Raw genomic sequence first — 243,793 nt, forward strand, 5'->3', positions numbered from 1 at the left:
GCATATAGGGTCATCATTACCATCTTTCTAAATTCCATATATATGTGTTAATAAACTGCATTGGTGTTTTTCTTTCTGACTTCACTCTGTATAATAGGCTCCAGTTTCATCCACCTTATTAGGACTGATTCAAATGCATTCTTTTTAATAGCTGAGTAACATTCCATTGTGCATATGCACCATAACTTTCTTATCCATTTGTCTGCCAATGGACATCTAGGTTGCTTCCACGTCCTGGCTATTATAAACAGTGCTGTGATGAACATTGGGGTACACATGTTTCTTTCAATTCTGGTTTCCTCAGTGTGTATGCCCAGCAGTGGGATTTCTGGGTCGTATGGCAGTTCTATTTCCAGTTTTTTAAGGAATTTCCACACTGTTCTCCATAGTGGCTGTACTAGTTTGCATTCCCACCAACAGTGTAAGAGGGTTCCTTTTTCTCCACACCCTCTCCAGCATTTATTGTTTGTAGACTTTTTGATAGCAGCCATTCTGATTGGTGTGAGATGGTACCTCATTGTGGTTTTGATTTGCATTTCTCTGATAATGAGTGATGTTGAGCATCTTTTCATGTGTTTGTTAGCCACCTGTATGTCTTCTTTGGAGAAATGTCTGTTTAGCTCTTTGGCCCATTTTTTAATTGCTTCATTTATTTTTCTGGAATTGAGCTGCAGGAGCTGCTTGTATATTTTTGAGATTAATTATTTGTCAGTTGCTTCATTTGTTATTATTTTCTCCCAGTCTGAGGGCTGTCTTTTCACCTTGCTTATAGTTTCTTTCATTGTGCAAAAGCTTTTAAGTTTAATTAGGTTCCATTTGTTTATTTTTGCTTTTATTTCCATTACTTTGGGAGGTGTCATAGAGGATCCTGCTATGATTTATGTCAGAGAGTGTTTTGCCTATGTTTTCCTCTAGGAGTTTTACAGTTTCTGGTCTTACATTTAGATCTTTAATCAATTTTGAGTTTATTTTTGTGTATAGTGTTAGAAAGTATTCTAGTTTCATTCTCTTACAAGTGGTTGACCAGTTTTCCCAGCACCACTTGTTAAAGAGATTGTCTTTTCCCCATTGCATATTCTTGCCTCCTTTGTCAAAGATAAGGTGTCCATAGGTGCGTGGGTTTATCTCTGGGCTTGCTATTTTGTTCCATTGATCTATATTTCTGTCTTTGTGCCAGTACCATACTGTCTTGATGACTGTAGCTTCATAATATAGTCTGAAGTCAGGCAAGTTGATTCCTCCAGTTCTGTTCTTCTTTCTCAAGATTGCTTTGGCTAGTTGAGCTTTTTTTTTTTTGTTTTGTATTTCCATACAAATTGTGAAATTATTCTTTCTAGTTCTCTGAAAAATACTGTTGGTAGCTTGATAGGGATTGCATTGAATCTATAGATTGCTTTGGGTAGTATACTCATTTTCACTATATTGATTCTCCCAATCCATGAACAATGGTATATTTCTCCATCTATATGTGTCATCTTTGATTTCTCTCATCAGTGTTTTATAGTTTTCTATATATAGGTCTTTTGTTTCTTTAGGTAGATTTATTCCTGAGTATTTTGTTCTTTTCATTACGTGGTGAATGGAACTGTTTCCTTAATTTCTCTTTCTGTTTTCTCATTATTAGTGTATAGGCATGCAAGGGATTTCTGTGTGTTAATTTTCTGCAACTTTACTATATTCTTTGATTAGCTCTAGTAATTTTCTGGTGGAGTCTTTAGGGTTTTCTATGTAGAGGATCATGTCATCTGCAAACAGTGAGAGTTTTATTTCTTCTTTTCCAATATGGATTCCTTTTATTTCTTTTTCTTCTCTGATCACTGTGGCTAAAACTTCCAAAACTATATTGAATAGTAGTGGTGAGAGTGGGCACCCTTGTCTTGTTCCTGACTTTAGGGGAAATGCTTTCAATTTTTCACCATTGAGGATAATGTTTGCTATGGGTTTATCATATATGGTTTTTATTATGTTGAGGTATGTTCCTTCTATGACTGCTTTCTGGAGGGTTTTTATCATAAATGGATGTTGAATTTTGTCAAAGGCTTTCTTTAGACAGGAAACACAGAAAAGGTTTATAAACTTGAACCCAAAACAACAAAGTAAATGGCAGTGGGATCATACTTATCAGTAATTACCTTAAATGTAAATGGATTGAATGTACCAACCAAAAGACAAAGACTGGCTGAATGGATAAAAAAACAAGACCCCTATATATGCTGTCTCAAGAGACCCACCTCAAAACAAGGGACACATACAGACTGAAAGTAAAGGGCTGGAAAAATATATTTCATGCAAATGGAGACCAAAAGAAAGCAGGAGTAGCAATACTCATATCAGATAAAATAGACTTTGAAATAAAGGCCATGAAAAGAGGCAAGGAAGGACACTACATAATGATCAAAGGATAAATCCAAGAAAAAGATATAACAATTATACATATATATGCACCCAACATAGGAGCACTGCAATATGTCAGGCAAATGCTAACAAGTATGAAAGGGGAAATTAACAATAACACAATAATATTGGGAGACTTTAATACCCCACTCACACCTATGGGTAGATCAACTGAACAGAAAATTAGCAAGGAAATACAAATTTAAATTATATAATGGAGCAGTTAGACCTAATTGATACCTATAGGGCATTTCACCCCAAAACAATGAATTTCTTCTTTTTCTCAAGTGCACACAGAACCTTCTCCAGGATAGATCACATCCTGGGCCATAAATCTAGCTTTGGTAAATTCAAAATAATTGAAATCATCTCAAATATCTTTCCTGATTACAATGGGGTAAGATTGGATGTCAATTACAGGAAAAAAACTGTTAAAAATACAAACATATGGAGGCTAAACAACATGCTTCTGAATAACCAACAAACCACAGAAGAAATAAAAAAAGAAATCAAAATATGCACAAAAATGAATGAAAATGAAAACACAACAACCCCAAACCTATGGGATTCAGTAAAAGCAGTGCTAAGGGGAAGGTTCATAACAATACAGGCTTACCTCAAGAAACAGGAGAAAAGTCAAATAAATAACCTAACTCTACACCTAAAGCAACTAGAAAAAGAAGAAATGAAGAACCCCAGGGTTAGTAGAAGGAAAGAAATCATAAAAATTAGGGCAGAAATAAATGAAAAAGAAACAAAGGAGACCATAGCAAAAATCAACAAAGCTAAAAGCTGGTTCTTTGAGAAGATAAATAAAATAGATAAACCATTAGCCAGACTCATCAAGAAAAAAAGGGAGAAGAATAAAAAAACAAAATTAGAAATGAAAATGGAGAGATCACAACAGACAACATAGAAATACAAAGGATCGTAAGAGACTACTATCAGCAACTATATGCCAATAAAATGGACAAATTGGAAGAAATGGACAAATTCTTAACAAAGTATAACTTTCCAAAACTGAACCAGGAAGAAATAGAAAATGTTAACAGATCCATCACAAGCACAGAAATAGAAACTGAAATCAGGAATCTTCCAACAAACAAAAGCCCAGGACCAGATGGCTTCACAGTTGAATTCTACCCAAAATTTAGAGAACAGCTAACACCTATCCTACTCAAACTGTTCCCGAAAATTGCAGAGGATGGTAAACTTCCAAGCTCATCCTATGAGACCACCATCACCCTAAACAGACAAAGACGCCACAAGAAAAGAAAACTATAGGCCAATATCACTGATGAGCATAGATGCAAAATCCTTAACAAAATTTTAGCAAACAGAATCCAACAACATATTAAAAAGATCATACATTATGACCAAGTGGGCTTTATCCCAGGGATGCAAGGATTCTTCAGTATTTGCAAATCAATCAATGTGACACACCACATTAACAAATTGAAAGATAAGAACCATAAGATTATTGGCTTTGTTCTTATAAAGCATTGTAGCTGACCCTTCAACAATGCAGGGTTGGGGTGCTGGCCACTTCCCTTGCCATCAAAAACCCATGTGTACCTTCACAGTGAGCCCTCCATATCTTTGGTTCTGCATCCATGAAGTCAGCTAACCATGGACTGTGTAGTCCTGTGATATGTGCACATTACTGAAAAATCTGGACTCTTGAAGTGTTGTTCAAGGGTCAACTGCATTCCTGTGACAGTTCATGGGAAGGGGAATTTTTGTCATGATTTCACAAACACTGGAAATACCTGCTTGCTCTGAGTGTTAGAGCATTTATGGTAAGGTCCATATTGATCACTAAGTAGTAAGAGCTTTGGGGGCCCTTTAAGAGGCCAAAGGACCCACACTGGGAGAGCTGCAGGAGCTGCTCACTGTCCCAGTGCTGAGGCTTTTTTCAAGGGACCTCATGGTGACTGGGGTGAGGGTCACGACGCAGACCAGAGGTTCTCTGGCTGCACATTAAAACTTCTGGGTTGAGGCACAGGCTTTTGTTTCAAAGTTCCCCAGTTGATGTTCATGTATATTCAAGGCTGAAAACCACCTACCTAAAGGTGTAAGAGAAAGACATGGAAGAGTTTATGTCCTACATGTTTGTCCACCCTCCTCACCCCAGAGTCCATTCTTTTCAGCCACACTGCCATTTCCCAAAGCTACTTCCAGGAGACTGAACTTATAAACATAATAAAAATTTAGCTATCTAAGACAAAATTTATATATAAATATACAAAAAAGATAATGAAATTCACCAAAGTTAGATTATGAATAAACTGCATTTTTGTATTTGTCCATATTACTTATTTACTAAAAGGATCATTATTACCTGTATAATCAGAAAAAAAAAGAGTTCTATAAAAAAAAGAATATAAACCAATCACTCTGTTACTAAAACACAGGCAAATTAAAGAAAAGAGATGGAATAGCTCGGGGAGAAAGGAAGTAGATGTCTCTACTAAATGATGTCTACTAGACTGTCTCTACTAAATATACTCACTTCTATTTTCCAACCCTTGATTTATCTCTGCACCATGCATGACTGTGTCTTCTTTTAGTTATTAATTACTTATTGTGCTAAAAGAATGCTGCATACTCAGAGCAGGCCTCTCCATCACTGCACCTGGAATGAAAACTGTTCCTTAGAATAACAAAACAGAGCTAAAATTTGGTGAATAGACATCTTAGAACACATTGATCCATAGAAGGAAAGGAACAGTAGAATAGTCACATTGTTTGGTACTCAGATGATGGTCACTAATTTGCTGCACATTTTATGTTTAAAAATTAGGCCTAAAAAGTAGTGATTATGGCCTCATCTGTTGCTTTAGACCTGTATTTTTTTGTCTCAAAAAACTAAATCCACCACAGGTGAACTTCATATTCTTTATAGAGAAAGGAATCAGGGTTTTTGCACCCTGGCATGACAAGATAGCTTTCCACAATTTCAATGAGAACCAGCATGCCATGCTGAGATGAGCCAAGAAGATGAATGCAAGTTGTCCTGTTCTTAGAAACTTCCTGAGAATTTCATTAAGGGCTTTTTTCATGAAATGTTCAAGTTTAAGGTTTAGGAATGTTATAGTATGTGGAAACACAGAATTTCATTCCGTGGAAGAAAATCTTGCATTGACAAACCTATCTACCAAACATTTCTGTGCCCTTAGATTACAACCTACATTGATATGCTACACCCTGACACATTCCTTCAGACTTTTGTGACCCTTAGAATCTTGAGTTCAATGGACCTAGGACTGAATCCAGTTCAGTGGTTCCTTAAACTGGTAATACAACCCGACCTGTTAAATGGCTCTGAGCAAGTGACTTACTCTTCCTGAACATTTGTTAATCAACCTTGATCACCAAATAAGACAGAGTATGAGAAAGAGCTTTGTAAAGTATAAGGTGAGGCAATATTGTGAGAACTGTTCCTCACTCTCCAAGAAGAAAATTCACCCCAAGCAGGACCCCTATTTGACAACAGAGCATGCTCATCCCCACCTTACTCAGACTACCCTTCTGTCTGCATGCCTTGCCCCTCTTGTCTTCCTGTCCAAATTCTACCATTATTCAGCACCCAAATCAATTTCTACCTAGTCCAAGAAAACACTTTCAATCTAACTGTCAGTGATTTCTCTCTTTTCTATGTTTCTCTGGCACTTGTCATTGATACCAAAGAAGATATTGATTCAGATAATTTGACTTGCCTCCTATTCTTTCATGTCTTTCCATCCTGTCTTTTAACCCAATTAAAAAATATTTTCTAAAAAAAACCCATTTTTATAGATATAAAGCATGCACACAGAAAAGTGCCCATGTAGCACAAAGTAATCCATGCAACCATCACCCAAATCACTCATGCTGCTGCTGCTGCTGCTAGGTCACGTCAGTCGTGTCCGACTCTGTGCGACCCCACAGACAGCAGCCCACCAGGCTCCTCTGTCCCTGGGATTCTCCAGGCAAGAATACTAAACCATAACAAAGACTCATAAATAGAACCTTAGCAGACGTTTGCTTGGGGCAGCCTTCTAGATACTGCCCCTGTTCTTCTCCCAGAATGTAAGCATTCTCCTGACTTCTAATGCCATAGCTTAGTTTCACCTATTTTTGAATTTTCTATTTAGTATGTGTTCTTTGATGTCTGGCTTCTTTTGCTCAGTGTTATGTTTTGATAATTATCCCTGCTGTTGTATGGGGCAGTGGTTTCTTCATTTTCATTGCTGTATATTTCTCATTACATGGATATAACCATAATTTATTTCTCTATTATACTATTTGAGGACATTTGAGTTGCTTCCTAATTTGGCTATTTGAAAAAATACTGCTATGAATTTTCATTTCTAATATTTGGCTTTTTGTAGACATTTGCATGCATTTGTTTGGAGCATATCTAGTAATGAGATGACTAGGTCTTAGGATATGCTTGTGCTCAATGTCAGTACATATTAACAGTTTCTCAATGTGGATGCACCAATTTGCACTTCCAATATCAACAACATGTGTTCCATTACTCTACAATCTCACTAACTGGTATTACCTATCAGTGTTTTAAATAGTCAGCCAACATGTTGATATACTATATATTTCACTGTCATTTTAACTTCCAAACCCTAAACCTCTTTGAGGTTGTTTAGTCACTAAGTTGTATCCTACTCTTCCCCATGGACTGTAGCCTTCCAGGTCCTCTGTTCATGGAATTTCCCAGGCAAGAAGACTGGAGCAAACTGCCACTTCCTACTTCAGAGGATCTTCTCAACCCAGGGATCAAACCCACGTCTCTGGTGTCTCCTGTATTGGCAGGTGAATTCTTTACCACTAAACCACCTGGGAAGCCCATAGATTTCCCTCTACATTCTGCTAAGTTCATTTACCTCTCTTCAATTTTGACATTGTATTTTTTTTTTCATTTTATTATCATTCAAATATATATCACATCTTCTTGATCCATTCATTTATTGATGGACACTTAGGTTGCTTCCACGTCTTGGCTATTGTAAATAGTGCTGCTATGAATGTTGGGGTGCATGTATTTTTTAAATTAGAATTTTCATTTTTTCCAGATACATGCCCAGGAGTGGGGTTGCTGGATCATATGTTAACTCTGCTTTTAGTTTTTTAAGGCACCGCCATACTTTTTTCCATAATGGCTATGCCAATTTACATTACTACCAAAAGTGTAGGAGGGGTCCCTTTTCTCCACACTCCTTCCAGCATTTATTGTTTGTAGACTTTTTGATGATGGCCATTCTGACCAGTGTGAGGTGATACTTCATTGTAGTTTTGATTTGTATTTTTCTAATAATAAGCAATGTTGAACATCTTTTCATGTGCCTATTGATCATTTGCATTTGCATTTGGAGAAATGTCTATTTAGGTCTTCTACTCATGTTTTGATTGGGTTGTTTGTTTTCTTGATACTGAGTTGTATGAGCTGTTTGTATGTTTGGAAAGTAAGCCCTTGTCAGTTGCATCATTTGCAAACATTTTTTCCCCGCTCTAGGTTGTCTTTTGTTTGTGGTTTCCTTTGTTGTCTACATTGTTTCTATTGCCTGCGTTAGAAATTACTGTATTCCTTTTTAACTTATCATAGATTTTCTGAAGCTAATAGTGTGTAGTTTCATGCACAATGTAAGAATTTTGCAACAGTGCGTTTCCATTTACAGCTGCATCTTTTATACCATTTTGCACATATATTACATTCACCTGTATTATAAACTACATACTACAATTTTATAGTTTCATATGAAATAGTCATTTCTTATAAAGAAATCAAAAGGATAAAAAGTATGCTTCTATTTATCTATATGTTTACCATTTCTAGTCACCTTCATTCCTTCCTATTGCCTCATGTTTTCATCTAATGTCATTTCCTTTCAGCCTGATGAAGCTTCTTTAGCATGTCTTATAGTTTAGTTCTGCTGGTGTGGTATTAAAAAAAATTATGTCTGGTCTCTCTCTCTTTGGAATTTCCTTAGCGATAGGAGTGTCTTTGTTATGCTAAGGAGGTGACTCTTGGTAGATCGCTAGATAGCATCAGAATGAGGACTGGTCACTAGAAAAACCAACCACATAATTAGAGGAACTTTGGGCCGGCCCAATCTCTGGACAAGAGAGGGGAGCTAGACACGGAGCTCAGTCATGTGACCAATGATTTCATCAATCCTGTCTATGCAGCGATCCCTTACTCCTTTCCCTAAATCTCTGGCTCAGTGGAACTTAACATTCTGTGGGGCAGAAGCTCCTGTGCTTGGAACCCTTGCAGATCTTGCTTTATGTATCTGTTCCTGTGACTATTCATTTGTATCCTTTATAATAAGATGGTAATGAGTATAGACTTTCCTGAGTCCTGTGAGTCAATTTAGTGAATTATTCAAACTGAAAGGGTGATGTGTGTGCTTCTCATATCTGTGCTTGGTCACTCAGTAGTGTCCAACTCTTTGCAACCCCATGGACTGTAGCCTGCCAGGCTCCTCTATCCATGAACTTGCCAGACAAGAATAATAGAGCAGGTTGACACTACCTGCTCCAGGACATCTTCCCCATCCAGGAATTGAACACATATCTCTTACATATCCTGCATTGGCAGGTGGGTTCTTTATCACTAGCACCACCTGGAAAGCCCAAAAGGGTGATGGGAACTCCTAAATTTATAGCTGGTAGGTTAGAAGTGTGGATAGCCTCCAAGACTTTTAACTGGAACCTGAAGTTGAGGTAGTCCCATGAATAACTTTGCTTTTAACTTGTGGGTTCTGCACAAACTCCAGGTAGTGTAGAACTGAATTTAATTGCAGAACACCCAGATCATGTCAGGGAATTGGTGTGAGAACATAGGCAGTAATGAGTTTTCTTAGCTTTGTCTATTTAAAATGTTTTAATTTTGTCCTCATAGGAAGGGTATTTTCACTGGATATAGATTCTGTGTCTATAGTTCCCTTTGCCACCTTTCAGCACTTTTAAAGATACTGTCCTATTGTCTTTTTACTTTATTGTTTCTGATAAAATCCCAGCCATCACTTGAATTGCTTTCATACATGATCAAGAGGAGCTAAAGAGCCTCTTGATAAAGATGAAAGAGGAGAGTGAAAATCTGGCTTAAAACTCAACATTCAAAAAACTAAGACCATGGCATCCAGTCCCATCACCTCATGGCAAAAGTGGAAACAGTGAAACACTTTATTTTCTGAGGCTCCAAAATCACTGCAGGTGGTGACTGCAGTCATGAAATTAAAAGGCACTTGCTCCTTGGGAAGAAAGCTACAATGAAGCTAGACAACGTATTAAAAAGCAGAGACATTACTTCACAAAAACATCAGAAATGAATATAATTGACTGGGGTTAAGAGCAGATATGAAAAGGCCAAAGAAAGTGTCAATAAACTAAAAAAAAAAAAAAAAAAAAAACCAACAAAAAAAAGGCAAAAGACCAATAGAAAGTATTCAATATAAAGAACCAAGAAAAAAAGCTATGGCTTTTCCAGTAGTCAGGTACAGATGTGAGAGTTGGACAACAAAGAAGGCTGAGCACTGAAGACTTGATGCTTTTGAACTCTGGTGCTGGAGAAGACTCTTGGAGTCCCTTGAGCAGCAAGGAGATCAAACCAGTCAATCCTAAAGGAAATCAACCCTGACTGCTCATTAGAAGGAGTGAGGCTGAAGCTGTAGCTCCAATACTTTGGCCACCTAATGTAACTTATTGGAAAAGACCCTGATGCTGGGAAAGATTCAGGGCATGAGGAGAAGGGGGCAACCTAGAATGGGATGGTTGGATGGCCTCATCGACTCAGTGGACATGAGTTTGAGCAAGTTCAGGGAGATGGTGAAGGACAGGACAGCCTGGTGTGCTGCAGTCCATGGGGTCACAAACAGACATGGCTGAGTGACTGAACAACATACACAATGTTTTACTTTTCTCTGGTTCTGTCTGGATTTTGTCTTTATGCTTGCTTTTCAGTAATTTAACTATAATATACCTAGTTGTGATTCTCATTGTATTTATCATGGCTGACATTTATTCAACTTCTTGGATCTATTTTTTCATGAAATTCAGAATTTTTTCTGCCAATTTTTATAATACCTTTTTTCTTCCCCATTTTATCTCCCTTTTCTTTCTGAGACTCCAATCACCCTTAAATTAAACCACTTGACATTGTCCTCCATGACACTGAAGTTCTGGTGATTCTTTTTTCCTAATCTTTTTTTCTTGGTTCTTTAGATTGAATACTTTCTATTGATTTTTTTTTTTTTTTTTGACACTTTCTTTGGCCTTTTCATACCTGCTCTTAACCCCAGTCAGTTATATTCATTCCTGATGTTTTTCCTTTCAGGTCTAGAATTTCCATTTGGCTGTTTTTAATAGGGCTTCCCTGATGGCACAGCTGTGAAGAATCTGCCTACAATGCAGGAGCTGCAGAAGATGCAAGTTCGATCCCTGAGTTGGGTAGAGGAGCCTGGTAGGCTATAATCCATGGGATCACAAAGAGTTGGACATGACTGAAGTGACTTTCCATGCATGCAAGAATAGTTACCACCTCTCTGCTGAAATTCCACATAACTTCATTAATTATAATAATGCTTTCCTTTGAAAGTCTTTGAAAATATTTATATGGCTACTTTAAAGTATAAAAATACCAATATCTGGATCACCTTAGAGTAAGTTTCTATTGATTACTATTTCTGTTAATCATATTTTCCTGTTTCTTTGTGTGTCTAAAAATCTTTCATTATACTGTAGAGGCTGGATATCGTTATCTTCCTCTAAAGAGTTTTTTTTTTTTTCCTTCCTATCAAGGAATTAGCTTGGCCGAATTCACACTCAAGGATCTCTCCCTTATGATGTGCAGTAGTTAGTGTCTGCTAAATTCCTTCAGACTTCTTTTTTTTTCTTTCAGACTTCTCTTGTTGCTTATCACTGGACTGTTTGGAGTCTACCCCACACATGTATAATTCAGGGGTTATTCAAGGTTTGAGCAGAGTTTATATGCACATTTTGGGGCTCCTCTCTTGGCTCGCAATTTTATGACATGTCTTTTCTCTCTAGCTGCTTTGAAAGTGTGTTAGTTGCTCAGTCGTGTCCGACTTGGTGCAACCCCAGGCTGAGGCCTACCAGGCTCCTCTGTCAATGGGATTCTCCAGGCAAGACTACTGGAGAGGGTTGCCATTCCCTTCCCCAGGGGATCTTCCCAACCGAGGAACTGAATGCAGGTCTCCTGCATTGCAGGCAGATTCTTTACTGTCTGAGCCAGCGGGGAAGTACTGCTGCTGCTGCTGCTGCTAAGTCACTTCAGTCGTGTCTGACTCTGCGCGACCCCACAGACGGCAGCCCACCAGACTCCCCCGTCCCTGGGATTCTCCAGGCAAGAATAATGGAGTGGGTTGCCATTTCCTTCTCCAATGCATGAAAGTGAAAAGTGAACATGAAGTCGCTAAGTCATGTCTGACTCTCCTCGACCCCATGGACTGTAGCCCACCAGACTCCTCCATCCATGGGATTCCCCAGGCAAGAGTACTAGTAGCCCTAAACTCCATTTAGTAACTCTTCAAACTGGTAAGATTGCTGGTCAGCAGTAAAATCCGAGATGCAGGAGACTTGGGTTCAATCCCTAAGGAAGACCTCCCGGGGAAAAAAAATGGCAACCCACTCCAGTATTCTTGCCTGGAAAATCCCATGGACCGAGGAACCTGACAGGGTATAGTCCATGGGGTCACAAAAGAGTAAGACATGACTTATTGACTAAACAACAATAACAGATCTATTTAGATTTCTTATTTTCTCTTGTCCCACATCTGATAAATTGTGTTACTCAAGGAATTTAAATTGAAAATTTCAAATTTACTGGCATAAAGTTGTTTGAAATATTTCTTATTATATACTCTTTTACAGTAAGTATTTTGAATTTATATGTAACTGAGTAGGAAACTAGAGAAAATTTCAGAATATTGCCCAAATCTAAATCTAAAAGTTCTTTTAAAAATAGTATCTGTGACATTTATTTATATTTTTACACTATCCATTTCACTTCAACTTTATAAAATTCAAATGACAAAATTTTTAATTACTTTTTTCAAACTATAAAGGTTTTAGCTATATAAAATTTCTAATGTTTCAAAATATTATTATCTGTAAGTTAAAATATGGTTGAACTTCCCCCTTCAAACTTATATATCCTGAAAATTACCTAAACCTTATACTTTTCTCTTTAGTAGTAAAAAAGGCCTTTGAAAATGGTGCTGTAGTTCAATTACATATGAACTAGAATATATTACCTGAAAAGTGGTTTTCTTGTAAAATCTAGATTCCAGTTTTTCCAGCCAAAAGGAAAAATAGCAAAAAGATGTTGATTTAAAATCAAATACAAATTTAAAAGGCTAGCTCTGTGAATTTTAATTCTCAAGTTACAATCCAGGGTAACCTCATCTGGGAAGTAAACTTCACTTGATACTCAATAAGAGAAAGTTTTCATATACTTCTCAAGTATCTTTTTGCTCATTCCCTTGTCATTACCCATAATTCAGTTATCACAATGAATCCTTAATTCATTATTTGAAACTTATACTTGGTTTTCTACACTTAGAATAACCTCATGTTTTCTTTTCCATTCAGCAAATATCAATTTCACCATTCCTGTTTTCTATCAAGGGGTGAGGTCAAATAGGAAGAATGAGGTTAGATCTGTGTCTTCTTCAGTCTAATGAAAAGACTGCTTCACTCTGTCGCAAAGGACATTACTCTATTTTCTTTTTCATAAGTCAGGATTATTGAAGAGTAATTTGCGCATAGTAAAATCCACCCTTTTTGGGTGCAATAAATTTTAAGAAACTCATACAGTACAGTAGCCACCACCACAGTTAAGATACAAAACATTTTTCTCAACCTAAAAGTTCTCTTATGCTTCTTTGTTGTCAAATCCCTCCCTACATTTCCAGTCTGCAAATAACCACTAGTCTGTTTTTTATCCCTGTAAGTTTGCCTCTTTCAGAATGTCATGTAAATACAATCATACAGTACTTAGCATTCTGAGCCCAGATGCTTTTACTTGTCATAATGCATTTAAGATTGATTCATGTTGTTACACGTATCAGTAGTTCATTCTGTTTCATTACTGACTAATATTCCACTGTGTAGATGTACCACATTTTGTTTATTCATTCACTAGTTAATAAACATTCTCTTGTCAACAGTTGTTCAGCAGCAAGTTGTAATTTTGGAGTTCTTGCAGGAGAAGATGAGCACACATCCTTCTACTTCGACATCTTGTAGCCTTGTCAAAGGTCAAAGGATAACATTTATGCCAAGAGAATGCGCTGGTCATAGCAAACACCCTCTTCCAACAACACAAGAGAAGACTCTACAAATGGACATCACCAGATGGTCAGTCCAAAATTAGATTGATTATATCCTTTGCAGCCAAAGATGGAGAAGCTCTATACAGTCAGCAAAAATAAGACTGGGAGCTGACTGTTGCTCAGATCACGAACTTCTTATTGCTAAATTCAGACTTAAACTGAAGAAAGTAGGGAAAACCACTAGATCATTCAGATATCACCTAAATAAAATCCCTTATGATTATTCAGTGGATGTGACAAATAGATTCAAGGGATTAGATCTGATAGAGTGCCTGAAGAACTATGGACAGTGGTTTGTGACATTGTAGAGGAGGCAGTGATCAAGACCATCCCTAAGAAAAAGAAATGCAAACAGGCAAAATGATTGTCTGAGGAAAGAAGAGAAGTGAAAGGCAAAGGAGAAAAGGAAAGATATACCCATCTGAATGCAGAGTTCCAAAGAATAGCAAGGAGAGAGTGGAAGTCTTCAGTGATCAATGCAAAGAAATAGAGGAAAACAAAAGAATGGGAAAGACTAGAAATCTCTTCAAGAAAATTAGTGATACCAAGGAAACATTTCATGCAAAGATGGGCACAATAAAAAACATAAATGGTATGGACCTAACAGAAGCAGATATTGAGAAAAGGTGGATAGAATACACAGAGAACTATACAAAAAAAGATCTTCATGACCCAGAAAACCACGATGGTGTGATCACTCACCTAGAGCCAGACATCCTGGAGTCTGAAGTCAAGTGGGCCTTAGTAAGCATCACTATGAACAAAGCTAGTGGAGGTGATGGAATTCCAGTTGAGGTATTTCAAATCCTAAAAGATGATGCCATGAAAGTGCTGCACTCAGTATACTAGCAAATTTGGAAAACTCACCAGTGGCCACAGGACTGGAAAAGTTCAGTTTTCATTCCAATCCCAAAGAAAGGCAATGCCAAAGAATGTTCAAACTACTGCACAATTGCACTCATCCCACATGCTAGCAAAGTAATGCTCAAAATTCTCCAAACCATGCTTCAACAGTACATGAACCGTGAACTTTCAGATGTTCAAGTTGGATTTAGAAAAGGCAGAGGAACCAGAGATCAAAGTGCCAACATCCGTTGGATTATTGAAAAAGCAAGAGAGTTTCAGAAAAACATATATTTCTGCTTTGTTGATTATGCCAAAGCCTTTGACTGTGTGCATTTCAACAAACTGTGGAAAATTCTTAAAGATAGGGGAATACCAGACCACCTGACCCATCTCCTGAGATATCTGCCTGCAGGTCAAGAAGCAACAGTTAGAACTGGACATGGAACAACAGACTGGTCTGAATCAGGAAATATCAAGGCCAATTTAACTTATATGCAGAGTACATCATGCAAAATGCTAGGCTGGATGAAGCACAAACTGGAATCAATATTTCTGGGAGAAATATCAATAACCTCAGATATGCAGATGACACCACCATTATGGCAGAAAGCAAAGAAGAACTAAAGAGACTCTTGATGAAGGTGAAAGAGGAGAGTGAAAAAGTAATCTTAAAACTCAACATTCAGAAAACTAAGATCATGTCATCTGGTCCCATCACTGTGGCAAATAGATGGGGAAACAACGGAAACAGTGACAGGCTTTATTTTCTTGGGCTCCAAAATCACTGCAGATGGTGACTGCAGCCATGAAATTAAAAGATGCTTGCTCCTTGGAAGAAAAGCTATGACCAACCTAGACCACATATTAAAAAGCAAAGACATTACTTTGCTAACAAAGATCAGTCTAGTCAAAGCTATGGTTTTTCCAGTAGTCATGTATGGATTAAGAATTGGACTATAAGGAAAGCTGAGAGGTAAAGAATTGATGCTTTTGAACTGTGGTGCTGGAGAAGATTCTCGAGAGTCCCTTGGACTGCAAAGAGATCCAACCAGTCCATCCTAAAGGAAATCAGTCCTGAATATTCATTGGAAGGACTGATGCTGAAGGTGAAATGCCAATACTTCGGCTCCCTGTTGGGAAGAACTGCCTCATTGAAAAGACCTTGATGCTGGGAAATATTGAAGGCAGGAGGAGAAGGGGACAGGAGAGGATGAGATGGTTGGATGGCATCTTCGATTCAATGGACATGAGTTTGGGTAAGCTCCGGGAGTTGGTGATGGACAGGGAAGCCTGACATGCCACAGTCCATGGGGTTGCATGACTGAGTGACTGAATTGACTCACTGAGTTAATGAACATTTGAATAATTTCCATTGTTTGGCAATGCTGGATAAAGTCACTATAAACACCTGTGTATATGTTTGTGTGTAGACATATAGCTTCATTTCTCTTGGGTAACTATCTATGATTGGGATTTCTGAGTCATATGGCAATTGCATATTTTGTTTTATGAAAACTGCCAAGCTGTCTTCCAAAGTAGCTGTACAATTTGCATCCCCATCAGTAATGTATTAGAGTTGCATTGTTCTGCATTCTTGTTGGTGCCCCTTTTCTAATAGGTGATATCTGATTGCTGTTTAAGTTCGCATTTCCATAATTACTAATGTGGTTGAGTATCTTTTTGAGTGCCCTTTTGCCATCCATGACTTCCCTGGTGGCTCAGATGGTAAAACGTCTGCCTACAATGCGGGAGACCTGGGTTTAATCCCTGGGTTGGGAAGATCTCCTGGAGAAGGAAATGGCAACCCACTCCAGTATTCTTGCCTGGAAAATCCCATGGATGGAGGAGCCTGGTGGGCTACAGTCCATGGGGACGCAAAGAGTCAGACATGACTGAGCGACTTCACTTCACTTCACTTTGCCATCCATGTATTATCTTTAGTGGAGTGTTTGTTCAACTGTTTCACTCAGTTTTAAACTGTGCTGTTGGTTTTCTTCTTATTGAGTTGTAAGAGTCCTCAATATATTTTAAATATGTGTTTGAAAGTATTTTCTCTGAGTCTATATCTTGTGTTTACATATTCTTGAAGTATCAAACATGTTAAATTTTTGATAGTCATTTCATCAATTTTTTCATTTACAGGTTGTACTTTTTGTATTCTATCTAATCAGTATTACCTGACCCAGGGTCATAGAGATTTTCTCCTATGTTTTCTTCTAGAGTTTTTAAACTTTTAGGCTTTACATTTTGACTGAAACCCATGGACAGAGGAGCCTGGCAGGCTACAAGTCCCATAGAGTTGGGCATGACTTGAAAGTAAATTACCTCTAATTCCTGGTTTGCTGGTTTGAAAATGGACTGTGATCCATTTTCCAGATATGTTTTATACATAGTTCAGTGTATGGGTCAAGATACATTTTGTTTCATATGGATATCTCACTGTTTCAGCATCCTTTGCTGAAAAGACAATTCTTTCACCACTGAATTGCCTTGGCTGATTTCTAAATTCTTCACTGATTTTTAAGTATTTCATTTCACCAATATCTCACTGTCTTGATTAATGTTGTTTCCTAGTAAGTCTTGAAAACATGTAATGTGAATCCCCTTTTAATTTTCCAAAGCTGCTTTGATGATTTAGTTCCTTTTATTTTTCTCATAAATTTTAGAGTCAGCTTATAGAGTTCTAAAAATAAGTAAAAAGAAAGAAAAACCTGCTAATTTTGATTGGTTTTGATTGGAACTGCATTAACTCTAGAGATGAATTTGGAGAAAAACTGACCTTTTAACAAGGCTGAGTCTTCCAGTTAGTGAACGCAATATATCTTTCCATTATTTTAAGTATTTTGTTTCTCTCATAACAGTTTTAGGCCTTCAGCATACAAATCCTACACATATTTTATTAGATTTTTCCCTTAGTATTTCAAGTTTCTACACAGACTCAATATAGGCAATCATATCATCTGTGGTTACGGACCCTTTTACTTTTTTTCTAAATCGTATACCTTTTATTTCTTTTTCTTGAATTAATGTATTGATAAGGACTTTCGGTATGATGTTGCATCAAAGTGATGAGAGGGAGCATGTTTATTATGTTTCTGATATTAGTATCAGCATTCAGTCTTTCACCATTAAGTATGATTTTAGCTGTAGTTTTTCCATGGATGCCCTTTATCAGGCTTTCCAGGAGGCCCTAGTAGTAAAGAACCCACCTGCCAATGCAGGAGACACAAGAGACTCAGGTTCCACCCCTAGGTCAGGAAGATCCCCTGGATAAGACCATGGCAACCCACTCCAGTATTCATGCCTGGAGAAACCTACGGACAGAGGAGCCTGGCAGGCTACAGTCCACCGGGTCCCCTGGAGTTGGGCATGACTGAAGCAACTCAAAAGTAAATTACCTCTAATTCCTGCTTTGCTCAGAGTCTTCATCATGAATGGTGGTTTTGTCAAATGCTATTTCTTCAACTAGTGAATGATCACATGGTTTTCCCCTTCAATCTGCTGATATGCTAAATTATATTGTGTGATTTTCAAATATTGAACAATTTTGCATTTCAATAACAAACTCCACTTGGCCATGGTGTATTATCATTTTAATATATAGCTGGATTTTTTTTTTTTTTTGCCTGTGCTAGGTCTTCATTGCTTGTGTGTGTGTGTGTGTGTGTGTGTGTGTGTGCGTGCACGCGCGTGCGCACGCACGGCCTTTCTCCAGTAGCAGTGTGCCGGGGCTACTCTTTGTTGTGGTGCTCAGGGCTCTCATTGCAGTGGCTTCTCTTCTTGTGGGAGCAAAGGCTCTAGGCTCGCGGGCACACGATGTCAGCAGTTGTGGCACACAGGCTCAGTAGTTGTGGCTTGCAGGCTCCAGAGCATGGGCTTACTGGTTGTGGTGCCCGGGCTTAGCTGCTCCACAACATGTGGAATCTTCCTGGACCAGGGATTGAACCCATGTCCCCTGCATTGGCAGGTGGCCTTCTATCCATTGCACCACCAAAGAAGTCCCTAGATTGCTGGATTTTATTTTCTAATATTTTTGTAGAAGTTTTTTATATCTGCAGTCACGAGGAATATTCGTTTGTAATTTTGTTTTCTTACAATGTTTTTGACTGATTTTTATATCACAGTAATTAAATTTAGTTATTCATAAAGTGAGTTGGAAAGTTTTTCTTCTCATTATATTTTTTTTCTCTTATAGAACTGATATTGACATCTTGATAAAATGCAGAATTCACCAGTGAGGCATCTGGACCAGGAGTTGTATTTTGGGAATGTTTTAAACTATGGATCCAAAAGTTTTAATATAGGGCTGTGCAGTTTATCTTGAGTAAGTTTTGCTGGTTTGCATCTTTCAAGGAATTTATTCATTTATTTAATTTGTCAAATTTAGTATGTATTATATTCCCTTATCCTTTTAATGTTTCCCATATTGAGAGTAACAGCTCAAATCTCAGTTCAGCTCTTCTAGCTTTACTAGGTGTCTGGTGCTTGCTGTATATAAGTGTATTTCAAAGTTCAGTCAGGGTTGTAGGCAGTTGTGTTTCCTCTCTTGGTATCTGTCCTTTTGGGGATTCCCACTTAACTTTCTACTGCTGCAGCTGGACCATATTCTGGTTCTTCTCCAGTAAGACTGGGTTTCATACTGGAGCTTTAGCCATCTGCCTGGTGCAGAGTAAAATCTGAAAAGTATAAAATCTGGAAACTCAATGGTATTTTCTTCTTCATGTATTAACTCTCTTCTATAACAATAGTTTTTTAAAAAACATATTTTGACAAGTGTGTGTGCACAAATGGGCACATATGTGGTCTGATAATAAATACTCAGATATTACTGGAGGTGGAATCTACTCTTTTTTTAAGTCACTGGTACTATAACCCCAGTTATTAAGTCTGTACCATATGATGTATAATCCCTTTCTAAAGGATCAAGACTGTGAGAGAAGTCTTCCTTAGACTCTATAAATCAAAGATAAATCATCCCAATAATTTCAGATCCTGCAGCATTTTCTTGAGTCATTAAAAAATTGCAAGCATCAAGTAATGATCTAGGAACCTCCCTTCCTAGATTTAAAGGGAATACAATTTGAGTTCTCACTTAATTTCTTTCACAAGATATAGTATGATAAATTTTTCAGTCACATGGAAACTTATTTAAGAGAAAATCTTTTGCCCTGAATCCTGCCTCCTTTCCTGTGCCTCCCTGCTGGGCTAAGCTGGGAAACCTAAAGGAATACCTGAAAATCCCTTTGTTCACTTTTCCTTAAACCAAGAAGAAATGCTGCACAATCAACAGCTTGTTTTTTCACTCCAGGTCAGTCTGGTTTGCTCTGCCTTTCCAGCCACCAAAAAGTCCCAGAACGCCCCTCATGTTTAGATTTCTAAATATCTCCAAATAAGATAAGAGAAGGGCAAGTTGATTAAGACTGGGACTTCACTCTACCTCTGTAATACCCGTCTATTCTTCCTAACTTCATCAATAAATAAAATGCTTATTCACGCACCAGACGTCTTGATAGGCAAAGGAGGGTCAGTGACAACCAAGACATAGTCCTTGCCCCCAGGTTACATTTTGTTTAGCCATGTAAGCAAAGAGTACAGCCGCATGTTACAAGGTTTGTGCTGGAGGGGTGGGCAGTGTTGGGAGTCACAAAGGAAAGAGTGGACAATTCCATCTGAGGGGTTCAGGTGAAAATCAGTTTGAGTGAGTGTTGGCCAAGTGTGCAGAGATAAGCAAGGGAGAACTGGCCATTCAGGTATGGAGATCACAGGCCTGAAGCCGCCTGGTATTTTTAGAAAAAAATTACAGAGATGTTGGTGCCACTGAAGCATGAATATGAGATATGATAGGGAAGGAGGCTGGGGAGGTAGGAAAGACTCCCAACAAGGAGGGCTCTGTTGCATGATGAAAGAGTTTGTACTTCATCTCTTAGAGTGTGCTAAGCCATTAAAGTGTCTTCATTAGGAGGATAACAGGATCACATGTGTGTTTTAGGAAAATCCTATGTTCATTCCTGTGTGTTCTTGATGCCTGTCAGGGTCCCTCCCTGAGGAAGGGGTCTGAAGGGGCTAAGAAGCGGGGTCAGCAGAGAAGAAACATGGTCTTGAGAACCATCTGGGCTAAAATTAGACTACAGTCATCTATTGTGCACTGCACTGAGCCTCTTTTCATGCCAGATATGGTCTGGAGACCAGACCTGTTTGGACGTGGCTTGGGTGAGAAACTGGTTGGCTTTTCCAAAGACAATTTGGACTTTAAGAGGAAAATCACAGCATCAGAGGCCCAAGCAAAGGGGTATTATAGGCCAGTCAGACTGCACAAAAGTTAATGCTGCAAAAGAATCATAATTAAGTCTTTCTGACAGTATAATTGGGAAGGAAGTTGAGGCCATTGGTCACTGGGAATAAAATTAGAAAGTGTTATCAGATACTATTACTGTTGGGAAATTAGAAAGAAAAGAATGAAAATTGAGTTCATTTTTCTTTCTGGAAGCAGGACTAAGAGGTTCAGGCAAGTTCTTTGGAGCTCTTAAATGAACAAAATAATGAAAACTAGGGAGCTGCATGTAATGGCACAGGAAAAATGTGTCTCTCCACAAGCTTTGCTTTTCTTCCCAGAATCAGAAGGTGTGCAGTCAGAGCTGGGTCAGCTGACGTGACATTTATTTATTTTTTCTTTTTTAAAAAAAATTATTTATTTTAATTGGAAGCTAATCACTTTACAATATTGTGGTGGCTTTTGCCATACATCCACATGAGTCAGCCACAGGTGCACATGGCATGACATTTATAATGTGGCAATGTCTGTCTAAACCATTTGACCTACATTAACTATAAAATGCCTTCTCAGCCGTCTCTGACTCTTACGACCCCATGGACTGTAGCCCACCAGGCTCCTCTGTCCATGGGATTTCCCAGGCAAGAACACTGGAATGAGTTGTCATTTCCTTCTCCAGGGCATCTTCCTGACCCAGGGATGGAACCCATGTCTCCTGCATTAGCAGGTAGATTCTTTACCACCGCGCCACCTGGAAGCTACCTATAACAAGATAGTGAATTAAAATTAAAAGGCAGCCCCCTCGAGTCTTCCAAAGAAACCTCACTGCTCCACATTGTACTGAGGCTCCCTGCAGGAATGGTAGTACCTGGTGTGCTAGAAAACGTAGACTTAAGCACCTGGCTTCAAGTCTTAGCTCAACTACTTACTAGCTTGAAATTAAGCCTGCTTATTCAACTATAAAGTGGAAATAATGGAACTTATCAGCATGGCCATTACTAATGAGTTAATAAAAGTAAGAATCCTCTTGTTAAAGGTTACTCAGATATTAATTAATAATAATATTGACCAGTGAACGATGATAGTATCTAGAGCTTAACTGTTGAATACAGTGGTCACAGATCATATGTAGCTATTTGAAATGTGGTTTGTCTGAATTGAGATATCTTGCTAGAGTTGGCACCAAAAAAAAGAGAAAAACATCTCAATAATTTTTACATAACTTGCACACAAAATCATAATATTTTAGATTTATAGGGTTACATAAAATATAATTAAAACTAATCTCCTTGTCTATTTATTATAATGTAGCTACTAGAAAATTTAAAAATATGAGTGTGACTTGCACTGGGGATTTGCATTCTGTTTCCCATAGGCAGTATTGAACTAGGGTGTTTTCTGTTTGTGAAACAAGTGATATGGAATATGAGGATTTTGAGAACCACTTTTCAAAGTAAAGCCAGGATACATATATATGACAAATTTATCCATTTTACAAATTCATCCACTTTTATAGTTCATTTCACTGACAAGCTTTGAGCATCCACCTTATGCCAAGGATTGGATACAGCATTGTTGTGCTCTGCGGGAGCTCACACGTGATCATGAATGAGGATGGGGAATTCCTAGACAACCTACAGCAGTTCACAGTCATCAGGAATGTGTTTGGCTCCCCTCCTACACTATTGGCGGGACTGTAAATTGGTGTAGCCACGGTGGAAAACAGTATGGAGGTTTCTCAAAAAACTAAAAATAGAGCTACAATATAACCCAGCAATTCCATTACAGTGTATATATCCAGAAAACCAAAAACATTAATTTGAAAAGATATACACACCTGAAGTTTCACAGCAGCATTATTTATAATAGCCAAGATATGGAAACAATCTGTGTCTATCAACAGATGAATGGATCAAGAAAATGTGGGGTATATGTATATACACACACACATACACACACAATGGAATAGTACTCAGCCAAAAAGAAGAATGAAATTTTGCTATTTGCAGCAATATGGATGGACTTGGAGGACACTATGCTAAGTGAAATATGTCAGAGACAAGCACTGTATGATGTCACTTATACATGGAATCTAAAAAAATACAACAAATTAGGTGGCTCAGACAGTAAAGAATCTGCCTGCAATGTAGGAGACCTGGGCTCCATCTCTGGGTCAGGGGAAGACCCCCTGGAGAAAGGGCATGGCAACCCACTCCAGTATTCTTGCCTGGAGGATCCCATGGACAGAGGAGCCTGGTGGGCTACAGTCCATAGGGTCGCAAAGAGTCGGACACAGCTGAAGAGAGTTAGCACGCATGCAGTGAATAAAACAAAAAGAAGCTGACAATAGATATGGAGAACAAACTAGTTGTTATCCATGGGGAGAGGGAATAGGGTTGTAGGATTTAGAGGTACAAACTACTGGGTGTAGGGCAGGCTCAAGGATGTACTGTATAACATGGGGAATGTAGCCAGTATTTTGTAATAATTATAAATGGAAAGTAGCCTTTAAAATTTATATAAAAATTAAAAATTTTTAAAAAATGGGCTTGGTTCTGACTCCATATCACCTTAATATATCCTCAAGGTCAGAGGACACGTGACGCTAGGAAATCCGTCTTGGTCTGAATGTTCTTCTTGCTGCGGCCCACAGCCTGTTTCAATGTTGCATATGGACCTCAGTGAAGGGTGGGTTTTCAGAAAGCTCTGTCAGCTGAGTCTGTAAGTGCCTAAGAGGCCAAGGTCGTAGGTTTGTTCCCTGTATGGGTCATTTCACTTTGCTCTGATCCATGCCTCAGACTTGCCCCTGCAAACTCCAGCCAGCTGCCTTGTAAATATCTTTGAATACTTGGGCGACAGGGTGAGAGCGTGTGAGGGGAGCAGGGCAAATCTCTCACCACGGTTGGGGTGACAACTGAAAACATTCTTGACCAAAAGTGAGGACTCCTGGGAGGAGAGCCTGTGTAACTTAATGTATTCCTTCGCACAGTGGACCCAATTAAAACCATTTCCCCCTGGCACCCCTCTATGTGAAATCACTGACCAGGGTGGAGCTGGTAGGACAAGGCTCCTGGACACCATAGCTCCTGGACAGGACACATGTAGCATTCACTGGGAATTCAGATTTTTATTTTTTTCTAAAGATTATGTTGCCAATGAGCACATGGGGTCTTCGTGTCTGACTGACAGAGACTGTTTATATCTGGAAATAAGGACAACTATCTCTCAAGTGACCTGCTGGTAATATTTATGTTCACATTCACACAGAAAGGTGATGTGTTTTAATTCCAGCCTAGGATTCAGTCCTGAATACCTCACTGAAGCACTGCTGACAGAAAGGCTGGTCCGGGGTCTCCAGCTACACAAATAAACACTGGAGCAGGGCCTAACAGGAAGACCCTCACTACCCAGTTTTTTCCAGAGGATAATGATGGATGGCTGTATGTTTATGTTTACTTGGTTTCCCAGGTGACTGGTGTCCTGGTTTCTGCTGGTCATGCCTTGATGAGCTTTTCTTGAAGATGTGAGCTGCTTATCCCAACAGCCCAGCTCCTGGCCCATAGGTCTCCACCACACTCAACGCAGTCAAGAGGCCATTGTGTTTCTTGAATGACTGGTTAACTCTTCACTTACCACTGCTTCTCTGAGCCTCTGCTTGTAAATTTCCAGAACCAGCGTGGCAAGAGTCAAATCTCAAATTATATAAAGAAACTCGTGGTTGGCAGAATAATGGTCCTTTGACGATGTCTATGTTCTAATCCCCAGAACCTATGGATATGTTCTGTTCCGTGGCCAAGGGGAATTAAAGTTGTAGAGTGAATTAAGATTGCTAATTGCTTGACCTTAAAATGGGGAGACTATCCCAGATTATCCAGGTGGGTCCAGTGTAATCAGAAGGCTTCTTAAAAGTGGAGAGAGATGCAGAAGGAAAGATCAGGAAAGATCTTGACATGTGATGTAAAGACTGGACTGGTCACTGCTGGAGTAAGAAGGCCATGAAAAAAAAGCAAAAAACCAAAAACTGGTGGCTTCTAAGAAGCTGGAAAAAGCAAGAAAAGAATTAATCCCTAAAGCTTCTAGAAAAAAATATATTCAGCCCTGCTGACAACTTGATCTTAGCCCAGCAAGACACTTGTTGAACTTCTAACCTACAGAACTGTAAGATAATACATTTATATTGTTTTAAGCCATTAAGTTTGTGACAATTTGTTACAGCAACAATAATAGAAAACTAATACAGAGTTAGATGGGGTGAACATGGGCTTGACCTCCAAACTCTTCCTGATATGCAAAGTCCTTCCCCCTTCAGCACAACGTAACCTAACAGAATACATTCTTCCCCAGATATGATAGAGGCTGGTGTGCACACCACATGCTGCTTCCTACAAAGTTTTGGAAAGTGAGGGATGATGGAGCCCTTATCACCAGGTCCTCCTGATTCTTCGTTAGTAGGGAGGATGAGCATGGACTTTGGGATTCAGCAGACCTTGGTCCTGGCTCGGTGGTTTCATGCTTCTGTGATCTTCACTGTGTGAGTCAGCCTCTCTGCTGTTCTGCTTCTTGAGGGGGATGTTACACCTTCAAATGGTTGCAGCAAAGAGTACATGAAATAAAGTGTGCAAAGTATCTTGGGGCCTGGGAGAAGGTAGAAATGCAACAAATCATGTCCTCTTCTATCTGCTTTGTTATTATTTCTCAGATATCTCCTATCCTCTCTAATCCTGTGGCTCTAGATGGCATTGTGTGGAAAGTGTTGGTCGCTCAGTCGTGTCTGACTCTTTGAGACCACGTGGACTGTAACCCACCCAGCTTCTCTGTCCAAGGGATTCTCCAGGCAAGAATACTGGAGTGGGTTGCCATGCCCTTCTCCAGCGGATCTTCCCAACCCAGGGGTTGAACCCAGGTTTCCTGCATTGCAGGCAGATTCTATAGCATCTGAGCCACCAGGGAACTAGACGGCATTTAGTTTCTTATTATTTCTTACAAGGATTATATCAACAGCTCCCAAAGGGCTAATCACAGACTTCACTCCTCCTTGACAGCCCTCCAGAAGTTTTTTCTAGAAGATAGAATTTCTAGAATATGATACCTCTCCTGCTGCCAATTCTTCAGTAGCTCCCTGTTGCCTATGGGTTGCAAAGTCTGAAGTCATTGGAATGGCTTGTGTGCATTCTTCACAATTTCATCTTCACTCCCTTCTGTATGAGAGCTCTCTAGCCTAACTTCCCTCCTCATTATGCTTTTTACTAATTTTGTACCATTGTGCCTTAGTTGCTGTTTTCCATCTCTGGAATACCAGCCCCCTCTCTTTCACCTGTTGTTGTTGTTGCATGCTTGCTCAGTCACGTCTGACTCTTTGCACACCTAGAGAGCTCCTTTATATCTTTTGAGGTCGATTCAAATGTTGCCACTTTTGCAAAGCCTTTTCTGATTCCTCTATGAATTTAGCACTGCCTCCACTGTTTCTGTCATGCTAAGTGCACTACAGAACTTAATCAGAGCACATTTTGATTGTTTAATACATTTGCCTCCCTCCTCCATCTTTGATGACAGAGACAGTGCATTTGGCACCTTTGCTCTCAGAGTTTAGAGTATTTGTTTTTCATATAATATATATTCAATATAAAATATACTCAATATTTGTTTTTATGAGTATGAATGAATGAATGGATGAAAAAATGTGTGAACAATCCACATCTTTAAAGTCGCTGCCATGGAACTCAATTTTACCTTTCACATCCCAGGCTCAATGTCCCTAGGAGGGGCTTTCTATGATGCTGCACACACATTAAGTCTTCTAAAATAATCAGATTATTGAACAACTTAGCATTTGTTCTATTTTTCTTTTACTTTGGTTCCCCAAAGAATGTTAACCTTAAATTCACAGGAAATATGTTTTGAGTGCCAACAAAGCAGTAAGTCAGTAATTCCAATATAATGGTTGGGAAAGATATGAAATATTCTTGTCTACCTGGTCAACTCCCTCTTTTCTGGGAAATGTACATTCTTACTCTTAGGAATTGCTTCCCCTGCCCCCTCACATCAGTTATGACCATGGAATTTGAGTAAGGACTGCCTGTCACAGCGGAGAGGTAGGGACAAGACTCAAAGCTATCCAGTTAGAACTTTCTCTGCATTGCGGCCCCCTCCAAAAACCATGGTAATATTGTAATGATGACATCATATTATGTATGGTTCATCATCTGATTCTTCTGCCATAAGGTAGAGTTTCTATGTTTATTTAGAGCTGTATCCCCAGCATTGAGAACTGTGCAAAGTACAGAAGATGTTGACAAGTATATGCTAAATGAATAAACACATGATGGGATTTCCAGGAGCCATAAAATCTGCCATCTCAAAGAAACTGGTGGGGAACACACAGAAAAAAGCAAAGAAGTAAGACAGGGTCCCGATAGGCTCAAGTGTTATAGTTTTGGCCCTTGAGATTTTTGGAGTTTCTGTGGTTCATGCCTTCTATTGATCCCCTTTTTGGGGGTTGATGTACTTTAACTTGGCTTCCTGGTGCCTCAGAGGTCAAAGAATCTGCCTATGATATAGGAGACCTGGGTTTAATTCCTGGGTCAGGAAGATCCCCTGGAGAAGGAAATGGCAACCTACTCCAGTATTCTTGCCTGGAGAATTCCATGGACAGAGGAATGTGGTGGGCTACAGTCCATGGGTGCAAAAGAGTCAGACACAACTGGGCAACAAACACACATGCACACACCTGTCACTTGAGACTAAAAGTCCTGAGTGATCTAAAAGTTTTATTGTAATAAATCCAACTGTGAGAGCCCAGGGGAGTAACCTGTGGAGTTTACTTGGCATAGGATATGAGTGCATAGCAGTCAAACTCCTGAGTATTTGAGTGAGGAACATTTGAGGCAGACTCATGCTGCCCAAAAAAAGAGAGGAAAAAAAAAACTATATTCAATGAAGATTTACTGGGTAAGATCACATATGCATTATTTCCTTTTCCCTGTAACTTTATTTACCCCATCCTCTGACATCGTATTAGTCAGGGTCCAACCAGAGAAACAGAACCAGTAGGTAATACATATTAAGGCAGCAGTCCCCAAACTTTTTGGCACCAGAGACCAGTTTTGTGGAAGAAAATTTTTCCATGGACCGGGGGTAGAGGATGGTTTGGGGATGATTCAAGCACTCTACATTTATTGTGCACTTTATTTCTATTATTATTATTAAGCTCCACTTTAGATCATTAGGCATTAGATCCTAGAGGTTGGGAACCCCGTTAAGAGACTTATTGGCATCTGTGATTGTGGAGACTGGCAAGGCAAATCTGAAATTTATGGTGCAGGCCATCAGGAACACAGGCAGAAGATGCTTCCATTGGCAGAATTTCCTCTTGAGAGAAGCCTCAGCTTTGCTCTGAAGCCTTTCGGCTGATTGAGTCGGGCTCACCTAGATTATCTAGGGTGTGATCCCTTACTTAAAGTCAGCCTTAAATTGTGGGCTTAAATTATATTACAAAATATATTCAAAACAATGCCTAGATTAGTGTTTAGCCAAACACCTGCAGACCGTAGCCTAGCCAAACTGACACATCAGTCTGCCCACTGCACACGGCAGAGTCCATCTGCCTCAGTTTGCTTTCAGGTCTGAGACTGTGCTGCTGAGCTCAGGGGCCATCTGGTTGGCTCCGGTCACATGCCGAGTATCTGATGAGTGTCACTTTCCAGGGACCCTCGGTCCTGCTGGACTCCTGACTAATTTTGTCTTCAACTTCTACTTCTTGGAGTCTCAATTCCTGTTATCCTCTTTGAAGTTACTTGACTGTCCCTGCTATTAATCCAACTCATGATGACCAAAGTTAGGGTTTATAGGTCTTAACTAGGTCACTCCTTCACTTCGAATTCTTTAGTGGCTTCTCTTGCTTTAAGAGAAAATCCAGAGTCCTTAAGACAGTAAGTCTTAGCCTCTACTTGACCATTTTTTTTGCTTCTAATCACTCTACACACCTTCCCCTCCGCTTTAATTCCCTAAGCTTGACTTTCCATCTCATTTATCCGGAGTTCCCTGACCCTGATCTTTATCTCAGGATTTCTTACCCTTAAAAATGAAGCCCAGTCCTCCTTTGATGCAGAAAGGCTTGACCTTCTTCTTGCCTTCCTCATACTGGCTCCATGGCACCACCACCTCCACTTATCATATACAACATATTGCATGCAATAGTACTTTTAACTATCTTTTTTTAATAAGAAGAAGGTAGCCACCTAGAAAAAAGTGATCTACAGAGGTGTGAAAAGAGAAACTTCTGCTCCCACCTCCTAACAGATCTTTCTGCCAAACTGTTAACACTTCCTTGTTAAACTTTTAGAAAAGTTGTTTATGCATGTACCACTCTACATGTACATATAATACCCTGTTTATTTATAAATGAGGTGATGCCAAACATGCTATTCTGTCTCTTGCTTTCTTCACTTCTTGAGAAAATATTTTCATTCCAACAGATAGACATTTAATATGTGTGGTGGCTAAATAGTATTCCATTTTAGTGACAAAAAAAACTTTATTTAATGAATCTCATATTGATGAATATTGGGTTATGTTCAGGTTTTCATATTATTTATCTATATCAGGTTGCTTTTATAAGTATATTTCTAGGATAAATTTTAGGACTGGTTCAAAGGACATTTGAACATGTTAAAACATTGCCAAATTGCATTCCAAAAGTGTACACTAATTTAAATTTTGACCAACAGTATATAAGTTTTCTTACTTCAATATTTTCTTTCCAATATCAAATTTGTAAAACTAATATGTGCCTATTTGTCTGATGAAATGATTTTTTTGTTGTTGTTTTGATTGGCACTTTTTAAATCCTCAGTGAGGCTGGGCATCTTTTCTTATATTTCATTTGTATTTTATCTTTTTCTGAGAATTCCCTGTATATGTATATATGTGTGTACATATACACACACACATATATATAGTGTGTGTGTGTATATATATATGTATATATATATATATATATATATATATATATATACACACACATTGCTGTTGTTGTTTAGTCACTCAGCTTTGTCTGACTCTTTTGTGATCTCATGGACTGTAGATGACCAGGCTCCTCTGTCCATAGATTTCCCAGGCAACAATACTGAAGTGGGTTGCCATGACCTCCTCCAGGGGATCTTCAAGATCCCGGGATCGAACCTGCATCTCCTGCTTGGCAGGCAGGTTCTTTACCCACTGAGCCACCAGGGCCATACATACATATACAGGGAGTTCTCACAAAAAGATTATATATATATACACACATATACACATACATATATGTATTTATTTTATCTTTTTCTGATAACTCCTTGTTTATAAATTTATTTACTTATTGTCTCTTTAAAGTAAGAAAATTAACCTTTTATCTGTCATGTTTGTTTTGAACATTTTTTTACCAAAGTACTATTTGTCCTTAGACTTTGGTTATAGATTTTATATAAATGTTTTAAAGTTCTCAAATGTAATATACTAGTTTCCTTTATGGCTTCTGGGTACACTGTGTGTTGAATGCCTATTTTTTGGCAGGAAATCCAGATCTGGGATTCGAAAGGGAAAATCACCCTTCATGCTAAAGGATTATTTTAATAGCCATGGAGAAGTGAAAATGTATAAGGAATTTTATTACAAAATGCTTCTGTTTTGGGTCCTAGGGAGATTCTGTCTCAACTCTTAAAACCTGACAAGGTGAAGAGGGCCAGACATTCTCAATTGAGGACTTCTTAACCTAATTGAGGTTGGGTTTCAATTCCAGCCTTGGGAGAAGCTGTATCTCTCTAACCATCTCCTTGTCAGTGAACAAACCTCACCCAGGCTGCTTGGTGAAAAGTTTAACAAGAAAGGTCCCTAACTAGAGGGAGCCACAATTCTGACTCATACTCAATGGTTCAAAAGAAAGTTAGACTCACTCCTGGAATCTTCCCACGTGTTCTTTCTGTGTCATGAGATGAAAAAAATCATCATTTGGAGAGGACAGTGTTCAGGCAAGATAAGAGGGACAGACTGGCTGAAGCTCCGGCATCCCATCTCCCTCCATACAGACATAACTCACGAAACACACACCAACTTAGGCACACTGCTCCCAAAGTGTTGGGAGCTGTTAGGAACAATGGCACTGTGATTCCAGCATGACCATGCGCACTGGCTTCCTGTCATCTCATTAAGAACTACACGTGAAGTTAAGGACAGCTTCTTCCCAGACAGCAAGCTTCCCAGTTGCCCCATGTGTGTAGTTATCATGAGTCATCATGTCTTGTAGATATCATGGCCATAGTTATGTCTAGGCCCATGCTGGCCTCTTTGCTGGTGATATCAATGTTGAATAGGACGACAGGGTTAAAAGTAAGGTTGGAAGAGGATTAGGTGCTAGAGGGAAATGTGAAGAAAATGCCCAAATCCAGCCCCTGAAGAAAACCCAAGTCATGGAACTGGCCAGAATCAGACTGTAGGTTACCATAAGAGAAGACACATGACTGGAACAGAGTCAGAATTAGAATCTCTGGTCAAATCCAAGGTCAGAGCCACAAGGAGTTAATACAGAACAAAATGCAGAAGTCAAGGGGGAGGGATAGTCAGTCCAGTTAAATCCTCAGGAACAGTAGAACTGTCCCTCTTAGCAGCCCCAGTGCTTTGCGGCATGGGCAAGACTCTTAATTTTGAAGGCATGTGTTACAGCCCTCAATTCCAGAAGTAGGACAACAGTTAGCAGTGTTGTAGTAGCAGTTGCAACTATGCAGACACTGACTCCACAAAAGAGTGCCCCAAGTCCAGGAGGACAAGTGTGGTCCTGAAATATCAATGTTCAGGTGTGGGAACAGTTATTGGGGAGACTCCAGGCACATGGTTTTCTGGGCTTGATGCTCCAGCTTCTATTCCTTGGCTCTTTAATTATATTTTATTTTCCCTAGCTTAAATATTGGTTTAACTTCTCTTTTTTGACTTCTAGTTGTATTTAAAAAATTACAAAAGTAATGCATAATCATTATAAAATAGTCAAGTAACATAGAAGTATAGGCTTCTCCGGTGGTTCAGTGGTAAAGAATCCACCTGTCAATGCAGGAGATATGAGCTCAACCCCTGGGTTGGGATGATCCCCTGGAGAAGGGAATGGTGACCCACTCCAGTATTCTTTCCTAGGAAATCCCATGGACAGAGAAGCCTGGAAGGCTACACTCCATGGGGTCGCAAAAAGTGCCGGACCCGACTTAGCAACTAAAAGCAAAAACAACCACATAAAAGCATATAAAGTAAGAAATGGCATCTCTTCCTTACATGCTACTCACCCTCCCCAGTGGAAATCAATTTTAAAAGTTAGATTTATATATGTTTAGAGCTTGTCCTGCAGCTTGCTTTTTGTAACTCAGTCATACATTACAGACACCCATTCCATTTCAGTATATATGTTTCTATTTCATTCTTGTTAATGACTACATAGTAGTCATAGCAAAAATATGCATTAATTTTATATTATAAATACACACACACACACACACACATATTTGGCTGTGCTAGATCTTAGTTACGGCACACAGTATCTTTGTTGCTGCACGCAGGCTCTTAGTTGCAGCACGTAGGATCTAGTGCCCTGACCAGGGGTCAAACCCTGGCCTCCTGCATTTGGAGCGTGAAGTCTCACCCGCTGGACCACCAGGGAAGTCCTATATTTTACATTATAAACAATGTTTCCTTGAATATTCTTGTACAGATATTCTTGCCCACTATAGATTACTTCTGTAGGATAAATTCCTAGGAGGGAACTGCTGAGAGCATATTTAAAATTTTAATAGGTACTGTCAACTTGCCTTCTTTGCTCTAGTTTATACTTTTACCAGCAGTGTGTGTGAGGCCCTTTCCCCCACCCTAATCACCACTGGAGAGTATTGCTTTATTTCACAAATCAGAGTCTAATCTGATGTACACTGCAGGCTTCAATGTACACTCCAGGCTATGGGTGTTCCAAACCTGGCACTGATCATTAGGTTGTGAATACTGCTCTGGCAGCCTAGAAACTCTTGGTTGGGGCCTCTTGGGTTCTTCTACTATTTCCACTCTCATGATGACTGGAGTGTATACATTTTTTTGTTTGCTTTATTGTTGAAATCATTTATTGTAATAAATTGTCATATATCATATTCAAACAACAGCAGTCATCTACATTTTCACATCCGTCATTGACCAGGGTACACTGCTTTATTCTTTTCTGTTGTTATTCCTACTTTAAAGTTTTTGTTTTATTAGAGGATAACTACTTTACAATACTGAGGTGGTTTTTGCCATTCGTCAGCACAAATCAGCCATATGTATACCTGTGTCCCTTCCCTCTTAAACCTCCCTCCCAACTCCTCCCTACCCCACCCCTCTAGGTTGTCACGGAACACCAGCTTTGGGCTCCTTGCTTCATACAGCAAACTCCCATTGGCTATCTATTTTACACGTGGTGATGTATATGTTTCAATGCCATTCTCTCAAATCATTCCAATGCAAATCAAAACTACAATGAGGCATCATTTCACATGGATCAGAATGGCCATCATCAAAAAGTCTACAAACGATAAATGCTAGAGAGGGTGTGGAGAAAAGGGAACCCTTTTATGCTGTTGGTGGGAATGCAAATTAATACAGCCACGATGGAGAACAGTAGAGATTCCTTAAAATTTTTTATAATAACAATTCCATGTATTTTAGAGTTTGCCTAATGTCTTCCCCACTTTATTTTATTTAATCTTCACAAAGTTTCTATTGGGTATGTAGGAAGGAAACTTTTATTTTGGAGACTCAGAGCAATTAATGACTTTCTTAAGTTCACATAAAGGAAAGCCCTAGGACTTGAATCCAATTCTCTTAAGTTCAAAATCCACATTCTAGCCACCATTTCTCTCTCTGACTCACTAGAACAGAGTTCATCAGATTTTGTGTTTCTGACCAATAGCTTTCTATACATAGAGATATCTACATAGAGATATGTCTACTATCTCTAGAGAAACTTACGTTTGTTTGTTGGTTGGTTGGTTGGTTGGTTGGATTCAGGGCTGCTGTAAAGTTGGTTGGTTGGCTAGGTTTGCTGTAATTTGTGACTTAGGGGTATTTTGCTCACAAAGTGTTTTTAAAATTTGAATATTCTCGTATGTGGCCCGAGGTGACCCAGGGCCACATCTCCAGGAGAAAGTAACTGGCGGGGTGCCCAGAGGCCTCATGGTGACCTTATCTAGTAAATGTCAGTGCCAGAATTGGAACCAGACCTGTCTGACTCCAAAGCTGGAACCTTTTAAACTTTATTCTATGTACCTCCTCATATAAAGCAAGATGCTCAGGGCAGAAGATCAGGGCATTCTTTCTTTATAGGCAAATTACATGGGAATCCAGATTCTCACCAAGTTGCATGCTGAGCACAAAATAAGAAAAAGGAGAGTTCAGGGTCTTTAAAAGCTAATTTCAGCTCAAGTAGCTGAAGGCCACCTTACCATTAGGGGGTCACATAGTCAAAAACCAAGAGGTACAGAAGAGTGCATCATAGATGAATCAGGCAGGTCAGGGAGCAGGTGTGTAAGGAATAGTAAAGACTGTGGCAAACTGGAGAGTGAACCCCTTTCTAAAGGGAGTCGCTGCTGCTTTATAGCTCCAGCCCATCGTTGCCAGTTCAGCCAAGCCAGGTCTTTCCAATTTTTCAACAAAAGCTAGAATCTTAGATGTTTTCTATATGAAATTAGTGGACAACTTTTAAAAATACTTTTAAATCAATACAGTGTAGACCAAGCAAAACTTGTCTGTGGGCTAGACTTGGCTTATCAGGTGCCCGTCTGTGAGTTTTTATGATAGGAAAACATATACCATGAAAATCACAAAGCTTAGAGCTCTTTAGAAAGCCTTCTTCACCTCTAAAAGACTAAAATTGGCACTCTAGATTTTCCTTTTTATCTTTTGGGGCCAATCTCTGCTTATAGTCAATCTCCAGACAGAATAGAGTTATATTCTAGTCCCTTTCCTCTTACTAAATTACATCTACATTTCAGCCACGTCTCCTTGGGAGGATTCTTAGCTCAACTTTTGGTTGGATTGACACTTATGTAATTGCCATTATTATTTGGGGAGTTATCATTATTCTTAAACCACACAGCTAATCACTGTCTTTGAGTGTGGGTTTTTCAACTCTTAGAGGACAACCCAGTTTTCAAATCCTCAAAGGGCCCTTTACTGTTACCAAATTATAGGGACAAAAAAGCCCTTTTCACCTTTTTCAGATATTAAAAATTGTTTTTAAGTACATAAATGTAACTTCATTGGCTTATAGAATTTTTTCTTAGTGAGTGATTTATTCTTGTAAGAAGGGTTTGGGAGAGTTACAGCTTGTAGAAAAGAAAGGAAGAAATAGGGACACTCTTCTATATTTAAAAAAATATTTATTTGGTGGCATGTAGGATCTAATTCCCTGACCAGGGATGGAACCCCAGCCCATTGCACTGGTGGCATGGAGTCTTAACCACTGGAAGTCCCAAAGGGACACTCTTCTAGACACCAAAGTAAGCAGGAGGAATTGAGCTGGATTTTAATCCAAAATGAAGACTGACCTTTGCTTCTAGATCTCAGTGATTCTAGCACTGACCTTCCTTCCCTCCAGATGAAGGAACAATTACTCCTGCCTCATGACATACAGAAACTTTAAGATCAGTTGAACTATCCCTGGAAAGTGGAAGAGGAGAAAAAACTCCCAGGAATGGAAGGCATCACTGCCCTTTAGGCACATTATGCCAATTAGAGCAACACAGCAATGTGTCAAGCCTGTTTTCAGCAGAAAGGAATGGGTAAATTTAATGGCACTCAGGCACAGGAGATTCTGTCAGCATCTTTCCTTCATAACAGAACTATTAACAAGACACTAATTCAAGATTTACTATTGGACTTCCACACTAGATATTATGTTGAGACATGACATTGAGGTGACACATTACAAAATAATGACATTCAGCCAGAATCTAAATGGCTAGAAATGTAAAATAACCAGATTTCATCTCCCACCCCACAGACAATGATAATGATGCCAACCCCAAAAAGCCTGACATCTTCTAAGTTTCTAAAGTTTCTCCAATTCACCATAAAGATTTTATTCATTCTCTTGTAAAATGTAGGCTCATTACTTTTATGGTAATGTGATTCTTTGAAAATTGGTAATGTGAAATATGAGACTTTTAAGACAGCTTTAGCAAGAAGATCTCCCATATTTGTTTTCTGACTATCCCACAGATTATGCAAGAATTTTGTGGGATTGCCACTTCTTAAATTTGGATGGTGACGAGTATAGTTAAAATAGATATGGGCTTGAATCCCATCCAGTTAAACCTAATATAATCTTGGGCAAGTTCATTAACACATCTCGGTTTCCTCAAATGAAAATCAAGAATAGTAGTATTTACATCAGAAGGACATTTGTATGGGGATTGAATGAGATAATTTATAATAATTACATACCATACAGTAATTCTTTAATAAATGGAGGCTGCTAATGTCTTCATCTCAACTCACCCACCTGTTTAGGGGCTAAATGGCAATAAGTCATACAAAAATGCATCCTCTCTTGAAGTAACCATCTCTGGTGGAGCAAAACTACAACCACCCAGGAAACCTTGAGAGATCAGTCTAAGACCTTTTATAGAAAAGGGCTAAGTGACCAGTGTGGGCTTCCCTGGTGGCTCAGTGATAAAGAGTCTATGGGCCAATGCAGGAGACACGGGTTCAGTTCCCAGGTCTGGAAGACCCCCTGGAGAAGGAAATGGCAACCCACTCCAGTACTCTTGCCCAGGCAATCCCATGGACAGAGGAGCCTGGCAGGCTACAGTCCATGGGGTAGTTGTGAAGAGTCAGACACGACTTAATGACTCATTAACAGCAAGTGACCAGTGTACAACATCAATTTGGAAATGGAGAGACATTGTGAACACAAATGACAGAGCATTCCTACCTCCCCCCTTCTCACCTGGTCCCACTACTGAGGAGCAGAGCTGGGCAGGGAAAACCAAGACCAAGCTCCCCACCTTCCAGCCAACTCACTCTACAACCCGAGAGCTGCAGGCTGAGGCATCACCAGCCAGGCCGAGGATGGTGGATGCAATTATCTCCCAGCCCTTTGAAGTTTCAGCCAGGAATATTTGTTGTCACTATCACGTGTGATTAGGACAGCAACATCCTCCTGAAGAAGACAGAACTCTTTGTGCACCACCCTCCCTCCATCACTGCCAGAGAGCAGGAAGCAGGGAGCGGGGCGCCAGCCCCTCTTGGTCCAATTTCACACATTGGTTTTTCAGCATTAATAAATTGGTTACATTTGCCCCACATTTGGCAGGCAAGGTTTCTAATAACACTCTGATCCCTTCAGAGAACATGAATCACTGGCATGCGGGGGGCTCTGGTTACCTCCCCCCACTCTCTGCTGCTAAAGATCCCACACATTAGCAGGGGTCAGGCGCTCGCCTGGGCCAGGGCAGAGTCTAGGACAGGGGCCATGGCTTCGAGGCACTGTCATGGAGCTCAAAGATTTTCCCTCAGAGGGAGAAGAGATAACTTTAAGCCCAGGCAATGTGCAGCTTTCTTCAGCTGTCAATCCTACCTGGTTTGCATATAGATTGAGAAAATGTGTGAGATTTTACCACAAGAACTGGTCCAGAGAATCTGGGGGGTGGGCGGTGGTGGGTGGGTGGAGAGGGGATGGGAGAGGAAAAATGTGGGATGCAGATGTCTGAGAGTTATGTGCTGCCCCAGTGCCGCTTCCCTTGTGAAGCTGAGAGTCGTGGGGGATGGACATCCTGAATGAGGACAGTGTACATTTCTCAGAGGCAGCTTTTCTTTCTTTTCTTTTAAAAAGGCTGCTCTGTGTAGCATGTGGGATCTTAGTTCCCTGACCAGGGATCGAACCTGTGCTCCCTGCACTGGGAGTGTGGATTCTTAATCACTGAACAGGCAGCTTTTCTTCTTGCAGTGCAATTAGGTGTGCAAAACTTTCACGCATCAGGGGAAGCCCTGAGAAGAGGTCCAGAGTCAGGAAGCAGCCACAACTGCAGCCTTGGTGGGCCACGCAGAGGGATAAAAGAAGGGGAAAGAAATAAGCTAAACAGAGCATGGACAGGCGGGGGACAAAAACAGGGAACAAAATAGGAGGAAGGGAAGGGGAGAACAACAGTAAAAGAGAATCGAGAAGAGGAGAGGAAAGCAATTCCGTTGAATCCAATAAATATTTTGTGGGAGAAAGAAGTTTTTTTATATAATAAGTATCTATCAAATCTGCTTCCTGCCCTCCAAGAGCTTACAGGTTAGTTAAAATACTCAGCCACACAGCTCATCCTGGAACAAAATATGACAGACTATAAAGCAGATGTCAGTGCCTTGGAACATGAGAAAGAAGGGCAGAGGTAATCGTGGGAAGACTCGGTAGAGGAGGTGGGTCTTGAGAATCTTTTAGAAGGTTAGTGAGCTAGGTGGGCAGAGGTGTGGAGCAGGCATTCCTGGTAGTAGAGAAAGGAGGAAAGGAACAGGAGTAAAGAAAAGATGAAAAGTTGAAGCCTGCCACTGACAGTTGCCTTAGTTACCACACAAGCCACAACTATAATACCTTACCCCTTTTATTCAAAGAAATTAGAAAATTCCTAGAGGACTCAGTAATCTCAGGTAAGCCACAAGCCCAGCAGCTCAGCTCCAGGCCTTGGGGAGGGAAGGGAAGTGTCTCACGTACCCTGTAACTCTTTCATCCTGCAGGCACCTGGGTGGCTTCAGACAGAGGTTCCCAGTCATCCCACCTGAGGCCACAGACTCATCTTAGAGTCTCACCTGGCAGATTCCCAAGTGTCCCCTCTACACCATATCCTTCACTCTGTGGTTTTCACATTTCCAGGAAGAAAGCTCTTTTTCTGTTTTGTTTTTCCCAACTTTTTATGAAAAATCTAAAATCTTCACAAAGCTTGAAAGAATACCATACTGAACACAACGGGCACTTGAATCATTTCACTGATCATTAAAATCTAATTCTATGCTCATGGTGTGCTGATAAGCCCAGTCTCTGGGGGCAGGGGAGGAAGCCCTAGGTGTAGCATGTGTCAATTTCTGTGGTGTAAGGACTCCCACCACGACTGATTTCAGACTAATTTTAAACCATTAGTTTAACAATGGTTTGCAAAATTCCTGATATTTATTTGCTCTCAGGAGCTGGGAAGAGCTAGTTCCAGTATACCATATTTTTCCTGAACTATTTTAAATAACTTGCAGATACAACGGCCCTGAACCAAATAACTTCAGTATGTGTCTCCTAAGAATAAGGATATTCTCAAACATATTCACAACATCATTATCACACTTAAGGGAAAAATTAGCAACATGCTTCATTGTATTATCTAATAGACATTTCCCACTAAAAATTTCCAAATCGTCCCCCAAATGTCTTTCATAACATTTTTAAAAAAATCAAGAATCCAATCAAGTCTGCATATTGCATACGGTGTTTGTTTGTTTGAATCTAGAATGGTCACCCCCCAACTGCTTTTTTATAGTTTTTTTTATGACACTGACTTTTTTGAGGAATCCACACCAACCATCTATAGAATGTGCCACATTCTCGGTTTATGATGTTATTTCTTATGGTTAGATTCATTAATAACTTAAATGTTTTTTGGCAAAAATAATCCAGAAGTGGGCTTCATATCAAAAGGCTTAAATAATATCAGATTGTTTCACTATTGGTGATGCTCAGTTTGATCACTTAAAGTAATAACCATCAAATCTCTCCAAACCAAACATTTTCCCTTTTGTAATTAACAATTTGTGAGGAAATATACTGATGTTGTGTGAACATCCTGTTACTTTTACTGAGTGGTTAACATCTGGTGATGATCCTTGCCTGAATCTGTTATTACAGTAGGGAATGAAACACAATGATTCCCTAATTCTATCACTTTTTCTGCATTTATTAGGTAGAAGATAGAAAACCACCCCCCTGCCTTTTTTTATTAGTTCTTTCTTTTTTTCAGAATGACTGTGGACTCATGGGCTTTTTTTTTTCTTCCCAAAAAACTTCAATGGATTTTAATCCATTACTGTCATTTTCTTTTTGATGTTCAAATTATTCCAAAGTTGGCCAGTGGGAACTCCTTCAAGCAAGATCCTGTGTCCTTTTGACATGACCTCATTAATCTTTAAGTATTTCCTTTCTTTCTGGCACACCAAGATTTCTCCAGGTTCACTTGTGTTTGCCCTGTACCAGATCAGAAGCACTTATTTCTTCATTTCTTTAGTGAGAAGTGATATTTAGAAATCAAGATCTGGGTGCAAGGTGTGCTCATTGGTACAGTGGTGTTGATGTTGTTGCCAAAGGCCCTTTTGTTTGACATAGTTAGAGGGAAATGTGTGTGTGTATGTGTAATTCATAAACAGAATATAACTTATATATACATAATTTATAAATCCCCTGGAGAAAGAAATGGCAACTCACTCCAGTATTTCTTGTCTGAAAAATTCCACTGACAGAGGAGCCTGGTAGGCTATAGCCCTTGGGGTTGCAAAGAGTTGGGCACAACTGAATGCATGCACACAATTTATAAATATATACATACATATATATATACACACACACACACACACACACACACACACACACATATTGAGTTCCCCAACCTCTAGTATATCAGAATGTGATCTTATTTGGGGATAGGGTCTTTACAGAGGTAACGAAACTAAAATGAAGTCATTAGAGGGTAAGCTTTAATGCAATATGACTGGCATACTTATGAAAAGATGAAACTTGGATAGAAAGGCATACACAGAGGGAAAACGATGTGAAAACACAGGGAGAAGACGGTCACCTTCAGGCCAAGCAGAGAGACCTGGAACAGGTCCTTCTCTCCCAGCACCAAGGAAGGCATCAAGGCTGCAACACCTTGACTTTGGGTGAGGCTGCGAGATAACACATTTCTGTTGTTCAAGTCGCCCAGTCTGTGGTACTTTGTGATGGCAGCCCAAGAGATAAATACACTGCCACAGCAAACTACCGCCAACTGAGCAACCTAAAACAACACACTGGTTCTCTCACATTTCTGTTGAAGGCTGGTTGTCAATCTTACCAGGGTGAAATCAAGCTATGGGCAGGGCTGCACAGCTTTCTGAACTTTGCAATAAAAGGATCATGAACTCCTTATTCTCAAATTCAGGCTTAATTTGAAGAAAGTAGGGAAAACCACTAGACCCTTTGGGTATGACCTAAATCAGATCCCTTATGATTACACAGTGGAAGTGACAAATAGATTCAAGGGATTAGATCTGATAGACAGAGTGCCTGAAGAACTATGGGCAGGACATTGAACTATGGTTCAGGACATTGTACAGGGGGCAGTGATCAAGACCATCCCCAAGAAAAAGAAATGCAAAAAAGCAAAATGGCTGTCTGAAGAGGCCTTCCAAATAGCTGAGAAAAGAAAAGAAGCTAAAGGCAAAGGAGAAAAGTAAAGATATACCCATCTGAATGCAGAGTTCCAAAGAATAGCAAGGAGAGATAAGAAAGCTTTCAGTGATCAACGCAAGGAAATAGAGGATAACAAAAGAATGGGAAAGACTAGAGATCTCTTCAAGAAAATTAGAGATACCAAGGGAATATTTCATGCAAAGATGGGCACAATAAAGGACAGAAATGGTATGGACCTAACAGAAGCAGGAGATATTAAGAAGAGGTGACAAGAATACACAGAGCTGTACAAAAAAGATCTTCATTACCCAGATAACCACGATGGTGTGATTACTCACCTAGAGCCCCACATCCTGGAGTCTGAAGTCAAATGGGCCTTAGGAAGCATCACTACAAACAAAGCTAGTGGAGGTGATGGAATTTCAGTTGAGCTATTTCAAGTCCTAAAAGATGATGCTGTGAAAGTGCTGCACTCAATATGCCAGCAAATTTGGAAAACTCAGCAGTGGCCACAGGACTGGGAAAGGTCAGTTTTCATTCTGATCCCAAAGAAAGGCAGTGACAAAGAATGTTCAAACTACTGCACAATTGCACTCATCTCAAACACTAGCAAAGTAATGCTCAAAATTCTCCAAGTCAGGCTTAAACAGTACATGAACCGTGAACTTCCAGATGTTCAAACTGGATTTAGAAAAGGCAGAGGAACCAGAGATCAAATTGCCAATATCCATTGGATCACTGAAAAAGCAGGAGAGTTCCAGAAAAACATCTATTTCTGCTTTATTGATTATGCCAAAGCCTTTGACTGTGGATCTCAACAAACTGTGGAAAATTCTTAAAGATATGGGAATACCAGACCACCTGACCCACCTCCTGAGAAATTTGTATGCAGGTCAAGAAGTAACAGTTAGAAATGGACATGGAACAACAGATTGGTTCCAAACTGGGAACAGAGTACATCAAGGCTGTATATTGTCATCCTGCTTATTTAACTTATATGCAGAGTATATCATGTAAAATGCTGAGCTGGATGAAGCACAAGCTGGAATGAAGATTGCCAGGAGAAGTATCAGTAACCTCAGATATGAGGTTTCAACCACCCTTGTGGCAGAAAGCAAAGAGGAACTGCAGAGCCTCTTGATGAAAGTGAAAGAGGAGAGTGAAAAAGTTGGCTTGAAACTCAACATTCAGAAAACTAAGATCATGGCATCCAGTCCCATCACTTCATGGCAAATAGATAGGGAAAGAGTGGAAACAGTGGCTGAATTTATTTTCTTGGGTTCCAAAATCACTGCAGATGGTGACTGCAGCATTGAAATTAAAAGACACTTGTTCCTTGGAAGAAAAGCTATGACTAACCTAGACAGCAAACTAAAAAGCAGAGACATTACTTTGCTGACAAAGGTCCAAATAGTCAAAGCTATGGTTTTTCTAGTAGTCATGTATGGATGTGAGAGTCGGACCATAAAGAAGGCTGAGAGGTGAAGAATTGATGCCTTTGAACTGTGGTGTTGGAGAACACTTTTGAGAGTCCCTTGGACTGCAAGGAGATCCAACTAGTCAATCCTAAAGGAAAACAATCCTGAATATTTATTGGAAGCACTGATGCTGAAGCTGAAGCTCCAATACCTGATGTGAAGAGCCAACTCATTAGAAAAGACCCTAATGCTGGGAAAGATTGAAGGCAGAAGAAGAAGGGGATGACAGAGGATAAGATGGCTGGATGGCATCACCAACTCGATGGCCATGAGTTTGAGCAAACTCTGGGAGTTGGTGATGGACAGGGAAGCCTGGTGTGCTTCAATCCATGGGTCACAAAGAGTCAGACACAACTGAGCAACTGAACTGAATTGAACTTCTTTCTGGAGTCTCTGGGGAAGAATCTGTTCTCTTACTCATTCGGGTTGTTGGCAGTATTCAGTTCCTTGCGACTGCAGGGCTAAGGTCCCCATTTCCTTATTGTCAGTTGAGGGCTGTTCCCAGCCTTTGAGGGTCACCTGCATGCTTTCACTCATGACCGCCTTACTCCACTTTCAAGACCATCAATGGCAGGCTGAGTCCTTCTCATGACTGACTCTCTCCTGTTTTGCCTTCCCTTACCTTCTCTTCTGTCTTCCTCTCTCATTTTTAAGGGCCCATATGGTTTTACCGAGCCCACTTAGATAATTTGGAATAATCTCTCTGAATTAAAGAATTAACCTTAACTCTATCTGCACAGCTTCTTTTGCTATGCAAACACAGGTCCAGATGTAGATATCTTGGGAAGGCGAGTGTTATTTTTCTGACTATATGATGACATCAATATATTCAGCTATTTGTTTTGTTGAACAAATATGTACAGGATAGTTTCAGGACCCCAATAACATTATAATTACTTAAAAATGACCAACTAAGTAAAATTAAAATTCTTGAAGTTCTTTTTGTCCCTACACTGAGAAATTGCACATAGAGTACTATGTTTAGAATTATACTTAAATTCTTTACACTGTGTGGTTAGATGATCAATTTTGTAACAACTTAATTTGTTTGTTTCTGTTTATATTAAATGTGAAGGTTTATTTATTTTTCATCTTTCCACACTTTATTTTGTGAATAAGTAAAACACTTATGTCTGACTCTTTGCAACTCCATGGACTGTAGCCTGCCAGGCTCCTCTGTCCATGGGATTCTCCAGGCAAGAATACTGCAGTGGGGAGCTATTCCCTTCTCCAGGGGATCTTTCTGACTCAGGATCAAACTTGGGTCTCCTGCACTGCATGTGATTCTTCACCAGCTGAGCCACCGGGGAAGCCCTGATGCAACTTACAAGTCAAAACTATATGAAAAGAAATACCTAGAGAAGTCTTATTTGCATTCTTAATCCAACTTCTAAATCCCAAGGACTGGTGTGCCAAGAACCTGCTCTGATTTCTGTCACTGCTTCTGTGTAAGTCAGATCTTTGACATATTTAGAGCAAATATGTGTTAGCACATATCCATCATCATTTTCATAAACTACAACCATTTATTGCAGATCAATTACTAAGAAGAAAAAAGAACAGAACAGCTCCTGTCCCAAGGTACAACAGAATCCTTGGGGAAATAGACTTGGAATGCTACAGAACAGAACAGGTGAGGAGGGAGGCTCAGTACTTGATGAAAGATTTAACTGTTAATACATGGTTTAAGGCCGTTGCTTAGGGTTCTGGAGAAAGACTTCATGAAGGATACAAGACATGATTCAGAGCACTTTAAGAAAGGAAAATGATATGAGCAAAGTCACAGAGGAGGTGTATTTCAGACTGGAGAACAATTAGCCAACCAGCTTGGAGGAGTGGAACAAACACTTGAGATGGAACTCAGTAAAACAGACCCAGGTTCAAATGCTGTCTTGTGACCACAGGCAAGTCATCACTCAAGTTTTACACTTCTCAATTTCCTTGACTAAAAATGGAAATAAGTCTAAGGAAATAAATATTAAGCCATTTATAGAATAATTTGATAGTAACAGACCTGGAATGGATATTTGGATTTTTTTTTTTTAATGAATATGCTAGGGACTTAGGTTCAAAGAATCAGTCTGAAGCAAATAATGAGGGACCTTCATTACCTGTCTACAAAGTTTGAAACCTATCTTATAGGAGCTAAGGGGAGGTTTTATTTTGCATAAGTAATAAATGAATTTATTGTTTTTAAACAATATAAATTGTGGTTAATAATGTGATATATAGGATTCCCCTGGTGGTCCAGCGGTTGAGAATCTATCTGCAATGCAAGGGACATGGATTTGATCCCTTGTCCAGGAAGATCCCACATGCAGTGGAGCAAGTAAGTAGGCTTATGCACCACAGCTATGAAGCATACAAGCCCTGGAGCCCATGCTCCGCAACAAGAGAAGCCAACGCAGTGAGAAACCAACTAGAGAGTAGCCCCTGCTCACCCCAACTAGAGAAAGCCTGCGTGCAACAGCAAAGACCCAGTGCCACAAAAAAATCAATTAATTTTAAAAAAGAATATGATATATTTATATATGCAAATTACTTTCCTTGCTAAGCCATATGTACTAATGGGCTTTCTATGCTAATAGCTTTTCTCTTTAACCAATGCATAGTATTTCATAGGATAAATTAATAGAACCTATTTAGCAATTTTCCTACTGAGTACATGTGTGCTTAGTCATTCAGTCATGTCTGACGCTTTTTGACCCTTTGGACTGCAGCCCATCAGGCTTCTCTGTCCATGGGATTTTTCCAGGCAAGAATACCGGAGTGGATTGCCATACCCTCCTTCAGGGGGCCTTCCCAACCCAGGGATGGAACCCGAGTCTCCTGCATCTCCTGCATTGTAGGTGGATTCTTTACCCTCTGCATCATCGGGGAAGCCCCATAGGTTGTTTTTAATTTTACAACATTATAAGTAAGATTGTAATGTAAATCATTATACAGTAACACTTGTGCATTTGTTCACAAAGGTACTTACTTAGGAAGGCTGCTTCTTGTCATGGTTCTAAAGCTTCAGCATGCATCAGAATGGCCTCTCCAGTGACTGTTAAACCACAGATCCTGGATGCTACACCAGGATCTTTCCTGGCTGACCCAACGGACACAACCACGATGCAGCAGTAATCCCACTGCTTTTTAGGTGGAGCTCATACATCCGGATCACACAAAGTAGCCCATGACCAAGCAAGTACCTTGTGATGCACATAAGGAGTGCTATAAATGATCTTAGCTGTTACATAGTCATTATTTACAAACCTGGGGTGAGAGAGTCTGAACATGCCATCTTGGCTAATTTGCTCTCTCCCCACACTGGATTGCTAAAATTAAACTTGCTGGGTAAAAGTTTATGCAAATTTTTCACTTTGATGAATCCTGCACAGTTTCTTCCACAAAAGTTGTATTAGTTTGTACCCCTAACTGCAGTGTGTGAAGATGTCCTTTCCCCGAAACACATGCTATTTTAACTTTTAACATTTTTTGCTAATTGAATTGTGTAAAAAAAAAAGGAATCAAGAGATAAAGCTGATATTATTTAAGGGTAGAAACTTGTAATGAATAACAAATAAGCCACAGTGATCAAATATAGGTATAATGAATTTAGACAATAATACTGTACTATAATTATGTAATGTGATAACTAAATCTACAAAGGCAATCATATCACAATACATACACATATCAAAGTAACATGTTGTACATCTGTACATGTACAAAGTAACATGCATATACACATATCAAAGTAACAGATTATACATGGTTATGTCAAATATATCCAATTAAAAAATGGAATAGAATCTCATTATTATTCTCTTTTACACTACCCTGAGTACCTTTTCATTATTTTTACTCTAAATCCTAGTTTTTTTCATCTTATTATAAGAATAATGTTCATTGCAAAAAATTTAAGAGCTCTAGAGAAGCAAAAACTAAATAAAATCATCCATGATTCCACCATACAGATCACCCAAACTAACATTGGGAGTATTTCATAACTTTTTTTCACTTAATAACATACTGTGAACATTTTTTCCATATCATGTCATTAACCGTTCTTCTCCAACATCAGCTTAAATGGCTGCATCATATCAATGGAATGTTTCTGAATGAGCATTGACATTTACAAGATGACTTTTTCAGAGAACTGATTTAGGAGCAAGATTTAGGATAGGAAAAGCCTGGAAGCAAGAAGTCAGGAAACTACTGAAATAATACAGGAGAGTGGTGACAGTGGAATTAGATGACAAGGCGTGAATACAGAAAACATTAGGAAGAAAGAATCAATGATCTTGTTAGCACCCATGATGGAAGGTGAGGAAAAATTCTAAGCAAAATCCAGCAGGAGTGCCCTGGTTTGGGGGTCATAAATTTGGAAGATGCCTTGAAAAGGGACAGAGGTCATCTTTTCTTAGTGGCTCAGTGGTCAAGAAACTTCCTGCCAAGGCATGAGACATGGGTTCAATCCCAGGGTCAGGAAGACCCTTTAGAGAAGAAAATGGCAACCCACTCCAGTATTCTTGCCTGGGAAATCCCATTGACAGAGAACTCTGGCGGGCTACAGTCCATGGAGTCACAAAAGAGTTGGACATGACTTCGTGAGTAAACAACAACAATAACAAAGATGTTTAGGGGTTGGAAGTTAACTTTAAAGAGGAAGGACTTCATTTAGAAGCACAGCAGTCTTGAAATTCCAAAGCCCAGGCTTCATGCCTCATTTCAATGTAGAGATTAATTATCTGAGAGACCATGATGAAGTGGAAAGGCTTCCCAAGTGGTTTTAGTGGTAAAGAACCCACCTGCAAAAGCAAGAGATGCAAGAGACCTGGGTTCGATCCCTGGGTGGGAAAATCCTCTGGAGACAGCCATGACAACCCACTCCAGTATTCTTGCCGGGAGAATCCCATGGACAGAGGAGCCTGGTGGGTTACAGCCCATGGGGTTGCAAAGAGTCGGACACGACTGATGCAACTCAGCATGCGTGCAAGCATCCACGATAAGGTGGAAAGACCGCAGGCTTGCGTGTTAAAAAGACAGTGTGCATGCTGCTTTGTCACTTATTGTGACCTTTGTCAAGCCTCTGAACTTCCTTGACTTTTTTTTGTCTATAAAATGAGAATGATGATATTTATCTCATAGAGTTGCTGTGACATTAAATGAGACGATATGTGTAAAATGCTGGTCAACAGCCAGCAATTATTTAAGAAGTGGTGGTTTCTTTTTATCACTCTAAGAATAGCAATAATATAAAGTAATAGCATCCCTATAATACACCACACAACTTGGCTCCTCCCTAAAGGAGTGGTCATATAACCTAGGCATATCTGCTCGACCATGAAATGAAACTCACAATGAAATGAAGTTAATTCTGAAACAGTCCTTTTTGTGAGTGGCCCTCTGCCGTGGCATGCAGAGTGGGCTGGGACTTACCTCCTGAGCTGAAGCTCCAGGGATGTGCCGTGTGGTGGCTGGAATCATTCCATGTGTGCGGGATTCCTCCAGAGGTTTCCTGAGAACACTGAAGAGATGTGCACAGTGGAAGCAATGAGCAGTTGAAATCAACACCACAGAATTGGTTCTTACTCTTTTTTCTTTCCTTTCCCTTCCACCAGTGCAGAAGGAACTCAGGCTTGGTACTTAGCTAATTTCAGGGTACAGGCGCTGATTTTAATATATCTGGAGGCAAATCAATGTCTCTCAGTTGCGGTCTTCCTTTCTTAAAGTGGAAATGTTACTTCCTAGAGTTTGTCTGAGGAGCAAATGGGGTATTGCATTTGAAAGTGCCTAGAATGTATCCAAGAGGAGTGGACACTCAACACTGTTGAGTTTCTTTCTTTTTTTTTTTTTCCAATCTTTAGTTTTATTAAAATAGGATTATTATTGTGATAATAGCATTGTAGTCTTTTTTTTTAATCTTTCAGATACATAGTGAATATTTATAGATGGAATTATACATTTAGTATTTGCTTCAAAATAACAAGAGAGTTATAGAAAGTGGATAGAAATGAAGATGAAACAAAGATTGACCTAAGTTGGTAATATTAAAGACAGACACTGAATTATTATAGGACACATTGTATTATTTTGACCATGTTTGCAATGGAAGCACGTATGTGTGTATCTGCATTAATATAAATGTATAAATACAAATATTCATTTATTGACTGTGCTAAGTCTTTGCTGAGACATGTGGGTTTCTCCGGTTGCAGGGCATGGGCTTAGTTGCCCCATGGCATGTGGGATCTTGGAGAAAGAAATGGCAACCCGCTCCAGTGTTCTTGCCTGGAAAATCCCATGGACATGGGAGACTCACGGGCTACAGTCTATAGAGTCTCAAAGAGTTGGACACGACTGAAGTGACTGAGAATATGGGATCTTAGTTCCCCAACCAGGGATTAAACCTGGGAAGGCGGACTCTTAACCACTGGACCACCAGGGAAGTCCCCAAATACTTATTTTAAATGATAAAATGTTTAGTAGGGATTCTCTTCCACAAGATATCACCTTTTGAAAAGGGGACTATACCTGGTCACTGTTTACAGGAGCACAATTCTACTTCCTGAACTTGGTCCTAAGCAGCCCTGCATAGAGAGCCTGCTTCTGCCCTCCTGTAGCTACTGGCATCTTCCTCATCCCCATCCTTAGCTATGGAGTCTACAGCCCCACATGGTTCCCGAGTCCAGTTCTAGATTTCATCAAATTCATTGAAATATTCAAAGTAACAACAACAGCATTTACATATGCTACCAGCATTCCTTAAACCCAAAATGCTTCAAAGATTCAAGTCATACACATTTAAAATACATAGAAAAATAATAGAATTTATACAAAGTAGATTTTTATAAAACAAGTACATTACAAGAAATATATCTTATATCCAAGCACAAAAAATGTGGAAATATACATGAAGTATACATTTAAGAAAAAACATTTATTTTTAAATGCTGGGTAGGAGGGCACAAATGGAGTTCTAGTTTACAGTATAACTCTGAAGAGAACTTCAATTTGCTAGCAGAAATTTTCACTCTAGTCTCAAGCTTCTAAACAGTTCCTGATGGGATTAGACGGCTGTTCCTCTTTCTAAATTCTGCTTAAATTTCAGCTGTGTATTTCCCATAGAATCTTTCTGCCTTCTTGTTGAATTTAGCATTCCTTTCATTAATGTAGTCAATATCTGCATCATCATTATAAGGACGTCTCCAGCTGTATTTGTCTCGTTTTTCAATTTGTTTTTCCAGGTCTGTGACCATGCTGTCAATTTCCTCTGTGGAAGGCACATGTGTCCCATGAAGAAGACTGTTGGACGTTGGGAAAAACTCTTCTCCATGCTTTTCTCTCAGTCTCTCGTATGTTTCCATGTCTGGTTTGATCTGTTTGGTCAGTCGATGATACTGGCGAAGCTGGGCAGCAGCATAATCTGAAAATCCCAGGTCAGGGTTTTTCCTCCTCTTTTTTCTCTCCCATCTTTCTGCATCTTCTGCACTGATTTCTAGCAACTTCACTTTCTCATAGTCTTCCCCTCTTGCTGCACATTCCTTTTTCTTTCCTTCTTCCTGTAGTTCCCATTCCAAACGAGCTTTTTTGGCTTCCCAATTTGCAGGTAACTTAAGTTTTTTATCTTCTTCAACAACTTCCTGGTGTTTGTCACTGTTGAGTTTCTTTTGAGAATCTCTCTAAGGCTATCTGTCTACAGGCCAGCAGAAGTAAACCAAGCCAGAAAACGTAGTTGTTTCAGCTGCCTGGCAACCATCTAGTGTATGATTAAAAGAGACATCAGAATAGCTTTCACCCTACCCCAGTCAGCCCCCAACAACCAACAACTCTCTGACATAGCAAGAAACACAAAATATCTACCCTCTTAATTTAAATCTAAGGAAACAGGTAAGGTGGTCTGCTATTGCCACCTCTCTAAGAATTTTCCACAGTTTCTTGTGATCCACACAATCAAAGGCTTTAGTGTAGTCAATGAAGCAGAAGTAGGTGTTTTTCAGGAATTCCCTTGCTTTTTCTGTGATCCAACAGATGTTGACAATTTGGTCTCTGGCTCCTCTGCCTTTTCCAAATCCAGCTTGAACATCTGGGAGTTCTCAGTTCATGTACCATTGAAGCCTAGCTTGGAGAACACTGAACATTACTTTGCTAGCATATGAAATAAGTACAGTTATGCAGTAGTTTGAACATTCTTTAGCATTGCCTTTCTTTGGGATTGGAACGAAAATGCCTTTTCCAGTCCTGTGGCCACTGCTGAGTTTTCCAAATTTGCTGGCATATTGAGTGCAGCACTTTCACAGCATCATCTTTTAGGATTTGAAATAGCTCAGCTGAAATTCCATCACCTCCACTAGCTTTGTTCGTATTGATGCTTCCTAAGGGCCACTTGTCCTCACACTCCAGGATGTCTAGCTCTATAAGGGTGATCACACCATTGTGGTTATCTGGATCATGAAGATCTTTTCTGTATAGTTCTTCTGTGTATTCTTGCCACTTCTTCTTAACATTTTCTGCTTCTGTTAGGTCCATACCGTTTCTGTCCTGCATTGCGCCCATCTTTGCATGAAGAGATCTCTAGTCTTTCCCATTCTATTGTTTTCCTCTATTTCTTTGCATTGATCGCTGAGGAAGGCTTTCTTACTCTGCTTGCTATTCTTTGGAACTCTGCATTCAAATGGGTATATCTTTCCTTTTCTCCTTTGCTTTTCATGTCTTCTTTTCTCAGCTATTTGTAAGGCCTCCTCAGACAGCCATTTTGCCTTTTTGCATTTCTTTTTCTTGGGGATGGTCTTGATCACTGCCCCTATACAATGTCATCAACCTCTGTCTGTACTTCTTCAGGCATTCTGTCTATCAGATCTAATGCCTTGAATCTATTTGTCAATGTCACTGTATAACTGTAAGGGATTTGATTTAGGTCATACATGAATGATTTAGTGGTTTTCTCTACTTTCTTCAACTTTAGCCTGAATTTTGCAGGTCAAGAGGCAACAGTTAGAACTGAACATGGAACAACTGACTCATTCCAAGTTGGGAAAGGAGTACATCAAGGCTGTATATTGTCACCCTGCTTATTTAACTTATATGCAGAGTATATCATGTGAAATGCTGGGCTGGATGAAGTACAAGCTGGGATCAAGATTGCCGGGAGACATATCAATAACCTCAGATATGCAGATGACACCACCCTTATGGCATAAAACGAAGAAGAACTAAAGAGCCTCTTGAAGAAGGTGAAAGAGGCAAGTGAAAAATCTGGTTTAAAACTCAACATTTAGAAAACTAAGATCATGGCATCGGATCTCATTACTTCATAGCAAATAGATAGGGAAACAGTGGAAACAGTGACAGACTTTATTTTCTTGGGCTCTGCAGGTGGTGACTGCAGCCATGAAAAAGTTCCTTGCTCCATGGAAGAAAAGCTATGATCAACCTAGACAGCATATTAAAAAGCAGAGACATTACTTTGCCAACAAAGGTCCATCTAGTCAAAGCTATGGTTTTTCCAGTAGTCATGTATGGATGTGAGAATCAGACTATAAAGAAAGCTGAGTGCTGAAGAATTGATGCTTTTGAACTGTGTGGTTGGAGAAGACTCTTGAGAGTCCCTTGGACTTCAAGGAGACCAAACCAGTCAATCCTAAAGAAAATCAATCCTGAATATTCATTGGAAGGGCTGATGCTGAAGCTGAAACTCCAATACTTTGATCACCTGATGCGAAGAGCTGACTCATTAGAAAAAGACCCTGACGCTGCGAAAGATTGAAGGCAGGAGTAGAGGGGGATGACAGAGGATGAGATGGTTGGATGGCATCCCTGACTCAATGGACTTGAGTTTGAGCAAGCTCTTGGAGGTGGTGAAGGACAGGGAAGCCTGGTGTGCTGCAGTCCAAGGGGTCACAAAGAGTTGGACACAACTGAGTGACTGAACAGCAACAAATTAAATCTTGTAACTCGAGGAAAGTCAGGAAAAGAAAACTTCAACTCTATCACCAACACCCCATTTGCCTTAAGTAACATGAATTGCACTTCTGTAGTTAACAGATGCTTCACCAGAGAACAGGGTGATCTGCCAGAGAAAGTGAACCAAGATTGATTTGTCCAATATCTACTACTATAAGGGCTTCCCTGGCAGCTCATATGGTAATGAACCTGCCTGCAATGCAGGAGACCTGGGTTTGATTCCTGACTCAAGAAGATCTCTGGAAAAGAGAATGGCAACCCACTTCAGTATTCTTGCCTGGAGAACTCCATAGTCCAGAGGAGCCTGGCGGGCTGCAGTCCATGGCCGGGGGGGGGTGGGGGGTGGGGGGTGGGGGGTGGGGGTGGTCACAAATATTCAGATATGACTGAGCAACTAACCCTTTCACTACTATGAGTCAAGCCCTCTTACAAGCCCTGTACAGTCTTATTTTCATGAGCCCATGGGTATTATTATCCTGATTTATCAGATGAGGAGACAAAGACTCAGAAAGTTTAAGGAGGTATACAACACAGTAAGAGGTAGCTCGGAGAAGGCAATGGCACCCCACTCTAGTACTCTTGCCTGGAAAATCCCATGGATGGAGGAGCCTGGTGGGTGGCAGTCCATGGGGTAGCTAAGAGTCAGACATGACTGAACAGCTTCACTTTCAGTTTTCACTTTCATGCATTGGAGAAGGAAATGGCAACCCACTCCAGTGTTCTTGCCTGGAGAATCCCAGAGACAGCGGAGCCTGGTGGGCTGCAGTCTATGGGGTCGCACAGAGTCGGACACGACTGCAGTGACTTAGCAGCAGCAGCAGCAAGAGGTAGCTACTTCCCCCTTTTCACCTTTCTTTAGTCTCCCAACACGTACTCCTATCATCTTGGTTGCTTTGGAGAAGCACAGTGTCTTCTAGCCCACGATAGAGAGGAAGCAATAAAGACCATATTTCCATCTTTGTTCAGTTTCATCCAATGCTAGCTTCATCCTAAACTAGTCACCAGTTAACTTCAGTGGCTTGTGTACATGCTCAGTCGTGTCTGACTCTTTGCGGCCCCACGGTCTTTGCAGCCTGCCAGGCTCCTCTGTCCATGGGATTTTCCAGGCAAGAATACTGGAGTGGGTTGCCATTTCCTCCTCCAGGGGATCTTCTTGACCCAGGGATTGAACCCACATCTCTTACATCTCCTGCGTTGGCAAGCAGATTCTTTGCCACTACTATGCAGTGTTAAACTCTGTCTACTACAGTATTCAACTCTGTAGCTTTACTATGTACTATCAAGCCCACACTGATGAAACAGTGGGCAGTAAAGGTGGAGAATTACATTTTAAAAATTAAAACTCAACCTGTTTACTCACTTGCTAAAAACAAATTTTCGTAGTGTGAACTTGTTCCTGAATTTTTTTTTTAAAGAAGACCATTGTGTTCTCAAGATGAAATGAGTGGAAATACGCTGTTTCCTGCTGCCCTGTCTCCTGCTCTTTTTCTCTTTCTCACCCCGTCTGCATCTATTACCAGTTTCTTCTGTCCAGAGACGCTCACAGCTGTTTCTCCTCCTCCCTCTCAAGCTCTCTAGGGCAGCTTTCATTCTTCTACCTCGGCACGCCTGGGGCCACAAGGAAACTCCCCCACCGTATGATTGCTTCCACACTTTTCTAGGCTTTAAAGAGTATCAGCTGAGAACTGCTTATTGATCCCGAGTGGGGAATCCTCCCTGACAAAGCAATTTGCAGTTGATGAAGGAATGTTGAGGCGTCCTTTCTGCTTCCTGCCCCCACTCCCACATCCCATCTGCAGGTTGATACCCTCCAAACCAGAGCGCACCCTTGCTAGTGCCTCCTTTTCTAAGTATTAATATTCCTCGGGAAGCTGACTTTTCTGTTTCTCAGACACTGATTTTTTTCTGATCGAAGTATAGTGATTTAAAATGTTGTGTTAGTTTTAGTTGTGTAGCAAAGTCATTCAGTTATTTTCTGATTACATTCCATTATAGGTTATTGGGCTTCCCTGGTGGCTCAGATGGTAAAGAATCCACCTGCAATGTGGAAGACCTGGGTTCGATACCTGGGTTGGGAAGATCCCCTGGAGGAGGGCATGGCAATCCACTCCAGTATTCTTGCCTGGAGAGTCCCCATGGACAGAGGAGCCTGGCGGGCTACAGTCCATGGGGTCACAAAGAGTCAGACATGACTGAGTGACTAAGCACAGCACATAGGCTATTACGAGATATTGACTTAATTCCCTGTGCTATATAGAAAGTCCTTGTTGATTATCTATATTATGTATGATAGTCTGTATGCATTAATTTCATCCTCCTAATTTGTCCCTCTCTCTCCCCTTTGGTAACCATAGGTTTGTTCTCCGTGTCTGTGAATCTGCCCTGTCTTGCATACAGAGTCATTTGTACTATTTTTAGGTTCTGCATATAAGTGATCTCATATAGTATTTATCTTTCTCTGACTTCACTAATATTCTCTAGGTCCATCTATGTTGCTGTAAGTTGCAATATTTCATTCTTTTTATGGATGAGTAATACTTCATAGTTTGTGTATGTGTGTGTGGGTGGATACCATATCTTCTTAAGCCAATTGTCTGTTGATGGGCACTTGAGTTGTTTCTATGTCTTGGCTATTGTAAATAGAAGACATTGATCATTTGAACCACTTGATCATTCCAGTTTTAAATTAGATCTCTAGCTAGATTAGAGGAGCTTCCATGGTGGCTCAGTGGTAAAGAATCCATCTGCAATGCAGGAGATGCAGGTTTGAGCCCTGGGAGATAGGAATGGCAACCCACTCCAGTATTCTTGCCTTGGGAATCCCATGCACAGAGGAACCTGACAGCCGACAGTCCATAGGGTCAGAAAGAGCCAGACATGACAGAAGTTACTGAGCACACATGCATGCCAGATTAGAGACTTTATTTTGAAACTCAAATATGGAAAGGAATCAATTGCTTCCCAAGTGTTTAAGTTCCAGGAGAAACAGATTTCTCCTGCTCCGGTAGCATGAATGGCTCATACCCTCTGCTACCCACCAAGCAACAGAAAACCAGTGGCGGGGCTAAGGCCGAGCAGCAGAGGCTGCTGCTGATGTTATTTTTGGTTAACAGGGCCCTACCGCAGCCTCGTCAGTGAGTGAAGGGATGGGGACTATAGCAAGCAGAGTTGGAGCACTCACTTTGCTCCAGGAAACATGCTGGTCACTGTCAAATATGGGATTTTAGCCTGTCCACAACCTTTCTAGAAGATTCAACCCCATGTTCCTAGAAAATGAAGACTTTCCAAGGGCCTTTCTCCTATCATCACTAATTTGTCAATGAAATATCTGAACTCAGAGAAGTTAAATAGTGGCAGTGATGGAGGCAACTTGGTGCTCTGCCTCCCGGCTCAGTGCACTTTCCATTTCTCCACCACCAGCAAGGATTCCACATACTCAAAATTCACACTGGGAAAAAAGTAAGTGTTTTGGATTGTCCATTTGGTATTGTGACATCTGCTGTTATTTTGGGCTTCCCAGGTGGTGCTAGAGGTAAACAACCTACCTGCCAATGCTGGGGACATAAGAGATACCAGTTCAATCCCTGGGTGGGGAAGATCCCCTGGAGGAGGGCATCACAACCCACTCCAGTATTCTTACCTGGAGAATCCCTTGGACAGAGGAGCCTGGAGAGCTATAGTTCACAGGGTCATAAAGAGTCAGACATGACTGAATTGACTTAGCACGCAGACACACTGTCATTTTATTATTAAAAGTCAACAATTCCAAAGGAGACGCTTCTTTTTTTTTTTTTTTTTTTATTAGTTGGAGGCTAATTACTTCACAACATTTCAGTGGGTTTTGTCATACATTGATATGAATCAGCCATGGATTTACATGTATTCCCAATCCCGATCCCCGCTCTCACCTCCCTCTCCACCTGATTCCTCTGGGTCTTCCCAGTGCACCAGGCCGGAGCACTTGTCTCGTGCATCCCACCTGGGCTGGTGATCTGTTTCACCATACATAGTATACATGCTGTTCTTTTGAAATATCCCACCCTCACATTCTCCCACAGAGTTCAAAAGTCTGTTCTGTATTTCTGTGTCTCTTTTTCTGTTTTGCATATAGGGTTATCGTTACCATCTTTCTAAATTCCATATATATGTGATAGTATGCTGTAATGTTCTTTATCTTTCTGGCTTACTTCACTCTGTATAAGGGGCTCCAGCTTCATCCATCTCATTAGGACTGGTTCAAATGAATTCTTTTTAATGGCTGAGTAATATTCCATGGTGTATATGTACCACAGCTTCCTTATCCATTCATCTGCTGATGGGCATCTAGGTTGCTTCCATGTCCTGGCTATTATAAACAGTGCTGCGATGAACATTGGGGTGCACGTGTCTCTTTCAGATCTGGTTTCCTCAGTGTGTATGCCCAGAAGTGGGATTGCTGGGTCATATGGCAGTTCTATTTCCAGTTTTTAAAGAAATCTCCACACTGTTTTCCATAGCGGCTGTACTAGTTTGCATTCCCACCAACAGTGTAAGAGGGTTCCCTTTTCTCCACACCCTCTCCAGCATTTATTGCTTGTAGACTTTTGGATAGCAGCCATTCTGACTGGCGTGTAATGGTACCTCATTGTGGTTTTGATTTGCATTTCTCTGATAATGAGTGATGTTGAGCATCTTTTCATGTGTTTGTTAGCCATCTGTATGTCTTCTTTGGAGAAATGTCTGTTTAGTTCTTTGGCCCATTTTTTTGATTGGGTCATTTATTTTTCTGGAATTGAGCTGCAGGAGTTGCTTGTATATTTTTGAGATTAATCCTTTGTCTGTTTCTTCATTTGCTATTATTTTCTCCCAATCTGAGGGCTGTCTTTTCACCTTACTTATAGTTTCCTTTGTAGTGCAAAAGCTTTTAAGTTTCATTAGGTCCCATTTGTTTAGTTTTGCTTTTATTTCCAATATTCTGGGAGGTGGGTCATAGAGGATCTTGCTGTGATTTATGTCGGAGAGTGTTTTGCCTATGTTCTCCTCTAGGAGTTTTATAGTTTCTGGTCTTACATTTAGATCTTTAATCCATTTTGAGTTTATTTTTGTGTATGGTGTTAGAAAGTGTTCTAGTTTCATTCTTTTACAAGTGGTTGACCAGTTTTCCCAGCACCACTTGTTAAAGAGGTTGTCTTTTTTCCATTGTATATCCTTGCCTCCTTTGTCAAAGATAAGGTGTCCATAGGTTCGTGGATTTATCTCTGGGCTTTCTATTCTGTTCCATTGATCTATATCTCTGTCTTTGTGCCAGTACCATACTGTCTTGATGACTGTGGCTTTGTAGTAGAGTCTGAAGTCAGGCAGATTGATTCCTCCAGTTCCATTCTTCTTTCTCAAGATTACTTTGGCTATTCGAGGTTTTTTGTATTTCCATACAAATTGTGAAATTCTTTGGTCTAGTTCTGTGAAAAATACCGTTGGTAGCTTGATAGGGATTGCATTGAATCTATAGATTGCTTTGGGTAGAAGAGCCATTTTGACAATATTGATTCTTCCAATCCATGAACACGGTATGTTTCTCCATCTGTTTGTGTCCTCTTTGATTTCTTTCATCAGTGTTTTATAGTTTTCTATGTATAGGTCTTTTGTTTCTTTAGGTAGATATACTCCTAAGTATTTTATTCTTTTTGTTGCAATGGTGAATGGTATCGTTTCCTTAATTTCTCTTTGTTTTTTCATTGTTAGTATATAGGAATGCCAGTGATTTCTGTGTGTTAATTTTATATCCTGCAACTTTACTATATTCATTGATTAGCTCTAGTAATTTTCTGGTAGAGTCTTTAGGTTTTTCTATGTAGAGGATCATGTCATCTGCAAACAGTGAGAGTTTCACTTCTTCTTTTCCTATCTGGATTCCTTTTACTTCTTTTTCTGCTCTCATTGCTGTGGCCAGCACTTCCAACACTATGTTGAATAGCAGTGGTGAGAGTGGGCACCCTTGTCTTGTTCCTGATTTCAGGGGAAATGCTTTCAATTTTTCACCATTGAGGGTGATGCTTGCTGTGGGTTTGTCATATATAGCTTTTATTATGTTGAGGTATGTTCCTTCTATTCCTGCTTTTTGGAGAGTTTTAATCATAAATGAGTGTTGAATTTTGTCAAAGGCTTTCTCTGCATCTATTGAGATAATCATATGGTTTTTATCTTTCAATTTGTTAATGTGGTGTATTACATTGATTGATTTGCGGATATTAAAGAATCCTTGCATTCCTGGGATAAAGCCCACTTGGTCATGGTGTATGATTTTTTTAATATGTTGTTGGATTCTGTTTGCTAGAATTTTGTTAAGGATTTTTGCATCTATGTTCATCAGTGATATTGGCCTGTAGTTTTCTTTTTTTGTGGCATCTTTGTCTGGTTTTGGAATTAGGGTGATGGTGGCCTCATAGAATGAGTTTGGAAGCTTACCTTCATCTGCAATTTTCTGGAAGAGTTTGAGTAAGATAGGTGTTAGCACTTCTCTAAATTTTTGGTAGAATTCAGCTGTGAAGCCATCTGGTCCTGGGCTTTTGTTTGCTGGAAGATTTTTGATTACAGTTTCGATTTCCTTGCTTGTGATGGGTCTGTTAAGATCTTCTATTTCTTCCTGGTTCAGTTTTGGAAAGTTATACTTTTCTAAGAATTTGTCCATTTCATCCAAGTTGTCCATTTTATTGGCATAGAGCTGCTGGTAGTAGTCTCTTATGATCCTTTGTATTTCAGTGTTGTCTGTTGTGATCTCTCCATTTTCATTTCTAATTTTGTTAATTTGGTTCTTCTCTCTTTGTTTCTTAATGAGTCTTGCTAATGGTTTGTCAATTTTGTTTATTTTTTCAAAAAACCAGCTTTTAGCTTTGTTGATTTTTGCTATGGTCTCTTTAGTTTCTTTTGCATTTATTTCTGCCCTGATTTTTAAGATTTCTTTCCTTCTGCTAACCCTGGGGTTCTTCATTTCTTCCTTCTCTAATTGCTTTAGGTGTAGAGTTAGGTTATTTATTTGGCTTTTTTCTTGTTTCTTGATGTAAGCCTGTAATGCTATGAACCTTCCCCTTAGCACTGGTTTTACAGTGTCCCATAGGTTTTGGGTTGTTGTGTTTTCATTTTCATTCATTTCTATACATATTTTGATTTCTTTTTTGATTTCTTCTATGATTTGTTGGTTATTCAGAAGTGTGTTATTTAGCCTCCATATGTTTGAAGTTTTTACAATTTTTTTTCCTGTAATTAAGATCTAATCTTACTGCACTGTGGTCAGAAAAGATGACTGGAATGATTTCAATTTTTTTGAATTTTCCAAGACCAGATTTATGGCCCAGGATGTGATCTATTCTGGAGAAGGTTCCGTGTGCACTTGAGAAAAAGGTGAAGTTGATTGTTTTGTGGTGAAATGTCCTATAGATATCAATTAGGTCTAGCTGGTCCATTGTGTCATTTAAGGTTTGTGTTTCCTTGTTAATTTTCTGTTTAGATGATCTATCCATAGTTGTGAGTGGGGTATTAAAGTATCCCACTATTATTGTGTTACTATTAATTTCCTCTTTCATACTCGTTAGTGTTTGCCGTACATATTGCGGTGCTCCTAGGTTGGGTGCATATATATTTATAATTGTTATATCTTCTTCATCGATTGATCCTTTGATCATTATGTAGTGTCCTTCTTTGTCTCTTTTCACATCCTTTATCTGAAAGTCTATTTTATCTGATATGAGTATTGCGACTCCTGCTTTCTTTTGGTCTCCGTTTGCATGACATATTTTTTTCCAGCCCTTCACTTTTAGTCTGTATGTGTCTCTTGCTTTGAGGTGGGTCTCTTGTAGACAGCATATATAGGGGTCTTGTTTTTGTATCCATTCAGCCAATCTTTGTCTTTTGGTTGGGGCATTCAACCCATTTACATTTAGGGTAATTATTGATAAGTGTGGTCCCGTTGCCGTTTACTTTGTTGTTTTGGGTTCACGTTTATACAACCTTTCTGCATTTCCTGTCTAGAGAAGATCCTTTAGCATTTGTTGAAGAGCTGGTTTGGTGGTGCTGAATTCTCTCAGCTTTTGCTTGTCTGTAAAGCTTTTGAATTCTCCTTCATATCTGAATGAGATCCTTGCTGGATACAGTAATCTAGGTTGTAGGTTATTCTCTTTCATTACTTTCAGTACGTCCTGCCATTCCCTTCTGGCCTGGAGGGTTTCTATTGATAGATCAGCTGTTATCCTTATGGGAATCCCTTTTTGTGTTATTTGTTGTTTTTCCCTTGCTGCTTTTAATATTTGTTCTTTGTGTTTGATCTTTGTTAATTTGATTAATATGTGTCTTGGGGTGTTTCGCCTTGGGTTTATCCTGTTTGGGACTCTCTGGGTTTCTTGGACTTGGGTGGCTATTTCCTTCCCCATTTTAGGGAAGTTTTCAGCTATTATCTCCTCGAGTATTTTCTCATGGCCTTTCTTTTTGTCTTCTTCTTCTGGAACTCCTATGATTCGAATGTTGGGGCATTTCACAGTGTCCCAGAGGTCCCTGAGGTTGTCCTCATTTCTTTTGATCCTTTTTTCTTTTTTCCTCTCTGCTTCATTTATTTCCACCATTTTATCTTCTGCCTCACTTATCCTATCTTCTGCCTCCGTTATTCTACTCTTGGTTCCCTCCAAAGTGTTTTTGATCTCATTCATTGCATTATTCATTTTTAATTGACTCTTTTTTATTTCTTCTAGGTCTTTATTAAACATTTCTTGTATCTTTTCAATCTTTGTTTCCAGGCTATTTATCTGTAACTCCATTTTGTTTTCAAGATTTTGGATCATTTTTATTATCATTATTCTAAATTGTTTTTCAGGTAGATTCCCTATCTCCTCCTCTTTTGTTTGACTTGGTGGGCATTTTTCACGTTCCTTTACCTGTTGGGTATTTCTTTGCCTTTTCATCTTGTTTAGATTGCTGTATCTGGAGTGGGTTTTCTGTATTCTGGAGGTCTGTGGTTCCTTTTTATTGTGGAGGATTAACCCAGTGGGTGGGGTTAGACGATTGGCTTGTCAAGGTTTCCTGGTTAGGGAAGCTTGCGTCAGTGTTCTGGTGTGTGGAACTTGATTTCTTCTCTTTGGAGAGCAATGGAGTGCCCAGTAATGAGTTTTGAGATGGGTCTATGTGTTAGGTGTGACCTTGGGCAGCCTGTATGTTGGTGTTCAGGGCTATGTTCCTGTGTTGCTGGAGAATTTGCGTGGTATGTCTTGCTCTAAAACTTATTGGCTCTTGGGTGGTGGTTGGTTTCAGTGTAGGTATGAAGGCTTTTGGACAGTCACTTATTACTTAAAGTTCCATGTAGTCAGGAGTTTTCTGGTGTTCTCAGGTTTTGGGCTTAAGTCTCCTGCCTCTGGATTTCAGTTTTATTCTTCCTGTAGTCTCAGGACTTCTCCAACTATACAGCACTGATAAGAAAACTTCTAGGTTAATGGCGAAAAGATTCTCCCCCGTTAGGGACACCCAGAGAGGTTCACAGAGTTACATGAAGAAGAGGAGAGGGAGGAGGGAGATAGAGATGAGCAGGAGGAGAAAAAGGGGGACTCAAGAGGAGAGAGACAGATCTACGCAGCTGTCTGTTCCCAGAGTGTTCTCCGTAGCCCAGTCACCTACAAAGATTCACAGAATTGGATTGGGAAGAGAAGGGGAAAGGAGGAAATAGAGGTGTTCTGAGGTAGAAAACAGAGAGTCAAGATTGGGAGAGAATAATCTTCGGTTTAAAAATAGGGCTTCTCTTCTTTTTTTTCTTTTTTGTAAGGTTATAGTGTACTGAAAATGAAAATTAAGGAGTAGTAGAGGAGTACTAGAGGACTTTAAAAGAAATAAGAGAAAAAGAAAAATAGAAAATAGAAGAGAAAAAGGAAAGAAAAAAAAGAAGAAAAAAGAAAAAAAAAGAAAGAAAAAGAAAAAAAAAAAGAAAGAAAAAAAAGTTTTTTTCCCCCCCCTAATTAAAAAAATCGTAAAAATCTATGGAAATGAAAGTTAAGGAGTAATGGGGGAGTAATAGGGGATTTTAAAGGAAAATAAAAGAGAAAAAATTTAAAAAAAATAAAAAAAGAAAAAAAAAAAAAAGAGAAAAAAGTAAAATTATATCTAGGAGTTTCTCTGGAGCTGTTGCGGTCAGTGTGGGTTCGGCTCAGTTTCAGATAGCTCCTCGTTCCAGCTTACGCTTCTCGATATCTACAGGCCCCTTCCGGTGTAGTCGGTGTTTTCTAGAGGGATTTTAATCTGTTGCACCAGTCCCTTCTGAAGCGGTTCCCTTTGTTTATTTGGCTTCTGTTTGCCAGTCTCTTCAGAGCCTCATTTCCGCCCTGACACAGGCGGGCGGAGGTGGACTCTTATTCAGGTAGCTAGTTCCGTCGCTCTGCGGGGAGGGGCTGACACTGCGCGGAGGGGCTGGTGCTGTGGGGACGGGCTTGCGCCGCGGAGTCGGGCTTGCGCCGCGGGGTCGGGCTTGCGCCGCGGGGTCGGGCTGGCGCTGCCGGGAGGGGCCGGCGCAGTGGGTACGGGCTTGCGCCGCGGGGACGGGCTGGCGCTGCCGGGAGGGGCTGACGCTGCTTTCTCCGTCTGCGCTGCTCAGGCTCCCGGCTGTTCTATATGGAGCACGCCCCACGCTGCGCGAGGTTCCAGCCCTCGGGTGTTCCACAAAAGCGCGGAACGAAAAGCTGCACCTGCTCTCAGTGCCTTCCCCGAGGAGACGCTTCTTTTCAGGCAAGGTACTGACTATGAAAGCTGCTGCCTGGGTTGCAGCTTCGATATGCAAATCCTCTGGATCCCCTTAGCCCACTTTCATAATGATAGGCCTTCCCTTCACAAAATAGAATGTTCATTAAGCAGCAAAACTACACATTTACTTATATTAGCATAAGTTCACATTTAAAAGGCTAATAAAATTTGGAGCAAGATTAAAAATAAAAGTTGAAAACAGAGACAAATTACTCTCATAAGCTTAAGCCTTTCCCTCTTTCCAAAGAATGCTTCAAATGAAATTTGAATTTCCAAATGCTCTGCTTCAAAAAGGAATGGGATTAACAGTTCTTTTCAGCTATAGTATTTAAGGTCATAAGGTATTCCTCTTCCTGACACTCAAAATCTGCTACAGGACTTTTCCTCTGAGCAAATATCACTGCTTTTTTGCTAGTCTCAAGAAAGGCTGTTCTTTGCTTTTGTGTGTGCCCTTTCTACTTTATGTAAAGGGTTTTTAGTGTTTTATTTTTTTTCCTTTTAACTTTTTTTACTGGAGTTGTTGTTTTTATTGGAGTTGTCTTTTTTATTTAATTTTAACTCCAATTTATTGGAGTTGTCTTTTTTATTGTTGATTAACAATGCCGTGTTTGTTTCAGGTGTACACCAAAATGATTCAGTTTTACATGTACATGTATCTATTCTTTCTCAATTCTTCTCCCAATTAGGTTGTTATAGAATGCTGAGTAGAGTTTCCTGTGTTCTGCAGTAGGTCCTTGTTAGTCATCCATTTAAAATTTTTGCTGTTATTATTAAAAGTGGGACCAAAACCCCTAGCCTATAACAAAAATTAAATTTTGTAATACATTGAAATAGAGCACCATATGGATTTTAGAGACATTGTATAATTTATTCACAGGTATTCAGACAATCTAAAATAACCTAACCCTCCCCTGAAGGTCTTATCAATACCTCTGCTCCATTATCTTGCCACCTTTATTTGGTGAGTAATTTCTAAGGCATCATTTATTCATTCTTCCAGAACAATGGCGCCAGGACCAAACGGCAGACCAAAGAATTACAAGTGAAATCGATACAAGTAGAGTAGGTGATGCTCAGGGTGAAAACATCTAGACAAGTGATAGAAGATACACCAATTAGCCAGTCGTTCTACAAGAATTTATTGTGTGCTTGTTTGATTGGTGCTGTCTGACTGCAGGACCATCTAGTTTAAATAGACAAGGAGATTGTAAGAATGTCAAGATGTCAAGCGAATTGGACCTGAAAACTGGACAGCCGCTGAGGGCTGTTAAGTTAGCCCTCTGCCCACCTTGCTCTCTGTGGGCAAAGGGTGTGCAGGCCCTGATCCTGTTTGTGCAGTTCCGTCTTCCTCCAGGACATCATATTCTTCTGATCCGTGGAGACCACTGCTCATTCTCAAGCCTGCCTCTCAGTTTGTCTCTCCAGACTGTGGAGAGACTCAAGCCTTGACTTGGCTTGTCTTTCCCACCTGGTTCCCACAGTGATTGTCTCAGGTGCCAAGTATTACAACTCCAAATTTCAGAAAGAGGAATGTAACGGGTCCAGCTTGCATCAGAAGTGGTCCAATCAGCCGTGACCACGGAGTCATGTCTTATAAGCATGGCCATCTCAGGAGACCCCTCATCAGGGGCGAGAGGTTAGGGGACTTACCAGAGAAACGAGATGTGGGCTGATTGATTTTAAACACTAACTCTATGCTCTCTACAGCACAGTCAGGCAGAACAAACATGGCAGCATAGACAAAACCACCTTCGGCCACGTCCTCATTAGTCTGGACAAGTTAAATGACTCTCAACGTTGATTTCCTTGTCTGTAGAATGGGGACAATAACTACCTCTAAGTGTTAAAGTGGAGGTGAAATGAGAGGATGTTTGCCAAGTGTTTGGCACAGGACAGCACTCAGAGAATGCTAGTTTCCTTTTGTGCTTGTTTATGCTAGGCTATACCCCAAGTTTAGAAGCATCACCTCTCATAAGTGTTATGGCAAGTGGAAAGCAAACCACTAGTATTTACACTGCTGAAAAACCAAGAATTCTCTGCAATATAGACAGAAAATATTAAACAGACACTTTCCCAGCATCTCTTTTTTTGGTGCCAAATAACATTAACAATTAAAGTTTACACAGTGCTTGACAGTATAGAAACCATTTTTCTCTCCTGTCTCCTCTTGTTATAACGACCTTGTAGGGCTGATAAACTTACTAGCCTCCTTCTACAGCTGAGGTTAAATAAGCTAGTCAAGGTCACATGGCTTATAATCTACAGATTGGGATTTAAGCCTGATCCTTCGACTCTAAAGTCTGTTATGCTTTTCAGTTCATTCACCAGAATCAAATTAAGCTCAGCGTTGACTATTTCAGGAATGGGCTCCCAGGTTTCTCTGGGTAAAGAATCTGCCTGCAATGCAGGAGATGCAGGAGAGGCAGGTTCGATCCCTGGGTCTGGAAGATCCCCTGGAGGAGGGCATGGCAACCCACTCCAGTATTCTTGCCTGGAGAATCCCTTGGACAGAGGAGTCTGGTGGGCTACAGAGTTGGACAGGGCTGAAGTGACTTGGCACATTTCAGTAACAGACTGCCCAATTTGTTATCTGGTTCCCCACCTCCTTTCCACCACTACACCAGGTAAAGTCTAAACCCTGTACTGTGACTTTTAAGAGCCCTCCACAGTTGGGTTCCAGACTCTCTTTCCAGCCTCATAGAGTACATTGACCAAATACACCATACTCTTTTGTGCCTCTGTGGGTCTCCTTACTTCTTCCTGTCCTAAAAGTATCTTCCCTCTCTTCTGGTCTAGTGATGTCCCATAAAACTTTCAAGGTCCAGTTCAACTGTTGGCCCTCTGGAAAGCCTTCCTCACAGCCCGACACCAGGCATCATTATTCCTTCCCTCCTCTGGCTCCCCTGCAGTGTTTTCACACAGCCTTGAATTACAGCAGCGACAGACAGTGACAGGAACAGAAGATTCTTCACCTTTGTGTCCTCAGAATCTATCACAGCACCTCGCACACAGTAGATACTCAATAGAAGTCTGAGTTGAATTGATTGAAAGTACCAAAAGTTGTATAACCACAACAGAACTGGTTCTGGAAAAATGTCTTTTGGTCATTACAATGATCTGCATATACTCTGCCTACCCCAGAGCACTGTAAATGAGTTTCAAGTCCTTTTCTGATTCATCACTCTATCCCTGACAACACTTTTTTTAAAATATTCATTTTAAAAATTTTATTTATTTGGCTGCATCAGGTCTTAGTTGTGGCATGTGGGATCTTCCTTGCATCATGTTGGATTTTCCAGTGTGTGTACTCAGCAGTGCGCTCATGTGGGCTCTCTAGTTGCCCTGTGTAAGATCTTGGTTTCCTGACCAGGGGCTGAACCCAGGTCCCCTGCATTGCAAGGCAGATTCTTAAACACGGGACCACCAGGGAAGTGCAACCATGCTTTGTTCTTAATAAATACACAATAGCATTCAAGAAATGGGAATTCCTTAAAGATCTGACATGACTACGTGAAGAGAATTGTGAAATATGCAAGTTAAATTTCATGTCTTCTACTCAAAGGGCATAGGTACTCTGAAGTTTTACCTTGTAGAGTGTGCCCAGGTAAATGGCACCTGGCTTGAGCCAATTCCATTGTGGAATGCAAAATTCAGTAGACCACACCATCTCAAATCGCTCACAATGCCAGGAAAGAAGCCATGCTCGGATCAGGCACCGGTTTCAAATATTTCCTCCAAGATGGCTCAAGATACCTAAGAACAAGTGATAATAATATTTAAAAGCAAAACAAAACACCTGTGAGCTGGGCCCTGTCATCATATTACACTGTGGTCATCCTACTTGTAATTTATAAGACTCAGGGAAATCAGTGGTTAAAGCAGGAACCATCTCGGCTCCAGCTTCCTCACCTAAAAAAGGGGAATAATATTTGTAATGACTTCATCAGGTGGATGTGAAAATTAAATAATACACAGAGTTTAAAACAGTGTTTGCCACATGGAGCACGAGTTTGCTTTTCATGATTATCATTGCTGCTACTGCTGCCACTGTTATTAATGACAGAATAAAAGGGCGATTTCAGAGGGAAAATGCAAAAAGTTTGCCAGCCTTCACCAAAGCTTCCCTGGTGGTGCTAGTGGTAAACAACCCACCTGCCAATGCAGGAGACATAAGAGAAGCAGGTTCAATCCCTAGGTCGGGAAAATCCCCTGGAGGAGGGCATGGCAACCCACTCCCTATTCTTGCCTAGGAAATGCCATGGACACAGGAGTCTGGTGGGGTACAGTCCATGGGCTCACAAAGAGTTGGACATGACTGAGTGACTTAGCACACATGCATACACGCACCAAATTCTAGGCCCAAGTCACTTTGTTTTACTGACCTAGATTTCATGACTAGACCTGAACGCTAAAGGAAATCATTAGGCATCCTTGACTTTGCCCTTGAGTGTTTGTGAAGGCTGAGTAGTGGTTGGTGATCTTTCCAAATCTCTAGTAGGTCCCCTGGACTGGATAAAATGAAAGATTAAAAATTAAGCCATCTGCCCTCTCTTCCCTGCCCATCCCCATGCTGCCCTCCTTCTGCTAGACCCGTTCACTCTGTGCCTCATTCTTCCCCTGTCAATTGTTCACAGTGTCCTTTTGTCCTATAGCCCTTTTCCTGTGGTCATTTGTCTGCATTTGTATGACACTCATCATCTGGCTGATGTGGGTCCCTGTACCTTCCAACGGGTTAAATCTTACTTCTCAGACAGCAGTGAACTCGTCAAAGGCAGGGCAGCAGCTGGTGCCTCAGATTAGTCCATGCTCTGAATTCCTGCTGCCTGCTCTGTAAGGCGGTGTGTGACTTTACCCTCATGTTTTGTTGTCTCTCCAGAAAAAAATTTTTTTAGTGCTTGTGATAGACAGCAAGGAGATCAAACCAGTCAATCCTAAAGGAAATCAACCCTGAACATTCATTGGAAGGACTGATGCTGAAGCTGAAGCTCCAATACTTTGGCCACCTGATGCGAAGAGCTGACTCATTGGAGAAAACCCAGATGCTGGGAAAGATTGAGGGCATGAGGAGAAGGGGACTACAGAGGATGAGATGGTTGGAGGGAATCATCGACTCAATGGACGTGAGTTTGAGCAAGCTCTGGGAGATGGTGAAGGACAGGGAAGCCTGGCATGCTGCAGTCCACTGGGTCAAAAAGACTCAAACATGACTGAGTGACTGAACAACAAAAATAGGTTGAGAGAATCTAGTCATGTATTGCAAAAGACCTTAAAAGAAAATGTAGAGTAACACATACCAGGTATTGTCCAGATGTTTATTTTAAATGTTTTTCCTAGGTGTTCATTTTAAACCCTCTTCTATTTTCACGGAGGGTGCTGCTTCTTTGACATTTGTCTAGAAAGGAAGAGTTCTTCCTGTCCAAGTAGGTGCCAGGTCCAGTCCCACCCAGTTTTGAAGTCAGTCTGACAAAAACCCATGCTTTTCCGGGGGCTCAGACCCTCACCCAGTAGGTCTGGAACTGGTCTTATTGCTACTCATCTGCACCCTATCTTATATACTTGACGTTGAGCCTGACAAGCCATAGCTATGTGTTTCTCCCATCAGAAGGCCCAACTCAAGTGACTGGGCTTCTCCCTCTCTTTCCTACTGAATACTTTCCTTGTGGGCTGGCAGCCTGCCTAGACCTCCAGCTCCACTTAGTCAGCCAGTCTGACTCTGTCCACAACCCTCCCGTGGCAGGGGAGCAAGGCCCTGCCAGCCAAAAGGCTTCAACGTTCAGTGCTCTTATGGAACAAGCGAAGCTTGCCAAAGATGAAGGCCAAGAGCAAGGTTAATTCACTGCCAGCAAATGCTTAATAATGGAATAGTAACCCAGGACCAGGAACCCAGAACCAAGCTTAACTGTATGTTACTATGCTCTACTGATTGCTGCCATATTGATTCACTCTACTGGACTTTCTCAGAAACCTGTGGCTTGAGTCAAGAGTGAATTCACTGACTCCTACAAGGGGTAGTTGGGCATCTTTCTGATAAGCCCCTGAGCCAGAGCTGATTCCAGCTTCTCATCATGGTCTCCAGCCCCTACAATAGAGGGCTTCTAAGGTTGCTCAGTGGTGAAAAAAAAAAAAATCCACCTGCCAATGCAGGAGATGCCAGAGACACGGGTTTGATCCCTGGGTCAGGAAGATCCCTTGGAGAAGGAAATGACAACCCACTCCAGTATCTTGCCTGAAAATCCCATGGGCATAGAAATCTGGTGGACCTATAGTCCATGGGGTCTCAAAGAGGTGGACACAACTGAGTCTGTGTAATATTCCTACACAGCAATTCCTCTGACATGAGTCTTTCTAAGGTTTTCCTTCATGGGAACTAGAGATCAAAAATAAATCTAAGGGTGAGAGAACACACCAATCCTTATATGTTACCTGGAGGCCCCGGCCTTAGCACCACACCAAGCTGAGTCCTTTAAGGGAGTTCCAGGAGCTGCCACCGGCTCATCAAACAGGGTGTCCTGGTATGGTTCTCCAGCCCTTGTTCCCCCTAATGCTGTCATTTCCAACTAGGAAAGATTTTATTCGGTGTGCCTGTTTGCCAAAACTCATATAAATCAGGGTGCACGCTTTGCAAGACTTAGATTTGATTAATCTTAAAAAATTTAGAAGCTGCATGAGTGGGGTTTGAGATTAAGTGTGCAAAGATGTTTAGGAGCAGCCTCCCCACAGCCTTCAGATTGAGATGGATGAGGAGCAATACTGGGTTTGAGCTGCCCATAATTGAAAAAGTGTGTGCCCAAAATATCATATTTATCCTTCATTTCTCCAAGAGCCATAACTCTTAAGGCCTTCTGTTAGAACCTCAATAAAGTGAATGTCTTCAGCTTTAAGAGTCCCGGATACTCTCAGCGTTTATGATACTTATAGAACAGGGTTGGAATGCTGAGGATAAAAAGTATTGTGGGGAAAGAGGGCAGTCACTTTCCTAAAGGGAACTGGTCCCTAGGATTCCCTGAGAAAGCAACACCAAATGGTAGACAAGTAGCACTGGTGAGTGAGTGAATAATAGGAGGGACTGCCAACACACAAATAAAATCTGCCAACCCCAGAGGGCTGTGTCCATAGCAGCCACAGCATCCTCCCAGAAGGCACCCAGGGCACAGTCAGAGCTGCTAGGGGCCCAGTGCGGGGGACTCCATTCACTCTCTGTTCTGCATAAGTGAAAGTGGTTCCCAAAGCTGTGCAACAGGGTGGCTGTGAGTAGCTGGAACCAAAGGAGAGACCAACGTGTGGGCCCCAGGGGCAGGATTGTAGGTCCGCCTGCCCTCTCTAAGCTCTGAAATGATGACAGTAGCCCCTTCACAAGACACTGAGGGATGGCATTCATAAAAGCATTGAGCAAATGCCAAGCACCTACCCTGGCTGCAGTCTCTTACCTGCCACGACTCTGCTGCCTGACTACAACTTCAGTGGGCCAACAATGAATCTGCTGCTCACTCCCTGACCACCCACCCCCATCCTTTTCCATTTCACCCATCCCTGCTTCCTTAACTCTTCTTGTTTTAAATGACATAATACAGACCCCCAAACAGAGGCAACTGTAGATCAGACCTTGGACTTCAAATCTGTCCTGAAAATTAACTTTGTCCTTTGCTCTCTTTGGAATTCTTCAATGTTGACATTTAAAAGTTCAATGAATTTACACGTATTCCATGGCTGATTCATATCAATGTATAACAAAACCCACTGAAATGTTGTGAAGTGATTGGCCTCCAACTAATAAAAAAAATAAATAAAATAAAAGTTCAATGAGTGTTTCGTGTGAGTGCATTTGTATTCACACCATCACCAATACACAAATAATTCACAGAGGACGTTTCTAGTTAAGGGCAGGCCAAGGGCTATAAAATCAACTTTCAACGTGAATCGGAAATTAAACTTAAGTATTAAAAAGTTGGCAAGAACCTTAACATAAGATTTTATTTTCACTACAAGTCTGTTGAGTTTGAAGAAGGGTCATGCTTAGTAGCTAAGCGGAAGAGTCCCATGTTAGAAAAGGAAAAATGGGGTGATTCTCCTTGTTTATACTTTTAAAGGTATAATGCAGAGTTGAAAGAGATGATATCAATTAGCACACTATTCTCACCACCCATTGGAGCTGGTAGAGTTGGTGACACAAAGAATGAATGGGCAGGTCAATGGACTCCCGGCTCTGTATGAGGATCACAACAGGGCATTTCACAGGTACCAGCTCATCAATGCTCCCTGGGGAACTGTACGGCATGCAGCATCCCAGACTGCCCCGAGGTCCTGAGTGAAGAGCTCTGGATGGTCAGGGGACCATACTGAGAAACTCACACGCTTAGTGAAAACCTGCTCACCAAACCTCCATCTATACCAAGGACACCCAGGGGTTCATTTGATTATTCTTGAAATTTATTCATAGGTTTAAACTTTTGTAAAATAAGAAGCAAAGTCAAACAAAACAAAAAAACAACCGAAAACCCATCCTCTCCCTAAGTGCCTATTCCTCTGAACACCTCGACATCTCAGAAACATAAGCACGTAAGACAAAGGGGAAATGGAATTCACCTCCAGCCTTAGTTCTTGGCTCAATATGGAAATATGTGTGCCTTGAATTTCTTCTGCACTTGTTGAAAAGCCACATAGGGGATGCTTGGTCAGAAGTCTGGCCACTTCAGATGAGACCAGATGACGGACTGACAGCATATATGAAGGGGTACTTTTGTCCCTGATCCTCCAGAGGACAGAAGAGGGGCCCTGCCAGACCTACAGGTGTAGCTGCATTTTCCCCACCGGGTGACGAGCCACAGTCAGAAATTCTTTTCCTAGGGCCTAAGAACCCAACATATGTGACTGATTAGAGCTAATATCTCATTTCTAATTCCACTGATTCCTTGAAAAGAACAGATCTCAAAGACCATGGCTATTAGCAATTTCATCTCCTCCCCCATGGTGCTCACTGCCCCCGAGCCAGGGAGAAGGTGGCCAGCAGAGACTGTCGCCAGATGTGGGTGGCAAGGACTCCTGCTGCCCTCTGAGCGTCGGTGGGGCACGGTATCCGGAGGACACGCCTGCAGTCAGAGCAACACAGACCCGCACACGGGGCTCTTTCGCCTCCTGTCTTTCCGTTTCCAAGCCACAGCTGTGGTAGAGCCACCATTAATAATGAGAAAGCTCTTTTCTGGGCCCACAAACTCTCCGACTTCCTCATCCAAGATGCATTCCTTTCTCTGGCCCTTCAATCTTCCTGTGGTTTGGTAGGAAAGCCTCTCCATGGCCTTCCTTTTTGTTACCACAGGAAACAAAGGAAAAGCTTGGGTTCCATCCCTCCAGACAGAAGATTTTAGTCCTCAGAGTGAATTTCTCAATGTAGACATAGCAGCATCTCAGGAGGCCTGGCCCTTAGGCCCCTCAGAACAGAACTGAGGAACAAATAGACTTGGACCTGCTCAGTCAGCCGTTGCGAGCTGTGGTGGGGAGGGGGTGTTCCACACAACACCTCAGTGGTTTTCCCTGAAGTGGCCTCAGTGTTTACTGAACTGAGTTAATCACATGAACTCTCCCTCAGCATTCTCTAGGTGTAGCCAGTCCTCAGTTTTGAGAGATCCTGTGGTTACACAGATGGTACCTTAGACCCAGAACAAATGACCTGATGCCTATTTTCAGCACCACCACCATGCAGTTGTGTGATCGCAGGCAAGTGTCCTGACTTCTCTGAGTCTCACTTTCTGCATCAGTGAGAACAAGAGCTACTAAAGGTTTTCTATGACCTCTTCAAGGTCTGAAGAGGTACGAATGCCTTAAGTGAACATGCCCACCAAGTTGCCGAAGGCCACCATACATTTCTGTGTTCTGGTCTCTATTCTTCTGGCTTTGAAAGTAGACCAAGATGAATGCAAACTCAGGGTTCACATTCATACGGCAAAAATCAGAGCCCCCAGAGCAGCACTGGGGATAAAAATGATGATAAATGGAAACTAACTCTATCATCCAAAAATACCCCCTCAAAACTCTGAAGAAATATTGATAATAACTCTCCATCTGTTGAATAAATCAGAACAAGACTGGAGATCCTACCCAACATTGTTTGAGCATGGAGGACAGCCAATAACGTACTAGGGTTTCATGAAAACTGATCTCAGGAGGACGGACATAAATAAAACATGTCAAAGTTTTAAAGAGGAAAGTGAAAAGAAAAGGGACAGCAGAAGTGTTTTCTGTTTACTATTATCCTCACTGTAAAGAGCTTTTGTAGAAAGAGCACAGGTCTGGGACTCAAGATGCTTGACTTCCAGATACTCTGTACCACTGATGACCACCTAAACTTTACAATCATTTTGCTATTCTACACAGGCTACTTTGCCTGGTGATTGTGAGAAGTGGATAGAAAAATTAAACAAAACATATGAAAATTTATTTGGGAAAAAGCTGCCCAAAACCTAAGATGTCATATGAACAAACTGCATGGTTAATTACAAATAATACTGGAAACTTCTCTGAGAGTTTCACTAAAGTGAAAGAGCTGTGGGAGGCAGCATCTGCTTTAGGGAGCCCCCTGCAGGTTGTCCCAGATGTTGACACCAGGCTAGAGCCCAAGATTTCCAGCCCTATGGGACCCTCAGGGGATCTGAGCTCAGCTTGGGCTAAGCGGTGAGACCTGTGGTGGGGATGAGTGAGGGGGAGCTGAGTGAGAAAGCTCAGCTTAATCTCTACTGCCAAGATTCCTACAACGCTATTAAGGCCCACCGGGATCCTCTCCCCATCGACAAGTCCCAGATCTGTTGGAAAGGGCCCAGATTTTTAACAGTGGGGGTCTTAGTTATCCCAGCCTCTTGTTCTCTTCAATCTAAATATGCTGGGGGAGAGCCCAAGTTCTCCCAAAGTTCCCTCAAAGTGCTGGGCAGCTCTGGGTAGCCCAGACAGTCAGTTACTACTTAGGATGGAAGAGGGGTGAGGGGATCTCTACCAGTTTGCAGAACTGTTGGCTTATATATAGACTCTTGGTGCCCCCCACTGAATAGCTGTTATGTTCCCCAAACAATGTTATAAATGTAGTCCACAGTTGAGATGACTAATCAGCCATATAATGGACCAAAATATCTTAGGCTAAAGTAAGAACAGCTGTAATGATTGTAGTACATAGTTGGAAACTCAAACTGGGATAAATCCAATAATTTATAGTTATCTCTGCATGTTTACGTAAATGTGGTTAAATGCCAGGATTGCTAGCATATACCATATGGAAAATAAAACTCATTCTTTTGGAGGGGAGAGAGGGGGTGTTCTCTTAGATATTCTGTCCAGGAAAGAACCTGAAAATACATGGCATAGAGAGTAGGGCATGCAATCTGAGATACATATAAAAATCTTCAGGAGAGTTCAGTACCACACACACACGAATTCTTCTTTTTAAAAATTGTGTTTTCTAATTTTCTCCTCTTCCTTACCCTTCTTCCCCAGACCCTGAGCTTTTGATGCTGATGGAATGTCTGAATCTGTTGCTTCAGGAGCACACCCCATTATTCTCCAGCTTCTGGGAGGCATGGGGGTATCAGAGATCATGTGTGATTTTTAATACAGATGCAGGGTAAAGCGATCCCCAAAGAGAAAGAAAAAGGGTTTGAATTATCACTTGCCTTGTCAGCCTTGATAGGGTCAATTTCCACAGATTTTAGGGGAAGAAATTTGTGTTACTTGAACAAAATAGGTATCCCAAAGAATCTGAGAATGTTAGCATTGGAGGGAAATTTAAGAATCATTATATATTACTGACAAAAAAAAACCTGTTGCCCAAAGAGGGAAAGTGGCTTATTTGAAATGTATTAGCATCAGAACCAAAGCTTCTACTTGAAAATATGCATACGGAGAAAAAAAAAAAAAAAGAGTGAAAGAGGAAAAGGGAAATAAAGGAACATGTTGGTTTTGCAGAGACAGACAGAGAGAGTCAGAGACAGAGAGACGGAGACACAGAGAGAGGCAGAATGAAGAAAAAACTGAGAAAAGGGAGAGAAGAGGCAATCTTATAAGAGGACAGAAAGCAGAAGGGTTGTTGCACAAATATGAGAAAAATATGCCATGGTACATATTTAACAATATCCCACTCTTCCCTTTCCTGATTCCTCTGTGTAACAACCAACCCTCCAACTTACCAGATGGCATATATCTTGGAATAATCTAGAGTTCAGGGCAGTCACAAGCACTGGAAAGCCTGCCATCAGCTTTAACAAATAGATTTTTGTCTAATTTGGACCGTTTCTGGAAGAAACCTGAAAAATCATCTTTTCATTTTTGGATTTTTGTGTTTTTTCCTTCCCAGCCACACCTAAACCATTCCAGAGAGATGAAACTCTCTAGTGATTCTATTCCCAGAAGGAAGCAGACTGTCTTAAAGCATCTGGTCTGGGGCCCTCATGTTGTCACAGCTCATAGCTCATCTTTCTCTGTGCCCTGAGCAGCTGATCTGAATACAGAGTTTATGTGAACTTCAAAGAAAGCTGGCAGGATGGAGTTTAGGGCCTCACTGCTTTAATCAAGATGGATTCAAAACTTTTGCTTATCAAGTAGAAAACTAAAACCAGCAATGGCAAATTAATTGACACCGACTAAAAAGGAAATGGCACTCAAAAAGGTGCAGGAAACTCAATAAAATTATATTTAAAGTGTAATACTCTCCTCGCAGTTGATGATGGATCAAGTTTACTTCTTGCCTCCATAAATAATATTAGCTCATGAAATTAGATAGCCTCCTAATTCTATGTGGGGAAACATGCAAAAGCTCAAAAACATTGTTTCCACCTGCATGTCATGATGATGCTATTGCTTTCTCCTTGACGGGGGGCTCCCTGTCCAAGCTTTTTGGCCAGCTGGTGGGAGCTGCACCACTGGCCACTCACCCTGACTCTGCGCTTCGGTGTAACATCACTCAGCACTCCACCCGCTTCTCTTCTCAAGCTCTGCTTCACACGGAGACCATCCACAAGGAAAGCATCCAGTGCTGACTTGGGATCTAAGTTGTTTTTCCCCAAGTTGGTCTCCCTCAGGAAAGCACTGAGTCTGGCATATCATAGGTGCGCAGAAGGAACGTCTTAAGTAAAGGAGGGAAAAAGAAACCCGCATTCCAGTAACATCACCCCGGCACCCAGCACCCTGAGAAGCCTTTACTACTTGAGCCTTGTTCACAAGATGGGGACAAGATGGAGTCCCTATCACTCTAGACTGGGAAGTTTGCAGAGTCCCCTTACTGAGAAGATACTGGGAGCCACTCGGAAGAAGAGTTGAGGAAGAAAAGAAGAAAGAAGAAGAGGAAGAGAAAAAGAAAGAAGAAGAGGAAGAATGAAGATTTGAGGAAGAAAAAGGGCAGACAGGGGAATAGGTCCCTGGAGCCACTCCCTGGCTACAAACATCTCACTAACTTCTTCATGGGCTACATTTATTTTTTGCTGTTCTCTCCTTCTTCTAAGACAAAGAAACGTGATTTCTAAGATCTCCATTTCCCTCACCCTCTTATAGACATAAAGAAGAAAGTGTTTAGAAATAGAACCCAAAGGGAAAAAAGATAAGCACTAACATATTGGGTGTTTTTCACTCTCCCTTAAGGAGTTTTTCTAATTACACAAAGAACATCACCCCCTCTCCCCACCCTGTTCCCACTCTGAGTCTACCACTGCTTCTGCTGTTCACTTCTCTCTAAGTGAAGATGCAATTAAGAGAAAGGTATGCACAGCGCTCTAGCCCTTTCCTCTTAAGGTGAAGAGGAGAAGCAAAGAATAAACTGGAGAGAACTAGTAACAAAGGCAGATCTCTCCAGAGACACGTACAGTATTTTAAAAAATACTTTTCAAAGAAGATAAGTGGTCAATAAGCACATGAAAAAAGATGTTCAGTATCATTAATCATTAGAGAAATGCAAATCAAAACCAAAATCAAAGTGAACTATCACCTGCCACTCACTAGGATGGCTAAAGTAAAAATGACAGAAAATAACAAGTGCTGATGAGGATCTGGAGAAACTGGAACCCTTGTATATGACTAGTTGGAATATAAAATGGTGCAGCTTTTTTGGAAAGCAGTCTGGCAGTTCCTTAAAAAATTAAACATAGACTTCTATGACCCAGCAATTCCACTAAGTTTATACCCAAGCGAACTGAAAACATGCATACCCAAAGGTTTATAGAAGCTCAATTTGTAATAACCAAAAGACGGAAACAACCCAAATGTCCATAAACTGATGAGTAGATAAAATGTTGTATATCCATCCAATAAAATATTATTTAGCCATAAAAGGAATGAAGTACTAATACATGCTACAACATGGATGAACCTTGAACAGATGATAAGTGAAAGAAGCCAGATACCAAAGTCCACATACTCTGTGATCCATTTACATGAAATGTCCAGAACAGGGAAACTTAGAGACAGAAAACAGACTAGTGATTGCCAGGGGCTGGGGAGAGATGATAATGCAGAGTGACTGCTAAGGGGTCAGGGTTTCTTTTAGGAGAAATGAAAATTTTCCAGAACTAAATAGTGGTATTTGCTATGACCAGTGCATTCTCTTGGCAGGACTAGTCAAAGCTTTGGCTTTTCCAGTAGTCATGTATGGATGTGAGAGTTGGACCATAAAGAAAGCTGAGTGCCAAAGAATTTATGCTTTTGAACTGTGGTGTTGGAGAAGACTCTTGAGAGTCCCTTGGACTGCAAGGAGATCCAACCAGTCCATCCTAAAGGAAATCAGTCCTGGGTGTTCATTGGAAGGACTGATGCTGAAGCTGAAATGCCACTAGTGTGGCCACCTGATGCGAAGAACTGACTGACTGGAAAAGACTCTGATGTTGGGAAAGACTGAAGGCAGGAGGAGAAGGGGACAGCAGAAGATGAGAGGGATGGATGGCATCACCGACTCTATGGACATGAGTCTGAGTAAGCTCCAGGAGTTGATGATGGCCAGGGAAGCCTGGCATGCTGCAATCCATGGGGTCACAAAGAGTTGGACATGACCGAGCAACTGAACTGAACTGAACTGAAATAGTGGTGATAGTGGCACAACCTTTTGAATATATTAAAACCCACTTAACTTTACTCCTTAAAGTGCAAACTATATGGTATTTGAATTGTATACCAATAAAAAATATTTTAAAGAAGATTTTTGTATTGCTCAAATGACATTTAGGACCCTGCTGGGCACTCTAATATTAACTTGGAAAGTTTATCTAGTTACATAGAGCTTTCAGCCTCCACCTGGTATCAGCCACCTTTCAGCCTCCAACTCTAACCCCAGTGCAGCCCAGATCCATTCCTATATAGCTACTCCTAAAGGAAAATACAAAAAACAGGAGGACAGACATCGATCAGTGATTGTAGGTGAATTGAAACTCATCTAAAGTTTGTAAACATTCCTTGTGAGGAGTGGGGAGGAGGCTGGATGGAGAAATGTGCAAATAAAGGAAGATGAACCACCACATTCCAAGAAGGGGTCACACATCGAGTATGAAAGGAAGGCAGTGTCTCCTAGGAGGTCTCTTTTTGAATTCCTCTCCAAGTGTTGACTCTACATTAGTGTGGCCAATGTAACCCACTTACTTTGGTCATTTCTGAGCAAAAGTGAGGCTTGTCTGCCTGCTGGGCTTCTGCGGGGGTTCCCACTTTGCTGGCCTAACCTCTCCCCTTTTCTCTCCTGGGATGTGTAACATCCTCTGAAGGGCTTCCAGTGTACTGCAGGATTAGTTGCTTATTTGTTTTTAAAGTTAAACTCTAAAAAACCAAAATGATATCTTCAAAAGATACTAGGTAACTATTTTTTTTAATAGTTTTTATCTTGTTTTTCTGCATCATGGAAGAAAACAACTACATGGGTACTTAACCAGAATATTTTAACAAATTCACAAAGAAAGAATAATAGAATTAGAATGTCAGTGTAATCTTAACGAATTAACAGAGTGTTGGACGTCAATGACTACTATCACCATAAGAAAGGCTTTGAGACATACATGCCTCCTGATGAAGAAGACATCACTCATGAGGCTGTCATGACCAAAAGGGGGAAAAAAAGGACCTGAATTGGGATAAGTGGAAACATAGAGGTTAGAGGAAAACATTAAGCTTTGCTCTGGGGAAGTAATCAGCAAAATCCAGACTATAGGAAACTGCAGAAAAGTGATCCAATTTCTTCATTAAGTGAATTGTAAGGAAAAATAAAGTCATGGAAGGGAAGATCTATGGATGAAAGGACGTTTTAAAGATAATTTTAGAAACAGGTAAAACCAAACTAGTGTTTAGGAACATACGCCTAGGTGGTAAGACTAAAGAAAAGTGGGAAGTGGTTGCAATAAAAGGTGAGATAGTGGTTACTCTAGCAGAGGGGTGGTGGTTGAGGTGGGCATTTAGGGGGGCTTCTGGGGTGACTGGAGAATTCTCTAATCATGGGTAGTGTTTACAAGAGTCCTAAGTATCCTTGCCTGGAGAATTCCATGAACCGAGGAAACTGGCAGGCTATACTCCATGGGTTCACAAAGAGTCAGACATGACTGAATGACTGAGCACACATACATGCATGCACACGATCTTAAAGCAGTGACTTTAAACTGCACACTTTCTTTTTATGTTTTTCTGTTACTTCTTATAACAATAAAAAAGATTTAAAAATAACATTTAAATAACATTTAAATCTCTCCGATGGGAGAGATGGGAAAGAAAACCCAGAAGATGGAGAGAAAGATATTAAGAATGAGTCACATTTACGTGACATAATTACTTTTTATAGCAAAAACAGAGCCCCTTTCTTTACTGTATACAAAGATGACTGTTGATGTCACTCAGGACTTTCCTCTTTAAAACGCACACTTAATTTGCACCTAGAATTCTTAACAATGGAGTTAAGGTGGAGATGGAAGAGTTAGTAGGGGAGAGATGGAAACAGCCTGGCTCGGTGATCACTGGTGTGGGCTGCGGGAACGGGAAACATCTTGAGACCACCATTGGGCAGAGGCCTAGGCAGCAGCATGGAAGGCATCTGGCACAGTGTCCGCAGGGACCCCCGCCAGTGAGACACCAGCTTCCCCAGGAGCAGCTGTGGAAGTCAGGACCCGTGCGGGGAGGTGTCAGCCGTGTCACAACCTTGGCAGCTGAGAAGTGAGGCCTCCGTGTCTGCCTGTCTGCATGTCTGTCAGCATGATATTCTGGGTCAACAAATATTCACCAGGATGCACCATTTCAGCTGACCTACGCCATCCCCTCTGCTGCAGGAGAAAATAAACAGGGCCGGGAGGTGCAGAGGACTTCTGCCACCTTCAGAGCTGCCGTTGTGCTCTGCTGTGAGCCAAGAGCTCAGGCAAATTTGTGCCTTCTTGAGTCTCTTACGACTTGTGCATCTAGTATCATCCTGAACCCAACACCTCCCTTGAATGTTAAATGGTAACACAGTGCCATTGACGTGTCAACTCTGAGAAGATACCATTCAAGGGGAGCTTAATCAGTGAGCAGCTCTCTCCGTAAACTGCCAGTGGGAGGGTTCCCCTGGCACAGTTTCTTTCTTCCTCTTCCTTTTCTGTGCCCTCAACATCTATGTCTGTATATCTGTTTCAATTTTTTCTTTCATTGCTATTGTCTATGTATCTGTCTTCACAGCTAGACTGGGAGCCACTCATTCAGTAAACATTTGTTGAACAATTCATTATGTGCAAAATAAGAATAAATAAAAATAAAGATGCTAAACTGACAAAATAGGAGCTCATGGACATTAGCGATATTAACCAAACATATAAATACATAATTACACATGCTGTGAGTGCTGAGAAAGGGAAGAAAAGGGTAAGACGAATGATTATATAGAGAGATCTGTTTGATATGGCCACGTCAGGGAAAACTTCAGTGAGAAAGAATAATTAGGGACTGGCTAGTCCTGGGTTGGGGAGTATGTTGCTTGGCAGGGAATGTGTTCAAAGCAGGAGGGTGAGAGGAACACAGGTACAAGCCAGGAATGGAGAGGCAGGCAGGGCCATGATATTAGGAACCTGGGAGACCTTGAAAAAGTCTTAAGATTGTTAACCTAAGTGCAAGGGGAAGGAGCACATATTTAGTACTGGGAGATAGGTTAGGTAACTAGCACGGTGGACAAAAGCAGTGATGATGGTAATACGGACCCGAGAAGAGAAGATATTGATGGAGAAAAGTCCACAGACCTGAGATGTATCTGGGAGGCAGATTTGGAGGGATCTTGGGTGGATGTGAGTGGTAATGATTCATTATACAACTTCTTGAAGAATACCCAGGTAGGTGAAGGTAACATTTACTATCAAAACCCGATATCCAAACAGTATAAGACTAGCACAAAAATTTGTTGTTCTTCAGTTCCTAGGTCATGTCTGACTCTTTGAGACCCCATGGACTGCAGCATGCCAGGCTCCTCTGTCCTCTACTATCTCCCAGAGTTTGTTCAAATTCATGTCCATTGAGTTCGTGATGCTGTCTAACCATCTCATCCTCTGCCACCCCCTTCTTTTGGCTTTAATCTTTCCCAGCATCAGGGCCTATGGCAACCCACTCCAGTATTCTTGCCAGGAGAATCCCATGGACAGTATGAAAAGGCAAAAATAAAAGCACATACATGTACAAATGCTAAAGCATGACTGAACTCATTTCTGAATATCAATATAAAACTCTAAATGGAAAAATTAGCAATTTGAATCCAGTAGTGTGATACTAGTAGCTAACATGATTAGATATATATTTTCAGTTCAGTTCAGTTCAGTCGTGCAGTCGTTTCTGACTCTTTGCGACCCCATGAATCGCATCACACCAGGCCTCCCTGTCCATCACCAACTCCCAGAGTTTACTCAAACTCATGCCCATTGAGTTGGTGATGCCATCCAACCATCTGATCCTCTGTCTTTCCCTTCTCCTCCTGCCCCCAATCCCTCCAAGCATCAGGGTCTTTTCCAATGAGTCAGCTTTTCGCATCAGGTGGCCAAAGTATTGGAGTTTCAGCTTCAGCATCAGTCCTCCCAATGAACACCCAGGACTGATCTCTTTTAGGATGGACTGGTTGGATCTCCTTGCAGTCCAAGGGACTCTCAAGAGTCTTCCCCAACACCATAGTTCAAAAGCATCAATTTTTCAGCGCTCAGCTTTCTTCACAGTTCAACTCTCACATCCATACACGACCACTGGAAAAACCATAGCCTTGACCAGATGGACCTTTGTTGGCAAAGTAATGTCTCTGCTTTTTAATATGCTGCCTAGGTTGGTAATTACTTTCCTTCCAAGGAGTAAGCATCTTTTAATTTCATGGCTGCAATCACCATCTGCAGTGATTTTGGAGCCCAAAAAAATAAAGTCTGACACTGTTTCCACTGTCTCCCCATCTATTTACCATGAAGTGATGGGACCGGATGCCATGATCTTAGTTTTCTGAATGTTGAGCTTTAAGCCAACTTTTTCACTCTCCTCTTTCACTTTCATCAAGAGGCTTTTTAGTTCTCTTCACTCTCTGCCATAAGGGTGGTGTCATCTGCATATCTGAGGTTATTGATATTTCTCCAGGCAATCTTGATTCCAGCTTGTGCTTCTTTCAGCCCAGCGTTTCTCATGATGTACTCTGCATATAAGTTAAATAAGCAGGGTGACAATATACAGCCTTGACATACTCCTTTTCCTATTTGGAACCAGTCTGTTGTTCCATGTCCAGTTCTAACTGTTGCTTCCTGACCTGCATACAGGTTTCTCAAGAGGCAGATCAGGTGGTCTGGTATTCCCATCTCTCAGAATTTTCCACAGTTTATTGTGATCCACACAGTCAAAGGCTTTGGCATAGTCAATATAGCAGAAATAGGTGTTTTTCTGGAACTCTCTTGCTTTTTCGATGATGCAGCAGATGTTGGCAATTTGTTCTCTGGCTCCTCTGCCTTTGCTAAAACCAGCTTGAACATGTGGAAGTTCATGGTTCACGTATTGCTGAAGCTTGACTTGGAGAATTTTGAGCATTACTTTACTAGCACGTGAGATGAGTACAATTGTGCGGTAGTTTGAACGTTCTTTGGGATTGCCTTTCTTAGGGATTGGAATGAAAACTGACCTTTTTCAGTCCTGTGGCTATTCACCATGGGCCAAAAACTGTTCTACTTATATTAACATGTTTATCTTCATAGCATACAACATAAGGAATATTATTGCCCTCATTTTACTGTTGGGTAAACTGTAGTTCAGAATAATGAGCTACTTTACCTGTACCAACACAGATGACTTGCAGATTTTAGCTCAATTCAGTTGCTCAGATGTGTCTGACTCTTTGCAACCCCATGGACTGCAGCATGCCAGGCTTCCCTGCCCATCACCAACTCCCAGATCTTACTCAAACTCATGTCCATAGAGTAGGTGATGCCATCTAATCATCTCATCCTCTGTCATCCCCTTCTCCTCCTGCCCCCAATCCCTCCCAGCATCAGGGTCTTTTCCAATGAGTCAGCTTTTCGCATCAGGTAGCCAAAGTATTGGAGTTTCAGCTTCAACATCAGTCCTTCCAATGAACACCCAGGACTGATCTCCTTTAGGATGGACTGGTTGGATCTCCTTGCAGTCCAAGGGACTCTCAAGAGTCTTCTCCAACACCACAGTTCAAGAGGATCAATTCTTTATTTATCAGCTTTCTTTATAGTCCCACTCTCACATCCATACATGACTACTGGGAAAACCACAGCCTTGACCAGATGGACCTTTGTTGACAAAGTAATGTCTCTGCTTTTTAATATGCTGTCTAGGTTGGTCATAACATTTCTTCCAAGGAGCAAGGATCTTTTAATTTCATGGCTGCAATCACCATCTGCAGTGATTTTGGAGCCCCCCAAAATAAAGTCAGCCACTGTTTCCACTGTCTCCCCAGCTATTTGCCATGAAGTGATGGGACTGGATGCCATGATCTTAGTTTTCTGAATGTTGAGTTTTAAGCGAACTTTTTCACTCCCTTCTTTCACTTTCATCAAGAGGCTCTTTAGTTCTTCACTTTCTGCCATAAGGGTGGTATCATCAGCATATCTGAGGTTATTGATATTTCTCCCAGCAATCTTGACTCCAGCTTGTGCTTCTTCCAGCCCAGCATTTCTCATGATGTTCTCTGCATATAAGTTAAATAAGCAGGGTGACAATATACAGCCTTGACATACTCCTTTTCCTATTTGGAACCAGTCTGTTTTTCCATGTCCAGTTCTAACTGTTGCTTCCTGACCTGCATACGGGTTCCTCAAGAGGCAGGTCAGGTGGTCTGGTATTCCCATCTCTTTCAGAATTTTTCACACAGTCGAAGTGGATCACAATACTGTATAGGAACCTGAAATATCAGGTCTGTGAATCAAGGTAAATTAGAAGTGGTCAAACAGGAGTTGGCAAGAGTGAACATTGACATTTTAGGAATCAGTGAAGTAAAATGGACAGGAAGGGGCGAATTTAACTCAGATGACCATTGTATCTACTACTGTGGGCAAGAATCCCTTAGAAGAAATGGAGTAGTGCTCATAGTCAACAAAAGGGTCCGAAATGCAGTACTTGGATGCAATCTCAAAAAAAATGGAATGATCTCTGTTCATTTCCAAGGCAAACCATTCAATATCACAGTAATCTAAGTCTATGCCCCAACCACTAATGCTGAAGAAGCTGAAGTTGACGGTTCTATGAAAACCTACAAGACCTTCTAGAACTAACACCCAAAAGAGATGTCCTTTTCATTATAGGGGACTGGAATGCAAAAGTAGGAAATCAAGAAACACCTGGAGTAACAGGCAAATTTGGCCTTGGAGTACGGAATGAAGCAAGCCAAACACTAACAGAGTTTTGTGAAGAGAACACACTGGTCATAGCAAATGCCCTCTTGCAACAACACAAGAGAAGATTCTACACATGGACATCACCAAAGGGTCAATACTGAAATCAGACTGATTATATTGTTTGCAGCCAAAGATGGAGAAGCTCTATACAGTCAGCAAACACAAGACGGGGACCTGACTATGGCTCAGATCATGAACTCTTTATTGCCAAATTCAGACTTAAATTGAAGAAAGCAGGGAAAGTGACTAGACCATTCAGGTATGACCTAAATCAAATTCCTTACAATTATACAGTGGTAGTGACAAATAGATTCAAGGCATTAGATCTGATAGACAGAGGGCCTGAAAACTGTGGATGGAGGTTCTTACATTATACAGGAAGCAGTGATAAAGACCATCCCCAAGAAAAAGAAATGCAAAGAGGCAAAATGGTTTTCTGAGGATGCCTTACAAATAGCTGTGAAAAGAAGAGAAGTGAAAGGCAAGGAGAAAAGGAAATATATATCCATTTGAATGTAGCATTCCAAAAAATAGCATGGAGAGATAAGAAAGCCTTCCTCAGTGATCAATGCAAAGAAAGAGAGGAAAAAATAGAATGGGCGGGGATCGGGATGGGGAATACGTGTAAATCCATGGCTGATTCTTATCAATGTATGACAAAACCCACTGAAAAAAAAAAATAAAATAAAATAAAAAGAAAAAAAAAAATAGAATGGGAAAGACTAGAGATCTCTTCAAGAAAATTAGTGATACCAAGGGAACATTTCATGCAAAGATGTGCAGAATAGACAGAAATGGTATGGACCTAACAGAGGCAGAAGATATTAAGAAAAGGTGACAAGAACAGCAGAAGAACTACACAGAAAAGATCTTCATGACTGAGATAACCACAAATGGTGTGATCACTCACCTAGAGTCAGACATCCTGGAATGTGAAGTCAAGTGGGCCTTAGGAAGCATCACTAGGAACAAAGCTAGTGGATGTGATGGAATTCCAGTTGAGCTATTTCAAAATCCTGAAAGATGATGCTGTGAAAGTGCTACACTCAATATGCCAGCAAATTTGGAAAACTCAGCAGTGGCCACAGGACTGGAAAAGGTCAGTTTTCATTCTAATTCCAAAGAAAGGCAATGCCAAAGAATGCTCAAACTACCACACAATTGCACTCATCTCACATGCTAGCAAAGTAATGCTCAAAATTCTCCAAGACCGGCTTCAACAGTATGTGAACTGTGAATTTCCAGATATTCAAGTTGGATTTAGAAAAGGCAGAGGAACCTGAGAGCAAACTGCCAACATCTGCTGGATCATCAAAAAAGCAAAAGAGTTCCAGAAACATATCTATTTCTGCTTTATTGATTATGCGAAAACCTTCGACTGTGTGGATCACAATAAACTGTGGAAAATTCTTCAAGAGATGGAAATACCAGACCACTTTACCTGCCTCCTGAGAAACCTGTGTGCAGGTCAGGAAGCAACAGTTAGAACTGGACATGGAACAACAGACTGGTCCCAAATCAGGAAAAGAGTACATCAAGGCTGTATATTGTCACCCTGCTTATTTAACTTATATGCAGAGTACATCATGAGAAACGCTGGGCTGAAAGAAGCACAAGTTGGAATCAAGATTGCTGGGAGAAATATCAATAACCTCAGATCTGCAGATGACACCACCCTTACGGCAGAAAGTGAAGAACTAAAGAGCCTCTTGATGAAAGTGAAAGAAGGGAGTGAAAAAGTAAGCTTGAAACTCAACATTCAGAAAACTAAGATCATGGCATCCAGTCCCATCACTTCATGGCAAATAGATGGGGAGACAGTGGAAACAGTGAGAGACTTTACTTTTTTGGACTCCAAAATCACTGCATATGGTGACCTTCAGCCATGAAGTTAAAAGACACTTGCTCCTTGGAAGAAATGTTATGACCAACCTAGACAGCATATTAAAAAGCAGAGACATTACTTTGTCAACAAAGGTCCATCTAGTCAAGGCTATGGTTTTTCCAGTGGTCATGTATGGATGTGATAGTTGGACTATAAAGAAAGCTGAGGGCCAAAGAATTGATCCTTTTGAACTATGGTGTTGGAGAAGACTCTTGAGAGTCCCTCGGACTTCAAGGAGATCCAACCAGTCAATCCTAAAGGAAATAAGTCTTGAATATTCATTGGAAGGACTGATGTTGAAGCTGAAACTCCAATACTTTGGCCAACTGATGCAAAGAGCTGACTCATTTGAAAAGACCCTGATGCTGGGAAAATACTGAAGGCAGGAGGAGAAGGGGATGACAGGGGATGAGATGGTTGGATGGCATCATGGACTCAGTGCACAGGAGTTTGAACAAGCTCTGGAATTGGTGATGGCCAGGGAAGCCTGGTGTGCTACACCTCATGGGGCCACAAAGAGTCGGACACGACTGACTGACTGAACTGAACTGATGCATATATATATGAATAATGTACATATTAAGGGCTTCTCAGGTGGTTTAGTGGTAAAGAATCTGCCTGCCAATGCAGGAGATGAGGGTTTGATCCCCGGGTCAGCAAGATCCCCTGGAGAAGGAAATGGCAACCCACTCCAGCACTCCTGCCTGGGAAACCCCATGGGCACAGAAGCCTGGCAGGTTACAGTCCATGGAGTCACAAAAGAGTCTGACATGACTTAGCAACTAAACAACAATGTACACATTATGTAATTTTATTAGATGAATGGATGAGTATGAACCAAAGAGGTAAAAGTAGTTTTATGCTGGTAGAATTATTTGATGATTCTTGTTTCTTCCCTATAATTTTTCTATTCTTCATGAATTTTTAAGTGAGAATACAGTTTACAATCATATTAATATAATATATATGGGTATATTCACAATAAAAGAGAAATTGTATCTGGATAGATTTCCTTACAGTTTTCATTTACAAGCTCCATCTACCTTATTTTTCTTCCTATTCAGTAAAATAAGCTTTAAAAGGTAGCAATTACCTTTCATACAGTACCGGGGTTGTTACCTGGGACACTGATTGTCTCCTAGACAGAGTAGTTTGAAGCTGTCCAATCTCTTCTGAACGAAGTTTCTGACTTTTGGGGAGTTTCCCCGTCTGTAACCCCCAAGATATAGCCAGAAGTCACTGTCCTAGGCCCTCTTGTTGCTGACATCATACGTGTAATGTGTGTTGCCAATGAGATGCATCACATGAGTCAGCTGGTAAGCTAATGCTATAAGAATGCTCATGTGAATGGCATTTATCCCAGGTGAATACGACCACAGGGGCTCAATGGTTGAGCTCTTGGCATTATCAGGGCAAATGGCAATGTCTCTCTAAGAAGCAGAGTTGTTGCCAAGTGTTGGTAGCAATGGTATTTTCCCTGGAGCCAATTCTACAGTATGGTTTGGTGTGGTTTCTGGCCTCACTATTTCTAAGTCTGACTCTCTTGTCCTCCAGAGGATTCTGTGAGCTGCTTAATATTTTTACCAAATTCTTTTCCTGCCTAAATTAGCCAGAGTGGATTCTATTACTTGCAACAAAGAACTGTGCCTAACAGTAATACCTTCATCTCATTTTAAAAATGAAGAAATTGAGTCTTTAAAACATGGCAAAAATGTCCCAAGATTATATAGCTAGTAAATAACAAGACAGAAGTCCAAGACTTTTGAGTCAACTTCTAAGCTCTTTAGACTCTTAAAATTAAGCTATTCTAATATTCTCCATGAAGGAAACTCTTCAATAAAAAATGTGTTACCATTTAATGAATGATTTCTATGCCAAAAGACTCTGATGCTGGGAAAGACTGAAAGCAGGAGAAGGGGCAGCAGATGATGAGATGGTTAGATAGCATCACAGACTCAATGGACACGAATTGGAGAAATATTTGGAGATAGTGGAGGACAGGGACATGCTACAGTCCATGGGTCACAAAGAGTCAGACATGAATTAGTGACTAAACAACAATAAAAAATGCCAAAATTGCACATCAGCTGTTAGAGGGATTCCAGAGATCACCTAACAAACCTTATTTACAGATGAGGAGACTGGGGCCGAAAACATAATGGAACTTTCCCAGTGTCACTCAGGAAGGTAATGGCAGAGCAAGGAGGGACAACCAGGTTTGCTGATTCCCATTTCCTCTACATCAGTGAAGAGTGAAGCCAGTTATTAACCTACAGAGAAATGCTTGTATCACACAAATCCAATGCCTAAGTGAAAATCTTGTTTAAACTTAAGAAGAAGTAAACGTTAAATGTATAATGAATAACCATATTGAAAACTTTGCCAACCAATCACATGGATATTCTGGATTCTACCACCATCTCCCACTTTGGGGTATGTAACTGAGAAGCCTGAAGTAGCTTTTAAGAAAAACCTTATGAAAACACTGCCTGGGGCAGTGAGATCACATTTCTTCTTGGTTAAGAAATAGAGAGTTTAATCAATAGGTTTGATGCAAGAAATTGTCCTTTCTGAAGAAACTGGGGAAGTTGTTAGATCCCTTGTTAACCAATAGAAAAATTATAAGATTGAGTGTCTAAATATTTTAAAAAAGAAGTATTTTGGAACAGACATTACTATCTGTACATGCATCGATAACTTTTTTGCATTTTTTAAAATATTTATTTTTAATTGAAGGATAATTGTTTTACAATACTATGTTGGTTTCTGCCATACATCATAGGTAATCATTTTTGTTTCAATAAAATCTAAGATGTGTTTTACCCTACAGGCTACTTCTATTGACTCTGCGGGTGTGGTGAAGTCTTGTTGCATAAAGGAGAACTGAAACTTAATATTTCTGATTCATTTCCCTTTAAATCATCCAAATATTACTTTTTATGGGCTATGAAATAGCCAAATAGTCTCTAAGGGGATATTAAAGCATTTCAAGCTTTGCTTCCTTTAAAATAAAATAATAAATATTAAAATGGAGGAGGTAGGCTCCAAGTGATTCTACTTGGTCTACAAAAGTTCTCATCCAAGATCTAAAATGTCTGAGTGCTTTTGAATTTTCTAAATTTTCCTTTTCCATTAAGAATTGACTCTCATCAATTGATCTCCTTGTCAAGGAGACTACCTTAAGTACTTGAGATCTATCTTCCTATCAGAAGGATGAACTCTGTCCCTGAAAACCATGCACCCTGTCTTTCTCCATCAGAAATTACCTTCAGAAACCAACACAATTTTAAAGCAATCATCCTCCAGTTGAAAATTAATTAATTAATTTAAAAAAGAGAAATTGTCTCAAGATGTTTTAGGGTGAAAGTATTATACTAATATAAACCATATACTTGTTACATCCAATCCAAGAGACAACTATTGAAAATTTGCTCTTAACTAAGAGCAAGTCTACTTTTTCAAAGCCATTGAGGGGTTCAGTAGTGGAGTGTGCAGCACATTACAGGCCAAATTAAGTAAAATCATACATTAACACGATGTGGACTCCTTCCCATCTTTATCATTAGTTTTGAGATGAACACCTCTGAATGGTTGAAAGAAATCAGGTCATTTTTGCCTTAAGCCCTCCTTTATCTTAGCTCTCCCATAAACATACTTACATGAATAACTTGGGTAATTTGAAAGAAGGTTTAAGAAGTCTAAGATTGAACAAGTCTTTATTCAAACAGTATTTTAGCACATTGTGCCATTTGGATAGTAAAAGCAATCACCCTAAGTTCTCCATTTCTAGGCAATTGAAGAACTGATTAGGATTTGAGGCTGGATTTTGAATCTGAAGTCAGAATGACAGAGATACCAACAAAGCATCTTAAGCAGAAGTCAGAGGAAACCACTCAGAAATTTAACGAATTCACTCCATTAATATTTACTCAGTACCAAATATGAACAAGCAATATATTTGGCACTGAGGACATGACAGCAAACCAGAGAGACATGCATTTAAAAAAAAAAAAAACTGGATGGCTAGAGATTTGCTTGGCTTGGTAATAACAAATACATTCCAGGACCCTTTAATGGCGTATTTTATATTTTCAGAGAAAGGAAACTTAGAAATACAAATGCCCATTGATGAATCTTCACTTTCAGTCCTGAGATATTCAGTCAATATTTTACATACCCATTAACACTCTCCTTATCTGGGATTCAATAACCCCGTAATTATAATAATATGATTCACTCAAATTTCCATTGTTCATCCTTAGTCTATGTTTCAGCCCTACTCTACTCACTCTGTTTGTCTTTGCCTCCTAGGTCACCATGAAAATTAAATCATTGAACTTCTACTCTCCTGACTCTTCACTTTGCCATCTTTGAACTTGCCTAGGTCCTACTCTCTTAATGTAATCCCAGCACATAACATCTATAATAAATCAGAAGAAAGTTGAAAATGATATTAAAGCTCAAGTAGAAAATAGCATATGTGGATGCTCAAGGAAATCTTGAAAATAAAAAGAAGTAAGAGATAATTAGCTCTACTAGATAATGCAATATATTTTGAAACTTCAACAAGTAAAAAGGTTTGCTATTCAACAAAAGATGGAAAATCAAAGGGACAGAATAAAGAGTTCAGAAACAGACTCAAGTATCCATGAAGTTTGGCTTATGATAAAGGTGACATTTCCAACTGGGTGAGGAGGGAGGTGAAGAATTCAAAATATGAATTGGAGCAACTGGTTAACCATTTGAAAAAATACTAAAACTATATTTCTCTCAATAAAAAATAAATTCCAGATGGATTAAAGATATATAAAATGAAAGATATGAAAGAAAGAATGAGGAATAATAGAGACCTTACCTTGTCTCTTGAAACAACTTTAAAAAAAGACAACTACAAAGAACAATGATTTTAAAACATTGGAAATCAGGCAACAAAAGACAGCAGTCTTTGAGAGAAGGAAACAAGTGATACGAGTTTTAAGATTGCTCCAGCTGTGAGCTGGAGGGACTTTCAAGACTGCAGAATAGGGAAGAGGAAGCCAGTTATAGTAAAGTGACCTCTCTAAATTGAAAAGATGTAGCTGTGAGTCCAGGGAGGCCACGGCATTTAGAGTAGAGGGTAGAGCACTGGAGAGAAAAGAGTTGCAGAGAGAGCTCTGGAGGTCTTCAGAGGTTTCCCTTGCAGTATGCAGCTCAGTACTGCTCGGCAAATGTGAGTAAACTAGTACAAGCCCCAGAGGCTGGGGAAGCACCCATTTGAAAGGTCGAGAGAGAACAATACCTCACAAGAGCTGGAAACAGTACCTGTTGCCACCAACCACAGTGAAAATCCTCAAAACTCACAGGGAATCAGGAAAAGTACTCACAAGAGTTTGTCTTATTCATGGAGAAAAATGAGCCCTAGACTGAATGCTACTCTAGTCCTACCTAACAAAGTTTAACAAGATCTAAACAGATCAGTGTTTTCCAAGCAATTAACTATGTTCTAGGACAAAACTCAAGAATATTTACTGTATGAAAAAATCAGCATCCAAGAAGATAAAATTCACAATGTCTGGTATCCAGTAAAAAATTACCAGGCATGCAATGAAACAGGGAAATAGTATACAATGAAAAAAGCAATCCATAGAAACAGAGTCAGGAATTAGTAAGACAACATAATTAGTATTCAAGGTATTAAATCAATTATTATAAGCATATATCACCTAGAAATCATAAAAAGACACAAATCAAATTTCTAGGACTGAAAACTACAATATCTGAAATTAAAAAAATATACCTGATGGGAACACCACCATATTAGACATTGCAGAGGAAAATATTAGTGAACTTAAAGACACAGCAATAGAAGAAAGCGTGAGTGATTTTTAGCAATAATTTTGAAATGAATACATTAAACAAAACAGAGAAATAAAAAAGGAAAAAAGAATGCCATTTGACATATACAAATAAAAAACTGCTTGAAATAAAACCTGAACAAAAATTTTATTTACGTTGAATAAATATAGTTGATTTACAAAATTACATTAGTTTTAGGTGTACAACAGTGATTCAACATTTATGCAGATTATGCTCCATTTAAAATTATTATGATATATTTACTATATTCTTCATGTTATACAATATATTCCTGTATCTTATTTATTTTATATATAGTGGCTTGTACCTCTTAATCCCCTGCCTCTATCTTGCCTACTCCATTCTTCTTTCCGTGGGTAACCACTCATTTATTCTCTGTATCTATAAGTCTGTTTCTATTTTGTTGTATTCATTTGTTTCATTTTTTTAGACTCCATATGTAAGTGATAACATACACTACTTGTCTTTATCTGACATTTCATTAAGCATAACACACTCCAGGTCCATTCATGTTGTTGCAAATGGCAAAATTTCATTCTTTTTGTGGCTAAGTAAAATATTGTGTATGTGTTTACACACACATCACATCTTTTTTATCCATCCATCTGTTGAAGGACATTTAGATTATTTCAGTTATCTTGCTATTGTAAATAATGCTGCTATGAATATTGGGATGCACATCTTTTCTAATTAGTGTTTTCACGTTCTTTGGTTATAGACCCAGGAGGGTAATTGATGGATCATTTGCTAGTTTTATTTTTAGCTTTTTGAAGAACCTCCATACTATTTTCTATAATGACTGCACCAGTTTATATTCCTACTAACAGTGTCAGAGGATTCCTTTTTCATGTGCCAGTTGGCCACCAAAGGGTTAGCTTAAAATGATAAATATTCTTAAAATCAGTAAGAAAATAGTAAACAATTTATGGAAAAATGGGGGCAGGGAATGTTGTATTAGTTATACATTGCTGTATACTACCCCCAAAATTACCCCCAAAATTCGGCAGCTTAAAACAACCTGCAAACATCTACTATCTCATGGCTTCTCTGGGCCAGGAATCTGGAGTGGTTTATCTGGGAGGTCCAGCGCTGTGTTTCTTGGGAAGTTGCAGTCAAGCTGTCAGCAGGGCCACAGTATCTGTAGGCCTGACTGGAGCTGGATCTTCTCCAAACTCACTCTTAAGAGTTTTTGTCAGACCTTACTTCCTGGCTGGCTGCTGGCCAGAGACCTCTTCCCATGTGGGTCTTTCTAAACTGCCTGGGTGTTCTTATGACATGGAAGTTTCTCCCATAGAGTGACTAGAGAGACAAAGAGAGAGAGATCTCAAGACAAAAGCCACAATGTGTTTTTTCAACTTAATCTTGGCAGTGACTCGCCATACTTCCACCATATTCTTTCTTTTAGTAACACAGACCAAACCTGGTGCATTGTGGGAAGGACTATACAGGAATCTGAATACTAGGAGTTGAGGATCTTGGGGCCATTTTAGAGGTTGCATACCAAAGGTTAAGAAATATAGCTCTCCAATAAACATATTAAAAGCTGCCTAATACTCCTTGGAAGGAAAGTTATGACCAACCTAGATAGCATATTAAAAAGCAGAGACATTGTTTTGCCAACAAAGGTCCGTCTAGTCAAGGCTATGGTTTTTCCAGTGGCCATGTATGGATGTGAGAGTTGGACTGTGAAGAAAGCTGAGCCCCCCAAAATTGATGCTTTTGAACTGTGGTGTTGGAGAAGACTCTTGAGAGTCCCTTGGACTGCAAGGGGATCCAACCAGTCCATCCTAAAGGAGATCAGGCCTGGGTGCTCATTGGAGGGACTGATGCTGAAGCTGAAACTCCAGTACTTTGGCCACCTCATGAGAAGAGTTGACTCATTGGAAAAGACCCTGATGTTGGGAGGGATTGGGGGCAGGAGGAGAAGGGGACGACAGAGGATGAGATGGTTGGATGGCATCACCGACTCGAAGGACATGGGTTTGAGTAAACTCCAGGAGTTGGTGATGGACAGGGAGGCCTGGTGTGCTGCGATTCATGGGGTCGCAAACAATCGGACATGACTGAGTGGCTAAACTGAACTAAATCTCTCTTGTCATTAAAGAAGTATGAATGGAAACAACAATATAGTTATTTTTCATATATTAGAATGACAAAGATTGCAAAGCTGGTATTAACAGTGTTCAAAGGATGTAAAGACAGGCATATGGGTACACTCCAAGGTAGGAGTATAAAATAGCTTCTCCTTTTTGGAGGGGTAATTACTGATACCACTCACCTAGAAATACAATTTCTAAAATGTTATCCTATGCATATATTAATATTTGTACAAGTGGACATATGTGTACACAAGTACACAAGAATGTTTAGTACTTTGTTACTTGTAAAAGCAAATAACTGGACACAGCTTCAATGCCCCTTCCTTAAGTACTAGGCTCTTAAATGAACTATGATAACCCATTCAATGACACATTAGTCAGCTATTAAAAGAGAATTCTAAGATACATTACTAGGTTAGAAAATTAAGGTATAAATATGTAAGAATGGCATGCTGCTTACTATGTATACATACAAATATGTACACACACATATACATGGAATTCTCCAGGCAAGAGTACTGGAGTGGGTAGCCATTCCCTTCTCCAGAGGTTCTTCCTGACCCAGGGACTGAACCCAGGCCTCCTGCACTGCAGGCAGATTCTTTACAATCTGAGCTACCAGGCGATTCCCGTGGTGTGTGTGTGTGTGTGTGTGTGTGTGTGTGTGTCTGTGTGTGTGTATGTATATATATACATATATATATATATATATGTATATATATATATGATTAAATATACATACATACATTGAGCTCTGCTTCTTCCTATCCTGCATGGGCTCAACACCTCTACCTTTTCTCCTCATTCCACAGACTCATTCTCCCTTTGGACTCTAATCCCTACTCACTCTATTGATTTGTTTCTCCTTCTCCTCTGATTTGCATCTACCTACAAATGTGCTCTTCCAAAAATATTGCCCTCCTTTCTGTCCCCACCCTGTCATCCTCAAGCTCTTGACCCACTGTTTTCTTTTTTATCAGTTTCCATCTTGATGGAATAAGAGCTATAGCTAACTGAACACCCACTGTGTGCCAGGCAATAGTCCAAGATCTTAATGTATAAGTCAACCCTCAAAACAGCTTGATGAGATATATGCTATTACTGTCACATTTTCCAGATATGGAAATTGAGGAAAGGGGAGATTAAGTCCCTTGTCTAAGATCACAGATTTAGTAAACAACAGAGTGGGCATGCTAATGACAGCAGTCTGATTCTAGGATCTGTGCTTTTAACTTCTGCTTCCCCTAAATAGGTTTTATTTGTCCCTGCTTCTTCACCTCCCATTAATATCTTAGACATTGCAATCTGCCTTCTACTTTCTAGCTCCACCAATGAAACAGTACACGTTTGTTTTCAGACTTTATTCTTTTAAATCTCTTCGTGGCACTAATTCTCTTTCCCTCTTAAAGTGCTTTGCTTGGTTTTCATAAGGCACTCTTGTTTCTCTTCCCACTTCTTTTACTACCCTTTTATCATTTCCTTTGCTTGTTCCTCTTTCTTCAGTCACCCTTTCCAAAAGGCCATTCCTCAAGATGGGAACCACTGATGGGAATCAGTGGTTCCCTTCTCCACCTACATGCCCCTCCTCAAGTGCGGTCCCATTCCCTGCCACTCATCTCTAACCCTGCTTACTTGGTGAACTCCAGGTCTATACTGTCTTCAATGGATAGTTCCAAAGAGGTGTTTCCTGGTCACCAAGTCAGTAACTCCAGAAATCTCAAACCATATCCATCTTTTAGCTCCTCTTTATCCTTGTGTCTATTGTCTACTAGGTCACTTGAATAAAAACTGCAGAGTCATCTTTTAATATCATTCTCCTCTTTCTTGCCCATTTGCTTTAGTTCAGTTTGTCTGACCATAAACTATACAATGACAGGACCTTCATGATTATCTTTCTGCCTCTGGTCTGTCTCATTTCCAAGATATACTTCACACTAGTACCAGTACTAGTCTGGCTTCCCCGGTGGCCCAGATGGTGAAGAATCTGCTTGCAATTCAGGAGACCCGGGTTTGATCCCTGGGTTGGGGAAGATCTCCTAGAGAAGGAGAAGTCCCTTTATGGCTCTTCATAGTGAACAGCAATGACAATAAAAAACCAACCTCTCTAGCTTATCCCTCAAAGAATTAAATTATCTGCTCCTGTATACCTCCCCAGCCTCACCTCCCATCAGTTCCTCTCACCTGTCCTAACTGCAAGTTCCCAGAACCACTTCCTTGTCACCAACTACATGTTTCCATGTTTTCACACCACTAGGCTCTTGCACATGTTATTCCTTCTTCCATGAGTTGCTTCCATTCTTTTCATGCTTGGGAAATTCCTGAAAATATTTTAAGACTGGGTCAAATGGTGCTTCCCATGTGAAGCCATTTTTAGATTTATTCGTCATTTTCTACTTTCATGTCACCCTGACATTATATACATCTACCTATTATAACATTTACTACAGTACTTAAATTAACCGTTTATATACCCATCTCCTCACTAAACTCTGGATCACTGTTGTTAGGCCCCATATGCTATTTAGTATTATACTCTCAGAACCAGGGACACAAATTTTTTCATTGCTTTGCAAAAATGGTAAATATCTTTGGAAAAATATTTTAACTGCCTCTTAGGTGTGTTTCCTGAAATATGTGCTCTAGTCATATACTATCCAGTTTGTAAGAACAAGCACACAGTCAAACCTATTCACAGCCTAAAAGTGAGATATCCATAAGTTTGTTGGATTTTGAGTGAGATTTTCCCTCGGTTCTTATTTTACCTGGATCAGTCTACTCAATAACCCAACCTAACAATAAACATGTGCTTTAGTCACTGTCGTGTCTGACTCTTTGTGACGCTTTGGGCTGTAGCCCACCAGGCTCCTCTACCCATGGGATTTTTCAGGCAAGAATGCTGGAATGAGAAATAAATCCATGCACCTATGGACACCTTATCTTTGACAAAGGAGGCAAAAATATACAATGGAGAAAAGACAATCTCTTTAACAAGTGATGCTGGGAAAACTGGTCAACCACCTTTTAGAATGAAACTAGAACACTTTCTAACACCATACACAAAAATAAACTCAAAATGGATTAAAGTTCTAAATGTAAGACCAGAAACTATAAATCTCCTCGAGGAGAACATAGGCAAAACACTCTCTGACATAAATCACAGCAAGATCCTCTATGACCCACCTCCCAGAGTAACAGAAATAAAAGCAAAAATAAACAAATGGAACCTAGTTAAACTTAAAAGCTTTTGCACAATGAAGGAAACTACAAGCAAGGTGAAAAGACAGCCTTCGGAATGGGAGAAAATAATAGCAAATGAAGCAACTGACAAAGATATAATCTCAGAAATATAAAAACAGCTCGTGTAACTCAATTTCAGAAAAATAAATGACTCAATCCAAAAATGGGCAAAGAATTAAACAGACATTTCTCCAAAGAAGACATACAAACAGCTAACAAACACATGAAAAAAAGCTCAACATCAATCATTATCAGAAAAATGCAAATCAAAATCACAATGAGGTACCATCTCATGCCAGTCAGAATGGCTGCTATCAAAATGTCTACAAGCAATAAATGCTGGAGAGGGTGTGGAGAAAAGGGAACCCTCTTACACTGTTGGTGGGAATGCAAACTAGTACAGCCACTATGGAGAACAGTGTGGAGATTCCTAACAAACTGAAAACAGAACTGCCATATGACCCAGCAATCCCACTGCTGGGGATACACACTGAGGAAACCAGAACTGAAAGAGACATGTGTACCTGAATGTTTATCACAGCACTGTTTACAATAGCCAGGACATGGAAGCAACTAGATGTCCAACAGCAGACGAGTGGATAAGAAAGCTGTGGTACATATACACAATGGAATATTACTCAGCCATTAAAAAGAATACATTTGAATCAGTTCTAATGAGGTGGATGAAACTGGAGACTATTATACAGAGTGAAGTTAAGTCAGAAAGAAAAACACCAATACAGTATATTAATGCATATATATGGAATTACAGAGAAGGAAATGGCAACCCACTCCAGTATTCTTGCCTAGAGAATCCCACGGACAGAGGAGCCTGGTGAGCTGCGATCTATGGGGTCGCACAGAGTCGGACACAACTGAAGCAACTTAGCAGCAGCTGCAGCAGCATATATGGAATTTAGAAAGATGGTAATGACTACGCTATATGTGAGACAGCAAAAGAGATACAGATATAAAGAACAGACTTTTGGACTCTGGGAGAAGGCAAGGGTGGGATGATTTGAGAGAACAGCATTAAAACATATATATTACCATATGTGAAATAGATCATCAGTCCAAGTTCGATGCATGAAACAGGGCCTTCAAAGCAGGTGCACCGGGACAACCCAGAGGGATGGATGGGGAGGGAGGTGGGTGGGGGATTCAGGGTGGGGGACACATGTACACCTGTGGCTGATTCATGTCAATGTGTGGCAAAAACCACCACAATATTATACAGTAATTAGCCTCAAATTAAGATAAATAATTAAAAGAAAAAAAAAGAATACTGGAGTGGGTTGCCATTACCTCCTGCAGAGGATCTCCCAGCCCAGGGATCAAACCTACGTATGTCTCCTGCACTGGCAGACTTACTGACCTGGCACGTTCTTTGCCACTAGCACCACCTGGGAAACCCACCTGATGGTAGGTTTCATCGAAAGTTCTTTGAAGAAATAGTTGTACTCTTGTGTCAACTCTTCCAGATAATAGAAAAGAATTACATAATGCCCAACTCATCAAATGAAGCTAGAACACTGATAGCACAAGCTAAGTCAAGTTAAGAAAAGAAAGCACATGCCAGTCTCACTTCTGAAAAAGGACATGAACATCCCGAGGGAAAGCAAACAGAATCATCCCAGCAGAGATCTAGGCAAAAGATTAAAGGAGGCAATTCATGGCAGAGGAAATTTCAGTTGACCAATTAGCATAGTCTCAGGTTCTCACGGAGAAGGCAATGGCACCCCACTCCAGTGCTCTTGCCTGGAAAATTCCATGGAGAGAGGAGCCTGGGAGGCTGCAGTCCATGGGGTCGCTAAGAGTCGGACACGACTGAGCGACTTCATTTTCACTTTTCACTTTCATGCATTGGAGAAGGAAATGGCAACCCACTCCAGTGTTCTTGTCTGGAGAATCCCAGGGACAGGGGAGCCTGGTGGGCTGCCGTCTATGGGGTCACACAGAGTCGGACACGACTGAAGCGACTTAGCAGCAGCAGCAGTTTTTCAACCTCAAGGAAACATGAATTAAAGTCATAATGAAATTCCACCACAAACTCACTGGGTTCCTAAAAATGAGTACCCTGATAATAACAGATGTGGCAAGGATGTGGAACATGCAGAACTCTCACAGAGTTAGTGAGGGTATGATTTAGTGCACCCCTCTTTGAAAATTAAATTTGAATTGACACACACCCGACTTAGCAGCAGTAGCAGCATGATCCAGAATTTTATTTCTGGGTACTTAATCAGAGAAACTCCTGCACTTGTCAGCCATAATACATGTACAAGAATGCTCATGGCAACATAGTTCATATTTGTCCCAAACTAAAAATAACTTATCTGTCCATCAACAGTAGAATGGGTAAATAAATTGTGCTATATTCATACAATGAAATACTATAAGGCAAAACTGTAGATAAACCTAACAAACTTAAAGAAGCCAGATACAAAAGAATAGGTCTAGTACCAATACATTTACGGAAAGTTTTAAAACAGGATAGAAAAATTATTAAACTATATCAATAGGGCACATATTCATAGAGGGTAAAGTTACAAAGGAAAACAAGGATCGGGAGGATTATGATAAGGAAGGGATCCACTGTTCAGGGGACTGATAATGTGCTATTTATTAATTTGAGCAGAAGTTACCCATTATTTGCTTACTTTATACAGTACATTTAAGTTTTATATATGTATATATTTCTATATGTGTGTGACATTCCAAAACTTGAAAAAGGCTTTAACAAGAAAATAAGCAAATCCAGCTAAAAAATACTATCATTAAATTCTGCTTCACTTCATAAAAACATGATTAAGAGCAAATTTTGCCCTTTGCTTTGTATGTTATTCTATAGTCAATGTTGAATTCTATAGACAATAATCACCCACAAAGCTGCTGACAAGGCCCAGACTATTTAGACTCTCAAAGAGTCTATGTTCAATAAATAAGAAATAATAGAAATGGATGTTTCTTACAGAAATATCTGACTTTCAACAGTATCAAGTCAGTTTTTTGAACTGGTTTCCCAATATTTAACATTTTTAAGAGATGATTTGGATTAGTTTGTTTTAGTCTTAATTCTTCAGATAAAGAACTTGTATTCACATGATAACAATGAAGATAACAGCTATCACATACTGAGTGCCTGAGTTTTCAATGAGAGTTAACATACTGCGTTCTTGCTATGTTCTCGTTGCATTACTCATGTGATCTCATTTAATGGTCACTGCAACTCTACAATGTGAGTAATATTCATAACTGCTTTGCAGATGGTATTTACAGAGATAAGATAACTTGTATATACAGCTAATAACCTAATGACTCTTAATGAGGAACTGAATGTAGATCTTTCTTATTCCAAACATTCTGCCATGAACCCAGCACAACGGTAAACATTCCAAAAATGTAAAAACAGTACAACATAGTTGAGAGTGTTAACAGGGTGCAAGATGTAATAACATGCCTTAAGGAACATGATGATATCCCTTCAAGCCTGCGATGTATGACTCAAGCCCATGGAGAAGACAGTGGTCACACCTTCAAACAGATAGAGAACATGCCAGACACCATGCAGTGAAAGCGGAAGGAGTGTGATACAGAAGCAATAGATTCCACTTCCCTCTTTTTATTACTTTTCACTTTTAAATTGATGAAGTTTGTAACTGTGACTGATTTCCCCCGGTAGCTTGGCCATGAACTATGAATAGTTCATAGTTCTATGAATATGAACTATTAGTTCATAGTTTAGTTCATATGTTTAGTTCATAGTTCATAGTTTAGTTCATATGAACTATTTAGTTCCTATGAATAGTTCATAGTTCTATGACCTATGAATAGTTCTTAGGCCATGAATGGCCATCACTTCCATGGCTACTTCTAGGCATTGCTTGTTGTTACAACATTGGGCCTTAGCTATTTCCATTCTTGTGATTAGACCCAACAGTGGCTAATAGAAAAGTGGGCTGGGAGCAGGTTGAAATAATGAATACCTTCCTTGGATTATGAACAAAAGCAATGGTTCTTATCAGAAGCAAGTAGAGATAAGGAATGCCACTAAAATCCTGCAATACACCTCCATCCCTCTCCCACATCACCCCAGCAATAAATAATTACCTGGCTCAAAATGCCATTAGTGCAGAGTTGAGGAATCCTGGCCTACAAGAACCTTTGAGAGACACTCGGAGAGAACAGAAGAGAATTTGGAAATGTATCTGGTGATTACAAAATTAATCAGCAGAAAGCAAAAGTGCGCACACACACACAATTGGTCAGAAGAGATCTCAATCTATGCAACCAAAAAGATATAAAATTTTCAAGAAATGGGCACAATTTACAAAAATAAAGCTTTAAAGAGCTACTGAGAAACATGTGCACAATGAAAAAGTATATCATATTCTTGGGAAGGAGCAAGCAATGTGGTAAAGATGCCTACTTTCCCTAATTAATCTATAAATTTAGCATGCCCCTGATTTTTTAAAATGCCAAAATGGTTTCTTAAAATAGTCACCTGATTCTAAAATTCATATAATAAACCAGCAAGGAAAACAGGCACAAATGCCATGAAGATTTTATGCATTATAAAAGTAGCATTCAAATCTATGAATAAAAGATATCTATTTAATAAATGATGTTGATACAACTGGGTGGCCATCTGGAAAAACAAAGCTTACTTGCCATTTATATGAGTACCAGAAGACACCATGGAATTTCTTAAAAACAATATCAAAGTTGGAAAAACTTATCTAAGTATGTCACAAAACCAAAGCCCAGAAATCATGAAATAAAAGGTAAATATATTAATTTTGTAAATAGAAAAGAATGACAAGCAGGAAGACATATTTGCAACTTAAGTCACATAGATCTAATCTTCTTAATTTATTAAAAAGCCCCTCTAAATCAATAGAAAACCAACAACTCAACAGAAATATAAAGGAAATAGACCATCCACTCAAAAGGAAATTCAAACGGCTCTTAAATTTGTGAAAAGAAGCCAACTTCACTTACAATAAGGGAAATTTACAAAAATGTTCTACCTTTTCCCCCATCAGACTGTCATAAGTTCTAAAAATTTTGTATTTATATGAGTATGGGGAAACAGTTATTCTCATTCATTAGTGTGGGTATGGGCTTGCCTGATGGCTCAGTGGTGAGAACCCACCTAACTACCAATGCAGGTGATGCAGGAGATATGGGTTCAGTCCCTGGATCGGGATGGCATGGTATCCCAGGAGGGCATGGCAACCCACTCCAGTATTTTTGCCTGGAGAATACCCATGGACAGAGAAGCCTGCTGGGCTACAGTCCATGGGGTTGCAAAGAGTCAGACTGATCATGCACGCATATCCACGCACAGTGTGGTCATAAGCTGATGGTCAGCATAAGCTGGTGGTCAGTCAGCTTTGAACTAAACAACCTGATGCACATACCTTGTTTTTTTTTTTTAATTTATTTTTGAATGGAGGATAATTGCTTTACAAGGTTGTGTTGGTTTTTGCCATACAACAACGTGAATCAGCTGTAAGTATACATATATCCATTCCCTCTTGAACCTCCCTTCCATCCCTACATGATCCCACCCCTCTAGGTTGCACATACATTTTAACCCAGGAATTTCATTCTACATATCTACTCAGACATGTGTAAAATGTTTAACTTATTTAGTGAAGCAGTATCAGTAATACAAAAAAAAAAATTTAGTAAGCTCCCTAAATGTTCATTAATAGCAACCATAAAAAATCAGTGTATAAATACTCATTAATTGTGGATGCCAAAATCATAGCACATTTACATTATAGATACTATGTAGCCATAAAAAATACTGAAGGAACTATTTGTGTGTGAATATGGACCAATCTCTAAATCTCCAAGACAGATTATTTTAAAAATGCAAGTTCAGTTCGGTTCAGTCACTCAGTCGTGTCCAACTCTTTGCGACCCCATTGACTGCAGCATGCCAGGCCTCCCTCTCCATCACCAACTCCCGGAGTTCACTCAAATTCAGTCCACTGAGTCAGTGCAATGCAAAGAGGGAAGTAAAGTATGCAGTATGTCACCATTTGTCTAAAATGGAGGTGAAGAGATTCATATGCACACAGATATAAATATATATTTGATTGTACACATAAAATATTTTTTGAATGATTCACATAGAAACAAGTGACTTTGGTTGTTTCTTCAGGGTTGGTGACTAGGTAACAGAAACAGAAGCAACATTTTCTGTTCATTGTATATACTTCTACACCTTTTAGATTCTGAACCAAATGTGACTGTCAACTCTAACAATCAACCAACGAATCAATCAGTCAATAAGAAAATTTAAAAATAAATCCAGAACAATCAATATGGTCTCTGCTCTGGTCAACAAAGTTTCTTGAGCCTTTTCCTACCTCCCCTGGCCTTTTCCAGGCTCTTGTTGCTGAGAAAAACTGGGAATAGAGAGTTTAAAACATGGGGTTATCTTTCCTCTGTATGCACCAAAGCCAGGCTAGAACTCTGCATGGATTCGCAACAGCCTGCTTTTAAATCCACAGGAGTGGGGAATTTAGCTTATTTTTAAATTGGATGGAATTCAGCAAAGAACTGCCAAAATGATTAAATAGACTGGAGAGAGTGGTTCATAAAGAAAGATGAAAAGACCTAAATGTGTGTGATTTGGCTAAATGACAGCAGGGCCAGGCTGTGGTTAGAACATACAAGTATTCCAAGTGTTCAATCACCAGGAGAGGAGAGGAACAGTCGATGTAAACAAGAGAAAGACAAAAATATGAAAAGAAAAACAGAGTGTCTCCATCCTTCTGTCTGTCTCTATCTCCAGAGTGGCCTCTCCAGGAATGCCAGGGATGTTCTTTGGATAGTATCCTAGAAAATCTTTTCCTTTGCAGAGTTACAAGCCCACACCAGCTCCCAGGTGAGGGGGTGAGTTGTCACCACAGAGGCCTTTTATCTCTACCTAAGTTCCCCTTCCCCACTACCCATCCCCTAGAACTAGTGCTGTCTTGGATCCAGGTAAGCATTCTGCTAGCTTTTTCTCTCTTCCCCATGCATACTCAAGGAGGGTCAGTCTTTGGGGCACTCTGTGCAAAGTATATTAATCATTCACTCATATTTCCAAATCTTTCTGGGAGTCTATGATAAGGCTGGAGAACAAGACTGCCATTCCCTGCTACTCTCAGGGTGTTCACAACAGCTCGTGAGAGTTCTACCATCAAGAAGAGACCAGCAATGGGACTTCCCTGGTGGTCCAGGGGCTAAGACTCTGCACTCCCAATGCAAGGGGTCTGGCTTCAATCCCTGGTCAGGGAACTAGATCCCACATGCTGCAACTTAGAGTTGGAAACTAAGATCAAAGTTCCCGTGTGCCACAACTAAGACAGTAAAGACTCTGCCACAATGAGGGAGAACTAGGTTTGATCCGTGGGTTGGGAAGATCCCCTGGAGAAGGGAATAGCAACCCGCTCCAGGATTCTTGCCTGGAGAATTCCATGGACAGAAGAGTTGGGCGGGCTACAGTCCACAGGGTCCCAAAGAGTTGGATATGACTGAGCCACTAACACTTCAACTAAGACTTGGCACAGCTTAAATAAATATTTTTAAAAAAGAATAAGAAGAGACCAGCCAGAAGACCAGGTTGACACGGGCCAGCTTAGCAGCAGCATTGGACTGTGCATTAAGCCCATCTCCCTAATCAACTTCTCATTAAACCTATCCCTGGAGCATATAGAAAATTTACTGCAGTGCCATAGAAAAATGAGTACCCTGGGGGTTATTTTACTCTTTTGCAATCTACCTGCCTAGTCTTTTTACCTGCTATATCTACTCCACTCCTTGCTAAACGTCAATTCATATTCTTTTGAGCTTGTGTATCAGTGTCCTGGGTGTATGTATATATTGATGTGGGAGTATATACAAGCATCTCCATGTGCACGTATGCATACTCATGTACCCAGTCTGTATGTGTGCGTTTCTGGGTTTATACTCATAAGTTGCTGTGTATCTAAGGAAATGCGCATATGGGTAAGATGAGCCAAAAATAAGAAGAGTCAAAAATAAAATTTAAGAAGTACTCTGGTAGGGATTCCAAAACTAATACCTAAGAGTATATTTTAAAAGCCATTTGTGGTTTATGTTTATTTTAAATGTTCCCCATTTATCAGATCAAGGAACTGAATTGCGGCTGAAATGTGAGCCCGATGTGCTTACTGTTGGCAGCAGCAGGTGAGGCCACGCCCCTCTGGGCAGAAAGTGGGGTCTAGGGGAATAATCGTTATAACTCTTAATTATCCTGGAAAAGAGGCAGCTTCTGGGTCAGGAGGCGAAAAATTGGCAGTTGGCCCCTCGACTGTGGGTAAGGAGAAAATTACTTCTTTCTGGGCTCTGGTTCTCTTGAGAAGAAGCTCTGAAGGGTCTAGAAGTGCTGAAGGGTTTTTCTACACAGTGGAGAGAAGCTGGACTCCACCATATGCAACCAGATCAGGAGCTAAGCAGCCTTGTAGCAAGGGAGGAAGCAGGCTCATTGTTGCTGTGCCATGATTAATTAGGATTGCCTGTAGATTACAGAAAACCCATCACACACAAATATGTCCAGAAGTCATTATTTCAAGGATTCCATGGTGATTTCACCAGGTAATTAGTGACTCCATCTCCTTCTCTCTGCTCTGCCATCCTCAACATCCGCTTCTAGCCTCAAGACCACCTCATGTTCCAAGATGACTGCTGTCAGTTCTGCCCTCACATACTCATTTCAGGCATCAGGAAAGGCAAAAAGGAAGTACCTCCCAGTTGTATCAGCTGCACCAAGGAGCCATCCCAGAAGTCCACTTCCGTTGCATTAGTTGGAACTTAGTCCTATGACTGTACCTAGCTGCAAGGGAGGATGGGAAAGACATCTTTTTAGTCTGGTTCATCACCATCTCAAATGAAATTATTTTTCTACAAAGAAGGAAGAGCAGAGAACAGATATTGGATGGAGTTTCTCTGCAGCAGCTGAGCAGAAATGTGGCCAATAGTAAACTGCATGAGGACGTATAGTAGACAGCTAAAAGATGATTTTGGTATATACTTCCTTTTGGTTATTCCTGAGGCTGGACAAAAAAAGTAATAAGTTCTGTTCCTGGCTGCACTGTGGGGTATTAAAGAAAGGTTCCCTGTCTACTCTTGGGCAGAGGGGATGGTGATGGTTACAACGGCCACAAAAAGCTCTCTGTAGCAGCGGAGCCACTTTGCACTCAGCGACAACGTGTCTGCGCTGTTACTATCGATGGTGGCTGGGGCAAGGGGACAAGCAAAACATCTCCTATAGACTCCTTGAGAAACACTAGAGGATAAAAGCACCTCAGAAGTCACCTGGGGTCCTACTGTCCCACAGGTTAGGGTTACCTTGTCAATGAACTTTATGCTGAACCACACCCATGACTTTATTTATAACCATGAGCAGATGAGGCTTGGATAATATTTGGTGACTTGAAATAAAAGACACATGTCAAAATCATACGTTTTGTAAAGAAAAAATTGTTTAAAAAATGTGAATGCATGCATTTTAGACTAAGTTATACTTTTTAAAGTAAACGTTAGTTGATGCTCACTTTGGTGATTGGTAAACTTGGTGATTTTTCAAAGCATCTTTCATGGACCTCTTATTTCATGGAGTACCTCAGAGACCAGGGTGAGGCCAAATGAGCTAGGCATTGGTGTCCAACTCCTGCTGCTTATATGACATTCATGTTTTTGTATTCCATATAACTTTGTATTTGAAAAACTGTTTCCACTGCTCAAAATTAGAAACTACTGGCTCAGGTATTAAGCTTATTAATAGTGGTCATCAGTAAAATTGGTCTAATTATCTTAAACACTGCAGTGTAGCAGAAAAACTGAAAAGAAGGACATGAATATACTATATCTACTCTTCTAAGAAGATAATCCCAGCTTATAGAAACATTATCTGATATATGTAATATCAGTCACCATGATTTAGGCACTAAAAGAGCTTTTGGACATCATCAACTAAAATATTTAGAAGGGATTCTCCATGATTCAAGTTTTAAAATTCCTGTTTATCCACCTGGAAAGATGAAAGTGGTGGCAGTGAGGAATAGACAGATGAGTGGAACATGTAACAAAAATCTGATCAAAGTTTTCCAGGTCATGAAAGATATAGAAATGGTGAACCATAGACTCTTAAACCAAATCCTAGAATACAAGAATTTGGTGAAACTCCTTGAGTTTGAAAGAAGCAGATACACAACAAATAAAAGGAAGCATTACCCTATGAAGCAGGTGGTGAATTTATGAAACTTATTATCTCAAGTGAGCATACGAAGTGAAAATAGAAATTGGGTACAGAAAAGGCTTAGATACTTGGTGGGCCACATCAGTTCTTCAGGTCTTGACTTCATAAATGGCTATTGGAAACCTGAAATAGGAATTTGAAATAAGCTAGCAAAGTCTCAAAGTCCATCCTAATCTTCTGGGGCCAGTATCTTGTAGGGTTATCACTATTTTCCATGCACAATCCATAATTCTACTTTCAGACTTGCATACTCTCTGGATGGACCACGGATTGACATGTGTTCTTATGAGTGTTTATATAGTGGGAAGGACTGGTATTTCCTCCACAGCCAAGTTTTCCTAAAGCAGTAGGGTATAAACATCAATCAAAAATACAATTTATAATGCACATATTGCTGTTACTCTCAATGTAAGAATATATGCCTGTTTTGCTGCATTGGCTTTATGTTTTATTTATCATAACATGGATAATAATTATGACAAGTGATATATATATATATGTATATAGCTATAATATCTTAATTCATTGTACAAAGCTAACATTCAGTGACATTTCACCATTAATCATGTATACATATAGCTTTTATTAAAACTATTTTTCTAAACTGATTTTTTAAGAAACTGGGGTATAGGTGCTTTACGATATTGTGTTACTTTCTGCTATACAACTAAGTGAACCAGCTATATGTTCCACTACTGGGCATATACTTCAAGAAAACCATAATTCAAAAGACACATGTACCCTGATGTTTATTGCAGCACTATTTACAATAGCCAGCACATGGAATCAACCTAAATGTCCATTGACAGATGAATGGATAAAGAAGATGTGGTACATATATGCAATGGAATAAAGCTATTTTATTACTGAAATTTCAGCAGGAAAAGAATTCTATTACTGCAAATCCAAGCCTCTATCATCTAGCACTCCATTTCCTTCTGAAACAATGGTATTTGGGACACACACAGTTACCTTGAACATATCATTATTGCATGATAGTGATATCATAATAATGATATTGCATAGCATTATTGCATCATTATTGCATGAGCATTATTGCAGAGCTGCCCACAACTGTAAGTTTGTGCAGGTAGCCTCTCACAAGCAGCACCAGCACGTGTGATTCACTGAAAAGAACAACGGGCTGTGATTCAGGCTACTCTGAAGAGACAAGAATAAATCCCCTTAAGACTGAGTCGGCTCCAACACTGTGAGACGTGTGGCCCTCCACACAAAAGAAGAGGCGGCTGCTAAATGAAAAGGCTGCAAGTGACCTTCCAAGGTCAGCCAGTTCATCCCCCTCAGGCAGAAACCCTTAGAACCCAAAGGAATTTGAGGATAAGGCAGCCTAAGAGAGAGGGTGCACTGGATTCCAGAATCTCTTCAACATTAAGAACTTCACTGCCAAGAAATTCTTCTCGGGTTTAAAGATAATTCTTCACTTGTATGGCTAATTTGCTTTTGTTTTCTCTTTTCTTCTCCTGAGAGACAAATAAGTTGGTCAAGGAAGACTAAGGAATCCAAGAAGCACAACCAGCCTAGAGACGGTGAATTCACAGCCAGAGCACCCATGCTGTGTCCACTGTTTCCCTCAGGTCTGAAGAACACCAAGTGCTTTTCTCTGCAGGCCTGAGGGCACTGGTAGGAGGCAGCTGGTCTACCTGTTTTTAGATAACTAAAATTCTTTCAGGTTCAGGGTACAACGCACCAGGGAGTCATTTGCTGGTGCCTACCAAAAGAGAGAAAAAAGAAAAAAGAGTAGAGAAAAGGAGAAGGAGAGCGGCAATTTAACACTCTGTAAAAATACAGAGCTCTGTGGGTCCAAGCCTGGTGCTTGAACATGGGGGTGAGCAGGAGGTCTCTTTTTCACCCAGGTAATGACTGTGTGAGCCCCATAAGGAGATGGTTAAATGAAACACTGTGATGGCTGCTCTTAAGAGGGGGAAAATATGTCAATCACATTTTGCCTTTGACACAAGGAAATTCCTTGAAACTGAGAATGGAGAGTGGAAGGGAGGGAGAATGTCTCCTGATGTGGGTGGCCAGGAAACTGGGGGCCGGGAAAGCATGAGAAGAGAGAGGGAGAGAAAGAGAGAGAGAGAGACAGAGAGGGGAAAAAAACACAAGATTGAATTCTAATCAAAATGCTATGAGGCGTTCACACCAGGCCTTGAGAGAATATTAACAAGGTTACCCGAGGGGGGGGCCTTTAGCCCCAGGAATTATTAGTGAATATGGAATTATATTTGCACAAACATTACCAGATGCAAGGAGCTAAATGTCCTGCAGATGTGGAAGGAGCCAGTGTATGTTCCAAGCTGGCGGCAGCTTTATTTGTTTTACCCTCCTTATGAGAGCCTGGGCAGCACGTTTCTGAGGGGTTACATTTCTGGGATGACCAGCACACCACTAGGCTCCTGCTTCCCAGCTGCTGCTTGCACCAGCCTCAAAAATACCTCTGCCCAGGACCATGGGGAAGGGCCCTGAGGGAAGTTTGACAACCTTGCCAGCTTACCTCCACCACCACCAGGTATCATAGGGCTCCAAGGGGGTCATGGGCCCCCAAGAAGGGATTTTCAGAGCTGAGAGAGTTCAGAGTCAGATAAATTACCACAAATTCAAAGAGGAGCTTTGAAATCAAATGTAACCAACTGACGTCAGGGTGAAAAAAAACAGCAAAATCTAAGACAAAGAGCTCCTTCTGGTGCGCCACCATCAGATCCTCGAGTCTCCGTTTAATTTGGATTCAGCACTGCTGAAGGGGTCACATCTTGTCTCTGTGCCTGGACAAGTTGTTGCCTTCAGGAAGTCTCCTGAACTGGCTATTCCAAGTCCCCGTCACCATCTTGCTCACTTCAAGCAAGACATGCCAGTGTGAGGGACGGAATCGTTCGACATGTTTATACAACACATAGGGGCAGTTGACCATGAAGCTAATGGCATAAGACCCCTCCAAGGCTCTCCTAAGGACTCTATCAGTGTGTGGGCATGGTTATATGTTTTTATAAAGTTTACAAAATTAAGGTATTTAATACCAACTAGTCAATACTGCTCTGACTCCCCTTCCCTCCATCACACTGGCTTTTGTTAGATTGGCTTCGGAGCTGAGTTGAAGATACATTCAGCTTGAGTAGAGTGGGATGTATGATGCATGATACACATCACTTCTGTGTACAATTCACCCTAGCCACCCAGTTGTAGGAATAGATTCCAGAAATACCCCTAACGTTGTCGGTTCACCCAAGGAGCTAAGACCAGAATACATCATGCTGAAGTGTGCATGTATCCTACAAAGCCCAGCTCCAACTATGGAACAAGATTTGACAGGGATAGTCAGAAGCTAGTCCAGAAAGACTTATTTAAATCTTACTGTGCTTATATGAAAAACCTTCATAGAAGTTTCCCCAAATTTGACAATTGTAAAATTCTGCCTGATAGCAGAAGCAACAAGTTGTGCTGAAAAAGCTTTCTTAAACTATCAGTAACTAAAAACAAATCTTGATAAGTCATATCAGAGGTACATGGAAATGTTTCCATTCTCTCTATGCAATATATTACAAAACTTTTGTCATACGAAAAGGACATTGGACTATATAAACACATATCAAATAGAGATATTTCAGGTAGTTAATAAGTTAAAATATCATGTTGTGATGTTTGTGGATTCTGTGGTATTTGTGGGATTTATCGATTTGTTGGTTTTTTTTAAAGAGCTTTGTTGTGATTTCTTTTCTCATTTTAAATAAATACTTGCTTTAAATTGATAACCAGAATTATGTATTCTTTTTCTTAAAGAAGATTTCCAATAATATATAAGCTTCAGACCCAATATAACCCAAATTTGCCTCTGGTCCATGTACCATGTAAACATACCACTTTCTTGTCACTCGTCAACTTATAAGGTAGGCCTTGTTGGTACCATTTTGAAAAGGAGGAACCTGAGACTTTTAAGTCATGTAGTTTCCATATAGATTTGAATCCAGTCTGTCTTATGCCAAAGGAAGTAAATAAATGCTATTCTTAACCGTTTTCCCCACCACAGGACACGTTGCTTCCTGAAGTCACCGTTCTGTGCTTTATCTAGTCTGGTTTAAATGGATTCTACTGATACCCTGCTCCCTCCCTGCCACCCTAATCCATCTGCCCCCTGAACTACCTCATTGTTAACAAATATGAAAGATCTCACTGTCGGAAAACGTTTCTTCATTTCCTTTCCATTACTCTGAAATGTGCCCTTGTGGACCCCTCGGTTGATTTCTCCTTCTTGTGATATTTGACAGCTTTTGGTAGTGTTTATACTTCATGGAAAGAAGTAAGAAAAGATATTTCAAAGCATCTGGGCTGAAGGACAGACCATCTTTGAAATTTTTTTTAATTGAAATTCAAAACACACCCCCTCCAGGAAGCCCACTAGATTAATTCCAGGCAGCAAAATCCCCCTGCTAACCTCTCATGGTCCCTTTATAATTTTTTATTGGCTAATTTATTATTGGCTATATGCAACCATACTAAATGTGTTTGCTTATATCTTTTCTTAGAAAACTCAAGATTAGCGATGCCTTACAATCTTTACTACTTAAATGTAAATGCATATTTGGATCCCAATTTTTCTGTGGGAACTTAGTCAAATTTTCACAATACATTAGGTAAGGAAATAAAGCCTACTTTTGTCTTTGGCACCCCTCAGTATCCATCATGCTGCTTTCAAATTGAAAAACATGCAAATTCATTTTATGTAAAAATGGAAAACCTCACTTCTATGGTAGAACAAAAGTTCATCAAACTCCTAGTCTGGTTTTCCCAAATTCTAATATGTGGCTTTAGCTCTTTCAGGGTGTAATAGCGGCAAACAAAAATGCTTCAGTTTTTCTCTCTGTAAAATAAGAATTTTGTTATTTCTTTCCCATTTACTTCACAAAAATCTCATGGGGAATAAGAGTTAAATGATTAATGACTGAAAGCTCTTGGACAAACACAAAATGCTTAATAAAAATAATCCTTCATTGCCACAGTGATAGGCACCAATGACATGATGCTAAACCTTGACCGAGATTGAAGGCAATTCAGATAAACCTTGGGCTCTTTCCATGAATCTGGGTTCCTTTTCCCCTTGTGAAGACAATCGGGGCTCATATTCCTTGACTTCCTTCACAGAGAGGCCCTACCAGGCTCAAACTCAACCCCCCAAGTAACATGAAATCTTGCTTCCTGGTTGTGGAGAAGCAAAATGTGGGGAACTGTAAAACGCACCATCGTGAGGTCAATATAATTTTATCCTCCCTTTCTCAGGGAACATGCCTGCTCAGTCCATACCACAATATTATTAGAAAAACTATTTGAGATCAGAACTCAATTTTTCATCTAGTGCAAGCCCTTCCCGAGAGAAGCTTTTGGGTAACTCTGAAAAGAGTCTCCAAGTGAAATAATGTTTCCTGTCATGACTGAAAGAACTGGGGTGTGCTTGAAGAGTAAATCCATCTCTATTGATAGAAACTGCAAAAGTTATTTTAAAAGGGAACAAGGGATTCTGGCGTATTCTTAGTTTATCGTGTTTAATAACATAATCTCTCCCTGGTCTTCAGGGATAAAACAGCCACATGAAATCACCCAGGACTTGAATCTGATCCCTGAGAAATCCAGAAAACTCAAGATGCATATTTATTCAAACTGCCTTGTCCTAAAATGACTTTCTTTTTATTCTCTTCTTTAAGAGGATGAAAGAAAAATAAGAGAAAAGAACCTGTTAAGTTCTTTCCCTTTTTGAGAAAAGAACCACTAAGTTTCATTATGCATTATTGAATGGGACAAAGCAATACAAGAAGCTTGGGATTTGGAATCAGATAGAACTGAGTTTGGAATCTCAACAGGATCAGTTACTAGATGTGGGACCTTTAATAAGGTTTATTTAACTCCCCTGAACCCATTTCCTTGTCTTTGGGTTCAGTTGTTTCAGTCCTGTCTGACTCTTTGCAACTCCATGGACTGTGTAGCCCACCAGGTTCCTCTGTCCATGGGATTAGCCAGGCAAGAATACTGGAGTGAGTTGCCATACCCTTTTTCAGAGGATCTTCTCCACCCAGGGATCGAACTGAGTCTCCTGCACTGAAGGCAGATTCTTTACCACTGAGCCACCAGGGAAGCCCTTCTTTGTCTATAAAAAGGGACTAAAAATCTCTATATCACAGAGCAACAGTGGAGACTGAACGAGATATTGTATAGAGTTCTCAGTAGAGTGCCTAACATAGACAGTCATCACATCATAGCTAGTCATTATCATATTAGTAAAGACAATAATATATTCCTGGACTAACAAATCTATTATAACAAATCAAGACATTATTTTGAGAATCTACATGCTGGGCACTACAAAGGAAATAAAATGACTTATACAAAATGAAACCTACCCTCAAAAATCTGACCATTTATTTTCAGTTTTGAAAATGTGAGTAAATTATCAGTGACTAGATTTACTTTGCTATGTTAAAAAAAAAAAAAAAAAAAAGAACAACAATAGCAACAAAAAGCTTAGACAAATATATGAATCAAACAACAGCTCTCAAGATATTGGAAATAAGCAATGAAGACTAATGATCTCCGAGTGAACCCTAGGATTGCCTAGCTTACTGTCTGAAGAGTTTCCAGTCGGGTGACAGAGAGAGAAGAGCTGCGGAGATGAATTTGGGAGTCCTGGTAAGCTGACATGGCTAGAATTCTCAGACAGAGAACAAGAGGAGAGAACTGCTCAGAGAACTGAGAACTACTGAGAGTCCCTTTCAAACTTTCAGTAGGTAACCGATGAAGCATGTCAGTGAGTAAACTACCTAAGACTAGGTAATGAACCTGCCTTATGGAATAAGAGCAAACTATTCAGGGGTTCATACAGGGACTGGAAAATGGCCATTCCCATCAGCCAGCATGGAAAGTTTCAGAATTCCTGAGGCTGAGATCAGTAACAAGAAGTTTCTTGCCTCAGTAGTGGGGAAAAAGTAACCCAAGGCTAAATATTGTTCTGTTCCCAATAAACAAAGCCTAGAAGCAAGACCCAAAAGTATCACACTGTTTCCAAATAGTTCAACCACATCTCAGAACAAAGTGGGATGATATTTTTAAGAATACAAAAATGTCTGATATCCCACAAGATAAAATTCATAATGTTGGGCATCTAATAAAAAATGCCCAAATATGCAAAAAAAAAGGTTAGAAAAATAAAACCCATAATCAAGAGGGAAAACCAATCAATCAAAATATACTAACAATTACATAGATGATAGCACTAATAAAAGACAGTAAAACATTTATGATAACTCTAGTCCATTGTTCAATAAAAACCAAAAGAAAGATTGAACAAGTAAAGACAGGGAAGATTTTTTTAGCTGAACTTCTACAGATGAAAACTAAAATATCTAAAATAAGAAATACCCTAGACAGGATTAAGAGCATATTAGATATCATGGAAGAAAAGTAAGTGAACTTGGAGACATACCAATAGTAACTATCCATTGATAAAATGAAGCACAGAATTTTTAAAAGAAAAGAGCAAGAGAAAAATAAACCACTCAGGTTACAGTGTTCAAAAGTTACCTTAATTCTTTTTAGCTGCAGGGTTATCAACTTGATAAAGGGTTAGGTTTATTTTTTCTGATTGTATTCAATTTTAGGGGTCTCTTCTTTCAGTCTTTTCAAATTAATTTATTTTTGAATTTGGAAAACATCTATGTAATTCAAAAATTCAAACTATATTACAGACTTTCTTGGTGGTATAGTGGTTAAGAATCTACCTGCCAATGCAGGGAATACAGGTTCAATTCCTGGTCCTGGAAGATCCCACATGGCACAGAGCAAGGAAGCCCGCACCACAACTACTGAAGTCTGAATGCCCCGGAGCCTCTGCTCTGCAACAAGAGAAGCCACCGCATGAAAAGCCACGCACCGTAACTAGAGCGCAGACCCCGCTCGCTGCCACTGGAGAAAGCTCACCCATAGCAGGAAAGACCTAGTGCAGCCCAAAATAAATTAATTAATTAGACTAAGACTACACTAAACATATACTCAGGGATACCACACTCCCATCCCTATTTTAATGAACTCATTACCTACCCTTTATCCTATATCAGGTACCATTGTCACTTTTTATTTTTACTCTCTGTGTCTATTTTGTGCAAAAATAAGCAAATGCACACATATTTTTATTTTTCCTTCCTTCTAACACAAAACATAATATACTATATATACGCTGTAGCATCTTGCTCTTTTGTTTTGTTTCGTTTTCACTTAACAGGATGTCCTGGATATCATTTCATAGCGGTTCACAGAGGTCTTCCTCACCATCCATCATGACTGCATCAGACTCCATTGTGTGGATATACCATAGCTTACCAATCTCTTGTGGAAGGAAATTATGATGTTTCATCTTTTTTGCTATCACAAATATTATCACAATGAACAATTTTAATTATACATTGTTTCACTTTTTGTGGTAGAAATATACTGTGGTAGAAATATATTATTATGTATGTATCCAAGAGTGTATTAGTCTGCTAGGGCTGCCATAAAAAAAATACTACTGACTAGGTAGCTTAAACAACAGAAATTAAATTTTTCACAGTTCCGGGGGCTGGAAATCCAAGACTGAGGTGTTGGTAAGTTTGATTTCTTCTGAGGCCTCTCCTCGGCTTGCAGAAGCCACCTTCTTGCTGCGTGCTCACACGGTCTTTCCTCTTTCTGTCTGTTGTCTGTGTCCTAATATCTCCTTACATAGATACCAGTTGTACTGGATTAGGGTCTACCTTGCTGTTGTTCAGTTGCTAAGTTGTGTCCAACTCTCTCTGACCCCATGGACTGTAGCCTGCCAGGCTCCTCTCTCCATGGTATTCTCCAGGCAAGAGTACTGGAGGGGGTTGCCATTTCCTTCTCCAGGGGATCTTCCCAACCCAGGGATCAAACCCGCGTCTCCTGCGTCTCCTGTATTGGCAGGCGGATTCTTTACCGCTCAGCCACCTGGGAAGCCGAGGTAGCACCTATATAACCTAACCTCATTGCCTTAATTATTTCTTTAAAGATCTTATTTGCAAACACAGTCAAATTCTGAAGTACTGGGGTTAAGCATTCTAATATATGAATTTGGGAGGGGACAGTTTATGGCCCCAAATCAGTGCTAGGTACTGTTAAATTTCACTTCATCAGTTTATACAATTTGTGCTACCACCAGCAATCAAGCACTTATTTTTAAATTTCCTAAGGTACAGCTGAAAGAACTATTGCTTAGCAGTAGCCACACTAAAATTTCTTTCTTTCATACTGAAGGTTACAATTTTCTTCCAGCTACTCTAGGTCTCCTTATCCAGGAAAATCAAGTTTCAGTTCCACTAATCCCATGTTAGTTTCTTATTTACCAATTGCATATGAGATACTTGACTTTGTAGAAACATCTTTTGTAGCAGACCAAATTGGACTTTAAACTGTTATGACATGGATGTCTTATCCTGAATTTGGATATTGTTTTACAAAGAATTCTTGCCCTGAATAAAAACCTCTTCTACTTCAGTAGTGATTCCGAGAGTAGGACATGTGGGTTTTTTCAACTAAAGAAAATGTATAAAGCTGGGGATAGATCCAAGTTTTCCAGCCTATGTGAGGGAAAAGGAACTGAGCAGACTTTATTCCCAAAGAACTTAAAATAAGAAACACAGATTGTACTGTCCTTAAGCTTGTCCTTTGCATTATATGTGTGGCTTATAAAAATTTTTACAGTAAGCCCTATTCTATGGATAACAACCTCATGGGAAAAGAGCAACACTGCAAGAGATTTACAGCTATCTCTGGGCTCCTGCATCTGGGTACACAGATTATCTCCTCCAGTTGTCACAGGTGAGTAGCCCATAAAGTGTATTCCTTTCCCCTCCTTCAGCCTACCTGTATCAGACAAAATTCTGCCTCCAACTGCTCCCTCCCATGGTCTTCTTTTGAGAATGGTCTCACACTCTGGGTTTTACAAGTGAAATTTTATCCCCAAATGGTTACAAACAAGTATTTGGAACCTTTAATCTTTTTTAATTACAAAAGAAAACATTGTCACTGTATCAAATTTCCACAGGACAGATATGTATGAAAGCAAAAGGTACAACCCATGAGAGTGTTTGTATGTTATTTATAAAAACAAATTTCTAGTGATGAGAGCAGGCGGGAAACACACTTTCATGCACTGTTGCTGGATGTACACATAGGTTAACATCTTTGGAGATAAATGAGACAGTTTTCAAGATGCAAATACACGTAATTTCAGAATTAGTCATTTCATTTTTTGAAATTCACCTTGTAGATATTAGATTTATTTTTTATATGTACAGACATGCATTTATGAAAGTGTTCAGTGAATCACTGTTTGCAATAGTAACAATCTAAAAGCAAAGCCAAATGTCTACCAAAAAGAGATTGTATAAACCAATAAAGATACTCTCATTCAAAGGAAAACTATGAAGCATATCGCTTTTTAAAAAACTGAGTTATAAGTGTTTACTGATATGTTAAGATGCTTGTGACACAATAAGGGAAAAAAATTGTGGGGGCTTGTAGGGAAAGAAAACATGTGGGTGTTGTGACATCTCTATTATTTGCATAGAATATTTTCAGAAGGATGCATGACAAATGGCTAATACTTATTTGATTCAGGATCTCAGACAGGATTGGAAAAGAGAATTTTTTGCTCTTGTTTTGTATTTTTCTTACAATTTGAATTATTTTTGTTTACCTTTTAAAACTGAAAAACACCCAGATATTTTCAAGAGGCCATTTCCATGTTCTTGGGCACGACTCTTACTCACAGTCCCAAGTTAAGTAAATCATAATGCATTTGTTTCTAATTTTTCCCTGAAAGCTTTCTTTTCCTACAACCTTCCTTTTCAGTGGCCATTCTACATAATGTTAGAAAATGGTTGAGTTTTGTCTAAGATACAGTAGGAGTGGAAGGGGAAAGAAAAGCAAGTTGGGCGTTGTCTTACATAATTCTTTTCTGTGTTATAATAACACATCTAAACTCCCAGGCAACACACCAAGATATGCTTAAATTAAAAAAGCAAGAAATTTGAGGTGGAGAGCTTTGGGATGGAGATGCACAGAACATCTGCCTCCCCAACCATGATTCTAACATTCCTAATTATTTGTTAAATGTTTACTAAATAGATCTTGGAGACCAGGAAACAGTTTTCTCATACTAAAATTACATTACAGCTGTAAAATGTGGATGCTTAGTTATTTTGTTATTGGAGAATATCTCACCAGTATTTATTTGAGAAAGATTAAGAAGTGCTAGAACTCATTAGAATAAGACTTTATGGAATAATATCTGACCATCTTGAACCTACAAAATTTTTTTACAGCCCCACGGAAAGATAATATTTATCTTTGTGTGGCTAAACCTCACAGCTGGCCAAGGTGAAAATCAATGCTGTGCCATAGGACCATCAGTGTCTTATTCTGAGGACTCGCAGCTGTATGTCAGAATTGAAACATACGCTGGCTGGCTGTGTCATTCCACAGTACTGACATCTTGTAAAAGTACTGGATGGCATACGTAAATTAAAATAAAATGAATATTTAATTTCATTTCTAGAATACTTAAAAGTATTTTGCAATTCCCCTGGAGAACTGCAGTCTCTCTGGACTGTTGCAAAGCCAGGGCTAGCGATCCCTGCCAGAGAAGACAACTGGCGCCAACTGCTTCTGAGAAGTCAGGGATGGGATGAAATGGCACCAAGACCTGTCACCGTCACTTGTTTGATTGGAATTTTAAAAAAATGAATCAAGCAGTTGACCTTTCCAAGTAGGTACCTGAACAGTGTTATTGTTCTAAGATTTCTTAAACGCCTGCACTGCCAATTCAGTGAAAGCACAGCCTAAGCGCTTCCCCCACCAATTCCAGCGATGGAAAACCATCTGCATTCTGGCTAAGCCCAGAACAATTGAATTCTCTGTGCAGAAAGTATCCATTCCTCCCACCATTCCTGTATCCCATCCAAACACTGATGTCTGCTTCAGTCTGCAAGGGAATGAGCGCACAGAGGCAGTTTGTTTCAGTTGTGTGAAACATAAACCAAAGTCTGCAGCCCACTTGAGAGTTCTCAAAGCATTTTCCCCTCAAATATTCTGTGTTCCTTCTTTACATACAACCACAAATTAGAGGGCAATTAAAATATAATTTTCTATTATGTGTGCAACTAACCTTTCTTCCTCGGTCTCTCAAATCAGGTTGAAAATGTCATCAGTCCATATTAACTTGAGAATTGTGTGAACATTTTTATGTTTCCTTATAAATAATAAGGCTTCCCAGATAGCATGGTGGTAAAGAATCTACCTGCCTATGCAGGAGGCTCAAGAGACACAGTTCAATCCCTGGGTGAGAAAGTTCCCCTGGAGAAGGAAATGGTAACCTACTCTAGTATTCTGGAGAGTTCCATGGACAGAGGAGCCTGGCAGGCTAACAGTCCATGGGATCTTGAAGAGTTGGACATAACACAGCACGCAAAAAAATAAATTAAAATTGAAAATGATTTATCAGCCATCCAAAATGAGAATTTGACTTCAGATGTTTCAAAATTTGCCCAAATTAGCATCTATGTTGTTTTATAGTATTCAATGCAACTAAGCAATTGCATATTGAGCACTGCCTGCATGCAGGGCCTACGCCGTACAACCTCAGGTAAACCAGTGGCTGCTCTAGAAGGGTCTTGGGAGTCCACGGAGAACACAGACAGTCATGGCATTGGGACAGAGTGTGAGTGACCCTCTAAGATATGGGAACATAGGGTGCTGAAGGGAGCACCAGCTGGCACGCTAACCTCATCTTTGGGAGGAAAACATGTCTCATGGGGCTTTAAAATAGATGTTCGCCACATCTTCACAGTATGTTAAGGAGAAACATACTGCTTGGATTATGGGAAATGGTATGAAAGCATCCTGTTTGGCGAAAGCAAATGAAAACATGCATACTTCCCCCTTGACTTTGTCCACGTTCATTATGTTTTCTTCCAAATCCCTCCCATATCTCATCATGAGCTGTGGTTCCTTTTGAGCCACACAGGATGTTGGCTCTAAATAAATTCCTGGGAAAAGGGCCTGAAAATGTCTGTGTCATGCCAGGGAATGGGCGGCAGGGAGTGGAGGGGCCAAGGAGGGACAGTAGGACAGCGGGGAGAAGGCACCCACAAAACAGCTGGCTCTGGTTAGCAAAACACCCAAGGCCAGGGACAGGCAAACTTTGATAAGGATCAGACCTCTGAATTGAGATATTACTTCTGGGATTCTCCAATAGTTACCCCTCCACCCCGGTGCTGTCCTCCAGGCAGAGTTCATTTCCCCCTCTGGGCCTCCACCGAAACCCTGCTTTCCTCCCTGGTGTCACTTGCTTGAGGAGGGACAATCTGATCCTCTGCTCACTTGTCACCCCTATAAAGCTCTAAGTGTATGTAGCTGAAGAATTTTCTTTTATCTCTAAGATCTACCATAGTATGTGGCTCAGAGTACCTCTCAGAAAATTGTTTTTATGGGCTTCCCTGGTGGCTCAGTGGTAAAGAATCTGCCTGCCAGTGCAGGAGATGTGGGTTCGATTACTGGATCAGGAAGATTCCCTGGAGAAGGAAACGGCAACCCACTCCAGTATTCTTGCCTGGGCAATCTCATGAACAGAGGAGCCTGGCGGACTACAGTCCGTGGGGGTGGCAAAAGAGTTGAATATGACTAAACAATGAAAACAGCAATCTTTTAAGTTAAAAAACACTAGAAATCTGCAAATTGAAGCAGAACAAACACACATACTTAATCCCACAGCTCAAAAAAAAAAATTATACAGGGATCTAAAAATTCCTTTTTTATATCCTTCCTTTTTCTTTTGCTAAAATAGATTTATATATACATATATATATAGTAAATGTTGGTTGAGTGAATAAATAAATTTAAGAGTGGAAGAACCCGAGGGAAGGAATGTCAGAAGTTAAGCCAACAGTCCAAAGGATCATCTCACCATCTCAAGATCCTTAACTTCATCACATCTGCAAAGGCCCTTTTGCCACATTTCTTGGCTTTAGGGTGTAGACATCTCTGGAGTCTATTATTCTGTCTACCATAGAGCGTAGGGAGCAGAGAGACAGAAGATCTAAGTCTTACTGTGTCCAGCCTCTCCTTCCAAGGAGCACTCTGACCTCCCTTACTTTCCCTCTTTTGATGTTAATTTCTTAATCCATAAATAGAGAAATTTATCTAATAAGTATGTTGCTAGCTACACACTTTCTAAATTTTAGATATAGAATAAAACAGACAAAAGTTCCAGCTCTTATGATGTTTACATTCTAAAGAATGAGAAAGTAAACAAAAATATGTTAGATGGTGATACGCACTGAGGCCTGTTGAGGAGACCAGCATGTCCAGGGTAGAACCAGGTAAAAGTAAGGCAGTGGGCCCAGAGGCCAGAAAGGGAGGCTGGGATGGAGAAAGCAGACCATGGGGGCCTTATAGGCCTTGGGTTTTTTCCAAATGACATGAGAAGCTAGCAGCGGCCACGATCTAACAGTTTTGAAGGCTTACTCTGGCTGCTGGTTGGGAATAAACTGAAGAGGACAAGAGGATGCAGGGAGACATGTTAATACCTTCTTCTCCTAACCTCGCTCCTCTGTTCACCTTTACATTTGCATAGCCATGCTTCCATCATGTGGCTATCCCTCCTAAAGGCATCCAGCTCCTCTTTCCAATTTGAAATTCCACTTAGTTCCTCCTTCATGAGCCAGCTCAGCACTCATCTCAGAGCTGTAAGGGCACTTAGGAACTCATTATCTTTGGGTGAGGAGAGTGGGGTAAATATCCTGAGGCTGCCTGTCCAAGGTCATAGCAAATAGTAAGTAGTGGACCCAGGACTGTCCCTAAAGTGTGATTTGAAGAAAATTTAAAGATCTTCTTGATGCAAAGATATTTTCCCTGAAATTGTTTGTGTTTGCAGTTTCCCTCATTAAACCAAACTGGAAGAGCATCCACACTATCTTATTCATTTTTGTGTACTTACTGCTTAGCATGGTGGCTGGCATAGGCTAGACACCCAGTAAGTTTTTGCTAGATGAATAAGTAACAGAATGTCAAGCCCTGAGGAATGTGTTATTAGCATCATGTTGTCAAATTTCACCCCAGGGCCTCCTGGCATTGAGTGTCAGACAACTTTAAAGGTCTAAGACTCTCCAAGACCTAGGCTGAGTGTTCTAGGAAAAGGGGCCTTATTATTTAACATATGGATCTGCAACAGGATTGGGGCAGGATCTTCATGACACAGTAAAGATCAGAGCTAGAGAACCCTTTCTTTACCTTTCCTCCTTGATTCCCAAGTGGTTCTAAGACAACAGGAATAAAATAAGCAGCAATAATATAAACTCTAATGGAGTGTTAGTCCTTGAGGAGAACCCACAGTCTTATTTTGTGTGACCTTCTGTGCCTTAGGTGTGTGGATTGTTTTTATTTAGATGTTGTTGTAGTTGTTCAGTCGCTCAGTCGTGTCTGATTCTTTACCACCCCATGAACTGCAGCATCCTAGCCTTCCCTGTCCTTTACCATCTCCCGACTACAGTGATAATAGAATTGATCAGTGTAGCTGGGGCTGGTATAAGTGCTGTGCGTGTCAACCAGGAGAGATGTCCCAAGAAGTGCATCCTTGTTCTGTCAAGGGCTTTGGGGACTCATATTTAGTGATCTGGTTGCTAAGGTTTTAGAAATTGGGGTACCTGAGAATGGTTCCGATGCTGTTGTATTTTAGCAAGTTTATGAGTAGTCTTCCCTGTAATACTCAGCTTCTCCATGGCGGAATCCATGTCCTGATACTCTGCGGGTCCCCAGCACTTCAGACAGTCTCAGGTTAACAGTAGGTGGTCAACAAGTATGACAAGAAGGAAGGAAGGATGGGAGAGAGGCAAGAAAGAATGCTGGCTTTCCAATTCCTTTCGTCTCTGAGGTTTCAAAGTGGGAACTCGAAAACTAGAGCCAAAGGAGGTGATACGTATGATAAAATACAAGAAGTATCACATGGTATTTGTAGGGACAGAAAGATTACATTCTTAGTCCTTTAGTTTTATGGAGTATGTATGCAGTAGGCACATATTAAATGATTTTTGAAGGCATGAATAGTATGAGTCAATAAAAGTAATAGTACATTTGTCAGACAACTTTACAGCTAAACGGTTCTCCTATCTCTTCCAGTTCTTCCTCTGCCTCCAGGCTCTCTCCCTGGCACCAGCTCCCAAATACCACCTCCCCCTAACCAAGTGCATATGATAATATTAGAAGACTGGTTTGTTAGAAGATATTAGGAGAAAATACTAGAAAATATTTATTTGTTAGAAAATATTAGAAGACTTTTTAAAAATTTATTATCTAATGATGTTCTCACTACCAATACTCTCTTCAAGTTAGTCACAATTTGGTTCGATGCCTCCAACACAGTACCCAAGACACAGTTCCTAGATCTTTCATAGACTTACAATGAAATGCTTACAGAGTCACTGAGCTGCCAGTGGAACTATCTGACAAAATGGGAAGACAGTTCAGCCTACTGGCCTGTAGATGTATTTGCAAAGCACTAGGAGACCTCTGGGTTGAACATGTAACACCGCATGACTATAAGCTTATATAGTTAAGGGCTGGAGGGAGTTTTGAACACGATCTGGTTCAACCACTCCCATTTTTTTCAAATAAAAAGCAAGCTGAGAGGTTAAGGACTTTCCAATGTCACTCTGCTAGTTATGGCAGAGTTGGGACTGGTAATGAAGTCCATTCAGAACTCTCATCACTTCCTGGAACAGTCTCTTCTCATACAATCTCATCTCTCTTGCTTCCCATTGCTTCAACCTTTCTGATGGAAGTTTATCCTCTAAGATGCAAAACTGATATGAACAAATCCTTAAAAAGAGATGCTGGCAGAGAACTTGATGATAAATAGGGAGATGATGCAAGCACAAGAGCTGAATCCAGAAATAAATCATATCTTCACATAGTGTTTACTGAAATTGCATTCTGAATAATTTCCATAGAAATTATTTTACCCACCGCAGGAATGTTACTCCATCCCACAGGGATCTGACCAAACAGAAAGAGAAGCAGAATGGAGAAAAAGAAGTAATTGAGATTTATATATAAAACATTAGTTGGAACCTGAGTAATAAGCCTCAACTAATCAGAATATTTTATGCATTCTGCCTTTTAGTGGAAAAAGCGAACCACAAGAAAGAAAGTATATATTAGAGATTTAAAAAATGCTTCCAGGACTTATTTTAGGCTTTACAGTTTTTCCCCCAATTCCCTGCACTGTCTCTTTAAACTATCCCACTGGATACTCCCCCTCCTCCTTCTCACAAGTGTTCATTTATTCATTTAATTAATCTGCCAATATTTATGATGATTCTCTGATGTCCCAGGTATTAGAGATGAAAACATGGTTTTCCCTCAAGTTTAATGCCCGATTAAATGTTATCCTAAGAAGACTGGGTTTTTTTTTTCTTTCACTTTTTAAAGTTATATTTCTAGTTCTATAAATGGATTGTTCTGTATTGAGTATTTCATTTGGCCTTCCAGATCTACACTGTACCATTCTGCAACATGTTCTGTGCTTCTTGAGGAGTAGGGATCTTCGTGTCCTTTTGCCCTGGAGTTCAGAGAATGACAGAAATCAATAGATCAGAAGATAAGAACATGGGAGGAGAGACAGGCAAGGCTATTCTCATTCCCCACGCCTGCCAAGCTGTGGGTGGACAGTGGCTACATCCCTCTCCTAAAGATTACAGCACCTGCTAGGTTACCCTCTCCTAAAACTCTTGGATTAGCAGCTGTCCTATAAATCACTGACATAAATACAGTTCTGAGAAATATAAAAAACCAATGTAGTTGGGAGCAAGGTGAACTGCTACCTAAAGTCACAGGTCAAGATACTCTGCCCGCCTACCCTCTGAAAAGAGATCTTTGCAAAGCCACTTCATGTTCACAGTTGGGTGTGAAAAGTTTCATATTCTCTGTTTTTCATAAAGATAACCCTCCCAAACCAGGACGACAAGTAGGCCCAATTTTATTTGGGTGAGAGTAGCTGCCTGGGGTACAGTACTGAAAAAGTTTTGAGGCCTGTTCTCAATATCTGTATCTCAGTATCATCCATAGGTATGGGTCAGGGCATATGCTCTGAAATGCAGATCCTGACTGTATCTGATCTGGGACAATTAGATTCTCTGACAGAAACCAGTTCCTAGAATTCCAAGAGTTACAATGTGCGTCATTTAGCCCCCCTATTTTTTTTTTATTCATTTTACTTAAGGAAAAAGAGGTACGTGATGATTAAATGGTTCACTGAGATCAGTAATGGAACTGCCATGCAAATTTTCTCCAAATTCATGCTCAGTTCTACTTATTAAGGACAAAAAGTGAAAAAACAATCACTGGTTTTTAGAGAAATTCAGGTATCTTTTGAGGTTGTTTTTAGAAAGATCAAGACCTAAGAGTTATGTCTGACTTTCTGTGCTCACAGCTAGCCACGCAGTGTGGGAAGGAATATGATGTAGTTTGATTACATAGACAAAATAGAAAAGAGCCTATCTAAAGACACTCCAGGAAGCTTTTTGGAGGCCTTGCTATAGTTCTTTTTGTAAAACATAAATCCAGAAGAAGTAAGTCTATTCACCCCAGTGATGAAGTAGCTGAGAGCGAAGAGTGGCGATTTAAAGACAGAATGACTATGCATACTACATATAGAGCTTGTCTTTAGGGCCACACCACTTGGAAAAGATACAGCATGCAAAAACAGACAGCAAAGTAAGATGCTCCTTCAAAACTTTAATTTGCTCATTTCTAAGCTCCATTTCCTGCAAGGAACATATGTCCTACAACTGCGGGTAAACAGTGGGGGTGGGAAACACTGAAAAAAATCCTACATTTCTCCAAAATTATTCTCGCCATTCTAGACCCACTTAATTAAGGAAATTAAGGAAGCAATTCTCTATCTTCTCTGAAAATCTGTATTCTAATATTGAAAAGGCAGTTTGAAAAATATGGAGAGAAAATATAGAAAACGAACAGGAATCCCAGGGCCTGTAACATCCTCATATAAAGAGTCTTCCAGTATTGCACACAAAGAATTCTACAGGTAATGCAATTAGTTGTCTGAAGATCAATAAATTATTCATTTATGTCTGCTCTGGCTTTCCCCATCCTTATCAGCTTCTCCCAACCCCGATCAAAATGTCTTCATTGTTGTGCACTAAGAAAGAGTCCTTAAGGTAAGAAGTTGAATCTGAAAAACACTATGACCTTGATCCTTAAATTTTTTTTTTTTTTTATCCTTAAACTTAAGAAAAACATACTTTGAGAAAAATTCTACTTTGCAATCCACATCACCTAGCCTCTCCCTTGATTTTTACTAGATGGCATCTTCCAGGAAAAAAGTGATAGTACTGCACCCTTAAAGCCCTAGCTTTCCTAAAGACCAGATAAGCCTCCTAATTACTACCTTCACTCAAAGAAGATGCTACAACCTGCATGTCCCCAAAAACTACTAGGGAAAGACAGCCTCTTTGAATGTTAGGGAAGGAAAGATGAGCCCATCAACCCTCTAAGATTCAGCCATTTAGTTACTCTGAGTTTGAAGTATGACAAGGATGTGCTCTTAGGTGAAACTGTCCCCTGCTTGGACCAGCATCAGTCTTATCTCCTTCAGCTTCACAGTGGTGTCACTTAAAGTAGAGCACTCAACTGGAGAACAAATTCTTCCTATTTCTGCTCTTATCTGTTGTGTCATTTTCAGCAAGGTACTGAGTATCTCTGGACCAGTTTCATCAGATATAAAATGAGGTGTAGAACTAGAATTAAACCCAAAGTATAAAAGAACATTGTCCAAATCACTGTTATTATTTCCCACGTAGTTTAGTGACTCTTGGAAGCTGTCTCACTTTAAGGTAGACTCTGCCTCACTTTGATTTAGATCATAATAAAATGAGTCCAGCAAAAGATGGTATGGCCAGAGAACTGTGGTTGTATATACAGATTATGGAGAAAAACGTTTGCCTTCATTGTGCAATCTCTCCCTCTGTATTTTAAAAACATATTCAATATAAATGAAAGGTCAGAGGTGAATGGATTGCACTTCAAGTAAGTTTTGAACATAGATGCCATCTAGTCTTTGCATTCTGCAAAATTCTTCTTTAAGTGAATAAATGTGTAGGGTAACTCTCCATTACCTTGATCAGCATCTAATACCAACCTGACACTTGGAATTAAATTAGAGAAAACAAAATTGGATACTTTGAGACTTGAGGGCTGATTATACTACAAGAGCTAAGACTGGACTTAAACTCTTTCCTTATCCCATTTAAATCTAACTAGATATAAACTCTCCATTACTGAGGAATAGAGGTGTGTCTACAGAGGTGGAGGTTTCCCCTTGATGTTCTTGGACAAGGAAACCTAATCCTTTCTTCTGACACACATGGTTGCAATAGAAAGCCTTCCCCAACTGCCAGTCTGGTTTTAATCTATTGTTTCAAGCAAGATGGGATTTGCGGGGAATGTTAAGGAAAGAGCAAAATTACCAGAACTTACTATAAAAGTGTTGATGAGAAATCAAATTTTAAACAAGCTTTCAAAATTGTAAGCATGAACATATGGAGACGTACAGTGCATGCTACAAGTATATTAGACAGTAAAAGGTTTTAATTGTAAGTATATCTAAAGTCTGCTTTTAATACATTTATATCTCATTTTACTAAAGCTCTTTGGCTTACCAAATGATAGCTGTGGTAAAATAATGCCAATAAATATAGTGGCACCTCATTTAAAAAACACTGTTGCACAATGAAATACTCTGTAAGAGAACTTCCCATGTAACCAAAGGAACCCTGCCTTATACAAAGCTTTAAAATGTTAACCATTTTACATGGAAACTTTTCCAAAAGTTACAAATTTTTCTTTAAAAGAAGACACTGAATAACAAATCTTTCCCTGAAGGTTCAGGGTTAAGGTTTAAAATGCTTATTAAAATATGCTGAATATACTGCACTTCTTAGAAGAGCAGAAGATGGTGAGCTTTCTGGTGACACTTTCACCAACACCAAAAGGTTTCAGAACGCCATTGTGAAAGTGTAAAAGCAGACAAAATTAGCTTGCTTTCACTAGTGTCTTTTCTGCTGTCAGTTGTCCCTTCGGTCTAAAGGTGTATCAACCTGTCAATTATTTGCTTGCCTACTTTGTCAAACTAAAATTTAGATTTAAAAGATGTGCCTACTCTGTGCAAGGTACTATATACTAGATGCTGAAGAAATTTAAGAAATACAAAAGAAATCACCACTCTGGTTAAGTGACCTCAGTTACCAGGTCACCACTCTGGTGGGAAACACAATTTATTCTATGTTTGAAAGTAACTTTTTTCTTTTTTTTTTGAGGAATAGTTGATTTATAATGTTAATTTCAGAAGTACAGCAAAATGGTTCAGATATATATATGTGTGTATATATTCTATGCTCATGTGTATATGATATATATATATACACATGTATATATATACTAGTTGCTCAGTTGTGTCTGACTCGCTGCAACCCCAGGACTATAGTCTCAGGCTTCTCTGTCCATGGAATTCTCCAAGCAAAAATAACTGGAGTGGTTGCCATTCCCTTCTCCAAGGGATCTTCGCAACTCAGGGACTGAAGCCGGGTCTCCTGCATTGCAGGCATGGGAAGCCCCTACACACACACACACACACACACACACTTTTTAGAAGACTTTTTTTCCCTTGTAGTTACTACAAAAGATTCAGCACCCTGCACTATACAGTAGGTCCTTAAGAAAAGAACTTACTTTTAAAAAATGTATACTTTAGTGATTACACTGCTGCTGTCCTGACAGACCTTCTTCAATGGAAGCGTGTCTTGGAAATATGTCCCATGAAAATATGTCCCATGACTCATCAGTCATGTTGAGTCTCCAGAGATAAAAGACTAAACTGCTTGAGGGAGTAGAGTGGGCAGGTCCTGTGACACCAAAACCTTCCTCTTCAATTGTTAGGCGTTATCTTATAATTCAGATGGCTGAGGAAGTCAGAAGTCTAATTTTACTAATTCCTAGGGTCATTAAATCTAATTAATAATATACCAATAAAAAAAAAACCTGTGTTTTAGAATGTTAATGCTTCACTGTACACACGAGTATAAAACATCAAGGCATTTATAAAACTGCACGTTTATAAGTTTACATCTTTATAAGGATCAATCATCACTTCTACTGGCAAGGTCTCTTTCCTGGGTTTCAGTAATATCACATTTGGGGGACTTTTAAACATATTTTGGCAACTCCTTTCAATTTCTATCATCTGACTACTTTTATTCCACAAACTCTACCTCCTAGTCTCAAAGGTTTCCTTGGATTCAATTACCATGTGTTTTGTAGCTCAGACCTCTTTCCTGAGGTCCAGACCTATCTATCTAATTGGTGCCATATTTGCAAGTACTACAAGCACCTCAAATTTAACTGAGACAACCAAACAGATTAGTTCTGTCGAAGAATGAGACTTGATTTCCTTAGTGTTTTTGTTTGTTCTTTTTGCCCTCATTCCTACGATTCCTTCTCTGCTTATTTCCGAATTACATCAATTATGCTTGAACTTCACCAGTACTCTGTACCTCTCTTAGGAGATTTTTATTGTATGATTTTAGTTGAATAGTTTTGTCTTTGTTAGATTTCAGTTCCATTAAGTGTATCGGTATCTTTTTATCTCCTGCATTTATCTCCTACCTCTCCCTAATGAATAAATACAACAAAACACATAAAGGAATTCTAAAAAATCTTTCCCAATTATATTTTTACTGACAGATTTTTGGGTGCATTAACAGAGGTAGGAGTACCCTGTTAACTCTTCTCATAATTTAAGCTAAAACTCAAAACACTTTCTTCTATCAAGTATCTTCTTCCTTCTGAAGCCTTCTTTAGGGGAGGCTGAAGCACCACAGTCTTTACCATCCCACTTTCCCAGTATTGGCATTTACTTCTTTAACACCTACAACAGTGCACCATTTATCTGCTACCCCATTACCCCATACACTACTTGAGGGCAAGATTATGTCTTTCTTCGCACTTTCAATACCTAGCAGACGGCCGGGTTCAGCAAACGTTTGCAGATCAAATGCATTAATGAGGCCACATAGATCTCAAAAGACCACCTACTGCCCTCTAAGAGGATTAGGGAGGTCCCACTGCCAGAGGAACTTCTTAAAAGCTTGCCTCAGGACGGTTAGGATCCGAAAGGCTTTTTAACTTTCTTCCAGTTTAAAACGCTGTTACTAATATCCCGTCCTTCAAGAAACCTGCACAAATACTAGGTCTCCATGGCAAATACTAAAGTCAAGACCCATCCGGACCCTAACCCACACCTGCTCTGCGAACGCCAGACTCCCCCATGCACCAGCTCAGAGGACCGCCCCGAGAGCAAGGGCGCAAGCGCAGCAAGCACACACTCGGCGAATCTGGGATTTCCTCTGACCAGATGTCACTCAAGACAAGACGGCTCCGCCCCTTTCAACATGGCGCTGCACTCAATGCGGAAAGCGCGTGAGTGCTGGAACTTCATCCGGGCACTTCATCAAGGACCCGACGCTGCTCCCGTTCCCCAGGTAACCAATGCTAGCCCTTCTTCCGCCGGTTTCCCATCTCGCTAGGTCCTTCTCAGCCCCCTTTCCTCCCTCCTTTTGCTTCACCCTTCCCATTTTCTCTGGAGAGCACCGAGCTCTTCCGTTCCTAAGGTTGATTCGCCTAAGACTGCCTTCCTACTCGGAGCGTGGCGACGTTGCAAAGATACGCGTGACGTAACGCGCCCCTGGTGGGAGGAGCGCGCCGCCGCTTGCCCACTTGACCTTAGTACCCTCCGCTCTGAGCGCCGCACCTCCACCGTTGCCGCGCAACCCGGGAAGTTCTCCCCTGTGTGACGTTGTCAGACACCAGAGAGCTAGTCTCTGCGGCACTGCGCACCTAGTCCTGATGTTGCTGCTGTTTTTACTTTCCTTTCCCTCACAGTAAGCCAAGGGACCTGGCGGAGAAATTGGAGAAGACATCTTATTAGTAACTAGACTGTTTAAGGTGCACCCTTTTGGCATCCTCCATCTGGCAGTGCGATACTTGGGCAATGTCAGTGTATCTTCCACTCTTGATTTCTCCCTATTGTCCGGAAGCAGACCTGTATCTAGAAGGTTCTATGATGGAATTTAAGCAAGCTTTCCAAAAGTGTGGTCTTGTCCTGGTAGCACTGCTGTTACCAGGCTCCTCTATCCATTGATTTCTTAAGGCAAGAATATTGGAATGGGTTGCCATGCCCTCCTCCAGGGGATCTTCACAACCCAGGAAACTGAACCCAAGGTTCCCGCATTGCAGGCGGATTCTTTACCATCTGAGCCACCAAGGAAGTATGACATGACAAATCACTTTATCTCTCTGGACTTACTTTCTTCAGCAAAATGGCTGGAGGAAGGGTTAGACTGATGGCAATGTTACTTCAAGCTTTGAAAAATGAGTGGCTCCACGATAATGAAGCCAAAGTAAAGCATTGATATTGATTATCAGAACCCAGATATAAATTCAACTTGGTTTTCTAATCGTCCCATAATTACTTAACTTTCTTTTTTTTTTTTTTTTTTACTAGTTGCATTTTTATTTTTATTTTTTTTTTTTTCAAAGTGTTCTTCATAGATATTGGCCTAACCAGATTCTTATAAGAATAGAGAATATTATGCTGGAAAGTTATTTATCAAAACAGTTATTTAAATGTGGTTTTAAATTGCGGGTGGCATAGTTAGGTAAGAATTGATTGCGAATTAGATAAATACAGCAAATATCCTTCACTTTGAAGTTTGGAGATTTGATTCTGTAGTACCAGAATTGGTTGATTACTGGGAATTCTTGGCGGTCCAGTGGTTAGGACTCTGAGGTTTCACTGTTGAGGGTGTGGGCTCAATCCCTGGTGGGAGAACTAAGATCCCACAAGCTGAGGGTGGGGGGAGATTTGGTTGATTGCTATAGTTATACTATATTTCTAGCTAATAGTAGCATAATAAAACCTGTGAATCCAAAGTTACTAAATCTTAGACCCAAACTCCCTCTCATAACAAACTGGAGTTGTGAATGTCATGAGAAACAGAATCAAAGAGAAAAGAAAAACTACAGTCTGCTAATGCTTGTCCCAGGAAGTTTAGGGCATTAAATCAGTATAAACACTAAAGAGTAGAATTTGAAATCTCTACTATTGTTTCAGTGGCATTTATGAATACAGTTATCTTAATCAACTGTTAATCTAGATTGTTTCAAGATGTAGATTCTCCAAAATAGTGTTCTCAAACCTATAATTTAGCTTTTGGTAAGTTAAATATAGGAGAGAGCACTTCTTAAAGCATAATTCTACATATAAATTTTAAAATTCTTTTTCAGATTCTTTTCCATTGTGGCTTATTGCTGCATGTGGGATATAGTTCCCTATGCTATACAGTAGGACCATGTTATCTGTTTTATATATAGTAGTTTGTATTTGCTAATTCCAAACCCCTAATTTATCCCTCCACTGCCTCCTATAATTTTCAGTCATTAAAAATGATGGTTTGAAGGACTAGTGCAGTCTTTTGAAAGACCAATTGAGAAAAGATATAAAATTACATTCACAGTGTCATTATAATATTATATTTGCAAATATTTATGTAAGTATCTATGTACAGGAAAAAAGACTAGAAGGAAACAACTATTCTTAATTTTTTTGCTTTCTCTTTGGTCTTCCTAAATAATGGATTAAAAGTGATTTAAGTGTTCTTCTTTAAGCTTTCTGTATTTTTCACATGTTCTAAATTGAAGAGATACCACTTTCAGACCCAGAAAAAAGTCTTAAAACATAAATCTTCAGATGAATGCATAGCCATTATATCATCTGTGCTATTGTAGATCTCTGAGGGAGAGTTTGTGGGACAGTACTTGCCCCACAGTGCTGTTATTTAAAATGGCCTTAGAAAAGTTATTAAAATGGCTTAGAAAATGAAAAATTTATGGCCGTTTTTCCTGTATGTATCTTCTTTTTCACTTGAAAAGCTTCCTTTGAAGTCAAAGAGATTTTGTGAACAGATGCAGAAATATGTGAAGGAAGAATTGGATTCTTAAACCAGATGCATTAGACACTTTTATGATATCTCATAACCTTTGTGGAAAACAAAAATTATTTTGCAGGGCTATAATATAATGGAAAGAAATGTATATTTATCACATGAATGATTCTATCAACAAGTAAGAAATAGCAATTTGCTTCTTATTAGTTTTGGCTGTACAGTTACTTCCTGAGGTGAGGAGCAAAAGTGGATGAACCACGGCAGTATGTTGCCAGAGTATTGGGATTCATAGGTTGTTTTAATGATTTCCTATGAAAGCAAAATCTTGGTTAATAACCTTGGCATTGGGGACCTTTAGTTATCTCAAGAGGCCTTTGCCCTTCAAGGCTAAATGTAGAATCAAGTTTAAAATGAAAGCTAGAGAGAAAACAGAAATAATGGTATATCAAGCCTTACTCATTAGGAATGTCTACAATTTATATGAAAGCGGTTTATTTTGCCAGGTGTTACCTGACAGAAAACCATTGAAATCTGACAAGATGAGAATAGTCACAGAGTCAGAGGAATGGAGATCTGACATTTTATGCTTAAACACTGATGGCATTAGGTAAATTTAAGCCTGTCATCATTGACCAAACCCAGAATCCACACTTATTTAAGCACTAACTTATGATTGTATTGTGCAAAGAGTGAAATATTGATGGTTAGTAGACTTTTGCAAAAATATTTGTGATCATTCAGGTGAAGTATAAAATGTCCACATTTTATCACTGTTGAACAACACGCTTCTTATTAGCTGTCCCATGCTGGGTTTGGCCAGTATTAACATACTGTTTCTACTGTTTATGGTCACTAAATGTGACCTATGGTTATTCAATAAAGAAATCATGCCTGCAGAAAAATAGGCAATGTATTAGATTTCTGATCTTGTGTTTAGTTCTTACAACAAGGCTTTTTTAAAAATTGCTCTTTTTTTAAAAGCATTTAAAAAAATCACTTGGGATAAAGAGTCGCAAAATTAGTACAGAGCATTCCTGTATATGCTTCACCAAGCAGCTTCATCTTGCATAATATACTTGCCAAAGCCAAGAAATTAACATGGGACAATTTCACATTTCACCGATTTTTCCACTAGTCACCTGGTTTAGGATCAAATCCGGGATCCCTTATTGCATTTAGTTGTCATGTCTCCCCCCAACCTATGACACTTCCTCAGTCTTTCATGACCTTGGCCTTTTTGAAGAGAATTGGTCATTTATTTTGTAGAATGTCTCTCGGTTTGGGTTTGTCTGATATTTTTCTCATGATTATACTGAGGTTATGGATTTTGGCAAGAATCCTCTAGAATATTTCATAACAAGGCTTTAAGATAGGTATTAACACCTTATTTTAAGCATCCAAAGTAGACTTTAGTTAAGTAACTTGCCTAATGTCACAAAGCTAATTAACTATGAATTAGGATGGTAAAATTGACTGTTGGCATTTCATTCTGTATTTTGCAGTTAGTGTTTGTTGTTAGAGATTTCTGTGATCTTAATGGCATTAAATTGGGATAGTATTCCCAGTGACTCTTCCCTTTAGCTTTTCTCTGCCTTGCATTGTCTGTCCAACTGGCAACATGAACTAATCAACCTGGAAAGCTGTCAGGACTGCTACGACCGTCTGGAAATTGTACTAGCTGCTCACTGTGCCAGTTTGATTTGGCTACCTCCTCTCTGTGATTTTCTTAAATAAGGATGTTGCGTGGATCCACTCTAAAGCTCCTTTTAAGCTCAGCCTATGAGTTCATTTGTTTAAAATGCTTTTTAGGTTAATTTTCCATGTGAACTGACTTAGCTTATTCAAAACAATAGTATTTAAAAATCTTTGAAAATCTCTTTGTGTAGCTGATGAAACCTGAGGGTAACTGCTGAAAATACAGAGGAGAAAGTGTGACTCAATGCTGAGCATTTATACTAGCGGCCACAGTCAGGAAATGCTAAAGAGGGTGAGGCTGCTGAGCGCCAGAATCTTTCTCAGTATACCTATTGCATGTCTACAGGTTATAGAACTGTCTGTGGAGGCTTATGTAAATTGTGTGTGTGTGTGTGTATGTGTGTGCGCACATGCATGCTAAGTTGCTTCAGTGGTGTCCAACTCTTTGCAACCCTATGGATCGTAGCCTGTCAGGCTCCTCTGTCCATTGGTTTCTCCAGGTAAGAGTACTGGAATGGGTTGCCATGCCCTCCTCCAGGGGATCTTCTCAACCCAGGGATCGAACCTGCATCTTTTATATCTCCTGCATTGGCAGGCAGGTTCTTTACCACTAACACCAACTGGGAAGTCTCTTCTTGTATATATCTATATACACACACACATATATATACACACACATACATATAATGTGTCTATTTGTATATTTAAGCATATATGTATGCATATCCTTCTGTTTTTCACAGAGGGAACTAACATTTAGCTAAGGCTTGTTATGTGCTAAGCCTTCTTGCTATGTACTATACAGCTTTATCTTATTTACTTCTCACAAAAATCCTGTAAATATTATTCTATTCATTTTATAAAACTGGAAACTAAGGTTTGAAGAGGTTAGGAAATATTCCCATCAGAGAGCTGGTAAATGGCAGTGCCAGGATTCCCACTCAGTCTTTCCTGAACTTTTGCTACTTGACCAGTGGTCTCTTATCAAATAAAATCCTGTATGAATCCCTCTTAGATAAAGTAGATTAAAGTAGAGCATTTTTCTCAGAATGGGTGAAAATAATTGCAAATGAAGCAATTGACAAAGGACTAATCTCCAAAATATATTACTACAAGCAGCTCATGCAGCTCAATATCAGAAAAACAAACAACCCAATCAAAAATGGGAGAAGACCTAAACAGACATTTCTCCAAAGAAGACATTCAGATGGCCAATAAACACAAACAATTCTCAACATTGCTCATTATCAGAGAAATGCAAATCAAAACTACAACGAGGTATCACCTCCTGCCAGTCAGAACAGACATCATCAAAAAATGTACAAACAATAAATGCTGAAGAGGATGTGGAGAAAAGGGAACCGTCTTGTGCAGTTGGTGGAAATGTAAACTGATACAGCCACAGTGGAGGATAGTATGGAGATTTCTTTAAAAAATATAGGAATAAAACTACTGTATGTCCCAGCAGTCCCACAACCTGGCATATACCCTGAGAAAGCCATAATTCAAAAAGACACATGTACCACAATGTTCACTGCAGCACTACTTACTATTTGCAGCAGCTAGGACCTGGAAGCAATCTAGGCGCCCATCAACAAATGAATGGATAAAGAAATTGGGGTACATATGTACAATGGAATATTACTCAGCCATAAAAAGGAATGAATTAGCATCAGTTCTAGTGAGGTGGATGAACCTAGAGCCTGTTATACCGAGTGAGGTGAATCAGAGAAAAATACTGTGTATTAGTGAATGTATATGGAATCTAGGGAAAATGATAATGATGAACCTATCTGAAGGGCAGAAATAGAGACAGACGTAGAAAGCAGAGGACACAGAGGGTTGGACAAATTGAGAGAGTAGCGTTGGAACATATACATTACCATGTGTGAAATAGACAGCCAGTGGGAAGTTGCTTTTATAACACAGAGAACTCAACCCAGGGCTCTGTGACAACCTAGGAGAGTAGGAAGAAGATTCAAGAGGGAGGGTACCTATGTATACTTATGACCGAGTCATGTTGTCATATGGCAAAAACTAGCACAACATTGTCAAGCAATTATCCTCCAATTAAAAATAAAACGTAGAGCTTTTCTGACTTAATCAATAGTAAAGTAGCTCTGGCCCCACTTGCTTGGCCCCTCCTATGCCTTTCTACCACCTTCCCTCCACATGCAACCAGGGACTGCTAAGACGGTGCCACAGTATCTTGGATTTCTTAAGATGAAGTTTGAAAACTACTTCAGCTTCCTTAAATATCCAAGTGAATTTGTTGGCTTAGGACCACATATGATGGATGGATTTCTAAGGAGCTGCTCTATAAATGAGTTGGTATGTATATATTTTATTAATAAGATGCAACCTTTGTTCCATTTATCTTAAGCTAGGAGAGTACTTGAGATAATAGCAGTCAGTTTTCTTTCCTTTCTTCTTTTCTAACTTCTTTCTTTCATCCAAACACAGTTTACTTCTGCATAATATGCAGGTGCTTATGTACAACCTAGCCTCTGTGCATGCGTGCTATATTGCTTCAGCTGTGTCTGACTCTATGTGAGCCTATGGATTGTAGCCCGCCAGGCTCCTCTGTCCATGGGACTCTCCAGGCAAGAATACTGGCGTGGGTTGCCACGCCCTCCTCCAGGGGATCTTCCCCACCCAGGGATCGAGCCCAGATCTCTTATGTCTCCTGCACTGGCAGGCAAGTTGTTCACCATCATCCCACCTGGCCTAGAGCCAGCTCCCAAAGAGTGCTTTCTTCAGCTCTGCTCTTGATCCTGTTTTACCACCACTTGTCAGGGGTTCAGGAATCTCTCTTCTAGCAGCATGAGGCCTAAGCCTTCCTCCTGACTTTCCATAGGATAAATGTACAGGCTTACGATAGAAGCTGCTCTGCCCATGTGAGACACTAGATACGGAAAGACAATTTATAGGCACAGAGGTGATACATTGACTCCAGCATGACTGAATTTAACCCTGCTCAGACATTAACAGTTTTCTCTCTATATCATTTCGTAGCAGTGAAAGTGAAGTTGCTCAGTTGTGTCTGACTCTTTGCAACCCCATGGACTGTAGCCTACCAGGTTCCTCCGTCCACAGAATTTTCCAGGCAAGAATACTGGAGTGGGTTGTCATTCCCTTCTCCAGGGGATCTTCCCAACCTAGAGATCAAACCTAGGTCTCCCACATTGTAGGCAGATGCTTTACTGTCTGAGCTACCAGGGAAGTCATACCCTACTTCTTATTCCCAGTCAGAAGCTTAACACTTTTTCTTTTTTTTAATTAATCAGTTTATTTATTTTACTTTACAACATTGTATTGCTTTTGCCATACATTGTCTTGAGTCCGCCATGGGTGTACATGTGTCCCCATCCTGAACCCCCTCCCACCTCCCTCCCCATCCCATCCCTCTGGGTCATCCCAGTGCACCAGCCCTGAGCACCCTGTCTCATGCATCTAACCTGAACTGGCAATTCGTTTCACATATGATAATTTACATGTTTCAATGCCATTCTCCCATATCATCCCACCCTTGCCCTCTCCCACAGAGTCCAAAAGACTGTTCAATACATCTGTGTCTCTTTTGCTGTCTCACATACAGGGTTATTGTTACCATCTTTCTAAATTCCATATATATGCGTTAGTATACTATATTGGTGTTTTTCTTTCTGGCTTACTTCACTCTGTATAATAGGCTCCAGTTTCATCCACCTCATCAGAACTGATTCAGATGTATTCTTTTAAATGGCTGAGTAATATTCCATGGTGTATATGTACCACAGCTTTCTGATCCATTTGTCTGCTGATGGACATCTAGGTTGTTTCAATGTCCTGGCTATTATAAACAGTGCTGCGATGAACATTGAGGTACACATGTCTCTTTCAATTCTGGTTTCCTCAGTGTGTATGCCCAGCAGTGGGATTGCTGGGTCGTATGGCAGTTCTATTTCCAGTTTTTTAAGGAATCTCCACACTGTTCTCCATAGCAGCTGTACTAGTTTGCATTCCCACCAACAGTGTAAGAGGGTTCCCTTTTCTCCACACCCTCTCCAGCATTTATTGCTTGTAGACTTTTGGAGAGCAGCCATCCTGACTGGCGTTAACACTTTTTTTTAACTACCCGGCTTACTGAGCAAAGCAGGGTCATATCTAGGTTCATCCCACTCCATCATCTGACTGTTTATGGTTCTGTAATCATTTACCAAAATTCATCTACCGCTCTCTTTTTTCTTTGGCACAGTCTTCCTCGCATTGAGCCTACTTCTGGTTGGCTAAGAACTGCATTGTTGACTGCCCTTTTGTCTCTTCAAAAGCACAGTTTGACCACCCTGATTTCCAACCCATAGAGGTTCCCTCAATTTCTACTTTTACATTCCCTGCCCTCTAGGCAGGGACACCAACCAGTGGACAGACAGAGATGTCAGTTTCTCCTCTGCATTCCTGTCCTGGTGTTCTAGTGAGATTCTACAGTCCCAGATAATTCCACCGTGGATGGAGCCCCTAATGACTTTGGTTACACTGCTGCTTGTTTAAGGTTCTTGGGATAATGATTGTAGATTTTTCATCAATGCTTTCAGAAATATAAAATAACATCTGTTCAATTCAGTTTAGTCACTCAGTTGTGCCCGACTCTTTGCGACCCCATGAATCGCAGCACGCCAGGCCTCCCTGTCCATCACCAACTCCCGGAGTTTACTCAAACTCATGCCCATCAAGTCGGTGATGCCATCCAGCCATCTCATCCTCTGTCGTACCCTTCTCCTCCTGCCCCCAATCCCTCCCAGCATCAGGGTCTTTTCCAGTGAGTCAACTCTTTGCATGAGGTGGCCAAAGTATTGGAGTTTCAGCTTCAGCATCAGTCCCTCCAATGAACACCCAGGACTGATCTCCTTTAGGATGGACTGGTTGGATCTCCTTGCAGCACAAGGGACTCTCAAGAGTCTTCTCCACCACCACAGTTCAAAAGCATCAATTTTTCAGCACTCAGCTTTCTTCACAGTCCAACTCTCACATCCATACCTGACCACTGGAAAAACCATAGCCTTGACCAGACGGACCTTTGTTGGCAAAGTAACGTCTCTGCTTTTTAATATGCTATCTAGGTTGGTCATAACTTTCCTTCCAAGGAGTAAGCGTCTTTTAATTTCATGGCTGTAGTCACCATCTGCATTGATTTTGGAGCCCAAAAAAAAAAAGTCTGACACTGTCTCTACTGTCTCCCCATCTATTTCCCATGAGGTGATGGGACCAGATGCCATGATCTTAGTTTTCTGAATGCTGAGCTTTAAGCCAACTTTTTCACTCTCCTCTTTCAGTTTCATCAAGAGGCTTTTTAGTTCCTCTTCACTTTCTGCCATAAGGGTGATGATAAAATAACATAACGTATCACAAATAACAATTTTCAAGTGGAATCTGTTATTTCCATTAATAATATTCTGCTCTAATGTAACACTTTGTAGTTTTCAGAATGCTTCCCATTTTCTCCTTTAATCTTGAGGACAACATACAATCTTTTGCTATTTAGCTGTCTAAAATTTTTACTTATTGATTAAATTTTCATTGTATCTTCCCATTTTTTATTATCATCATCATTTATTGTTAGAAGAATCTACTGTATATTTATTTGCCTTTCTCTAAAAAATAAGACAAAAAATTAGCTTCTATGGAACAACACATTGGCCTTTTTAAACAGTCAGTTCTATATGTATTTCAGCAGGTGGGAAAACTTTTTAAAACAAAAGTATCCATATTCTTTCAGTTATTCAAAATCTTGGAATTGTGGAGGCAAGCTTCAAATGTGTTTCCTTGTAATATATATCCAAAGGAGGGTATGACTTTACAAATGTGTTCTTTCGTAACTAATAGTACATATATCCACCAGTGCATGCTCAATTTAGGATGATAAAAATAACTGGAACCAAATCAGCACAATATGAAGCTGTCCTGAGGTTGAATGTAACAATTCCCAGAAAAGAAGCCTGGCGATATTGGCAGCTTCAATGATGAAATTTTCACTTCCCAGCAGCGGGGGTTTCTTGGAACTGTTTACATATTCAGTATTGGGACATTGCTAAAAAAGATAACCTGAGACACAGGATGGAGTCACCTTTGTCCTAAGGCTCAGGCTGAGGACACAGAGGGGACCTGGCCATTCTCTGGAGCTCTCAGCCAGGTGGGCCCAACTTTGAGCTGAAGCCCAGGGCACTCCTGAGCAGTAGGGCTATTAAAAGCCACACAGCCCCTCTATGCTTGACCTTTGTTTCTTCTTGGAAAGACTTTGTTCACTCTAGATACACATGTTTCTAGAGCATAGAATGTTCAGAATTGCGCCTGGCCCTCGAAGAATTTATTTATTTATTTATTTTACCATTTCTGTAACGATGATGAATTAAATAAGTAAATGTCAGTATCCTTTAAAACTTTAATTCAATAGGTATTATTTTCTTATTTGTACTAAAATTAATTCAATGTTTAATTCATTTTGGGACCCTGGTCTGATGGGACTGTGATCATTTCAGTTATTACGGAATATGATGAGACAGGAAATGATACCAGCACACTTGTATTGAGTGTTTACCATGTACCATACATTGTTTGAAGCACTTGACACGCATTAGCTTGTTTAATCCTAACAATGCAATGAGGTCATTGTTAATATTAGCCCCATTTTACAGATGAAGCTACTGAGAGGTTAAATAACTCACCCAAGGTCACATAGCAAGTATCAAAGCCAAGATGGTAACCCTAGGCAGTACTGATTCAAAATTCTGTGTACTAAATATATTAAAAGACGTTAAATTCTCAAGCAAATTACCCATGTTAATATGCTAATAACTGCCATGCAAACTTTTAAATCTGTTCTGTGAAAGTCACTTATATATCTTGCCATGATAACATGCAGAGTAGAAATTATAAATCATCCTCTGTTGTTGCTGAACCTACAGTCTTGTTTGGCTCAATGAGTTATGAGAAAGGAGCAAAGCTGTCTTATAAATTTATCTCCATGTCTCTCTTTGGCTACTGCCACTAGGATTACCCTGTGTAAAATAAGGGCTTTTAACACATAAGTCCCTAGGTGCATGTAGGAAGTTGTGTTTATACACAGTCTATAGCTGCAAGGTCAACCTGTGCAACCCCTGCAGGCGGAGGGGAGGTGGTGAGTTCTGAAGCTTATGGATGGCCAGGGGACCACTATCTAGGCTCTAGTTGGGATTTATGGCTAGAATACTTTCTTCAAAAGTAACAGAGGTGCAAAGTGAGAAAATGGGAAAGATTAAAGTAATTAGTGTTGTGTGGCATTTCTGCAAGGAATAAGTAAGAATTTTATTCTAAAAGATTCTCATTCCAATAAGTTCTTAGTAGAGTCTGTTATGAATTGAATTGAAGTGTTATTACTAATTAGTACATTAGATGGGATGCTGTTGAGGCTTCACAATTACCAACATTGCATAGAATTTATTTTATACACCAGACAAAGGGCTTCTCATGAACATTTCCTTATAACTCCCATGAACAGAGACTTTGCAGGGACCATTCTATTTTATATTCATTCAGCCTCACTCTTTAATAGTTGAGCCCCTTTTGGGGAGCAGGAGAATGTAATTGTGAAGGGAAATGGAGCTGTTTACTTAAATCCCTGATTTGGATTCCTGTCCTCCCAGGGGGAGAATGCTCTGAGCAGCCAGTTCATAAATTTACTGGAAGAGAAAAGAGCCTCTTGGGTTGGGGGTAAGTGTGCAGCGTGAAGGTGGAGTCCCAAGGGAGATGTTAAGGACCAGATGATGTGGAGCCCTTGCCAATTCTGGGGAGAGAGCCAGGTTGGCCCTCCGTGGATACTGGCTACCTGGCCATCTTGGTTGTGAAGGAAATTCCTTCTGTGCAGGCAATATTGGCTTCTCTCATGGCTGGCAAGCTTCCAGGCGCCCCCATGCTGCCAAGCTGTGAAACTCAGTAACCCAGAGAAGCCGGTGTCTAGAGACTCAACAGTCATACAAACATTACACTTGTCATCTTAAACTTGACTGACTTCTCACGAAGAGGAAGTGTGGTAAAGCAGAAGGGACATGGCTTTTGGGATCAGTCAGACTACATGCTGACTGTGTGATGTCAGGCAAGTTATGCAACCTCACTACACCTCAGTTTCCTCATCTGCAAAGTATTAATAGTAATACTCACATGGTAAAACTTTTATGTGGATTCAAAATTCTATCATATGTGTAAAGTCCTCTGGCCAGTGCGCAACATCTGGTGGGTACGCTGTGCTTCATGATTATGTCTTCAATAATATATAAATTCTTACAACCTACTTTGCTCTCCTCTACCTCTTAGCAATCTTAAGAACCTTGTGATTCTTCTCATCTCCATGCTATCCTTCCCCTCATCCTCCCCCAAAATCAATCTGACCAGATTAGCCTCCCCAAAGCAGTGTGCTAATGACGTTGTCCTCTTGTTCAGAAATCTTTGAGGGCTTCTCATAAAGTTTAGACTCCTTATAACCCCACATGCCGACCTTCCTTTCACAGTCCAGATCCAAAACACTTCTCCAGCAGGTCACTGCTGTCCTACATGGGTCCTGTGCCCTGGAGTTAATAGAATTTCCAAGTTTGCTCAGAGCTATTTCCTTTGACTTCTTTGTTAATGTCACTGTCTCTCCTTGTAAAAACCTTTCTTCCCATTTTAATTTGTATGTACCCATCAATCTTTCAAGAGTGGTGATTCTTTAAAAGAAAAAACAAGCAAACAACAAAAACAAAACTCATGTGTGGAAAACTGTTCTTAAGCTGGAAATGATTGCTCCCATTCTGAAATTTTATAGGACTTTGTACCTTTCTTATAGAAATTAACAAATCCTTCCTTATATACTCTCTCTGTTTATGGACATTTGCTTTAAGACAGATGGAAAGCTTGATTTGGGGAGGGAGTTGTTTTTTATTCAGACTTTTTTGTGAACACTCCACCAGGAAACAGTTTATGATATATACATTGTTTCACAGGTGCAGCTTCCATTTTTCATAAGTGTATCTAATTATACTGGGGTTTGCTACCTCTGTAAATTATACTAAAGTTTGTTACCTTTGTATATAGAAAAGCATAAACAAACTGAGAATTAAGATGAGAAGGTTTTATTTTGAGTGTAGTTTTGCCTCAAGAGACTGTCTAGTTCAACAAACATGAGTATTATCTATACAACAAATGACATCATACTTTGTAGTATTAAGAGTATGCTTTCAACTCCTGAAGGAAGTAAAATGTTCATTTATTGTATCAGCATTGCCTTTTTTCTTAATCGTTCATTGTAAGTTCCTTTAAAGCAACCTGTGAAGGCATGCCTTAGGACCTTTGCTCTACAGATCTTGATATACTCTGCAGAGATATAGAAAACAGCCCTAAGCCTCATTGTACTGTTACACTGTGTAGACAGTAAGGCCATCTGTAAGCTTCTCACCTGGAAAAGGAAATGGCAACCCATACCAGGATTCTTGCCTGGGAAATCCCATGGACAGAGGAGTGCAGGTTACAGTCCATGGGGTTGCAAAAAACAGGCATGACTTAAGTGACTAAACAACAATAACAAGCTTCCCATCTAGTGCTATTCCATTTTTCTTTGAACCATTATAGAGTACAGTGGGGCTTCCCAGGTGGCTCAGGGGTAAAGAATCTGCCTCCCAATGCAGGAAACGTGGGTTTGATCCCTGGGTTGGGAAGATCCCCTGGAGAACTGAATGGTAATCCACTCTAGTATTCTTGCCTGGGGAATCCCATGGACAGAGGAACCTGGTGCACTGTAGACCATGGGGTTGCAAAGAGTCAGACACAACTTCCCGGAGTGACTGAGCGTGCGCACACACACACACACACACACACACACACACACACGTACAGTAGTATATGGTTCAAGAAGAATTTATATCTACATTACAAAGAACTTACACTTGTTCTTTTAAAATGGCCTATTGACATTTTAGTAGTTGTTAAGGAAAGTTTATTGTTATACTTCCTTACCAATTTATCATGTACATGTTTAATAAAACCCAAAATCAACCTAGCATAATCACAGAACTGTTTTATGATAGGATGTCTGTCTGTTAGATGGGGTTTAGTTGCAGCATCTTCCTGATAAGTTCGTGACTACAGTGGCCAAATATCTTGTTAAACCCAGGATGAGTTGTACCCATCAATCTTTAAAATGTCTTGGAAATTCCAATGTTTCAGCATCCACATGACATCTCCCACATTGTTTTTCACATTCTAAAATAGAACAGAAATTCTTTAGCAGACCATGTGTCCTTAATTTTGATTGGGAATATATTAACATATCTATGACTCAAACAGAGACACAGCTTTCCCCTCATCTTACTTTTCTGTCTAAATAGCAGACTTTTGGTCAGTGTTCCGTGACTCCTGTCTTCCTGAAAGTCAAACGCCTGCCTTTACACTGACTGTGGAGAGAGGGTCACCCAGCTTCCATGTGGACCACATGTAAGAAGGAATGGGGAGAGAAAGAAGGGGCTCTTTCCAAAAAAAATAACAAAGCCAAGATCCCTGACAAGATAGCTGTCAGCTGAGTAGCACTTTAAATTATGTGTTTAGAGAGATCATCAAGAAAAGCACATAAAGTGGGAAAAATAATTTTCAAAAATTAGCAGTTTTTAACCCTTCATATAGTGTTAAACTGAGAGAGATAGTCCAGAGTTGAAAAATCCAACAGAGAGATGAGAGAAGAATCACTAAATTGTGGGTCGAAGGATTCCAAGGGGTAGAGAATTTCAAAGGAAAAATGAAGAGCAAAATAGTGCTATGGTAAGATACAGACTAAAAATTAGCTCTCAGGGTTTATAACTGGTGTATCAGTAATGATATCAGCAACAACAGCAGCTTTAGAAGAGTCATTGGTGCAAATTAATGAGATGAGAGGTGAGGAGGTGGGGACTGCTCTTGCCAGGAGCCTGAATGAGAATGACGTGCCAGAGAGGGAGAAGGGAGCTTTAAAGAATGGTCTGACCAAGAGAATTTTTTGGAGGTAAGGTCTTTGGGGATGGTGGAGACTTGAGCATGGTAGCAGGAGCCAGTAAAGATGGAGAGGTTGCAGACACAGGAAAGAGATGGAAAGAAATGCAATCCAGAGCACGTGATTGAGCACCAGGAAAAACATCAACTTTGAGGCTGGGAGAAAGGGGGTAGAGATGACTGTGGGTCTAGATGAGTTTGGGGTGGGAAATTCAGGAACCCCAAAACCTGATGGGTATAAATTCACTCAGGGAGCTTAAGTCCTGAGATAATGGAATCAGGTAATGGTTTAGCAGATGAGCACTAAAAGTCAAACTGCCTGGGTTCAAAGTCAAGTTCTATTTGGCAATTGGAAGTCCTTGGGCAAGTTACTGACATCTATACTTCATTTTCCTCATCTGTAAGATGAGTTAAAAGCTTGAATTCCATAGGCAGACTGCCAGAGTTTGGAGCTAGTAAGCTCTCCTGCCAGCTAGCAATATGTACTTGGCAAGTCATTTAACTTTTCTATACCTTAACTTCTTCATCTGTAAAATGGAGACAATAAAAATGTCTACCTCCCAGAATTACTGTGAGGATTAAGTGAGTTAATATTTATGTGTCTGGACCAGTACCAGGCACATCGTTAGTACTACGTAAGTTTTTAAAAATGGTTAATTAAGCAGTGTTGAGAGTCGAGGGCCTAAGAAACTATAACTTAGATTTATGGGTAGATTCTACATTGTTTTCAGATTTCTCACTAAAAGTGCTCAACTACCAAAATATGTAAGTGAAGAATGAGCTTTTTAGCCTTGACCCAGGATTGGAGTTTCTGCATGGCTGTCAGGACATAATGGGGGTATGAAATCAGATGGCTAACAGGAGGGTGGACATGGGGAAGACAATTATGTAGTATCTAGAAGCAATTATAAAGACTTTGTCTTTTATTAGGATTGAGTTGCAAAGCCATTGGAAGGCTTTGTTTAGGGGAAGGAAGGCTGATACAGGTTTTTAAACTTACCCTGGCTGTTAACGTTAAAAATAGAAGAGCAAGATGGAAGTAAAACCAATCAGAGGCCAGTACAAGATCTGCACAAGGGATGATAGTGGCTTGGATAAGGATGAGTAATAAAAATGTGCTTGTGTGTTTAGTCACTTAGTCGTGTCCAACTCTTTGCAACCCCATGGATTGTAACCCACCAGGCTCCTCTGTCCATGGGATTTCCCAGGCAAAAATACTGGAGTGGATAGCCATTCCCTTCTCCAGTGATCTTCCCGACCCAGAGATCAAACCTGGGTTTCCTAGGTTGCAGGTGGATTCTTTACCATCTGAGCCACCAGGGAAGTTCAGTAAGTTGATTTCATCAAAGATGAGAGGTGGTCAGATTCTTGATATTTATTTTAAAGAATGTACAGTCAACATGTTTTTTTTGTTTGTTTGTTTGGTTGGTTGGTTTTTACTGATTATTTAATCAGTACGATGGGAGGAAGGAGTCAAGATTGATTCCAAGGTTTTCGGCTAGAGCAAGTATAAGAATGAATTTGCCACTTGCTGAGATGGTAAAGACAGCAAGAGGAATAAGACGTTGGGGATTGGGTAGAAGATCAGGAGCTGAGTTTTAGACGTCAGGAGTTGAGATGACTAGTGAACATTTGAATGGAGATGTCAGGTAGACAGTTGAATATATATGATACCCAACCTCAAGAGAGACATCTAGATGCAGACATAAATTTGTAAGTCTTCAGCGTATACTGTGCTTAAAGCTATAAGTTTGGGTGTGATCATTTAGGCAGTGTTTTTAGAAAGAGAAGACGTCTAAGTACTAAGCTGTGAGCATTTCAACATTAAGAGATTGGAATGGTGAGAACTAGCCAAGATAGTAGTAGCCAGGTAGGTAGGAGTCCAGTTCACATGCATCTGTGTGTTTGCGCAGCACACACAGACAGGCAAACACACGTTTTCGCACATGCATACGTGCACACATCATATCCTATATGAAAACAGAATGATCAGGGGTACCAGCTACTTTTCTTTACTGATTACTTGCAGGAAAATTTAATTTCTCTACTTGTAGGAAAAATTAATTGGGAAACCAGGTGATTAAATAAGGTAGCTTGATGGGTGTGGAATCAGAACAAGGTGTGTGGGGGTGGGGAGGCGGTCTTTGGGTCACCTCACTGGTGACTGTAATTAAACTGTGATAACCCAAAACTCCACCCTCACTATGGAGCATACATGCTCCTTGGACAACATATTCCTGACTGGTGTCATAACACCATTTCCCTTGGATGTGGCTTTAAAACAGATGGCCGAAGTTTTCCCAAAGGAGCTGCTTTTTCTAAGCTTCCACCCCTCCAGGAGGCATATTCTTTCTTTAGATATGTTAATGTACCTCATCTTGTTTCCATTAAGTCTTGTCCTCAGAGTTCTTATACTTTGGGGGGTGGGGGCATGTCACTATTTCCTTTGATTAAAATATGGACCTTCTACCTAGAAAAATATGTACATAAACTCTCAAAATTTTGTGTGCAGTTTTACAAGTCCATGAACCCAGCTTGGGAACTCCTACTTGAAGCTGACCTTTCTCTTTTGTTGGCCTGTAGAAGGTAAACTTATTCCTTTCTTTGAAAGCCCTCTTCCTAATTGTTGTCTACTGTACCACTTACTAGTTACAAAGCTGGTCTTATGATCTACACCATAGGATTTTTATGTGAAATTATTTAATAATGAAGTGAATGATTTCACTTCAATAAGTGAAATCTTTTGTCTGAAGAAGGAGGTAGACTGTCATACCACGTGCCTTCCTGTACAAAAGGACTCAGTGAAGTTCTAGTGTGTGTGTATACAATAACACAAATGTGCAAGGCTCATGCTCACCAATTCTGAAATTCAGTCTTTAGTAAGTGGTGTGTGAATCTTACTATAAAATTCTCCTGCCTAAACATTTAAGAATATATATATATATATATATATAAAATTAAAGTTTAGAGGAAACAGAGGAAGATTGAAAATACTTGCTTAAAAGGTGGGGAAAAAAAAGTTGTCCAGAATATTAAGAGCAACACCCATCTGAACTTCACAGAAAGTGTCATGAGAGTGCCAGTGATTAGAACTGATCAGATATTTGGCTGTCCTTTTCAACCAGAAGATGGATTTGAAACAGATTACTACATCTATGGTTTAGTTTTGAAGAGAGAGGGGGGAAGAAAAGTCAATTATTTGTCTCTTTGTTCAAAGGCCTTTTTTGTATTGTAGATCCCTGAAAAGCTGGTGGAGAAGCCAGCCTTTCACATCCATTAAGGTTAGCTCTGAAACTGTTGAATTTGATCTCTTCCATTTGCCATCTGGATACAGTAGAGAAAAAGCTATTCTGCATTGGGTTGCTGGACACCATCCAGAAAATAATATGTCAGGGGCATCAAAGGCTTGAGGCACTTGGTCCAGTCTGTCTAATGATCACAGGCAGGGTCTGCTCTCCAGTTTTGTAGTATGTTTTATTTTTGCAGTGACAATATATATCCCAGTAAAATAGATCACAAGGATTACTGCCAACTTGTCAAAGCTAGGATTCTTCCATCATACACTTCAAAAAAGGGGGCCAGATTTTAATTGGGCAAAGCTTGACTCCCAAAACTGAGGAAGCTTCATCTCATCACAACCTGTACCCTTTCTTAAGGAGGGCACTTAATACAAGGAGGATTTTAATTCCTCAGAATGTTTCATCTCACACCCAAATGCCACATTTTTAAAGTCTCCTTAAAATTGACCTCATTTAAAGTTGTATTCCTTACCCTCTTTCTAAGTGGGCCCAGTATCTGGCCAGCTAATGACCAAGCTGGCAGCTTTCCAGGATTCTGACAGCCACATCTCATTATTCACACCAACTGGAGCCAATTGTGGCTGGATTTTTTTTTTCCCCCGTTTTATTCTGTTATTTAAAAATGTGGATAGGAAGCAACAGCAAGCAATGGCATGTCATTTGGTATCCCCTGGGATTGGGAGGAGCCTTGCATAATAGGTTCTATAATATCAGGGGCATATGGCTGTGTTTTAAGGTAGCTGGAGGCCATCTAACTCTAAGCTCTGATAAAGCAAGATTAGTTTGGGTCTTTGCAGATTGTACTTAGGGATGAATTTATAGCTTCTGCAATAGGTATAATTGTAGGACAATTGCTGCTCTGTCTCTTATGCTGGTAGGGGGCAGCAGGAAGAGTTGCCAAGCCCTAATCATGGACATTAATTTTCCTTGTGGACAGGAATGGTCGCCAAGCAACTCCCAAGTCTCCCATGCTGATCTCGGAAGCTGGAGAAATCCTGGCTGGGTTCTGGCTAGCTTACTGAAAGGGGTGTCATGGACAGTAGCACTCTGGTTGTGTACCTTGTTCAGGTTATCCAGTAGATGGTGGTGGTGGTTTAGTCGCTAAGTCATGTCTGACTCTTGCGACCCCATGGACTGTAGCCCGCTAGGCTCCTCTGTCCATGGGATCCTCCAGCCAAGAATACTGGAGTGAGTTGCCCTTTCTTTCTCCAGGGGATCTTCCCAACCCAGGAATTGAATCTGGGTCTCCTGCATTGCAGGCAGATTCTTTACTGAGCTATTATTCTGCTCCAAAATGGTACCATTCACACTCTCATTGTTTAGGACTTTATTCTCGGAATCTTCCTGTTCTTTTCCATTTAGATACTGCATTGAGAACAACAAATACTTCTCCTCCGTTAAGAAACACAAGTGAAATCTCCAAACCATACATCAAGCAAAGCAGCATTATTCCCACTAAGCTCTGTACATGCTCACAGCTTTTGTTTGGTTAGCCCCAGGATGGACTGGGGGTTTCCCTGGTGGTTCAGTGGGTAAAGAATCCACATACAATGGAGGAGACACAGGAGACTCAGGTTCGATCCCTGTGTAGGGAAGATTCCCCAGAGAAGGAATATGGCAACCCATCCCGGTATTCTTGCCTGGAGAATGGACAGAGGAGCCTGGCAGGCTACAATCCAAAGGATTGCAAGAGTCAGATATGACTAAGCACGCACACACTCATGCGGGCTGGACTAACCCTTTTTGTAGTTGGCGAGTTGTTTTTTCTATAGTTTTACCTGCTCTCAGATCCCCTCCCTGGCTTAAAAGCAAAATAAAGGGAAGGCGGTGATGTCAAGTCATTATCAGAGCCAGACTTCCTGGCCCAGCCACCTCCTTCCCAAGTTACTTACCCTCTTTGTGCCTTAGTCCCCTTACCTGTGAAATGGGACTAGTTATAGACCTACTGGTTTGTTGTAGGTTTGTTGCAACAGTTAAGCAGCAATGTGAAGAAAAGAGCCTGGCATACCACAGCGCTCAATATATATTTGCTACTGTTGTTATTATTTGATGTACTTTAATACAAATGGATTTTATTATTTTTACTTCAACCAAATATTTAGCACTTTGAGTCCTTTTTTATTCATTGAACATGAAAAAGATTTTGAGTTCTGCTAAAATAATTTCAGGGATGCCTAAGCAGGAAAGACTGGAGCCGGGAAGGGTCTTCAGATCACGTTATTGCCCTGCTGGTTCTGAAGCTGCAGCAGAACACAGTGAGTAGGAGGAACCGACTGGCCCCATCTCTTATATAAAGTCCCTATAGCTATAGCTGGGGGCTTGTCCTGGGGCTCAGTGGTAAAGAATCTGCCTGCAATGCAGGAGTCACACGTTCAATCCCTTTGCTGGGAAGGTCCCCTGGAGGACGAAATGGCAACCCACTTCAGTCTTCTTGCCTGGAAGATTCCATGGACGAAGGAGCCTGGCAGGCTATAGTTCATAGGGTTGCAAAGAGCCAGACACAGCTGAAGCAACTTAGCATGCATGCTCAGCTCACTGGAAGATAAGCTCCAGAAATGCAGGGATTACATCTTTTCCTTCACCTTTGTTTTACTAGTGTCTAGAACTGTGCCTTATCTCAGCTCAGCCCCTCACAGAGTCCTGTGATTTTTTTTTTTTTTTAATACTTATTTATTTGGCTGTGTTGGGTCCCAACTGCAGCATGCAGGATCTTCCACTGCATGTGGGATCTTAGTTCCCTGACTAGGGATCAAACCTGAGTCCCCTGCACTGCAAGGGGATTCTTAACCACTGCACCACCAGGGAGTCCCTTTTTGAAAGATATTTATTTACTTTTGTCCTTTAAAGAAAATTTTATTTAGTGCCATTATCTGTCTGGACCCCTTCTAAGTTTTAAAGTATGCCCTCTGTGTGAGCTTTGCTGGGTACGGTGGCCTCTGAGAATTAAAATACTGTTTTATCATCAACTTAGCATGGGCCTGATACCCTAATGTGTAGCTCTGATAAACTTGATTAGGCCAGAGACTCTTTACCTAAACCGAGACTCAAATGTTGGGATGTGAATTACCAGCAGCCTGAGATAGAGGGTGCAAGAGATCAACTTGACCTCTTAATGAGGGAAAAGGGGAGTCTGCGGAACCTGGCTCCAGGCAGGCTCATAGGGATGGCAGAAAGGGCAGAATTCACCTGGTAACAAACAGGACCCAGGCGTGGTCCTTGAAACCGATCAATTCAATGAGCCATTCTTTGACCCAAGTGGGGAGCAAGAAAAGGCGAAGAAGGGAGTCTCTTCCTTCAGTGAGCGTTATCTATTATAGAAGAACAAAGGTAAAAACAGCTGCTGTGGCGTAGGACGCCATTTAGCAAGTAAGAATGGAAAATTAGGAATCAACGAAGTCAAAATTGGAGATACCAGGTAGGCAAACATACAAACAACACAGTGTAGTTTTGTGGAAATCAAGGAGAGGGTTTTGAAGTATGATAATAAAGAATGTCAGTTGTTAGATTCAAAGAGGTCATTGAAGAACAGCAAGGCAGATGAGGCTGTTGGGGTGAAGGATTAAGGAACCATTATTGATTTAGAAGAGCTGCAGTAACTTGGTGGTTGAGAAACCGCTTTATGGGGAGTTAGAGTGGTGGTGGCAAGTGCAGGGTTCTCATGGTAATTTGGGGGAAGAGTAGAAAAGGGAGAAATAACTCCATATAGGGCTAGACCTCTTTCTGTACTTCTACACAATGGGAAAGAATGTATAACAGGTAAGATTTAAGATGGAAGAAAGCAAAAGAAAACTTGGTGGCGAAATAGCCTTAAGAACACAAGAAGGTATAAAATCGGTAGCACTGTGGGAAAAGATTAATCTTAGAGGGATTTTTCTCTCTAAAACAAAAGAGGAAAGAAGATGGTTATCTACATGGAAATATTTGGCTGTACAGGGTAGGGAAGCTGATGCTACATATTAACTCAGTAAAAATGGATTGGAGTCATCTAATCAGAGGGGAGCTCCTGGGTCTTAAGTAGACTGGAGATTTAAAATTCAGTTCAGTTCAGTCGCTCAGCCGTGTCCGATTCTGCGACCCCATGAACCACAGCACACCAGGCCTCCCTGTCCATCACCAACTCCCAGAGTCCACCCAAACCCATGTCCATCGAGTCTATGATGCCATCCAGCCATCTCATCCTCTGTTGTCCCCTTCTCCTCCTGCCCTCAATCTTTCCCAATATCAGGGTCTTTTCCAATAAGTCAGCTCTTCGCATCAGGTGGCCAAAGTACTGGAGTTTCAGCTTCAACATCAGTCCCTCCGATGAACACCCAGGACTGATCTCCTTTAGGATGGACTGATTGGATCTCCTTGCAGTCCAAGGGGCTCTCAAGAGTCTTCTCCAACACCACAGTTCAAAAGCATCAATTAATTAGCTATAAATAAAATGGACCAGTGAATTGCTAGACATGGCACAGTAGTCATTGAGCTACAGAATTCTCAAGGACAGGGATCATGTATTGCTCTTGTATCCCCACAGTGTTTGTACCGTGGTTAGTCCTCAATAAATATTTGAATGGATGGGTGGATGGATGGATAAATGGATGGGAGGAAGGAAAGAAGAAAGGAAGTGAGAAAGGAAGGAAGGAAAGGAGGACTGGTGGATGAATGGATGGTCTGTTACCTACATGTGCGTATTGAAAGTTTACTTTAATTGAATTAAACTATTCTTGACCCTAAATGAGGACCTAGGTGAAATCAAGTATAGTCATTAGACTAAGCCCTTAACAGTTTGCAGTTTGGAAACAGGACTTAATATATGACACCTTTTCTCTAAACCCTCAATTTTTGTTCACTTTCCTTGGGATGAGGGATGGCAGTGGTATTTTGGCAATGCTAGCTGATTGAGTTGTTAGATCTAGCACACATTATTCTGCTGCTTATAGCTTCTGGCCCAGGTTCAGAAATGTCGTATTTGGGCCCCTATTTGCAATTTCAGGGTCCCCCAAAGAACCTGTACCTTCCTGCTTTTGCCTCCTTTTTACCTTCCTGAGTTACTAAATTCTGGTAACTTAGATAATTCAGATGTCATTACTTAAAGCTGAATGATTGGTTTGTGTGTTAGAGAGACTTGGAACCCATGTTAGGAATTCTGTGTCAGGTGTAATAAGTGAAGATCCAGATTTCAGATTTAATGGCTTGTGCTTTTACAAGTAAAAAGTAAAAGATGGAAGGGAACGGAAGGCAAGGACAGACAGTGCCTGAAAAAGAAAAGAAAAAAGACTTCTAGTCTTTTATTTTTCTAAGAGAAGAAACTGGTGATGACACTCTCCTTTAGTCAGTGATTATAGTTGGAGCACCTGTGGTGTACAGAAGCATGAGACTAGTAAAGTGTAACTTTTTCACTGGGAAAACTGTTATATTATCCTTTATTTAAAAAATAGCATGGGCTTGTTTTTATTTTAAATCAGTGAACTAATATCCCAAACTGATTATTTCCTAGTGAGGGGAAGTTGAAGTAATTCTGATACTGAAACATACATTTCTGCTCAACTTGCCAGTTAATGCCAGGAGTTTGCTGTTTCATTTCCACCAGGGACACTAGTAGGACCAAAGCATTTTTCTCCAGGTTGCTTTTGGTTGTTCGGAAATGTCACAGTGGAAGCCCTGGCCCCTTGAACCAGAGCAACAGCAGGTGAGCAAAGGAGGAACTGGATTTCAAAATATTTTGTTTTAAGAGGTTATTTGTTATGTTGAAGTCATCACACAACATCTGATGTTGATTTTGAGATTGTTAATGTATCCTTTTTAAGCATTCAGATTAAAAAACATAAACACATTTCCACTCAGTTTTCCCATAAATCCCATCCCCTCACTCAACTCAAAACATCCTGATCCTGCAGTGTTCTGTTGTGTTTCTGCCCTTGCGGGATTAGGCGTGCTCCTGGGTTCCTTGGGGGCGGGGCAGGGGCGGGGGCCAGCGGGTTGGGGTGGGAGCAGTGCAGGCTGTGCTTGTCTTCCAGAAAAAGGAAATAGTGCTGTGTCCTAGGGTAGACACACTCTACCTAAAGGCAGGACTAGTCAAAAGTCAAATTGAATTTCCACTACGAACTCCTTGTATGCTTGCAAATTGCCTTCTGACTGTACCTTGTTAAAATCAGGAAGTTATCACATAAAATCCATTCTGAACCTTAAAGTAAGATTGCTTACATTCTGAGCAGAGTTGAACTTTATCAAGGGTTCATAAAAATAGTTTTTTCAGCACATTTTATTCTAATAGCGTGTTGTTATAGATTCAACTAAGATTGCATTACAGGGACTTCCTTGGCCGTCCGGCCAGTGGTTAAGACTTCGCCTTCCAGTGCAGGGGGTGCAGATTCGATCCCTGGTCAAGGAGTGAAGATCCCATATGCCCTGGGGCCAGAAAACCAAAACAGAAAACAGAAACAAGAATGTAACAAATTAAATAAAGAATCAAAAAAATCTTAAAAACATTGCTCTACATTAAGAGTTCGGAAAGGTGTTCTGATAGCTGTAGGTGTTGTTGACTAAAAGATGCATAGGTAACCTGGGAAAGGATAATTTGAAAATGTCCTTCTAGTCTTGTGAATATCCTTCCCTCATTCTCTTCTTCCCTGGGGATGCTGAGTAAGATAAGACCAGACTTCCGGCTCCTGCACTGTAGAAGTATCATACAGTTAGTATTCATTTCTACCTCACTTATATACATATATTAAACCTCCAGTCTGTTGATGTTAAGAATGTTAAGAAACATGGATCTTGCCCTTGAGAATTTCACTGGCTGGTGAGGGTAGCAGACTTGGTGGAAAAGTAAATTATAGAACGATCAAATGCTGTACTAGAGGGAGAACAAAGCATTGTGGGTACTTAAAGGAGCAAGTAACTCAACTTAAACCTAGGGAAGCTGGGGAAGACTTCATGAACGTGGTGACAACTGAACTGAGTCTTAAAAGATAAACTGAAATTTGGCAGGTGAAAGGCACACCAGGCAGAGAGAAGTGAATGTGCAAAGGGTTCAATTTTGGAAATAATATGGCTTCTTCAGGTAACTGAAAGAAGTAGACAATTCATGGAGTAAAGCAGTGAGGGGAAAAAAAGGCTGAAGAAATACACTTAACTGCTTAAGTCTTCTTGGGTCTTCTTAACTCATCAGTGCTGGTGGGCTCAGTTCAGTTCAGTTGCTCAGTCGTGTCCGACTCTCTGTGACCCCATGAATCGCAGCACACCAGGCATCCCGGTCCATCATCAACTCCCGGGGTTTACTCAAACTCATGCCCATCGAGTCAGTGATGCCATCTAGCCATCTCATCCTCTGTTGCCCCCTTCTCCTCCTGCCCCCAATCCCTCCCAGCATCAGGATCTTTTCCAATGAGTCAACTCTTCGCATGAGGTGGCCAAAGTACTGGGTTTCAGCTTCAACATCAGTCCCTCCAATGAACACCCAGGACTGATCTCCTTTAGGATGGACTAGTTGGATCTCTTTGCAGTCCAAGGAACTCTCAAGAGTCTTCTCCAACACCACAGTTCAAAAGCATCAATTTTTCAGCACTCAGCTTTCTTCACAGTCCAACTCTCACATCCATACATGACCACTGGAAAAACCATAGCCTTGACCAGACAGACCTTTGTTGGCAAAGTAATGTCTTTGCTTTTAAATATGCTATCTAGGTTGGTCATAACTTTCCTTCCAAGGAGTAAGCGTCTTTTAATTTCATGGCTGCAGTCACCATCCACAGTGATTCTAGAGCCCAAAAAAATAAAGTCTGACACTGTCTCCACTGTCTCCCCATCTATTTCCCATGAGGTGATGGAACCAGATGCCATGATCTTAGTTTTCTGAATGTTGAGCTTTAAGCCAACTTTTTCACTTTCCTCTTTCACTTTCATCAAGAGGCTTTTTAGTTCCTCTTCACTCTGTGCCATAAGGGTGGTGTCATCTGCATATCTGAGGTTATTGATATTTCTCCAGGCAATCTTGATTCCAGCTTGTGCTTCTTCCAGCCCAGTGTTTCTCATGATGTACTCTGCATATAAGTTAAATAAGCAGGGTGACAATATACAGCCTTGACCTACTCCTTTTCCTATTTGGAATCAGTCTGTTGTTCCATGTCCAGTTCTAACTGTTGCTTCCTGACCTGCATACAGGTTTCTCAAGAGGCAGGTCAGGTGGTCTGGTATTCCCATCTCTCAGAATTTTCCACAGTTTATTGTGATCCACACAGTCGAAGGCTTTGGCATAGTCAATAAAGCAGAAATAGATGTTTTTCTGAAACTCTCTTGCTTTTTCGATGATCCAGCAGATGTTGGCAATTTAATCTCTGGTTCCTCTGCCTTTTCTAAAACCAGCTTGAACATCTGGAAGTTCTCGGTTCACGTATTGCTGAAGCCTGGCTTGGAGAATTTTGAGCATTACTTTACTAGCACGTGAGATGAGTGCAATTGTGCGGTAGTTTGAGCATTCTTTGGGATTGCCTTTCTTATAGGAACCAGCAAAATTGCTAGAAACACAAGAGAACTTGCAAAATACTTTGTTATGTAATTCTTCTAATAGGTCATTGGGCTATTTATTCTCCAGCCGTGCTTTAAAAAAAAAAAAAAAAAAAAAAGTCATCAAGATGGAAAATAAAAAAAGAAAATCATCTCTGTATTATACTTTAGTATAACTCAACTGATGACATTTCAATAGCAGCATTTTTACACAGCTGGGGCTCTGCCTGTCTACACAAAACAGCTTTGTTTTACTTGGTACATACATTTCTCGCTCTTCACTATTTGATGGTTACGACACAAGCATCTGCGGTTACTTTCTCAATAACTGATTCTTTAATAGTGACATAAAAAGTTAGTGTTATTTTTCATAAAAATGTTAGAACTGAGGAAGTGCCAGTGTCGCTTGTAGTACTAAGTATTTCATCATTAATCATTACTCAGTATAGAGTGATTTGTCATCTAAGTAGTTGAAAAATAAGGTAACCACTTTCAAGATATACTTTCAAGCCATCTGACTGAAACTGTTGAAGATGGGAATTTTCTGTTACTTACACTAATTATTTTACTCACTAATATTTAGTCACAAAAAAGAATTAGGTACAACCAATAAATTTCCAGCTGAAGAGGAAAGGGTCTCAACAATGCCAAGGGAAATTGCATTTAAAATCATTACAATTTGAATGTGTGTGCCGATGTGTGGTGAAGTTGAAAATTTTTCATTTTTGACTCAAAGTATGTTTATAAAAATAGAATATGCTCATATAGATGCAAAAACTATGTAAAAATAGTCAGATTTGGAAATTTATTGGAAAACAGTGTTTACTGCAAAAGGGACGTGATAAATATTCATTGATGAATAAAGGTAGGTTTTTGGAATTGAAAATCAAACTAAAATATAAAGGAGAATAATTATTTTGTTTTCTATTTTACAACTTGATCAGCACAAAAATGCACAAATTCTAAATAAAATAATTGGAACCAGAGAAATGAAACTATGACACTGCATTACTTTATAAATGAGATAAATGTTTCTTCAGCTTAGTTGATGATAGATGATGAGACAATTTAAAGCAGAATGAAAAAATGTCATCAATTTGTATAAACAATCAGAAAAAACAAGTCTCCCTTAATTAAAGAAATATTCTTGAATTTCATTAGGCACAATGAGACAACTGACTAAGGAATGAAGAGTTATTTTGTACATGTATACACACACAGTGAGTGCAAATCAGAACTAAGACATTTCCATTAAACATAAATAGAAAATTAAATATGGGGGTGGTGAAGTTTTAGAGGAAGGGCTAAAAACTCAACTGTGAAAAATTCTAAGGTTTATTAACAAGAGTGGGGCTTCTCTGGTGGCTCAGTGGTAAAGAATCTGCCTGCAATACCGGAGATATGTGTTCAATTTCTGGGTCAGGAAGATTCTTCTGGAGAAGGAAACAGCTACTCACTACAGTATTCTTGCCTGGGAAATCCCGTGGACAGAGGAACCTGGCGGGCTACAGTCCATGGGGTCGCAGAAAAGTCAGACACACATTAATAAGTATAAAGAATTGGAAACTCTGAAATGACCTCTATGCTGACACTTCTTTGATGACACAGCCTCTGGATCTACATAAGTTACCAGATTTTTCAGAACGTGTATAAGAGGCTCAAAAATGTGACAAGCAGGAAACTATGTGGCACGTCGAAAATATGTTGGGTTATTTGTTCTTCTACATTATGGGCTATCATTGATAACTTCCTGAGATCTTTCAAATATAGAGGGATGGTGAATTAATGATCAGCTGACACTGGTTTCCAAATGTGAATTTTACCCTTTTTCCCCCCAAGTTTATTTCATACAAAGCATTATAAGAATTCTTTCTAGGAAATTCCCTAGTGGTTCAATGGTTAGGGCTCCACATTTTCACTGCTGAAGCCCAGGTTCAACCCCTGGTTGGGGAACTAAGATCCTACAAGCCCCATGGCACAGACAAAAAAAAAAAAGAAAAAAAAAGATCTTTCTAAAGAGCTTCAAAGAAAGATGATAGATGTGTTTTCTTAGTTTTTAAGAGAAATAGTTCATTGTTTATTATCTAAGAAAACCTGTATCTCACAATGATTTGGGCCAGGGTCATTATGCCAAAAAATAATCTCTTAAGGTTTCAAAGGAAAAAAAAGTCCTTTCAGAGGAGAACAGCAGTGTTTGTTATTGTTGTTCAGTCGCCAAGTCATGTCTGATTCTTTGTAACCCCATGAACTGTAGCACACCAGGCTTCCCTGTCCTTCATTATCTCCCTGAGTTTCCTCAAACTCATGTCCATTGAGTCAGTGATGCCATCTATCCATCTCATCCTCTATTTTTCCCTTCTCTTGCCCTCAATCTTTCCCAGCATCAGGGTCTTTTCCAAAGAGTTGGCTCTTCGCATCAGGTGGCCAAAGTATTGGAGCTTCAGCTTCAGCATCAGTCCTTCCAATGAATATTCAGGGTTGATTTCCTTTAGGATTGACTGGTTTGATCTCCTTGTTGTCCAAGGGACTCTCAAAAGTCCTCCAGCACCACAGTTCTAAAGCACCAAATCTTCAGCCCTCAGCCTTTTTTATAGTCCAACTCTCACATCCATACATGACTACTGGGAAAACCATAGCTTTGACTATATGGACCTTTATTTGCAACGTGATGTCTCTGCTTTTCTTACATGCTTTCTAGGTTTGTCATAGCTTTTCTTCAAATAGTACGTATCATACTGCTTCATCAAAAGAATGGTGCACAATCAATATTTTTTGGACCAAAGGAAATGGTATTTGATAAGAGTAAGTTTACATTTTCTGAGTTATTATTCAATTCAGTTCAGTTGCTCAGTTTGTCTGACTCTTTGCGACCCCATGAACCGCAGCATGCCAGGCCTCCCTGTCTATCACCAGCTCCCGGAGTTTACCCAAACTCATGTCCATCAAGTTGGTGATGCCATCCAGCCATTTCATCCTCTGTCATCCCCTTCTCCTCCTGCCCCCAATCCCTCCCAGCATCAGGGTCTTTTCCAATGAGTTAACTCTTCGCATGAGGTGGTCAAAGTATTGGAGTTTCAGCTTCAGCATCAGTCCCTCCAATGAACACCCAGGACTGATCTCCTTTACAATGGACTGGTTGGATCTCCTTGCAGTCCAAGGGACTCTCAAGAGTCTTCTCCACCACCACAGTTCAAAAGCATCAATTTTTCAGCACTCAGCTTTCTTTTTTTTTTTTTTAATTTTTTATTATTATTATTATTTTTTTTTTTCCAGTGGGTTTTGTCATACATTGATATGAATCAGCCATGGATTTACATGTATTCCCAATCCCGATCCCCCCTCCCACCTCCCTCTCCACCCGATTCCTCTGGGTCTTCCCAGTGCACCAGGCCGGAGCACTTGTCTCGTGCATCCCACCTGGGCTGGTGATCTGTTTCACCATACATAGTATACATGCTGTTCTTTTGAAGTATCCCACCCTCACATTCTCCCACAAAGTTCAAAAGTCTGTTCTGTATTTCTGTGTCTCTTTTTCTGTTCTGCATATAGGGTTATCGTTATCACCTTTCTAAATTCCATATACATGTGTCAGTATGCTGTAATGTTCTTTATCTTTCTGGCTTACTTCACTCTGTATAAGGGGCTCCAGCTTCATCCATCTCATTAGGACTGGTTCAAATGAATTCTTTTTAATGGCTGAGTAATATTCCATGGTGTATATGTACCACAGCTTCCTTATCCATTCATCTGCTGATGGGCATCTAGGTTGCTTCCATGTCCTGGCTATTATAAACAGTGCTGCGATGAACATTGGGGTGCACGTGTCTCTTTCAGATCTGGTTTCCTCAGTGTGTATGCCCAGAAGTGGGATTGCTGGGTCATATGGCAGTTCTATTTCCAGTTTTTAAAGAAATCTCCACACTGTTTTCCATAGCGGCTGTACTAGTTTGCATTCCCACCAACAGTGTAAGAGGGTTCCCTTTTCTCCACACCCTCTCCAGCATTTATTGCTTGTAGACTTTTGGATAGCAGCCATCCTGACTGGCGTGTAATGGTACCTCATTGTGGTTTTGATTTGCATTTCTCTAATAATGAGTGATGTTGAGCATCTTTTCATGTGTTTGTTAGCCATCTGTATGTCTTCTTTGGAGAAATGTCTGTTTAGTTCTTTGGCCCATTTTTTGAAGGCCACCATCACCCTAATTCCAAAACCAGACAAAGATGCCACAAAAAAAGAAAACTACAGGCCAATATCACTGATGAACATAGATGCAAAAATCCTTAACAAAATTCTAGCAAACAGAATCCAACAACATATTAAAAAAATCATACACCATGACCAAGTGGGCTTTATCCCAGGAATGCAAGGATTCTTTAATATCCGCAAATCAATCAATGTAATACACCACATTAACAAATTGAAAGATAAAAATCATATGATTATCTCAATAGATGCAGAGAAAGCCTTTGACAAAATTCAACACTCATTTATGATTAAAACTCTCCAAAAAGCAGGAATAGAAGGAACATACCTCAACATAATAAAAGCTATATATGACAAACCCACAGCAAGCATCACCCTCAATGGTGAAAAACTGAAGGCATTTCCCCTGAAATCAGGAACAAGACAAGGGTGCCCACTCTCACCACTACTATTCAACATAGTGTTGGAAGTTCTGGCCACAGCAATCAGAGCAGAAAAAGAAGTAAAAGGAATCCAGATAGGAAAAGAAGAAGTAAAACTCTCACTGTTTGCAGATGACATGATCCTCTACATAGAAAACCCTAAAGACTCTACCAGAAAATTACTAGAGCTAATCAATGAATATAGTAAAGTTGCAGGATATAAAATTAACACACAGAAATCCCTTGCATTCCTATATACTAACAATGAAAAAACAGAAAGAGAAATTAAGGAAACAATACCATTCACCATTGCAACAAAAAGAATAAAATACTTAGGAGTGTATCTACCTAAAGAAACAAAGGACCTATACATAGAAAACTATAAAACACTGATGAAAGAAATCAAAGAGGACACAAACAGATGGAGAAACATACCGTGTTCATGGATTGGAAGAATTAATATTGTCAAAATGGCTATTCTACCCAAAGCAGTCTATAGATTCAAAGAAATCCCTATCAAGCTACCAACGGTATTTTTCACAGAACTAGACCAAAGAATTTCACAATTTGTATGGAAATACAAAAAACCTTGAATAGCCAAAGTAATCTTGAGAAAGAAGAATGGAGCTGGAGGAATCAACCTGCCTGACTTCAGACTCTATTACAAAGCCACAGTCATCAAGACAGTATGGTACTGGCACAAAGACAGAAATATAGATCAACGGAACAGAATAGAAAGCCCAGAGATAAATCCACGAACCTATGGACACCTTATCTTTGACAAAGGAGGCAAGGATATACAATGGAAAAAAGACAACCTCTTTAACAAGTGGTGCTGGGAAAACTGGTCAACCACTTGTGAAAGAATGAAACTAGAACACTTTCTAACACCATACACAAAAATAAACTCAAAATGGATTAAAGATCTAAATGTAAGACCAGAAACTATAAAACTCCTAGAGGAGAACATAGGCAAAACACTCTCCGACATAAATCAAAGCACTCAGCTTTCTTCACATTCCAGCTCTCACATCCATACATGACCACTGGAAAAACCATAGCCTTGACCAGAGGGACCTTTGTTGGCAAAGTAATGTCTCTGCTTTTTAATATGCTATCTAGGTTGGTCATAACTTTCCTTCCAAGGAGTAAGCGTCTTTTAATTTCATGGCTGCAGTCACCATCTGCAGTGATTTTGGAGCCCAAAAAAATAAACAGTCTGACACTGTTTCCACTGTTTCCCCATCTATTTCAGTCATTATAGTGTGGGGAAATTTCAGATCTACTGTTTAAATGGAAGGAATAAAAGGAGCAAAGCTAACTATATACAGTAATTTTGTAGAAGCAATGCAAATATGGTCCTAGAACTTTGATTTTTCCCAGAACAAAGTAACAGCAACTCATTACATCCCTGCCATTGATCTTAGCTATTTGTTTATTTGATGTGGTCTACCTAATAAAAATGCTTCCTGCACCTCAGCACCACTACCTGCGTATGTGTGGTTGTGGTCTGACCATTCACAATAGCCAATGCAGAATGCTCGTGTTCTAGTCTGCCTGGCCCCAGCATGGGCTTGGGCAGCTCTGGAGAAGAAACTCGGTATCCTAACAGACTGACCCTGAAAGACTCATTGTATTAGTCTACCACATTATCCAAGTGTATTATTCTTTAAGGCTGCGTTAAGTGTGTCACAAACCAGATGGCTTAAAACAACAGAAATGTATCCTCTCACATGCCTGGTGGCTCAGAGTCTAAAATCAAGGTGTCAGCAGGGCCATGCTGTTCTGCAGGGGCTTTCGGGAAAAATCCTTCTTGGACTCTTCTCTAGATTCTGGTGACTTGTTGCAAACATTGGCATTCCTTGACTAGTAGCTACATCACTGCCATCTCAGTCTCCTTCGGCGCATGACCTTTTCCCCTTCTGTATCTTTATATATTGTCTCCAATCCTTATAAGGACAGTATTCATTGTATTTAGGTCCTACTCTGATATGGTATGACATCATCTTAGTTGATTACATCTGCAAAGACCCTACTTCTGTGTAAGGTCACATTCTGAAGTTCTAGATAGACACGAATTTGGTGGAGGGACATACTCAACCCACTACACCCAGCAGTGGAAATGCTCTAAATTTAATTTGACCTAGAATAATATCAGTTGGCATATAAATATTTTTTACATTTGGGTTTTAAATTATAGATCCTGAAGATTGCTCTTGTGGTTTTAATTGAATATGATATTGGCTCTGATGCTAAGGATGATAAATGAAAAATAGCATGTTATAAAATATTAACTATAAATCATTAACCTGGAATTTCTCATGAGACTTCTCAGTTGCTTAACTAGGGTTCATTCTGGGAGCTACTTGCCCCTACCAGGTCTGTTATCTGTATGTGTGTGAAGTCAGATTATGAAGGATTTTATACACTAACTTGAGGGGTTTGGACTTGACTCTGTAGAAAAGCACAAACCAGTGGAGATTCACTCTTTTAAAAAGATAGTTCAGATAGTGATATGGTGGATATAGATGCTAGACAGAAGCCACTGAAACAGCACAGGTGAAGTGACTGGAGATTGGACTGTTGATGGAGAGGGAGTAGTGAAATTGTGTTGGAAACTATCCCTGAAGATTTAGCAATTGGTTAGGTAATGTTAATAATAACAGCTTATTTTTTTTCCAGCTTAAGATATATTTGACATATTGTATGTTTAAGGTGAACAACAAGATGGTTTGTTACCCATATATATTGTGAAGTGGTTACTGCAATGAAGTTAGTTAACACATGCACCACCTCATGTAATCTTATGTCTATAAATGCAGTGAGCACATTTAAGATCAATCATAGCTAATATTTATTGAGTACTTTCTTTGTGCCAGGCACTATTCTAAGCACTTTTTATGTACTAATATATTTAATTTTTATAATGACCCTATGAAGTAGTATTAATATATTAAATTGTTGGTTCAGAGGAGGAAACTGAGGCACAAATATTGCGTTGGCCAAAAAGTTCGTTAGGGTTTTTCTATACACTGTTTCAGAAAAACTCAAATGAACTTTTTGTTCAATCCAATACTTGCCAAAGATCACATATCTAGTGATTGAAGGAGTCAGGATTTTAACCCACAGAATCTGGTGAAGGAAACAAAGAATCTGGGTAGCTGCTACATTTGGGAGACTGAGTGGATGGTTCTGTCATTAGCCACGATTGAAAATATGGAAGAGCAGGTTTGCGGGCAGTTCACTGGAAGATTGCGAGTCAGTAGATCTAATTTTGGATATCATATTAAGTTTGAAGAGCTGCTGGTGAGAAATCCAAATGAATATACTTTGTAAATAGTTGATAGTAAGTACTAGAAATAATATTTGGTATTCAAATCCATCTTTTCTCAAAAAGAAAGTACTGTGTTTTAGTACATACATTATGTAGCTGTGGTAAAACATGACAAATTGATGATACCGTCTCTCAGCTCTAAAAAACTAAATGAGTGCCTTCATCGGGGTGAAAAGTCTTTGTGAGTATATTCCTCTGTCCTCTTTACATGGTTAGGTAAGTAAATATCTTACCCAGAACTTTATGACATTTTTCAGCCAAGCAGACAGAGGAAAGGAATTCATTCATTATGATTTGTACCCAGTGATCACAAGTGAATTTAATTCATTACAAACTCCCCTTATACCCTCACCCTTTGCTCCACACATTCCACCAAATACACCCCTGCCTTGCTCTAACCACGGGGTATTCCAGTTCAAACCCAGCTGTTTATGGGAACTGCTTTTGTTGAAATCATTAAAGAAAGAAAGGCCTGTGAATTCTCCTTCGGAAGCACCGCCTGTTTTCTGTGTCATTTCAGTCTCATTAATCAGCGTGGCCGCAAGGTAGACGTTGTGCTGTGTATTTTACTGTCCCCGGCACAGCAGCTCCTGCGTCTCTGCCCCCAGGCCGACGCACTGGGGAGAAAGGGAGAGGGAAGCCATCAATCTTGCCAGTTGCACATGTCAGCAGTGATTCCTTCCCCCTTCCTGTTGGCTGTCTCTCTCACCACCTGTGTTTAGAATTAGCACCGAAGCTGCTGCCCAGATGAATAAGAACCACTGTCCCTGTCACCTGCCCTGAACTGGCCACCACTTCTAAAGGAAAACAAGAAGTACACAGGGCAGTTATCTTTACTGTGTGCAGTGCAAGAGAGAGAATCACACATCCCCATAGAAGTTCATTGTGTGAACATAAAATTACGGCAGATTTGAGGTTGTACAGTCTAGGAGGTAGCGTCATTTACTGAAGCAGAGGGATAAAAGCAAATAATTTACTGAGCGCTTTGTTGTATCCTCGTACACTCCGTCTGTAGTATCTGCTGGAGCCTAGTCTCACAGGGAGGCGTGCTGGTGGTTCCAGGAGTCCACTCTGTCCTGCGGTGGGTCCCTCTCCTTCATGTGCCCGCACCGTCTCTGGACTAAGGGAAGCATGCAGAGCTGAATTTGATCTGCTTCTGTTTAAGCCCTGACTCCACTATTTATTAGCTATGCACTGCTCACTGGACCCCTCTGTGCCTCAGTTTCCTCACCTATGAAACAGAGTTGATAATACTACCTACCTCATAAGGTATTTTGTAAGGGTTAAATGAGATAATGTATTCAGAGCTTTTGCTAGAGTATTTGCACACAGTAAGCACTCAACAAATATTAACCATTATTATTATTAACCTCATTGTTCAGATGATCAAACTGAAGTTCAGAGAGATTAAATAATTTGCACAAAGTGCTGGGATATGTAGAAGGACTTGAACCTGATACAGGACTGTCTGATCCCCAAAATGTGTTTTCTATTACAGTATGTTGTTTCCGTTCTAGTTCCATCTTACAGATAACTTCATGTGTGAGCTTGGTCAATCACTTCACTTTATTCATGTCTTTATTTCCTATTATGTAAAATGAAAGTGATAATACCTGACATTCCTTTTGGTATGAGACTCTTGTAACTATATGTCAATTAATCATCGTCAGGCCGTATGCAGTAAAACCAGGCATTTATTTGGCTACAAAAAAATGTTCATGCCCTTAAAAAGAGTTAACTAAGTACAAGAGTGTCAAAAAGGTAATCACTGCATATTCCCACTCTTTGAGGTAACCACTCCTAAGTTAAATGTGTATTCGCCTTCCTTGTCAGCATTCGTCTTTTTAATAAATGTCTGTATAGAACTGCTGTGGGCTAAGCATTGTTCTCAGCCCTTGAGGAGGGCGCTATTATTACACCCATTTTACAGATGAGAGGGTTCGGTGACTTGCACAAGGAAACACAGCTAGTATGTGCAGAGCTGGTATTGGATTTGGCCCTTTGACTCCAGAGTTGGGCCTCTTCACCTCCACTCTGCTCTTAGTACTTACATTCTTATCGTTGCATAGTATTCCATCATATAAAAATAAAACTACTGTTTCTTTCGTATGTTCCCTAATGGACATTTAGTAGCTTGTAGTCCTTCTGTCATTAGTCACACAGGGAACGCCAGGTAGACTTACATTCTGACATGAGTATTCCTGTAGGACACATTTCTGAATGTTGGATGCATATGTGCATGCTAACTTGCATCAGTCATGTCCAACTCTTAGTGACCCTGTGGACTGTAGCCTGCCAGGCTCCTCTGTCCGTGGGATTGTCCAGGCAAGAATACTGGAGTGGGTTGCCATACCCTCCTCCAGGGGATCTTCCCGATCCAGGGATCAAACCCATTTCTCTAGTGTCTCCTGCATTAGCAGGTGTGTTCTTTACCACAAGTGCCACCTGGGAAGCCCTATTGTTGGATGGTTGGGTGAAAATATTTAAACACTTAAAAATTTGACCTCCATCCATGATCAGATAACTTCTGGAGAGCTTACTCCATGCCAGGCACTGAGCACTTTACACTAATAAACTCATCACAATCCTGTCATCTACCCTGGGAGTCTGGTATATTATTATCCCCATTTTGTAGATGTTCAAGACCATATAAGTAATAGAGCCAGGACTCAACCCAGGCAGTGTGGTGCTAAAGCCTACTGCTTAACCACAATAAATAACCAGACAAGTTATCACAGTCATCGTATTTTACTGCTTGACTTTGTCGTTTTTCTAACTTATTCTAAAGTTGATTTAATAGAATGAGCTGACAGAAGGATCTGGACTGAAACAAATGCTGTTCAAACAACCCTGGGAATTGTATCAGCCTACAGGTTGGAAGATGAGAAAGGGGGCCGTGGGTCCTGCAAAATGAGACTTCTTTCACCTAGTAGTATTAGGACAGTCAAAGAGTTTTTTTGGTGAAATATTTTTATACCAAGAAAATAACTTTAGAATTTTTTTTTTCTCTGTTTGTAGTATTGTGTATATGTGTGTGCTCAGTTGCTTGGTCATGTCCGCCTCTTTGTGGTCCCATGGACTGTAGTCCGCCAGGCTCCTCTGTCCATGGAATTCTCCAGGCAAAAATACTGGAATGGGTAGCCATCCCCTTCTCCAGGGGAACTTCCTGACCCTGGGATCAAACCTGGGTCTCCTGCATTGCAGGCAGATTCTTTACTGTCTGAGTCACCAGCGAACCCTGAAAGATATTCATGCTGTCTCTCAAAGTTTCAGAACACCGAGGTCATGGATTTCCTTCATTTGTTGGATATAAGAATTTCTGGCATCTTGGTTTCACTTATCCAAGGCCACCAGTGATTGGTTCAGGTTTTCCTCAACTGACTGAGCTGACCATGAAACCCAGCTACAACTGCCTGAGTGTTGAATTCAGACTCTGTAGGGGTGAGAGGAAGTTAGAGAGTTTTTCACACAGGGAAATAGGTAGAAAAGAGCATTCTATACAGTGATAATTTTGTATTCTATCCATTACAATTCTGATATCAAAATCTTAGTAGGATTATTTTCTTGTCAATGTCTAGGCTATATGTGCTTCTTGAGTCCCTGCTTGCATGCTAAGTCACTTTAGTCTTGCCTGACTCTTTATGACCCCATGGACTGTAGCCCGCCAGGCTCCTCTGTCCATGGGATTCTCCAGACAAGAACACTGGAGTGGGTTGTCGTGCCGTCCTCCAGGGGATCCGACCCAGGGACTGAACCCTCATCTCATATGTCTCCTGCATTGGCAGGTGGGTTCTTTACCACTAGTGCCACCTGGGAAGCTTCTTGAATCCCTGAGCCATAAGGATTTATGAAACTGGGCATTACCAAGTAAGTTTACCTAATGGTGGAAAGTGGTGTGCTTACTTGGTCTTTTCTCACCAACGTAGGGACTCTAGCCACACCTTCATGATCTGTTGACCATAATTTGCTGAACTTCTGCCTGAAGCCAAAGGGATCCTTGACCATGGATTAATGCATAAATGCTCAGGGATTTTATTACCTTGAAATGTAAATTATAAGCAAGTGAACTTTTCACATTTTTGTAGTCCATTTGTATGTTCGTGTGTGTGTGTGTATGTGTTTGTTTATGTGTGTGTATTTCTATGTTTCCAATCAGGTTGGCAGTTTTGGAGAGTAATTATATAGTAGTTGGCTGGGAATAGTGGTTTTTGAATCTTGGACACACATTAGAATCACACAGGGAACTTTTAAAAATTCCCTATGCTCACGCCAAATCTCAAACTGATTAAATCAAAAATCTCTGAGGATGAGACCCAGGCATTGGTATTTTTTAAAGCTCCCAGGTGATCACTGTACAAACAAGATTGAGAACTGGTAGCTAAGAAAGGTATCTTCTTTTATTCAAATGTTTTCATCTGCACCTCATTTTATGTAGTTGAAATGAATTTTAAGACTACATATGAGTGCCCCCAAAACCCCTCTCAAATGAGCAATCATTAGAGTCACCTGGAAGTTTGTCAAAGCACAGCTTGCATAACTCTTGTAAGTTTTCTCCTGGAATAAGCCCACCTTTGGTAGGTCTGGATTGGAGCCCAGGTATCTGCATTCCTAAGAGGTCCCTATTCAGGTGATATTGCAGGTACAGAGACATAGGGTGGGAAGCTTTGCTCTAGTGCCTGCCTTCCACCTTCTGAACTTTCTTCTCAACAATGGCAGCCAGGGCAGCCACCTCCAGGACAGACCATGTACACACAATATCAGTGTTAGGTAAGCTGATAATGCTGGAGGAAGCTCCCACATGTTGTTCCACCTCAAGTTCAGTTCAGTCGCTCAGTTGTGTCCGACTTTTTGCGACCCCATGGACTGCAGCATGCCAGGCCTCCCTGTCCATCGCCAACTCCCGGAGTTTACTCAAATTCATGTCCATTGAGTCAGTGATGCCATCCAACCATTTCATCCTCTGTCGTCCCCTCCAACTCCAGATAATCATAAATCTAGTCTCAAAAGTCTGTATGCAAATACAGCCTGCTCTTCCTACCAGATTGCTCCTTTAAGTGCTTTCTGCTCTGAAGTCAGAGACACCACTGGGTAGGTAGTTCTTGTGTGTCCCAAAATAGAACTTGGATTTCACTTTCCCACAGAAACAATTTTATGAATGGTGTTTAGGTGCAGCTGAAATACTGCTGTTAAAACTGTCCTTCAGGAGTACTGTGGGTTCAATGAGGCTTCCATGGGCTGCCTTCCAGGAGTTTAACCGCCTTTTAAAGAATTGAGTTTCTGAGTTTCAAAAAACCAGTTTTCAAACATGAACATAACTTGTTTAGGAACTCCCTATAACTGGAACATTTGGTTCATTTTGTGTATAGTTATTTTGCCCTTTACATGGAGCCAAAGTCAGGGGTAAGAGTGGGAGATTTGTCGTTTATTCCACTAACACTTATTAGATGCTCACAATGTACCTGGCACTGCTATGTACTAGGGATATAAAGATGAAAAAGACAGCCCCAGCCCTGGAGAGCTCATATTCTAGGTGGGAAAATATTTACTAAGCAAATAAGAAAATATTTACCAAGTTACCAGTGTGATATGTGCAATAATGAAGAACTGATGAAAGAAGGATCTGTTCTGCCTGGAGAGAGTGACTCTATGTGTGTGTGTGTGTGTTTGGTAGGGAGAAGGTATATTTAGCAAGTTTAAAATCAGGGAAAGATTGTTTGGCCTTGAAGACTATGAGGGGGTTCTCTAGGCAGAGATGAGGATGAAGGATATCCAGGCTGAGGGAAGAGTCTGAGGGCAGAGGGGAACGAGCAATACAAGAGTGGCAAGTAACTAGGTCAGCTCTTCATGGAAGACAATGGAGGACGACTGGGAAAGGGATTAATGGTCACATAATGTCTGAGCCTTACCCCAGAGGAAGAAAGGAAAAGATGTATACATACAGCTAAGTCTGTGTATGTGGTATTTACGTTTTTATCCCAGCCTTTTTTGTGTGAAAACTTTCTTTTCTGTATATTTCCTGTTACCCTGATGAGGAATATTTTTTTGAACAACATATTGATATTTCGAAAATATACTGGATCAAGTTGTTTCCAAAGCTGTGCTCTAGGAAGCTCCTCAAGAGGCTGGCTGGAGTGAAGGCAGAAGAGCCCACGGGGCGCTGACTACTGGGGCTCCTTCACTGACTCTACTGTTGTCTCTACACCAAGCTTTTCTTTGGACTTTTCTACACATTGGGCATATCTAGTAAGAATATTACATTTGAAACTGAGACGCGGGTTCTATCCCTGGGTTAGGAAGATCCCCTGAAGGAGGAAATGGCAGCCCACTTCAGTATTTTTGCCTGGAAAATCCCATGGATGGAAGAGCCTGGTGGGCTACAGTCCATAGGGTTGCAAAGAATTGAACATGACCAAGCATGCATGCATAAGCCTGTATTTTACCAAAAAAGGCAATGATAAAAAAAAGTCGTATCTTTCTAGGCAATGATTTCTCTAACACTTTAAGATCAGTGTTCAAATTTTCTTATGGGGAAAAACTAATATTTTCAGATCATTCTTTATACTTAAAAAAATTTAGTATTCTTGATCTCTTGCCTGTATTTACTGTTCTATTCAATGTAAAAATAAATTATGTAGTGGTGGTTAAGATGTTTATGTCAAGAATTTGACCCTGGCTCACTTGGTTTAGGAAGCAGTATTATTGTTAGAAATTAAAAGTGTTTCTCACTACATATCATGTTATAATTATTTATGTTGTGTTTAGATAATATATTTGAGTCACTCTTCCAATAAAAACTAAAAGGGCTTGCGAGATTATTCTGTACCTACATATAAGTTTTGCATTTCAACATAGCTTAGCTTCCCTTGGGTGACAGTGCAGTCCCTCCTAGGAGCCAGAGTCCCTAGATTTTATATTTCATCATCTGATGAAGAGACATTGACTGAGGTGCTATTCACTGATGTGTAAGAAAGAAAACAGAAGAGAAAGGCATGAAGAAAATAAGCCCAAAGATATGCTGAGGTACAAAAGAAATAGCTGCAGGAGAAAGGAATGTGATAAATGTAAATAGAAAAGCATCATGTGGTCTGGTGAGCCTAGCTCTGGAGGTCTGGATTCTGGTCCCAGCTATGCCACCAGCTGTTACCTGGGCCTCTCAGGAAACATCTCCTTCCCTTTCTGAGAAGCACGCCTTCCCTTTTTGAGAAGCATGTGTGTAGAGACGGGAGCTGTGGGTGGGAGTGAAGGTAGTTAAAGTTCAGGCCAATCTTTAAGTCAAGAAGTTCTAACCTGAATGCAGACCAGTGAGAAGGTGGGCGAGTCCAGTTCTGAGAGCTGAGATTCAGATCTGACCACCTGCCTATGACCTTGTGCAGGTTACTTAACCTTCCAGTGTCTTTCCTGGAAAGTAAGGCCGGTAATCCCTGCCTCCGTCACATGCAGTGAGGTCCATGCAAGTGCCAGGGAATCTTTCTGATTGCTCGAGTTCAGCACAAGAATGAAAAATACATCTGTGAAAGCATTCTGCTGTGTGATGGAAGGACAGCACAGTGCACGGGGTGGCGAACAGATGCACAGCTCTTAAAATTTGGAGGTGGCTTAAATAAGTTTATAGAAAACTGTTTTAAAAACTCAAGTTTATTCCTTTAAAACTACTTCCCTGGCCTAACAATATGTGGAAAGTGCTTCTCGTCTCTGCCCTTATGGAACTCGCAGTCTAATGGATTAGTCAATCCTCTTTTTTTCTTTTTGATAATGATTTTTTCCTACAGTTTTAATTGCTGGTCTACATATTGCTTCTGGTTTGAGGATGACATAAGACCTGCTTTCTCTTATATTGAATTAATATTTACTATATTGATTCCCAGGTCTGAGCATCTGGTTTCATTTCTAAGCAGAAACGAACCCAATTTTTTTTTTTTTTGGTGCTGAGTCAGCATTTTCTCACCAGACTCGAGGCTCTCTGTGCTTTCTGGAAGAAAGCGCTGACTGTGGCAGAACAATGCTGAGCTGTGGCCAAAGAAAGCTTCAGAGAAACACCTGGATCCTTCCAGCCAGGATGGAAGTGCTGTTTTTCTATGCTGGGTCTCCTATGTTTCAGCTCTTAAATCACTAGTTGGTGGTAGAGACATTTTCAAGGAAGTGTTGAAAATTATATGCAAGGGGCCTAGATATACATGATGGGATGATATACATGATAGAATTGAGAAGCCCTAACAGAGAGCTCCTTAAGCTGTATTTTTTATTTAGCAGAATAAACAGACTTACAAAAAGAGATTTTCAACCTAATTAGTTGATAATGCTGATTCCTTTTTAATCACAGTCTGTGATAACATGCTTTTCATGGAAACAGTTAGAAATGATGGTTGTTCAGCCAAGTTTTTGGTCTACCATTGACTATAGTTAAAACAGGTATGATGAATACACAATTGATGCCCCAGCTGGACACAAGCGGGATTTTGTAGTAAGAATCTTGAAATCTTTAGTCGAAGTCTTTGGTTGCCACCTCCACGCCAAAGTTGAAAGTGTTTCTAAGCTTGTAGGCAAGCTTTTTTGGACATATATTATGCACTTGGGAATAAAATCAGAAGCTCTCTTTAGTTGATCAGAAAAATTATCTTTTGTCATAATGAGCAGCTTGGGATTTTTCAACTGCTTTTGGATGCAATCATTGAAATTATGATAATTACGAATTTGGAATGTGCTCAGTACCTTATAACAGGAATGATTTGAGCTACGTCTGTCAGATTGATAAATCTGTCCTCTCTCTGATTCAAATTCAAACTCCAATCCTCTCTTCTGGAATATATCAAATCTCAGAACTGAAGTTGCCCATTGGTGATGCTAATTCTGTTAACAAAATTAGCCAAGGTCTGCATTGACTGGAAGTGGCCTTTGTTATAGAAATACATCTGAAATAAAAATGAAGACCTATTTTGTAAAACGAACCTTCTTTTTAGTCTCCGTGCACTGCAAAGGGATTGAAGGTTGATGCTCCAGGCTGCCCGAGGAGTGAATGCCTGTGGGCTGGTCTTGAAGCTGTTTTCTTTGTGGTTTGCCTCCCATCCACTGGGAAGCCCATGCTCCTTTCATTTTCATTCTTTTCCAGCTCTACTGCTTTTGAACACAGAACCCCCATCCTCCCACCACCCAAACTCCACATTCCAGCCCCATGATTTCATGGTACCAGGCGTATCTCCCCTGCCATGCCGTCAGGCTGCCTGCTGACTCTTGCAGGGGGAACAGACGGGAACATAAACTCACCACAGAAGAGCAAGACACTCTCTGTATATTTTTAAGGCCAGGAATCCAGTTCTCATTTAGAGCCTGTATTTTCTTAATAGCTCCTTGAAAATTGAACAAACCATTTCTTGTTGCTCTTACTTCTTGATAACATCATTCCCTCTGCCTGGATGTATAGAATCACAGAAACTAGAGAATGAAAAAGATGTATTAGATCATGTCTAGTTCATTCCCACTGGTCACAGTTCTTTTTTTCCCACAGTCTGTCCTCTAGTGTTTTTCTCTTTTAGTTTTCTCAAGAATTAGTGTCTCCATTTGTCCTGGGGGATAATTCCTGAACATGGAGGAATTTGTGTGGAAATATTCTTTTCTTTCCCCCAGCTTGATAGTCCTGGTCCTTATAATCTTTTACATGACCATAAACAGTCCCCTTTCATCCTGGGTCAAGCGTTTCTGGATGGTAATTTTTTTTTTCCTTTCCATTTATTAAGTTCAGAGTTTGTTTTCTGCTTTGCTTTGTCTCTTCATCAATCAGTCCCTAAAACCCATTAATCATTTGTAACCTCACTGAAAACTCCTTTACTTATTCCCATATCAAGAGCCCAGGGCTTACTACAGTCCTAAGGCACTAGAGAAAGCCTCCCTGATAGGTACTTATTCTATGCTAACTCTTCTCTCTCCCTTTCTTTTCTTTCTCCCCTTCCCCCTGTCCAACCCCCACCTCTGCCTCTCAGCCTCAGTTCTCAGCTACCAACTATTTTTAAAATAATGTCTCTAAATTATGATTTCAGGAGTTAGTCATTGAGGTCCTCGTGTGGAGTCTGTGTGTGTGTGTGTGTACATGTGTGTGATTCTAAGTGCAAGATAATATTTGTTCCCGGTTACTTAAAAGGTATTTTTCATATTCTCAGAGCCACAAATCTTTTAGGTCTCCTGAGTGCTTGGATCAAGCACAATTCTGGATTATGGAACTATGATGTAGCATTCTATTTTATAGCTGTCATCTGAAGAATAAAGAGGAAAATAAGCAGATATGGGGTAAATAGACTGTATTTTAGGATTTGAAATTCTAGGGAATAGGAAAGGGCAAAATTTAAGTAGTCTTGGCACTCCCATATCTGAAGTAGATTAGCTCTTAGGAGCTAATGTTATATATAAACTCTGAGGTAAATGTTACATTGTTTTTAAAAAATTTTCAGCTTTGTTGATATATATCAACAAATAAATTGTAAGATATTTAAAGTGCACATATACCATGGTAATCTGATATATATTGTGCAAAGATCCCCCCTTCTGGCTCTGTGATAACCTAGAGGAGGGGGATGGGGTGGGAGATGGGACGGGGGCTCATGAGGGAGGGGCATATGTGTAGCTATGGCTGATTCATGTTGATATATGGCAGAAACCAACACAGTATTGTAATTATTCTTCAAGTAAAAGTAAATAAATTAAGGAAAAAAAGATCCCCCATCTAGTTAATTATTACCACAACCAACACCTTACATATTTGTGTGTGTGAGAGGACATTTAAGAACATTTAAGTTCTACTCGCTTAGCAAATTTCAATTATACAACACAGTGTTATCAACTATAGTCATCATGTTTTGCATTAATTCTCTTTTGCTGTATCGTTTTCAAGATTGGAGGACCCCATATTATAAAGATGTTGGTTCTCCCCAAAGCAATCTATGGACTCAATGTAATCCCAATCAAAAATCCCAACAGGTTTTTTTTTTCTCTTGGAACTTGACAAGATGACTCTAAAATGCATTGAGAAGTGTAAAAGACCAAGGGTGGGTTAGATACTATAGAAGAATAAGGCAGAAAGACTTGCTCCACCAGGTCCTAAGACTTACTAAAAAGACAACTGTAATACTGGTGCAGAAATAGACAAAGAGACCAGTGAACCAATGAGACAGAATAGAAAGACCAGATACAGACTCAGACATAAAGAGATATTTGATTTATGCTGAAGTGGCATTCTAGAGCAGTGGGGAAAGACAATCTTTTCAATAAATGGTGCTAGAATAATTAGGTATCCACACAGGGAAAAAGAAAAAGTAGAGAAAATAAAGCAGATGCTTGCCTCACACCATACGTAGAAATCTCCAAATTGATACGGACTTAAATGTGAAATATAAAACTTTAAAGCATGCACATACATATATGTTTTATATATGAATGCACATATCTTCATAAATGTGGAATTTTGGAAGATTTATTCTATGACATAAAAATCTGTAGTCAAGATTACATATTTGGTAAAATTAGGAACATCTCTTTATCAAAAGATAACAAAAAAGCAAATAGCCACACAATGAGAGAATATATTGGCCACACATGTAACTGACAAAATAGTAGGATCCAGAATATACAAAAATTCTTAAATCAATAAAAACATTTTCCAACTTCAGAAAAATAGACAAAATAACCTGAATAGGCTCTCCACAGGGGAGAGCAATATGGTTATTAAAATAGCAATAACCATAAGAGTTCTCAGCTTCTCTAATAAATAATCAAAGAAATGCAATTAAACTGTAATGAGATTCTACCTCATATCACCAGTGAGCTAAAATTAAAACTACTGGCAAAGTGTTGGTAAGGATGTGGACCAACAGGAATTGGTAGTAGAAGCTGCATACTTAGGAACAGTTTAGCACACTGTAGTACAATTGAAAATACATATGCATACCTTGAAGAACTGACTCACTAGAAAAAACCCTGATGCTGGGAAAGATTGAAGGCGGGAGGAGAAGGGGACGACAGAGGATGAGATGGTTGGATGGCATCACTGACTTGATGGACATGAGCTTGAGTAAGCTCCAGGAGTTGGTGATGGACAGGGAAGCCTGGCGTGCTGCAGTCCATGGGGGCGCAAAGAGTCCGACATGACTGAGCGACTGAACTGAACTGAATACATACCTTGAAGTGAAGTGAAAGTTGCTCAGTCATGTCCGACTCTTTGTGACCCCATGGACCATAGAGTCCATGGAATTCTCCAGGCCAGAATACTGGAGCGAGTAGCCTTTTCCTTCTCCAGGGGATCTTCCCAATCCAGGGATTGAACCCAGGTCTCCTGCATTGCAGACAGATTCTTTCCTGGCTGGGCCATATGACCCAGCAATTCAGCTCCTAACTATGTACACTAGAGAAATTTGTACAGAAGTAAACATAAGAATATTCTTTTTCACCCATAACATTTTTATTTTTTTGCGACAGAGAGCTGGCAAAATAATGCTATGAATGTAAAAAGTTTTAATAGTTGGTGGCTAAGCAAAACATGATAGCCAGTGGAAGGAGCATACATGAGCTCTGAAGTCAGTGATACGTGGCTTGAAATTTCAGCCTCATGTATGAGTTGTGTTACCATGGTCAATATCTTAATATCTCTGAACCTCAGTTTTCTCATCTGCAAATTGGAGGTAATCATATGCCTACCATATTGTGTATTATAAGGGGTAAATATATTAATGCATATAAAGCACTGAGCATAACTGCCAGCAACATAGTAGTTATCCAGTAAATTACAACTGTTATTAGTAATATTTTTACTATTGTTAAAAATGATAAGGATGCATTTTATTTTTTCAGAGCCTTTTAGTTATAGCACATTTATTTATATACATTCATTTTTTGTTTTTTTACTATAGAATGCAAAATGATTAAAAGGAAACATGGCATTTTTTCACCCTGTTTTAGGGACAGAAAATATTTTTTGAAAAAAAATTTGCAGGGGAATTCCCTGGCAGTCCAGTGGTTAGGACTCCATGCTTCCACCACAGGGGGCACAGGTTCAATCCCTGGTTGGGGAACTAAGATCCCACAAGCCATGTGGTATGGCAAAAAAAATTTTTTTTGCATTCAAAATCTTTCAAATACTGAAGCACATTTTTTTTCTCACTTCCTATTATGACTTCAATAACAGCAAATTAGGTCAGTGGAAAAGCATGTCAAAAATGATTTTATAATTTAAAAATTATGCAAAATTAAAAACTTCTTTTGAAGAAATAAAAAAAAAAATGATTTTATCAAAAGTCAAAGGAAACCAAAACATGAAAATGCTAAATAACTTTATCAAGAAGTAATATCAGAAATGAAGTATCAATTCAGTTCAGTTCAGTCATTCAGTCATGTCTGACTCTTTGCGACCCCATGAATCGCAGCACGCCAGGCCTCCCTGTCCAACACCAGCTCCCGGAGCTTACTCAAACTCATGCCCATCGAGTCGGTGATGCCATCCAGCCATCTCATCCTCTGTCGTCCCCTTCTCCTCCTGCCCCCAATCCCTCCCAGCATCAGGGTCTTTTCAAATGAGTCAGCTCTTCGCATCAGGTGGCCAAAGTATTGGAGTTTCAGCTTCAGCATCAGTCCTTCCAATGAACACCCAGGACTGATCTCCTTTAGGATGGACTGGTTGGATCTCCTTGCCGTCCAAGGGACTCTCAAGAGTCTTCTCCAACACCACAGTTCAAAAGCATCAATTTTTTGGCGCTCAGCTTTCTTCACAATCCAACTCTCACATCTATACATGACCACTGGAAAAACCATAGCCTTGACCAGATGGACCTTTGTTGGCAAAGTAATGTCTCTGCTTTTTAATATGCTATCTAAGTGGGTAACCCAAGATTCTGCACATTAAATTATATCAGCAAGAAAACTGAATTAAGTAGCAGTAACCTTTAGCCCTAATGCTATGGCCTTCATTGCCTTACCTGCACAATGAGTGAATCATGTCATAACAAACCCTTGGAGCCCCTTTAACCTCCAGTGAAATTTCACTTCTATGTCTGAAGTCTTTGTAATGACCACCAGAACCACAGTCATCTTTTGCTCTTGGGAATTCCTGTCTGTACCCCACTATTTATCTTTCCAAACTGGTTATGACTGTGTCGTCATGTTGTATTGTTCCTTTTATTTTCATAAGCATATCTTCTCTCTCCAATTAGATTGGAGATACAGACCTTTTCTTACGTGCCTTTGCATTTGTAAGGTTTTGAGTGCAAAAAGAAAATATATATATATTATTATCTTCTGTCCCCTAATAGCACCAAACATAGTGCTTTGCACCAAGTTGGAACAAAATAAATGCATAAGGATGATGACTGTCAGATTTTATTTAAAAAAAAAAAAAGGAGTAGCCATCATAGCTGTGGTAACATGGGCATCAGATTCATGGATTCTGCTTCAAAAGCAATTTTGTTTGTTCTCCTTTGTTTCAGAAAGATGCTGTGAAGCGAATATTCTCGGGCATTCAGCCTACAGGAATCCCCCACCTCGGCAACTATCTGGGAGCCATTGAGAGCTGGGTGAGGTTACAGGATGAGCATGACTCCGTGATGTATAGTATTGTTGACCTACATTCCATCACTGTCCCCCAAGACCCAGTCATCCTCCGGCAGAGCATCTTGGACATGACTGCTGCTCTCCTCGCTTGTGGCATAAACCCAGAGAAGAGCATCCTTTTCCAGCAATCTCAGGTCAGCTTCTCAGATTAGAACTGAGAAAACTTTTATTTTCAGATTATTTGAGGAAAAAATTCAGTGGTTTATACAGTTCCTGTTTGTGATTTTTTTTTTTTTTTTGAGCGTTCAAAGGTGACTTCATCAAATGTAACTGCTTCATTTTCATTTTTCCTTGTGTTCATGTCATTGAGTATTATTATAATGCAATAATATTTTCAGCTTTTTCCTCAGCTGCACTTGGTAAGTTTATAGTGCTTCATATAGGAAAAAATTGTATCCTATTATTACTTCTAACTCAAGAATTGTTTTTCTATATTGGCTTGCATTCAAACTGATGAATTCATGCTGTTGACTAGTTTCCTGGTGATGAGGGATAGAATTTAGCAACTGATGTTTTTACGTAACTACAATGTTGCTTTGCTGGGTATTGCATTTGGAAGGTCTACTGGATGATTCCTATTGTTCATTCTTTGTATAATAACTTTTGAGAAGATTTGAAAGAGCTAGCTGGGAAATTGGAAGACGATGTCCAGTGTCTTGAGTCCAAGCCAAGAAAGGCCTCAGAACACAGCCAGAATATTTGACTCATATCTTTACTATGGATGAATCAGTTTGCTCTTGGACAGGCAGATAACCTGGCCTAGAGACAGAGCACTTAAGAGACTCCCTAGCAAAGAAGATGAGAGTTTTAACTGAATCATGCTTTACATTACATGTTTTCTTTAACCTGATGACAAGCCCCAGCCAAGGAATAGTATGTTATACATGTTTTGGCATAATTTAACATGTATGCAAATGTGGTACGTGTTACACATGTGTACAACTCCTTTCTTGATCATAAACTTCTGACACTCATTTTTAGGCATATTTAATCACCCACAGAACTTAATATAATGATTCACACACAGAAACCATTTAAAAATATGTAATGAATGAGAAGAATATCTTCAAAAAAATAAATGCAGTTATCAACTTAAACTTGTTGCCAGCTTAGAGATAATCTGAAGGAATAATAGAATCTAATCATTAACGTGACTTTTTTTTTCATCCCTTTATTATTATTTTTTTTCATTTATTTTTATTAGTTGGAGGCTAATTACTTTACAATATTGTAGTGGTTTTTGTCATACATTGACGTGAATCAGCCTTAACATGACTTTTAAAGGCAATTTACCTCAATTTCCTTTTTCACAGTTGGTCAGGAAGGCCTTCTTTATGTATGACTTTTCAGATTGAATCTTGGACAGATCTAATTGTTATCAAGAACTTGCTTATGCTGAGCAAACATCTGCCTTCCTGTAATTTTCAGCCACTCATTTAACTTCTCTCTGAAAATACATAATAAATAAACTCTGTATTCCACATGACTGCTATTCCAATACTTGGAGGTATTGGTTGTCCATCATCCTTACCCTCTGGGTCCTTGTTCCATAGGACTTACCTTCTTCATACTAGCTGTCCTTAGATATCTCACCCTCTTGGTTGAGCTACCTCAGAAGCATTCCTACCTTTTCTCTGAAAAGATGATGCCTCTCATATTTCATGAAACAATGTCTGTCCAAGCCCTTCACACCCCTCTCTCACATTATAATTATCAGAGCCAGTCTAATAATTATCAGAGCCAGTTTTTGAGTCACCTAATGCATTTTCCAAGGCATACCATCTTCACTCCATCTTAGCTGCTTTTGATATAAGCTCTTTTGATCCTTGTATGATACTCTTTTATTAAAGAATTTATTTTTATTAGAAGATAATTACTTTATAATACTGTGATGGTTTCTGCTATGAATCAGCATGAATAGGTCATAGGTATACTGATGTCCCCTCCCTCTTGAACCTCCTTCTCACCTCCCTCCCATCCCACCCCTCTAGGTTGTTGCAAAGCACTGGCTTTGGGTTCCCTGTGTCATATAGCAAATTCCTACTGGCTATTTATTTTGTATATGGTGTTGTGTATGTTTCAATGCTACTCTCTCAAATCATCCCACCCTGTCCTTCCCGACTGTGCCAAAAGGCTGTTCTTTAAGTCTGAGTCTCCTTTGCTGCCCTGCAAGTAGGATCATCAGTACTGTCTTTCTAGATTCCATCAGTTCAGTTCAGTCGCTCAGTCATATCTGACTTTTTTGTGACCCCATGTACTGCAGCACACCAGGCCTCCCTGTCCATCACCAACTCCTAGAGTTTATTCAAACTCATGTCCATTGAGTCGGTGATGCCATCCAACCATCTCATCCTCTGTTTGTCCCCTTCTCCTCCTGCCTTCAATCTTTCCCAGCATCAGGGTCTTTTCAAGTGAGTCAGCTCTTCGCATCAGGTGGCCAAAGTATTGGAGTTTCAGCTTCAGCATCAGTCCTTCCAATGAACACCCAGAACTGATCTCCTTTACGATGGACTGGTTGGATCTCCTTGCCGTCCAAGGGACTCTCAAGAGTCTTCTCCAACACCACAGTTCAAAAGCATCAATTTTTTGGCGCTCAGCTTTCTTCACAGTCCAACTCTCACATCCATACATGATCACTGGAAAAACCATAGCCTTGACCAGACGGACCTTTGTTGGCAAAGTAATGTCTCTGCTTTTTAATATGCTATCTAGGTTGGTCATAACTTTTCTCCCAAGGAGTATCTTTTAATTTCACAGCTGCAGTCACCATCTGCAGTGATTTTGGAGCCCAAAAAAGTAAAGTCTGTCACTGTTTCCACTGTTTCTCCATCTGTTTGCCATGAAGATGGGACTGGATGCCATGATGTTTGTTTTCTGAATGTTGAGCTTTAAGCCAGCTTTTTCACTCTCCTCTTTCACTTTCATCAAGAGGCTCCTTGGTTCTTCTTTACTTTCTGCCATAAGGGTGGTGTCATCTGCATATCTGAGGTTATTGATACTTCTCCCAGCAATCTTGATTTGAGCTTGTGCTTCATCCAGCCCAGCGTTTCTCATGATGTACTCTGCATACAAGTTAAACAAGCAGGGTGACAATATACAGACTTGACGTACTCCTTTTCCGATTTGGAACCAGTATGTTGTTCCATGTCTGGATCTAACTGTTGCTTCCTGACCTGCATACAGATTTCTCAGGAGGCAGGTCAAGTGGTCTGGTATTCCCATCTCTTTCAGAATTTTCCACAGTTTGTTGTGATCTGCACAGTCAAAGGCTTTGGCGTAGTTAGTAAGGCAGAAATAGATGTTTTTCTGGAACTCTCTTGCTTTTTCGTTGATCCAGCAGATGTTGGCAATTTGATCTCTGGTTCCTCTGCCTTTTCTAAAACCAGCTTGAACATCTGGAATTTCATAGTTCATGTATTGTTGAAGCCTGGCTTGGAGAATTTTGAGCGTGACTTTACTAGCGTGTGAGATGAGTGCAACTGTGCAGTAGTTTGAGCATTCTTTGGCATTGCCTCTCTTTGGGATTGGAGTGAAAACTGACCTTTTCCAGTTCTGTGGCCGCTGCGGAGTTTTCCAAATTTGCTGGCATATTGAGTACAGCACTTTCACAGCATCATCTTTTAGGATTTGAAATAGCTCAACTGAATTCTATCACCTCCACTAGCTTTGTTCATAGTGATGCAAGTAAGGCCTACTTGACTTCACATTCCAGGATGTCTGGCTCTAGGTGAGTGATCACACCATTGTGATTATCTGGGTCATGAAGGTCTTTTTTGTACAGTTCTTCTGTGTATTCTTGCCACCTCTTCTTAATATCTTCTGCTTCTGTTAGGTCCATACCATTTCTGTCCTTTATTGTGCCCATCTTTGCATGAAATGTTCCCTTGGTATCTCTAATTTTCTTGAAGAGATCTCTAGTCTTTCCCATTCTATTGTTTTCCTTTATTTATTTGCATTGATCACTGAGGAAGGCTTTCTTATCTCTCCTTGCTATTCTTTGGAACTCTGCATTCAGATGGGTATATCTTTCCTTTTCTTCTTTGCTTTTTGCTTCTCTTCTTTTCATAGCTATTTGTAAGGCCTCCTCAGATGGCCATTTTGCTTTTTTGCATTTCTTTTTCTTGGGGATGGTCTTGCTCCCTGTCTCCTGTACAATGTCACAAATCTCCATCCATAGTTCTTCAGGCACTCTGTCTATCAGATCTAGTCCCTTAAATCTATTTCTCACTTCCACTATAAAATTGTAAGGGATTTGATTTAGGTCATACCTGAATGGTCTAGTGGTTTTCCCTACTTTCTTCAATTTAAGTCTGAATTTGGCCATAAGGAGTTCATGATCTGAGCCACAGTCAGCTCCCAGTCTTGTTTTTGCTGACTGTATAGAGCTTCTCCATCTTTGGCTGCAAAGAATATAATCAGTCTGATTTTGGTGTTGACCATCTGGTGATGCCCATGTGTAGAGTCTTCTCTTGTGTTGTTGGAAGAGGGTGTTTGCTATGACCAGTGCATTCTCTTTTCAAAACTCTTTAGCCTTTGCCCTGCTTCATTTTGTACTCCGAGGCCAAATTTGCCTGTTACTCCAGGTGTTTCTTGACTTCCTACTTTTGCATTCCAGTTCCCTGTAATGCGAAGGGCACCTTTTTGGGGTGTTAGTTCGAGAAGGTCTTGTAGGTCTTCATAGAACCATTCAACTTCAGCTTCTTCAGCATTACTGGCCAGGGCATAGATGGATCACCGTGATATTGAATGGTTTGCCTTGGAAAGGAACAGAGATCATATATACATGTTAATATATGTATATATAGATTCCATATATACATGTTGATATATGACATTCATTTTTCTTTCTTATTTACTTCACTCTGTATAATGGCTCTAGTTTAATCCACCTTATTAGAACTGATTTAAATATGCTCTTTTTTTTATAACTGAGTAATATTCCATTGTGTATATGTACTACAACTTCTTTATCCATTCATCTGTCAGTGGACATCTAGGTTGCTTCCGTGTCCTAGCTATTGTAAACAGTGCTGCAATGAACATGGGGGTACATGTGTCCTTTTCAATTATGGTTTCCTCAGGCTATATGCCCAGTAGTAGGACTGTTGGGTCATATGGTAGTCTTATTCCTAGTTTTTTGAAAGAAATCTCAATACCATTCTCCATAGTGGTTGTATCAGTTTTAAAAATTATATTCTATTTCCGTAATTCTTCTAGGTAAAAAAGTCCAATCTCCACAAAGTAGCCCCTTGTCAGACTGCTTTTTAAAGCAACTTTTAAAATTAAAGGTTTATGTACAACTGCATCCAATACTTGCACTTTGAGCTCATAGCCCCAGAAGGAACTCTTCTATTTTAAATATGTTCTCTGTTGTAAAGAGTTTTTGGCAGTGACCTTCATAAATATATAAAAATTTGCAATTATTGAGGTATCTTCTTCCACATGGTATAGTGTTGTTCAAAATAGCAATTGAAAGAGTAACCCACGATATGGGGAGCTTTATAAGAACTCTTTCATAAGTGAGGGATAGTAAAGTTCACCTTCCCTTTGGTTTTTTTATGTTACACAGTGAGCTCTCTGGTTCCCCAGCTGATTGTAGGTCTAGGTCAGAGATTGGAGGCAACTTGTGCTGCCTGTTTCCTTGATGGCCTATAAACTGTTTCAAAGGTCCCCTCCTACCAACCCTGACTTCAGCTCCCTTGGGAGAACTTCAATAGTTTGCCAGGTAAAATTTGAGAAGAGTACTCATGAGCCCATATTCCACAGTTTGTCACACAAAGACAGTTGAAAGGCTTCCTCAGATGTCTTTCTGTCCTCAAGACATTCTTGGTCTGGGCCATTTCCTTCTTGAACTCAGGCCACCAACATTATTACAACTCAGTGGGTAGACTGGTTATTGTATCAGATTCTCTTTCCTGTTTAAAATATTTAATGAAGAAAACTTGAAATATATGTAGAAGAGTAGGAGAATAGTATACTTTACCCCCATCATTTATTAACATTTTGTGATTAGTCTCTCCAATTTTGTTTTCTTTTTTTTTTAATATACTTCTTCATGGTTATCTTTGCCAATTTTATTTATTTATTTATTTGGCTATGCTGGATCTTCACTGTGGCCTACAGAGGCTTCTAGTTGCTGCATGCAGGCATGGTTGCCCTGAGGCATGTGGGATCTTAGTTCCTGGACCAGGAATTGAACCCACATCCCCTGTATTGGAAGGCAGATTCCTAATCACTGGACTACCATGGAAGATCCCATGTTGTTTTCTTTGCTGAAGTATTTTATAGCAGATATCACACATCATGGCATTTCTTTTTTTTTTTTTTCTTACATCATGGCATTTCATGCCCTAAATATTTTAGCATGCCTTTCTATAAACTCAGGAAGTTTTCTTACATAACCACAATAGTGTCATCAAACTTAACAAAGTTAATGATAATCCCATATTATCATCTAATACCCAGTCCATGTTCAAACTATGCTGGTTTTCCCAAAATGTGTTTTATAGTTGGCTTATTGAAATGATGATCCAACCAAGGTCTACAAATAACATTTGATTATGGATCTTAAGTCTCTTGTTTTTCATGCCTTTTGATTTGTTGATCATTTTATTTCTGTAAAGTTAATCTTTCCTCATTTAAAACTTTGAGTTTTGTGCTACCACTTCTTTCATGCCTTTAATATGTTAATCAGCTTTTCTTTTACTCACTATAAAATTAGCCTTTTTGGACATAAACATGAACGTTAATTTTCTTCCTAAGGCACTACTTTTGCAAGTTATATAGACAGTTTCTGACTTACAGTGGTTAAACTTATGATGGTTTGAAAGCTATATACATTCAATAGAAACTGTACTTTGAAATTTAGATTTTGATCTTTTCCCAGTCTGATAATATGTAGAAGATACTCTGTTGTGATACTGGGCAGCTGCAAGTCAGCCACAAGATCACCAGGGTAAATGATCAATACATAACCAATCTGTTTTCCACTTTGAGTACAGTGCTCAATAAATTACATGAGATATTCAACACTTTATTATAGTATAGGCTTTGTGTTAGCGCCCCTGGAGAAGGAAATGGCAATTCACTCCAGTATTCTTGCTTGGTAAGTCACATGGACAGAGGAGGCTGATGGGCTACAGTCCATGGGATCACAAGAGTTGGACACGACTTAGCAGCTAAATCACCACCACCACCACCAGGGCTGATGTAAGTGTTCTGAGCATGGTTAAGCTATGATGTTGGGAAGGTTGTGTATACTGTATGTATTTTCAACTTGGGATATTTTCAACTTAATGGTGTGTTTATCAAGACGTGACTCCATTGTAAGTTGAGTACTCTTGGAGAGAGAACTTTATTCTGTCTCCCACCATGCCTTTGCCTCAGGAGCTGATGGCAGAGAGGCAGTACAGAGCCAGAGTTGACCTCCAGGCCCTGGACTACTAAATTACCATTTCACTCCTGCCTCAGTCTGTCCAATCGACAGTCCATTCCCCACATTGTAGCCATGTGCTCTTTCTACTTAAAATAAACCAGCACCTCTCTCCTACCCTCAAAGCAAAAATCTAAACTCAGTTTCTAGAAAACCCTTCAATCATAAGGTCCCTGAGAACATCAGGTCAGTGTTTCTTCCATTCCATCACTTTTTATCACAAGTTATTTTGTGTTCAGATGATCTGATTAAATTTTATCAAGAATTCTTTAAAGCAGAAGTTAGAATATTTTCATGTTTTATTTTGAGAAAACTTGATAAATCAATTCTTAACTTATAAAACAGATAAATTAGAGATCAGTTATGTAATTATAACAAGGGTTTTTTTTAATATTGGGAATTTTGTAGTGCTTTTAAGCATTTAGTTGATCATAAAATATGATAGGAATTTAAAAACAAAGTATTGGGAGCCAGTGCCAGTTAAAATTGGTTATTTTTGCATTTGCACACACACAATTATTTACAAGTAAAAAGAAGAATTTTTGAAATTGTGTTAGAAAAGAAATATTTTTTTACATTATGTAAGTGTTCTTTTCTTGTTCATCCACTGTGTTAAGCAAAGTACTTACAGATAAATATAGAGACCAGTTCCCCGGGCCATTGTTGTCTACCAGAGTAAGTTCTAGTAATTGTTTGAAATAGGGAAAGAATTTAGCTATGTTGGGATGCTGATTTTATCAATTATTTTTATCTCCAGTCCTTTGCATTCTTTCTCAGCAGTCTGACTGGAACGATTGAGACTTATTGAAGATTTTTCTCATTATTTTCTTTTTCTTTCTTTCCCACTGGCCTCTAGTCATGGTGATTCCCCTAAAATATGTTTGCCATATGTGGGGAATTCTTCAGTGCCTCTCCTCTAAAAGGTGTGCCTATGTGCATGCGTGTGTGTGTGTGTGTGTGTGAGTGAGAGAGGGAGAAAGAAGACGCCTGCCTGTGTGTGTGCTTGGCAGAGCTTTCCATCCGAATGCCAAAGTCAGTGGTCTTTCATTTCTAGCAGGCTTGAGTGCGTATCCAATCTGATTCCAGCAGCTGTCTCTGAGGTGCATGTCTCCACATCTCTAGTTGTTACTTTGCTTGGGATTTAGTCACCCTGCAGATGGAAGATAAAAGCTGGAGTTCATAGCTTTAGGCACTGGCTTTCTGCCAAGGCTAAGAGAAAAGGACAGCTTTGGCCATCAGACCTCCTGTTACAGAGGGACCGAAACAGTCCAGGGAAGAGTCCAGGGCAAAAAACGAAATCTGCAGCTTCAGAATATGGCCTCGTTCTCTAATTAGAGCGAGGTTTGGTTTCCCAGGAAACAGAAATCAATAATAGTAATACAGGAAGGGGGACTATGAAGGAACCAATTTCCGAATGAGGGCCAACGGAACTGACTACATGAATCTTGGCTCAGTGAATACAAACAAAAGTTGTACCTGACCCATGGTGCTTGTCTTAGAGATACAAAGCCAAAGCCTAAACTCGGACAGGGAATCTCTTGTGTTTTCATTTATCCTCATAATTTTGGAAGCATGTTTAAGTATGTATTTATATTTGTTAAACTCTCAAGTTGTTAGGCCACTGACAACAGGTATACGTTCAACTCAGAAAGGAAGCAAACAAACCTGTATATAAGTCAATGGTCTTGAGGAATCTATTTGTAAAATTGGCATTACTTCCAGAGTTTCCAGGGAGAGGCAGAGGTTCTAAATGACCCATGGAATAAATAATAAAGAGAAGTTAGGAAAATTATTAAAATACCCAAACGTCTCATGTTATTTCCTTCTCTAAAAGGTTTCCACTAATATCACTTCCTTGCCTAGATCTGTACTCATGTGTGGTTTGATGAGAAGCTATTGTATTTGTGTTGCTTCCATCCTGGAGCACAGAGTTAGGTCATATCTTAATTACACCTCCAAGAAGAGCTTTTTTACTATCAGGGCAATGAGTATGGGCTCTGAAGCCAGATACAGTTTGAATCTCACTGTGATCTCTTCTCATTGTGGCATACTGGGCAAGTTACTGAAGCTCTTTGAACCCCCTTTATAATGTCTATAATAAGGATATTTAAATAATATGATGTATATATATGATTCCTGACAGATATTAACTTTCTCTCTCACCTTACCTCACCACACACGTACTGTCCCCAGTCCAGGCTTCTTGATTTAAGGATAGAGTGCATTTGTAAGATGAAGAACAAATTAGTAACAGTGCCTCTCTTTATTTCCAATGACAAAATATTTTCACAAGAGTTTGTTATCAAGAAATATTTCAAGCATTGAGAAGAGTTTGAGTATGGATGGCTGCTTTTTAAAATGCTAACCTTTTGGCATACTTACTGAATGCAGTTTTTATTTTTTAAGAAATAAAACATTACAAGTATAGTCAAAACTGTTAAGCTCTCTCTAGTCTCTTTCTGCTTTCTGCCTCCCCAGAAAATGTGTGCGAACGTGTTAGTCACTCATTCATGTCCGGCTCTCTGTGACACCATGGACTGTAGCCCACCAGGCTCTTCGTCCATGGAATTCTCCTAGCAAGAATACTGGAGTATTTTTTCTCCAGGGGTTCTTCCCGACCCAGGGATTGAACCTGGGTCTCCCTCATTGCAGGCAGGAAATTTAATCATTTTGACTGCTGTATGATATCCCATTGTCCGGCTCTACCACAATTTATTTATCTATTGGTTGTTTTCCTGGCTAAAGATATTTGGATTTTTTTCCAACTTTTTGTTACTGTGAATATTATTACAATGGGCGTACTTGCGTATGTTTTTTGTGCACCTCTGAAAGCCTCCCCAGAGGGAACCACTCTACTGAATTTAATATTCATCATTCCCATGTACCTGTTTACATTTTTATTGCATATGATTTGGCTATAACAATCCATATTATTTATTTTGTATGTTTTAGAACTTTACATAAATAGCCTCATGCTGCACATATCTTCCTGAATCTATATTTTTTGTATGCAGCATTAATTATGTGTTTGAGATTTAATCATTTTGATGGCTGTATGATATACCATTGTCTGGCTCTGTCACAATTTATTTAATTTATTGTTATTTTCCTGGCAAAAGATATTTAGATTTTTTCTAACTTTTTGTTACTCTGAATAATACTACAGTGGGCATACTTACATATGCTTTTTGTTCACCTCTGAAAGGTTTTCTAGGTGTATTTACCCAAGAGTGGAATCATGAGGATATATGACATCAATGTTAGTGAATTATTGCTAGCTCAGTTCAGTTCAGTCACTCAGAAGTGACTGACTCTTTGCGGCCCCATGGACTGCAGCACGCCATGCTTCCCTGTCCATCAGCTTGCTCAAACTCTTGTCCATCAAGTCAGTGATGCCATCCAACCATCTCATCTTCTGTCATCCCCTTCTCTTCCTGTCTTCAGTCTTTTCCAGCATCAGGGTCTTTTCCAATGAGTCAGTTCTTAGCATCAGGTGGCCAAAGTATTGGATTTTCAGCTTTTAGCATCAGTCCTTCCAATGAATGTTCAGGACCATTGCCCTTTAGGATTGACTGGTTTGATCTCCTTGCAGTCCAGGGAACTCTCAAGAGTCTTCTCCAATACCACAGTTCAAAAGCATCAATTCTTTGGCGCTCAGCTTTCTTTGTTGCCCAACTCTCACATCCGTACCTGACTATTGGAAAAAATATTCCAAGGAATATTGCTAGATTGCTCTCCAAACTGGCATTCCAACTTCCGTTCCCACCAAAAGAAGAGTTCCCTTTGGTCTATGGCAATATTTGGTATAATTAGACATTATTTTTGCCATTATAAAAGATGGAATATCTTGTCTCATTGTTGTTTTAATTTGCATTTCCCTGACTACTGGTAAGGTGAAGCATTTTTTTCATGTTTAAAACCTTTCGTTTTCTTCTGTGAATTACTTATTCACCCCTTTTTCCCACTTAAAAAATTGCATTTTTTTTTATTGTTTGTAGAAGTTATTTCTTTACGTATCCTAAATATTAACCTTTGTCTGTTTTACATTACCTTTTTTCAGTCTATGGCTTGTCTTTTTAAATTTGTAAATGCTGTCTTTTATTTTAATGCAGACAATTCAGCCTTTGCCTATATGGCTTTGTGCTTCTGGTTGTCTTTTAAAGAAATTGTTCTCTGGCCTAATGTCATAAAGCTATTCTTTATGATTATTTTCTAAATGTTTTAAAGTTTTGCTTTTCCCATTTAAATATTATCTACAAATAAATCTTACCATCTTTAGATCATACACATTTTGGCAGATTTTATTTGCATTATTTAAAAAAAAAACACATTTGAAATTATCAGCACAGATTATATCAGGAGTGTCTTTAAGTATTGGGAAGATGTCTAGTGCATGTAATGGATGCATATTTTCCAAAATTCTAACTTTTGCTTGAAATCTGATGTTTTATCATTAGCAACACTTTTTGTGAATTTTCCTTGAGATTCCCATCTTCCCTTTTTTCCCTTGATGACTTTTGCTAGAGGCTACTCTGTTAATCTTTCTGGAGCACAGATTTGGTTTTGTGAGACTCTACCATATCTTGGGCTTCCCACGTGGTCTAATGGTAAAGAACCCACCTCCCATTGCAGCAGATAAAGAGACATGGATTTGATCCCTGGGTCAGGAAGATCCCCAGGAGGAGGGCATGGCAGTCCACTCCAGCATTCTTGTCTGGAGAATCCCACAGACAAAGGAGTCAAGGGCTACCGTCTATAGGGTCGCAAAGAGTCGGACATGACCGAAGCAACTTAGCATGCATGCACGCGCTGTTATATCTTTCTTTTCTATTTCCTTAGTTTTGTTGTTTCCTCTCTTGCTTCCGTTGTCTTTGATATTAGTTTGTTGTTATTTTTATTAAGTGGACCTCATTAATTTTAGCCATTCTTATTTTCTAATATAAATGTAAATATTCATTTCCTTGTAAGTACTGCTTTGTCAGCATCCGCAAAGTTGCAATATGTAGTATTTTCACCATAGCTCATTTGTGAATGATTTCTAATTTGTTATTTCTTATTTGATCTGTGATTTATTTAGAAGCAGGTGTTTTAATTTCCAAATATATGACTCTTTTTTAAAAACCATTTTACCCATTTGAATGACTAAAATTGAAAAATACTGATATGGCTAAGTTTTGGTAAAGATATAGAGCAATGTGAGCTCATACATTGCTATTAAGAGTATAAAAAGTCAGTTTCTTATAAAATTAAACAGATACTTATCATGTGACCCAGCAATTCTCTAGGCATTTACTCAAGAGAAATGAAAACATTGTCTACAAAATCACTTGTGCTTCCCTTGTAGCTCAGTTGGCAAAGAATCTGCCTGCAATACTGAAGACCCAGGTTCAATTCCTGGGTTGGAAAGATCCCCTGGAGAACGGAGTGGCAACTCAGTCCAGTATTCTTGCCTAGAGAATCCCATGGACAGAGGAGCCTGGCAGGCTACAGTCCATGGGGTCATAAGAGTCAGAAATGACTTAGTGACTAAACCACCACATAAATGTACATAATGTTTTTGCTCGCAGTAGTCCCAAAGTAAAAACAATACAAATGTCCATCAACAAATAAATAAGTGATTGTAGAATATTCAAAGTGAAAGCTATTCAAATATTCAAAGCTATTCAAAGTGAAAAGTAGTATGTAACAATACGAAGGAATAGCAGAAACTTTATGCCGAGAGAAGCCTACAAGAGAATAATTGATATTGTCTGCTAACATTATTTGATATTCTAGAACAGACAGAACTAACCCATAATAACAAAAAGCAGATCAGTGGTTTCCAGGAGCAAGGGTGAGAAAGGGATGAAGAATTAACTGCAAAGTGGTATGAAGAAACTTTCGGGTGGCATTGAACTGCCCTGTATCTTGATTGGTGTGGTGGCTACACATGTGTATGGATTTATTAAAATTCCTAAGACTGAGCAGCTACAATGGGTCCATCTTACTGTTTGTACATTATGCCTTACTAAAGTTTATTTAATATTAAAAACTTTTTACAATCAGTAGGCACTTAGAATGTTGTATAAGTCGAAAGAAAAAAAAGAGAAAAACCCATGAAACTGTGTGAGAACACTATAGATAGTTCAATGTAGTTGTCTTTCAGACATTTAAAATGATAAAGGCAAAGTTAATATGGTATGAAAATGTCATGTGAGCTTCGAGTCACCTATTCACTATGTAACTAAAAAACAACTTGCTCACAAATTTAGTCAGTAAACTAATTATTTGATATGTTGTTGTAACATGCTCCATAAACATCTTGTAAAACCAGCAAGAAGCACTGTGAAACCAAGTGTTGCAACTGTTGACCTCACTCCAAGGGAAGTATTAAAGAAAGAAGCTTTGCCTGAGATAGTGCTTTGAATTAAACTGACAAGATCTTTTCTGCCAAGAATTTTAGGGAATTTCAGTCAAGAGATAAAAGAGTTTAAGAATATGAAAATCATCTTATGATTTAAGGCTTCCATCATTTTTGTTTGTTTTTAAATTATTTTTAATTCATGTTTTTCCTTGTTTAAATATTATTTATCCCAATCAAAACAGCAACAAATATATGTAGGGAGAGATACCTTTTACAGACATATTTTGTACTTACTTGTTGTATATTACAAAATAAAGAACACAACTCAGTGTTTGTTGGTTTTTAATGAAGCACGATGTGACCTCTAATTTACCTGTCCTTAGTCTTTTCTTCTTATACTTCTTTACTGCTCTGACTCACTGATATATTGATTCCCTCATTCCTTGTAGGATTTTGTCTTGATCCTAATGTTAAGGCAGTAACTTCATTTTTCTTCTACTCTGATAATTCATTTATTTCCTTCACTGATTCATCTTTAATCTCCAGAATTCTGTCCTGAAGTAGTAGGTAGGTGTAAGTAGATAGATCTATTATATATATTCTGCCCTCGTGAAGTTTCATCTGCTTCTATAATTTTCAGCTATTTTCTCTCAAATTTTGTTTCTATCCTTGACCATTCTTCCTAACTTCAGACATTTTTTTGTGTGTTTCTAGCTATCTTCTAGACATCTCTCTATGAGATCTTTCAAAAAATCTCAGTGTGAACATATCTGAAACCACAGATTTGGCCTCTGAGCAGCAGTTTGCTAACCCCTACTGTATGAGGGTTATATGTCCTCATCTGCTGCCATGCGACCAGCAGGCAGTGCATCAGATTGGAGAAACATCTGGTCATACTCCACTGTTGTTGGGCTTGTCCACATGACTTGTTCTAGCCAATGGAAAGTGAGTGAGCGTGATACACACCATGCCCAAGCAGAATCTTTACAAGCTATTCCATGTTTGTTCTAACTCTCTTGCGCTTTTTCCTTCCTCCTCACTCAATTTAGGTCCTGGAATGAGAAGGTAAATAAAGCGGAGTAAACTTCCCAAGTAGCTTCCCAGGTGGCACCCATGGTAAAGAGTCCACCTGCCAAAGCTGGAGACACAAGGGACCCGAGTTTGTTCCCTGGGTTGGGAAGATCCCTTGGAGGAGAAAATGGCAACCCACTCCAGTATTCTTGCCTGGAAAATCGTATAGGCAGAGTCTGGTGGGCTACAGTCCATAGAGTCACAAAGAGTCAGCCATGACTGAGCGCATGTGCACGCGCGCATGCACACACACACACACACACACACACACACACACGCCAGCCTACAGCTACTAATACATGATGTGAATGAAGAAGAAACCATAGCTGTGAGTGGCTTATTTAGGGTTGTTACCCAGCATAAGCTAAAAAAAAGCAGACTAATATACTGCTATAGATTAAAAAAAAATACATATGTTTACACATACACATGTATAAATTAAGCAATAGAACTTAGAGGGAGGTGACTTTTCAGTCTGGAGTAGACTTAAATAGCTACTTATTTAGCTTTGCAAGTATTGGACTAAGAAAAAAGTATAGAAAAATCCAAATGTGTACAGATAGATATTCATTGACAAACAGAAGTACCAACAGGAGGCAGACCAGTTGAAGAGAGTGAATGAAAGTTTATCAATGATAAACTTTTAATTTTAATTAAAATCAGAGTTCTTTTAATTAAAATTAGATCCCCAAACAAAGCCCCTGTTAAGGAGAGATTTGTGATGGGGATGATAAGAGTCTAATAAAGATAACTCAGCATGAAATTGCTAGTTTTTGAGAGAAAACAATAAATGGGAATTTGTATCTGAACAGTCTTACAAGTGCCCAAACCAAAATTTAAAAGTACCTGATTCCTGGGAAGATAACATTTATGTAGGAAATAGTAAAATCCCAAGGGGCACTCAGACGGTTGATCTAAGATTTATTGAATTAGCTAATTGCTTGAATGGATTTGATCAATACCTAGCAACTGTATTTTTTTTTTTTTTGTATCATGCTCTGCTGTACTTGTTAATTAAATGTTTTTGAAAAAATTTAAATTCAGCAAAACACAGGAAATAGTATAACAGACACTCATGTTCCCAACACAAAGGATGAATATTGTTGACAATTTGTCATATTTGCTTGATCTCCTGTATTAAATTTCCTGTATTAAAGTTGAAGGAACCTTTCCTTCTTTCCTTGCCCACTCCTCTCACCCCTCCTCCCTGCATCCCTTTTCTCTATCCCTAGGCAATGAAATCTTGGACTTGGCCTGTATCAATCTAGCCAATTTGTCACACCTGTTTTCATGTGCAATCCCATGAGCAATATACAATAGTTTTAATTGTGTGGTTTAAAAAAAAAATAATACTAGTGGTGCTGTATTGTAGAATCTTTTTGCAATTTCCCTTTCCCACATAGCAGTATGTTTTTGTGATCTCATATTAATTTTTTATATTTGGTTAGTGTGCCATTATACAAATATGCCACCTTTTATCTAGATATCACCCTGTTGATAAACCTTTAATGTTTTCATTTCATGCATTCATTTAACAAATATTTATTGAATATTTACTATGTCCCAGATCCTGTGTCAGATACTCATATCAATGAAGAAAAGAGACAAAAATCTTTGCCATCATGGTACTTAAATTGTATTTAAGTGACACAACATAAATAATGACTATAATAAATAAACCAAACAAAGTATATTAGAAGGTGATAGGTTATATAGAAAAAGGCTAAGGGGAATTGGGAGTGGTGTTGAGGGAAACAGGTTGTTATTTTAGACAGCATGGCTGGGTAAGACAAGGTAAGATAAGATAATATTACAGCAAAGACTTAATGTGAGAGAGTTAGTAAGGTGAGTATGTGGGGAAAGAGAATTGCTATCAGAGAAGAATCAGTGCCAAGCCCCTAAGTGGGGAGTGTGTCTGGTATATTCAGGAAACATAAGTAGGTCAGCATGGCTGGAGAAGGGAGAGCAAAGAGGGTGAGAAGGAGGATTAGAATCCAGACATTATAAGGTTGAGTAGGAAGAGATGATCATGATAGACCATGGTAAGGACCATACAATTCACTCATTTAAAGTGTACAATGAAATGACTTTTAGTGTTCACAGAGTTGTGTATCCATCACCACAGTCAAATTTAGAACATTTTCATCACTCCATGATGAAACCCAGTACCCATGAGCCGTCACTTCTTTTGCTCCTCTTCCCTTTCCGCGGCAATCTCTAATTCACTTTGTTTTCTATGAGTTTGCCTGTTTTGAACATTTCATACAAGTGCATTTTGTGATTGACTTCTTTCACTTAGCATCGTGTTTTCAAGGTTTGTCTATTTGGTAATATTTATCAGTACTTCATTTGTTTTTATTGTTGAGTAATTGCCGTTGTATGGATATACCACATTTTGTTCATTCATTCATTAGTCAGTGAATTCATTAGTCAGTATTTGGGTTGTTTCCACTTTTCCAGGTGGCTTCCCTGGTGGTTCAGAGGTAAAGAATCCACCTGCCAATGCAGGAGATGTGGGTTTGATCCCTGGGTTGGGAATATCCCCTGGAGAAGGAAAAGGCAACCCAGTATTCCTGCCTGGAAAATCCCATGGACAGAGGAGCCTCGGAGGCTACAGTCTTGGGATCACAAAACAGTAGGACATAACTTAGCAGCAGAACATGCATGCATTTTTTCCAGATATTTTCCAGATGAAAAATGCTACTCAGAAAATTTCTGTAAAGTTTTTTTATAGTTGTATGTTTCAGTTATCTTGCTGTAGATCTAGGAATGAGATTGCTGGGTGATACAGTAACTCTATATTTAACATTTTGGGGAACTGTTAAAAAGTGTTTTGAAAGTGGCTACACTACTTGGTATGAGAGTTCTACCACCAATGTACAAAGGGTCCCTGACAGGATTGTTCAACTTACAGTTTTTCAACTTTACAATGGTACAAAAGCAATAAATATTGTAGCAGAAATGGTACTTTGAATTTTGAGATTTAATTTCCCCCCTCCCCCAGGGCTAGCAACTCTCATGATGCTGGGCATCAGCAGCAAGCTACAGCTTCCAGGCAGCCCCACCATTATGGGGGTAAACAACTGACGCACTTACAATTCTATACCTATACAACCATTCTGTTTTTCATTTTCAGTACAATATTCAATGAATTACATGAAACATTCAACATTGTATTATAAAATAGATTTTGTCCTAGATAATTTTACGCAAATATAGCTAATGTAAATGTTCTGATCATGTTTGGGGTAGGCTAGACTAAACTATGATGTTCTATATATTAGCTGTATTAAATGCATTTTCAACTTAGGATATTTCAACTCGATGGATTTATCAGGAAGTAACCCCACTGTAAGTTGAAGAAGATCGGTATAGGAGTCCAAATTCTTCATTTCTTTCTTCAAACATTTTTGTTGCCCGTCTTTTTTTTTTTAAACTGTCCTAATGAGTGTAAAGTGAAGCTCAATGTATTGTTTTTTTCTCAGTGTAGTTTTGATTTGCATTTTCCTAATGACTAATGATGTTGAGCAGTTTTTCATGTGCCTGTTAGTCATTTGTGTATCTTCTTTGAAGAAGTGTCTTTTCAAATCCTTTGCCCATTTTAAATTGAATTATCTGTCTTTTCATTGTTGAAGGATGAGTTTTTTACATAGTCTGGATACAACTTTCTTATCAGACATGATTTACAGGTAACTTCAATGGCACCCCACTCCAGTATTCTTGCCTGGAAAATCCCATGGATGGAGGAGCCTGGTAGGCTGCAGTCCATGGGGTCACTAAGAGTCAGACACTACTGAGCGACTTCACTCACTTTCTCCTGTTTTGTAAATTGTCTTTTACTTTCTTGATAGTTCCTTTGAAACACAACATTTTAAAATGTTTATGAAGACCAGTTTATCTGTTTTTTTTTTCTTTTGTTATTTGTGCTATTGGAGTCAAGGACTAGCAAATCACTGATTAACACAAGGTCAAATAGGAAAATTTACTCCTATTTTTTTTTTCCAAGCAGTTTATACTTTTGGTGGTTACACTGAGGTCCCTGATCCATCTTGAGTTAATTTTTATGTGTGGTGAGAAGTAGGGGTCCAGCCTGGTTCTTTTGCATGTAGCTATGTATCTATGGATATTCAGTTGTCCTAGCATTATTTGTTGAAGAGACTATTCTTTCTGAGCTCTCACTTCTTTTCCATTGATCTATCAGTTCAGTTCAGTTCAGTCTCTCAGTCATGTCCGACTCTTTGCAACTCCATGGACTGCAGCATGTCAGGCCTCCCTGTCCATTGCCAACTCCCAGAGTCCACTCTAATTTATGTCCATCGAGTCGGTGATGCCATCCTACCACCTCATCCTCTGTTGTCCCCTTCTCCTCCTGCCCTCAATCTTTCCCAGCATCAGGGTCTTTTCCAATTATTAGTCAGTTCTTTGCATCAGGTGGCCGAACTATTGGAGTTTCAGCTTCAGCATCAGTCCTTCCAATGAATATTCAGGATTGATTTCCTTTAGGATGGACTGGTTGGATCTCCTTGCTGTCCAAGGGACTCTTGAGTCTTCTCCAATACCATAGTTCAAAAGCATCAGTTCTTCAGTGCTCAGCTTTCTTTATGGTCCAACTCTCACATCCATACGTGACTACTGGAAAAACCATAGCTTTGACTAGCTGGACCTTTGTTGGCAAAGTAATGTCTCTGCTGTTCAATATGCTGTCTAGGTTGGTCATAGTTTTTCTTCCAAGGAACAAGCGTCTTTTTTTTTTTTTCTTTTCTTTTTTTTTTTTTTTTAATTAGTTGGAGGCTAATTACTTCACAACATTTCAGTGGGTTTTGTCATATATTGATATGAATCAGCCATGGATTTACACGTCTTCCCCATCCCAATCCCCGCTCCCACCTCCCTCTCCACCCGATTCCTCTCGAAACATCCCACCCTCGCCTTCTCCCACAGAGTTCAAAAGTCTGTTCTGTATTTCTGTGTCTCTTTTTCTGTTTTGCATATAGGGTTATCGTTACCATCTTTCTAAATTCCATATATATGTGTTAGTATGCTGTAATGTTCTTTATCTTTCTGGCTTACTTCACTCGAATAAGCGTCTTTTAATTTCATGGCTGCAGTCACCATCTGCAGTGATGTTCTATCTTTATACCAGTGCTACATTTTCTAAATTAGTATAGTAGTACATTGATTGATTTTGGGGTGTTAAAATAAGCTTGCATTTCTGGAATAAATCACACTTGATTATGTTGCGTAATGCTTTATGTATGTTGCTGAATTTAATTTGCTAGTGTTTTGTTGAGGGCTTTGCATCTATATTCATGTCATCGGTCTATAGTTTATTTTGTTATGATGCCTTTGCCTGGTTTTGGTTTCAGTATAATACAGGCCTCCTAGAATGAGTAAGGAAGAGTGCCCTCTTCTCTTATTTTTTTGGAAGAGATTGTGAAGAATTGGTATTAACTTTTTCAATGTTTATAGGAATTCACTAGTGAAATCTGCTCTCTACCCACAACCGAGGGTTCATTTCGTTGTTGTTGCTATGTCTGCTTGACTTTTGTGCAGCAAATCTGTAAAGTCCATCTTCACAGTCCTCTGTGGTCACTACAATCTCTGCTGGGTTAGCTTAGTGTTCAGGTAAAGATTGAGCTTGTTGTTGTTGTAGTTGAGTCATGTCCAACTCATTGTGACCCCGTGGACTGTAGTCTGCCAGCCTCCTCTATCCATGGGACTTCCCAGGCAAGAATAATGGAGTGGGTTGCCATTTCCTTCTCCAGGGGCTCTTCCCAACCTAGGAATCAAACCTGTATCTCCTGCATTGACAGGCAGATTCTTTACCACTGAGCCCACTAATGATTGAGCAGAAATGTCTAAATGCTTTGATCCTATATTTCAACCCTTTGCTGAGGGGCTTACACAGGGCCTCAAGATGAGCCAGAGGTAAGAGATTGGGGTTTTCTCACGTTTTTCCTGGGCATTCCTTGCCAGAGGCCCAGGAACATGTCAGATCTTTTCAAAGCCCTCCATAAGCATATCATTTCCCAGCTTTTCTCCATAAGACTTTTTAGCCAGCATCTTGTTTTTCTCCTCCTGGGATCAGCCCCTCAGGCAGCAGTAATGTTAAGTCATTGCTGGTGATTATTTTTGAAACATGTCCTAAGGAGAAGGCTCTTCTGACTGAGTGAACTCTAAATCAGGTCAAATAATCGCCAGCCCTGCAAATGAGGGGCTTTTCCCCATTTTCCAAATGGGCAGCTGTCTGCTGAGTAGTGACGATTCTCTGGGGTTGGGTCTTTATGAGGAGCTCCAGACCTCTGCTTTCCCTACCATTGGCTGCTAGGCTGCTGTTTTCATGGCCTCACAGACACGGGGAGAGACTGATGGGGATCAGGCAAGTTAAAATGCCACCAGGCTCTCTGTTCTTACTGAGACTGTAATGTTTTTCTGAATTATTCTTCAGATGATTGCAAGCCTTTGGTTAATTTTCTAGAGTTTTATAAAAGTTGACTTTGACAGTTTTTGCTTGTGTTCTCATAGTGTTTATGGAAGAGCAGATTTTCAGAGGTTGTTACTCTGCTGTTCCAGCAGTCCCTCCACCTTTTCTAAGCACCAGAAAAGTTTTCATTTTATTTTATTCAAGACCAAATGTAGTTAGATTTACAAGCCTTTTGCCTATTTTCACAAGCTGAACACACCCATGTGCAGGTTACATGGGTAATTTGTGTTGATCTTTATTCCCCTTTCCATTTACTAACCATCCCTTTCCCAAGATAACCTGTTTTTAAATTCAATATAATTTAGTACATACTCTTTTACATCTGGCTTCTTTCATTCAACATTATGTTTATGAGATTCATTCATGTTGTTAAATGTAATTTAGTCTTCCCCATTGCTGTAGTATTCCCTTGAGTGAGTATACCACAATATATGCATTCTATGTAGGAGGACATTTGGATTACTTACAATATGAGGCTATTACTGTACATTCTTGCACGTGTATTTTTGTGAACATATGTAAACATTTCTGTTAAGGTATATACATAGAAATGGAATACCTGGGTCATGTGTTATATGAATGCTGAGTATTAGTGGATACAGTCAGCATTCAAAGGTGGTGGAACAGTGTTTACATTCCCACAGCACGGTATCAAGGGCTTCCTTGGTGACTCAGATGGTAAAGCATCTGCTTGCAATGCAGGAGACCAGGCTTCTATCCCTGGGTCAGGAAGATTCCTTGGAGAAGGGAATGGCAACCCACTCCAGTATGCTGCCTGGAGAATCCCATGGACCGAGGAGCCTGGCGGGTTACAGTCCGTGGGGTTGCAAAGAGTCCGACACGACTGAGCGACTTTCACTTCACTTCAGCATAGTATAAGAGTTCTGTTTATTCAATATCCTGACCATACTTGGTAGTATTTTGGGTTTTTCACTTTAATCATTCTGGTGAGTGTATAGTGGTATCACTAATTTGCACTTAGAACATTTGGTCGGTTTTCATAAGGTTATAGTGCTTTTTTCTTATCAATTTGTAGGCTTTCTTTACATATTCTGTATACCAGTGTATTCTCTTTGCAAACATCCCTTCCCACTCTGTGACTTGCCTTTTTTTCCTCTTTTTTAAAAATAATTTTTATTTATTTATTTTATTTTTGGCTGTGCTGGGTCTTCATTGCTGCATGTAGGCTTTCTCTGGTTGCAGCGAGCAGGGACTGCTCTTCATTGCAGTGCGCTGGCTTCTCACTGCAGTGGCTTCTCTTGTTGCAGAGCTCTGGCTCTAAGTACCCAGGCTTTAGTAGTTGCGGTGCTCGGACTTATTTGCTCCCCAGCATGTGGGATCTTCCCAAACCAGGGAGTGAATCCATGTCCTGCATTGACAGGTTGATTCCTAACTACTGGACCACCAGGGAAGTCCCTTTTCCCCTCTTTTAATGGTTCAGGAGACTTCAGCATCAGGCAAAGAAGGACAGGGAGTGATCCCTGAGAGATGGGAGACTCCAGTTTACTCCAGTTTACTGCCTGGAAAGAATTCCCAAGCAAAGCACCCAGTGTGAAAATGTTAGTTGCTCAGTCATGTGTGACTCTTTGCAACCCCATGGACTGTAGCCCGCCAGGCTCCTCTGTCCATGGAATTCTCCAGACAAGAATACTGGAGTGGGTTGCCATTTTCTTCTCCAGGGGATCTTCCTAACCCAGTAATCAAACACGGGTCTCCTGCATTGCAGGAAGATTCTTTATTATCTGAGCCACCAGGGAAGCCCCTTTTAATAGTGGTGTGTGATAAAAACATGTTATTAATTTTAATCTAGTTGCAATTACCAAGATTTTTGCTTTCTGTTTAGTGCTTTTCAGATCCTATTAAAAATTCTTACTGACCAAAGGAAATTAAAGATGCAATGAACTGGTTTATTTTTTCTACAAACTTTAAAAAATGTTTAGGCAAAAAAATTTTAGCCAGCCCTGAAGAATACCAGTGTTTCCTCATGAGTGTATTCTAAAGATGATTGTCCTCTTTCATTCACAAAAGCACCAGCAAAGAATCAAGTCTTACACAGCTCTATTCCAGAATAGTTTTTTTCCTTCCTATCAAGCCCAGCAATTCCATTTAGTATATTTCTTAGCCCATTTGTTTGTAATCCCCCTGTCTTCTGTTTTCAGAGATAACGGAGCCCATTAGAGTTGAAGTTCTCTCACTTTCTGCTCTCCACTGTTATCCCACAAGATAGATCCTCATCTGTATTTATTTCTCTTCTTCATGTGTGAGAGGAAGATGTAGGTTTATCCTACCTTAAAAAAACAAATTTTTTGTTCTCAATCCCTACCACTTACCTTTGTTTCTGTCCTCCTTAAAAGAGAAATGTCTTACACATGTGATAAAATTGCATTGAACTAAATACACCAACACAATGAGTGCATTTAATACTGGTGAAGTCTAAATAGGGTGGATGGATTGTATCAAATTCTGTTTCCTGGTTGTAAGATTGTACTGTATTTATGCAAGGTGTTGCCTTTGGGGGAAACTGAGTGAAGGGTATACTGGATCTCTCAGTAGTATTATTTCTTACAACTATGACCAACCTAGACAGCTATTAAAAAGCAGAGACATTACTTTGCCAACAAAGGTCCGTCTGGTCAAGGCTATGGTTTTTCCAGTGGTCATGTATGGATGTGAGAGTTGGACTGTGAAGAAAGCTGAGCGCCGAAAAACTGATGCTTTTGAACTGTGGTGTTGGAGAACACTCTTGAGAGTCCCTTGGACGGCAAGGAGATCCAACCAGTCCATCGTAAAGGAGATCAGTTCTGGATGTTCATTGGAAGGACTGATGCTGAAGCTGAAACTCCAATACTTTGGCCACCTCATGCGAAGAGCTGACTCATTGGAAAAGACCCTGATGCTGGGAGGGATTGGGGGCAGGAGGAGAAGGGGACGACAGAGGATGAGATGGCTGGATGGCATCACCGACTTGATGGGCACGAGTTTGAGTAAACTCCAGGAGCTGGTAATGGACAGGGAGGCCTGGCGTGCTGCGATTCATGGGGTCGCAAAGAGTCGGACACGACTGAGCGACTGAACTATGAACTATAAGTAAATCTATAATTATCTCAGCATAAAAAGTTAAAAGATTCTTTCTGAAATTTCTATAATTATAATGACTGAATCACAAGCTGGAATCAAGATTGCTGGGGGAAATAACAACCTCAGATATGCAGATGACACCACCCTAATGACAGAAAATGAAGAGGAACTAAAGAGCCTCTTGATGAGGTGAAAGAGGAGACTAAAAAAACTGGTTTAAAACTCAACATTCAAAAAACTAAGATCATGGCATATGATGCCATCATTTCATGGCAAATAAAAGGCGAAAAAGTAAAAGTAGTGACAGATTTTACTTTCTTGGGCTCCAAAATCACTGTTGATGGTAACTGCAGCCATTAAATTAAAAAATGCTTGCTTCTTGAAAGAAAAGCTATGACAAATCTAGACAGTGTATTAAAAAGCAGACATCACTTTGCTAACAAAGGTCTGTGTAGCCAAAGCTGTGGTTTTTCCAGTAGTCATGTAAGGACATGAGAGTTGGACCATAAAGAAGGCTAAGTGCCAAAGAATTGATGCTTTAGAATTGTGGTGCTAGAGAAGATTCTTGAGAGTCACTTGGATAGCAAGGAGATCAAACCAGTCAATCCTGAAGGAATTCAACTCTGAATATTCATTGGAAGGACTGATGTTGAAACTGAAGCTCCAATGCTTTGGCCACCTGATGCAAAAAGCTGACTCACTGGAAAAGACCCTGATGCTGGGAAAGATTGAAGGCAAAAGGAGAAGAGGGCAGCAGAAGATGAGATGGTTAGATGGCATCACTGAACCAATGGACATGAATTTGAGCAAACTTCTGGAGAAGGGGCTTCCCTGGTGGCTCAGAGGTTAAAGCGTCTGCCTGCAATGAGGGAGACCCGGGTTCGATCCCTGGCTTGGGAAGATCCCCTGGAGAAGGAAATGGCAACCCACTCCAGTATTCTTGCCTGGAGAATCCCATGGACGGAGGAGCCTGGTAGGCTACAGTCCATGGGGTCACAAAGAGTCGGACATGACTGAGCGACTTTACTTCTGGAGATGGTAAATGATGGGAAGGTCTGGCGTGCTGCAGTCTGTGGGGTCACAAAGAGTCAGATTCCACTTAGTGACCGAACAAGAACAGCAATTATTTATTGAGTGCTTACTGTATGCTAGGTACTCTACCAAGCAATGTCAGGTGAATACTGTTGTTAATCTCATTTTATACATGATAAAACTGAGGCACAGAGAGGTTAAGTCATTTATACAGGGTTATCCAGCCAATGAGTGGCAGAACTAGCATTCAGAAACCATGGCTTAACCTCAGAGAGAGAGCTCTTATGAACTCTGCTCTATTTCCTTTATTTCCTTGTTTTTCTTGTTCCATACTTAATGGATACTGCTTTGACATTTCATATTTTCACAGGTGTTTGCCATGCATTTTGTTTAGTTACTCTTTTTTTAATTAATTTTTACTGGCATATAGTTGCTTTACATATACACTATTGATACTATATACAAAATAAATAACAAATGATTACATACTGTGTAGCACAAGGAACTCTACTTAATGCTTTACTTGTACCTCTGTCTTTATATGCTGCCTCCTGGTCACATTTCAACCACCGCTTTATAGTTCAGCATTCATCCCAGTCACTCCCCTGAAACTGATTTTGGCCAGATTACCAAGTCTGTTGCTAAAGCTAATGGATTCTTTGTGGTCCTAACCATTCTTTCTGCAGCCTTTGTTGCTGTTCATACATTCACCAGATATTTATTGAGCTCCTATAGTATGCCAGACTCTTGTTTTACAGCAGTGGACAAGGTAGGCAAAATGACTGTAGCTGCAGAAGACGTATGTCTTCACTTGTTATGATTAAGAGGTCAGAAATCTTAAATCACTGCTGACTTGTTTGTGGATGGTCAACAGACCACCTTATTGTTCCATGCTTTTGTTTTTCTGTGGCTGAAACAGGTTATATTTTTATTTTATTTGTGATTTCACAACAATAGTCAGCATGTACTATGTTTAATACCATTTTCACTTTCTTCAGATAGAAATCTGATCACTTCCAAGCAGTAGCCATGAGTATGAATAAATTAAGAGAGCCAAATCCTAAAGTATAGTACCTTTCTGATGTACTTATTAATGATAAATTATGAAAATTAATTGTCTTTGACCAGAAAGTCTTACTTTTTTCTATATAAGAATAGTTGAATTAATTTTATGCCACATTATTTGGAAACACCAGGAAGATCTCTGCAGAATATTCAATAGGTCTCATTCCATATATCCAAATATAAAGCTACTTCAAGGAAAACACTTGACTTATAGAGACGTCGCGGTAGCTGTTTGCATATCACCAGAGCTGAGCTCTTGAGCCCTAGTTGAAGGAAAGGGATCATCTTGTCTCTTTCCACATGTTCATGGTTATTTTCAGTGTTTTTATTCCTTTCCTAATTCAGTAAAGAAGGAAAAAAAATCTCTCCTAGTTTTTCATGTCAAAAAACAGCTCTTGTTTTATTAGCTCAAGTGGGAATGTGTTTTGCTGCTGACTGGAAGCGACTATAATCCTCTTGCTTCCAGCCAGGGTTCCTGTTTCTGTCTGATAGCTGTTTGTTTACAGCAGCAGTTAGCAATTTGCATGGACAGTGCTGTCAAAGTCACTGCCCTCAATGAACCCCAAATGCCTCTTGGAAGAAAGATGACAGATTCAGCCCAGCAACTTGCAAAACTTTAAAAGCGATTCCTTGTCAAACATGTGAAAAACAACTCTTCCCTCTCCATGACTTGAGGGGAAAAAAAAAACGAGAAACTATCTTATGCCAGATGGCGATTCCTTGCTAGTAAAATAGGCCTGGGCTGATTCAGCTTCATTCCTTTATGTTCCATTTGCAAAATCCACAAAGAACACATTTGGGGCCACTTTCCAGAGCTGGCAACAGTCTCTGCTTTTTAAGGAAATCAGATGGGCACACACACACACAAAGCCACAATGGATGAAGGGCTCAGCATCCCCAAGGTCCTGAAATGGGACGCATAGGCCTTAAATTCTCAGTGACCAGTTAGAACCTGGCCCAGACCCAAGAATCATCCCAATTGTTGCCAGATTTGGTGACTTGATTTAATTTGGTTAAAACAAAAACAAATTGGGAAAAGGTTATATTTTCTTGTTGATTAAACCTCTTCTAAAAAAAAAAAAAGGAAAAAATAGAAACTATAAAAACACCCTTTCAGATGATAAATTGACTCCTAAAGTTCAAACTACTTTGGGTCTAAAGGACTCAATCTTTAATTTTCAGTCCAGTACCATTTTTTTGCCATTTACATGTAAGATGTTACAGCTGCTTTCATATATTTAGAGGATTGGACCAGTGTGTATGCATGTTTATGTGTGTGTATGGATGTGTCTTCTCTTTGGCTTTTATTTTTTTTTACATATAGTTGACTTATTATATTAGTTTCAGGTATACAGCATAGTGACTCCATATTTTTATAGATTACACCCCATACAAAGTTATTATAAAATCCTGACTAGATCCCCTGTGCTGAAATAGATGCCTCAGGACATAATGAAGTCCCCTCACTGAAGATGCTGAAGCAATGTCTGGTCAGCTGCTGGCTAGGGATGTTGTGAAGAAGATTAAAATACTAGAATAATAATGGTATTGGGTAGTTTTTAAGGTGTCTTCTGCATCTAAAATTCTATGCATTATGAATTAACTCCCTTGATTTTTTAAATTACCATGATCTGGGATATTTTAATCAAGGTAATACCTGTTGTCCATTTAGTTTTGCCTTACATGCAAGATGATATTGACCACCTTTGTTAATGTTCTATTTTATTTCTTCAGGTGTCTGAGCACACACAATTAAGTTGGATCCTTACCTGCATGGTCAGATTACCTCGATTACAACATTTACACCAGTGGAAGGTAAATGCCAGTGATCTGATTAATAAACAGAAAGAAGTTCAGTGCCCACTGAAGCTATTTTCCCCCTCTGTTAATTTTTGTGTTAGGCTCTGGGAATCCTGAGTTTTCTGGCTTGCTATGCACTAGTGGCTAGCAAGACCAGTATCTTTAACCTCATCGCTTCAGGGTATGAAACAGAAAATAAAAGGTTTCTCCAAGATTCTTTCGAACTGAAAAACTGGTTTAAAATATCCATTATTTGATTTTATCTGTGCCTGGTCAGTCCTGAGTGACTGTTAGATAGACTTGGTAATAACTTTGAATGTGCCACAGTCTAATTAACAAACAGTCACCATTTCTGGATTACTAGACCCTGAGGTTGCCTCCACCAGAATTAACTGGCCATTAAGGCCTGAAGGTTATCATTGTGGGGAGAAGAGACTACATATTTTATTCCACATTTAAACAAATTGAGTCTAAGCAACAGTTCAAACTCACAGAAAAATTAAGTCTGTTCTTTTTCTAAGAAGTTCAACTGAGAAATATAAATTGAGTAATTCATAGTATTCCCATGTAATTTTGCAATTGGATCACACCTGAAGGTACATAGCCCTCCAGGACATCAACACTAGTTTTAGTATCAGGCTTCTTTCTAGCATATTTTCAGGGCCACTGAGTTCCTTAAAAGCTTGTTCAGAAGGCTTCACATACACTACAGAGAGAAGCAGAGCTTTAAACTGGCAGTACTTGAATTAGACATACTGGTGGTGCTGTAGAATCATTACCTGCCAGGAGTTAGAAACAAAATTTGATAATGTTCTTTATCATATGTTGGTTTGCAGCAAGACTTTCCCATTTTATCATAATATGGTAATGCTAAACTGAACACTGAAACACTTTTAAAATAACTGATTTAATAGGAAATGTTCCCACTTTAAAATAGTGTCTAAGGATCTCCTGGTAACATGTTGCCAGTGAATGCATTCTGAATAAGCCTTCCGCTAGTCTGTGATTTCTTACTTGTAGGGAAAATACGGATTTCAAAGCTAGTCTTATCCTAGAGCTTGAAAATGCCTTCGAGCATCATTCTTTCATTAACAAATGCTGATGATGCCTTCCGCTAGTCTCATAGCACGCTAAGTGCTGGAGATATCACAGTCACCAAGATGGATCGATGCAGCACCTTTCGTGAGGCTTGTAGTCTATTTTGGAACAGATTCCCAGGTGGCACCAGTGGTAAAGAACCTGCCTGCCGATGCAGGAGACTTAAGAGATGTGGGTTCGATCCCTGTGTCAGGAAGATCCCCAGGAGGAGAGCATGACAATCCACTGTGGTCTTCTTGCCTGGAGAATCCTGTAGAGAGAAGAGCCTGGCAGGCTACAGTCTATAGTGTTGCATAGAGTTGGACACGACTGATGCGACTTAGCATGCATGCACAGTTAAACAAAAAATCAAAGTATGAAAAGTTTTGAGAGAACAAGGTTCCAGTTCTATGGGAAGATCTAAGAACCCCTAGCTTGGTTTTGACTGGGGCAGTGAGGGGCAAAACAGTGGGGTAGAAGTATAGGATCAGGGCTGCTGAGGTCAGGGTTATTTGAAGGATTGATGAGATAACACAGGTGTGAGGCATCTGGGGCCCATAATAGGCATCCAATAAATATTAGAACTCCCCACATCTCCCCACTTCCTTTGTAGTTTCAAGATCTAGTATTCTAATATAAAAAGACTATAAATCTAATACAGTAGCAATTTTCAAAAGTTGGGTTCTTTTCTCATTTGTTTGTTTCCAAATTAAATTTTTGTTAGAATTACCTGATAATCAGTGCAAACTGGCCTTTACCATGGACATTATAATGAGATGTACTGAAGGAATTGTATGGTCAACTTTCAAATTTCCTATGAACAGCCTATAGCAGTAGTAGTGGGCTTCCCTGGTGGTTCAGTGGTAAAGAATCCTCCTATAATTCCCTGATATTTTCTGACCTTCCCTGTGAAATCTGGAATTTATCTGATTTGGAGTCTAGAAAATCTTGGACCTTTATTTTAATAAAATGGAAAAGAAATAGTGGCAGTGCAGGATCATTTCAAGGTACAGTGGGGAAGCGGATTCACCTTATTCCTGCCTAGGCCTGGAATGTGGAGACAAGCCAGCCGGAAGATGGCCAGATTTGCTAAAAGGAACTGAGTCAGGATGTTGTTACAGGTGGCTTCAGATCACCCTTTGCTTGCTTTTAAGATTTCTTAATTTGGCATTATAATTAGGCTCATGTCAGATTTGTTTCTCTCCTGTCTTCTCACCCTACAGGCAAAGACTGCCAAGGAGAAGCAGAATGGAACCGCGGGGCTGCTCACATACCCGGTGCTCCAGGCAGCTGACATTCTGTTGTACAAGTAAGGAGCAGAGTTCAGCCAGCCCTAAATGCAGTCATGCTGGCAAGAGAGTGTCACTTAGCTCTGAAAGATTTGGTTCGCGGGGAAGGATGGTTACAGCAAGGGGCAGACACATGAATCTATTTGCATATATTCCCCAGTAATAATGCTAAATCAAACCGGTCAATCCTAAACGAAATCAACCCTGAGTAGTCTTTGGAAGGACTGATGCTGAAGCTGAAGCTCCAATACTTTGGCCACCTCATTGGAAAAGATCCTATTGCTGGGAAAGGTTGAGGGCAGGAGGAGAAGGGAACGACAGAGGATAAGATGGTCGGATGGCATCACCAACTCACCAACTCAATGGACATAAATTTGAGCAAATTCTGGGAAATAGCGAAGGACAGAGAAACCTGGCGTTTTGCAGTCCATGGGGTCGCAAAGAGTCAGAGACGACTGACTGACGGAACCACAGCAAATAGAAGTGTGTTTAAATGTGAAACTAATAATTTTAAGAAGTAGCATTTAAATAGCACTTACTATGGGTTGCAAACAGTCATAAGTAACTTACATACATTAACCCATTTAATCCTCACAACAACCTTTAGAATCTGTACCTCATTTTACTGATGTGGAAACCAAAGCACAGAGTGGTTAGTAACTTGCCTGGGGTCAGGTGATAGCAAGGCCTGGACCTAGGATTTGAGTCTATGAAGTTTAGGTACAGAGTCTGTGTTCTTAACCAGTATAGGATATAGCCTTCCCTAGTAATAATTTCACTTCAAGCGTTTTAAATATTGATTTCTCAGATAATCTAGCCTCCCAAGAAATGCTATTCCATAGCACTTGCTGCAGCTATGGAAATGCTCTCTATCTGCTCTAAGACCAGAGCCGCTAGTCACATGTGACTGTTAACACTTGAAATGTTGACAGGAACCGGATTTTAACTTTAATTTAATTTTAGTTGGTTAAAGAGCTGCCTGTGGCTAGTGGCTACTGTATTGGACCTGAGAGCAAGTTTTTCAACATGCTATAAGGTGCCCTCACTTTTCCTGAACCCATAATCTATAATCAGCTACTGCCGCCACTTACAGGTCTCAAGACTCTACAACCTGAGGATGCCAATGCCTTCCACTCTCTGTAGGACTGGCCAGGGCTTCTGACCCCATTCCTCTTCCAGTTCTTCCCTGCTATCCCCACATCACCTCCCTTGACACCTATTTGGCCATTTAGAGATAAAGCCTCCCAGTCAGCAGGCACTCATGGCCAAGCATTGTTAAAGTGAAAGCTTCTGAGGAAAAAGAGAAATTCTATGAGTGTTTTTTTACTCCCTTCCCCTAAAGCCCTGACCCCCATAAAAGTGCCTCTTCTGTGGGAAAACTGGAATTCTTTGCATGTAAATGTGATAATAGCATGGAGATGATAGTGCATGTTCCTTGTGACATGACCCCAGAGCCCTGTGCCATGATGGTGGAAACAGCCAGAAAAATATTTGCTCAGCTTTACATATAAGGAATGTCCATTAGTACATACAAGCTGTCTTCATTTCATTAAATTTAAGTTTGATTCACTTTATGATTATGTGTCTGTTTGCTATTTTAACTTGAATGCTGGGCCCCTGATAGCATTTATTATTTATAATAAGTAACTTTTGACTTATCCTGGGAAATCTAGCACATTTTTCTCCAGGAGCAGCAAATGAAAGTCTAAGAAGGATCTAATAATATAGTTCCCCACTGAAGTAGCATATTTACTTAGAAAGGTTCTACAAAGAACCTTGATTTTGTCACCTGTAAAGATGAGAAAAATCCTTCCTAAAGGATTGTAATGAAATAGTCCCTTGTCTATGCTTGATGGTGATATCTCTGACTATCACAGTCTTATGTCTAGTTCCATTTTCAAGGGCTACTTCTACATAGAACCAAAGGCTGATTTTTCAGTGCCAGGATCTGGAAGCACACAAACATAACAGATTTCTTTAACAGTTCAAGAGCTCTCATGGGAGAGTCCTCTAAACTCAGCGCTATGAAAAAAAGGTGAACTTGGACAAGAATGATTGACCTTTTTGTAATACCATGGAACAGAGAGTGGGAGGGAGCTCTAAAGGGCCTCTTCTCCAAAGCCCATGCTCTACTAATGTGGCCCAGGCAGGCTAAGCAATCTGTCCAAAGCTGTGGAGCCAGACAATGGACAGAGGAGGCTCAGGGTCCTCTGATCATGGTCTCCTGAGGCCAGTGCTCACCCTCCTTAAGGAGCCAGTCATAAGTTATGTTAGGAGGCAAGAGCAGTATGAGATCACATATACCAAAGTGATTGTGAATTTGTTTTCATCAGTTGCCCAAAAATATAATTGGCAGAATGATAAAAATCCTACAGTTTCTTTCATCTGTAAAGTGGGTTAATGGTACATAGCTCAGGGTCTTATTAAATTCTGCGTAAATTGATATCACCTAGTATATACTCAATACAGAGATTTTAAGAGTACAAACAACAATTTAAAAGACTGACATTGGCAAAAGTAGCTCCTTAACATCCTCAAATTTATCATGTCATCTACCTTTCTTTCAACCCAAGTGTGAGGTTGACAATGTCCTCTTTTCTTACATAAAGCAATAGTTATTTCAGATGTAGCAGGTAAACACCAAGAGCTTTCCAATAGCTTCCTGTCTGTCTCACTCTGCCCAGCATCAGCAGGTTCTCACAGTTGGTTAAGACTTAAGGATTAGTAGTTCTTTTCCACCCTCAATTATCCCCCTGTATCCAAAAAAAAAAAAAAAAAACTCATGCTATAAATATTCCTTCTTTAACTCTTCCTGATCTATTTAGTGGTTAGAATATACACTAAGAATGCCATCAGATTCCTTTATTTTTCCTGTTTTCTGAGAGGAAAATTACGGTGGCAGATTTTTGTCTATTCCTGTCAGGATTCTGATATATTAACTTGTTAAACAAAAGTATTTTTCCATAAGACTAGGAACTGGAACTTCCCGGGTGGTCCAGTGGTTAAGTCTCTGTGCTCCCCATTCAGGGGGCCTGGGTTCAATCCCTGGTCAGGGAACTGGTTCCCACATGCCACAACCGAGTTTGCATGCCACAACTAAAAGACCTCGCATGTCACAATGAAGATCGAAGATCTCACCTGACACAACTAAGACCCAGGGTAGCAAAAATAAATAAATAAAATTTTTTTTAATCCCAGGTAATTATCTATATTCAAGAAGATTGTCTCCTACCTTAGCCTAGAAGCTATCTACCTGTATTGCAACAATCAGATCAAAGATGTGGAGCTAGAAACTGCATGCTCCTTTTCTTAAGAGAAACAACCCTATGTTCCTGTCCTGTCTGGTCTCAGGCCAGACATCCTGTTACCAGCCACACATGCTCCAGCTCACAGACTCTGTCCCTTTGGACTTTTTTCTCCTGCCATCTTCCTTTAGACTATTCCCAGGGGTACTGTTGCCACGCTATGCACACCCCCCATTTCCTGGGCATGTGTGTCCTTTGGGGCCACTGCAAAGTGTGCAGACAAGTACAGTAAACTCAGCTCTGCTTACTACAACATTTACTCTGCTGACATACATGTCTCATCTGTCTTACTGTGCTTCCTTCCAAAGTTTAGAAACTCCTAATTGCTTGATAATAAGTACCAGAGGCAGAACTCAACCAGGTCTGATTTTTAGCCTGTACCATTGTTTTCCCTACAACAGAGCTCAAACACTTGGGGTATTTTTTGTTTGAGATATTTCTGAATTTTGAAAACTATGATAACTAGAATGTTTATGAATATATACATTATAAATATAGATAAATACAAAAAACCAAAAATATATACCAAAAAATTCATATTTTTTTCTCATGAGCAAATCTATTTGTGGCCCCTCATAATATGTTGATGTGCAGAGCTATTATAGATTTCAAGTTTCTTTTGTCAAAATCAGCATTAGGATGAGTGGCCCATGATGGGCTAGAGAACAAACATGAGGGAAGGCAGTGGAAGAGGAGCTTTCCAGTTAAGTGTATGAAAGATTTACCTAAATGTTTTGGCAGAACTCGGTAAGAACCCAAGAATGGAGGTTTTGAGACCATCTTAAGCTTGAGAAAGTGAAGTGAAAGTATTAGTTGCTCAGTCATGTTCAACTCTTGTGATGTCATGGGCTGTAGCCCTCCAGGCTCCTCTGTCCATGGGATTTCCCAGGCAAGAATACTGGAGTGGGTTGCTATTTCCTTCTCCATGGGATCTTCCCGACACAGGGATCGAACCTTCATCTCGTGCGTTGGCAGGCAGATTCTTTACCACTGAGCCACCTGGGAAGCCCCAGACAATTCAGTATACTCTCCTAAAAGCAGGGGGAAGGAATCTGTGCATTTTTAAGAACAGAGTGAAATGATCCGATTTATACTTTTAAAAGAGAATTGATTAATATACAAAGGATGAGCTGTAGGGGCTCAGCCAAGGTAGGTAGGCTACTAAGAGGCTCTTTCATTAGTCCATTTAGACCACGAAGGTGGCAGTGAAGATGAAGGGAAGAGACAAATTTAAAAGATGCTAAGATGTAAGATGGATAAGACTTCGTAATGGATTGGATGTGTATGAGAAAAAGGCATCAGGGATGTCCCCAGGTTTCTGACTTAAACAGCAGGGTTGATGATGGTGTTGCCATCCGCTGAGATAGGGAATACTGTAGGAGGACTAGCCAGAAGAATTTACAACTTCACGTGGTGTTTTCTCTTCTCCTGGAAGCTTTAACTCCCTAGAAGTTAAAACCTTCTTTATGTCTCGCATAGTCCTAACACCAGGCCTACCACATCGTAGATCTTCAATAAATAATTGCTAAATTAAGGAGTCGTTACAGTATATCAGACAAGCAACCAGTGGTGGTGATTTCATCCTTTATGAAAGGAAGAGCAGCACCAAAGCCCTATTCCAGCCAGGTTGGTTAAAGGCAGCAGCACTGAAAATGCACAAACACAGCCAAAGAAGTAGGGGGAAAAAAAAGGAACAAATTTCTGTGAGCCGATACATGTGAGCAATGATTATTCATCTGGACACTAATTCTGCCTGTGGGCTGGGGTGGATCCCAAGTGAATGTAGATGCAACAAGGAACTAAGCAAAAGAAACATGGTTTAGTCACCAAAGAAGATCAGACGCATTGCTGTGTGACAGAAGTTATAACAATCAAAATTATGAAAGACTTTTGTTTTATGTTGTGTCTAAGAAAGTACAGTCAGGGTAAGGAAAAAAAAGAAAATGGGGGAAAAGAGAAGACATTAATATGGAGATCATTATGTAGGGTATAAATTTTAAAAGAACAGCACTAAATTATTTGAAGTGAAAGGAAGACTGTGAGGAGAGAGGTTGAAAATGTGAAGAGAATAAGCCCCATAAGTGAGCAGAATCAAAGACAGGCTGAATTAATGTAAAGTGTAAACTCAATGGATGCGAAGGAAGGGCCAAGATAAATTATAGGAGGTGAAAGGAGCAGCAGGAGCAGAGGGAGGAAAGACTAGAAACAAACAAACTAAAATCAGATGAAAAAGCCAAGTGGAGCAATCAGTCCAGGTGAAAAAAATTTAAAAAAATTTTAATCCCTTTTTGTAAAAGCAAAACCTCTCAGGATTGTTAGCAAAGAGGCAAGGATCCGACAGAAGGCAAAGACTTGTGCAGAGTCATTATGAAAACTAAATGTGTTTTCTGTTTAGTTTGGTTGCTTTGTGAATCTGGAACCATTTTGACATGTGGAAATATTCATTTTGATGTGCTTAAAGTGTATTGATTATGGTAATTGTTTTTTCTGTGTTATTTGCAGTCCATTGTAATTTCCTATGGGCTACTGTAATTGCTTTTTAACCTACCCTGTTGGCTAATTTGGTTTGGGGCAGTCAAGATGACCTCTGCATGTCAGCCTTACTATAATTACAAGACAGGAGTGCAAAGTCCAGTCACAGAAGAGAAATTTAGGAAGGTGTGGTGAGTACATGTACACCTCAGATGGAGGCATGTACAGGGTTGTGGATACTGCGGGAAACTTAAAAAGGAAGAATTTTGTTTTCATTTCTCATCAAGTCAGTAACTTTCTGCTCCAGGCTGTGTGAGAGGAGATCACTGGACATGATTTTGTGGAATTTCCTAAATAAATCTACTGACCTTCGAAGAAGAGAAATGACTTCCTGACCCTTTGTCATGGTCCCTGGATTTTCCCTTTCCCTTCATTATCCTGTCCCTATTTTCCTTAAGTTAAAAGACTCCTCAGAAGTCCTATATCATACCATTTATTTTTGGGGATTACCTATTCAGATATATGAACTGCCAGTTTGTAATATGTTTTCTACCCAAGTCAGGATTGCTGCCCAGGTCTGTGGCTATCTCTGGGATTCTATGTTGATATTTATGTTTGTGCTATGAGTCTGCTATCAAAAAGGAAAACAGTCCTGGTTTGAAAAGATTCACAATGTACCACACATCAAGGTCCCAATATTATCATTCTTGTATCATTTTGTCCTTCATGCTGTCAGATATTAATAAGTTTACATTATACTAATGGCCCATGTATATTGAGCTCTTACTATTAAGGACTATGCTTGGTTAGCTTATCTAATCTTTGAAAAAACAGTAAGAGGTCAGCACCATTATGATCCTCATTTTATAGAGGAAATGGAGGCTTTAGAACAGTGAGAAACTTGGCTATGGTAACTCAATAGTAGCTAGTGGAGCTATGATTTTAACTCATTCTGATCATGAGTGGATTTTATTATAATTTTCTCTTGGTTTAAACCTATATAGACTATAGTTACTTCCTCCTGAGATCATTCATTTATTGAATAAATATTTATTGAGCTCCTTCTACCAAGCAACTCTACTAGGTGTTGGAAATAGATTGAAAAGCAAGACAAGGTCTCAAAAAGCTTATTTGCTAGCAGGAGAGAAAGCAAGATACAATTAAATAAGCAAACAAATGGAGTAAAATTATTAGACTAGGATTAACACTATAAAGAAAATAAATAAGATATTGTGAAAAAAGAATAACAGGGAAGCTAACTTTGGAAAGTGGAGTTAGGGAAGGCTTCTCCAAAGAGGTGATATTTAAGCTTAGACCTGAAATCAAGGCACCAGTAAGAGTTAAGAGAAGAACATTCTAGTAGAATACAAGAGCAATACATTCAACAGATCCAGCTCCCTGCCTTAAATATTTGAATTATAAACTTTCCAGGATTCATCATCTTGTTTTCTGTCTTTGTAGAGTTCAGTAGCAGGAGAGTCAAGTCTCTCACAAATTCATTTCAATGTTCTGATATAATTTAAGCATTCTGTATTCAATCAGGAAAAAGTGAGAAATCACTTCTACTATTTCTATGCTTTTTAACATATTGGTACATTTCCCCCAGGTGGTGCTAGTAGTAAAGAATCCACCTGCCAGTGCAGGAGACACAGAGATGCAGGTTCAGTCCCTGGTTCAGGAAGATCCCCTGGAGAAGGAAATGGTGACCTGCTCCAATATTCTTGCCTGGAAAAATGCTGTGGACAAGAGGAGTCTGGTGGGCTACAGTTCATGGGGTCACAAAGAGTTGGACACGACTGAGCACATGCACACAGACACAGACACAGACACACACACACACACACACACACACACATGCCATTTCCTCCAAACCAGATTTTGCAGCTAACATTCCTTGTTTGCACACTATATACTAGGCACCAACTATGAGCTTTGCATGCATTATTTTACTCATTCCTCAAGCAACTCTGTGAGTAGGAACTATTATTAGTCAGCTTTAAAAATTAAAAAGAGGGATTTAGTTTAAACAACTCACCCAGGAACACCCAGTTGGTGAGTGTCAGAGCAAGAACTTGACCCCAGCCTAACACCAGAGCACCCACACTAACCACTATGGCCTCTTCTTTATCTGAATGCACATTATATATATTTTCCAAAAAGTTTGCATCCTGAGTGGGGTTTTTTTTTTGTCTTATGTTTTTCGACATCGTTAAATATTTTATGTTTTTAATGATTTTAATGTTTTCTTTGTTTTGGGCGTTTTGCTCTATAGAGAGATTGTGTTTTCTTTGCTTTTGTCTATTCCAGTGATTTTGGAAGGTGTGCTTTCTGGTTTTAATTCTAGTAGTGATCATCTTTAAACAAAGACCACCCAAATGAGAACAAATAGGTTTTCAGAGCTTGCCACAGCAAGAGACTCAGCCACCATCACTTGTGTTCTGCAGGCAGGTGGGGGAGTAGAGAGGCTTTATAGGAAAGGAGGTCTTCAGGGATGCTCTGTTTAGAGATTGTTGCCATGGGGAACCTGGAGGCTAACTAGAAATGGGGCATCTTATGTGATTGGTTTGGAAAATATATTTGACTTTCTCTGGTTGGTCCTAAGTTGGACAAAGAATTGGGATGTTGGCAGTTATTAACCCAGTCTTGACCATGCTGGGTCCGTTCCTGCAGAGACTGGTTTCTCTTCCTTGGTTGGTTGCTCCAGAGGTTTTGGGTCAGAGATTTTTGGTCATAGAATGTCTGACCATTGTCCATCTGTATACCAGTTTGTCTCTTTTCGAAAATATATTTTTGACTCTTTCATTAATCTCTTCAAGTAAAAAATGTTGTGATATTGTGTGGTTAAGATGGGCTATTCATTACACTTGCAGATCCTGAGTCTATACTCACACTTGCTTTTGATTTTGTAAACTAACCTGGGATTTTCAATTGACTGTTGTTACATAAATGACTTGATTTCAAACTACATCATTTTCTATTTCAAATTGTAACCAAAATTTAGACTTTATGTTCTTAGTCTTTTTTAGCTAGTCCTTATACCTCAGCATCTCCATTTCTGAGTTCTTTAGTCCATAGATTTACTTCAAATTTTTTTCCAGTCCTTTACAGTTTTTTTTCTACTCTGAGAATTTCTTTCTGTTCAGCTTACCTCATCTGTAAAATTGATTTACATACAATAAGAATGCATTAAAAGTGCTTAGCAAAGTGTGCAGCATATAGGAGGTGTTCAATAGTTATCAGTTATTTTATCATCATCATCATCATCATTATTATTGTGAAAGTGTTAAATGCTGAGCTGTGTCCAACTCTTTGCAACTCCATGGACTGTAGCCCACTAAGCTCCTCTGCCTATGGGATTTTCCAGGCAAGAATACTGGAGTGAGTAGCCATTCCCTTCTCCAGGGGATCTTCCTGAACCAGGGATTGAACCTGGCTCTCTTGCATTGCAGGCAGATTCTTTACCATCTGAGCCACGAGGGAAGCCCAATTATTAGTATGAAAGTGAAGCTGCTCAGTCATGTCCAACTCTTTGCGACCCCATGGACTGTAGCCTACCATGTTGCTCTGTCCATGGGATTTTCCAGGCAAGAGTACTGGAATGTGTTGCCATTTCTTTCTCCAGGGGATCTTCCTGACCCAGGGCTCAAACCCGGGTCTCCCACATTGTAGGCAGATGCTTTACCATCTGAGCCATCAGGGAAGTCCTCAATTATTATTTGTATAGTTCACATATAAAACACAGCTTGGCTAGGCTTTTAATACTTTTTTCTCACAACCCTATAAACATGGTTTCAATGTTGTATTATCAACCTTATTTCTCTTATTTCTGTCTTTATTTCTAACTATTGGCTTATAGGATTTTTCTTTAAGTTTGTAATTTAACATTTTTTCTGGATTGTGTTTTGGTGTGATTCTCGAGGATTTTTTTTCCTTTTTTTTTTTTTTTTTTTTGCTGCACCAGGCATGTGGGATCTTCTTTGACCAGGGATCAAACCCATGCCTGCTGCATTGGGATTGTGGAGTCTTAACCACTGGACCACCAGGGAAGTCCCAGGTTTTTTTTTTTTTTTAATAATTGAAACTTGCTGTGTTCCTTCAGTAAGTATACTCACTTTTGTTTGCTTACTTTTTTGTTCTTAATTCATTAATCTCTCCTTCTGTTTTAGGTCATTTCTTCTGTTCACATGGTCCTGATGTCTTTCTGAGGAGGACCATGTTGTAGGTCAGAGGATGGCCCTCCAGCCTGTCATTTGCGCATCATGCTTCTCTCTTTCTCCTCTTGCTCTGAGTTCTCGAAGAGTTTCAAGTTTCTCTTCCGGGTCACTGATACATCCCGTCCTTAGGATTCTGCTCCTACTGCTCCCAGTTCTTCTATTATCTGTTTGGTTTCCGTCATCATCTTACTTTCTCTTCCTTTCATGGTTTTCTGTCACCACACCTATGTTTGTTTTTCTTCTATTGTGATTTCTCACTCATGTGTAATAACAGCCATGCCCTTTTGAATCCTATTGAGGTTACCCAGCAGTTTTCTTTAAAAAAACAAAAAAAAGCAAAACAAAACCACAGTTGTTTCTTGTAAAAGTTCATTTTCAAAAGTTTGACCTTGCTCAGGGTCTGAAGGGTAAATAAAGTTCCCTTTGCGTCATTCTATGATATTTTTCATAGGCCTTGTTCTGGGGTCTTTCACTTGTTTGTTTGATCAGCTGATTTCTTTCTTTTTGGGGAGGGGGCTGAACTGGGTCTTTGTGGCTGCACAGGCTTTTCTCTCGTTGTAGGGAGTGGAGGCTACTGTCTAGTTCTCTAGTTGTGGTGTGCGGCCTTAGTTGCCCTTCAGCATGTGGGATCTGCCCTGGTCAGGGATTGAACCCATGTCCCCTGCATTGGCAGGCAGATTCTTAACCACTGGGCAACCAGGGAAGTCCTCATAGATTTGTTTTTATGTGTTGGATTTTTAAAATCCATATCAGAACAAGAAAACTGTATTCAAATAGTGTTTGCCAGCAGACAAAAATCTATGAAGACCCTTGTGTCTGCCATCTGTCTACCGGGATGCTAGTTGAGTTCCCTGCTTAGAATTCAGCAGGAGGGCAGAATCGTGTGCTGTGCCCCAGCCAGTTGCTTGTGTTGCTCAACTAGGTTAGTATTTGTGCCTTAGATAGATTTTTCTCCTATTGCCTGCCTGGCTCTTTCATTCTCTGAGCAAATGTATTACATGAAAAAGAACAGTCATCAGGATACCTGCTCCCAGGTTTCATCCTGCTTCTGTCTCTCACCTTCAGCACTTTACTTTTTATTCATTCACACAGAAGCCTGTTGGTTTGGTACTATCTCATTTGTTTATTTTTGCTCTTGCTGTCTTTCCCAATGAAGTCAGATACAAAATAAATTTCCCTAGAACCAATGTCAAGGAGATCACCACCTATGTTTTCTTCTGGGAACTTTATGGTTCCAGGCTGTACATTCAAGGTTTTAATCCATTTTCAGTTAATTTTTGAATATGATATAAGATACCAGTCCAGTTTGATTCTTTTACATGTAGTTGTCCATTTTCCCCAACACCATTTATTGAAGAGAATGTTTTTTCTCGATTGTATATTCTTGCCTCCTTTGTCATAGATTAATTGACTGTACATGCACTTGTTTATTTCTGGACTCTATTCTGTTCCATTGATCTGTGTGTCTGTTTTTGTGCCAGTACAATATTGTTTTGATTGCTGTAACTTTGTAATATAGCTTTAAATCAGGGATAAAGTAGCTAGTCTTTATGCTGGTCAAAACTGCCTTCACTTCCTCATACTCTAGACAATTTTTTCAAATAAACCAGTAGCCTGTGGACAGTAATACACAAGGAAAATCATCTCTTCCAGTTTTCCAGGGACCACTAATTAACCACGAAGCTAGTAGATTCTCTCTGTAACAAAGTACCATAGTTTTCTAGCAGTTTTTCTTTTCTGTGGCTGTTTTGAAAAGTTATTATTTTTCCACTCATATGTACAATTGTCATTTAAATATTCAAGTGTACTCTAAGGCTGATGCTTCCACAGGCAGAATATTAAACATCCTTGATCAAGAAACTACAACACTGTTATTAACTGTATTATCAAATGTCAACTCCTAGACCAACACTACGTACTTAAAATCACCTGTCTCCTTCCTTAGTGATATTTTAGTATAATGTTTTCCCCATCAAGACTTCTCTATAATGGTTCATCTTCCTTTGTTTGATATACCTCCTCATGTTCCAACACAGCAAGCTTTATATATGGGATTAAAATCATTATAAACTATGTCTTTATATGTTGATAATTTTCATCTTACAGCTCTCTTTTTTTTTTTGGCTACACCACGGAACTTGTGGGATCTTAGTTCCCCCACCAGGGATCAAACCTGCACCTCCTGCATTGGAAGGGCAGAGTTTTAACCACTGTACTGCCAGGGAAAGTCCCATTTTCATTTTCATTTTTTAATAAAACAAAATATTGCAGGGACTTCCCTGGTGGTCCAATGGTTGGGAATCTGCCCTCTCAATGCAGGGGGCCCAGGTTCGATCCCTGGTCTGGGAACTAGATCTCCCATGCCACATACAACCAAGAGTTCACATGTCACACTAAAAAAAAAAAAAAAAAAAGGATCCTGCATGCTGCAGCAAAGATCAAAGATCCCGCATGCTGTAACTAAAATATCATGCAATCAAAATCAAATAAATTATTTTTTTTAAATAAATAAAAATAAAATATTGCAGATAAAATCAAGATCTCCTTTGTTCTTTTCCCCAGACCCATTCTCTTTCCTTCTTTAGAAGCAGCTATGATTATGAATCTTTGGAGAAGCTTCCAGCATGTTTTTATATTTATATATGCATCTATAAACAATATGTAATATTGTCATATGTACTTTTAAGATAAATGTCAGCATACTCTACACATCTTCTGCGATGCTTTTTTCACTCAACATTGTTTTTGAGATCCGTTTACATTGTACTAATAGATTTTGTTCAAGTTCCCTTAGCATATTGATTGTTCTATGATTGCAATTTACATAAAACAGACAATATTCCAAAAAAAGACTTTGAGTCATTCCCTGTGTGACAGGGAGGGAATTGCCATCTGTGATTTGAAGAGTGGGGTGGAGTGTCTTTCCAGTGTGAGTGCAAGTGCTGAAGTAAAAAGCATCTGGTCAAAGCTAGGATAATATGTGCTGACTGGGTGAGGGGAAGAGGAGCGGTCTAAAATACAATTATGCTTGGAGCATATGCTCTTTAGGATACCATTCCTCTCTCCCAGCAAGATCCTGTCATGCTGGTGCTGAAGGCTGTATTCTTCTGCTATGGAAGACACAGAACTAGGGTAGACAAACATCTCCTTGGCATCTGTCTGATACACAGATAAAGACTTGGGTCTCAACATTCCCTCTATAGCTGGTGAGCATTTGTTGAACACCACCAGTGACATAGGCACAGGAAATGCAGCTGCTTGCAATATCATTTCATTATAAGCAGGAGCCTTGCTGAGTTCTTCTGTCTGTCTTTTATTAAAGGTCCACACACGTTCCTGTTGGGGAGGATCAAGTCCAGCACATGGAGCTAGTTCAGGATCTAGCACAGAGTTTTAACAAGAAGTATGGGGAGTTCTTCCCAGTACCCAAGTCCATTCTGAGTAAGTAGCAAATATGAGATTGTCAAATCAGGTTGCATTTTGAAGAGAGAGGATTGGATATGGAGTAAGAGATTTGGAACTTTCTTAGGACTATATTTGGCTTTGTCATGAACAGGCGTCAAGATTTGTAATGAGAATCCCATGTTTTTCTGTAATGGAGGACTAGTAGGCCTCATTGGATTATTGAATAAAATAACCAAGGAAGTTTGAAAAATATGAGAGGGACTAGAAACTACAAATAATAATTTTCATTATAAAATAGCATATATATATACATGGTGTGTGTGTGTGTGTGTGTGTGTGTGTGTGTGTGTGTACTCAGTCATGTCTGATTCTTTTGCAACCCCATGGATTATAGCCCACTAGGCTCTTCTGTCCATGGGATTTTCCAGGCAAGAATACTTCAGTGAGTTGCTATTTCCTTCTCCAGGGGATCTTCCCAGCCCAGGGATTGAAACTGTGTCTCTTGTATCTCCTGCATTGGTGGGTGGATTCTTTACCACTGGCACCACTTGGGAAGAAATATATATATATGTGTATATATATACATATATATACACACACACACACATACATATATATGTATTTATAAACACATCCTATTTGGTAGAGCAGGTATCTTTCCCTATCTTGTGGATGAGGAAACTGAGGTTTGGCAAGGCTGGCTTTGTGCCCAAGTCATGTTTCTAGCTGGTTGCAAAGCTGGACCCTACACCAAGCTCTTCTTGTTCCAAAGCCAGCTGACCTTGCCTTCTCTGTTCACAGTAGAACAAAAGTACTAAGAGTAAGACCACTGGATCATAATCTAGATAAACCAAGAGGGCACTGATAATCCTCATACTTTGCCTTCTTATGCACAACATGCAACTAAGATGGAGTATACAGTTCTACCTACTGAGTCCAAAACCTCACCTGCGGCTTGCAAAGCTACATTAGTCTGGAATCTTATTGAGGAAAGAAGCTGTAAATCTCTATCAATATTTTGGTAGCAGTGTTAACTTATGGCAGGATCAGAGATCGCTGAACCTAAACTCTGCCCATCTTTATTAAGCTGACAGCATTTTAAAGAATATAACAAGTGCCTAGTATCAATTTAGAAGCAGAAGGTGGATATAAATTCCTAAGTTATTCCAACAGTTCATACAAATATATTTAGGGTCCCCCCCCATGCATTGAAATCAACCTTCTTTTAGCAATAAGGACTATTCTCTTGCTTTGGTCAATTTTATTTTACCTATATAAACTTTATATGTTTCTGTAATAGCCATAAATTAGGCAATTATTAATAATACTGGTTTTATAAAGCACAGCATAACATTTTTATTCTATCAGAGCAATAAAGTCACTTTTCTCACTCTCATGCGTGTGTGCGTGCATGTGTGTTTGGGTGTGTGTTGGTAATTTTAGGTAATAATTACCTAATTAATGGTAAAAAATGGAAAGATGCCATAGGTTGTGAAAACTGGCATGGAGGTAGGAAGGGGAGTAGTTGTCGGCAGGGGGTGATTAGCCAATAGGGAAGAGCAAAGAGGAAAGAAACAGAATACTCTTTAAACTATGCATGGCACAACAGTATAGTTGATACAAATTCACTTGTATAAAATTATATGTTTTTATGTGTATATATGCATTAAAAGCTACATGAAAATATGATCAAAATATTAACATTTTATTACATATAGTACACATTTACTTTCATGCTTGCTCAAATTGCTTGAATTTTTTACAATGAATGTTTATTTATTTAATCAGATAAAAATAATGAAGTTATTTGATGTTCTCACTGCTTTTTAAGATCTAGACACTGACATTCCTATTGGTGTTTTGTTATTTTGTTTACATCTCCCCCCCGCCCCCACCCCAACCCGGGACGTGTGTTGGTGTTTCTACCTAGCATCAATGAAGAAGGTAAAGTCCCTGCGTGATCCCTCTGCCAAAATGTCAAAATCAGACCCCGATAAACTGGCCACTGTCAGAATAACCGACAGCCCGGAGGAGATAGTGCAGAAGTTCCGCAAGGCTATGACGGACTTCACCTCGGAGGTCACCTACGAGCCCGCCAGCCGAGGGGGCGTGTCCAACCTGGTGGCCATTCACGCAGCGGTGACCGGGCTCCCCGTGGAGGAGGTGGTCCGCCGCAGTGCTGGGATGGACACTGCTCGTTACAAGCTGGTGGTGGCAGATGCTGTGATTGAGAAATTTGCTCCAATTAAGAGTGAGATTGAAAAACTGAAGATGAACAAGGACCACTTAGAGAAAGTTTTGCAAGTTGGGTCGGCAAAAGCCAAAGAGTTAGCATATCCCGTGTGCCAGGAGGTGATGAAATTGGTGGGCTTTCTATAAGAAGTTTCAGTGAGTCCCCAAAAGACTTTTCTATCTTGTGGTCTGTGCACTCCGATAAAAGCAGCTTTTCTCACAAGCAAACAATTAGAGTTTAGGGACACATAATTTGGTACATCTGATCATTGGTTTCATTTGATGAATAATGATTTGTAGGTTTCAAATGAAGCAGTGTTCCGAATCCCAAATTCTCTAGCAAAAAAAAAAAAAAAAAAAGCCCAGAAGGCATAACTATCTGAATCCTCAATTATTTGATGCATGCTCATTGCCTTAATTTATTCACACAAATGTGATTGAGGTAAGTAGTAGTTAATTTGGCCAATGAGTGTTTCATTTTTTTGCCTCTCTCTGGAGTCCTTACCATCACAGGTGCTCCCTTTATCTATCCCAACCTTTTTAAAAAGTAATGTGTAGAAGTCTTAGACTTATAATCCTTGGAATGCCATTTGGACCAATTTGTGTTCAGATCTCATATCAGAGCTCATAAAAATAAGTCATTTGTCACTGAGATGATCCCTGCTTTATTGTATTTAATCTGCTTATTTCCCAAGAGACCATACTGATTTTTTTTCTAGAAAGTATTATTATTATATTTTTTATTCAGAGATACATGATATAACCTTCTGAGAAGGTTGAACTATTTCAACTTGATTTATTTATTGTACTAAAGCCCAGGTCCATGGATTATGTTCTTAATATGTATTGCCTTGCATTTGTCCCTCAGTTTAATGTCATCAACCCATCATGAAATCTATAGGAGAGGAACTGCCATTTTATATCTGAGGAACATGAGGCTCAGAGAGTGCTGTTAGCTTGTACAGTATCTCTCCATGTGTAAGAAGCAAATCCAAGATCAAAACCTTTACTCCTTATTCCTAAGTAGTGCTTTTTACATCAGCACATAGAGAGGCAGCATGTTTGAGACCGCAAGCATTCTTATTTTGAAGGTGAGTACTAGAAATATAGGACTCCCCAGGTGGCCCAGTGGTAAAGAACCCTCTTGCCTAGGAAATCCCATGGACAAAGGGGCATGGTGGGCTACAGTCGTTGGGGTCAAAAAAGAGCTGGACACAACTTAGCAAATAAACAACAACAACTGGAAATATAAGACCTGAACTACTGATACTGTTTATATCAGCAAATCAACTAATAGCTGCTAGATGTAAATCTGGACTCAGCCAAACTTGATCACATTTGCTACTCAGAATCCCCAAGGCAGGTCCCTAGTTTTGGCTCCTTATGCTTACCTTAGAAACATTTCAAAGTAATTCTGCCTGACTGCAAGAGTGGTTGGCCTGAGAATACCCTGGCAGTCCAGTGGTTGACTCCAAGCTTTCACTGCAGGGGTCACGGTTTCGATCCCTGGTTGGGGAACTAAGATCCCACGTGCTATGTGGCACAATCAAAAAAAAAAGTAGTTGGCCCGATGAGTTGGATTTCCCCATTGAGTGGAAGCTTCTCATCTCACATCTGCTTCAGTCTAAGTAGTAGCAAGTCGCTCTAAAACCTAGCTTCTCTGCACTTCCCTTTCCCACATCTGAAAATGGAAATGATAATTGTGCTTCACCACACCAGGGCCTGATTGATTTTGTAACAGAAATTGCTTATAAGTTTTTTATCAGTGAGTACCATGTTCACCATTTACACATGAGAGATGAGCATGCTGGGCAAAGAATTTTTACTCGCATTTCTTAAAGAGAAGGAAATAGAGTGGTCCTTTTATCAGAGTAGATGTTAATACACCTAACACTGCCTCCCAGAATCTGAATTAAAAGATCCTTTTTGCATCTTTTCTTGAAAAGGGGTGTCTAGAGTCTTAGAGCCTCCTGGCATATTTATCCAAGGCTCTTTTTTTTTGCCTTTAAAAGAAATCCTAGTATGAATCCTGAAAAATGACTAAATTAAAGGTGGATCTGTCAGACTGTCTGTGTTTTTTTTTTAACCACCTTAACACACCTTTTATCCAAAGAACTAAAGGCACCATGGAAAGAATCTCAGAGAAGAAAAACTAGAAGACTTGTGGTAACTTCTAAGGAGGAAATCCCTGTGCAGATGAGGTTAGGCTCAGGATAATCCTGTTGTTATTCTTTGAAAGTGACCTGAGGACTCATCACATCTAATATCTAAATCCATAATGATTGAGAGAGGTGACCCCTTGATTTCAGTAAGTTGATAAAGGAGCCAAGGCTAGAACCTGGACTTATTTTCACATCCCTTCCACTTAGCATTTATAGGCTTCCACATAGTCTTTTTATCAAGATGAAAAATTAGAGCGAAATTCAACTTGTGGCTTCTCTCAGAAGGTGATTTTAATTGTTTTTCCTGTATGTTTTGTGGAGAGTTGAAATGATGAAAAATATTTAGATGATGGTGATAATGTTCAGGTAACTTAGTGCTCTGTAGCTGTGCCCCCTGACAAGCCCTACTTCCAATCCATGTTGAGGGACTATCATTCAGAATACAGTGGATGTATCTTGCCTTTTGTAGGTGCCTGGTAAACATCTATCCAAATAATGTCAGAACATGGGCTAGAGAGTCTTAATGAAGTATGGATTTTTTTTCAGAAACCTTCTTGATGCAGACCATAAAAGTGCTAATCATAAAACAATGACTAATACTTGAGTCCTCACTCTATATCAGGCACTGTTACTCAACATCTTATAACAGTATGTTTCCAAATGTGGTCCCTGATCCAACAACATGAGCATCACTTGGGAACCCATTGATTCTCTGGCTCTACCCCAAATCTACTGAGGCAAAACTTTGAGGATGACCCCAGCAATCCATTTTAACAGCCTTCCAGGGAATTCTGATGTATGCTAGAATTAAAGAACAACTACTTTTATATGAATTCTCTCATTTAGCTCTCATAGCCCAATAAAATGAAATTATTGTCAATCTCACATTATTAAGGATGTAACCGAGGCATAGGAGGTTGAGTAATTTGCCTAAGAGAGTCCAGCTTCCAAGGGTTAGAGTCAGGTCATCTGATCCAGGGTCCTACTAGGCCACAATGGATCTTGCACAATGTCTTCTGGTGTGTTTGGGGTCATGTACTGAGGTTGAACTGTCCAATATGGTATATCAGTTCAGTCGCTCAGTAGTGTACGACTCTTTGCGACCCCATGAACCGCAGCACGCCAGGCCTCCCTGTCCATCACCAATTCCTGGAGTTTACTCAAACTCATGTCCATTGAGTTGGTGATGCCATACAACCATCTCATCCTCTGTCGTCCCCTTCTCCTCCTGCCCTCAATCTTTCCCAGCATCAGGGTCTTTGCAAATGAGTCAGCTCTTCGCATGAGGTGGCCAAAGTATTGGAGTTTCAGCTTCAACATCAGTCCTTCCAATGAACACCCAGGACTGATCTCCTTTAGGATGGACTGGTTGGATCTCCTTGCAGTCCAAGGGACTCTCGAGTCTTCTCCAACATCACAGTTTGAAAGCAGGTATATATGTCCATCTAAATTTAAATTAATTAAAACTAACTAAATAAAAAATGCATTTCCTCTGCAGCACTTTCAAGGGCCCAACAGCCTCAGTAACTAGTGACTAGCATCTTGCACAGTACAGGCGGGAGTATCTCAGTCATCACAGGAATGTCTCTTGGACCCTGCTGCTTTAAGGCTTCAGCTTACTGATTTTGCTTGTAATAGGTCAAGCACCTACAGTGGAGGACTCTCCCTGGAGAATTCTTCAACTAGAGAATTCATGAAGATAGCAAAGTGATTAGGTGAGAATGACAGACCTTATAGTTTCCCAAACTTCAGTTCAGTCCTTCAGTCATGTCTGACTCTTTGCGACCCCATGGACTGCAGCATGCTAGGCTTCCCTGTCCATCACCAACTCCTAGAGCTTGTTCAAGCTCATGTCCATCAAGTCGGTGATGCCATCCAACCATTGTCCTGTCGTTCCTTTCTCCTCCTGACTTCAATCTTTCCCAGAAGATACAGGTACAACTTAGTATCTATAGTTTCTCAGTTTCTTAGATAGTAAGAATACATATGTACTTGCTATGTATTCTGGGTACTTGCTGGGTACTTTGTGTGTTTATATGAAATATCTCATTTACTATTTATATCATAAGACAAACTATTAGTGCTACTTTTTCAAATAAGTAAAGAAAGATTCAGTAACTTGGCTAGACTCACACATTTGCCATTAATCTGTAGTTTCTTCTAGTCGGGAACTTGGTGGTACCTCTTAACTCTAAGTGTGCCCAAGGAAGTGACATGCCCCTTCTTGACTACTCTGGGTTCTGTTCCTCTCCTGCATGTCCCATTATCTTAGCCTTCACATCTCCTTCCCTGCCTCCTTTCTTCCTTCAATGCTCTTATGATAATTCCCTTAAAGGTCTCAGTTTGTGCACGCAGGGTGGTCCTTAGGCCGATTTCTCCCCGCCGTCGTTTCCTGCAGCTCACCCTGTCCAGCACTGCATGCCTGTGTTTCTAGGTAAAGGCACAGTACTGTGGGGCAGCGCTTGGTCTCTTTAACATGATGACTCTGTCTGTTCTCATCCACTGTGTGTTCTCCCTGTGTGACTAATGTTCTCTTTTCACTCTGTCAACTGGAGGGGACTTTGGAATTTTTTTTGGCTGGGAAGAGTCCATTTCTCCCTGTAATTGAGCTGAAAACAGATTGCCTACTGCTAGCATGTAACATTTTCAAACACCCCCATAGACAGTCAACCTGGAGGCTTTACTGTTAATCATTTAAGCCCTCTTATGTTAACTTTCAACAGTTCTGTTATATTGGCCAGCCTGGGATTATCTTATTTCTCCAGGAAGGAAACTGGCTCAGAGCATTAGTGACTGATCCTCGGATATGAAATTCAACATGATGACAAAAGTTCGTGTAGGGCGTGCTTTGTGAAAGGCACAGGGGAAATGCAATGTGCCTATAATGTAGAGGAAGACACAGATATCATGCTCAGTCTCAGTCATGTCCGACTCTTTGCCACCCTATGACTGTAGCCCACCAGGCTCCTCTGTCCATGCGATTTTCCAGGCAAGAATACTGGAGTGGGTTGCCATTTCCTCCTCCAGGGGATCTTCCCAACCCAGGGATCAAACCTGCATCTCCTGCATTGCAGGAGGATTTTTTTTTTTAACCACTGAGCCCACACACAGAGATACTAGCTAGCAAATATTGGATGAGCATAGAAATGAGTAATTGACCAAGATGTTTAGGAAAGAAGACAGATATAGGATAGGAGAAAGGACTTTTCTATCTCAACTAGGAAAGGACCCAGAAACATGAAATTTGCATTTAGGGAAAAGCCAAGCTATACAGTATATGAACAAAATGAGAATGCAAATATTAGACTGAACCATATGAAACTGTCAATACTTGATTATACCAACAAAACTGGCAGTTAGCTGCATGTGGATCCACCCACTGTGTCCAATGAACAAGCATTTTGTGGCGTGCCTATTTTTCAGGCCCCATCTCAGCACCAAGAATTAGGAATGAGACACAATCCCCACCCTCAGAGTCCCCGTTTCCTCTGTGGAGATGAGCATGGAAAGCCAGTGAGATTCATGTCAATGTATGGCAAAAACCACTACAATATTGTAAAGTAATTAGCCTCCAACTAATAAAAATAAATGGGGAAAAAAAAAAAAAAAAGCCAGTGAGAGGCAGATGAGCAACTAGAACCAAAGTCTTCTGAGTCTTGTATGTCTTCAGGGTATATCAACTAAGGCATTATTTGAAATATGGCTTCTAAGTGTTGTACTCAGTGGCTCTCAGACAGAATATTTAGTATTTGATATTTAACCATGTTGGCTCTATGGAATGCAAACTAGTTCTTTGAAATATTCCCTTTCCACTCCTGCCCACATACACTGTAAAACAGGCTGATGGTCTTCATTTTCTAGAAGTGTTTTCAAAAAGCAGATGATGTGACTTTATAGGACTCTGTTTAGAATAAAATGATCTGATTTTACATAGTCACTGCCAACTCATCATGTCCAACTTAATTACTTTTTCCAATAAGATTTTAAAGTACAGACTCTTCCTGGGAAGAAAGCCATGTCCCCAGTCCTATCTGGGAACACAGAATGAAGATGCATGTGGGCCTGGCATTTACAACCACATCCCACACTAGCCTGGCCCCCGAGGAAGCTCATTGAGAGCAATTGTCAGTTCAAATAGAGTTTGTCCAGAGAGTTCCCTGAGTTTGCAGCAGCCTCCACCCCAAAAGGAGGTCCGGTGATTTTTTTTTTTTTTTTTAAACTCTGTGGCTTGTCCAGACGTGACATGGGAGTCAGACCTGGGGATAGAAGTGTTCCCACCATGAACCAGGCAGAAGAGTTATTCTTATACTGGAAGGGGAGGCAAGTACTGATGGGAATTCAAAGCCACAAACTGCTTTCTGATGGATTTCTCTCCTAGGATTAACAAATAGTGGAATTGCTGAGGTTGGTGGTTCCCCAGTCAACCATTATTATATTACTTTGTTCTTAGGCCTGCCTTTTTTACTCACTACTTTCTAATCATCTTTAAAACTCCTGCAAGCTCAGTACAAAGAATTCCGTGGTAACTAGTGTGCACCACATCATGCAGAAGGGGCATGTGCTTTCATCCTTGGGCATCTCCTCCCCACTCCCCATATCTGAATGGATGCCAGTCTAGCTACTGCTGTCGTTTCTCTTATCTATTACTTCTACTATTCTCTAGAGAGACAAATAAGCAAAACACACCTCCTCCTGAGACCTTTCATCGTTGGCACTCTGCTAGCTCTCCCACCCCTGCTGTTTCAAGATCTTCCCTGATGCCTGTGTCTGTTTCATTTCTCTTCAAGTCGGCCTTGACGTCTCACATTATGATAGCCAACATAAGCTCCTTCTGCCAGTTCCTGGGCATCTGTGTATTCCTCCTTATTTCCTTCCCACTGTTCTACAATAACTACCATTGTGTACATCACTCCTACCCACTCTGTGCCCCACTGTCCTTTCTGCACCAGCCACTATCATGACTTCAATGCCATTCTCACATCTTCTACAACTTCATATTCATCAAGCCACCTGTTCCTCCATATTCTTCCTTTTGTTTTTTTCTTCTTTTTTTTTCATTTTTAAAATTAATTTAATTGGAGGATAATTACTTTACAACGTTGTGATGGTTTTGCCATACATCAACATGAATCAGCCATAGAGGAATTGGGGAAAGAACCTTTCAATGTCCTTTTGAAGTACTGGCATATTGACTTGTCAAGGTAAATGAAAGAGTTGTTGCCATTTGATCCATCTTAATTCCAAAGTAAAAACCTCTGTATTAAGCATAAAAGTTTCTCCACCCCACCCCATCCCTCCTCTCCTTTCAGAAAATAATATGTGCAGATACATAAAGAACTCTCATTGTATTTTAGATTTTTGTCCCTTTATACGGGTTTGCCATAAAGTTGTGGCAGAGACTGCTAACTATGCCCCAGTATCCAGTCTCTTGTTCTTCCTTTTTGGAATGGAACTCTCACCCTTCATTTCAGCAGAGCACATAGTCACAGGTAGGAACTACATTTCCCAGCCCATTCTGCAGGAAGGTATAAATTTATTCCAGCCAATGGGATGGAGCAAAGGTGTTATGTTCAATTTCCATTTTTTCAAAAGTCTTTATTGGCTTTGTTACAATATTGCTTCTGTTTTATGTTCTGGTTTTTTGATTAGGAGACATATGTCATCTTAACTCCCCAAACAGGTTTCGAACCTGCATTGGTTCGATGCACCCCCTGCATTGGAAGGTGAAGTCTCGACCACTGGGACCACCAGGGAAGTCCCATGTGAAATTTCCAATTCACATCTTTTTAAACAGAAATTACTTTCTCTTCCCACCTCCTGGAACTGCACATTGGACCCATTGATGAAAGCCACAAGAGAAAGATGGGAAGGGTCAACCCCCATCTTGGGTCCCTGGACTTGGCAAGAAGCACTGCCTTTCTATCCTGGATTGCCCATGTACCTTGGGACTGTTATGTGAGAAATAAACTTTTATCATATTTAAGCCACTTTAACTTGAGGTCTCTCTGTAATAGTACCTTCGCTATTACCCCAACTAATACCTTACTGGCCTCTTTGTCCAATGTCTTCCTGCAATTGGATTATTACAATTCAACCAACATTTTATGTGAGCCTTCTATGTGGTAAGGTGGTGGTTTTCAAAGTATGGCTCGCAGACCAGCAGCATCATCCTCACCTGGGAACTTGTTAGATGTGCAAACCCACAGACTGCTTTCCAGACTTGCTGAATGAGAAACTCTGGGGGTGGGACCCAGCAATTGGTTTAAACAAGCCCTCCAACTGATCTGGATGCACATTAATGTTTGAGAATCACATACTGGGCAGATAAAAACAGAATAAAACCCAGCCTCGGTTGAGGAGTTTACATTGAAGTAAAAGGCATGCAAATAGATAACCAATCACAAAAACGTAATTATTGTCTTGACTTTCTATTTCCTATCTACTCACCTTTTTCATCAGATTAACTCAAAATAATTTAACTTAGACTATTTTTCTTTATATATATGATTATTTATAGACAGCCTAAAAGTTTAGGTCATTTGGGTCTATGCAAATCCTAAAAGGGAAAATAAATGAAGTTACTTTTGTAGGTCAACACAAATTTGGTTATCAACATTAGAACCAATGAAAGTCTCCTGAAGCCAAGAGAGACAAATAAGAAAAGGGAGTTATTTTATACTGTGGGTAGTAAAATTACAGTACTTATTACCCTATAAAGGGTTATATGGCCTAGAAATAAAAACAGTTGAGTGTGGATTAAATTTATGAGTGAGAAAGTCATAAAATTACATTAAGCACAAGTTAGGAATGTTTAAATTATTTCTGAAAGTATCTGACGTCAATATCATGAACGGAAACTACAGTCTTTGCTGTCACCACCCTTATCGTCTTATCATCAGTGTCCAGAACTCCAGGCTAGGTCAGACTAGGCCAGTGTGGGATTGGTGGTGGGATGGAAAGGCAGGTGACTGAGAGGAAGGACTCTTGTGCTTAGCGTCTTTTGTATAAAACCCGTACACACTTCAGATTTGATGGGTGATAAAAGTAGAAGAAATAAGGGAGACAATGGATGCAGTTCATAAAAGCATGTGCTATGATTTCAGATTAAAGCCAGTTTATTATTCACGTTAACAGGGGACAACGCAGATAACTGAAACCTGTAGATAATCCAAAAGCTAAATAAAATATTATTACCGCTATACACAGCAAGCTGATCTTACATTTTTAGCACAGGAGCTAAATACTCTGGATAATGCAGTAATATGGGAGAAGCATTAGCATGCCCTCAAACTAGCCAATCTTGAGACTCAGGAACTTTAGACTCTTTCCGATAATGAAGAGGTGGCAGTTAGCGTTGCCCAGCTTCCCCAAAGTCATGTGAATCTTTAGAAGAAAGGGTTTGATTCCATCACCTTGTATTAGGAACACAACATCATTTGCTGCTAGAGATTATTTTAGCCCTGGCTTATACACTTCCAAAATCTTGCAGGGTCTTTGAACTACCATCCAGTTTGGTAAAATACAACCACTTTATTTCCTTCATTTCCTGCTTTTTCGCTTTAAGGATATTTCATCCATCTTTTTCTCCCAAATCCTGTCAGTCAGGATTTCTATTCCAAATAATCTGGAGTCACAAGCATTCAACAGTCTGAAGGCAAGTGAGCTTTTTATTGCATTTTTATTGAGAGTAAATTGAACTGTGTGGGCAGGCTAGAGAGGGGCTCCTCTGTGAGGCTCCAATATGCCCCACTGGTGCACCCCAGCGAGGAATCATGTTACAAGAATGACATCACAGCAATCTGCTTATATTGGCTGACGAGACCCATCAGACCCCTGTGCACTGCCAGGGAGGTTAACTCCTTCATCCACAAGAGAGTTTTTATGACCCCAGACGTCTCTTAATTCTTGTAGATTTCTAATCTTTTCCTAATTTAACATATGAAGAAGTGTTTGATAAACTATAACCATATTTCATCTTCACAAACCTGTATCAAGCATAAGGCTTGTTATCCTCATTTTATAGATAAGTTTTCCCTGTGTCCTTCAGCACCAACTAACCTATTTATTGCACTTGAAGTTTGTGCCATAAATTACTATTATTTTTTCTCATATATATACTTGTTTGTAATTGTTTTGAGCACATACCATTGCAAAAATATTGTTTTCTTTTTTAATTATTGATCTTATAAACTACTCATGATCTGGGGCACAATACTGGGCACAGAGTAAGTGCTAAATAAATGCTTATTGACTGAAAACAGTCCTGAGAAGATAGAGAGGGTTTAGGAGCTGCCACGTTCAATGACTCCAAACTATGTAAATTCATTAGCTAATTTAAAATTTTTTTTCACTACTTACTATGTGCCAGGCAGTGCTAGACACTGAGGATACAGTGGTGAACAAAATTGACAAAAATCCCTTCCCTCTTTGAACTGAAATTGTAGCAGAGACAGACAGACAATGAACCAACAAGGAAAGAAAATGGTGAGTCATAATGTGATGAGTGCTATGTAGAGATATAAAGAAAATGGGGGTGGAATGTGTTATGGATTGAATTGTGTCTATTCCTCAAACCCCTAAAATTCACAGGTTGAGGCCCTAGCCCCCAAGACCTTAGAAGTGATCATAGTGGGAGATAGGGCCTTTAAAGAGGAAATTGAGTTAAAATGAGATCATTAGCGTGAGTCCTAATCCAATCTGACTGATACCTTATAGGAAAAGGAGATGAGGACATTAGAAAGATACCAGGAATGCTCATGCACAGAGAAAAGACCACATGGGGACTGTACAGGCGAAGGTGGCCATCTGCAGGATACACAGAGAGGCTTCAGAAGAAATAAAACCTGAACCTGCCAACACCTTGATCTTGGACTTCCAGCCTCCACACTATGAGAAAACAAATTCCTGTTGTTTAGCAGTCTGTGGTATTTTGTTAGGGCAGCCTTAGCAAACTAATACAGAGCACTTCTTTTAAATAGGGTCATAAAGGATGATTTTTCTGGAGTTAAATTTAGTCAAAACACTGAATGAGGTGAGGAAGACAGTGAGGTAACATCTGGGGAAGACCAGTGCAGAAAGAGGGACCATCAAACTCAAAAGCCTTGATGCAGGAGGCTGCTTGACTTGTTAAAGGATAGCAAGGGGCCCAGCATGGCCAGAGTCAAGTTAATGAGAGGGAGAGGGGTTGATGAGGCTGTAACCGGAGCACGGCCAAGGCCTCACAGGACATTGTAAGCGTCATGGCTTTCACCTTAGGGGAATGGAATTGGGAAGCCACTGAAGGTTTAACTTACGAAAGTTTCATTCAGGCTATTATGTTAGAAAATAGACTATAGGGGGCAGAGATGGAAGTGGGAGACCAGTTAGGAAAGTATTTTAATCATCCCTATAAGAAGGAAGGCTAAGAGTATGGTAATAGTGATGGAAGTTGTATGACGTGGTCAAATTTGTGATATTTGTGAAAGCAGAGGTAACAGAATTTGCTGATAGTTTGGTTGTGATATTTGAGAGAGGAAAAAGTCAAGGATAACTTCAAGAGTTTTGACCTAAGAAATTAGAAAGATAGAGTCCCTGGTTACTGAGATGGGACAGACTGTGGAAGGAGCAAATTTAGAAAGATCAGAAATTTCATTTTGGACATGTGGAGATGTTTAGTGAGCAGTTAGATATTTAAAGAGGTCAGGGAGAGGTCCAGGCAAGGGATATTATTTGGGAGTCATCAATATAGAGATAGCATTTAAAGCCAAGAGTCTTGATGAAATCTCTAAACGAGTAATCATGGGCAGAGAAAAGAGGAGGACCAAGGACTGACCTTGTTTCAAGGTAGAAGGAAATAAGAAAATAAGCAGCAACAGGACTGATAAAGACAAATATGATAGAAGGAAAACCAGGAGGGAGTGTTGCCTTGGAAGACAAGTGAAAAAGATGTTTTCTGGAAAAGGACTAATCTGTGTCAAGTAAGGTGTTGTTCAGTCGTTAAGTAGTATCCAGCTCTTTTCTACCTCATGGAGTGCAGCACACCAGATTTCCCTGTCCTCCGGTATCTCCTGGAGTTTCCTCAAATAAGGTGAGGACTGAAAAAAAGACTATTGGGGGCTTTAACAATTTGGGGCTCCTTGGTGACCTTGATCAACGCAGTTTGTGTGGATGGTGAGGTCAAAAGTTTAATAGAATTAGGGGAAATGGCAAAAGAGACATGAGAGATGATCATCTTGACAGACTTGCAAACAGTGATGCTGTAATGGGACAGTATGACATTGATATGGATGGATTCAGGAGAGTTGTGTTACTTTTTAAGTTGGGAAGGGGGAAAAATTGCATGTGTGTATGTTGATGAGAATGATCCAGTAAAGCAGAAAATTTTATGAAGCAGGAGTGAGAGAGAACAATTACTGAAGCAGTGTCTTTGAGTGAGACAGGATGGGATCTAGGACACCCGTGAACAGGTTGGAAATAGAAGAGACAGGAAAAGGAAGAATATCTGGATGCAGAATGCAGGTGGACTTTTGTGTGTTGTAGGAAAGCAAGTACGTCTGTTCACTGCTTCAGTTTTCTTAGTAAAAAAGGAATCAAGGTCTGCAGCAGAAAATTAGGATGAGGGAGGGCATGATGGAGGTTTGAGGAGAAAGACGGGGGAGGTGTAAAGTAGTCCCATAGGGAAAAGGAAAGGGAAAGGACTAGGGACATGTAATAGAATTTCCAGGCTGCATTTAAGGGCTCTCAAGAAACTAGAGAACATGAATTTATGAGAGCAGCCCGTAAAGTTGATTGTTTTGCTCCAGCCACATTCCGCTTTGTGGGTGTAGGCAGTATGTAGAGAAACTGGAAATTAACCTAGAACTGGGCTTTGCTAGGTAACTGCAACAAAAGAGCAAAATGTCTAAGGACCTAAGTATGTATAATAATTAGCTATGGCACCCAAATGGGGCCAAGGGGAAAGTGAGGGTGTGAGGGATGTGGAGACAGTGTAAAGGGGGCAAGATCAATTGACTGAAGGCCCCAGTGATGTCAAAGAATTGAGAGAGTAAGCTGGAAAGACAGGAGATGTTGATCTTAGTTTGAATTCAAGATTGTGGGCAAGCAGTTCTTGATACTGACAAAGTTGGAGGGAATGGCCTAAGGAATGATTGTTGATATAGGGAGGAAAACATTATCTCTGGAGAAGAGAAGGTCAAAGAAGCTGCAATATTGCAAACATCATTTATTTCACTGTGCAAGCACAAAGACTATGCCCAGATTAGAATGAATATAAGTGAGTGTAAGCCAGGAATTAAATCTTTAAGAAATCTAGGAGAAGGGTCTTAGGAGGCTATAGGCTAATGACTAGTTTCAAAATCAGAGTTTTAGGGAATAGAGAGAGAGAATGATCTGGCAGTATCAATGAGAAGCAAAGGGAACACTTCCTTTACCTCCAGCTGCTAATATTGCACATAGGCTGTAGCACAAGATTTCCTGTATCTCCACATCTCCTAGGGTAAGAGGCCTGTGCTGGGTGGTGAGCATTAAGTTTTTCCTTGGCCTGCACTTTGGAAGATTATGTCGGGCACATTCAGAAACACGTGGTTGGTCACTGGGCAGTTATTTCTTAACCTATAGATGATCCATCATTATTTAAGCCAACAGCAAAGTTTTGTAATTCTGCTGTTTGGCCCTACTAGTGTGACTCCTAGTCTAAATGATGTGTTTTTTTGTGTTTTTGTTTGTTTTTGTTAGAGGGGTTGGGAAGGTGAAGGGCCTGACAGTCAATTTAGCCCATTTCCTCTGAGACCATCTAATGATATCTCAAAATTTCCAAATAGGGATGCTTCCTGGAACAAGCTCTGTCTCAAATAAAAGGACCCTTGGAACATCTGGGGCCTCCAGGCAGGCACCCCCATAGGAATCTGCTAGCTTCTTGGAGCTGCTTTGTTCTGGAGCTCTAGAGTCACTGGATATAGTTGGGACTGGCCCACGGTTGCTTTCTGCCACTGTTTTACTTGCTGTGTGTCTGTCATAAGGACACCGTTGAAGTGACACACTACTCTCTCTGGGGAAAAAAATGCCGCTTTGCACTTAACACGCCTAGCTTTTACAGTTAGTTTCTCAGTTTGGGCAGCTTTGAATTCCAGGAGTGTACACATCTTAGCCAGCAAGGAGGAAAATAGTATTGAAGTAAGTGATGATGCCATCTTTCATGTGGCTAGTAAGCTATCCCTAAAGACATTTCCAAGAGAGGCATTCCAAAAATGTCTTGAGCAATCATTTAAATAAGGTGTAGAATCCCAGGGTTACTTCTTTGAAGGACAACTCCAATTTGAATAAATAAATTTTGGTACTTAAAAAAATATATCAGCCCCATTGCTTTCTAGTCAGCTTTCAATCCTTTAATCCTTTAGAAAAATTTTAACTGATCAAAGGAAAGCACCCTGCCTTTGTGACAGTTGTTACTCACCATTATGAGATGTGTGGATGAGACAGAAAATACTTCTGACTTGGTATATTTAGGAGCAGACTCAACACTGGCCTCCAATTTAGCCAACATTCAAATTAAGTATTTGGGACTTTTGAACATGCTAAGCAGAAACACAGTGAGGAATCAAAGGATGAACTATTCATGGTTTGGAGAGCCAGCATTTTAGATGTTGGTGTATCATGCTTTATGCCTAGGTGCAGGGTGATAATGAGATGGCTCCTTAAGAAGCAGAAAGTCTTTCTATGTGGAAAGCCACAAGGAATGATGAACAACTTGATTCTGATTACCTATGCTTGCCATGGGGAAATTTTAAATGAAAAATATAAAAAGTGGTGAAAAACAGAAAGCTCCTTGAAAGTACATTTTATGTCTCTTTTATTTTTTTATTAGACAGTGTTACACAGGCATATAAACCTCTGTGATGACTTGGCTCCTATGGGGAAATCCAGTTGATTGGCAAATATTTTCCAAAAACAAAATCTCCAGGAAGAATATATTAAAGCGCTTTGGCGCTTTCCAAATTTCCCTTGGCCAAATAACATGAATTTATAGGAAAGATTATCATGATGTGCTTGAAATAGGCCAAACTGGTGCCCCAGTGGATGGAAAGTTTGTCATGATCTGGTTAGTGCTCACACAAACCTGTTGAGCTTAAACTAGAGAAGCTAAAAAAGCTATGGGTGGTGGGAGTGAGGCGGGATGTAACATGGAAGAGTCATCCTCTGGTCAACACATCCTGTTCTCTATGCTTTCATAGCCTATGGGGGAAGGCATCCGAGGAGAAGATACTGGTTCTGGGAGGAATCTGGACAGGAGACTATATGGTCTGATTAAAGGAGGAGTCTGAGCAGAAATTTCCCTACCCCCTTGACCTGTCGTCCCTCTACCAGGATATCTAGCACTGCCCAGAGGGATACCTTAACACTACATTTCTCTCAACATTTTCTATATTAAGTTGAGGCTTCCCCTTCCCCATACTTGAATATGATTGATAATGTGCCCAGAAATATGAAAGATATTGTACATAATAAAAGTGTTAACACTGAGTTCCTGAT

General features: G+C 39.9%; 1 protein-coding gene and 1 pseudogene across 2 annotated transcripts; one reads left to right on the top strand and one right to left on the bottom strand.

The window, feature by feature from the left end:
- Positions 1-49,837: 49,837 nt before the first annotated feature.
- LOC133074504 (pre-mRNA-splicing factor SYF2-like) lies at positions 49,838-64,885 on the bottom strand (annotated as a pseudogene).
- A 67,315-nt stretch (positions 64,886-132,200) lies between these two features.
- Positions 132,201-230,188, top strand: WARS2 (tryptophanyl tRNA synthetase 2, mitochondrial). 2 transcript variants are annotated; one of them, XM_061121031.1, is made up of 6 exons: positions 132,201-132,335; positions 181,703-181,960; positions 210,066-210,146; positions 212,432-212,517; positions 225,811-225,929; positions 227,749-230,188. In XM_061121031.1, the coding sequence occupies exons 1-6, from the start codon at positions 132,246-132,248 to the stop codon at positions 228,270-228,272; spliced, it is 1,158 nt and encodes a 385-aa protein (XP_060977014.1). In that variant the 5' UTR covers positions 132,201-132,245; the 3' UTR covers positions 228,273-230,188. The 2 variants fall into 2 exon arrangements, with proteins under 2 accessions (XP_060977014.1, XP_060977015.1); XM_061121032.1 differs by having other exon boundaries at positions 227,824-230,188.
- Positions 230,189-243,793: the final 13,605 nt, after the last annotated feature.

Source organism: Dama dama, chromosome 20, assembly GCF_033118175.1.
Source record: "Dama dama isolate Ldn47 chromosome 20, ASM3311817v1, whole genome shotgun sequence".
Taxonomy (NCBI): domain Eukaryota; kingdom Metazoa; phylum Chordata; class Mammalia; order Artiodactyla; family Cervidae; genus Dama; species Dama dama.

Excerpts from the sequence above, each read along its gene's own strand:
- WARS2 (XM_061121031.1), top strand. The coding sequence starts at position 132,246 with ATGGCGCTGCACTCAATGCGGAAAGCGCGTGAGTGCTGGAACTTCATC. Across the intron at positions 181,961-210,065 it reads TCCTTTTCCAGCAATCTCAG|GTGTCTGAGCACACACAATT; the intron begins GTCAGCTTCTCA and ends TTATTTCTTCAG. Across the intron at positions 225,930-227,748 it reads AGTACCCAAGTCCATTCTGA|GTGTTTTGTTATTTTGTTTA; the intron begins GTAAGTAGCAAA and ends ACATTCCTATTG.